This window comes from Heloderma suspectum, chromosome 5, assembly GCF_057233095.1.
Source record: "Heloderma suspectum isolate Gila_16-S chromosome 5, 16-S_ref, whole genome shotgun sequence".
NCBI lineage: Eukaryota > Metazoa > Chordata > Lepidosauria > Squamata > Helodermatidae > Heloderma > Heloderma suspectum.
In genome coordinates, this window is record NC_139462.1 from 162,395,223 (window position 1) to 162,635,309 (window position 240,087).

Below are 240,087 nucleotides of genomic sequence, written 5' to 3' on the forward strand. Positions count from 1 at the left end.
TGTAGGTGGAGCAGAGTGCTCTGAACGGAGTACTTTGGAGTATAATCATATGAATAATATACCCATTTGAGTACTGCTGACTTGGGGGTCAATGCAGATGTAACACAGCCCAGTCTCCTAAGCACAGTGAAGAAATCAGGAGTGCCAGTGGGAATACACCCCTCCCTTTCATTGTTGGGAGCTACCCATGATGCAGTGTTGCATCAGCATTTTCACTAACCTTAGTTGGTTACAAACTACAGTTAGTAATCATAACTAGAAAATTTATAAACCATGGTTTGAGCTAACCATGGTTACTGAGAATGTTGATAGAGAAGTAACACTGCATTGTGGTTAGCTCAGAAAATGAAAGAGGGGGATTTCTTCATGAGAGGAAAGGAGCTTGCAGGATAATGTGGCAGTGGCAGATGTATACAAGATAAATAGTATTAAATGTCTTTTGTAAGACTTTGCCATTCATTTGTATATAGGACATTTGTATGTATATATTCCAGGGATGGGCAGCTTGTGGCCCCTCCAAATGTTTTGGCCGTCAACTCCCATCATAACTCACCTTTGGCTATGTTGGCAAGGAAGGATGAGAGTTGTAGGCCAAAACATCTGGAGGACCACAGCCTGCCCACCCCTGGTATATACAAGTGTTCATGCCACAATAAAATTGTTAATCTTTAAGGTACTAAATGCATGTTTATATTTATCTTGCTCCTATTTTTTCTGACATATTTGTCTATCACCTACTTCTTATGACAGCTTAATTGGGTATACATTGTATGGCACTAGGCCTATGCAGTTCATTGCTTAAATGAACCAAAATGGCAATTCCTAAGGACATATTTCAGTGACTAGTATCTGCTTAATCAACCTCTTCCAAAACATATTGAAATCAGTACAGCACGTTCAGTGAGGTTTTGGAATCTTTAGGTTGGGAACATTGTCTCTAACCAAGACTATTCAGAAAAAAAAATTCTTTTAGCTTTCTGCCTGTGGCTGCAGTCCAAAACACACTAATGAACATAGCTGGACTTACTTCTGAGTAAGCATGCATAGGATTGCACTGAAATTATTGGCCTGGCTTGGGTGTAATGCTAAGCCATAGAGGGCTTTTTTAGCCATAGTTTCTTGAACAAGGCAGGATCTAGCTCATAGACAAACAAATCAGTTTATTTCACCTAACGTTGATTTGTTATGATCTACCCTGCCTCTTCTGTAAATGTCCAGCTGATATACCAAAGCCTTCTGTATTGCCCGAGGACTGGTAAAGCATCACTGCATCATCAGTTCTCTTATGATTGGTTGGCTGCAGAAATGGGGTGGGAACCATGAAGGCTCTTTTAAGGCCAACTTTGGCATGCCCTTGCTTCCCAAGGAAGGCTTAACCAGCCTTATTTCTTAACTCTTTTCTCCTGAACAAATGTCCTTCCCCCTGAGACCATTATTTCAATAGAGACACACAAGGTTTTTAAAGTACTAAATCTTCACTGGTGAGCAAGGAGAGTGACAGATGATAGAGCAATAACTGGAGTCCAGGGTTAGAATATAAAAGATGAGTGGATTGTTGCAGAAACTGAGTTTAGAAGGAAGTAAATGGGTGATGATTGGGGAGGCTTTTAGGTGAAATTGCATTTGTATCTGTTGCACTGTTTGTATAGCTTGAAGATGTGCTTTTAACAGATACCCCTCCTTAGATATGGGTGAAAGTGTTCATGGTCCCGTTAAAAGAAAGGCAGCTACAGAACTAGGTAGCTGAGCTGGAAAGGGAGAGCTTGTCTGTGAGGAGGTGGGCGGGGAAAAGAGCCTGTTGCTAAGCAGAGAGAGGCAGAGATCTGTGAAAACACCAGAGTCTCTTAAGCGGCATAAGTGGTTCCATTTTCAAGCCACTCTTCCCTCGTGCCTCTGTAGCCAGATGAGCAGTGGGGGCAGAGCAACGCAACAAACTAGGATTAAACCAGGATACTGACTTTGAATGTAACAATAAACCACTGTTAACACAACCCAAGATTCACAAACCAATGTCAAAATGTTTATGATCCTAGTTTGTTGGTCCCAAACTATGATTAGAGAGCCTGGTCAAGTCTGGACTTACAAACAAACCAGAATTAGCTTAAACAAACTATTTAGCTTTATATGGCCATTGTGTTCTCAGAATATGGCACATCAAACAGAAGGGGTTCTGAATATGGTCTCTGTGTTTGCAGCTTTCTTAAGTGGATGGAGTCTTTAAATGTGCATGTAAGTGGAAATGTTGTCCTGGAGAAAGTTACAGTAACAGTTTCCTTGTTTTTTGTCAGATCAATAACAAACCAACAGGAGAGAAGATAGCGGCCTATGCATATGCACCTGAAGCCATATATGGCTCATCCCACTTATATATCTTATCTAACCACAGACTGTTACATGGAAATAGCTGTCTAAAGGAAGTCTTCCAGAAGGAGCTCATCCCGGACAAAGGTGATTTTTTCCCCCTTGTATCTTTTTGTTCTAGTAGTGCTTGATTTACTAGGGCAGATAGTTGTTTCTGTAGCCTAACACTGACAGCTTTGAGCAAGATGGGTCAATCCACATGTAATAGTTTTCTAACATGGGAGCATGCCTGTCAAAAGATAGGCACAAATATATAGCCCGAATCATAACAAATATTTCAGGGCTGGTGGCCTGAATTCGAGGCAAAAAGGCTGGATGCCACAGAGTACATGGGCGGGTGCAAAGGGGAGGCAGGCAGGCAGGCAGGTGTGCAGAGTACAGCAGCAGGCCAGTCTTATCTGTAAAGGCAAGATGCTTAGAGAAGCCAGGCCAGAACATGAGGCCTCAGCGGATCAGGTTCGTCACCTGAACACCAGCGAGTTTGGTTTGTCACCTGAACACCAGCGAGCTACATGATCTCCTTCCAACCAAAACAACAAGGAATCTGTGGCATCTTAAAAGTTTATAACGTCAAGGCACTCAGCCTACCAAAACATCAGACCCAGAAATCATTTTTTTTAATTAAGCACTGAAAATACAATATTTATGTGAAAAACAGGCCAGAATGACATTTGTAAACTAGTCCAATAATGATTTCCATATCAAGAGATTGATTTGATGTGCTATGTAACCACAAAGTAAGTAATGTGAATCTATTTGTATGGGCTTAGAACTGCAAAACAGTAAGACAGTAATCCTGACAACAGGAGTAGCAGCAAACAGGGAAAATAGGGAAATGTGTTCCTGTCTTTGGGACAAGATGCATGTTTTAAAATAGTCCTATAGAAGTCTGTTCCTAAACCCAGACAGACAACTACAGAAACGAGACACATAATAATTGTGTAAATTTACCCTCTTCCTCAGCTGAAAGAAGTATAGGATTTTTTTTAAAAATCTCATTATGTGCTAATTTTTTTAAAATCCTATTTATTTACGTACATATTTCTTTGTTTCATTTAAGAAATTTCTTACCCACTTTTCATTATGAAATAATCCCAAAGCAGAGTACGAACAATAAAACACAGTAAAAATAATACAACATTGACCAAAAATATAATCAAACAAAGGGGAACAGTAACAGATACATAATAGTTTACATGAAGCAGCAAAAGAGAAGAGAGGAAAGTCTAAACAAAAGCCTGGGTAAACAAATAGGTCTTTAGCTGGCGCCAAACACTTGTAGGACTTGGTACCATCCGTATATGAGTGGGGGAAGGAGTTCCACGGTTGGGATGCTTGTATTGGCTGCTTAGTGCACATCATGTTTCTCACCTTAGCTCTGCACATTTCATTACAAACTATTTAAATTCAAAATGACATATTGCTTTAAGCAAGGGAACATCTGATCTTCAAGGGCTGCTTGCAACAAAACTAAGCAACAGGCTTTCTTAGTAGTAAGTGTCCACTCTTGGCAGTATGTTTCGGTTATGATGAACTTTACTCTCTTTTTTTGGTAGATTCTCTTACTTCAGTGACAGCTATGAATTTGCTCACCAATCAGGAGGTTCCTGTTGTCATATCAGCAAAACCTGAGTTTGAAGGCTTCCTTGATACTAAAATAGGTGAGAAAAAAGGAACAACATTGTGGTTTTATGTAAAATAGTGAAATAATAGGGCCAAGGGTGCAATCCGATCCATGCTTAGACAGAAAAAAAAAAGCCCTACAACTCCAAGCATGCCCCAGCCAGCATGGCTGGCTGGGGCATGCTGAGAGTTGTAGGACTTCTTTTCCTGTCTAAACTTGCATAGGATTGCACCCTTGTAGTTGAAACTGCTGGTGGCTGTGTCTAGCTTCTAGAAGCATCCATGGAAGGAGAAATAAAGGTCTACTACTTGATGCAGCTACTACTAGCATTGCCAGATTTGAAGTTGGGAAAACGGTCATATATCTTTAAATCTCCTGAAGCAGCAGGAGGTAAGGTAACCATGGCTTCTCCTGCCCATTGCCTCCCTTACCCTGTCACTATTCTCTGTTCCCCCAACCTGCTATAATTGATCAGAGCTTCAGTTATGCCACATAGCAAGCACAGGGTTGGGGGAATGGACAGCAAGGCCAGGGAAAACTCTGGCTGCCTTATAACCTGCCACATCAGGAGCCTGAAGGGTATATAACTGTCCTCCTGCTTTGAATCTGGCAACCCTAGGTAGTGCAGTCACATTGACCTGGTTCGCATAACACAAGAGCCCACGGTGGATTAATTTACCCACAGGGGCTGTCGTATTGTGCCAGGCACAAACGGGTGCCATTTTTACATGGCACCTGTGGGTACACAGCTTGCTGTGGGTTGTCACGTCATCTGAACCCAGGCAGCGGGGGTTGTTTGAGGTTACACAACCCACAAATAACCCATGGTTTGTTTTAGGGTTATTTAGCATTGTCTGACCCTCAAACAGCTGCTGCTGCATGGTGTCACATGACATGACAACACATGGCAAGCTGGGCTCCTACGGGTGCCATGCAAAAATGGCACCTACGGGTGCCTGGCATAAAGCAACAGCCGCCACGCTTAAATTAAACCATGGTGGACTGTTGTGTTGCAAGAACCAGCCCATTTTGTAGTATACAGAGCTGTGTATGCAGTCTAATTTTTGTACTGTAGTTGGTGTACTGTGTTAAAGATCAGACCAGTATGTGTCAGTGCTCATTTTCATAAGCTTTAACGATGATTTATTTTCACTTGAAGCAAAACGTTAAAATAATCCTATTCCGATGTAAAGGCCAACCATCTAAACCTTTTTAAAGAACACACATTATTTTCACCATTTATTAACTTTTTTTCCAGCTGGCAACTTTAAACAAACACAAAAACTTTTATTTGAAATATCAGCTGAAATAAAAATGCGTATATGCAAAACAGAATGTGATAGAATTAAATTAATCACATTACTCAGCCATCAGTATCATATATTCTAATAGCAAATTCAGTTCTCCAGATGCCATTCCTCGTGTCACCAAAACACCACCATCTACACAAAAGAGGGAGATATCAGCAGGCTTGGGGGAACCATAGGGGACAGAGGAATAGAATGGAGTGTCCTAGGAAAGGGCTTGGCTGGCTGGAATTATGAACAGCAGTACTCCGCACTGCAACATTTGTTGCAGATCCTACTTTTTAATGGCTAGGGGTTTGGCTTAGCTTAGTGGAATACTTGACTGTTCTGAATAGCTGACCCCCACCCTACCCCCAATGCAGTATCACAAATGGCTTTTGAAACTTCCCCCAGTTTCAAAAGCATGTTTGCCATGCAATGTGGAGAGCTGCTATTTTAGAAAGACATATCTAAGCCCCGACCCTTGGGCTCACAGAAATAGTGTCCTTTTGAGTCTTGAAAGCTACCCTTTGCTTTGCAGCAAGAGAAAACTTTGTGGATCAATATGTTCAAATTGATTTTTGAGAAAGACCTTTTTATTTTCCCAGGCATTTTAGCTTTCTAAATTTTTATCTTTGCTGTTTTAAATCTGTATTTTAAACTCCTGCACTGCTGCTAGATTTTATTGTGGTTGTATTGTTATATTGTGGTTTTAATGTTCTATATATTTTAAATTGTTTTATTGTGTGTTTGGTTTTAATTTTTGTGAACCGCCCAGAGAGCTTCAGCTATTGGGCGGTATAGAAATTAAATAAATAAAATAAATAAGAATTTACATTGTTCAGGTACAGGCCAGTAAGAAAACCAGGGTGGGAAAAGAGGCATGTTCCACATCTCTTGCACTTCAGAATATAAAGCCCAAAATGACAAGGACAAATTCATCTATCAATACATACTGAACTGAATCTGCAAAGGCTGAGTGGAATGTGGGAGTCTCAGTTTAATGAAGGTGGAGGCAGTTGTGATGTTGAAGACTAGTTTCGTGCAGGCTGAAATGAGGAGGCAGGCAACCTAGTGCTCTCTAGATGTTTTCAAATACAACTGCCATCAGATCCAGCCAACATAGCCGGTGATCAGGGATTATTGGAGTTGTAGTCCACAGATGATGGGAGTTGTAGTCCAAAACACCGGGTTGCCTACCCCAGGGAAAAAGAATCATTGGTTAAAGAAGTTGAAAGTATACATGAGACATGTATTAGCGCTGTTGGCTCACCTGCTTGAATGCAGTTTCATTTTTAAAACTGAAAGGTGAAATAATCTTCTTTACAGTCTATGTAAGAAATGCTTTTCTTTCTTTTCCCTCCTCAGGAATCCCTTGCATGAGACCAGATGATGCGGAAGTGGCTAGGAACTTGGGTCTGACTTTTGAAGAAGTAATTGAAACTCTGCCAGATGGCTCAGAGAGACTGATCAACTCTGGAGAGGTTGGTATGCTACTGTGAGTTTCTGTTTTACCATCTCCACTCCTCCATGCTGCCTGGGAACAACGGACGACTTTAAAATGGACACACAAACATAGATATCAGTCAAAATAAAAATAAGTATCTGCGGAACATAATACAATCGGACGAAATGAGTTGAGAGTGCAATCCTATGCACACTGAGAAAGAAAAAAGTCTGAATGCCTAGAGTTGTCGGACTGTTTTCTGTCTAAGCATGCATACGACTGCACCCTTAGAGGTGCATATACATGGAGTGGTTGAAATGGTTCAGCATTTAAATGCCCTTCCAAACCATGTGGTGTGGAAACGTGTGGAAACTTGGAAGTTCTGGGCCTGCATAGATTCTGTGCTGGTGGCTTTTATCACCATCTTTGAATAGGACGGTGTAAGTAAGGAGAATTCACAAAAAGTTTAAATATTTGGTCTCCCATTTTTAAGGGATTTAATAGAATTAATTTTTAAATAACAAACTTTTTAGAAATTCTGGGGGCCAAGCATGGGGAATCGAACGCAGATATGCACTCGCAGAAGCATTGCAGTTGTGGCACATTTGCCAAAATGTTACGCAAGTGATAACGCGACATGCACCTCTTATGCTCCTTGCACTGTCTCAGGAAGGCGCAACAGCAGGCGCTCCATCCAACACCACCTGCCCACTCTCCCACCGTGGCAAATGCTGCAGAGAGCAGCCAGCAGGGCTCCCCAAAGTGCCCCCCTTCTTGCTCTGCGCCTCCAAGGACACCTCATCCACAGCACAGCTCTGAGGAAGGACCCCCTCAGAGCCAGGCATTTGGTCCTGGCCAGCCCTCCAGAGAGCTGCCCTAACTGGGTGTGTTGTGTTGCACAATGTTGCACAAGAGGTCGGCGCTTGTGGTACTCATTTTATTCGATCAGGATCCTTGTGCTAGCGGAATGACATTGCGCAATTGGAAAACAGGTTGCTAATGTTGGATGCCTTCCTCACACGTAGAACGTATTCTGGATCCACCCTGGGAAGTTGTATGAATTATCCTTTGTTACACCATATTTTCCAAAGGGTACTCTACGCGTTAGAGCATGTTGGCACAGCAGGGTTTTTGGTGGGTGTGTTTTTAAGTAACAGTTTAGTGCTAGAACAGAAAGGGATGAAAACAATCACTCTAGGAAACTCTTGTCTCTATTCTGATAGCAGGTATAGGCTGCCCTGATAAAATCCAGCAATGTGGACTGGCAATACTGGCCTGATCTTTTTCGCTTTGTGAATTTTCCAGGCTTAAGCAGAGGAATCAGTGCAGCATCAGAACGTCTGTGGTGCATTTTCCACCAGTCCACCATAGCCCCTCATTGCATTCCACTTTAGAAGTGGATTTTTTTGGGTGGGGGGAGTCAGAGGTTGCTGATATATGTGCAAAGCATCGCATGCAGCCATTTCTTTCCTGGCCTCAGAATATGAATTTTAAAATATTTGTGCTGCGCTATGCCATCTCTTTTTATACTCATCAGAATCAGAAAGAAGGAATCCTAGAAAAGAGCTTTTGAATCCTTCTAAGCCCATCAGCTAAGGGTGCAATCCTATCCGTGTTTAGACAGAAAAAAGTCCTACAGCTCCCAGCATTCCCCAGGTATAGGATTGCACCTAAGTTGCATTTGTTGTTGTTCAGTTGTTAAGTCATGTCTGACTCTTCGTGACCCCATGGACCATAGCACACCAGGCCTTCCTGTCCTCCGCTCTCTCCCGGAGTGTGCTCAAGTCCATATTCATTGCATTGGTCTAGCCATCTCATCCTCTGCCGTCCCCTTCTCCTTTTGCCTTCAGTCTTTCCCAGCATCAGGGTCTTTTCCAGGGAGTTTTCTCTTCGCATTAGGTGGCCAAAATATTTGAGCTTCATCTTCAGTATCTGTCCTTCCAATGAGCACTCAGGGTTGATTTCCTTTAGTATGGACTGATTTGACCTCCTTGCAGTCCAGGGGATTCGTAAGAGTCTTCTCCAGCACCACAGTTTGAAAGCATCAGTTCTTCGGTGCTAAGCCTTCCTTATAGTCCAGCTCTCACAGCCATACGTTGCTACTGGGAAAACCACAGCTTTGATTAGACGGACCTTTGTCGGCAAGGAGATGTCTCTGCTTCTTACTATGCTGTCTAGGTTTGCCATAGCTTTCCTCCCAAGGAGCAAGCGTGCATTACTATTGTCTTAAGGAAGGAGGCTCTTCAAGTCCTTTGTCTCTAAAAGAGACTGCTGTAAATTGAGGGTCTTGAACAGAGAATCTATTGGGGCTTTAGATACAATGACCATTACTTATTGTTTTAAGCATTCTTTTATTATTTATGAGCATTTTTATCCTGCTCTTCAGCTGACAAGGCTCCCAGGGCAGCTTACATAAGGCCAATAAGGGGAATAATGTGTAATTAAAACAGTAGACTTCGTACAGAGGTGGCAGTGATGCCTGTTCACTTCTTCTCCCTCTCCTGCTCACAGGCCAGTTGATTCTAATGGCCTCCATGAGGGGAGGAGGGGTCCAGTCACAGCTTGGTGAAGCAAGAGTAGGCGGAGAAGACAGTGATGGTAGTTTACCTCTCTGGCTTCTTCTCTCCTGCTCATGGGCAGTTGGTCCTAATTCCATTGACTATGGCTGGAGGAATATACAGCCATTGACTATGGCTGGAGGAATATTGTCCATACATAAAAACATGACTGTGACTCCCATAGCAATATGAGTAATTCAGTAAATCAGTGGCTGTCTTTTTTTTTTAATCAGTTCACAGGTATGAGCAGACAACAAGCACTAAACGCCATCACTCAGCAAGCCAAAAATAAAGGAGTAGGAGGACACCTCACAAGCAGTAAATTAAAAGATTGGTTGATCTCACGACAGCGTTACTGGGGAACACCTATTCCTGTCATTCACTGCCGGAACTGTGGTCCTGTTCCTGTACCTTACAAGGACTTACCTGTGCAGTTGCCCAATATAACATCCTTTACAGGAAAGGGTGGCTCGCCTTTAGCTTCCGCGTCACACTGGGTAAACTGCTCATGTCCAAGGTGAGTATGCTATACTGCAAATTTTCTAACATTAAGCAATTGAATATTTGTATTTTTAGCTGGTTAAAATAGTTCTTCTGCCTCTCAGTTGTACTGCATTGATGTTTATGTTTTATGCTGTTTTTATTATATTGAATGAGGCTGCTTTCCTCTTCAACAGTTGGCATTATTTCAAAAAGCAATAACATCATGTACACGGTGGTGAGAAAGTAAAATTTTAATAATGAAAAATGTTAGTTTTCTGCCTTCTTTTTTGACCACTACCCACTGCCCAAACCAAAACATTAATAATAATTATTAATACACAATTTACTCTTCTCCCAGACAAATTATGGCTGGAAGATGTGCATGCGTGTGTATGTAGATACATAGATAGATGATAGATAGATATAGATAGATAGATAGACAGACAAACAGACAGACAGACAGACAGATGTGCATGCGTGTGTATGTAGATAGATAGATAGATAGATAGATAGATAGATAGATAGATAGATAGATTTCGAAATGCACCTTCATTCAGAAAAAGGATTTCTGGGTGGTATAAATCAAATATTTTTCCTTCCAATTTGCCATACCTTGTTATAACTGGAGAAATAGTCTAATTCCAAAAGGTTGTGTGTCTGTTTGCCCTTTTCCCACTGCTGGGCTCAGCAAGTAGAGTGGAGTATCATGGACTTTATTGGGGTGGAGGCAATATTTTTCCCTTCATAACAAGATTATCTATACTGCTATCAGAAACAGTTAAAGCAAGATCTGTGGACTGCCTTCCCTAATTCAATTATCTCTTGCTGAGCAAATGAGGACTCTTTGTTCATTTATTTTATTAGTCCAGAGCAAGGGTTTGCATGCATTCGTTTTTTCTCAGCACATAGGGGAAACATGGTTTCTGTTTTATTTTGCTGCACATACAGGGATTGGGAAGCTGCTGCTCTGTCTACCAGAAGATTCTTTCCGCACAGAAAAATTGGAATGGGTGAAGTCGCCTTAAGACCAATGTTTTTGGTATAGATCTGAGAGCCATGTTGTTTATGGCAGGCAGCTCTTTGGATTAGAAAGGGATTTTATGCAGGCCAGATTTTGAGCCTTTTGTTTGCTTGGTCAACAGATTCTAATTCAGATTTAGAGAATTACATATTCATGAGGGCCACTAGATCTGTGTGCTCTTTTAGGCTATGTGGATGGTGGGCGGAAAGGAGCAGAATGTGCCCGTATCCTTGGGAGACTGTTTCCTTGTCATGCTTCTAATGGAACATTGCTCTCAGCAGAATTGACATGATGAATTCTGTATTGTTAGGCTGCCTTTTTGGAACCATAAGCAATCTCAAGCGGTTCACACCTCAGAACGCAGAAGCAGTAAACCTGTCACTTTCTCTGGACATTCTAATGCCTTATGAAGAGATTCTTTTTTGGTAATGAGGTAGCTTAGCACTGAGACTCAGGAGGACACATTTCTTTTTGTTATTGTTGCAAAAAGCATTTGAGATTTTAAAAAAGGGGCTCATGCACTGGCAAATTTCAACACAGGGATTCCTCTTAGTATATATCTCTTTCTCTGTAATATAGCCAACAGTAATCTCTTTAAAAGTGCGACTAGCGCAAAGAAATGTCACAGGGCAATTCTCGTGTCAGCAGTGCCTCTGTGTAAGAAGAGCAGGGCTTAATCAGGGCCTGGAAACTGGTTTGAATGTCATGTTTCAACCTCAGTCATTTTGAGGTAATAATGAATAATTACTTTGAGCATCAGTGAGGAGGACTGACTGCTCATTGGGCGGGATTCATCACCTAGAGCTCCAGACTGAGCTTGCTTTGTTCTCTGGCCCTCAGTTACCCTCCGCATCCGCTGTTCTCTCACCACTAAGGGCTAATCTACACATTCATCTGGTACAGCTCTCCCAAGACTGCGCCAATTCAGAATGCAGGTGGGCAACTGCATGGTTGAACACTCCCCCAGGTTCCTCTGACCATAGAAAATTAGCATGTCTGTGGGAGGCACCTATCCTAACCTTTTATCTAACTTTCTAAAGCTTTTTTACATCTTTATTCTTTAGGATAGGATTGTAAAAATATTTTGTAAGCATACAGACCTTGATGTAATTGTCACATACCAAAGTGAGCACACTGAAACCATTCAGCAGAAGGAGCAAAAACATGAACTACTTCCTCATATGAGTTGGGTGCATTTTATTTATTTAAAAGTTTTATAAGCTACCTTTTAGGGTAGCTCCCAAGGCAGCATACAACAAGACTTAAAAACATAAAGCAGGTGGGCCGGACACAGCCTACGGGCTGCATGCAGCCTGCCATGGCCATTTATGCAGCCCCCACCTGGTTCCTGCCACTGCTGCTACCCCCAAAATCCCAGCTATTTTGCTGGGGAAAAAAGTGCACAAGGAGCATGTCCTTTGCTTCCTAGCATAATGGGGCTTCTGAACAGTTCACCGCATGCCTTGTTTCAAAGCAAAATTGCTGGAATTCTGGCAGCATGGCCGCTTCCAGTGGTGACAGGGAATGCTGTGGCCCCTGAGTCTTCCAAAGTTGCCCACTCCTGCTATAAAACAATAAGAGCAATGATAAAATCAAAATTAACAGTTAAAAGCAGATTGCACCATATATACAACTGCCCCAGTAGAATCCTAACCCAATTATAGGGCAAGGTAAACAGGTGTGCTTTAGGGCCCACTTGAAGGCCTTTAATGATGGGTCCTGGTGGACATCAGTTGCGACAGAGTTCCACAGGTGGGGGGCTACTACTGAGAAGGCCCTGTCCCTTGTGCCTGCCAGCCTCATTGCTGTTATATGCAGGCCCAGAAGCAGAACCTCCAGTGCTGATCTCAGAATGTGGGCAGTTGGAATGGGTAGAGATGGTCCTTCAGGTAGCCTGGACCCAAACCATTTAGGGCTTTAAAGGCCAACACCAGCACTTTGAACTGGGCTGTGAAATGCATTGGCTGCCAGTGCAGTTGGTACAATGTAGGTATCACTTGATCCAGCTGCTTAGCACCTACCAGTACTTGAGTAACTGCATTTTGTACAAGCTGAAGTTTAAAAGCAGCCCCACGAGGCCTGCATTACAGTAGTCTGGCCTGGATGTCACCAGAGCATGAATTACCAAGGTCCTCTTCAGACAGGGTGAGAGTTGGTGTACAAGCCTAAGCTGGTGAAAAGCACTACGGGCCACTGCCATCACATGAGCTTCCCCAGTTAGCACCAAGTGCAGGAGAACTCCCAAATTGTGTACTTGATCCTTCAGGGGGAGTGCAACCCCATCTGTGACCAGTTGCCAGCCTCCATCCAAAGTAGATAGTTTTCCTACCTCGTCTTGTCAGCTTGTTCACCCTCATCCATCTCAAAAGCACCTCCAAATACCAGTTCAAGAGTTTTACAGCCTCCTCAGATGAGTCGATGGAAATGAAAGGTGGAGCTGAATGTCACCTGCATATTGATAACACCTCAGCCCCAGTCTCCAAATGACTCTCACCAGTGGTTTTGTGTATATGTTAAAATGTATACGGGCAAGATAGAACCTTGTGGCACCCTATATGCCAGTGGCCATGGGTGGAGCAATAGTCTCCCAACACCACCTTCTGAGACCGATCCTCCAGGAGGAACTGAAACCACCATAATGCTGTGCCTTACAAGCCCAGTTCAGATAGATGGTCCAAAAGGATACAACGGTCAGTGGTACTGAAAGCCACGGAGAGTTCCAGGAGAACCAAAAGAGTTGCACTCCCCATCCCATTCCGTAGTATAAGTCATCCACCAGGTTGATGAAGGCTGTTTCCATCCCAAAACCAGATCCGAGAATGGATTGTTGTTGTTCAGTCGTTCAGTCGTGTCCGACTCTTCGGGACCCCATGGACCATAGCACGCCAGGCCTTCCTGTCCTGCGCTCTCTCCCGGAGTGTGCTCAAGTTCATATTCATTGCATCGGTGATGCTATCTAGCCATCTCATTCTCTGCCGTCCCCTTCTCCTTTTGCCTTCAGTCTTTCCCAGCATCAGGGTCTTTCCCAGAGAGTTTTCTCTTCGCATTAGGTGGCCAAAATATGTGAGCTTCAGCTTCAGTATCTGTCCTTCCAATGAGCACTCAGGGTTGATTTCCTTTAGTATGGACTGATTTGACCTCCTTGCAGTCCAGGGGACTCGTAAGAGTCTTCTCCAGCACCACAGTTCGAAAGCATCAATTCTTCAGCGCTCAGCCTTCCTTATAGTCCAGCTCTCACAGCCATACATTACTACTGGGAAAACCATAGCTTTGATTAGACGGACCTTTGTCAGCAAGGAGATGTCTCTGCTTCTTACTATGCTGTCTAGGTTTGCCATAGCTTTCCTCCCAAGGAGCAAGCATCTTTTAATTTCATGGCTACAGTCACCGTCTGCGGTGATCTTGGAGCCCAAGAAAATAAAATCTGTCACTGCTTCCATTTCTTCCCCTTCTATATGCCAGGAAGTGATGGGGCCAGATGCCATGATCTTCGTTTTTTTAATGTTGAGTTTCAAACCAGCTTTTGCACTCTCCTCTTTCACCCTCAACAAGAGGCTCTTGAGATCCTCTTCGCTTTCTGCCATTAGGGTGGTATCGTCTGCGTATCTGAGGTTGTTGATAATTCTCCCAGCAATCTTAATTCCGACCTGTGATTCATCCAACCCGGCGTTTCTCATGGTGTACTCTGCATATAAGTTAAATAAGCAGGGCGACAATATGCAGCCTTGTCGTACTCCTTTCCCAATTTTGAACCACTTGGTTGTTCCATGTCTGGTTCTTACTGTTGCTTCTTGACCTTCGTATAAAACCCCATGGAACGTATCACAAGGCTAAAAGAGAATGGATTAGAAAGGATCTAAACAATCAGCAACATCCAGCACTGCCTGGAGTTGAGAAGCCATCACATACTCCAACATCTTGCCCCAAAAAGGAAGATTAGACACTGGATGGTAACAATGGTTATCCCTAACCATTGGATCTAAATTTGCTTTCTTTAATAAAGGCGGCAGCACTGTCCCCTTCAAGGCAGCAAGGACCAACTGCATCCCTCAAAGAGGCATTAACTACCTCTGAGGTCATACCCCTAGGCAGTCCTGGCAGATTTCAATTCCCAAGATAGGAAAGATGGGCAAAGATCAAGGGAACATGTGATAGGCCACAAGCCTCCAAGCAGCTTGTCCGCAGGCTGTGCATGCTGAGAAGTATCAATAACATCATAACTAGACTGGATTCTAGCTTCATCCATAACAGATTCTGTCAAAACGATGGCATCTACGTTGGAACGGATGTGGGCAACTTTACCTGCAACATGTATGCAAGTTGGTCACAGTGGGTCTTCAAGGATTCCAGCTCTTGCACACCACAACCTACACCAAGAAAACCCTTCAGCACCCAAAAAGGCTCCATTGGCGACATTGAGGAGCAGATGCAATGGTGGCAGAGAAGTCAAGTTTCTTTGCTGCCATCACTGCATACATACAACATTGACATGCTGTCTTTCTGTGTGCGGATAGTTTCTTACGTGATGAAGCAGGGCACACATGTGATTTAGCCCACCCCCACCCCCACTTGCTTTCTGAAATAGTACAGGCTCAGGAGAACTGTATTGTGGGTTTTCTTTCTGGAACATATAGATCATCTTTGAGTAGTTACAACCAGCCCTCACACACCTGGGATTTGGGAAAGAGGCTGCTAGGTCAAAGGATTGTCGAGAAAGGACGTGTACAAATGGAGAGCCAAAGTTGTAACATCGTACATCCCAACTATAGATCCACACACAAGCTGCAAGAATCGTGTGTTGGCTTTCCCTCTCTCCTTATGAACAGATGCTTCGCTCATACAGCATGTTCTCAATCAGTAAAGTCCAACAATGTGAGGCTGTTTGAGCAGTCTCTGCAGTTTAGTCCAATACATCCTGTGATGTCAAAGCTGGGACTGAAGATGAGAGAGAGAGAGAGAGAGAGCTATATGCTCAGTAATATCACCATGTTCACACGACATGGTGGGTTATTTAACCCTCGATGAGCCATGGTGCGTGCGGCTACCGTTTTGAATATGCAACCACCAGTCATGGCGATTGGCGGTTGTGGTGTGTCATGTGAACCCGGCCATCATGGGTTATTCAAGGGTTAAACAACCCTCGCATAACCCTGCTACTAATTGTGGGTTACGCAAGGGTTGTTTGACCCTCAAATAACCGACGATGGCCAGGTTCGCACAGCATGCTGCAACCCCAAATTGGGGGTTGCATATTCAAAACAGCAGCCGCATGCACCTAATACGCACCGCAGCTCATTGTGAGTTAAATAACCCCCAGATGAGCCCACTGTATTGTGTGAACCAAACACAGGTTGGTGCCAAGCTAAGTTAGTTGTACTTGATTCCCATTAAAGTCAATGGACTTTTCACATTGATTTCAGTGGGACCTAAGTGCTAATATCTTAGGTGGATCCAAACTAATATCAATATTTTACAAATCCATATACAAGATTAAATCCTTATAAAATGAGACCAAATCTTGAGTAATATTATCTACCTAATACCTTCCATCTTTGCTAGGTTGCCAATATATTTCAGACCCCCACGCTACAAAAATCCAACTATCTTTGTGCCACCAATTGTTTGTCTTTATACTTATTCCCCAAGGAACAGATCATTGCTATTCCTTTGAATCTTTGAGGATTCTTGTATTGGGATGCTCATAGAAGGGCTAAAGGACTGTGGTTCCTAGGAAATTCTGGGGTGTTATAGTATTTCAGAACTGGAAATCACTGAATTCATACTGGAAAAGTGTTTTTTTGTTGTTGTTTTTAATAAATACCCATTTATTTATGACCTATTTAGGCAGTTTTAAGAAAGAAGATAGCATAGAATCGATTTGATCATTCATCAGAATAGGAATTCCTTAGTTGTTTGCATTTTAGATTTCTGATGTGACTTGCAAAGCAGGGACTTGTGGATCTCATCTCTATGAGCCCTCACCCTGCATACTTGCATAGAAGCTCGGTTTGCACAATAAGTGAGGATCACAGAACTATAGTATATATTGGCCCTTATGTGACTGCTTCGTTCTTAAGAGAACGTCAGCAGTCCATCATGCAATGAGTAATAATAATAATAGTAACAATAATAATAACAACAACAACAATTAATAATATGTGTTCCTCAGATGCAAGGAGCCTGCAAGGAGAGAAACAGATACCATGGATACATTTGTTGATTCCGCTTGGTATTATTTAAGGTACACTGATCCTCATAACTCTGAGAGGTAAGTAATTTAGGCACCTTGCTTTCAAGCAGTCAGCTGTATGTATAATCCTATAAACCGGCCCTGCTTTTCATAGCCCAGGATGGAAAAAGAGACCAGGTTCTTCTGTAGATAATCCTTTTGTCTTCAGCTTAGGCTGATCACAATGAAAAGAAGATTCCTGTGGGGGAATCTTTTGTGATTCTGCCATTGTTCAGCCTTTCCCAGGATACAACGGAGTTGGCCTCCTGACTGTTTTAAAGTATCACCTAGTGCTGCTTCTGACATGGTATAGTCCTCTCCCAACCTCAGAATGTCACAGCATGTTCGTCAAAACCTCCAGGCATTAAGAGCTAATTTAGAATGAAAAGGTCATTTATTATGGTATTGAGCGCCATCTATATCAGGGGTACAGAATGTCTTTCAGCCCAAGGGCCAAATTCCATTTTGGAGCAGCTCTTGGGGGCTGCGAGGCCCAAAGCAAAAGGGCATATTTTAGCTTAAAGCTCGCACTGCCAGTAACTAAGCATTAGGAGAGGCAGTTCAACCTTTTAGAATAAACGGGGTGGGGGGAACTACACCAAAGATTGGTGATTGGGGGAAAGGGGTGGGGCCAGGGGGAGGGGTTATCACCTTCTGGGTAAGGCTGGATTGGGCCTCTAGGCCTGAGGTTCTGCGCCCCTGATCTACCTGGATAAATATTATCAGTGGTATCAGACTAACACGTGGTTTTTTCTTAGTTATTTATACACTTCCAGATGAGCAGTAACCTGTGCTCTTATGTACAGTAATAATGTGCTATCAGAACAATGGGAGGGAACGCTTTAGTGGGATTTTTTAATTGCCATAGTGGGCGAATTGAAAGAATGTCACTGCCATCCATGTTTTCAGAGCTGGGGAACGCTCCTGCTTGGCCCAGTGCCACAGGAGGTGAAGTTTTGAAGTTAATCAAGATTAACAACCAGCAGGAGAAAGATGCTTCCACCAGAAATTTGTAAGCAAAAGCATGGTTGGTGGGTCCCAGTTCTAATGAAGTTATTTATATCTATTAATGAGTCTGACAATTTCCCCAAAGGATGGGTTTCTAAGCATCACAGTTCAAATTTCTAATTCTTTAGCTTTACATCTATAAAAATGAATCATCCCCTAGAGCAATATCTGCATGATTTAGCATTCAGCGTTCTAAGTAAGCATTTGCTCCCCTCTGTTTTCAAACTATGCCCTCTGCTTATTTGGACAGAAGGCATGCAAAAATCCTTGTCCAGGACTGTCTGTATTTGTAGCTCTGGATGATATGGTTCACTGTGTATTGCCCCCTGTATACATCTCAGGGAAATGTTGCTTGCTGGTATTTTGGCAAGAAACTAGGAAAGAGTGCAAAAGAAAACCTGTTATTTAACCATGACAGATTTGCAATGCATAAAACTACTTTGTATGTGTCTGCTGCTCAGAAAATCAGAGTAAGATTTGCACAGCAAAATGTTGCCATGTTAGGGACCGCTTGTTCAAATGAGCTGGAGGTTATTTTGGTCTGTTGTTCCAGGTTCATCTGTTTAGAGGTATTTGCCCACTTCTACTATTGTTGAACCTTTTTTATTTTTTTTAAGATGTTACTTGTTTCATTCTGAGTGGAACATTTACCTTGCAATGAGTTTGTGGGTTTAAGAACATAAATAGTTTCACATGTGGCCTGACAAATAAGATCCCACCTCCCCTGTCAAGAATATATCTCTGTGCCAGTCCAATGCGCAGGCCAATGCGCAGGCCTGATTAACCCTGGCAATGCTGTCTGATACCCTTTGGCATTGCTCAAGTGCACACAGATAATGTGAAGATTTGATTTTGTAATGAAGCATTGTGTTTCAAAGTTCAGATTATACCAGCCACTGACTGTTTCATTGTAATATAATAACATCACGTTGCCCCCTAATGGTAGTATCTGAATGTAGGCCTCTTGCAAGCCAGTCCAATCCTTTTGTATAGATTCTTACTCACTGGAATGATTCTAACCTTCCATGATCAGTTGTACTTTTTATCATAGCCTCTTGTTGTTTTTGCTTCTAGGCCTTTTCACAAAGACTTGGCAGACCACTGGATGCCTGTGGATCTGTACATTGGAGGAAAGGAGCATGCAGTGATGCATCTGTACTACGCCAGGTTCTTCAGCCATTTTTGCCATAATCAGAAGATGACTAAACACAGGTAAGTGGAACTAGCATGGTAATCTCAGTCCTAAAATACACATTTAGCTCTCTAATAAAAGCTTTATAGAGGAAGCAGAGTCACAGGCATGCTTTTCATTGTAGTTAGGCTGTGTATACTCGATAGCATTTCCAAGACTTGGAGGTGGTATTGTAGAGCTGGCAGTATCCATCTTTAGGGATGAACGCATCAGTCTATTTATGGTCCATGTCAGTTTCTCATGCATGCAGTCATGTCCATTCCATCCAGTTTCTGCATCTTCTTTTTAAAGCCACACACAAAGTTGCGTGTATTTTCATATGCAGTTTCCCTGAACATACACATTTTTACACAAAATTTCCCCTAATATAGGCCTTTTTGTATGCAATGTTCCCTAAAATACACATTTTAGGGAACGTTGCATACAAAAGCTTCTCAAGCTGAGAACTGAATCGCAACATTTGGAGAAGTGCGCAAGCCAAAGGATAGCTATTTGTGTATTAGTCTGGGAAGTGCAAATGTTGTCAGTTCCCTTAAAAATGCAGACCAAATAAAATTCTCCCCCATCCCTATCCATGATACATACTCCTATTTTTCAATCCCACAGTAGTCTCTAGTGAAACTGGTTTTGCAGGGTTTCTGTAGCGCTTCAAGCAGTACTTGCAAAATCTCTAAAGTAGCTCCCAGCAGCACTACCAGCACTGCTGGAGAAGGCATAAACATCTTGGTATAAGTGTCCAAGCACCTAACTATATGTAAAGAAAGATGATAATTTCTATGCCTATTTGTCATAGAAATTATCCTCTTTCCTTGCATACAGTTCACAAAGAAGGTTTGGATCTATTTGTTTTGAAGATTATTTTTTACATATGTGGAAGGATGAGCAATTATCCCTATACCTACAAATGCATGCAAGACTAGTAATTGTTCACAAGTAGCAAGACAGACATAATATTAGACAGAGTTATGTGAATAGACCCAGACCGTGCAATCAAGACCCAAGATAAATATGGGAATTGACTGTGTGATCTAAGCCTAGATGCATTGGATTTGATGTATGAATGAAGTTTTGAAAATGATGCCCATGTGTGGGCATCCAGTGGTGTTGGAAGCAGATCAGGCAAATTATATGGGCAGGGAGGGAAAGTGTACTTCATATTCGTGAAGGTACATTATCAGATCCAGTCCTCTCTCTGTAATATTCCTTAGGAAAGAAATTGATGTGTATGGAAGTAGGGGAAAGTGGTTGAAATTAGGTCATAAGAAAACAGAGCAAAGAGACCTTTCCTCCACAGTGAAGCTTTCTCCCTAACTGCGATTTGAATAGCGTATTTGTTTATTTAAAGCATTTTACCCTGCTCTTTGGCCGGAAATGAAACAAAACATTCCCTGTCCATAGGCGTATCATTTAAAATACACAACACAAAAGAAAAAAAAGGGAATGGGAAGGGAAGGGATGGGATGGGAAGAGGGGGAAAAATCAAACTTGGGTATCAGTTCTTAAAGTTAAATAGAAGTTCTAGTAATGACTAGGTGGGATGGAAACAGTTCAGGGAGAGGAAGAGCCTGATGATGCTGGTCATTCAGCAGCGCTGATGGAATGACTCTGCTGCTTCCCATCTCCCTCTGCTGCAGCCTGATGGAATGGCTGCAAAATATCACATTACCAATTCTGAATTGGGGCTTGTTCCCTGGCAGCTTCTGCCACTCTTTAAAAATGACAGTCTTTACAATCTGGTTCATTTCCCCCCCGCTTGTTCTTCAGTTCCTGCCATACGGCAATAATGGGGAATCATTTCCTGATTAAACCCAGTCATTGTTGCAGTAAGACTGTTTTAAGTGAGGTGGTGGCATTAGGGGGAGACCAAGGAAGAAGGGAGGTCTGATGGATGAGGATGGAGTATCAGAGCAGCATGAGCTGGGGGTCGGAGGTGGATAGATGGATTCCAAAATTGTGGTACAGCGCAGGAATAAAATGGAAGTCAGCTGTGCCCAAGATCTGCTCCACAAAAGCAGGTTGTGTCTCCACATGTGACCATGAGAGGGAGCTGTTACTGTAATACTGTTAATAAATAACTGACAATAACTGAGCAATAAGGAGAAATGTGGTAGAGAAGGTAGAAGGGGCTGTTTGCGTCCCAGACTTTTTTATATGCTCTTTTTAGGCAGTTGCCCCCCACCCCATCTTCCATTCTAGGAAAGAAGTGTCTGTCCTTAAAAACAACAACACCCAATTACCATAGATGGTAGTAAATATGATAAATATTTACCATAGATGGTAAAATATTTTGTGTTTTTTACCAGCATCTGTCTCTGCAAACAAACTCAAACTGAAAACTCTGTTTGTATCAACAAGGCAACATATGTGATTTAACGCAATGTCATCAAAGATAAACGTTCCCTGAAGAATTAGCTCCAGCCTGGAGGCTTACCCAGTTTGTTTGCTTTTTTCATGTTTCGCTTAAGTTAGCTTTCCCATGTATGGTAAAAGTGTTGTAGTTTCAAATCGCGTAACTTATTCTTAGCAGAGAAAAGGCCTTTGCTTGGGATGCAATGTTAAAATCCTTTCCTCCTACCCTTTGTCACTTTCGCCTATTAATAATATTTTAAGAGTGTGTTACGTTATTGGCTTTGTTTTGTTTTTATAGTGCTCTGACACACAGAGCAGCATATCAAATCCTTTGGATTGTGAAATGAGCAAACTGTGTTTGTTTGCCAGAGAATGAAAGTACAAAGCCCAGAACTGTCTACACTGATTAACAGCATCTCTCTGGGGTTTCAAGCAGGATTCTTTCCTAGCCCTACCTGGAGAAGCCGGGGATTGAACCTGGGACCTTCTGCATGCAAACCGGGTGCTCTACCCACTGAGCTATGGTCTATCCCCACATGAGCCCTTGCTCTGTTAACCCTAGGCCTCTCTTCTCACGTCTGCTGGTGGTATAGGAGCCACTGTTATATAAGCTCCTCTCTGCACTGGCATTGCTCATTTTGTGGAGGGGTGACACCAGCATGGAATGGAACTGCAGCACGGCCTCTTCTGTATGGTAACCTGGGGCTTGCCACATTACCTTAGCAATGCAAGAAGGAGCCATGCTCTAGTGGCTCCCAAATGTGGCATTCAGCATTTTATGGGGGTCCTCTCCCAACCACAAGCGGCGGCCCACACGGGGTATGATAGACAAATGGGGGTGGCTTAGTCCCTCAGCTGGGTAGCAGATAGGACCAGCCTGGAATGGCAGGACCTTGGATAGTGCCTGGCAGATGATGTGTGCTGAAGAGGTGTGCTCCATCTTGTGCCAGCCTGCCTCTCCCATGTTCGATCCCTTTCCTTAAAGGGATAGTCTCTGGCCTGGAGCCAGCTACTCAACCACTGTCCGCCTTTTGTGTTGCTTGTGCTAGAGAACTGGCACTGGAGAGCATGAGGCCCCTGATGTAAAGGCGGCTAGTTGCTATGGGAGATTGGCTGAAGGGGTGCTGTCTCCACTGTGGAGGTCTCTGGCTCCAGGGGCTCTTGGCTGACTTTGTTGGGGCTTGAATCTCAGTTCCTTTGTCAGTGAGCTACACCGAAAGATAGGCGTGTTCCGTCATACATTTCTGCATTTTCACATATGTGCATGTTGTGCATGCATTCTCTTACAACACAAACATAAATTCAGCTCTATTCAGACAAACACAAACATGCTACTACTCGTGATGGCCATATGTTGACCCAGTTCACATGATCACCACGGCTTATAGAAGCCACGGTGGCTTGTTTAAGCCACGGCACATGCCTAATTACTGACCTGGGCGCAGTGTGTCGTATTGTACAAACCCAGGCGGCATGGCTTGTTGGAGGGGGAAGCAACCCTCAAATAACCCAACAACAGGCCATGGGTTATTTCAGGGTTGTTTCCCCCTCCAACAAGCCATGCCACCCAGGTTGGACAACACAAGCTGCGCCCAGGTGGGTAATTAGGCAAATGGCACCCAGCACGTGCCACAGCTTAAACAAGCCACGGTGATGGTGTGAACTAGGCCACCATATCCAGGATCAGAAGCAGTATGCTTCTCAATACCAGCCACTCAGGAACACAAATGGAGGATGCTGTTGCCGTTATTTCCTGCTTGTGGCTTCATATGGGCAGCTGGTTGGCCACTGTGTAAACAAAGTACTTGACAAGTACTTTGGTCTGATCCAGCAGGGCTCTTTTTCTGTTCTTATGTGTGTTCTTATATTCACAGCATACCTAGTGCCCTTGCAGTTGCTCGTGTCTTTCTGTGGCTAGGCCACTAGTTGATTGATTGATTTCATTTTGAAAATTTATAGCTCACCCTTCAACCCCCAGAGGGCTCTCAGGGTAGCTCATAAAAGTTTTTCGAAGGGCAAGAATACCATGAGACATATTGAAATAACAGAGAAGCATAAAATCAAATTTAAAACAGTGCCAGTACTGTGCGAGTTAGAGCACAGTCCTGAAACAGAAGATGTAAAGGCCTGGGCAAATGGAAAGGTCTTCACCTGACAGTGAAAAGACTTCAGGCTTGGTGCCGGGCAAGGCTCCCTAGGGGGAGGGTAATGCAAAGCTGGGGTGCCACCATGGTGAAGGCCCCATCTTGACTCACCTCCAAAGACAGGGGACCCAAAGAATAGTCCAAGCAGGTTCATGTGGGAGAAAGCTCCTCACCTTCAAAACCCTGTTGAGCCAGGCACTGCTTGAGTTCCTTTAAAAATCCTACCTTTGGTTGATACACTCTACAGAAAGAGGCCAAAAGTAGGGTGGGGCCAATTTTTCCAAGGAGCTGGACTGAAATGTCAGGATGGTCCAAGTTTTCTACTCCTGGAGTATTCAAGTTGATGTTCCTCCACCAAAACTGTGTGTTTGTACAGTATGCTTAAAATGTGTTTTCACTGTCATTTTCAACTGAATTCTTTATCTTTCCTCAGAGAGCCTTTTTATAAGCTCTTGGTTCAAGGCCTTATCAAGAATCAGACATTCAGCCTAGCAACAACTGGCAAGTATTTGAAGAGAGAAGAAATTGATCTCACTGGTAAGTGATTAGGAGTATTGTATCAGCCTAGATCAGTCTTCCCCAACCTGGTGCCCTCCAGCTGTGTTGGACTATGACAGTGCTGGGAGTTGTAGCCTGACACAGCTGGAAGGCACCAAGTTGGAGAAGGCTGGCCTAGATAGATCCAGAAAATCAAAGAGCCAGTTTTAGAAAAATGGCCATTATCTGTCAAGAGTACATAAAACTCAGCAACAATAGGTAGATCGTTCGGCTAGAAATTGCTACTGGCCGGCTCTGCAGATGGTGAGAATAAAGCTATAGTGTTGGTCCCCTGGTTCAAAAGCCTGACCCCCAAGTTGATCCATGAAACCTCTGAACAAGTTCAAGAACAGTACTGCAGATGGATCTTTCCTGTTTCACCACAAAGCTTGCTGTAAGGCAGCCTTCCCCATCCTCATGTCCTCCAAGTGTGTTTGACCACAACTCCCATCACCCCAGACAGCTGAGGGGGTGGGAATTGTAGTCCAGCACTACAATTGGAGGGCCCTAGACTAGGGTTGGCTGTTACTATCTTATGAGGGGAAGAGGCAGTCTGCACCCATTGTTGCTAGCGTATAGCCCAAGCTAGGTGTCATTAAACTGAATTGACTATGATGAGGGATGCCACTATTTGGTCAGCAAGGCTGTGGCCAACTCTTGAAGGGTTTGAGCTCAGTGCTTCCCAGGCGATGAGTGTGGATAAATAAATGGTGATGTGTTCTGTCTGGGTAAGACCATAACATGTTTTGGGCTGACATTCAAGGGGGCAGGAGAAAAGTGTTCCTGTCTTTTAAGTATGGGTGAAACAGACATATATTGTTAGGATTGGGGTCCTGGGTAGAACCTGCATGGGTTGGCAGTGTTGCTACTAATGAGGCTCACACAATACAGTGAAGGACGGGGGCGCAGTGACAAAGTGAAAGGGAGTTCTTACTGTTTCTGCAATGTGTCGTGCAAACAAATTCCTTTTCGTATACTGAATTGGAAGCACAATAAAGCAAATTGAAACTCATTTGCTCATCCTGTTGCTTTCTTTGTAACGTGTGAAGCTGCCCTGACTTTTATACACAAAGAATACTTTTTTGAAAGGTGGCTTGGGCCATAAAACTGGGAGTTCTTGTCACTGGTCAAAGTCATTGCTTTGTTTAGGGCACTCACTAGGATGTGTGAAAGAAGTTAGTCTTCTCAGTCCCCAGAAGACAGTTGCCTGTAGGTAGTCCCATTTTCAATCCACTTGAGCAGCCTTCCCTAACCTTGGTGCCTTCCAAATGTGTTGGACTAAAACTTCCATCATCCCCAGACAGCATGGATGGAGTCAAACACATCTAGATGGTAATAGGCTGGGGAAGGCTGCTCAAGAGGTAAGATCAGGGCCGGCCCTACCATTAGGCAGAGTGAGGCAGTTGCCTCAGGCAGCAGATGCCAGGTGGTGTGGAGGGGGCAGCAACAGTAGCCCCCTGGCTGTTTCTATTGGAGGACAGAGCTGTGTGTTCCAGGCAGTCTTGCACCCTCTAAGCTAGTCTGCTGCGCTCAGGTGCAGTGGAAGGTGCTGTCCCTTCACCAGTGTTGAAGTAAGATTCAGCTGCCAGTCCAATCAGCACCTGTAGGTGGAATGGGGGTGGGGGGCAGGGGGCAAAATCTTGTCCTTTGCCTCAGACAACAAAATGTCTGGTGTCGGCCCTCAGTAAAATATGGGCAGAACAAGTACAGAATGAACAGTTTCATTCCACCAGTCCTTTAGATGTCTATTAGCATCCATTTAAAATATATTTGCATGAAGGGATTAAAAGTACCCAGCTCTTAACTCAAGCCACGTTTAAGGGTTGTAGAACAAATGCAGTCATTCTTCTGTATGTTTTATATACTTAGGTCCTGAACCCATTCACATAAAAACCAAAGAGAAACTGCAAGTGATGTGGGAAAAAATGAGTAAATCCAAGCACAACGGTATAGAACCTGAAGAAATAGTCCAGAAATATGGAATTGATACGACCCGACTCTACATCCTATTTGCTGCCCCTCCAGAGCAAGACATCCTGTGGGATGCAAAGAGTAAGGCTCCCTCCCAATGCCAGCATCCCAAGTCTTCTGTTCTTGATGTGTGTTTGTATTGCAAAATGCCCCCCCGGTGGGGGGGCGGGGGGGCTTAAAATGACTGACAGAAATCCCAGTTTAATCTGCTTGCTAAGCTTTCAGTCTGGATAAAACATCTGATCTGAGTGATTTTTATGGGGTTTGGTCTTGTATTTCACCCTTTGATACTTATGCTATCTAGGAATTGCTATATGAACACATTATCCGCATCCAGTTTTCTCTAGAGCATGGTGACTCAGGGTGTGATGCAGGAGATCTCTGATAGGATTTCCCTTGCCATCTTTCCCAATCTAAACGTCCCTCTGAAGCTGCTATTAAAATACAAGTGTGATGCAGATATTTATTTCCTGCTGCAGGAGGGGGGCAGGATGATTTAAACTAGGAAAAAAATACCCATCCAATGCTCAGAGCCACTGCTTTAGCCTCCTGCAGCTGTGTTTACAGCTTATAAATAAATACCACCACCACCCAGAATTGGGAATCTGATCATGGACCCTCCTATATTGTACCTGCTTTGGCCTTCAGAACATTACATTGTGATTTGCTTTGCTTTATGGTTTGCATTTTGCAGAGTTGAAAAGTCACAGCAAAGTTGCTTGCTTTTTATTTTGAATGCTGTGAGAAAGATAAGCAAAAAATGTGCAGTAAGGGTGCTTTCAGAGAGGGGTTGTTGTTGTTGTTGTTTTGCAGTGGTAATGCAATAATTTAGTGAGCCTATTAGATTACAAGGCCTTTGGAATATGCTGATCCTTGATCATTCAGATTGTGGACCAGAGACTGACAGTATCAGTGCAAATGGCAGACGGGTTGATTTTGTTGTTACCGTTATAGTTGTGAAAAGCGGCAGAATTCAAAAGAGCAAGTGTTCTTGTGTAAACACTTGCACTAGTTGGCATCTTTTTCTTCCACTTCCAGTTTAGCACTCCGGAACTGCCATCGGGACAACAACAAGCCTGAAGTATCTGCCTGTTGGGTTTATCCCTTCTGATCTAGCCCATTGGGGTTGTTTCTTTGGCTTTTATTTACTTATTTAATAAGTCTACGAGTCTCCTTTTGGCCCAGATAGGGCCCCCAGGCAACTTACAATTCAAATGTAAAACAATGTAAACTTTAAAAAAAAATCACTAGGTGCGCCTGTTACCCTTGGGCCTGTCTAATGACCCACACATCAGGTTCAAGGACAGAAAAATCCTTATGTGTAGATACATGGGGCCTTGTGCACTGGTCTCTCTGCATGCAGGTCCATTCCTAATGTTACATGGGCATCAGGTGGGTCCAAAAATGGCACAATTGCATTCTGCTGCCCTGCGACACATAGGTGTTACTCATTTGGGAGCCTTGTGTGAACTGCCTCTCGTGTGTTTAGATAGATTTACAGTGCAATGCTATGCATGTCTACTCAGAAGTAAGCCCCATGGTACTCCCAGGCAAGTGTATATAGGGTTGCATCCTTAGCTACATGCCCGTTGTTCTATTATCCTTTCCATAATCAGGGGTGTTGAACCTCTTTCAGCCAGAGGACCAAATTCAGTTTTGGAGAAGCTCTCAGGGGCCCGCACGCCTGTAGTATGTGGAGCAGAAGACAGAAGGGGTGGGGTCAAAAACATTTTAGCTTCAAGCTCTTGCTGCCAGTAACAGCCTTAGGAGAAGCATTTCAACCTTTCAGAATGGGGGGTGGGCTGGCTGGGGGCAAAGACCAAGAAAACTCCAAGTGGTCAGGGAAATGCGGGTGGGGCCATCTGGCAAACTCCAGAGAACCAGACTGGGTCCCCAGTTGGGCTGGATTTAGCCCTTGGGTCTGAGGTTCAACACTCCAGCCATAAATCTTTGAGGTTGGGGTATATAAAATATTCACCGCTTTCCATTAAAAATGGCTAGTTGAGGCTATCGTAAAAGGAATGTGCAAGATCCACAGGGCATGAGCCAGAAACACATGAAATGCACAGAGTTATTTTTGAGTTTCCCTAACAGCAACAATTCTCCTCTCTCTGTCTCTCTCTCACACACACACACACACATTTTTTTTCTTTTTGGAAGAAAAGAATTGCAGAACTTTTTTTTAGGTTTGTAGTGGAGATGAGTGGCATGTGTCTGCTCCTCCAGTATTTGACAGGATGAAGTAACTGGGTAACAGTGTCATCCTAAGCATATTTACTCAGAAGTGCCTCTGAGCCCTATGGGACTTCATCCCTGGTTAACGTTGCCATCCTGTGCACACTTACCTGGGAGTAAATCCCATGGAACTCAGTGGGACTTGGTTCCAGTTAGACCGACATGGAATTTCAACCTAAGACTTGGGTGCACACAACACACTAATCAGCACTGAGTGGTTGAGTGAGGGTTGTTGTTGAAGTGTGGGTTGTTTGTTGAACTGTGGGTTAGCGTGTTGTCTGAACCCAGGACATTTTCTGCAGGGTGGCTTGTTAACCGTGTAGTGTGGCTTATTTTTCTCAAACAAGCCACCTTGAGCACCCATGGTTTGTTGTTGGGTTGTTCAGAGTGGTTAGCAAGCCACACCACATGGTTAACAAGCTACCCTGTGGAAAATGTCCTGGATTCAGACAACACTCTAACCCATGGTTCAGCAAACAACCCACTCTTCAACAACACACACTGAGTGTGGGTTAGTGTGTGTTATGTGAACAGCCACTGCATGTTTAAGATTGTTGCCTGAGTGCATCACCTGGGTCTTAAATCAGGTTTAAGGGACAAATCTATCTCAACCTTCCCAACTTGGTGCTCTCCTGAAAGGTTAGACTCCCATCAACAATAGCCATGCTGGCTGGGGAATATGGGAGTTGTAGTACAACACATCTGGAGAGCACCAGGTTGGGCAAATCAAAGCTATTATAAACTCATATTCATTAGTTCTGCAGAATCAGGGAGCGTCATATTTTATCGTTCTTTTCCAAGTTGCACCGCTTGAAACTATATCTTTCTTGTTGGTCTCCAGGGTAAGAGAATCCTTGCTTTTGTCATCACGTTGCATCAAAGTTTAAAAGTGACATCTCTGGTAAAGGGTTTCTGTCGCTAGCCTCTTCAGCCTGAAAACAAACAAGTCCCTTTCGTGACGATTTTAAATCCAATGTGTAGCTGCTATAGCCTTCAACCAGTAGAGAATTATTTTACTCAATTTAATGAGTTGTATATTCAAATGTTTTTTTAGATTCAAAACTGTTAAATGCTGACTCATTACAAGAAGCAGTAGTTTTTGTCAAGTTTCCCCCCCTCTGGCAATGGTATCTTAACTCCTGCTAATGAAAACCTCTCTCTCCTGCCATTTTTTTGTCCAGCTGATGCACTCCCTGGGGTGCAAAGATGGCAATCTCGCCTCTGGAACTTAGCAACCAAACTTATTGAAGCTAGGAATTCTGGAACCATGCCCAGTCCTCAGCTACTGAAACAGAAAGAAAAAGCTGAAGCCAAACGTATCTGGGAACACAAGAATTTCACCATCTCTGAGGTAAAAAAAAATGCTGATTATTCTAAATGATGGAGTCATTTTGGCCTCTAATGAAGTTTTGTTGGCCATTACACCAAGCTTTAGCTGTGTAATAGTCTTTTTATTGATTAGCCTTCATAATTGCTTTAAAAATTCCCCCGTTTATAGGCTGAGGAAGGTAAATGTGATTCCATTATAGGATAGACTGAGGACCCCAGATGTGCCAAGTCCGGATGTGACATAAGGCCAAGCGGCCTCCCTGAACCTAGCCCCTTTCCTATTGGCTGGGGCTGATGGGAATTGTAGTCCAACACATTTGGACGAGACCAGACTAGAGATGTTGTCTGTGTATGTCATGAAGACTCAGTTGTTTTTTTGCAGGAAATATAGCAACGTTACGCTCTCTACCAGGGGTGAGCAGCATGTGGCCCTCCAGGTTTTTTGGCCTGCAACTTTCATCAGCCCTAGCCAGCATAGCCAGTGATGAGGAGTGATGGGAGTTGTGGGCCAAAACAATTTGCCCACCTCTGCTCTAGCCATATCATAAGTGCTTCCATTTTTTTCTGTGTTGTATGGCACAGCTTAAAACACTTATAAAGAAAATGAGAACAATTTCGGAATTGCTGCTAGATGGGGATTATCTTTCTCCTGCCCCAAAGCCAAGAAGACAAGATTAAAATAAATCATGCTCAGTTTAAAAGGGAAAGATAGACATCTAACAGTGCCTTCCTTTGAAGCCTGCCCAGTTTTAATTATTTGTGAAAAATCACTGTCATTCTGCAATTACTCTAGAAGCGTCAACATCTGTCTGGGAAGGAGCCATGGCTCCGTGGTAGAGCTCATGCTTTGCATGAAGAAGGTCCCAGGGTCAGTCTCTGGCATCTCCAGTGAAAAGGAGCAGGTGTTGGGAAAGATCTTAGAGAGCCACTGCCAGTTAGAATAAAGCAGGGGTGGGGAATGTGTGGCCCTCCAGATGTTGTTGGGCCTCAACTCCCATCATCTCTGACTACTGCCCATGCTGGCTGGGGGTCATGGGAGCTAGAAATGGCTGGAGTAGACAATACTGTGCTAGATGGACAAATAGTCTTTCCTGATATAAGGCACATTTGGTGTTCAAGTGGGCAGCAGGAAGGGAGGAGTGACCTAGAAAGGGTGCCAGTGTGATATAGTGAGTAGAGTACTGGTCCTGGGAGGTCTGGGTTCAGATTCCTTCTCCTTCTTGAAGCGCATTGTGTGACCTTGGGACAGGCCCTACCTGTCAGCTAAAATACTTCGCAGGGTTGTTGTGAGGATAAAATGGGATAATCCACATATACTGCTTCTTGGAGGAAGGTTATTACAATTTACTGAGTCTGCCTGAACCCTTTGTTCACCATCCGAGGAGCTCCTTTAGGTCTCTGAAATTAGGTGGGTGATGTCCAGGGAGAGGGCCTTTTTGGTCAAGGCACCATGCTTATGGAACTGCCCTCCATTAATGTGCCAGGCAAAAAAAAAAAATTATCCTCACTGCTGAATGTTTATTGCTATTGAATCGTTTTGCACTTTTGTTTAATTGTGATTTTAAAAATATTTTATTAACTTTATACGGCACCCTAATAGTTTTAGTAAGGGGAGACTTAGAAATCTTTTAAATAAATAAAAATTGGAGAACTTCTGAGATATAATAATTTAATTAATCAAAGAAAAATGATTTTTCTTTTGTATGATTAGGTAACGGAATACTTCCTGAAGGATTATTCGTTTAATGCCGCAATTTCTCGACTGATGGGCTTCAGTAACATGCTGTCAGTGAGTATGCCATGTCAATTAGCTTAATTCTAAAAAAAATTTTTTAATCTGTGGATCCAAGCTAGCATGAAGAATAAGATCAATGCAGCTTGCGGCATAAGCTCTCAGTGCTTAGTTTTTGCATTTCTTTGAGATCATTTTATTCTGTTGCACTTAACGTTGATTTGAGTAAGTGTGAAATCCTCCTTTTTAGAATTACATCAATTTGGCACTTTCAGCATTGCTGAAGACCAGAAGTAATTAATCAAATATCTCCCAGGTAATCATCTCAGTACTGTAAATATGATGATTAGGCAGTATATTAGGATATGTTTCTAATTAAAACAGATAGTAAAATAATTGAGTTTTTTAAATTATGTTGCCTTTTGAATAAAACTAAGCATTAACTTACTGTTCTAAGAGTGTTATTGACTAAACCAGAAAAGCTGGCATAGACTGTACATGTTGAAACAATGTACTGAAACTACAGATGCCTTGAGGCTTGTGTAATAGACATCTTGTTTGTTAGGCCAACTGTTCACACCCTTAGCAGATTGGTTGGTGTAGAGTAAAACCTTAGAGCACTTAGGCAGAGTGGTAGAACAAGTTTTCATCTGCACTACAGAGTATCAACTTTCACTGCTGTCCAAAACCAGGAAGTATGAAAGCTAAAATTAAAACAAGCCCAAGAAGTTTAACTTCATCAAAACGCAGCGACGTCTGTTCTTACTTTTCTTTAAAACAATGCTTTCTAGTGACAATCATAGCCACTAACAGTGCTGCTGGAAGACGTCCAGTGATGAATTTTCCTGGGGGGTGATTTGTAGACCAGTTATCCAATGAGATAGGGAGGAGGGTGTATTTGGTATGAGTCCTAGCAAAGTGGTTAACCTGCACATGAAGCTCTTCACATGATGGAGGTATGGGTGGGGCCATTGTATGTGTGCAGTAAATGCTTTTTTATTTCCCACTGTGGCTTAAATTACCTGTGGGGCCCTGTTGCATTGAGCCGGGTGCCCACAGGTGTCCAGTTAGCATCCCCAGCCAGCATGGCCAGTGGTCAGAGATTATGGGAGCTGTAGTCCAAAACATCTGGAGGACATTGGTTGCCTACTCCTGCAACTGTACTTAGTGTTCACTGGCTGAAGTGGATTTCATTCTTAAGTCAGAATTCACCTCTTTCCTGAGGGGGCGGGCAGGGTGTCACAAGTACATTTCCACAACTAAATTAAAAGAATCAGCACAACGTTTAAATATGTAGTTTGAACACAATGGTAAATACACCCTACTGCCCCCAAAAGGCTTGCTATCACAACAAAACAAGAAAGGTGCCCAGTTAGCCATGGCTTGTTGCATTGTGTGAACCCAGGCAGCAGGGGTTGTTTGAGGGTTCGACAACTCAAATCACCTATGGCTTGTTTTAGGGTTATTTGCAGGTTGTCTAGTCCTCAAACAACTCCTGCCACCTGGGTTTGTACAACTTTACAAACTATGGCAAGACGAGTGCCATGCACAATACGACAGCCCCCGCTGGTAAATTAAGCCATGGTGGGTTGTTGTGTCATGTAAACCAGGTGTGTGTGTGTGTGTGTGTGCGCGTGTGCATGTGTGTGAGGTTTAGGTAGCAAGCAAGGCTGTTCCCCTGCAGCAATGCCCTAACCATTTAAAAGTCTGTTTTCCTTCTTTGAATTCTTTAGAAGTTTATTTATTGTATCTTTATTATGATCATTTATATACCGCCTTATCTGCTAACAAGACATCAAGGCAATCAGATTGTATATTGCTCCAACATATAGCTCCTACATGGGCCTGTACATCTACATTAATTTTTTTTAAAGTGGTGAACAGCAGTAGGTCTATTCCTCTGCAGTAGTGCCCCCACCACATTAAAAAATGCATATATTCTTTGGTGGATGTGCACTCATTTGGTGTACAACTTGCCCATGCTGGCTGGGAACGATGGGAGTTGCAGTCTAACACAACTGGATAGCCTGAGGTTGGCTAAAGCTGGGTTAGAGTACTGGGGTAGGATTGGAGAGATACAGGTTCACATCCTCACTCAGCCATGAGGCTCTCAGGGTGACCTTGGGCTAATCTCTTAGTTTCACCTACCTTACTGGGTAGTAGTGAGAATAAAGTGGAGCCGGGTGGGGAGGTTCTTGTACACCACCTTGAGCTCCTTGTAATAAATGATCCCCAATAACTAAAATGTGTGTTCTAATATAAAAAATGAATAATGCCACTGTATAGGAAATCCTTCCATTTTGGCCTTTAGGAAACTCCTGTGTCCCCCCTCACCCCAATAGTTCTTCATCTTTTTCTAACTACATAGCTTTATGGAGCAGACAGAGCTGGAATGCTGAGAAAGTATCCAAAGCAAACACAGGCGTGGCCAGGGTTATCCGTCTTATCTAGCTTATCGCTCGCATTTACAAAGGGAATTATGAATTTACTTAGTACTGCAGCAGTGCATTCGGTTTCCAACATAGCTTTTGAGGCCCTTATCCTATCAACTGATCATCATGAGCATTCTTTGGGGTCTCTACCCCAAGGGCTGGCTAAATGCCAAGTGTTTAGCAATGTCCATTAACTATGCTAAGTTTTTTCTAGGCCCTGGCTGTATTCAAGTCTCTTCAGCACCTTGTTTTGCTGACAGCAAAGTTAGAACTTCCTTTTAACATCTTTCTCTAAAAATATTGCTTTTCAAAAACAGCTCTTCATTTTTTAAAAAAACCTTTGTTCTGTCATTTTTCTCCACCAATGGCTTACTTATTGAAGAGTATTTAAATCCTATTCTTCTTCATTCCTTTTTTTTTTCAGCAAGCCTCCCAACAGGTCATTCTCCACAGTGCAGAATTTGAAGATGCTCTGGCAGCTCTCACTGTTATGCTTGCCCCAGTGGCTCCGCACATCAGCTCAGAGATCTGGAAAGGTAACTTGTACATTTTTTGTTGCCACCATCCAGAAAAGACTTCCAGGAAAACTCTAAATGATTTGAGTGTAACTGGGTACGCTAATTCGATGGTATCAGAGGTGGACAGTAGAAACTGTACTTCAGTGTCCAGTATCTGTAAAAAATTAGTACAGTTTTGTTTCGGAGGTTTTAGCCTGATTGATATAAATTGCTGTTCATAGTACAGCACTATTATAAATAAAACAAAAAAGAAACAGCGAAGCAACAAAGTCCATATAAGGCCATGAAAAGAAAGCAGTTAATTTTCAAGTCCTTGTTGAAAGAAGTATTAGTCTTTGTTGTCATAGTAAAAACAATGGAGAATCTTGTGGTGTTTTAAAAACTAACACATTTTTTCTAGCATAAATCTTTGTGATTCAGAGCTCACTTTGTCAGATGCTTGCTTTGTCTGGCAAAGTGGATTCTGGTCCACAAAAGCTTATGCCACAATAAATGTGTTAGTCTTTAAAGCACAACAAGACACTTGTTTTTTTTAATGCAACACACTCACACGGCTACCCTCCTGGATATTGTAATTCCAAAACGTTCGTTTGGACATGTCAGACACTGCTCACCCATCTCCAGTGGCTCTGTCACATCAGTATTGGTTTGGTTTGGTCATTTCATGTAATGTGAATTCTCTGTTTTCTTGGGTTATTTGGATGGAAAATAGACCAAAAGATTGGAGAAGATAAAGGTGTGGCTTTACAGTGAATCTTTTCTGGATAAAGGCCTAAGAATAAAATGCTTGTCTCTTTAAAAAATCAGTGTCCCTGGCACAAACTTCCTGTCACGGTTCAAGCATCCTCCAGATACACAGGCTGGAATTTCCCCACACCCCATGAATCCTGTCTACCTGGAGTAGACAGGAAATCTGTTCCAGTCCACACCTTGTACTTCCCCCTTCCTGGATTATGAGAAGTGCCAGTGGCCTGCTCCCCCACCCCCGCTGCCCAGGCACTTTTACCTATGTGTTGGACATGCCATGTCCCAAGTGTCAAGAACTCTGCCCCTAGATTTCTGCTAAGCTCACATGACCATGGGTTGGATCCAGATGTAGTCATACTTAGAGTAGACTGATTGAAATCAATGGGACTTAAGTTAGTCATGCCTAACTTAAATCTGATAGATTTCAATGGGTCTTCTCATAAGTATGACTAAATGGGGATCCAACCCCAGAGGGTCCTATTCTCCCCCTGCCCAATCACCCCCCCTCCCCTGATTCTACGGGCATAAAATGGGCATCATTCCCTATGAAAATTTGTCATCTGCTAAACATAATGAGTAATCCTTGCTCCTCACAAATAAATTAGGGATTTCTTTTTAAATAGTGTAGCCTAGTGTAGGCTATTTAGAGAGTGAACTGATATGTTTCTTTTTATGCTACTTATCTGCTTTCTTCATCTCTAATCTTAATAAAGCTTCTTAATTTGGAACCTGGGTTTGACTGCATACTTCTGACAATCCACAGATCTTTCCCCTGCATGCCAGACTGCTTTCACATGCACTTTGACCAAGAGTAGGCAAAGGGAAAGCTGGTTCAACTTGCTCAGCAGTCACTGGGGCATTGGCTGGTAGTTGCCCACTCCCAATGGGAAAACGTTTTCCATGTCCACAAAAATCCCGCTTTTCTATACTTCTTAGGAAGCTTAAAATTTGTGCCATTTGGTGGAGCCCTTTTCACAAGGCTATATTTTATCAGTCATACGTTGTGGTGAAAGCTATCGCATTATAACCTTCATTTCAGAAAGGGTTGTAGAGAGCTGGCCCTTAGCCAGCAACAAATCTGTCATTCCCTTATTTCCACACACTATACAATGCAACTGAATTATATTTTACAGCAGAGGTTTTGGTGTACAAATGCAGAGAACATCTGTGTGTGTGTGTGTGAGAGAGAGAGAGAGAGAATGCAGTTCATGTTTTTTCTGCATAAATAAATATATCTCTTTCTGTGCTTCAGTTCTCTGGCCTTGAAGAAGAGAGCTAGCAACATTCCCCACCCACACCCCTGGCTACATTTCTCCCAGGATGTGCTTCTGGGTGGTTTATGTCTTTGAATGGCACTTGGAAGGCATCTTGCTTATTAAGGAGAAATCATTACAAACCTGTATCTTTCTATGCAAACGTTGAGATACTTGTGTCTAACTAGCTGTACCCTATCACTAGTAGGAAGTTCTGACTACATTAAAAAAAAACACAAATTGTTGGCTGGGAGGAATAGCAAACAGGAAAGCATACATTGGCATTTATCCAGTCGCATATTAAGTTCTTTGAACTGCCCTCAAGATGTATGGGGTTTCTGTCTTAATAGAATTTTGTGGCTAGAAAGTGTTTACTGCATAATTACATGCACCCAACATTCAGTACATCAGTAGGGCGGGGGCCAAGGAAGTCCATGCTTGAACATTATGTAGAGTACATCTTTAGCCCAGGGGTGGGGAAGACATCAGACTTGCAAGGTCTACCTTGTGTTTTTTTTACTAGAACCCCCAGATCCACCAACCAAACCCTGGCGCAAAAGGCATACATGTCGAATTTGAAAATTCTGAGCAAGGAACATGTTTTGAGTACCAGAACTGAACAGAACTCACAGTCCTTCCACACTGAAATCCACTCCTGGTTGCCCCATGTTTTCTTCATTAGAGAAGTATAAATTAGGATGTGGGGTGGAGGAAGAGTCATTTTGTTGCTGCTATTGTTAAACAATTGTGAGCCAGAATTCCTTGCCCATCTACTGCAAATCATTCAGAGATCTACCAGTAAACCAAGATCTACGTTTTCCCTACCCCTGATTTAGCTTATGTTTCTCTAGATTGAATTATATCTTAAACACTATTTTTCCCTTGTAGAAGGGGTGTGGGGGTTGGTGTTACTTTTGTGTCTTGCTCTTTTCTAGGTTGTGAGGAGAAAAAGCAAAAGAAGTAATCTGCCTTGAGCAAATATTTATTATTGGCTTGATTTATTTCTAGTTGCCCCAAACAGAGCCAGTTGTTCCTATTCTATTAGAACTTCATACCTTTAAAAAAAAGCATAGCGTCTGTCATAAAACCTTTCATTCATTATCAGTGATCAGAAGGTCTAAAATGTGGGCAGATTCCTTCCCCCTCTATGGTTTTTTTTTAAGTTTTTCAAGTTTAAAAAAAATATTGTGCACCAACCAACATTAAATATGTGTTATATATACAAATATAGGATTAAACCCAGATATTAACAGGAGAACTACATAGCAATCTAATATGTATCTACTACCTTCCCCCTTAGACAGCAACCAATACATCTATATGTCCAGTCTATAACTGTACAAGTTAAGCCTTTTAATTGATTCTCTAGAAATGGTCGATTTCAGAAGAGCTCACTTGACTTCATAATTGGATTTCCCAAGGAATCCTGTTCTTAGCGGCCGTGATGTGATAATGTATGCATTTCATTGGGGGTGTTTGATAGCAAGCCTTTTTGGGGAGGTAGGATGTATTTACCATTTTGTTCAAACCACATATTTAAATGTTGTGCTGATTTTTTTATTTAGTTGTAGAAATGTACTTGTGACACCCTGTCCCCTCAGGAAATAGTTGAATTCTGTCTTAAGAATGAAATCCACTTCAGCCAGTGAACACTGAGTACAGTTGCAGGAGTAGGCAACCAATGCCCTCCAGATGTTTTGGACTACAGCTCCCATAATCCCTGACAATTGGACATGCTGGCTGGGGCTGGTAGGAGTTGTAGTCCAACACATCTGGAGGGCACTAGTTTAGGGAAGGCTGGTTTTAGGGTGTCTTGTAGTTTGGTGTGTGGAATTGTTCTCTGCAAATTTACATCACCCATGTTTTTGTGCATTCTTTAATATAGAACGCTCCACTAGTCTGCATGTCATTTCCTCTGCATATGTGTTGCCAAATGTGTGTGGGCATTTTGAAAAGCATGTCAGCCCTTTTACTTCTGATCAGGGTTCATCAGACTGATAACTTGGCAATTTGTAGACACGAACAGGATGAGGAAATCTGTTTCCTTCCTGGAACCTTGCATCTGAGCAACATTCTGACACCGCATCTAAGACCTTTTAGTGCTTATAAAATAAAATATTTTCCTATCCAGACAAGCACATAAGGTCACTTGATCTGGAAGGTTTCATGTTACTGTAGGAGTCCTATGAAGCAAAGGTAAAAGCTGTCCTCGAAAAGATACATTCACAAGTGTGGGGGCTCCTTTCCTTTTATTTGAAATTTACCCTTTCAGCCAGTATTCATTACGTCCTCTGGCCAGTTCACGCAGTCCCCCAATATGAGGGCACCACACATGGATGGCCTGGTTGCAAGGAACTCACTTCCCACATCCCTGTCAGAAAGAACTCTCAGCTCCTCTGTTGCCCTGGGGCTGCAGAAGCAAGGGGAAAGAACATTCTCTGGCCTCATCCGCTGGCCAAAGGAACAAAGCCACCAATTGCTATTCAATGCAAGAACACCAACTAGAGAAGATCAGCCTGGCTCAAAGTGCATTTAAACACCCACTTATAGCTCACCACCTCGTTCTGGCCTTGAAGAACTGATCTCCCTCCTCTTTCTTTTCCCTCCACTCCCTTTCCCTTGTGTATCTTCTCATTTTAGTTTTAAGCGTGATGGCAGGACCTGCCTCTTTTATTGCTATGAGCCACTTTGGGAAACAGTAATTGAAAAATTGGATAAAAATGCAGTAAATAAATAGAAGCACTGTGTGAAGAATGTCGTATGTGTTCCATATGTATATTTTGTAGGAATGATCTGCCTGCTTTAACTGTGTGTTACGTGGGATTGGGGGTGGGGTGAGGACCATCGGCTCTCTTTGCCTAAAGGATAAGTCACAACCTTCAAGGTTCATATCCTTCTGTATGTCCTGCCCTCTTTTAATACACCAAATGTTTCTGTGCTGTTTGATGATCACCTTTGTTCTTTCTACATGAAACAAAGGGGCTGCTCCTAGGAAAAATGGCCTTAAATTAAGTTGGATCAGAGACCTGACTTAATCTGACCTTTAAAAAAAAAAATGCTCTGTGTAGTTAAGTCATTGGTGCCTTCCTTTGCATTCTCAAGTTACTTGTTCACCAAGGTATCTAATAGAACACATCTGAGCTGTGTGTGTGTGTTAATACACAATTTATATATAAGAATATAAGCATATGGAAGATGCTATTCTAAAAGAATATATTCTCAATCTAGGGGTTTGACATAATTGACAAGTAATGGGTTCCTACTTTATAAATAGCCCTTTTTGACTGGTTAAGTCAGTCTTCACCAACCTGGGGCCCTTCAAAGATTTTGGTCTACATTTCCTAGCATTTCTATTGACCATGCTAGCTGGGGCTGATGGAAGTCCAAAACATCTGGAGGGCACAAGGTTGGGGAAGGTTAGATTAAGCAGATGGAATTGCTCTTGGATCATTAACAGTGCAATCCTATACGTGTCTACTCAGAAGAGACTTACTCCCAGATAAGTATGTCTGGTAATAGCAACCTCACTTTTTATAATATTTCTGAATGTTAGAAGCACTTTAGCGATGTACTGGAGCTACTATGGGTAATAATAGCTTCTGTTTTGAGCTCCCAAAGTGTGGATTGGAACAGGAAAAGCAAACAAGCTAAATAAGCAAAAACTTCATATTTTTATATATATATATATATATGCATGCTTTCCTGCCCAGTGTAGAGGTGTGTTTTTGCAATTTTGCATAGCTGTGTCACTAATTAAGAGCATTAGGAGCTCATCTCTTGAACAGATATCCCGCTTGGTATATTGGTACTGTTCCACCTAAGAAGTCCTCCTTGTGTATTCGTTTGGTTTTATATGTCATTTGGCCATCTCCAGCATGTCACTGATTTGGCTTTTTCAGAAAAGAGGCTTTTGTGTCTTTTGTAATGGTGTGAAAAATCCCAGTTAAACAGGAAAAGGAGCAGCCTATAATTGCATGTTTTTGCTCTCCCATCCAACATGTGATCATTAGGAAAGAACGGAGCTTATTTACAAATGGAAAAATCCTAAGGAGAAGGGGCTAGCAAGAAAATGTATCACCATTCCAGAAGCTTATTCCTTTCCTTAATTATACTTTAACAGATTTCACACATGTTCTCATGACTCAGTGCTTCCATCATGAAAACTGCTTTTTGCCACCACCTGGCCAAAGACATTGTCAACTATACGTGTCTACACCACACGACAGGGGCATATGTTGTAGTCACATAGGGGAGAAGATAGACTATCATCAAAAATAATTCTTAACTTCTCTCAGGCTAATGAAGACAAGTATCCGAAATATTAGCGTGAAAGGTTGTGTTATATAGCTTTTATTCAATAGACCTTAGGCTTGCGCCAGCCAGTGTTAACCAATTCAATTCAGTAGGACAGATGTTAAGCACGTGCTTAACTTTAGCCTGATGATGCCCTTTGTTTTGAGAGTAGTATCTTTCATTTACTTTATTTGTGTGACATTAGACTTTTATAGTGCAATCCTATACATATTTATTCAGAAGTAAGTGCACTTGGAACTGCAGCCTAAATTAGCCTTTATGACCAGATGTATCTGTTATGTTTTGGAAACTTTCCTATGCCTTTTTCTTTTTTTAAACACCTTAAAAATCTCTTAGGACCATTTTCCCCTCCTTTGCCTGTAGCTATGATTTTGCTTTCTTTCTCCTAACCCGCTTTAGTTGTGATCCAAAATCTAGCACACATTCATTTTCTAGTATGTTGGCAGTCCTCACTAAAACAAACTGCCAAAGGTTTGCTCTGGGCAATGTTTAAATTGATTAACCCCCTCCTCTCCCCACAAATATTTCTTTAAGTACAAGCAATCCACCAATGTTTGTATTTCAGGTTTGTCTCATGTTCAGAACAAACTTTGTACGCATCACCACTGGGATATGGAAGTACTGCAGCAGCCCTGGCCTACAGTGGACCCGGAATACGTTCAGCTGCCAGATATCGTGGAAGTGTCAGTTCTGGTAAGAACATGTACTTTTACTTCAACAGTGATCAGTAAGATGTATGTAAATATTCTTGAACATCCCCAGCTTCACCTGACAAGAGAAGAGCATGTCTGGGAAAACGTGATACCACCGAGGCGCTAAAGCTGAGCAGGTACAGACCTGATTGGCAGTCTGGATGAGAGACCATTGTGAGCCCTATATAAGAGTGGGATGATAATACTTTTAAAAAAATATATATTTCTAATTAAAAAAAACCAAAAGGACCCTCTTAGCACATACAGCTTCCTGTGTTATTGAAACTTAGTAAAAGAGGCATGTTTTAAAGTCAAAAGCATTAGTACTAAAATGTGTCTCATTGGGTTAGACTGTTTGGCCAGTGGCCAACATCCCCTTCCTGGGCAAGGTGCTTGAGTGGGTGGTTGCTGCACAGCTCCAGGCACTCTTGAATGAAATGGATTATCTAGATCCATTTAAGTCGGGCTTCAGGCCTGGTATTGGAATGGAAACTGCCTTGGTCGCCCTGTGGGATGACCTTTGCTGGGAGAGGGACAGGGGGAGTACGACCCTATTGATTCTTCTGGACTTCTCAGCGGCTTTTGATGCTGTCAACCATGGTATCCTTCTGGATAGATTTTCTGGGTTGGAAGTTGGAGGGTGCTGCAATGGTTCCACTCCTACTTCGATGGCTGATTCCAGAAGGTGGTGGTTGTTGTTGTTCAGTCGTTAAGTCGTGTCCGACTGTTCGTGACCCCATGGACCATAGCACGCCAGGCCTTCCTGTCCTCCGCTCTCTCCCGGAGTGTGCTCAAGTTCATCGAAGGTGGTGCTGGGGGATTATTGCTCTATGCCTTGGCAACTATGCTATGGTGTTCCACAGGGCTCAATTTTATCCCCCATGCTGTTCAACATCTACATGAAACCTCTGAGGGAGGTTATCCAGTGTGGGCTGAGGTGCCATCAACATGTGGATGACACCCAGCTCTACCTCTCTTTTTTAATCCTGTCCTGAATCAGTACCTGGGCACGGTAATGGTCTGGATGAGGGCCAATAAACTGAGAATCCAGACAAGAAGGTGGTACTGTTAGCGTGGGGCTTGTCTGCCCGGCTAGGTGATGTTCAACCTGTTCTGAGGGGGTTGCACTCCCCCTAAAGGATCAGTTTGGATGCTCTTGAACCCAGAACTCCAGAGGCACAGGTGGACTCGGTGGCATGGAGCCTCTTTTGTCAGCTTAGGCTGATATACCAACTGTGCCCTTATCTGGACAGAGATAGCCTAGCTACAGTTATCCATGCTCTGACAACCTCTCGTTTGGATTACTGCAATGCATTTTGCATGGGGCTGCCTTTGAAAATGGTCCGGATACTTCAGCTGGTCCAAAACAGGACAGCAAGATTGTTAACAGGGCTGGCCAATGAGATCACATTATGCCAGTACTTTTCCAGCTGCACTGCTTGCCAGTCCATGTCCAGGCCCAATTCAAAGTGGTGGTATTAACATTCAAAGCCTAAATAGCTTGGGCCCAGGTTATCTGAAGGATCATTTCCTCCCATACATACCTGCCTGGACCCTAAGATCATCTTCAGGGGTCCTTCTCCGGATCCCCTGCCAAGGAAGTGAGGCGGGTGGCTACCAGGAAGAGGGCCTTTTCTGCTGTGGCACCCTGGCTGTGGAATGAACTCCCTAGAGAGGTTTGCCTAACACCTACGTTGTACTCCTTTCAGCACCAGCTGAAGATCTTTTTATTTTCCCAGCATTTTAGCATTCTTGTCTTTTACCTCTGCTGTTTTAAATCTCTGCATTGTGACTAGGTTTTATTCTGGTTCTACTTTTATACTGGAGCTTTAAGCTTTCGTATTTTATATTGTTTTATGCTGTACCTTGTGGTTTAATTGTTGTGAACTGCCCAGAGAGCTTCGTCTATTGGGTGGTGTAGAAATGAAATAGATAAATAAATAAATTGGGAGAGTGCAGAGTGGTAGGCGGCAGTACTGCAGCCGAAACTCTCCCCATGACCTGAGTTCGATCCCAGCAGAACCCAGGTCTCTGGTAGCCGGCTCAGGTCGACTCAGCCCTCCATCCTTCCGAGGTCGGTAAAATGAGTACCCAGCTTGCTGGGGGAAAGGTAGTCATGACTGGAGAAGGCAATGGCAAACCACCCTGCTATACTCTGCCATGAAAACGCCAGCGCAAGCGGCGTCCCTCTAGGGGTCAGTAATGACCCGGTGCTTGCACAGGAGGAACCTTTCCTTTCCTAAATGCAGGCCAAGCAGATGTACTGTGCTAATTTAGTATCCTTTATTTTAAAATCTTCTCCAAGCTAGCCTAAGTGAAAATGGTAGATTCACTTGTAGGGGTTGGGTGCTCTGGGAAGCATTTTCTATTTGGATTATATTGGGAGCAATGCTAGGAGCAGTTCTGGAATATGAAGTAGAGCACAGATTTTAACAGAATAAGGACACGATCCTATGCATGTTTGGACAGAAAAAAGTCCTCCACCTCCCAGCATTCCCTAGCTGGCTGAGGAATGATGGGAGTTGTAGGATTCCTTTCTGTCTAAACATGCATAGGATTGCGCCCTAAATATCTAAAGCAAAGGTTTGGCCTGGGAAGGGCAGTGGTTCACTCAAACAAACGCGTGCTTTCTCTCTCACACAAACATGTGCATACACTTGCTGTCTCCCTCTCACACGTGAGTGTGTTCCTATTCTTCTTTACACTCCGGGACAGTCCACACCTTATGGCGGCAGGGTTGTTTTTTTTATGTGTACGCTAGTGTTCCCGCAGAAAACATGTAAAATGTGAAGGGGCTATCCACGTCTCCAAACATGTAGTAGACATGTTGCATGGAGTTGTGATGCATACCTCTCAGTGCTTAGAGACTGCATCTCCCCTTCATCCCTTACATGTTCTCTATGTACATTAAACCACTGGTTTAAACGTGCCTGCGACAATAAGGTGTGAAGTGGCCCTCATACATATTCTTACAAACACATTCTTACAAACACATGCTTGTGTGTGCACACACATCTCTACAGACTTCTCATTGATGAAATGGTGCAACGGAAAAGCTGAGATAAAATCCACCCTAGTACGTACCTCTATCTTTCTGCAAGTCAAGATAAGCAGGAGAATTATAACTGTTCCAAATGTTGCTTCAACAGAACTCCAAAAGTGAGTCGGTATTCTCAGCTACAATGTGACATTTGTCTCAATACCTCAGCCTAATGACGTGTTGGCTTTCCCAGACAATTGTAGTTCTGTCTATGCTGATGTAACAGACTCTGTTATTTCCATTTGGTCCTGGATCTATGTCTGCCCACGGTCAGCCCAAAATACCAACAGGAAGCAACATAAAACAGATCATTGCACATTTGGCTTCTGTGTTGTAGACATAATGAAAGGTATGTCTGATTGTCAGCTGTTGTAGGCATTGTTGTAGGGTTGCGTCAGCTGCAGTACATCGTAGCATCTGGGACTGGGATTTTTAATTAAAAAGAGAGAGTACTGTTGTGTGGTAGCAGCTTGACATAATGGAATTAAATAACAGAATGTTGAAGAAATTTAGGGTCTATCAAAATACTCTGGAAACAAATTCATACATTGATTTCAGGGTTTACCCTTGTTTATTTTCATTCATTCATTCATTTATTTATTTATTTAGGAAATGTATACCCCATATTTTGACCAGGGGTATACCCCATGTTTGTCAATGCCAGGCCCTCCAACCATACCTTAATCCAGGCCTGGAGTGTGGGCTCTCCAACCCAGGCTCCGTGAATGCCCCTGCTCCCCATTCTGTGCTTGAAGAGGACTCTTTAGGCCTTACCAGCAGGGCCACCTCCAGGTCTGAGAGGGCCCTGGGCAAAGGTGGTCCTCATCCTCTGTTGGTGAGCCCTAATGGGATTACCTGGAAGAGAGTAGCAGCAACAGTGCTCTGAGCAAGCACCAGGGGGATGATTTTACCCTCCGCTTTAATTCTTCACAATGCCTCCAATTTAGTGTTGCGTTGGAGCATTGTGGGAAATCAACGTGACAGCTAGGCCCAGCCATCCAGCACTACTTGGGCTGACAAGCCAGGGTGGCGGGGGGGGGGGGGAATGAAAGGTGGACTCAGAGCAGGCACCAGTACGGAGCTCTGCTGGGGTGCTGGCAGCTGCCCAAGGATGGCAAGTTCTGACGCTAATCATCAGGATAAGTCCCAGACTCGGCCCATAAGATCAGAGAGAAGCTCTCTTATAGTATCTGCTTTTATTCACTGATCCCCCCCTCTCCCCTTGGCCACCAGTTTAGATCTTGCTTTTTTATTCCCACACTGCTTTCATTTTTCTGCTCCCAGTAGCATCTTTATTCAAGCTGGCTTGTCAATCTTGAAAATTACTTTTAAGTTGTCTGGAAAATCTCTTTAAAATGAATGCACAGCAGCAGGGGAAGATGAGTTCTGATCTTGCTTAAAAACCAGCCCGTATCTACTCAGCATCTCATTAATCCTACAAGACAGGCTCTTTCTGACTTCTTAGAAATAACTACTCTTTAAAACAAAACCCAATTGGGTTAGGTTAGTGTAGGGCTGTACAGATGATACGATAGCATGCAATGACAATAAAAAGGTTAAGGCGGACTGAAATAAACTTAACAGAGGCTGAATTAATGAACTGAAAGTTTTAAATAACAATATCTGAATGTATGTAATCATGCATTGTTCTGTTAAATACTAGTAAACAGAGGCAAATGGACTGATAAGTAAGATAGAAGTGAGGGGGCCTATTTTTAGAAGTCTCCTTTGGTTCTCATCTGTGTCTTTTATTTCCAGATTAACAACAAACTCTGTGGTAAAGTTGGTGTACCTCAGGAAGTAGCCCGAGATGCCAAAGTAGTTCGTGAACTGGTTGTTCAAAGTAAGCTGGGGACGGAATATCTTCAAGGACGTAAAATTACAAAGTTCTTCTTGTCTCCTCGAACCGCCCTCATCAACTTCCTCGTCCAGGAATAATGGGAAGAGACATTTTCTTAGAGCTGTGTAACTGTGGGTGAGCAAATTCATCAAAAGAAGAAATCTTTATTTCAGAGCTAACAAATAAAACATAAAAAATTCTAGGTGAAAGAGTGATCACATCACTCTCCATTAAAGTGTAAAACATTTGATGCACTTGAGTCACCCTTTCTCATTAGGAAAGGAAGATATCTGACTGTTGCTACTGGGAGCAGAAAAGTGAAAGGGGTGCAAGAAAAAAGAAGAAAGCTCTCAAGGGGCGGGGAGGGGAATCAGTGAACAGTAAATTGTATAAAATCAGTGAGTATGTGTAGTTCTACAAATATTTCTCTGGAAATCATGTACAAAAACTTACTTTTGTTTTTATCCATGTTGCCAGATGTGAGCTAAGTGTTGCAATATTTGGTGCAGGTTTCTCTGCAACACAATAAATAGCAGTTCTCCTCATGGTGTTAATTTTGTTCAGCAGAGTAAAGTAATTTTTTTTTTTTAACTTTCGCTTATTTTTCACCAGTTCCCACAGAGTTCACCAACATGGAACGAGGTAATGAAAATGACTTCTACGCAGAAAAAAAACCTTAAATTATTACTTCCGTCTTTCAAAGGAACATACTGGCAATAGATCAATTCCAAGCATTGCAGCGTTGCCAAAGGCCATCCATACATGGCAGCCCTAGTCTTTTGTTTGGCTCTAATTCTCACACAGCTTTAGACGCTAGACTAGAATGGAAGTTGTTATCTTGTCAGTGCACTTTATAATCTGGAAATAAAAAATAGGGTGTCTTTCAAGTATGGAGAGTCAATGAAGTGCTTCTACAGTATGTGTAGCAATTCGCTTGGATCAGTGCTGCCACTTGGCTAGTACAATACATCAACTGTTCTAGGCACAGGAAATCCTTACACTGTGTAACAAGACAGGACAGGCTGGCTTCAGGTTTCCAGGCTTCAGTTCTTCTCAGCCTGTCAGCTGCATCTTTAGTCCACAGAACTTAATGTGTGGCCATTGCTTTTTACAGGTCGCAAGCTATGAATCAGCTGCCCATCTTGACAGTTTGGAAACCAGCCCCAAAATGCACAGCCACTAGCTCTTAGCCCTTAACCTCTTAGCTCGGGAGGGCAAATACTGCAATAGATAGTTTTATTTAGGAAAAGCCTAAATAAAAGCCTAAATAACGAGTGAACGATACTAGTGGCTGAATTTCAGCAAGGGTTTGTTGTTATCCACCCAAACAGTGTTTCAGAAGCAAATGTCAGATTCCAGAAAATGGGTTTTCTAGACATCATGGGTTTGCTAGGCCATAAAAAGCTGGTTGTGAGGAACTTCTCTGAGTGTGCATGGGGGCGGGGAGTGTGTGGGGGAGACTCTACCCATCATCATCATCTTCATCATGATGTTTATTTATATGCAACTTTTCCAAATATGCTCAAAGTAGCTCACAAGAACAATAAACAAATCAGTATATAGGTACATCAAACACAGCTCATAGATATAATGTTTCTATCCACGTTAGCGAGCTAACAGAATTGCAGTTAAACGTGTCTTAGTGGAGTGTCCACAGTTCTCAAGTGCATGACAAGCCTTTCCGCATACCCGGTTTTCTGCACTAAATGTTACTTTAAAAAAAAAAGGTAAAGGTGTCCCCGGCCAGTCATGTCCGACTCTAGGGGGTGGTGCTCATCTCCGTTTCTAAGCCGAAGAGCCAGCGCTGTCCGAAGACGCTTCCGTGGTCATGTGGCCGGCATGACTGAACACCGAGGTGCACGGAACACTGTTACCTTTCCCGCCGAAGCAGTGCCTGTTTATCTACTTGCAATTTCTTGCTTTCGAACTGCTAGGTTGGCAGGAGCTGGGACTGAAGACGGGAGCTCACTCCGTCACGCAGCACTTGGGTCTCGAACTGCTGTCCTGCCGACCTTCCGGTCTGCAGTTCAGTGTCTTAACCACTAAGCTACTGCGGCCATAAATGTTACTTTAGCTCTGGGCAATGATGATTAATTCCAAGCTTTATTGACATTCTTGAGCTCTTTTGGCTGGCTGGCCTCTTCTTAGGACTCTTTGAATTATTGAAAACAAGACACCCGTGAAAGAATTCTCCTGTATTTGCAATAAGATTAGTGTGTGGCGCAATAGTGTTGCCATAGTATGTCTGGCTGTTATTGTGCCATACATTTCACTATACCTACCTAAACTGACCTTCCTTTATGGCTGCCATCACAGTTAGTAGGCCTTCTATTATTTATTTATTTATTGCATTTATATCCTGCCTTTTTTTCCTCCTGCAAGGAACCCAAGGTGGCTTATATTCTCCTCCTCCTCTCCATCCTCACAACAACAACCCTGTGGGGTAGGCTGGGCTGAGAGACTGTGACGGGCCCAAAGTCACCCAGTGAGCTTCCACGGCCGAGTGGGGACTAGAACCCGGATCTCCCAACTCGCAGTCCAACACTCTCACCACTACACGACACTGGCTCTCAGTGTCTAATTCTAATTCTAGACAGGATTAAAGCACTGTCTTATTCACAAACTAAAATGGATACCATTTCATAGGCTCAAGAGCTCTGGTCTGATTCCAGCTTGAGTTTGGCTTTCAGTGCGTATCTCAGGTGTTTTGATTCTTTCATTTTAATTAAAGCATGGCTTTATCTGCCTGAGTTGGGCGTTTGAAAGTCTAATTCAAAATCTCTGATGCAAATGTTTAATCAGTGTTGAAAGTGTTAATCAGGCTTTATGCACAGGTTGCACCTATTAATAAATGTTGCGTGCCTACATTTCCACTCATTTTTAAAAACTGCGATCATCTCTATACGTGTATGTGATGTTTTTTTCCAAAAAGCTGTCAAACATAAAATATAAAAAAGTTATACATCTATTTAGACCCATATAGAGCAGGGGTGGGCTTCTGGGACCTACCTGGGTTTTCTCCCCAAGGATCTCAAGGACTATCAGCTGGAGTCAGGTGCAAAATGGTGGCTTGGAGGGTTAAATGTACACCTAGCAGGATTAAGGAAAACCACATCTCTCAGAACAAGAACTTGGTTTCAGTATCAGAACTGAGCTTGCAGTTGCACAAAAATATTGCTGGTTTTCCACCAAGCTTTCTTCATTTCAGTAGCCTGCCTGTGGTGTGGTGTGGTGTGGTGTGTTTCTTTTTAGAGCAGCAGGGGAGGGGGAGATGTTGTTGCTACTGCTATTGATAAAGACTTGGAAGTCAGAAACACTTGCATGTTGTTGTTTATTCGTTCAGTCGCTTCCAAATCTTCGTGACTTTATGGACCAGTCCACGCCAGAGCTTCCTGTCGGCCGTCGCCACCCCCAGCTCCCCCAAGGTCGAGTCCGTCACCTCCAGAATATCGTCCATCCATCTTGCCCTTGGTTGGCCCCTCTTCCTTTTGCCTTCCACTTTCCCTAGCATCAGCATCTTCTCCAGGGTATCCTGTCTTCTCATTATGTGGCCAAAGTACTTCAGTTTTGCCTTTAATATCATTCCCTCAAGTGAGCAGTCTGGCTTGATTTCCTGGAATATGGACTGGTTTGATCTTCTTGCAGTCCAAGGCACTCTCGAAATTTTCCTCCAGCACCACAGTTCAAAAGCATCTATCTTCCTTCGCTCAGCCTTCCTTATGATCCAGCTCTCGCAGCCATAGGTTACTACAGGGAATACCATTGCTTTAACTATGCGGACCTTTGTTGTCAGTGTGATGTCTCTGCTCTTAAATCATCCAGAGATCTACAAGTAGCTCCTGATCTTCCTTCTGCTCACTCATGCTCTAGAGTCCCCTTGGGGCTAATCTAGGCCATTTCATCATTATATAGTGCCTCACCCAGTGGAGGCTGGCAGCTCTGGTGTCAGTGGGGCGGTGCATCCTCTCTGGGTTTCAGTCAGAACCAGTCAGAAGGAAGTATTGAAGGTGCGATGCACGTTGGATAGCTCCTTTAGAGTTCTGAAGGATGCGAATGATATGGTGGGGCTTGGACTTGCCTGGTAAGCAACATGCTCAATTAAAGAAGGCTGAGGGATCACAAAATGGCCTTTATGTGTTTCTGTAGTTTTCAGCACAAGCAAGGAAGGAGGGGGCAGGGGTGGAGGGAGGGAAAACATCCTGGACTTCATACTCCAAATGTGTGGAAGATCAACTCAGGCCTTTAGGAGAGAGGCGGTCTCTTTGGCCAGTGAGTAGACACTGAGGCTTGTCTCACTTGAAGAGCGCTATCATATCTCCCCTCAGAAGACTGAGGGGAGATATGATAGCGCTCTTCAAGTACTTGAAAGGTTGTCACAGAGAGGAAGGCCAGGATCTCTTCTTGATCATCCCAGAGTGCAGGACACGGAATAATGGGCTCAAATTACAGGAAGCCAGATTCCGGCTGAACATCAGGAAAAACGTCCTGACTGTTAGAGCAATACGACAATGAAACCAATTATCTAGGGCGGTGGTGGGCTCTCCCACACTGGAGGCGTTCAAGACCAGGCTGGACAGCCATCTGTCAGGGATGCTCTGACTTGGATTCCTGCATTGAGCAGGTGGTTGGACTCGATGGCCTTGTAGGCCCCTTCCAACCCCACTATTCTATGATTCTATGCTCAAACAGGTCTTGCTAAAACAAATGGGTCTGCAGCTGGCCAAAGCTGTTGAGGTTTTCATCCTCGAAATACCTGTTTGTATTGCAAAAGTATTGGTCAAGGCAGCCTTCTGTAACCTGCTCTCCTCCCCCAGTTGTTTCAGATTATAACTCCCAGCATTCCTGACCATTGGCCATACTGGCTGGGGCAAATGGAGGTTGAAGTCCAAAGCATCTGGAGGACACCAGGTTGGGAAAGGCTGAGACAAAGCCATTGATGCTAGTTGGACATTATCCCAACTATGCTGGATTGACTTGCAGTATGTTCAGGCAGAGACCTCCTCTATGGCTGGCTATTATAGCATGCAGCCAGAAGCATGGGATGCCCAGATAGGAACACAAGCTGCGTCAGAAATTACTGTGGATGTACTTCTGACTTCTCAAGCAGTCTGCCTCCAGTTTTCTAAAGAGAGGGAGGGCCACACATGAAAAGGAGGAGAAAATACATAGGACTGGACCCAATGCTGGCCACCCACCAGTAGAACAGAAGCCGTTGGTGGAATGGATTTGCTCCCCCGCAACTTCTCTGGATGGCTGGAGGACTTTCCAGAGCAGATGTGGGAGCATGCGGGGGGCTTCAGGGGTGAAGGAGAGCACAGGGAAGTCCCCCTTTGTGTGAGCAGAAATCCGCTCGCATAATGTTGGATGTAACCAGTATTTCCATATCTGGATCCTCATGCCCTGGATTCTCAGTCCCGTTAAATGTGCAGTTTCAAGCTGATGTGGTGTAGTGGTTAAGGGAATGAGGTATTACCCAGGAAATGTGTTGTTCAAAATCTGATTTGCCCATTTGTTTCCTGGAGGAAAAGGCTATCAAAGGCTACTAATCCTGCTCGTTATATGCTGCCTCCAATATCAGAGGCAGTATGCCTATGTACACCATTTGCTGGGGAACATGGGTGGGAGGATGCTGTTGCACTCTTGTCCTGCTTAGAATCATAGAATCATAGGGTTGGAAGGGGCCTACAAGACCATCGAGTCCAACCCCCTGCTCATTGCAGGAAGCCTGATTCCTAGGGGTGGACGAAAGTCACTTACTGTCGTCGAAGGCTGTTCGCGGTGGGGGGGAGGCGCTTCGCTGGTCCCCCCGCGAAGTTCAGGCCGGGGGGGAGGCTTCCCGCCTCGCCCAGCCGAAATTCAGGCCGGGGGGGAGGCTTCCCGCCTCTCCCTGCCGAAATTCAGGCCGGGGAGGAGGCACCTCGCCTCGCCCGGCCGCGAACGCGAAAGTAAAAAAAACAAACAAAAAACACGCCCCCTGATAGGCTACGTGACGATTCACGTAGCCTATCACGGCTAGATCTGCAAAGTCAGCCGTGATAGGCTACGTGAACTGTCACGTAGCCTATCATGGGTGACTTAAAAAAAAAAAAAAGCGCGTACGCGAATGGCGGCCCCCATAGGGAGCCGCCATTCGCGTTCCTTATTTAGTCGCTGTAGTCTACGTAAACGTTTACGTAGACTACGGCGAAAATAAGGGCAACGCAAATAGCGTTGCCCTTATTTTCGCCGTAGTCTACGTAAAGATTTACGTAGACTACAGCGACCAAATAAGGAATGGGAATGGCGGCTCCCTATGGGGGCCGCCATTATCCGTACACTCTTTTTTTTTCCTTTTTTTTTTAAGTCACCCGTGATAGGCTACGTGACGATTCACGTAGCCTATCACGGCTGACTTTGCAAATCTAGCCGTGATAGGCTATGTGAATCGTCACGTAGCCTATCAGGGGAAGTTGTTTTTTTTTTTCCTTTCATTGCAATGGCGGCGGCGGCAGCCGGACAAAAGACCGGCTGCCGCTCCCGCCTCGCTCGAACACCCGCCGAACCCCCGGCCAGACCAGCCACCGGGAGGGACATTTGGTGAAGGTAAGTCCTGTCCCAGGGGGGGTGCAGGGGGCGGGGGGGGGCGGAGGATTTCTCCCCGAAACTTGTTCGGGGGGCCGAACACGTTGGCGCTCGGCCCCCCGAAGTTTCGGGGAGAAATTCTCCGCCATCCCTACATTCCCAGGCGGTCTCCCATCCAAGTACTAACCAGGGCTGACCCTGCTTAGCTTGTGGGTCCCTGTTCGACAGCTGGTTAGCCACTGTGTGAACAGAGTGCTGGACAAGATGGACCCTTGGTCTGATCCAGCACTGCTCTTATGTTCTTATTTGTTCACCATTCCATAAAATGTGTGTGTATATGTGTGTGTGTGTGGGGGGGGGATTGGTCAAGCCTCAAAATACCATCTGTCTAAAACTTACAAAACTGATCTACAAAAAAGTTTCCAGCAACTTCCTTTTCTTTCATTGTATGTCAATCCTAATGTGGTCTATATTCCCACCTTTTGTTTTTTAATCAACTATTTAAAATTGCAATGTTTCATACTGGATGCAAGTTTTTCTAAAAATATACTAGATTCTATTAGACACTGTCTAGATGGCCAAAGGATATGCTCTTTTCCAGGAACCGACCTCGGAGCCCGCGCTCCAAGGTCAGTTCCTGGAAAACTGACCTCCCCCCACGTCCGCGCTGCCTCAGAGGCAGCGCAGAGAAGCCCCATCCTTTGCACTCAGAAGAGGAGTGCAAAGCGACTGAAAAGGGGCGTGGATATGGGCATTCCGGGGCGGGGAGAGCAGAGCTGCATGTACGACACATCCTATGTGTCGTACACACAGCCTTCTCTCCCGGTCAGCCCCCCACAGCTAAATAGCGGAAAACGGCTGTCTAGCGGAAAAGAGCAGGGCAAGAGAGGCGCGGAGGGAACAATCCCCCCCTCCCGTGCCTCTCCTGCCTTGCTTAAGATAGGTGATCATCTCCAAGTTCGGAGGCGGCCGCCTATCTTGATAGGATTGCACCCTTAATTAGAATCTAGTTGCCCATGGATGGGCAACACATGGCCTGCATGGCACATGCACTCCCTGCCACTATGCTGTCAAAATTGGTCGCAGCAGTGGCAGAAAAACCCAGTGAATTTCAGCAGGAAATTGCTATGGAAGAGTAAAAAGGGCAAATTTAGCTTGATAACCAGCTAGCAGTTTGCCACCAAATTCATCAGCAAAGCAGCGGCCCTGGGATGGGGTGGGGGGTCCAAGAGGTCGAAAGTGGCTCCCAGACCCCCCAGAGCTGCCCACCTCTGAACTAAAGCAACAAAATACTACGTCACAGGTTAGCTTGTTTTTGAGGAAGTACAAGTAGCCTTCAATGGGAAATCATTTTATGTAACAACAAAGTTACAGTAGCCTGAAGTTGTATTCCTGGCCATATAGCAAGAGATTGAGCATCTCTACACCAGCCTAAATCCCGCATTTAAACGGGGATTTCTGCTTCCGTTTTAAATGCAGGATCACAACAGACTCCCTTTACATGCGCTTCCTTCCCCCTTTCCCCCCTCCTTTTCCTCGTTATCCGAGTCTTCGATATGTTTCATTATACAGCCGCTAGATGGCGCTGTGGTCTAGCTCCTCTTATTGTGAGTTTTCCTCTTTTCATGAGAGAACTGGAGCAGAACTCAAGTTCTATAATTTGATAGTTCATTATCTCTGATCTTTTAAAAAACGGAATAAAGGTCATTTAGTGTGGGAGACACCCTGGAGGTAGATGACATCATCTAAAAGACCCGCAAACATCCATGAGTAACCAATCTCAATAGCAGGATAAAAGCTTGGTGTGACGAAGCCCACTGTTACAACTGCCCAGTGATGATCAGCCACAATGACATCCCTTTCCCCCCACGCCCCCACCCCACACAAATCTTTCTTTAAAAAAAGAGTAGCATCCACCAGGAAGTTTTTCCTGCCTATGATCCATTGAAATAAATGGAGCTCTACAAGAGCACTATAGTGTTCTTGCACAGCGCCTGTTCATTTCAATGGGGTTTGGGCCAGAGATTTTTCCAGTGGATTGTGCTAACTTTAATCCATGTATGGTCTTCTCTAGAGTCCTTTGGGGATTGTACAGAATGAACACAGATGCAGTAAAATCTTCACTCTAAAACTTTCCTTTGCGTGGGAGGTATGCAGGATCAACAACTGATCAGCATAAACCGCCTCAGGCATCCCAGTGTTTAGATGCATTCACAAGGTCCCTTGACTCCATCCTGAATGTGTTAAGTCAAAGGAAAAACAGGATAACAGTCCTTTCAGCCAAGGATCACAAAGAACAAATCACAAACCTCCGCACGGTGCATTATTTGCACAATGTGGGCCATGTGAAATGGGATTGGCAGAACTTCCCAAATCAGCATCGCTCTGGGAGCTGTTTTTCTTAATTCTCCATTTCCTCAAATCAAGTCTAATCATCAGGATCTTTCTAGTTGCCAAAAGAGGTCAAGTTCAGCAACTACAGATGGGGAGTGGCTGAGAAGAAGGATCTGGCTTAATTAAGTGATGAAGCTGTTAAGTGACAGCACACTTGATCCAGCTGCTGTTGATGGTAAAAAGGTGAGCAAGCCCATGAAGAAGCAGAAATTCTCAAAAGCAGAAGCAGCCCGTTGCTTAGCATTCATCACAAGGCCTGGAATGCTACCTCCACAGTTTGTACAACTGTGTAAACAGTGTCAACAAGTGAAAGGCCTCTGCGTATATAAGATCCCAGGTCTTCAGTCAGAGAAGACTACACAGCCCGTGCTTGTCCCTGTTACCCATATGGATCACTGGGAGATCACTTGGGCCAGAGCATTCCACACCTCTTTGTGGTGGTGGGGGGGGATTAGAAGTGGGGAAGCTGAGTGTGCATTCCACAGAATTCTCAGGACACTGGGATTTGCTCCTTTAGAGATGGTTAACCATCTCACAAATTCAGGGCCATCCCATTACGCAGAGCGAGGCAGTCGTCCCAGGCAGCAGATGCTGGGAGATGCTGAAGGAAAAATCGGCATGCCATGAGGCCCACTCTGTATCTTCTAAGATACCCTGCTGCCTTTGGCTCCATTGAATGATGCTCTCCCATCATCAGTGTTGAAGACAGATCCAGCTGCCAGTTCAGCTGGCTTTCAGGCATGGAACGGGAGGGGGCTCCATCTTGTTCTTTGCTGCAGGTAGCAACATGTTTTAGGCCATCCCTGCACAACTGCAGCTCCCTTTTATCAGCTTATTAGCTAGAATTTTGCTTTGATCAAGTGTTTTCAGACCAAGTGCCTTCCTCCTCAATTCCCCACCACCACCACCACCACCACCATTTCCCCCCCCCACACTTCCTTGGGCTTTATATCCATAATAGACCTCAAGAGAGACCACAGTTGACTGGGAGTGCATATGTTTGCCTTTAAGGGGTCCCCATTTCAACCCTTGGCAGGGTCTCTAGCTAGACAGCTCAGGTTGTAGATTATGGGAAAGATGGACACCCTGGATTGCTGCTGCTAACCAGAATAGATAATATTTGTCTAGATCAACATTTGTCTAGATGTTAAGGACCCTAAAGCTTATGGTCTTGGGGGACTTTAATGTTTATGCTGAGACTACTTTGTCAGGAGCAGCTCAGGACTTCATGGCCGCCATGTCAACCATGAGCCTGTCTCAAATAGTATGTTGCCCAACACATGTGGCAGGACACACTTTGGACCTGGTTTTCCATGCTGGATTGGAAGAAAATGATCTGCAGGTGGGGGAGCCAGTGGTGACTCCTTTGGCATGGACAGACCATTATCTGTTCAGTTTTGACCTTCAGGCCACCTGTAACCTCCGCAGGGGCGGGGGACCAAATTTGATGGTCCATCCTTGGAGACTGATGAATCCAGATGGATTTTTTAGGTCTCTTGGGGATTTTCCTGCAGGCTTAGCTGGCAGTCCTACTGAGGTCCTGGTCATTGCTTGGAATGAGGAGATGACCTGGGCTATTGATAAGATCGCTCCCAAACATCCTCAACCTAGTCATAGAATTGTGTCAGCTCCTTGGTATTCTGAGGAGCTGAGAGCAATGAAACGACTGTGTTGACGATTAGAGCACAAATGGCAGAAGACTCGGAATGAATATGATCGAACACAAGTAAGAATCCACTTGCGATCTTATTCTGTGGCGATGATGGTGGCAAAGAAATCCTACTTCACCACCACCATTGCACCTGCTCAGTGTCGTACAGCAGAGCTCTTTCATGTGGTTAAAGGCCTCTTGGGCTTAGGCCTTGAAACACAATAACTTGAACCCTCAAAGGCCCGCTGTGAACAATTTGCCAGACACTTTGCAGATAAAATTGCTTGCATTCGTGCTGACTTGGATGACATTGTTTTGACAGAGTCTGATATGGACAAGGCTGGTGCACCATCTAGTCATGTTATGGATACCTTTCAGCTTGTGCAACCTGAGGATGTGGACAAACTGCTTGGAGGACTGAGGCCTGCTACTTGTTCTTTAGATCCTTGCACATCCTGGCTCATGAAATCCACCAGAGCTGGGCTGGATATCTGGACCTCAGAGGTGGTAAACGCCTCCTTGAGGGACAGCAGGGTCCCCGCAGTTTTGAAAGAAGCTGTGGTGAGGCCCTTGCTGAAGAAACCAAATTTAGATCCCATGGTTCCAAATAATTACCGCCCTGTGTCAAATTTGCCATTTTTGGACAAGGTGCTAGAGCGTGTGGTGGCCTCACAACTCCAAGTCATTTTGGATGAAACTGATTATTTAGATCCATTCCAATCAGGTTTCAGGCCTGGTTATGGGATGGAAACAGCCTTGGTAGCCCTGGTTGATGACTTACACCGGGGAATGGATGGAGGGAACGCTACTCATTTGGTTCTTCTGGACCTCTCAGCAGCTTTCGATACCATCAACCATGGTATCCTTCTGGGTCATTTATCTGGACTGGGCTTGGGAGGCAGAGTTTTAAAGTGGTTCTGGGCCTTTCTGGAGAAGCAGTCTCAGAAGGTGGTGCTGGGGGACGTTGGTTCCACCCCGTGGCCATTAGTCTGTGGGGTGCCACAAGGTTCTATCTTGTCCCCCATGATTTTTAACATCTACATGAAATCGCTGGGGGAAGTCATCAGGAGGTTTGGGCTGAAATGTCATCAGTATGAGGATGATACTCAGCTCTACCTCTCGTTTCCATCTGCATATTCCAGGGGGGCTGGGGAACTCTTGAACCAGTGTCTGGAGGCTGTTTTGGGATGGATGAGGGTGAACAAGCTCAAACTTAATCCAGACAAGACAGAGGTACTGTGGGTTGGGAAACCAACTACTTTGGATGGAGGTTTGCAACTGGTCTTAGATGGGGTTGCACTCCCCCCTGAAAGACCAAGTGCACAGTTCGGGAGTCCTCCTGGACTCTGAACTAACTGGGGAAGCCCAGGTGGTGGTGGTGTCCAGGAGTACTTTTTACCAGCTTAGGCTGGTATGCCAACTGCGGCCCTATCTGAAGGGGACGGACCTTGCCTCAGTTATCCACGCACTAGTCACATCCAGGCTGGACTAGTGTAATGCGCTATACGTGGGGCTGCCTTTGAAGATGGTTCAGAAACTCCTGCTTGTGCAGAATGCAGCCGCCCAAGTATTGGTCGGGGCGAGCCAATTCGATCATATAATGCCTATACTGCACCAGCTGCACTGGTTATTGGTGCGTTTCCAAGCCCAATTCAAAGTGCTGGTTTTGACCTTTAAACCCTTAAACGGTTTGGGACCAAGTTACTTGAAGGACCGCTTACACTCATATCAGCCTGCCCGCACTTTAAGATCAGAAAGAGAGGCCCTTCTCATTTGCCCACCTGTGAGAACAGTCAGGCGGGTGAACACACGTGAGAGGGCCTTCTCTGCAGTGGCCCCACATCTTTGGAACAAGCTGCCATCGGAGGTCCACCATGCTGCCTCATTGCACTCTTTCAATAAGGCTTTGAAAAGATTATTTCACCTTGGCCTTCTACTGATATGACTGCCACTGTTGCTGCTGTTAACATCATTGTTGGTTTTATTGTTGGTTTTAATTGTTTATTGTTGGCTTTTGGTGTTTTTACATTTTTATCACTTTTAATATTTTAATTGTTTTTATGTATTTTATTGTTGTAAGCCACCTTGGGAGGGCTTCTGCTCTGAACGGCAGCCAAGAAATATTTTAAATAAATAAAATTAAATAAATAAGATCAGCCTTCCCCAACCGGATGCCCTCCCAGATGCATCAGTTGACAACTCCCAGCATGGCCATTGGTGGGAGTTGTAGTCCAGCACATCTGGGGAGCACCAGGGTGGGTGGGAGGAGACATGCTGTCTAGGGATGATGGGAATTGTAGTCCAATGAATCTGGAGAGTATAAGGCTGGGAGAAACTGGACAAGGTGAACTAACAGTCTGACTCAATAAAAGGCAGTTTTCTTTGTTTTAATAGATGGTAATCCTGCGGGCAGCACCTGAGTTTGATTGTACTTATGCACCTAGCTACTTATAGGGGAATCTAATATGAAATATTGCTACTATTAAGAGACCTTGAGTGGACTGTTCACATGATATCTTCATTCCTATCTAGGGAACAAAACTTTGACACTGCCAGATGTGGTGATCGGAGGCCTTGAAGGGGCAGGCAGCACTAAGTGCCATTAATTTGGGGAAAGACCAGCACCTTGGGCGCGGGGGAATATAAATGTATTCCTTTTCTTTGAAACTGACCAAAGTTCAAGCCTTAAAAAAAAAAAAGTCAGCTGTTTGACTTTTGAGCGTCACTGGGGTATATAATTCTCTGAGAAAATTCTCCAATTAAAATGTTCTGTGGCTCACATTTTCAAGAAGCAAAAACTTTAATTTCCCTCATCTATGATTAAGGTTCTGTCTATGAATGACAACAACAACAACAACAACAAGCTTGGTTCTTTCCACAGATCGGATTAGCTGGTCTGAGCAAGCTTTTATATATGGATCAATTGAGGATAACTGTCACTAAGATAATTCCAAATTAAACAGCAGTTGCCTTGACAGGTCCTTGGAGTTTAATTGTAATGAATTTCCTAAACTTCTCTGGTTCTAGCTCATTTCAACTCCAAATTGCAGCTCCTCAGAGGGCCTGTATGTACAGAACGAAAGAGCTACAGCTGCAAATTGGTTTACTTAGCATTCAGAAGACATAATTCTCCTTTTATGGCCAAATAAGTAGGTGAGTAAAATTGCATAAAAAGCCATCCATGCAGTTACTGGAACCACAGAAACATCCATGGCTGGCCTTGCCATTAGGCCGAGTGAGGCAGCCGCCTCAGGCAGCAGTTCCCAGGAGGACAGGAGTAGCACCAAGGAGTTGGAGAATAGTGCTGTGTGAACCATACAACCTGCCCTGCACCCTCTAAACTAGCCTGCTATCCTCAGATGCAGTAGAAGAAGCTGCCCTTTTGCCAATGTTGAAGTAATTCAATTGCCAGTCTGGTTCAGTTTTGTACATAAAATGGGAGGGGGGTGACATCTTGTCTTTCACCTCAGGTACCAAAATGTCTTGGGCCAGCCCTGGAAACATAACCTTGAGATCTTGGAGGCTTAAAAAAAAAAAATTGTTAAGCAAGGGAATCAACACAGTTTCCACAGCAATCTGGCCAAATTCTAATATTGCAGTTTGTGTTTGGATTCAAAATGGCTGCTATGCAGGGCTGCAGCCATTTTGAATAACAGCGTGGACTTCTGAGGTTTAGCTTGTTTGTTCTGCAAAGGCCTGCTCCATCCGCTCAGCAACAGTGTTGTTGGAGTGGTGACACACAAAGTGGGTGAAACTTGGCTTTGAAAAGGGAGGGATTGGGAGCCTCTCAAAGGAATGCTGAAGGTCTCTGGGACAAGTCTCTCACTACATTCCTCTAGATTTTAGGGCAGGTCAGATATTTGCCCTCCCAGCCTTGAGGAGAAGCACTCAATGGCTAAGAGCCCAGCAGCATCTGCTTTATTTAGATCAATCTTTTCTTTCTGCTGTCAGTCCCTTCATTTTCTGTTCCTTTCCCCACAAAATAATTTTTCTTCCTGCTTCTCCACATTCTTTGTCCACTCAGTGTAAGAAAGAGGTCGCTGCTTTTCTTTGCAATGCCAAATCTTCTCATAGGACACAGAGAGAGGAAAATTGCCGTCTCCCCCCGGCCTCTTGCCTCTTTTGAAAACAGCTTCTTGAGGAATATATATGTGTGTGTGCGCATGTGTATGTTTTGTAGCCACCCTTTAAGACTATAGTCCTCCCAAAGTGGAGATGATGGGAGTCAAGCACATCTGGAAGGCATCAGGCTGCCCTAAACGGTTTGAGACCAGGCTGTCTGAAGGACTGTCTGCACTCCTATGTACCTGCCAAAGCTCTAATATTGGAGTCTGAGGTTCTGCTCTCTGGTCCATCAGCAAGAGTTGTTAAGCTGGCAAGTACCAGGGATGGAGCTTTTTCTTTCTTGTTATTCCAGCCTGCTTTGGGACAAATTGCAGTGTACTGACCATTCTATCTGCTGCCACTGTTTTAATGTTTTTTTAATCTGTTGCTGTCATTTTTATCTGGTGGTTCTTACCTGATTTATTAATTCATGGGCTGTTGTGAGTTCCACTCAGTGTAATCTTATGTTTGAATATTTTAATGCTGTTTTCATATGTTTCAACAATAATGTTGTGATATTGACTGTGTAAACCACCTTGGGAGGCTTGTCTATCCTGAAAAGCTTAAAAAAAAATCCATTAAATCCATTTGTTTAGCCAAGTGTTGTGCATGTCGCTTGGAATGTTGAATTGACCATTTCCTTTCCTCATTGACCTCACAGCAACCAGAGGATATGGCCTTATGAAAGGAGTGGGCAACCTTTTATCTGTCCAGGGCCACATTCCCTCATGGCTAATCTTTTGGGGGCCATATGTCAGCAGTGTGAGGGGCTGAAGCCAGCGGTGGGCACAGCCATAGCAAAAAGTAGGTGGGTCACCCCTTTTCTGTTTCTGCTGTCCCCTTTTCTCTCCCTCTCCCTTTCTGACCAACACTCTCCCAGGAAAGGGACAGTTTGCTCTGGCCAGAGGTCTGAATCAAGGCCCGAGCAATCTCAACAGACTGCTGTGGCCTTGAAGGCTTGCAGAGGGCTTTCAAAATTAGGGTGAGGGAACACGAAATTCGGCCAAGGAACACAGGTAGCCCTGCTTTACAACATCAAGGCAGCAATCCTATGACCCCTAGACAGTGTCTGGGGGGCCATAGGGTGGTTTGAATTCCCCAATCCGAGGTTGGAGACAGCACTCTTCAGCACTCTCGGAGTGGGGAATCCGAAATCAATCTCACTCCCCCTCAGAGCTGGTGCGGAAAGAACCGTGCTGGCTGGCTTCTGAGGCTGGAAACCCGACCTTGGAGAGGGGGAAAGGGGGCATTTCGGTGGTTGGGGAGGAGATTGGAGAGGCCAGGATATGAGCTATCCTGAGCTTTTGCCAATCTCTCTCCCCCCAGAAATGCCTTTGCCAGATGGGCAAAAAAGCCAGTCTAGCAAAAAAATGCAGGGCAGGAGGACGGGGAGGCGAAGATCACCTCCACTGCTCTTCCTGCCCTGTATAAGATGCTTCTAAAAGCCTCCAACTTCTGGGGCTTATGATCATCAAGGGCGCAACCCATAGGATTGCACCCCGGGAGGCTCTCGCAATTATTTATTTATTTCATTTATAAACCACCCCTTCATCCACAGGATCCCAAGGTGATGTGCACAACATCAAAAACAGACAGCAAATCCAGTATAAAAACCATACAATTAAACAGGAAAAAGCAAATGAATCCTATTACACCAGTTGACTCAATGGCCACCAAAAGAGATGACATTTGACTCACCTGCTGCAAGAGCAACAAAAAGGCCCACTGTGATATCAGGGGCACTGTTGCAAGCCCTGGCTGGAGAGCTGGTCAGGTTTTGTTGCCACTGGGGGCTCACTCAGCAAGTACGTATAAAGGCAAAATAGCCACTGCAATTGGAATACAAACAGAGGGGAAAGCCATTAAGGCTGCAATCTGGCACACACATGCCTGAGAGTAAATCCCATTGAAGCCAATGGGGCTTCTGAGTGAACAGATATTGGATTGTGCTGCTAGTGCAATAAGATTAATGCTGCAGCTGCTATGCTGGTACATACAATGTAGGTGATTCCCAGCTTACCATGTTCCATCTCTGCCCTTTCCTGTGCAGTGTAATGGCTTTGCATGATGCTTCAAGGACTCCTCTGCTGTTGGGATTTGTTCACAGTCTTAATTATCTGTCCTGCTGTGCGAGAAAGATGCTCCAGTTCTCCCAATGATGCTGGTGGGCCACAATGGATTCTTCCTAGGTAGCGTCATACCTTGCGTCCTATTCCTGCGCACTTTTTAAAAACCTTGTAGTAGGAGGTTTTGGTTCTTGTGTCTTCGAAGAACTAGCTATGCTAGTCCAAGCCATAAAATGGTTTTCAGACTAACCCAGTTCTAAACCTTAATCCAGCCTGCCTTTCTGCTCCTGCTCATCCTTTGGACCAAGACTGATGTGTAGAATAAATTGGCCCCATGTTGACCTGATCTGCAGTCAGATCTGGCTATTCAATCGTCTGAAAAGTGGGATCAAAATGCAGTAAAAAAGACAGACAGACAGACAGAAAATTAAAGGAGGAAATCGAATGAATAGTGTTGAGAATCATATAGCCCATGCTTTAGTGGTGGTTGTTCTTACAAGTATAAATGCATTTTAACTGCCAATAGCATGACGGGTCAGAGTGCAGTTTGAGGAATATTTGTGTGGAGTTTGGGCTCTGTCCCTTGATCACAGGCATCCACGTGGATGGATCTGGTACGCCAAGGTACAATTTCACTTTGTCTCGAAGGCAACTGAAGCTCAGTTGCCCTTCAGGAAACCAGAGAAATTCTTCAAATTCCTTTCGAGAAAGGGTCACATTTGTTCATTCGGGGTTGAAATGGAAATATTGCCCCTTCACACTAAATCCTTCTTTGGGCTCTTTTTTTCATTCTCTGCCCTGTGTAGATTTGTACTGTACATGAGTGGATTTTTTTTGTACTAATCAGGAGAGGATTTAAGTTGCAGTCGATCACTATGGCAATTGGGGGTGGGGGATGTTTTCTTCCTATTCTAGTGCAACTTACAGGGAGAGAAAGACTGGAGTGGGAGGAGGCAATAGTAGCTCTGATTGTTGCATCTTGAAATTTGAATGGGGATGGCTATGCTTTAAAAAAAATCCACATTCTGCATCAAGAAAAGCCAACATTCTGTACCATTAATTTATTATGCAAATTAAGCAAAATTGTATCTATAGGATTCCTTTGCATAATTTCTCAGGATGTGTGGGGATAAGAGCCCATTGTAGAGCAATGATTCCAATACTGTACATTATCTTTTAATTCATTAGTAGTGTTTTAGACCCCTTCATGGATCACTGCCTTGTTGTGGCGAAGGGGCTTGCGTAACTCAGTGAAGCCATAAGCTATGCAGGTCATGGTGGAGAGTTCTGACAAAATGTGGTCCACTGGAGAAGGAAATGGCAACCCACTCCAGTATTCTTGCCAAGAAAACCCCATGGAACGTATCACAAGGCTAAAAGATATGACGCTGGAAGATGAGCCCCTCAGGTCGGAAGGTGTCCAATATACTACTGGGGAAGACCGGAGGGTATTTCCAAGTAGCGCCAGAAAGAGTGAAGCGGCTGGGCCAAAGCCGAAAGGACACTCAGCTGTGGATGTGTCTGGTGGTGAAAAGGAAGTCCGATGCTGTAAAGAACAATATTGTTTAGGAACCTGGAATGTCAGATCAATGAATCAAGGTAAGCTGGAGTTGGTGAAACATGACATGGCAAGATTGAACATCAACATCTTGGGAATCAGCGAACTAAAATGGACAAGCATGGGCGAATTTAATTCAGGTGACCATCGTATCTACTACTGTGGGCAAGAATCCCTTAGAAGAAATGGAGTAGCACTCCTAGTCAACAAAAGGGTAGGAAAAGCAGTACTGGGGTACCATCTCAAAAACGATAGAATGATCTCAGTACGAATCCAAGGCAAACCATTCAACATCACAGTAATTCAAGTCTATGCCTCAACCACTGAGGCCGAAGAAGCTGAGGTTGATCGGCTCTATGAAGACCTACAACACCTTCTAGAACTAACACCAAAAAAAGATGTCCTCTTCATCATAGGGGATTGGAATGCTAAAGTAGGAAGTCAAGAAATCACCGGGATAACAGGCAAGCATGGCCTTGGTGTACAAAATGAAGCAGGACAAAGGCTAATAGAGTTTTGCCAAGAGAACACGCTGATCATAGCAAACACTCTTTTCCAATAGCACAAGAGGCGACTCTACACATGGACATCACCAGATGGTCAATATCGAAATCGGATTGATTATGTCCTTTGCAGCCAAAGATGGAGAAGCTCTATACCGTAAAAACGAGACCTGGAGCTGACTGTGGCTCAGATCATGAGCTTCTTATCGCAAAATTTCGGCTTAAATTGAAGAACGTCGGGAAAACCACTAAACCATTCAGGTATGACTAAATCATATCCCTTATGAATATACAGCAGAGGTGACGAATAGATTTCAGGGATTAGACCTGATAGACAGAGGGCCTGAGGAACTATGGACGGAGGTCCGTAACATTGTTCTGGAGGCAGCAACTAAATCCATCCCAAAGAAAAAGAAATGCAAGAAAGCAAAGTAGCTGTCTGTTGAGGCTTTACAAGTAACTGAGGAAAGAAGGGAAGTGAAAAGCAAGGGAGAAAGGGGAAGATATACCCAACTGAATGCAGATTTCCAGAGAATAGCAAGGAGAGACAAGAAGGCCTTCTTAAATGAACAATGCAAAGAAATCAAAGAAAACAATCGAATGGGAAAGACTAGAGATCTCTTCAGGAAAATCGGAGATATCAAGGGAACGTTTTGTGCAAAGATGGGCATGATAAAGGACAAAGAAGGCAGGGACCTAACAGAAGCAGATGAGATTAAGAAGAGGTGGAAAGAATACACAGAAGAACTATACAGGAAAGATCTGATAGCCATGATAGTGTGGTCACTGAACTTGAGCCGGACATCCTAGAGAGTGAAGTCACGTGGGCCTTAGGAAGCATTACTAACAACAAAGCTAGCGGAGATGACAGTATTCCAGCTGAGCTATTTCAGATCCTAAGAGATGATGCTGTTAAAGTGCTGCACTCAATATGCCAACACATTTGGAACACTCAACAATGGCCACAAGACTGGAAAGGTCAGTTTACATTCCAATTCCAAAGAAGGGCAATGCCAAAGAGTGTTCAAACTATTGTACAATTGCGCTCATTTCACATGCCAGCAAGGTTATGCTCAAAATACTACAAGCTAGGCTTCAGCAGTATGTGAACCGAGAACTACCGGAAGTACAAGCTGGGTTTCGAAGAGGCAGAGAAACTAGAGATCAAATCACCAACATTCACTGGATCATGGAGAAAGCAAGAGAATTCCAGAAAAATGTCTATTTCTGCTTCATTGACTACGCTAAAGCCTTTGATTGTGTGGATCACAACAAACTGTGGCAAATTGTTAAAGAGATGGGAGTACCAGACCACCTTACCTGTCTCCTGAGAAATCTGTACGAGGGTCAAGAAGCAACAGTAAGAACCGGACATGGAACAACCAATTGGTTCAAAATTGGGAAAGGAGTACGACAAGGCTGTATATTGTTGCTCTGCTTATTTAACTTATATGCAGAGTACATCATGAGAGACGCCGGGTTGGATGAATCACAGGTTGGAATTAAGATTGCCGGGAGAATTATCAACAACCTCAGATACGCAGATGATACCACCCTAATGGCAGAAAGCGAAGAGGATCTAAAGAGCCTCTTGCTGAGGGTGAAAGTGGAGAGTGCAAAAGCTGGTTTGAACCTCAACATTAAAAAAACGAAGATCATGGCATCTGGCCCCATCACTTCCTGGCATATAGAAGGGGAAGAAATGGAAGCAGTGACAGATTTTACTTTCTTGGGCTCCAAGATCACCGCAGACAGTGACTGTAGCCATGAAATTAAAAGACGCTTGCTCCTTGGGAGGAAAGCTATGGCCAACCTAGACAGCATAGTAAGAAGCAGAGACATCACCTTGCTGACAAAGGTTTGTATAATCAAAGCTATGGTTTTCCCAGTAGCAACGTATGGCTGTGAGAGCTGGACTCTAAGGAAGGCTGAGCACCGAAGAATCGAACTGTGGTGCTGGAGAAGACTCTTCCGAGTCCCCTGGACTGCAAGGAGGTCAAATCAGTCCATCCTAAAGGAAATCAACCCTGAGTGCTCATTGGAAGGACAGTTACTGAAGCTGAAGCTCCAATATTTTGGCCACCTAATGCGAAGAGAAAAGTCACTGGAAAAGACCCTGATGCTGGGAAAGATTGAAGGCAAAAGGAGAAGGGGACGGCAGAGGATGAGATGGCTAGATAGCATCACCAATGCAATGAATATGGACTTAAGCACACTCCGGGGGAGAGCGGAGGACAGGAAGGCCTGGTGTGCTATGGTCCATGGGGTCACGAAGAGTCGGTCACGACTGAACAACAACAACAACAAGTGTTTTAACCCCACTCTTCAGCTGAAAAAGTTTCCAAGAGAGGCTTACAAAGATCAGATATAAGAAAGTTCCTGCTCTCAGACTTACAATCTAAAAGACACAACAGAAAAGGAAAAAGAATTGGGAAAAGAGCAAACTCATCAATACATGTAACTGTAATAAATGCATGCTCTTCTCCCATCCACCCTTGCCTCAACTTCTCTCCATCTGTTGTCTTCCCTGCGGTGAGTTTTAGATTGATACCTCCTTATGGTAGGGATGCTTTTGAACTGTGAGCAGCCTGTTTCCATCTAAGCTGATTGTTAGTAAGAACTTTGTCACATTAAGAACCGGTGCCTGAATTTGCTTGTTTTCCTCTTCCTACCCCCTTTTCCTTTTGTATTATGTCTTTTAGACTATAGTCCTGTGGGCAGAGACTGTCTTGTTTTTACTGATCAATTGTTTCCATTTGAAGAGCAGGGTGTAAAGCCAATAAACAACAGACAAATAATTCAGTCCTATTGGTTAAGATGCTGAACCGCAGACCGGAAGGTCGGCAGGACAGCAGTTCGAGACCCGAGTGCTGCGTGACAGAGTGAGCTCCCATCTTCCGTCTCAGTTTCTGCCAATCTAGCAGTTCGAAAGCAAGAAATTGCAAGTAGATAAATAGATACCGCTTTGGCGGGAAAGGTAACAGCGTTCCGTGCACCTCGGTGTTCAGTCATGCCGGCCACATGACCATGGAAGCGTCTTCGGACAGCGCTGGCTCTTCAGCTTAGAAATGGAGATGAGCACCACACCCTAGAGTCAGACACGACTAGTTGGGGACACCTTTACTTTTATTCATATGCCAGTGCATTTGGCCCCCCGAAATCTGTGGCAGAACAGCCTGCCCCCCCGCCCCCCGCAGATCCCCCCCGGGACGTGATTTATCTGGGGCGGATCTTCCGGGTGGCGGCGGCTTCGGCGGTGGTGGCTGGTCTTCCAACCAGCTGCCGCCGCCGCCGCCATTTGCAGTTTTGTTTTGTTTTGTTTTGTTACAGAGGCATGATAGGCTCCGTAGGTTTTTACGTAGCCTAAAACGTCTGGGTAAAAAAAAAAAAAAAGGCATACGCAAATGGCGGCTATGGCCGCCGCCATTTGCGTTCCTTAGTTTGGGCCGTTTTAGTCTACGTAAATATTTATGTAGACTAAGATGGTGAAAATAAGGGGAATGCAAATAGCGTCAGGTACGCTATTTGCATTCCCCTTATTTTTGCCGTCTTAGTCTATGTAAATATTTATGTAGACTAAGACGGCCCAAACTAAGGAATGCAAATGGCGGCGGCCATAGCCGCCGCCATTTGTGTACGCGGTTTGTTTGTTTGTTTTTTCCCAGAGCCCTCCGTGGCCGGAAATCTGGCTGCGGACGTCTCTGGGCTGGCTGGGCCTGGTCGGCTGCTCCGCAGAGCTGCTGCGGAGCACAGCCGGCCGTGGAGGATTCCGGGCGGGAGGAACGGAGCACCTCCCTCCCCATCGAGGATTCCGGGGGTAGGGACGGATTGCCTCCCCCCCCCCCCATAAACATAATCCGTCAAAGGTAAGTGACTTTTGTACATCCCTACCAGGTCTCTACGCAGAGACAGTGCCTGCTCCTTTAAAAGCCCCAAGAGTGCATGTAGCAACGCACCTCCCACCTGCTCCTCCACCCACCCCTTTTACCCCACCCTCTTTCCCTGCCTCTTGTAGGAAAAACAGGAGTCCTGACTGGCCCTACAGGCAGGAAAATAGGGTGGGCTAACAGACCAGTGGAGCAGCCAGGCGGGAAGTTTCCCCAGGGTAGTGTTGTATTTGGAACTATAAGCAGGAAATGTATTTCTTGGCCACGTTAGCCATACTGATCATTTGCTGAAGAGCAGGAAATAGGTATCCAAATAAACAAAATGCAAAAAGCATTTCTGTTGTCACATGTGAAAATATAATTGCAATATATCCTGGTTCTAGGAAAATGGAGGTTAGAGATTAATCCACTAGACGAATTCAGGCAAAACCAAGAAAATTGAATCCTGCATTTCTAGGCTTCATATCTTTTTATAAAACCATAATTACTTTGGGGCTTACTGTGTGTGCACGCGCACAGACCAGCAAAACTCTAAAACAGATCTTGAGGTCAAATGTGAAGAGAGCTTTCTGTGTTGTCTGTGCCCATATTGTTTTACACATGGCTGAGCTAATCCTTTATGAACAGGAAGGAAATGTATTTTACATTGTTAACTAAGGCCAAAAAGGTCAGGGAAAGACAGAAAATAAAATGGCTGTTTCCTTCATAACCTTGCAGATTGAGCCTGAATTAGAAACTTCTGCATGACACTGCAGATCAAAAGGAAAAGAAAAGATGTGCAAAGCGGGGAGTAATTCATAATAAAGCGGACAAGAATAGAGGAAATGATTCTACAAGCAAATAGCGGGGGGGGGGGGTTTCTAGGCAGGGCAAATCACATAACATGACCATTCCAGCAAGCTGAGGCACTTTGAAATCCAATTAACACTGGACATGACCTATTTAACAATACATGTTTTAGACATCCATTAATGTAAGTGGGAGAGCCGTACAGCCTGTTCCTATGCATGTTTTTACACAGGACAGAAGTAAGTCAAGGGTGGCCACTTACAAATCACCACAAAAGAGGACCATAATTTGCATAAAATTTGCATGTGTTAATTTTTATGTGGATATGCATATTTAGAAATCATTTAAATAGAAATACAGTACATCTCACCACCATGTGGAATACTGTGCCTGTCCAGTCTCCCGTTCAGATTGTTGATGGGCAACACTTAACGAGGCTGCCTTACGCTGAGTCAGACCCTTGGTCCATCTAGCCCAGTATTAATACTGACTGGCAGTGGCTCTAGAGGGTTTCAGGCAGGATTCTTTCCTTGCCCTACCTGGAGAAGCAGGGGATCGAACCTGGGGCCTTCTGCATGCAAAGCAGGTGCTCCGTCACACTGAGCTATGGCCCCTCCCCTCCCATGTTCTATGGGCCATTATCTTTGAACTGGAATTAGGTAGGGCAGCCCCTCAAACAGAGGATACCTTCAAGCAGGGGATGGCCCTCTGGCCACCCTTCAAATAGAGGGCTGTTCTCTGTAGAAGAGGGCACATGGCTGCTCTAATAAGTCCCGCTGAGTTCTCCTCCCAAATAAGTGTGCATAGGATTTCAGCCTTAGAATGAAACTGCATGTTATGTTAGCCACACTTAAAAAAAAAAGGGATGCTTAATGCTGCCACTTTGATTTTGAAGGAAAAGCAGTCCCTGATCCAGATCAGGGCCTCACACAGGTTTCCCACTGAAAATCTCTTCCCTTTGCTGCTATCCCCGCCCGCTCCCGGCTGTTTGCATTAAACAGCACCTTCAGGGCCAAATAGGAACAGGGAGGGGAGTGCATTGTTGGATTCTGGCCCCACGACTACTTTTTCTGCAAATAAAAGTGGCAGCATTGAGCACGGGGGCTTCCAGATGAGACTTCTATAGCCCCATCGCCCTGCCTCATTCATGGTCGTTTAGGGGTGGTTCACCTGTCGTCGTCTTCCACTCCAAACCCTCCTGTGATTTCCCACTACTTATTCCATCTTTTTTCTTACTGTAGAAAATCCATTAACAAAGAAAACATGGACTTGCTGCATGCTTGCTTAAAAAAGTGAGGTTAATGCAATGTGCCATTTGATGTGTCATTTAGCTCTTAATCAGGAGCCTGGCTTTCCCATTGACATCAGTGGAACGTAAAAGTGCTTTTCTACAGCCCTGGGTACATGTTACATGCACAGGCATGTAGCAAAAGCCCAGTGACGACTTCTCCGAGGACAGCCTTGCCCAACCTGGTGCCCTCCAGATCTGTTGCACTACAACTCCCAGCATCCCGCACCCAGCCATATCTGGAAGGTGCTAGTTTGGAGAAAGCAGATGCAGGAGGAGATGATTTCAAGCGGAGAAACTGCAGGCAAGGAAAGGGTTAAGGGGACAGACCCTGCAGCTTCCTCATTCTAATTCACCCTTTCCTGAGGCTGTTTTCCCTTAGAAAAGCCATCAGACTTTTGCTATATACCTGGGCATGTAACATGTACTTCAGTCTTTGACTGGCATATACCCAAAGTCCTAATTTATACCTTTGTGCTCCATTAAAGTTCCCAGATAAACGTCAGCCTACATGCAACATTGTCCCGGATGTAAAGAACTGTGAGAAGCTTCTATCATGCGCCCAAGGGGGCTGCAGACTTGTTTGTCCTGATGAGCCGGGGTGGAGTTTCAAAAGCATCTTGTGATGCCGCTTGGATTAGCGTCAACAAATCAAGCATCCCACTGGGCTTGCCCAACCCCCTTGCAGGAGATTCTGCAGCTCTTTGGATCCCAGCTAACAGCCACCACCTCTTGCTTTTTGCTTTCAGCACTGCCCCTGTAGATAATCCCTAGTACCAACAGGAATTTACAACTTGCTTATTCTATAATCCATAACAAGGCATTGGAGATCCATGATCAGATGACCCATCTCTTGAAATTTCATTTAAAAGCACTGTATGGGGAGTGGGGAGGAGGGGAACACACACCATAACATTGAAGGAAGGGGTGGTGGTGAATCGTTTCCCCATATGCTATTTCCCTGATATAAATCACCTCTCACCCACAGCTACTCTTTCCCCTGTTTTGGAAAATATAAGTCTGTTGTACCTGCTTATTTTCCTTAATTGGGGGAACAGCAGAGTGAGGGTTGGCAATTTACATCATTAAAATGGCACAGAGAGGATGGCTTTAGCCCTCTCCCCCAGTGCCATGGTCTCATCCCCCCCACCCCGGCTGTTTTAAAAAGAAAGTTCAAGGGTCAGGGGGTGCTTCCAGATGAGGCCTCATTCATGGAATGTTATTGGGAGACCAGAGAACAATGCCTTCCAGTTGTAATAAACCTCCTGTGTTTTCCCTCCACTTTTTTTGCTTTACTCTGAGGAGTGCTGTGCTTCATGGAAGTGTAACAATCCTCTCTCTTGGTTTTGTGATAGGGTAGAAAGAAGACTCTTTCCTGGCAAATCAGAGTATCTAGCAGAACCTCAAGAATCTTAGCTTTCCTATTTTTTTAAGCTCCTCATATTTTCTAAGCCCCTCATGGTTATGGGAGGGGGGGACGGGACACTACACTGAAAGTGTATGTGCTCTGAGCAGTGCTTATCAAATACAGCTATTGTATGAGTCGGAATTCCTGTAGGAATACCCAGAATGCACCACTTTCAGCTGCAACGATAATTGGGGAGCCATTTTGACAATCTATAAAAATAACGCAGCTTCTGCAGCATGTTAATTAATCTCTGGTTCTTCGTATAGCTACTGCTGACCTAGGAGAGTTCCAGGCTTGCCAAAATTTTACCTCAGCTGGGTTATTTCGATCAAGAGCGGAACACTTTAACCTGGGCTCAGGTGCATAAGAAAATAGTTGATACAAAAAGACAAAGACAGTCATGCTGGCAGAAAGAACAATGATAAAATCCATATTTTTAAAATCAAGGATCAACAATCGTCTGCTATTTCTTGTTCCCAGTGGAATTTTTGCAAACTCGCCTCTTCCATATAATCTTGAAAGTGTGACTATAGAGATACCCTGGCTAAAACATTCTATCAGCCCTCCCCTCTCCTATTCCCACCTCTCCCCGCCCCACCTCTTGTAACATCTTTCCTGATGAAGAGATCTAGCTATCTTGAAAGCTTGCACAATTTTGTGATCTTTGAGTTGGCTTAATAAAGGTATCACACTAGATGGATTAAGAAAATAGCTGTTTTGTCAAAGTCTACTGAGAACACTGGAAATTGGAGATACTGAGGGCTGATTTATACAGCTGCATAAGTCCGGATATTCCCAGATGTGTTGCTTTTAGAATCATAGAATAGTAGGGTTGGAAGGGGCCTACAAGGCTATCGAGTCCAACCCCCTGCTCAATGCAGGAATCCAAGTCAGAGCATCCCTGACAGATGGCTGTCCAGCCTCGTCTTGAACGCCTCCAGTGTGGGAGAGCCCACCACCTCCCTAGGGAATTGGTTCCATTGTCGTATTGCTCTAACAGTAAGGACGTTTTTCCTGATGTTCAGCCGGAATCTGGCTTCCTATAATTTGAGCCCATTATTCCATGTCCTGCACTCTGGGATGATCAAGAAGAGATCCTGTTCTTCCTCTCTGTGACAACCTTTCAAGTACTTGAAGAGCGCTATCATATCTCCCTTCAGTCTTCTCTTCTCAAGGCTAAACATGCTCAGTTATTTCAGTCTCTCTTCATAGGGCTTTGTTTCCAGTCCCCTGATCATCCTTGTTGCCCTCCTCTGAACCGTCTCCAGTTTGTCTGCATCCTTCTTAAAGTGTGGTGCCTAGAACTGGACACAGTACTCCAGATGAGGCCTAAGCAGTGCTGAGTAGAGGGGAACTAGTACTTCCCAGGATTTGGAAGCTATGCTTCTATTAATGCAGCCCAAAATAGCATTTGCCTTTTTTGCAGCCACATCACATTGTTGGCTCATATTCAGCTTGTGATCGACAACAGTTCCAAGATCCTTCTCACTTGTCATGTTGTTGAGCCACGTATCCCCCATTTTGTAACTGTACATTTGGTTTCTTTTTCCTAGGTGCAGAATTTGGCATTTATCCCTACTAAATGTCATTCTGTTGTTTTCTGCCCAGCCCTCCAGTCTATCCAGATCACTTTGAATTTTGTTTCTGTCTTCCAAAGTATTAGCTATCCCGCCCAATTTTGTGTCATCTGCAAATTCGATCAGCATTCCCTGCACCTCCTCCTCCAAGTCATTAATAAAAATGTTGAAGAGCACTGGGCCCAGGACTGAGCCCTGCAGTACCCCACTTGTTACCTCTCCCCAGTTTGAGAAGGTCCCATTGAAAAGCACTCTTTGAGTCCGATTCTGTAGCCAACCGTAGATCCACTGGATCGTTGTTTCATCTAGCCCACTTTGAGCTAGTTTGCTCATCAGGATATCATGGGGGCACTTTGTCAAAAGCTTTGCTGAAGTCGAGGTATATGATGTCTACAGCATTCCCACGGTCCACAAGGGAGGTTACTTGATCAAAAAATGAGATCAGATTCGTCTGGCAGGACTTGTTTTTGACAAATCTATGTTGGCTTCGAGTAATCACGGCATTGTTTTCAAGGTGGTTCCAGATGGATTGCTTTATCATCTGCTCCAAAAACTTTCCCAGGGATTGATGTCAGACTGACTGGTCTGTAGTTCCCAGGTTCCTCCTTTTTGCCCTTTTTGAAGATAGGGACAACATTAGCCCTCCTCCAGTCATCTGGCACTTCCCCCGTCCTCCATGATTTCTCAAAGAGAATAGACAGCGGTTCTGAAAGTTCTTCTGCCAGTTCCTTTATTACTCTAGGATGCAGTTCATCTGGCCCTGGAGATTTGAACTCATTGAAAGTAATTAGGTGTTCCTTGACCATATGCCTATCAATCTCAAGCTGCAATCCTGCTCCTTCAGCCTGTACTTCGCCTTTGCCAGGGGGGTCATAGACCCTCTTTTGGGAGAAGACTGAGCCAAAGTAGGAATTGAGCACCTCTGCCTTTTCTTTGTCATCTGTTATCGTTTTGCCATCCTTATTTCATAGCTGAACAACCATTTCTTTCCTCTGCCTTTTACTATGCACGTAGCTGAAGAAATACTTTTTGTTATTTTTAGCATCCCTCGCTAACCTCAGCTCATTCTCAGCTTTAGCCTTCCTGACACCATCCCTGCTATTCTGTGCTACCTGCCTGTACTCTTCCGTTGTTACTTGGCCTTCTTTCCACTTCCTATATGTGTCCTTTTTTGTTCTCAGGTTATCCCTAAGCTTTTTGGAAGCCACATTGGCTTCTTCTGTTGTCTTCCACCTTTTCTTCTTGTTGGAATTGTTTGTAATTGTGCCTTGAGAATTTCCTTTTTTAAAAGCTCCCACCCATCTTGGACTCCTTTTCTCGTTAGCGTCGCTTGCCATGGGACGTTACTGATCATTGTTCTGAGTTTATTAAAATCAGCTTTCCTAAAATCCAGGGTACGCGTTTGACAACACTCGGCTTTTGCTTCCCTTAGAACCAAGAACTCAAGTACAACATGGTCGCTTTCCCCCAGAGTTCCTGTAACTGCTACTGTATCCACTAAGTCATCTCTGTTGGTAAGGATCAAGTCAAGGATAGCTGATCCTCTAGTTCCTTCCTCTACTTTCTGTAGGAGGAAGTTATCCGCCACACAAGTCAGGAATTTCCTGGAGGGGCCATGTTTTGCAGAATTTGTCTCCCAACAAATATCGGGGAAATTGAAGTCCCCCATTACTACTATATCATGCTTCCTTAAAACATTGGCTATTCGCTTTTCAAAAGTTTCATCCTCGTCTTCTCCTTGATTGGGTGGCCGGTAGTAGACTCCGACCACCAGGTTCCTTTTATTCTTTGCTTCATTTATTTTGATCCAGATGCTCTCGATGGAGCTATGAAGCTCATCCTCCTGTATTTCTGTGCAGAGATATGTATTTTTCACATACAGTGCAACCCTACCTCCCTTTCTGTTCCTCCTGTTCTTTTTGAACAAGTTATATCCTTCAATTGCTGTATTCCAGTCATGAGAGTCATCCCACCAAGTCTCAGTTATACCTATCAAGTCATAATTTCCCTCCTGTATTAAGAGTTCAAGTTCGTTCTGTTTGTTTCCCATAATCTGGGCATTAGTATATAGACATCGAAGACCATGTGCTTCATAGTCTGGCTTCCTTCCTACATGTGTCGGAAGACTATTATTGGGCGCTATCAGAGCTGTTCTCTCCGTTGCAGTGCATGCGCCTACGTCCATTGTTACCCCCAACTTTACATCTCCCTTCCCCGTAGGATTCAGTTTAAAGCCCTCCTGATGAAGTTCTTCATGCTGTGGCCAAACACATTCTTCCCATCCTTTGTGAGGTGCAACCCGTCCCTTGCCAACAGCCCATCTTCCAGGAAGTATAGCCCGTGGTCCCAGAATCTAAATCTCTCTTGTCGGCACCACCTTCGTAGCCAGTCATTCACCCGGAGTTTTTTCGTTCCCTTTCTATCCCTCTTCTAACTACTGGAAGGATGGATGAGAAAACTATCTGGGCCCCAAAGTTCTTGAGTTTCCTTCCCAAAGCTTCAAAGTCTGACGTGATTTCTTCATAGCTCCGCTTGGCGGTATCATTTGTTCCCACATGGATGAGAAGAAAGGGATACCTGTCAGTGGACTTTATGAGTGCAGGCAACCTTTCAGTCACGTCTCTGTCAGGAGCGCCCTGGCGGCCTCTTTCAGTCTACTCCAATAGCCAACTCAAGACACAGACGGAAGGATTCTTTTCAAGGCTTTAATCCATTTACAACTTAATGACTCTATCAGATGCTAATCACCAGCGACTAAGCAAGGAGCAGCAGAGTGGCCTATGCTCCGAGCAGGCAAATGATCCTCGTTTGAAGGAGAGTCACTTGAAGACCCTGAACTTATGGGCTAGGGAGAGATTCTCCCTCTTTCCCTTGGGTCCACGGGAGGTGGCCGTTGCTTGCGCGCCAAATGGGCGCTGCGCCTCCTTTCCGCGCCCTCCATCGCTCGTCGCTCCCTGCGTCTGCGTCGAGCATCTAGCAAGCCCCATTCCCGCACTTTCTCGCTGCCAGGATCACTATCTATCTCAGGAATGCCGGCAGGAGGAATCTCTGCCAACTGCTGTGCCTGTGAGGGATGAGCTGGCTCCTCTCCCACGGATTGCTGATCCTCCTCAGAATCAGAACTGCTCTGGGGTTCTATCGGCTCAGTTTCCACCCTGACAGTCTCTAATCCATCCTCCCGGGAGACAACATACCCGGCGAGTCCACAGGTCTTCGCAACATACTTGGGTCTCGATCCCACGCAGCAAGGAGTCTCCCACTACTACCACTCTTCTCTTCTTCTTCTTGTAGGCCTGGGTTTCATCGCCTCTGTTTGACTGACCTTCAGCCTCTTGCTCACTCTCATGTAGGTTCCCCTGTGATTCTTCCTCTGCAGGTTGTCCTCCAGTCTCATCCGCAAGTACCTGGAATCGGTTCCACAGCTCCACTGCTTCCACTGGTGCAGAGTGGCGTCTAGTTCTTCTCCTAACTGTCACCCTTTTCCAAGGAGTATCCTCTACTCCATTTTTCTTCACCTCAGCATTTCCCACTTCTGCCTCAGCTTGCTGTTGCTCTTCAAGCTTCTGGTCTTCCCTTTGCTGCTGTAGTTCCCCCATTCTGTCCAAGAACACTTCGTGTTCTCTTATTCCCTGGAGGGTCAACAGTTGCCGCTCCAGTCCACTTACTTTTTCTTCCAGCAGCGTGATCAACTTGCACTTGTTGCAGGTGTAGGCCATGTTGTTCTCAGGCAAGAAAACAAACATTGCATACACTTTGCAGGTCACCACCACTGGAAAGTCTTGTCCTTCCATTGCCTCTTTTCCCTTTTTGAGTCTAGCTTTGTGATTGTTCTAGACTAGCCTGTGCCTGCTCCTCTGCTCAGTAGAGGTTAAAAGCAGAGTCCCACTGGTGTGGAAGTGTGTGTTACAAGACAAATAAATGAAAAAGTTAGTTAGAATAAAATAAAATAAAAAAATGTTAGGGGCCTCCCCCTTGACCTCCCCTGCCAAACTCCCCTGGCCAACTCCTGTTTGCTCCCCCTGTCCGCTCGCTCTGGTCGCTCGCTCTCTGGGAGCTTGCTTGCTTCTGTAGTCCCTGGACCAGCTGGAGCAGCTTGCTCTGCTCTGCTCAGCTGGGAGGCGGGAAACAGACTGAGCTCTGTTTTAGCTCAAGTTGTACTATTTATGTATGTATGTAGGTATGTATGTATGTTTGTATGTACAGGATATATATACAGCTCTATAGCTAACAAGATCCCCGAGCAGTTACTTTGGGAAAAACATCATTTGAATTGCTCTCAGCATAAGCCCAAAATTACGTTTTTGCATGCCACTGCTTAAACATCAGAGAAATATTAAATAACATGCAAAATTGTGCTTTGTGCTCCTGAGTAGGGATGGACCAATCTGTCAATTTCAATTTCTCATTTTTCCAATCTTAAGTTTGGTTTGCCTTGAATGTTGAGAATTTCTCCAGCCTTAATTTCAGTTCATCTTCAACTTTGAGATTTTTTTAAAAAGTTGAAATTTATAAGCATTTTTGGTGCACATTTCGCCTAATACAGACATTTTTGTATGCATTTTTGCCTAATACATACAATTTTTGCAAGCACTTTTCTGAATATAATGCATTTTAAGTGTTATTTCCCATAATATGCACGTCTTGTATGCATTTTTGATTGGAGAACTCCATTGCAAAATTCAGAGAAGTGTGAATTTCAAAGGATAACTGAGTTTCAGTTCACACAGTTGTTTCGAAGTGAGAAATTAGGGACCTTTGCATTAAAATGCACACAGAACAAATTTCTGCCCACCCATAGTAACCTGTTTGTTATCTGCACACAATACAAATGAGCTTCAAACAAATGTCCCTCCTTGTGTTGTGATCCTATGAACTGTTCATGAGGCTTGATGCTTGAATGTTGAAATTGGAAAGAAAATGTGAATGTAAGCTGATGGTCCTCAGGCCCTCAGATGTGCTGTTTCTCTCTTCTACCCAGTAGCTCACCCTTCTTCTATTCCCTTCAGAGAGAGAGAGAGAGAGAGAGAGAGAGAGAGAGAGAGACTGGATCTGACTGAGGCATGAAGTGAAGGAGAGGCAAGTTCAGGCTGTTGGAGCAAAATGAATGCTAGAAGCTAAAAATAAGGGAAAGCAGGGGGAGGCATGCAGACAATTCTGCTATATTCCAAAATGCTGGTACTTGCTGCATTGTGCTGGATTGAAACTCTAGGGCTTTTAATGTCAAAATCTGTCAGAGTTTATGAAAGATGGTCAATCTTTGCAAAGTGCTCAATACTTGTACATGCCTTTAATAATTTCAAGCAAAAACTCCGCAAAGCCCTTCACAAAGAATCGATGAAGCTTTATGGCAATCCAATTCATCATGCCGCAAAATCCAGCATCTTTCTTCTTCTGATAGCTGCTCTCATCCATATTCTGTCATTTTTGGCAGGTGTAAGCTCAGAGCTTAACTGTGGCTGGATCATGCTTTCCATGTTCAATGAACAGTATTGTCCAGAAGCATTCATTAATAATAATTCAACTGCATTAAAGAATGCATGATTTAAGAATTATTTAATACTTATGACTGGCTAATATGAGATTAGTCAAATGTCATGCTATTGTACACAAGGAAAGTATTTGTCCCCGTACTTGTTGTCCCTGGGCTACACAACACCATTATCCAAACAAATGTTCTAATGTAGCTGAATGTAGTTCTCCATTTCTGGTTTCAAGCCTCCACCCACATACATGGATACAGGTTTTGCCTTTCTTCTGCTTTTGGCCTGCCATGATAATTTTGCATATTAAAAAATGCAATGCATGGAACAAAATAAACAAGTTCCAGATAAAACAAAACATTTCCAGTCCCATCAATTTAAAGTATGTACTTATAGGTAAACTTGGACTAATGTTTTCAGTACCTAAGGGAGCAATCCTATGGCCGCTAGACAGTGGCTAGATGGCCATAGGATATGCTGTTTTCCAGGAACCGACCTCCTTCCACTTCTGCACTGCCTCCGAGGCAGTGCAGAACAGCCCAGTCCTCTGTGCTCTCAGGAGGAGCGCGGAGCAGCTGGAAAGGGGTGTGGCTGGGGGCATTCCAGGATGGGGAGGGCGTAGTTGCATGTAAGACACACCCTATGCGTCGTACAGCAGCCTCCTTTCCTATTCCCGCGGCTAGACAGCTGCAATCGGCTGTCTAGCCAAAAAAGCAGGGCAGGAGCAGTGCGGAAGGAATGATCCCCTCTGTGCTTCTCCTGCCCTGCTTTGGATAGGCGGTCGCCTCCGAGTTCAGGGGCAGCTGCATATCTTGATAGTATTGCGCCCTAAATGTCTGCTCAAACACAGCTGGAATTATGAAAGATGAAGCAGTGGGAGAATATGAGAAAACCTAAACATAGGCAGCTTGTGTTAAAACAAGGAATTTGAGAACCACATGCTGGGAATTTTACGGCTTCCATAAGAACATAAGAAGAGCCTTGCTGGATCAGACCAAGGGTCCATCTGGTCCAGTATTCTGTTCATATAATGGCCAACCAGCTGTCCCCAAAGCAGGACATGAATGCAGCAGCACTGTCCCGCCCATGTCCCCCAGCAACTGGTGTACATCTACCAGCTATTTTGCAGTTAAAATGTACACCTATTGCATAATAAAGACAATATTCATTGCATGAAATCATGATTGAAACCAGGATCTTGCATACTGGACGAAATGTTTTAAAGGTGTCCTCAAATAGCTTTGTTTAATGGCTATTAGTTATGTTTTTAACATTTCATCCTTGCTACACAGAAGCTGCTTTTCTGCAAGTGGCTCCCTCGTGGTTGGGGTCACACTTAAATATCCCACCTATGTGGGCAGCAGTCAATCACATGGATTGTCAGGTCCCAGTCATTTGGCCTTTGTGACACTTGACTGGGTCACAGGAGCTGCTCACAGAAGTCACTCATCAAAAAGCAGCTCCTGTGTTTAAAGAGTCCTTCCCCAACCTGGTGCACTCCAAATGTGTTGGATGAAAACTCCTATTACCCCTAGGCAGCATTGGCTGTGCTGCTTGCTGCTGATGGGAGCTGTAGTCCGACACATCTGAAGGGCACCAAGTTGGGGAAGGTTGCCCTAAATCAGGCTTTCCCAACCTGGTGAGCCCTCTGGATGTTTTGGACTACAACCATTGACCATGCTGGCTGGGGCTGATGGGAGTCAAAGTCCACAAAATCTGGGGGGCACCAGGTTGGGGAAGTCTGCTCTAAATGTTTAACTGAATGGAGCAGTGTAAGTTTAAAAAACAAACAAACACTAATGGAGACCATGATAATCTGATGGATTTTATTATGCCAGAGATGTTTTTAAAACCATTTTCCTTCAAGGATTGGCAAAGCCCCAGGAATAAATGGAATCACTGCTGAAAATTAATCCACAGATGTGATTGCTAAAATTTGCATCAGCATGATTTATGAATAATGTCTGTTGAAAGGTTGGGGAACTGCCTGAAAGTTTAAAGATGATCTCATAAAAATTTATGGCAACCTGCCCTAAAGGCAACTATAATAATCATATATTCAGATATGTAAAATGGTAAAATTGTGGTGCAGTAGTAATGCCAGTTGTAAACATGCTTCAAGAAAAACAGTACACTTCTTATGTTTCTGCATTTCTGTGGACACGATAGTTATCTTGAGAAAGGCGGTGGGGAGCAGGAACAACAAACACTTCTTCATGGTGTTTTAATGGAGTTTACTTTATGAATGTTTGTATATTAAGAGCAAGGTTTCCTGCTGTAGCATGTGCCTGGTAAATATGCAGCCTGATCCCCAGCAGAATACAGTGCCCCCCTAAGACAGTGCTGGTTATAGGCATTTCCTCTATCAACACTTTCCAAGAATTCAGGAAACTTCATGGTGGTTAAACCAACAACTGCACTGCTTCCCTCTTAGACCCTGTCCGTATGAAAGAAAAGGAGCAGGAAGGCACCCAGTTGTGTGATGGAATACAGTGGTGAGGCACTCCAGTGGAAAGAAAAGGAATAGAATAGCCTAAAAGGCAGTTGAAGGAGGGTTCCACCAGCAGCAAGGTTTAGTAAATCCTTCCAGTGTCAAAGCTGGCACCAGTGGATAGGCGGCCCAGGCAAGACTATTGCTTCTGCTCAACATGTGGACTGGCTGGAGAAGAAAATATTGCCAGTGCCTAGCACTGGAGCTACCATGGCAAGTTAGTCCTGCTGTGCAGTAATGAATGCTGAAGTGCAGGTGGTCATCAGGTCAGTCTCTGTAGTCACATCCCCAAGGAGCACAATCTAACTGGGGTACAAAGTACAGATGTTGGGGAGCCCTCTCAAGTATGGCTTGGATATGAACTGCATGGGTTCAGAACACCCACCTCAAAATGGGAGGCGATTCTTCCAATCCCAAACTTTCTTTCCCTGTTCGGATCAAATTCTGAGCGCTCAGAGGAAGTCCTGCATCCCAGTACTTGTCTCTTTACCACTCTCCCGCCCCTCCAAGTTGTTATTTGTTGGGGGATTGATATCTCACCTTTTCATGATCGCTTCATGGCGGCTTACAAAATCAACTAAAATTAAACAATACAACCATAACAATAAATACGAAAGGTAGCAGGTAAAACAAATAATGAGTTGGTGCATAAAATACTTTTAACATATTGTATTCCTATCTCTGTATGACAAAGAGCTAAACAGAAATCACTAGGCTTGGATCTTTAAACATTGGTACCTCTCCCCTCCTGTTGGATTCGTTTGGAGGGTCAAATGGGGTGATATGATTAGTAGGGGAGTGTCCCGTTTCTAAGGGCTATCCAGTCTCCCTCCAACTGGTCATGTTCCGCACAGGTTGGTTTTCTGTCTGTGGGTGTTACACTGTTCTTCCTATATAGAGAAAAGTGTTCTATGTATGCTGTGTGGGAGGAAAATTGTGCTGAGCATTTTTCAGAACACTTTGCAATCAGCGTCTTCAGCTTAATTGTCATCATCATTCTGCTTCTCTTTATTAGGAGAGCAGAAGCTGCAGCCTTGAAAGCATAATAAATAATTTGGGGCGGGGCGGAACCTAGCACATATATTTGAACAGGTGTCTTTGTCTAGTGAGGTTTTAACCTAGTTGTGTAGACATCAAGTTCATTTTTCACTGAGGTAGATTTCCAGAAGGTGCTAAACATCCTAATTTTCAAGCATAGACTTGCAGCCCACTCTGTACGTTTGTTTTCTTGACAAAGCAGAGCAGGATGAAACTGGGTGCTAGGGTTCTTTTCCCCCTCCCTCCTTTATTTGTTGTTAGTAATTCAGTGCATGGGAAATTCCCTACTTCAGAGCCTCAGTATGATTAATCATACACAAATTCCTGAATAAAATCAATAATGTTTGCCTTAAAGGTAACAATTATTCTGTGCAAGGACATATCACTGCGTTTAAAATAACAAATGGGGAGAAAATAAAGAAGTATGTTCCACACAGGATATACTCATAATTTGCTTACATACTTAGGGATTCAGAAAATTATTTTTCGTAAGGCATTTTTATCACCTGAACATAAAATCAGTGCAGACATGCATATATATCACCTTCAGTGCAATTGTACACATACCTACTCAGAAATTAACTCTCATTGACCTCAATGGGAATTACTCCCAGGTTAGTAGGTACATGATTGCAGCCTAGTTTCTTAACACTTCATACTCTACATACACTTGATTATTTGAAAATGAAAGTAGGAACTGACTCAGTTGTACCACCATATATTTGAAGTGATGCTGGGAGATGCTACATTTCTGCAGCATTTGATCTCTGATGAATCATTTATATGTGCAAGCTAGCAAATAATAAACACACACATGTGAACCAGCCCATAGAATATGACCCAGTTCACACATCATGGCCAATTCCTGTGTTATTTAACCCAGGAATTGGCAGGGTGCTCAGGACCAAGTGGCCCGCTTGCCACTTCTACTTTCAGTTAACCCAGGAACACTCCATTCCTGGGTTGTTTCATGATATGCGAACCCAGAAACTCTGGGTTGTTTATGGGTTAACCCCAGAATTAACACAAAAACAAACGATGGATTGTTACTTGACAGCAGTAGCAGGCAAGCAGGTGGAACCAGCATGGTCACTCACTCCTGCACATTAACAAACAACCCATGGTTTACAAACAATGGGTTGTTTGATTGCAAACTGGGTCTATGTGTCATTACCAAAGTGATCTAGAGATACTCTGTTAGTGCTGGTCCTGATCACTTAATTGGGATGTGGAACTGCTTGTGGTTTCTAATATTAGTCGTCTCTCTGTGCTGGTGTTAAGAACCTATTATTTTCATCTACCACAGAATGAAGAATAATTACTTTAAAACTTCAGTCTTAAACACTCTTTCCTGCATGTAAGCCCCACTAACAGCAGGACTTAATTCTGAGTAAACATCAGAAGATCGCACTATGTAGTACAATAACAGAATCCACACTCTGTCGCTATTGCCCAGCATTAGATTAGATTCTTAAGTGGAGGTGGATATCAGGAGCATGTATTCAGTGGTGTAGTGCCCTGGGGTTGCACCGGAGCTTTGCTCCTGCACTTTTATTGGAACTGGCTCCCAGCTGGGGTCTCAGTCTGCTGCCACTGCTGCTGCTGCAGGGCAGACGTGGCAGAGGAGGAGGGAGCAGAGGAAGGGAGTGCGGGCAACTGGCAGCTGCTTCTCGCCTACCACACACAGCCGGCCAAAGGGGGTGAGAGAGGGAGCCTGAGGGAGCCCTGCAGCCTCCTCTCGGCGCTCCCTATTCTCTTTCTCAGCTCTTGGCTTCTCCGCCTTCCACCCCCTGAGCAGCCACCATGCCTCGCAACTCCACCATCCCCAGCCAGTCCCTAAGCTTCCTGACCCTTTTCCCACCCTGCTGCCCACCCCTGCTCTGTGCCTGCGCACCCAGCACTGCCCTCGTCGTCCTGCAGCACCGGTCACCCGTTCAGGGCTGCTGCTGCTGGCCACGGCAGGAGCAGGTGGCGGCGGGGCTGGGGGTCTTGCCATTGTCTGTTGCTCATGCACACACAGATATGTGTGGGAGAGGGATTCCAGTGGGCTTGATGTGCAGATGTTAGCAGGGGATCATGTTTTAGCACCATGCAGTGAAAGGTTTTCACCTGCTGTTTGTTCGCACATCAAGTTTGTCCTTCAAGGTGCAGGAGGGGGCCTGGGGTTGGATCCAACCGCTCTGGTTGACAGTAGGATCCTAGGTTTGTTTACCTGGAAGTAAGTCCCAATGTGTTCAGTGGAATTTATGTTGGAGGGACTAGGGCCATGAGTCACTTAACCTGAACCTGAAGGGTTAATACGAGTAAAGTGGGAGGGGATCTGAGAGATCTTCTGCCTTTTCCTTGTCTCCTCCCTCCTATCTTCTTCCTTCTTTCTCCTGCAACTGATGCTGATCTCAGCCAGCGTACCTTGAGATGTGAGTTTGTTATATCTCCAGTAAAAGTCTGTTCCTAACTCACCACTCGAGTGTGTTTTGCTTACATCTGTGGCTACTGACGGGGGTGGGACGCTGATTCCTAGTTTAGTTTTACTCCCCTAGTGGTGCTTGTAGCCTTGTATGGCAATCCTACTTGTCTGTTCAGAAGTAAGTACCATTATGTTCAATGGGTTTTACTCTCAAATAAGTGTGTATAGGATTGCAGCCTTCAACGAATGGGGGTCACCACGGACTAAGTTCCATTTATTTTAATAGGGCATTGCTTCACACCTGGTTGCAGTGGCTCTTCATAATAATTAATAATAAATATACTATGATTATATTATTATTATTACTACTACTACTTCATGTTTCTTGAATTAAAAAGGACTAACCGTTTTAGTCCCCACTGGAGGCATTCAAGATGAAGCTAGGCAGCCATCTGTCAGGGATGCTTTGACTTGGATTCCTGCACTGAGCAGGGGGCTGGACTCGATGGTCTTGTAGGCCCCTTCCGACCCTACCATTCTATGATCCTATGATTAACCAAATAATATTTTCTAGCAAGTTGCTGCACATGACTTTGTGTGTGTGTGTGTTCTTTTTAAATGGACCTTTTAATAATTCTGAATTAGGGTGACCAGGTACTCCAAACAAAGTGACTGAAAGCTCATTTGTATTGTATAATCTTACAAGGTTGTATAATTTTAGAAGGGTGTGTGGCTGTGAGAGCGTGTGGCTGCGACTATCATGAAGGGACTCTGCACTTCTGAATTTGCCACTACACTACTGCATGTATGTGCTCCATTGCTACAACAGCTGCTTAGGTCCCAATTGGTTGCCAGACCCAGTTCAAAGTGCTGGTTACAACTTTTAAAGCCTTCTATGGATTGGGATCAAGAGAGTTGAAGGACTGCTCCAATATGAGACTGCCTGAGTATTAAGACCGTCAATAGAGACTCTTTTCTGTCTTCCAAAATCATGTTTAACCGAGACCAGAGAGAAGGCTTTTTCAGTGGCTACACCCAGACTTTGGAATTCCCTGCTCAGTGAGAGCTGCCTCGCCCCTTTCCTGGGGGTCTTCTGCCGCAGCGTGGAAACCTTTCTTTTTAGGAAGGTCCGTGGTTGTTAGTGCTTTTAGTGAACTTTGGTTGGTGGGTTTTTACTCCAGTTCTTATAGCTTTAACTTGTGGGGGTGTTTGCTCTGTTTCTTAAGTAATACTGTTTTAGTATTTTAATATAACTTGATTGTATTTGTATTGCATTTTTAAAGGTGCAATCCTATGCATGTTTAGACAGAAAAATGTCTTACAGCTACCGATATTCCAGCCAGACATGCTGGGGAATACTGGCTGGGAAATGCTGGGAGTTGTAGGACATTTTTCTATCTAAACATGCTTAGGACTGTGCCCTCAATCTCTCTCTATAGTATTTATTTTTCTTTGTTAGCCACCTTGAACCTTTTGGAAAGGTGGAATATAAATGTTTGAAAGAAAGAAAGAAAGAAAGGAAAGGAAAGGAAAGGAAGAAAGAAAGAAAGAAAGAAAGAAAGAAAAGAAAACATTAGGTAGTTATGCTCAAAAATCATCTGTTGGACAGGGCATTTGGTGAGGATGACAGAATCTTCATGGGTCATGGTGACTGTACTGTTCCACCCTTCTGTGCTGATTCTAGACCAAGTTCCCAGATGGAGAAAATTGTATTAAGGCAGAGCCAACTGTCTCATTCAGTAAGAACTCAGTGGTACAAGTCAGGTAGGCCTCCATTCAGAATTACATCTGTTTCATTTAATCTGTGCCATTGATTTGCAACCATTTTCTTTTTTGTTTTTGATTGTGCCTGTGAATATGGTGTTGGTGTTTTGTATTATGACAAAAACCATTTTAATTAAATAAATTATCCTAAGATAATTTGAGTTAGAATTGTTTCCTGGAAAAGGGTGGGTGGGTAGAAACAGTTTTAACATAGAATCCCAGAGAGAAATAGGGCTTTCTTTCTATAAATGGAGGCATCCTCCTGACCGTATTGTCTGGTGCTGTCTACTTGCCAAAATGTAATGTGCATGATGTGGGAGATTGTATAAATAAAATTATAGAGGAATATGGGAACCAGCCAAAAGAATAACGAGATTGTAGGTGGTCCAGTCAAACCGCAGCTCAGCTTTGGGCAACTCACTCACAGCTTCCCAGTATGCAAAATGAGAATATTAATGACCTACCATACAGATTTAGTTTGAAAAAAGATCGATAAATGACTTTCCTAATTAATGGGGCTGTAGAAATAATAGGATGCCACAAACTGATTGCATATCCAAGCTTAGATGGGCAAATATATAATGTAGCCCAACCTATAAAGAGTAGATGAAAAGGTGACTCTTTTTGATGAGCTGGCTAAGTAGGCATATGTAATCAGAGACTTCTTCTGAGCACATACAAAAGATATTTTCTTCACACTTTAACAATCATAAGCAGCCTTTGGCAATGCAGAATCAGTAATAATGGCTTCCAGCTCTGAGGAACTGACATCCAGGCAGGATTGGACCCAGGCATCTGTTGTTCTAGAAATAAAGCACAGGCTGCTCGATCCCAAGGTCCAGCTAAGATGGCTGCCACTCAAGGTACTGCTTCTGCTGTCTCATGCAAGCTGGTTCATATTCTTTACTCCCTCCGCAACCTGCTTTTGTCTACAGCAGCCTTCCCCAACCTGGTGCCCTCCAGATGTTTTGAACTACAACTCCTAGCATTCCTGACCATTGGCCATGCTGGCTGGAGCTGATGGGAATTGAAGTCTAAAATATTTGGGCACCAGGTTGGGAAAGGCTGGTCTACAGGAACCACATAATGCCAACCATACACAGCTTGACTGAACAGAGCGACCAAGGGCATCGACACACACAACCCTGGCAACAGTGCTGAACTTCTGTTAGCTGCCACTGCCACAGAATAACTAACCAATGTGCTCACCCCATTCACCTGACCTGCAGCCAGAAGGTACTGTCCTGGATGACATCCACTCCTACAAGCCCCAATAACATTGGAGTTTGGGATATGTTTCTTGGGTAGAACAAGAACACAGAATCCCAGAGAGAAAAAGGGCTTCCAGTAAGCTGTACTGAGGTAGATGAGAGGGGGAAGCGGGCTCATTCCACCTGCCCTGCGGACTTAATGTTTTCCTCTTCCCTCCCTATTTTTCCTTGTGTGTCATGTCTTTTTAGATTGTAAGCCTGCAGGCAGGGACTCTCTTGTTTTACTGATTATATGTAAGCCGCTCCGGGAGCCTTTTTGGCTGAGGAGTAGCATAAAAATACAAATAAATAAAGTAGGGGCCATCTGGGTCCCACTCCCCCACACCTCAGACCTGAATGATGAGCTCTGCTCCGTGCACTTACTCAACATGAGTTTGTAGTGCAGGCACTGTTGAGCCTTGCACAATATTTGTATAGCGAGGGGCACCTAGGAACAAGTTTAATGTGCCACACTATCTCTGTTTAGAAGCTATTTGTAGTACTTTCTTCCTCCCTAAAGCTAAACAGAAACAGAGCATAGCCCATGTAGACACAAGAAACTCAGTGAGTGATCTTGGTCCAGGCACCACCCATCTTTCAGCCTAAACCAGGGGTGGGCAAAAGACCTACTAGTAGATTTCTGAGTGACATAGGGTACAATCCTATGCAGGTTTAGACAGAAAAAAGTCCACCTCCCAGCATTCCCCAGCTGGCACAGTCGATCAGCAAGTGTTTCTCACTTCTGACTATTAAATCGTAGCAATAACTAAAAGTGTGTGTGTGCTGAAATAAAGAAAACTTTATTTTTTATGAACTTTATGAACTTTACGTTCAGTTTTCACAGGAAATCAGGTGTGGGGTTTTGTGTGTGAAAAAGCTGAGAGCTGAGTTCTGGCAAGGAAAAAAAAATCCTGGGCTCAAAGGTACACTTTACCTTTCTTTAATTCTAAGTGTACGGCTGCCACTCGGCTCCTGTTGATGGATCTCCGCAATCTCGTAAACGAACGCACAGAGCAGATCCCACAAGCTTCCAGTCTGCCCACCCCTGGTTTAAACTACCTCACAGGGTTGTTGTGAGGATGAAATATAAATCTATGTTCCTTACACTTACAGACCTCCTGGGCGGTGTAGGTAAATTAAAAACATTACTTTGGGAATGGGAGAACTTTGTGCCCCGAACTTTGAAAGGGGAGGCTCTGCTGCTCATTCACACGGTCGGGGAGGGGAGCGGAAGAGGTCTGAGCCTTGGCATCGCTGGCAGTAAAAACTAAACACGGGCACGAATTAAGCCGTGCTCTCGTGAGGCCGAGGCCGCCCTTTGCCGACCTGTCGGTCCAGCAGAGAGAAGGCGACGCGCAGGCTCGTTTCCGCTCCTCTCCCAGTCGCGAACCCGCTCGGCTGGCTCAGGCGCCGCCACATCTCGGGCTCTTTCTCAACCACGTTGCAAACTCGACGGGACCTGCCTGGAACTCCTCCCCGCCTCCCTCAGCTCCTCCTCCTCGAGCCTGGCAAGGGAAGAGGACGGAGAGCAGAGAAAGGGAAGAGGAGGAGGCCGGAGCGCCTCAACGGTCCAGGCTAGGACGGGGGTGGCTGGGAAGGGAAAGAAAAGTGGCACCAGGAGGAAGCCGCAGCTTCACAGCTCCGGAGCAAGGGGCGGCGGCGGCGGCGGCGCCGACATGGCCCTCCTGAGTGGAGCGTGAGTGACCTTCCACCACACAGCCTCAGAGCGCCCAAGCGCCACGAGAACTACCCAGTCCAGGAAGCGGGCGACTCCGAGGAGCAGCGGGCGGCGCCGGAGCGACCAAGGCGGCGAGCTTGGGCGCGCTTACCAGGGAGTAAGTCCCATTGAGCTCGGCGGGGGCTTACGCTTTCCGAGTAAACGTGCGCAGGGACGGGCTGCAAGGCGCTTGCGGTGCTCGAGCTTTCTCTCTCGCGTGCGCCTTGCGGCGGAAAGTCCTGGGCCCGGGCTCCCGCCCGTGCGCGTTTCTGCTGCCCCCCCCCTCCGCGCGCCAATTGCAGAGGCTGCACGCGCGTTGCATGGAGTGGCCCCAGCGTCTCGTCTCGTCTCGTCTCTGCTTGGCCGGGGGGTTGCGAGAAAAGAAGAGGGGGAATTCTTGAGGAAGCTGAGGAGGAGGGGGGAGGAGATAATGCCCTCCTTTCCAAGTTTAAGTCAGCCAGGCGGGGTAGCGGGTAAAGGACAGGACGTGCGAACTGCAAAGATTTCCCCTAGTTGGAGCAAAGTCTGGGGTTCCCGCGCTTCCTTCCTCCTCAGTGAGCAACCTGCGGCTTTTCTGAAGCTCGTCCTGATTTCCTCTGGGTTGGTGGGCTTTTCCTGTTTACTCCAGTCACGGTGTAAACGTCCTCTTTGACGTCCCGTGTAAACGTCCGCCCAGACCCAAACAAGACTCACTGACAGATAGCTTTGTCAGGCCTGACGGTTTAATATTAAACTAGGAACTCATTTCCTTTGGTTATGACAAAAAATGCAAGGGTATGTGTAATGTTGGTGAGACTCGTGCTAAAATAATCCCCCCTGTTTTTCTTCCAGCGTTTTCACCTATGTAATGTCTGGGATATCTGAAGAAATGTTTCGGGTAACCGTCCATTTCTTAACAAATTAAAAGCACAAAGAAGCTGGATCTTAATCGTTTTTGGAGTACATTCTGCATTCTCGTATAATCTCAGGAAGATACAACTGTTTTTAAAACCAACTTCTGGGATATAAAGTTTCCCTCCTGATTTTTCTCATTTTTTTTAAAAAAGTTTTAAATAACTCCGTTGGTTGAAGAGGGGAAATCTTGAGTTTAATGAAACAGATTGACTTCATTACTTAAAATCCCATTGTCTTAATTTTTCTTTCTTCTTGCATAGTGTGTGTGTACACAAGTTTTTGTTGTTTTTTTTTTTTTTTTAAAAATGGATAAATATGATGATCTGGGGCTGGAGGCAAGTAAATTTATAGAAGATCTTAATATGTATGAAGCCTCAAAAGATGGGCTCTTCCGAGTAGACAAAGCAATTGGGAACAACCCAGAATTTGAAGAAACCAGAAGGGTTTTTGCTACAAAAATGGCCAAAATTCACCTTCAGAAACAGCGAGAACAAGAGGAGCTGATGAAAGCAGCCCTGGGGGCTCCAAATGGTGGGGTTGGTTTTGGTACTCAGCATCAGCTTCCAGGCCATCCTGTAGCCAGAGGCACTACAGGAACAAATAAACTGCATTCTGGAGAAAATACAGCAAAGCCACCTTTGGCTACATCACCAACAGCGTGTGCAGGCCATCAGCTCGCCTTCCCAAACCAGCCCCAGGGCAATACTGATGGAGAGCGAGCAAAACTATATCAGGATGGCAAGAGAGCCAGTGGTGACTATGGATACAGTGAGAGTCCGGAAGCTTCTGGAGGACATGGTTATCACAGAGCAGGTCAGGTGAACCCATGTAGTCCCAAGTCCTCTTTTTCTTCCCTTTCCCGTGAAGAGTCCGTTGACAGTGATAATCGGACAGGTATTCAAGGTTGGGGAAGAGATGCTGATAAGTTTTCAAGCCTGAAACCCGCCGTGGGTGCCCATTTATGGTCAAACGTCAGTCACAGTGAGTCATTGCAGAGAAGTCCTACAAAACCCCAAGCAGATCTCCATCCATACCAGCAACTGCGAAACTCTTGCAGGTCTTCAGAAAGTGGGTATGGAAGCCAGGAAAGTGGAGGGGAAGGCCCTGGGCTTAGTCAAAGCTATGACCAAAACCCACCTTACCAGAGGTCATCCTCTTTCTCGCACGCCTGTCCCCCTTTGCCCTCTTCTGTTGGGTTTGGTGAGGAATCGCCTGTGGGGTATTCGCAGCAGAGATCTTCCTCATTCTCTGCTCCATCAGCACACCCATCTCAGCCTCTTTTGAATCAGTCTGATAATATTAATCCAAGCTGTGGCATTGAGATGTGGGCTTCCAGTGCCCCAAATAAAAGCATAGGTGACAAGCAGTTAAGACATAGTGATAGCACTCAGTCTTCAGTTTCTGGTTCACTTCCTACTCCACTACCTCCAAGTGTAGACTACCAGCAGGCTAACACTCATGCAAAACCTACAGGTCATTTTGTAGTTCATGGTCAAAATCACAGGGTTAATTGTGCTGGATCTGGCATGAGTCCTGAGCAGAATTCTGTTGGTGCAACATCTCATGGACCAATGATTTCCAATGTTCCAAAATCTCCTTTTAAAGAGGGCATCGCCACTCTTCAGCATGACTCTGGTCACCAAGAAACCTCCACTTCTGCAAAAATAAAACTACCCTGTCAGACACTCCTTCCACAGCAAGAACAAGGGCCATCCACTGCTGAATTAAAATTAGAAGCTCTTACCCAGCGTCTGGAGCAAGAGATGGATGCTTGTCCAAAGGCTGACTATTTTGGTAAGTATATGCGTTATTTACACTTAGAATGCATTTCTTTTTTTAATAATGTGTCCAATGATAAATGTTACAGTATTTGCACCTGCAGGCATATCTTCTTGTTTTCTTTTCTCCAGTGACACTAATCATGAGAACAACTAATACTTTTAAAATTATAGTTTCTGAAAGCTACAATTTTAATATAATAACTTCAGTAGAAAATGATAAGCTGTGCGGAAAATGAACGAAAGGCATGTTTTAGAAGCAAGTTGATATACCAATTTTAATGTCTCAGAGGCTGCAGTCCAGCACGCAGTTTATGCTGTGCGCTGGATTATAACCAGTTTATTTTGTTACTGTGATTTGCTAGTAATACGATGGGAGTATTTGATGAAATCATTTTTCAATTACAAAATATAATAAAGCTGACTAGTTATGCCCAAAAGTAGATGCATATTGTGGTGACAGCCTGAGAAAATGACAGTGGACACAGCTGTACCAAATTGCATTAAGTTCCATGGAAGTGAATGGGAGAAGTATTGGAGCAATACTTGATAGTATTTAATGGGTCTTTGGTATGCTCATTATGTACATGTGGTCCCAGTATCTTATGGATTTCCATCTGTTTCCTTGTAAAGTGTGGCATTAATGAGAAGAGGTTACTTAGTAGTATTATAAAAAATGGTAGATCTGCTCCTGGATGTAGTGAAGGCAAATATGATTTTGCCAGTTATTTTGTGTGCACCCCCCTTTTTTTTCCATTTTAGATTTTAGAGCTAGGTGTAACAACAGCAATAGGATAAACCAGTTGTTCTTCCATCCCACTTTATTCCTGCGTATATTTGAAACACTTCCAAGAGTGTGCAAATAAAGGAAGGATGTCATACTTCCATTTTCATTTGTTTCTGGCCTTATGGTCACCATCACTTACAGGAGCATTCTAGGCCTTAATGACTTACAGGCATCAAGATCTTGTCAATACTACCAAGGTAGGATTATCTCTTCTAAGAAACAGAGGACTTCCACAGAAAATGGCAGTCCCGTGCAGTGTTTCCTCATCCTTTCAAATGACATCAGGACACAAGGCATTTTGTACTGCATATTATGGTGGGATGATAGAGGATTTAACACAGGACTGCTGTTTCCGGCAGCAGCCCTGTGTTTCTTAAAATATGTAATTCTGCACTATAAATGTCAAGAATATTCAAAAATTATTCTCTCAAGAACATAAGAATTGTGTTGCTGTATCAGACCAAGGGTCATCCTCTTCAGTATTCGAATTGTGGCAAGCTAAATGACTCTGGAAGCTTAAGAGTGGAGCATGGTGGTGATGCCCTACATCCCTGTTGACTTCAGCATTGTATTCTCAGAGGTATCCAACACCTCTGAAAACAATGTTGTTAGCCCCATTTTACAGATGCAGGAGGGACTGAGGCTGATATGGAGATGGGTCATTGAAGGCCAATCTGAGTTTGTGGTGTTGCTTGAGAATTAAACGCCGTTTTTTCCTTTGTGTAGGTCATGTTCATAACCATGTGTTGCACCAGCTCTCATTTTATGATGGACATGTTCTTTAGTGTTAAAACAACATCATCCTTATCTCAGCAAGCTGCTAATTTGTGATTAGAAGGTTTGCGGGTTGCAAATGTGTAATCGTTGTCTGAGTAAAATTGAAGCTAGGATCTGCTGGATTAGCTAAGGGGATGTGGCTGGTTATAATATTTCAGATTCTTTCACAGATTTACCTAGCTTAAGCAGCAAATCTAAATTCCTCAGTAAGATTTTTATTTATCTAGATATTTATATCCCACTTTTCAAGGCCCAGGCCTTCACAAAGCAGCTCACAATTTAAGTAGGCTAAATGCAACTTTAAAACAGTAAAAATAAAATTAAAACATTAGACTAATAGGAGACGCATCACCCAACTAAAAACATCAGAAATAATCCAGAGAGCCAGAACAAATGTATGACTTAAACAGCAGCAGAATCAAAGGCTTGCTGAAAAATAAAAGCCTTCAGACAGAGCATAATTAAAGAGGAAAATAAGCTCTTGGAGCAGTGAGTTCCACATATGGGATGCTGCCACAGAAAAGGCTCAGTCACAACTTGGAAGGCACATACGACAGGCTGCATCAGCTGATCTTAGAGGACAGGTTACTGTGTGTCCTCATCCACATGAGTAATGTTCATGTGTATAAGATGAACATATGTTTTCCAGGTCTTTAACTTAAGAGTCACTGCATACCATGGGGAACTTACAAATACCAGGGGAACCTGGCAAATAAACAGTGGGCTAAAGCTTAGAATTGAGAATCTAGTTTCATCATAAAATAACAAAAATCAATCAATATGTAAGGTTGTTACAGAAATGAAAGGTTGATTACACAAGCAGTGTTCAGCTTTGACCAGCAATTCCTTGACTGCCACTCTAAAGAGAGAGGGGGGAAAGGAGGAGCTTTGTATGGACAGGGGAGGGCATAGGCACCAGAGTCATCTGCAAATCCTACTTGGGTTACAGAGGGAGAGGTCAGAATATAAGTGGTGTTATTAACAGCATCACTGTAGTAGCACTTAAGTTTTCCCTCAATTGGCCAGTTCATCATGCACCCTGGGTGGCTTGATTAGGTTAGGGACTGGACAGGAGGAGCTGAGACTGAAACTGCATTATGGATTTTGCTTTTCTGAGGGGTAAGACTGCACACAGTGGGCCTGTTTGCATGTAATGGCAAACCATGGGTTAATGAACAACATAAAAGGTAAAAGTGTCCCCAGCCAGACTCTAGGGTGTGGTGCTCATCTCCATTTCTAAGCCGAAGAGCCAGCACTGTCCGAAGACGCTTCCGTGGTCATGTGGCCGGCATGACTGAACACCGAGGTGCGCAGAACGCTGTTACCTTTCCCGCCGAAGCGGTGCCTATTTATCTACTTGCAATTTCTTGCTTTTGAACTGCTAGGTTGGCAGAAGCTGGGACTGAAGATGGCAGTCCCAGCACTCGGGTCTCGAACTGCTGTCCTGCTGACCTTCCGATCTACAATTCAGCGTCTTAACCACTAAGCCACTGCGGCCCCTTTAATTAACAACATACCATAGGATAACTGCTGGGTTGTTAAGCCCCTAAACAACCCAGTGCTCTGGGTTCACATGTCATGCTCACAATCTATGAACAGGCTGATCATAGGTTGTTTAAAGAAAGCAGAAGTGAGACGTGTGCCAGAGCCAGCATGTTCGCTTGCTCCCGGCAAATTGTGATTTAATTAACTCACAATTTGCCATTACGTGCGAACCAGGCCACTGTATCAATCTGTGCAGGGGAAATAGATGTGTACCGGAATAGACAGCGTGTCTAAACTTGCAGAGTGAGTTTTAACTTTCGGCTTTCACTAAATAGTCAGCATTGCAAGAAGTACACTTTGATCTTCTTGTAAGTGCGTAATAAAACACAATAGTAATTTTGGTAACAGAAGGTCTAGACAGTGGGTGTGCAGGATTATTTTAATTAATGTCCTTGTAGGAAAGAGGAAAGCTGAAACTACTGAAGTCCCAGTGGAATCCAACGACAGACCCCCCGACCCCACCATCTCAGCAACAAGCCTGAGAAGGAAGCAGGGGCAGTGTAGCCAGTTCAAGAAGCCAAAATAGAGTTGGATGAAATATAAAGGAAAGAATTCAGTTGACTATAGGCCTCCTCCAACATAATATTTTGCAGTATAGTTCTACTTTCAGTAGGGAAACATCCCTTTTGAATTTAAATCCTGTTGATGGTGTGTGTGTGTATGAATCCCCCCCCCAAAAAAAAAGACTGATCAGGAGCTGTAAGGAATGCAATATCTTTATCACAGATACTTTCTGTAATAAAAAAAATATAAAATCAACATAGATTTCAATTCTAATAGAATATTTTCTATATTTATTCTGGTTCAGTAACTCTAAAAGTACTTATGTGAAATAAATGGTACGTAGAAACTGCTGTTGAATTGTAATTACATGAAGTGACTTGGAAAAGTTGATGATGTTGGAAATAGTTCTGTGCCTGCTTTCTTTTTTTAATCTCCTGACAGTTATCTAAGTATATGTGGTGGAGCTGACTTTGAATAAGATAAGACCATGTAGTTATTCAGCACTCTGGCTCGTATTTCAGATATAGCAATTTTCAAAGCATTTCAGCAACTAGACCTACTCTGGTGGAAACAGTAACCTAGGGTGCAATCCTGTGCATGTTTAGACAGAGTTTCTCTGTCTAAACATGCATAGGATTGTGCCCTTAGTCTGCAATCCTGTACCCACGTACCTGGGAGTAAGCCCCATTGAAAATGGGACAGTCTTGAGTAGGTAGGTATAGGATTGTGCTGTTAATCTTGTGGACTCTAGTATTTTAAAATGTTTAAAAGGGGTTAATAATGTAACTGTAACACAACAACTTCGCTTTAAATGCCCTTCTCTGCCTGTGAATGCTTGCACAGCAGCTGCGTTTTGGTCAGCGATCATCAGGAAATGGAAACTTGAGTGGTTTGAGAGACATAACTAAAATGATTTTAGGTTTTATAAAGTGTTAAGTTGCAAAGGCAACATGTTCTTAAAAAGTAATGTTATATCTTGCCAAAGTTTTATACTGTTTGCTTCAGAACTAAAGGTATAAAAGAATGGCAAGGAAATGCTCTTTTCAAACCAACATTTTCTCCCAACTATCATGTGGAAAATCAGAGTTTAAAATGAGTCATGTACATTATCTAAGAAATAACTGAGATACAAAGAATTTCTTCAGAGGATTAACATATTGCTTAAGTTATCTGCCAACTCAGCCATAACATACACATTTGTGACTTCTCAAACCCTATATGGTAGGGCAAAAGGATGGAAATGCCAAATAAAGTCAAGAATTTTGCTGACTGGATTAGAAAGCACCACAGTGGGATAAGTTATACCCACTTGTGTATCTGTAGTGATTTGATCTTTGTTTTATGTAGGATTTACTTTACTGAAAGTGCTGCAAGATGGATTATAGGGAGGATTTTTGAGAATGAATTTACACAATTGCCTTAGCCCTTGGACTCTTAATTGAGGGAAGCACACTTTCATTTCTTATAACTGATTTTTAGTATCTACCAAAACAGCTATAGTGGCATCTTTTGTAAGGTAGGTGGGACCACTTTATGCACTTTATGCATATCAGTTGTTGTTTTATAAGAAGATGTTAGATGTGGAGATATATGTCAGCATAGATAATTCCGTCGATGCGTGCATTCCTTTAGGATGACAAATTGGTGAGTTGTTCCCAATTTCATTGATCCGACCTTTATATATTCTGTGGCTGCCTTTTTCTGTGCTACATCAGAGCTTAAGGGTGCAATCCTATAGACTGCGCCCTTGCTGCTCAGAAGCCCTGAATTCAGTAGCTTCTGAGATTCTTATGCCCTGCTGGGCCGAAGCCAGCAGGGCGGGAAGAGCAGCGGAGACAATCTTTGCCTCCTCATCCTCTGATCTCAGGCTTTTTAGCCTGTCTAGTGAGGGTGCCTTGGAAAGGGAGGGAGGGAAGCTGGAGGGGGCTCAGGATAAAGATATGTAATACTTTTTTTTAAGAACATAAGAGCCGTGCTGGATCAGACCAAGGGTCCATCTAGTCTAGCATTCTGTTCACACAGTGGCCAACCAGCTGTCGACCGCGAACCCGCAAGCAGGGCATGAGCACAACAGCACCTCCCATCAAACCTAAACTTATTTTACTGCCTTAAAAATAAAGTAGAATATTTACAACTTAGCATATAAAATTGTACTATTTGGTATATTTATGAAACTTACAGAGCAATTTTATTTATTTAAATGTTTTTCTAGCCCACCTTTTAGGATAAAATCTCTCAAGACAGCTTACATAAAAGAATCCTATGCATGTTTTCTCAGAAGGAAGTACTACTTTGTTTTATAAGTGTGCAAGCATTGCAACCTCAAAAGCATAAATGTCTTCATTTTGCACAAGCAAAATTACAAATGCATCCAATAGGAGAGAGATGCAAACTGCTCAATGTCACCTAAGCACATGTATCATAGTTATTACCACCCGAACAGTGATAAAAGTTCAATACAGAAATGGCAAATCTTGTAGAAAACAAAAGGAAGTGTATTATTTTGACAGAAACAACCACATACAGTCACAGTATACTAGTAGTATATTTGGTTATCAACTTAAATTTTATAACAACATTGAAAACATTGAACTATAGTATACGCATGAATTATCATTCTCTAATGCTGTAGATCTGAGGTGGGAAAACTTTTCCAGCCCAAGGACTGGATCCTGTTTCAGAAAAGCTCTTGGGAGTCACATTCCTTTTTTTTACCAGAATTTTTCCCTCAATGGAAAAATTGGAAATTTTGGGGAACACTGAAAGAAACTATGAAAGATCTTGTCTTTTGGAATGAGTGAAATGCTTTTAAAGAGAAGGTTTTACTTGCTTAAAGGTGTAGTGTGAAGATTTCTATGTAACACAATCTACAGCAGGGTTGGGGAACCTCCAGCATGCAGGTCTCATAAGGCCTACAGGATATCCCCAACCGGCCTGTCAGCATCTTCTCCTGGCCCCACCCACTCTGAAGGAAAGCTCATATCTCCAATCAGCAGTTTGTTTTAAAATGTATTGTCATGAGCCACCTTGAGTGTCTCTTTATGAGTTGAAAGGCAAAAAATACTTTTTTAACTGTAGAATTACTTTATAAAGGGCAGGGAAATTAAACTTTTCAGGCTGTTCCATAACTGGAGATTTTAAGCCTTACCAGGCTGGCTTTGGTGCTGCTGATGTCTCTCATGGAGTGCTGTGATATCATTGTGCCTCACGAGGATAGAACCTTTTTTTTTAAGTGGGCAAAGTTGCCTCATAGTTTTTTATACTAGCTGTGTCTGTTTTTCAGTAATCCCATCTCATTGCACAGTATGTTATTGCATCATGGGGGAGGCAGAGCATAAGACCGGAAGTGAGTGGAACGTGCATTTTAATGGGGGGCAAACTGCTGGCTTAGTGAGCACAGTTGTTTTAATGTGTCATTTAACAGAGCAGAATATTTTATGTTTATCAAAGCATTGTGTCGATGAAACTTCAAAACTGAGTTGCAGCATGATTCTGGTACATGTTTACTGAAAAGTAAATCCCATAAAATTCAATAGCACTTATTCCCAGGAAAGTTTGCGTAGGATTGCAGCATTGGTGTAGCATTGTAGTTATAAACTATAGGAAACCCTTAGTTCAAATCTCACTGTCTTTGGTAAACTAGTATGCTCTTGTCTACAGGGTGGGGATAATAATGCTTGCCTACCTTACAAGGTTTCTTGTAAGGATTCCTGAGGAAATATGTGTCAAGTGCTTCGCAGTTTTAGGAAAACTTGCCTTATCAATACTGAGTATTAGTATTAAAATCTAGCCTTAGGATCAACAGCTACATTCAGCTCCCCACCTCAGAACCTTCCGTGGCCCTACTATGATTTATACGTGAGCCATACAAACAGACATTGAGCCTTCCTAGCTACTGTAGCTGCCTACTTGTTTCTCACTTTCACTCTTCTCCCACTGCTTGCCTTGGACTGGAAGGTTTCCACATACAAAACAAGAGGTAGCAATTGCTCCTTATGAGTGCACTTCACTGCGAGGGAAACCAAGTGCAGAGACTGGTTGCTGCCCCTTTGCTGTGGCCTGGGAGGTTCTGGGTCTGAGGAATACGGCAGTGGCTATCACTCTCTCTGTATACTGTCCTGACTGTGGTAGAGGAAAAGTGGGGAGAACTATCAGCACAGTTAATCTAAAACAGACTTCCCCAACCTGGCACACTCCAGATGTGTTGAACTCTAACTCCCATCAGCCCCAGCCACCATGGCCAGTGGTCAGGAATGCTGGGCATTGCAGTCCAACACATTTGGAGGGTGCCAGGTTGGAGAAGGTGGACCTAAAAGACAATATAAAGCCATATGAGCTGCAAGGTTGTGTTCCTCCTATTTGCCTTAAAGTGCCAATTGGTACATGAAGGCAGAATAAGCCAGGCAAGCATATGGTACAACATACAGTGCTCTGATTTTGGCTTTCTTCACATGGAGCTTTAATCCTGCGACTGAGATTGCTCCTTCACGGACGTTTGTGGGCTCTTTACATGATGCCGTGACCCTCTGGGGCATCTCCTGCACTAAATGCCCTTTGTTCCATTTTTAAATAGATTGCAGATAATGAGCAATCAAATTACCCCCGTTGTGTTCCACTTGAATTCTCTCAAAAAGAGGAAAAACGAAAAGTGGCAAGAAGAGAAGCGAGATCAATGAAAGATTATGGAAGACTTGGATACTGGGAGAAGGAGGGGGGAAGGGGAGGGGGAAAAGGAAGCAGGTGAAAAAGGGAGTCATCGTGATCCTGCATTTAAAACTGAAGCAGAAAGCCCTGTGTTAAATGCAGAATTTTAGGCTGGTGCAGAGATGCCCTCTGGGTTATCCAGTCACCAGAAGGCAAATGCTATTGCCACCAGTTATTATCAGCTAGCAAATTGCAGTGTTTCCTGTTTTAAATTATTTCATGGGAGAAACTATTTTGTTAGTAAGGCCTTGATAAATAGGTTGTCATGAAGTTAAGACACATCTGAGTGGTTATATTTAAAACTTCTTATTTACTCAGAATGAGTCATTTGCATTTAATTTATTAAAAAGCTGAGGGTTTGTACTTTTAAAAGGCTGAGTACTTCAGAAGTGTAGGAAGCTGAAATAAAGAGTGCGGGTTTGTGTGGGTTTTTCTTTTAGCTTTGTGGGAGGGACTAGCATTTTGAATGATTTCAGAGGATCAGATTTCATTAATGACAGCTCTAAAGCTTCTGACTTGTAGGCTTCATGAGGCGGGGCTTTTCCGGTGGCAATATTTCTTGTCATTTATGATGAAGAAACCACGTCTGATAAGAGCCAAGGCATGGCTTACAAGGGAGTGTTTTCAGTCCAGCTGTGCTCCAAAGCTTCCCTTGTTTAGAAACCAATATGCAAGTCGGGCATTTACTTTTCACATGATGCTGAAGAGAACAGAGGCATCTTTGTGTGGGGACAAGTTGCCTTATAACTTGAAACCAAAGTGAAAATTTTCACTTGCTTCTCTTTTCCTCTTGAAACATTATTGCCATTTTACCAGGGCCCTGAAGACTGTAGATGTATTAACTCCCCACCCTCCCCCAAGCTCCATACATGTAAACAAGTATTGCTGGTTGCACAGAATACTACCGCTTTTACTTCGAAGGTTGGTCTAACAGCTGTAGTTGTTAATGATGGTGCATCAGAAAAGATAACATTGACAAAGTCAAGATGTTTGACAAAGTCCCTCACCAAAGACTCCTGAGCAAACTTAGTGGTCATGGAATAAGAGGAGATGTATTCTTATGGATCAGTAATTGGCTAAAGAAACAAAAAGCAGAGAGTAGAAATAAATGGTCAATTCTCCCAATGGAGGGACATAAACAGTGGGGTCCCATAGGGATCTATATTGGGACCAGTGATTTTTAGCTCGTTCAGAAATGATCTGGAATTAGGAATGAGCAGTGAGGTGGCCAGGTTTGTTAATTGACACCAATTTAGAGTGGTTAAAACAAAAAGGAATTGCGAAGAGCTTCTAAAGGACATCTCCAAACTGGGATAATGGGCTTCAAAATGGCAAATATGGTTCAGTGTAAGCAAGTGTAAAGTGATGCATGCTGGGGGGGGGGGGAGCCCAACTTCACATGTGCACTGATGGGATTTGAGCTAGTGGTGACTGACCAAGAAAGAGATCTTGAAATTGTGGTGGAGAGCTTGATGAAAGTGTTTACATCGGAGCGTGGGGTGGGTTGGCTGGATGATGCATAGGAAGCATTGTACGGGCACTTCCGCACTCCCCACCCATGGGAATGCCCCCTTTTGCCCCGGCCCACTGTGTTCTTATGAGCACAGAGCCCGGGGACATTCCGTGCCACCTATAAGGCGGTGGGTGAGGGGACGGGGAGGCAGTTTTCCAGGGATCAACCAATCCTACAGCCATCTAGCCACTGTGTAGCAGCCATAGGAATGCACCCTTAGTCACTGTATTTTGTTAAACAGAACAGGAATGAAAGTAGTGGGAATCAGGGTGGATCTAGGTTATCAGGCAGCTATAGGCATGGAATAGCTTTTGAGGATGAGCAGCACTTGAATTGATAGATGAGAGACTCAGTGCTTCTGAAACTGACTTAAATTCATTGTGCAGTGTAGCTTTCATGTAGGATACATCAGTGCTTGTCTTGCTGGTGGCCATGTTTAAATTGTCTTGCCTATTTTGGTTCCTGAGACTTTAAATTATTTTGACATTCAGCTCAGGCTCTGTCTTTTGTGCTGTGTGAATGGAGACCGCTTGGTGGTAAAATAAAATAGATCTGCTGCTGAATGAATGCCACATGCCAACATTCTTTTGGTACTCGGTCACTTTCACAGAGATTCACTGATTATGTGAGGCAGCAAGGAAGGTATGTTCCATCTCACATGCCTGATGTATGAGGCAGCACTACAACAGTTAAGGCATCATCTGTGCTGAAGATGCCTCTGTTAGGATGGGTCACAGCTGGAGAATTGGTCAGGCAGGCAGGCAGGCAGGCACTAGATCAGAGAATGGACAGCTTGTCTACTATTCTGGACCATGTTTGAAAAATATATCTTGAGCAAAAGTGTACATTTGCTTCTTGTCATTGCCTATAATTAACATGATTTGTGCTACCACTTGGATGAACAGAGTGAATGCCAAGATGCAGCAGACATGTTCCTTGTTATTTCTGAAGCAGAACCCATATTTTTGGAATTGTTTACAGCAAATGTGAGGAATTTCACATCAGCCCTTAAAAATCTTCAAGTGGCTTTCTGATATGGGGGAAAAATAAATTTGATTTCCTTGCTTGTGAACTTTACGGATATTCTTATTTTACAGTGGTTTGGGGATTCTGATGAGCCCACACTTCTTACAAATGTGGTCTGGGAAGCACATTTAATTTGCAGCCATTTGTTGTTTGACCCTGATATATAATGTTGTCTTATGTGTGCAAAGGGGGGCCAAGTTTGCTTGGGCACAAGGATTCTTGTGTTTACATCTATAAAGCTGTAAAACTGTACAGCTGTAAAACATAGCTGTAAAACATAGTGGTAATTTAGTCTACATAATCCAGAATCTGCTAGGGGTAACTGTAGTGTAGAAGATTTATCTCTCTACTGCGCCGGGGAGAATGAATGCTTGTAAATTAATATGGCTTAGGTCAGGAAGACTGTGATTGAGAGGATTGTACTCCACCTTAGAGGAAGTATTCCTCCTCCTGTGCAAAGCCCTGGAGTACAGGTTAATCTGGGCAAGACTCTGGGGATAGAAGGAGTTGCAGTTGAAATCATGGAAGGATAGTGCCATTGGCGAGAGTCAAAGGAATAACTCTCATTGCCAAAATTCATCAGTACGTGATTTAGTTCCAGGATGGGAGGAGCAACCAGCCAAGAAAATCTGCCCGTCCTGCTCTGCAGACATGGCCAGTCCATGAAGGCATGCAAGCAGCTCATCTGAGAGAGCCCTGAGCCCTCAAGAGAGAGGATAAATTCCCTGCTTGGTATTTGCTGTTGACTGAACAGGAATATGCTTGCAACACCTTCTTCTCACTCTTCCTGCCACCTCTTGAGAGCATTGCGTACCTTCTGTATGTCCTTCAGCCATGCCTTCTGCAGGACTGACTTGCCTCCCTGTCCCTGAAACAGGGGCAAGATTTCTTGAAAATAGAAGATCAGATCTTGGACCGGGGGTTGGGCATCCCAGAGAAGTATGGTTTGTCCTGTTATGGCAGGTAGGAACAATTCTGATCACCTGCTGCAGCCACAGTTGGTCCTTCTAGCTGGTCCTCCCTTTTCTTGGTGATGTGAGCAACACAACGGCTGTGTCCTCACAAGGGCCCAGTAAAACAAATGTTGTGTCTATAGGAAGAGAGACATTCTAGTGCACTTTAAAAAAAGACCAGGAATTAAATATGACAGGCACATTCTGAAGATGGGATGCTTGATGTTCTTTATCTGTTATCCTTTGTTTATAAAAGCCAGCTTTGGCTACAGGTGACAGATACTTATTTTTGCACTCTAGGCCTTAAAAAGTATTTTGGTGAAGAAGACTGAAAAGCAGACGCAGATCGCACATTCTGGTTTTTTTGCCTTATTGTGTTGCTACCTTGACCAGACTTTATATATTGCATTTCTATATTGCCCAATAACCAAAGCTGTCATGGCGGTTAAAAAAAATACAAATAAGACTTGCTTTATTATTTATTTATTTAAGTTTTGGAGGGGGCAATCCTATGGCTGCTAGACAGCAGCTAGACGGCCATAGGATATCCTGTTTTCCAGGAACCGACCTCGGAGCCTGCACTCTGAGGTCGGTTTCCGGAGAACCAACCTCCCCCTACTTCCGCGCTGCCTCAGAGGCAGTGCGGAACAGCCCACAATTGGCTGTCTAGCCAAAAATGCAGGGCAGGAGAAACACAGAGGGAACGATCCCCTCTGTGCCTCTCCTGCTCTGCTTTGGATAGGTGGTTGCCTCCGAGTTTGGAGGCATCCACCTATCTGGATAGGATTGTGCCCTAATTTATTATATTTCTATACTGTCACATAGCCTAAGCTCTCTGGGCGGTTTACAAAAGTTATAACATTAAAATAGTATATAGAAAGTTTAAAAACCATTTACATAAAAACATGCAGACAATATATACAAACAACATATACTGTAGCTAAAAACAACTTTGAACTAAAAACATTTTTTAAAAAAATCCAACAATAAAACACAGCTTAAAACAGCACTGCTTAAAACAATATACAAAAGTCAGCAAAAGGAATGAGTTGTAAAAAGGGAAGGTCTGCCGGAATAATAGAATCTTTAATGCCTGTTTAAAAACCTTCAAAGAGCTCAGCAGGTGCATTTCAACCGGCAGGTCATTCCACAACTGAGGGGCAGCAACGGAAAAGGTCCTTTTCCATGTGGCTGCCAATCTCACATTAGGCAGCCGCAGCAGATAGCTCTCAGAGGACCTTAAGTGGCGGACTGGGACATAGGGAAGAAGGCACTCCCTAAGGTTCCTTGGACCTAGATCATGTAAGGCTTTAAAGGTAAGAACCAGCACTTTATATTTTGTTCGGAAACAAATTGGCAGCCATTGTAAAGCTTTTAAAACTGGTGTAATATGATCTCCACGTGATGTCCCAGAGACCAACTTGGCTGCCATATTTTGTACCAGTTGAAGTTTCTGAACTCTTTGTTACCTCTTTGTCTTCAAACTCAGCCTTCCATGTTTATTTAAGTGGATTTTGCAAACGTGAGAAAAAAATTAATCCTGATAAACCTTATTCAGAAATAAGATCAGGTGAAATTTGCAGGAAAATATTCAAGTTTACAGACTCTTGGGGTTGGATCCAGATTTATGCTGGATCAACTGTGCTTGAGGAAGTGGACTTCCCTGACCCGTTCTTCCCATGGCAGCCCCTCTAGCCCCCTGAAAATGCTACATACAGAGTCAGGAGACCCTGCTGAATGGAGTGAGCTGTAGTGTTTGAGGGATCCCCAAAAATCAGGCAGAGGGACCAGACCTGAGCAGAGCCCTTCCTCACATGGAAGGCAGATTCTGGATGCAATCCTATGTATTCTTAAATAATTAAAAAAAAAAACGATTTCAAATGGTCTATCATCTAGTGTTCTTGTCCAGGACAACTTGGACAACAGAATAGCTTTCTAATTTCATCTTCTTTCTGGGCCTGTGGATTTTAAACTCTCTGTGGCTTGACACTGTTTACATAACAATTTTTTGGTAGAATTTTGGCTTGGATGTGTTGGCAATAAATGTTCTTCAGCTGTACTCAGGATCTGTGTCATGTTAAGAAAAGTGATACCTGTTTTTCAGCTGTAGTGCAGGTTATACCAAACATACTTTCAAATCATGTCTCAAATTGTATACCCTTTCATTCTCTAGAGTTTAACAGTGCAATACTATACATGTTTACTGGGAAGCAAGTTTCACTGTGTTCAGTGGGGCTTATTCCCCAGTAAGTGTATTTAACATTACAAATGTAAGAATCCAGGGGCCATGGAAATTTGCTTCCATCTACTTAAGCTGATCATTTGTTGGTACTTTATTATTACACAAAATTGAAAATTCACCAGTGACAAATCGGTTTTCCATTTATAACTGTTTATAAACATTGTTACAAGTCCTATATATTTATTTCCTGTGTCTTTCAGTCTCAGGAATTTTCTCTGGATAATTGTGTGGGTTTAGTTCTTTGAACTTGTCAGAATAATCCCAGACTTCTGTCTGAAACCACCTCTACTTCTGTATTCAAGAAAAGTCTCTAAATTTAACGGGTAAAATTCCCTATTTGGTTGTTGACTTCATGATCTTATGACGCTAATCTTGTGATTTCATAATCTTATGTTGCTTTGGTTTATGACAAATAATAGGCATTTCCCCACCACGGGTTGTTCTATTCAAATTTTAGCCTGCTGTATGTGGAATGGAATATAATTCAATTATCAAAATAACTTTGGTTTTAGAATAAAACAGGGGCACTCAGTGTTTGGACTATGTGGCCAGTGGAACTGCAAAGGATGGTATGTGGTTTCATTTTGTAACTGTGGAACTTGGGGCGAAATCAGACGTTGTTATTGATAAAGCACCAGGAAGAGCAATCCGATGGCCCCTAGATAGAATCTGGATCCAAGGTCGGAGACAGCACTCTGACCTTGGACCCAGGAGTCCAAGCTCCTTGCCCCCTTGCTGCTGGTGCAGAGAGAACTGCGCTGGCTTCCTCTCCGAGGTCACAAAAGCGACCTTGGAGGGAAGGGAAAGGGGTGTGTGCCAGTGGGCTGGGAGGGGAAGGGAAGGGACAGCTTACGCCATATCCCCAGGCCTTTGCAGCCTCTGTCCCTCCCCCTCCCCAACGCCTCAGCTACAAGTTTGAAAAGGCCTATCTAGCTAAAATACAGAGCGGGAGGTGCAGTAGAGGTGAGGAGCGCCTCTGCCACACCTCCTGTTCTGCAGTGAATATTCGTAAGCCTCCAAGTTCAGGGACTTACAAGTATCAAGGGCAGATCCAATAGGATTGTGCTCTAAGAATACTCGATACGGTAAAAAAACTTTAAAATAAAATGAGTCCTGCCTGTACTGGGTTCACACAATACGATAACCCACCATGGGCAGCCAGCCATAATTTGTTGTTGGGTTGTCCAAACCTGGTGTGTTCTCTGCAGGCTGGCTTAATTTTCATAAACAAGCAACCTAAGAACCCATGGCTTGTTGTAGGGTTATTTATATCCATGGTTGGTTGTCGTGTCATCTCCAGCCTCCCACACCAGTGACTGTCCCTCCACCAATGCCCAAAGGGCATCTTCAAAAATAACATGTGCCTCAAAAATGCACAGATAGGGTTGTAATTTTGGGGTGGGGTGTTAGTCTTTCCCAAGTGTACAAGAGCGCACTTGTGGCTGTCTGGTATGTGTAGTCCTGCCTGGTCAATTTCCTTGTATGTTTCAGCTGTCAAAGGGAGCAGTGAACTGGAGTAGGTAAGGGTCAAGGAAACCGACAAGATGAGGCTGCATATAAGCTAATTTGTGCACAGTTGCAAAGGATCAGGAGAGAAATAACAGTAAGAGAAAAGAGGGACCTAATAGCGCAATTCAGAAGGACCAAAAATGGAGGGAGGGGAGTCGAATGGAGTAAGTGCACTGAAAGAGGGGGAGCAATTTCTCCCTTTGGCAATGTGATCCTCTCACTTTTAAGCATTGAACTGACACTTCTCAATGTCCTCTCCAACTTTTCAACACTTTCCTGAGTCTCCAGCTAGTCCAGAAAGGGGAGATATTCTCCCCTCCTTTTTTGCTGCTCCTTTTAGGAGGAGTTACTGTGCTTCTGAAGATGTGCGCAAACCTCCCTGACAGTTTAAAAAGAAAAATCTGAGAAGGTGGCTGCATGCGATGGAATTAATGGGGCCCCACTGTGGGGGTTGGGGTGGTGCGTGTAAGTACTTCTGGTGCCAGTAAGTACTGGGTGTAAGTACTGCTGGTGGGAATATTTACACAAATTTAAAGGTGGGAAATAAATGGAGAGGAAATGTGTTAAAATTTAAGGGCTGGGAAGTACATGGGGTAGGGGTGGGGGAAACTGTGCACTTGCAGTAACTGAAAGTAGCAGTGGAAAATGGGGAGCCAGTATCTCCCCTTCCTGGATTTGCTGGGGACTTGGGGAAATGTTGAATGGGAGGAGGACACTGAGAAGTGTCAGTTCAACACTTAAAGTGAAAGGATCATATTTCCAAGGGGAAAATATTGCCCCCCTTTTAATGCACTTATTCTATTTGCCTTTCCCCCCCATTTTCAGTGCTTCTCAATTGTGCTCCTGGGTCCCTCCTTTCCCTTACTGTTATTTCTCCACCAGTTCTTTGCAACTGTGCACAAATTTGCCTATATGTAGCCTCATCTTGTCAATTTCCTTGTATGTTACCTACTCTACTTAGGTGCTTCCTTGATAGCTGCAACCTACATGGACATTGACCAGGCAAGGCTACGCATTTGGGCAGGTGAAAGTGCGCTCTTGTGAAGAACAGGGGAAAAAAGATTAAAAGGAATTATGAACGCCTTTGCATACTCCCAAAGCATCCAAAAATAATGTAAAAGAAAGATGGCGAATGAAAAGGGGTAGCGATCAGAGTGGGGAGGGGGCCAGGGCAAGGAGACAAGATGGGTTCTGTGCAAAGGTGCCTTGGATATGTGCCGGAGCCGGCTGAAGGAATGAGGAATGAATGAATGTATAATATGATTTGAATGGGGAGTGGGAAATGCCAGAGAGGCAGAAGAACATAAGATAGAGTGGATAGCCTTAAGAATCGATGCAAGAAATAGAAAGGAGAAAGAACTAAAGCTTTGGCAGACTCCACAGAAAGAAACAAGCAAATTCTAGGAACATCGATCAGCTGAAAAGGGCAGGACTTGGCAAAAAAGGAAAGAGAAAGGTGCTCTGAGATTCTTGAGGGATTTATTGCTTCTGAATGCCTATTTGAATGCATTACTATTCTGGGCCTAATCCCAATGTTTAGTGTGTTAGTTCTAAGATGATATCAAGAGTATCTTGTTTTTTTCCCCATTCTTCTCCATGCACTATTAGACGTACTTGTTTCCCCTACCTGTCTTGCACACATTTGTCTTAGCTGCTAGATATGGATTTAAAGTAATATCTGTTTTGGCGCTAAGTAAAGAGCTTGATACTAGATGCCAGTATTTGAATAATCCATATCCAGAACATTGGATGGTTTGTGTATGTAAGTATTCCTAAGAATTGGGTCCTTCCCAGTTTTCTTTGATGTCATCAGCACAGAACATCTGTTCTTTGAGATGGAAACTATTGCTGAAAAAAAAAGAATCTGGCATGGGATGCTGAGTCATATTGAAACTTCAGTTTAAGAAATTGTCTGGGAAAGGGAAGGACTGTGTTTTTGGTACTCTTCCCAGAGGCTGATTTATTGAGACATCTCCAATGCTGGAGAAAAAATTATGACTAAAGTTGATTCTAGAAGAAGCTTATTGCCACTCCCCAGATTATAATTTTAAGTTTTGTTCTCACAAGTGATTTGTGAGAAAGAGATGGATAAGCAGAGGTGTTCCTGGGTTCTTTGCATACCCACATCTGTCTCTTGAATAGTCACAGGTGTCTAATAACCTCTTCCTACATTATGATTTGAGAGAGCTCTTCCTTTGTTTTACTGTTTTCATTAATCAAAACATACTCGATGAAATCTGCAAGGGGGATGCTATTTCTTTTAGCACTGTTTCACACATTACACAGCAATGAACTAGCATTTGCCACTGAATGTACACTCAGCAGGAATCCGCTACCAGCTCTCTGATGAGTGTGCTTGTATGATGCACATGTTTCCAAACACTTATTCATCATATAAATATTCATAATATTCACACTTTACAATTTTAGATGTACACTATATACATGCGAGCATACACACACACTGTGTGTGTGTGTGTGTGTGTTTGTGTAATATCTTACGATGTAATATATGTATAGCAACTCCTGGAAAAGGCAGCTGTTGGCTTTTTTCCTAACAAAATGGTACATTTGAAGGGCTAATTGTATGGCTTGAATATCTTTTCCATCATAATCATGTGTATATAACATTGTGCAAACAAAGATGGGTCAGGCTTAGTTTTCAATGGCTCCTACTGAGTTCTTTGAAACAAAATAAACAAGCTGCAGGGGGAGAATGGGACACTGGGTTTGCCATTTTGGGGACAGATATTGACACCATGCATATGTAAAGGTGACGGCATGTTTTGGTAGGTGTCTGGATTCATTTTTGAGCTGCTTTTCTCTCATTACGTTTGTCTTTTGCTACAACATATGACCAGTAATAAAAGAGGAATATCACAATAAAATATTCTGTTGGGAATAGCAAACGACTATCAGGGTGAATATCAACAGTATGCTGGATTTTAACAGATCTTGTTCAGAGAAGCAGATTTTATACAACAGTGAAATTAGCAAAACAAAGGCAGTTGTCCTCCTCGATATGGTGTGCAGTACAATCCTGTGCATGGCTGCAAACTATGCACATTTACCTGGGAGGAAGCCCCACTGAATGTCTTACTTTTGAGTAATCATAAATAGGATTGTGCTGTTATAATGTCCATAGATGTAAGCAACTATCAGTACACTGAGACTGCTCATTTTTCCTCACTCTGTTGATAAGGTCAAGCAATCTTAAGTATTGTGCTAAAATAATCTCTGTCAAATGTTTGTCTCAATAAACATCTGAGGGTGCAACCAGATGTGACATGGAGTTATCAATGATTGAATCTCAGTGTTTAAAAAAGTTTTAATAGAACATAAGAAGAGCCATGCTGGATCAGACCAAGGGTCCATCTAGTCCAGCATTCTGTTCACACAGTGGCCAACCAGCTGCTCATGGGAAACCCTCAAGCAGGACATGAGTGCAACACCACCCTCCCACCCATGTTACCCAGGAACTGATGTACATAGGCATACTGTCTCTGATACTGGAGGTAGCATATAGCCATCAGGACTAGTAGCCATTGATAGCCTTATCCTCCATTAATTTGTCTAACCCCCTTTTAAAGCCACCCAAATTGGTGGCCATCACTATGCCTTGTGATAACAAATTCCATAGTTTAACTATGCACTCTTATAATTCCCTCTCCATACACATCACCATTTAGTTGTAGATTATTGAATCTAAACTGGTGGGCAAATTTTGGAAAAAGCATTGGTATGTGTTAGAAATTGTGTCAATGGTGTCAAATGCTACAGTTTAAAATTTCACTTTCTGTTTGAGAACATGGCACCTGCAGAAGATCTGTGAGGAAACCCCCCCAGCAGCAAATCAATAGAAGTATTTAGTGCAATTATACATCCACTTACCTATTGTAAGCCCCATTGAACTCGACGGGATTTGCTTGTGCGTAGACATACATAAAACTTTTGGCATTGCTCTTTCATTGTGCAATACCACAAATTCCCATGGTTGTTGCAAAAGCAAACTTCAAAGCAGTTCCCAGAACTATTTCGTCTCTTTAAATTGCTGAATAAGCAACTTTCTACAAAGCATTTTAACTGTTGACATTGATTTGTATTTTATTTTGCATGTAGGTACACAATAGTATTATTATTATTATATGTTGTTACTTATTATTAACAACTCAGTGACTGGGTTCGGATGACATGATAACCCACGATGGGTTAAATAATCCAGGAATTGTTAATCCACGATGTCTTATTTGGCCAAAATAACCCACTCTGATAACCCACAGTTTGCAATCACTGTGGGTTATTTTGGTCGCCTACAGAGTTACGCTGCAAGAGCAATTCAGATCACTGCTCCTCTACTCCTCACAGGCGTTCTCTCTGTACTGGAAACAGCTTACACAGGATATTTCTGTAGTGTCTATGGGGGCAAATGCCAGAGGATGTTAACAACTATAAACTGGTGGCCAACATCTCCTTCTGGGCAAGGTGCCTGAGCGGGTGGTTGCAGGACAACTCCAGGCACTCTTGAATGAAACAGATTACCTAGATCCATTTAAGTTGGGCTTCAGGCCTGGTGTTGGAACGGAAACTGCCTTGGTCGCCCTCTTGCTGGGAGAGGGACAGGAGGAGTGAGACCCTGTTGAGTCCCCTGGACCTCTCAGCAGCTTTCGATACCGTTGACCATGGTATCCTTCTGGATAGGTTGTCTGGGTTGGGAGTTGGAGGCACTGCACTGCAGTGGTTCCGCTCCTACTTGGATGGCCGATTCCAGAAGGTGGTGCTGGGGGATTATTGCTCTGTGTCTTGGCAATAATGTCATGGGGTTCCGCAGGACTCAATTTTATCCCCCATGCTGTTTAACATCTACATGAAACTGCTGGGGGAGATTATCAGGACGTGTGGGCCAGTATTTTAGCTTTCTAATCTAGCTCTGGCATTTTAAATCTCTGCATTACTGCTAGCTTTTATTCTGGTTGTACTGTTATATTGTGGTTTTTCAACTTTCATATTTTATATTGTTTTATGCTGCACTCTAAGAGCCTCGTGTGGTGCAGAGTGGTAGGCGGCAGTATTGCAACCGAAACTCTCCCCATGACCTGAGTTCGATCCCAGTGGAAGCTGGGTCCCAGGTAGCTGATTCAGGTCGACTCAGCCTTCCATCCTTCCAAGGTCGGTAAAATAAGTACCCAGCTTGCTGAGGGAAAGGTAGTCACGACTGGGGAAGGCAATGGCAAACCACCCTGCTATAGTCTGCCATGAAAACGCCAGCGAAAGCGGCGTTCCTCTAAGGGACAGCAATGACTCAGTGCTTGCACAGGAGGAACCTTTCCTTCCTTCAAGCTGCACTCTGTGGTTTTAATTTTTGTGAATTGTCCAGAGAGCTTTGGCTATTGGGTGGTATAGAAATAAATAAATAAATAAAATGCGCAATTAGGAGCACATTAAAACGTCTGTGTCTGCAATGTCTATGGGAAAAGCGCTCTGGTGCTCTAAAGCATACTATTGCCAGTGGGAGAAACACAAGGAATGGATGAAACAAAAAGGTTGCAGGATTTTGAGGGTGCATTGGGTGCCTCTCTATGAGAGGCATCTGTGTGTGAGATTTTGTCCTGTTCCTGCAAACTTCCAAGGGTTTTGCTCTTTATGAATAATAACACAGGATTTTGATGGTGCATCGGGTGCCTCCTGACAAGGGGAGTCTATGTATGAAGTTTGGTCCTGATCCTACAAACATCCAAGGTTTTATAGCCACAACCCCCTTTTGGTGCACATGGGATTTTTGCTTTGTGAGTAATTGTGCAGGGTTTTGATGGTGCATAAGGTGCTTCCCAAGTAGAAGAGGTGGTGTATGAAGTTTGGTCCCAATCCTGCAAACCTCCAGCATTTTAGAGCCACCCCCCTTTGTCAGGGTGCTGCTGGAAGCACTGAATTAAACCTCTGTACTTCACCCCACACCTCTCCCCCTCAATGGGATATTGTGGAAGGTTAAAAAGGCTGCTGTAATGTTGTCAGTGGGTGAAACAGTGCCAAAGCTTAGGTGGGAGGACTGCAGCAGGGCGGGGGGATGACTCAGATTACGCACAGTAGTTTAATAATGAGATGGCTAGATAGCATCACCGATGCAATGAATATGGACTTGAGCATGCTCCGGGAGAGAGCGCAGGACAGGAAGGCCTGGCGTGCTATGGTCCATGGGGTCACGAAGAGTCGGACACGACTGAATGACTGAACAACAACAATTCACACTAGCTTATTAGCCCGCTCGTGTGGCAGGGCATCGTGGACTATTTCAAAAATAAGTTACTGTGAGTAGCTTATTAAGCCACCATGGTTTAAAGTGATGTCTGAACCTGCCCACTATAACAGTCTGCAAGTGTCTTTGACCTTCCCTTGAGCTTTTACAGTTTCGGCTTTTGACCTTTCTGCTTTGTTCTTGATGACTGCTCTGATGTCATAGTGGTCCACAGTGGTCAGCTAGATTGGGCAGCCATGGACTTACTTGCTCTGATGTCAGATGTGAGCTTTGGCCTGGAACAGCTTGGCAAGCCTTTCTGTGAGACCTTAGAATCTGAATTCTGAGGTCTGTGAGCAACCTACACAAAATTAAGCCCCTCATTGAAACCAGTACTCTGTGGCCATGTTTAGATGTCTAAACTTTACTTTATCACTTTAAGCCATGATGGTTTAGAAACTATGCACAGTAGCTTATAAATAGCTTATAAGCTACTGTACTATACTCACAGTAGCTTATAAGCTACTGTATCCCCCACACGATCAGACAAATAAACTACTGTGTGTAGCTTTTCCCCCCACCCTCGCCCCTCTTGCCTCTACAGTCCTCCTGCTCGGCCAGGATGGTATCCCAGGTTCCTTTGCATTGGAAACCAAATCCTGGCATCCCCTGTGCCACTGCTTCATCACTTGCATCTCTCCAGTTGGCCTGTCTTGTGCTAAGGGTGTACTCTTCTGTCTTCTGTCCTTGCTGGATCCCCGCTGCCCCACCCAACCAGTGGCGCCCCTATCCTCAAGGCGTTCCTTCTTGCTCCCACTTCCTACTGCAGCTGCCCACTTCCCAGCCGGTTTTCAAAGCTGTTCCCTTATCCCCACCCATATGTACCAAAAGGGGGGTGGGGGCTTTAACTTCTTGACAGGTTGCTGGAATGGGGCGAAATCTTATACGCAGGCCTCCCCATGGGGAGCTTCCAAATACTGTACTAGATAACCGTGCGACTTTCCTTTTTTCACAGAAAACTGACCAGAAACCAACCGCTTGCTACCCTTTCATTCCCTTCACTTCCCCACCCCTTCAACTTCCCTTCCCAGAGCGCAATCTGTTGCTAGGCAGATCTCAGAAACAGATCTGCCGGCTGGAGCAGAGTGACGGCAGCGGTTTTGACCATTCTTGCCAAGCAACTCCGTAGGTGATCTTTAAACCACTCTTCAAGTCACTGTGGAGCACCATATGACATGATAAGCTATGACAGTTTAAATAAACCTCACTGTAGACCATGGCTTATTAGGGTGGCTTATTTTGGCTTAATAAGCCACCGTAATTGGGGAAAACTGCTCGCAGACGACATGATAAATCATGGTGGTTTAAAAGCTACTGAGTAGCTTATAAATGAACCCAGCCTGTGGGTTTTCATATTACACCCTGCTGGTTCAGTTTACTTAGGGCTTTTATAGTTACAGCACATAACATATCATACTTCTATATGTTGTAGAGCAGGGGAGTGGAATAAAAGTCATAAAACACTTCCTAATATAGCGTTGAAATAAGGATTATTAGAGAGTAACCATGAGATTTAGTTGGAAGAAAAATCTTTTTGTCATAAAGCAGTGCTGATCTTTGGGCAATTGGCAAAAATAAATGAGCGCAACATTCTACTTTCTCACATCAAGTGCGTTACATAAAAGGGTCTTTTTATCTGAGCGCTGTTGGGGTAACGTGATGATGGAAATGCACAGAATGTGTTTCAGATAAGTAAAACTATTTTAGCTGCTACGAATATGTTTGCTTGTTCTCAACTGTTTCCGTCTTTTACTTAATAAATAGTATGACACTAAACTTCTTATGCTTTTTATGTTGAAGTTATTTTGTAACAAGTTGATTTCTAAACCAAGTTATGATATAGCTGAGTGGACTGTCCCTTCACTGCTTGGATTAATTGTATTTGTGGAATTGACTCCTGACCTGTCACTTTTTAATTTTACTTATTTCTAGGAACCTGTGTGAAGTGCAACAAAGGTGTATATGGCGCAAACCAGGCTTGCCAAGCAATGGGGAATCTCTACCATGATGGATGCTTTACCTGTGGAGCATGTAGTGAGTATCACTCAAGTGGTCTTTCTTTTATATAGAGAGGCTAAGCCCAGATTTGCAGAAAATGTGTGGTCTTGTTAAACTCTTGCTCTAGAAGAAATGGTAGTAGACCTGCTGTCAAATGTTAGTAAAGTCAGGCATCTGCTGGGGGCCACGAACTTACAAAGGTCCACTGCTAACCAGAGCCACCTCAATTGCTGCTTTAGCTCTTTGTAAACTTCCCCGCCTCTTGGACATGCACTGCTGCAGTTATGTGAGGATAGGATGGTGGCGGAGGGTGTGTGTGTGTGGGCTGGCTACTACGCAGGTTCTGATCTGCACAATTTAATAGCCAGATCCCTTTCTTTCCTGGTTGGCAGGCAGAACACCTAGACTTACTACAGCACCCTCTGGGCAGGTTTTTAGAAAAAGGTAGGTATAAAAGCAGGAAGGTGGGGCATTTTTTCCAGGGTCCACCATCAAAACTGGAGCCAGCCCAGGAAATTATGTATAACTTTCCAAAGCAGCAGTCTGGCTTGGGCTCTCCTGGAACAATCTCTATTATTTTAATTGGAAGGGATTTTGAATCACATGATGGGCTCCTGGAATATCTATAAATGCCTACTGCAGCTTTCTCTTTCTCTTTTCTTGTTGATTATGTTTCTAAAGTGACATAACTGTGCTTGGAATTTGATAGTGTAGGTCCAGCTTCTTCAGCCTCGGCTGTCGGATTCTTCCCAGTCAAACAGTTTTGGGGCCAGAGGGCCCTGGCAACGCATAATTGTCCAACTAGGGTGGGAAGAGTGTTTGTGGAACCAGTATTTGTAGAATCAGACTGAAGAACCAGGTGGGCCCCCTCTTCATGCTTGTCGATGCCACTCCTGTTAGCAATGTGGAAATAAGCCCAGTGGCTTCTGCTTTCTTAGGGGAGAAGTGATTGTATTTCCTCTTTTCCCTTCCTGCCCCCATTTCTATTTCATAGATGGAAATGTAAAGGACTGGTGAGGAAGTGATTTGCTCAAAGTTCCATAATAATAGGTCTATGGCAGAGCTGGAAATAGAACCCAAATGTCCCACCCACATAGTCCCTGTCTCTTTCTTTGAGTTATTTCACTCATACTAGTGTATATTTAGAGTGATACACATTAGCATATATTCAGTGGCAGTAAGGACCACCCATTAAATATATATCAGGGTTGCTCTCCACCCCACCCCCTGCTGCAAATAGGGATTCCATTCTTTCTTGTATTTAGAGTTATTATGTATGCTTAAGTGCTGCAAGGAATGCAACTTATATAAGTCTCTAAATTTACTCATACTTTACAGACTTACATAAGCATCTATTCAATAATAGTTGAAACAAATGTTGTCATCTTACACCTGTTGTAAAGCCTCAGTGCATTTATTTTTAAATTTCAATGATTCAGAGAGCATTCACTCATAAGCAAGAATCCAGTTCTTCTCGTTCTTCAGATCTGTATCGATTCCAGTTCTGAACAAATCGTTTTGGATTTTTCTGGAAAGTCTTTGATTAACTCCTTCCCTCCCATAGGTAATTATAACTAGTAATTTTGTTCATGAGTATTTTCCAGATTTTCCATAAGCATATTCCAGAGAGCTTTGGCTATTGGGCGGTATAGAAATGAAATAAATAAATAAATAAATATTTTCTTCTTCCACAATCCTAATGACAGATGAGCTGTTCTCCATGCATTTGCTAACAGTCGTCATGCCATAGTTAATACACTGGTTTTCAGACTTTCTGGGAACTTTTTCATAGCAGCTTGTCTGGTGAAGAATCTCTGGAAATGGCACAGGATTCTGGTGTGTGATGCTGGGTGCTGACTAGGCCTGTTGGGCTGGATCAAGCATCTCATGCAAACTGAGTATGTGCCAAAGAACACACCCAATACCCCATTGCTGGCATTTGGAGGGGAACATTTTTTAGTTTTGTTCTTATCTTAGAATTATGTTTTTAATTGTTTTAATTAATTTTGTACACTGCCCTGTGATTTGATAATGAAGGACGGTTCATAAATATATTAAATAAAATACATAATAAGCATTAGTACTGGAGAGCAAGCTGCCTTTCTGGGGAATCATCTAATTAGGGAGCTATCTTATACTAAGTCAGACTGCTTGTCCATCTAGCCAAGTACTGGCATTGGCTCCAGGGTCTCATGCAGAGAGTCGTCTTTCCTAGCCTGCCACCTGAAATGCTTTAACTGGAGATATTAGGGATGGGATCTGGGACGTCTTGCCTTCAACACATGTGCTCTACCACTGACCTGTTGTTGTCCCCTAATTGAAGACTGATCAATGTTCCTGGGAAAAACTGTTTGAAAACCACTGACTTAATGCATCCTGCATTTGTAAGTTTTTGGATGTCAAAGGTTAATTTACGTACAAAAACCTTGGGGAAAGGGACACATCATGTCATGATTATTAGTTTTTAAAGGAGTCTTTTCTTCTCTGCCAGACCATGTTTCTGTCCGTTCTTAATGAGCTTTTATATCAGTTTTGACACATTGACATAAATGATGCTTCGATATCCCTATCTCAGGCACATGTTCAAAAATATTTGAGTAAGCGGGCTTAGCTGTCCAGAGCTACAAATAAGTTCTAAATTCTGCACTATAAATAGGTTACAGACTATTCCTGTTGAAATCCCATTTATTTCAGTGGTACTTGCTTAGAAGAAAGTATGCTTAGGTTTGGTATTTATTTGGGGATTTTTATTTTGGCATTAAGGGTAAATAAGTTGGATACATAATCGGTATTATTCCATAGCAAATGAGAACTGAGGTTAAGCCTCTGATTGAGAACGGATCTGTGCTGTACATTTTTGCTACAAGCTCACTGTTGTTGTTGTTGTTCAGTCGTTAAGTCGTGTCCGACTCTTCGTGACCGCATGGACCATGGCGTGCCAGGCCTTCCTGTCCTCCGTTCTCTCCCGGAGCGTGCTCAGCCATCTCATCCTCTGCCGTCCCCTTCTCCTTTTGCCTTCAAACTTTCTCAGCATCAGGTCTTTTCCAGTGAGTTTTCTCTTCGCATTAGTTGGCCAAAATATTTGAGCTTCAGCTTCAATATCTGTCCTTCCAATGAACAGTCAGGGTTGATTTCCTTTAGGATTGACTGATTTGACCTCCTTGCAGTCCAGGGACTCGTAAGAGTCTTCTCCAGCACCACAGTTCGAACGCATCAATTCTTCGGTGCTCAGCCTTCCTTATAGTCCAGCTCTCACAGCCATACATTACTACTGGGAAAACCATAGCTTTGATTATGCGGACCTTTGTCGGCAAGGTGGTGTCTCTGCTTCTTACTATGCTGTCTAGGTTGGCCATAGCTTTCCTTCCAAGGAGCAAGCGTCTTTGAATTTCATGGCTACAGTCACCATCTGCGGTGATCCTGGAGCCCAAGAAAATAACATCTGTCACAGCTTCCATTTCTTCCCCTTCTATATGCCAGGAAGTGATGGGGCCAGATGCCATGATCTTCATTTTTTTAATGTTGAGTTTCAAACCTGCTTTTGCACTCTCCTCTTTCACCCTTGACAAAAGGCTCTTTACATCCTCTTCGCTTTCTGCCATTAGGGTGGTATTGTCTGCATATCTGAGGTTGTTGATAATTCTCCCAGCAATCTTAATTCCGACCTCTGATTCATCCAACCCGGCGTTTCTCATGATGTACTCTGCATATAAGTTAAATAAGCAGGGCGACAATATGCAGCCTTGTCGTACTCCTTTCCCAATTTTGAACCAATCGGTTGTTCCATGTCTGGTTCTTACTGTTGCTTCTTGACCCTCGTACAGGTTTCTCAGGAGACAGGTAAGGTGGTCTGGTACTCCCATCTCTTTAAGAATTTGCCAGAGTTTGTTGTGATCCACACAATCAAAGGCTTTAGCATAGTCAATGAAGCAGAAATAGACGTTTTTCTGGAATTCTCTTGCTTTCTCCATGATCCAGCGAAAGTTGGCGATTTGATCTCTAGTTCCTCTGCCTCTTCGAAACCCAGCTTGTACAACAAGGCAGTGATCCATGAAGGGGTCACTGGTGTTACACCAGTGTAAATATGCAAAGAAGAAATCACAGGTGCGCACCCTTAAATGTACATGCATTGGGGAGTCACAGCCAAATCAGGGCTCCCTGGCATGTGTGTGTGGGTTTTCAAAGAAGCACATCTGTCAGTCACACTTCATGTGTTTTCTACAGGACACACCTGCAGCAAAAACAATTACCACATAAACTGTGGCACCACTCTATGCACGTGAAGTTGGTTTGCATTCCCTTTTGGACAGATCTGTATAAATTAAGGGCTGCAAAGACTGTCTAATGTGCCTAAGGACTCCAGTTTATATGGACTTGCTTTAGGAATTATTTCTGGGAGTAGCTGTGGCTTGTGAATCCTCATCAGCATTCTCCTGACACAAACCTTTTTCACAAGAGAAATTAAGCCACATCCCTTTTTTGCATGCAGCTGTGCATGCGTTTTTGTAATTCAGCTTGGTTATATAGCTTGTTGAAGGATATGTGTATCCACATGTGATACTGTTATTTGTTCTTCTGCCTGCAGTCTTCTGGATACTGGCCTTAATTCCTAAGACACCCAAGTTCTATATATTGTTGTAATGTGTGTTCCAAGTACATTTTCCTGTGTCACAGAAGTAAGCATTTTAAATTGTATACTATGCAGTTTCACCTGCCAGAGACCCTTTGACCATCTAATACTTGTAGTCTGGTTTCACACATTTGTTGTAGGCTTCTTGGAACATAAACCCTTTTCAGTGGTGTTCCCACCCATTAAGCTTGGCATTTTTGCATCATATGGTTCTCATATTTTGAGCTGTGTGAACCATGAAGTCATAAGAGGAAAGATGAGAGCCAAATAAAAATTTGTAGCAGAAGTACTTTAAATGACTGAAAGATATTAGGAGAGGTTAAAGGCTTAAAAACTAAAAAAAAGTTTGGGATACAGTGGAAAAGGATGTTCCAGATGTTAAGGAAGTAATAAGATCCAAAATTGGGGCCAGAACTTGTTCTAGTATTGGAAAAAGATGAGTTATGTCGGTAAATAAAAAATAGTAGAATTTTGTCCTTTGTATGTTTGTTTCTTAATAACAAAGGTAAAAATGATGCTTGAGGAAAGGGCTATGCTGCTAATTCTGTGTTGTACTTTTGTCAGGTTACAATGACAAAAGATGCTGCATTATGTGTTTTGGAGAGCTGAATTGTAGCAGTGGTGTTCTGAAATAAGGAACTTGTATCATTCGTCCAAAACCCTCTTGCAACTCCCCTTTCAGAGATAGACATTTATTTGCATCAGTCACCAGATATTGCAATTAATATACAAAATACTAACATACTACAACTAAACTGATAAAATTAATTTTTTTTTAAAAAAGTGTGGCCCCTACTGGGACACAATATTCTCCCACCACCTTCATGAGTATCTGCCCGCATTTTCATTGTATTATACATGGCTTCTGTTGTAATGCTAATATGAGGGTTCAGATGGGTTTTCAGGAAAATATTGGAGTACGTGAGGCAAAAAGAAAGGTCTGGATTGGTGTATTAAATAGCCCTTGAATGCTCAAACTGTTTATTTGTCCCCAGTGAGTTTCAAGTTATATTATTTTTCTCAACATAGCTGGTATGTGTGCCCATGTACTAATTTGAGTAGCCTATTATTGTGTGTTAGTAATCCTTAAGGAAAGAGAGTAATTTGAAATATGCAAGAGACATCTTTATTTCTTTATTATAATTGTTTATATCTTGCCTTTTAAGGATAGAAATTCATCCAATATGGCTTACAAATAAAATCAAAATACATTAAATCACAGTAAGACAATATTGAAAGATAACATATGGGGATCCTTCCCAAAAGGCAATTGGTGTTGGTTGGCCCTAAGGTGGAGAGTGTCAAGGGACAGTCCAGCTAGTTCAGATGTTCCCTTTGCTTGCCTGCTTCCCAAACTCTCTTTAAAATAAAATCTTTTGTGATGCAGTTCTGCCACTGGAGATGCCAGGGACTGAACCTGAGACCTTCTGCATGCAATGCATCTGCTTTCCCATTTTGCTATATCCTTTTCCACAACTATAGGTTAATCTAAGGCAGATGTGGACAACACCCCTCCCCCCATGGCCTTGAATACAGTCTTCTGCACGTTTGCTGCCATGTGCGCACTACTGAAATTCAGTGGTGCAGCAGCAAAAAGATTGGCAGTTTGGTGCTGAAATTCAGTAGCAAACTGTTACAGAAACTCAAAAGTGCCAAATTTAGCTTGTTTTCAAGGTAAATGTGGCCCTTTTGTATCTCCATATCATTTTGCTTCTGAATTTTGGCAGCAAACCACTGAGCTTTTTGACAGTGCAGCGGCAGGAGTGCAGCCCCTGGACCACCTGAAGTTACCCACCCCTAATCTAGGGGTAGGCAACTTGGTGCTCTCCAAATGTTCTAGACTACAATTCTCATAATCCCTGACCATTGGCCATGCCAACTCAATAATGGGATGATCCATTCTATGAATGCTCTGCTCAGTTCACCACATAGGATTCTGTTTTTGAGAAAGAAAGTGTGTCCCCACCTCTTTGTTCAAGGTGGAGAAAATGCTGATCAAGGAGAGAGGTTTTAATTTTCCAGATCTTAGTTTATATCATAAGGCTTATTTGCTAACTCATAGCAATGATTGGAAAACAACTTTTTCTTTAATACTCCTCCATGAATTGTTTTGGAATCAACTTATTTGGCTCCTCTTTCTGGCTGGATGGCGTTGGGATCTAGGTATATTAAAAAGAAAGGAACTGCTCCACTAACAATTTTAGCAGCGAGAGAGACTTGACATGCTAAATTAAGTTTATGGGAGAATCCAGTCTTGGAAATAGGGAGACAGCCTTTTACGTATAGGAATTGGCCTGATAGTGGAATTTATACTTTGGATCAGTTAATAGGATTGGACGATGAGTTTTTACCATCTTCAGCATTGCGGATTAGATACCACTTACTGTGTAGTGCTTGTTGGCAGTATATTCAGCTACAGCGTTTATTGGAGTTGATATATGGACCATTAACAATGAGTGTTTCAGCACCTCCCACATTGTTGGTGGAATTCATTGGTTCTTTACAGAAAGCTTAACCTATAATAGCTGTTTATAAAAGTCTTTTGGAATGTAATAGATGTTCAGAATGTCAAAGAGGGATGGAATAGGGAGCTGGAAATGCTCAGTAGAGTCTAATCAATGGAAAGCTGCTCTAGCTTCTATATGTACTGTTTCTGTAGAGTTAAAACTGAGGCTGATTCAAGAAGATTTGGTGTTTCATGTATGTTGGACACCACAGGAGCTTGTTAAGAAGAAGCTGGCTAGCTCTGCCAGATGCTGGCAGTGTAATGAGGACCATGCCTCATTTAGCCATATCATGTGGGCATGTCCTGTAGTGGCTTCTTTTTGGTTGGAAGGCATTGCTCGTATAAATTTTGTTCTTGAAAAATCTGTGATAATAGCAGATGTTCATGTGCTTTTAAATTACATCCCTGTGATGTTGGGATTAACAGATAGACAGCAAAAGTTGCTACTGAGAGCCCTTATAGTTACAAAGAGACTTATACTTGAAGCTTGGTAGGATAAACACCCCTGAAGAACTTACTGCTCTTGCTACGTTTGAATGTTTCTCCTATAGCCATCAATTAAGGGTAATGTAAATTATTATTGTGTATGGGTGTTTTATGATACGTTCTTCCCTTTTTCTTTTTTCTTTGTGGCTCCCCCCCCCCTCATATTTTTGTTGTTATATTTGCAAATTTAAAATAAGTTAGCCTAATGGGACATCTTCTGTGAAGGTAAGGAGAGTATTCAAAGTTTCAAAAATTTTGTCTTGTACCACCTTCCCTCAGCTTAACTACTTCAGAATCCTATCCAGTGGATCTCAAATTTTGCAAAACAACTCTTGCACTGTATGAGCATAGTGCAAAGCCTAGAGTGCTGTGGATTTGTGAAACACAGGCTCGTATTTACGCTCTGCTACAAAGTTTACTGAGTGGCCCTTGGCATGTTGCTATCTCTCATTCTTACCTTACTGCTTTGAGCTTCTTGGAGGAAGGATCAGATATAAATGCAACATATATTAAAATAATTAATTACATAGATAGGTAATATTTTGTCCCAGACCTGTATTTGTTGGCAAGACAATTAAAGTGTGGGGGTGCGTATAATTTCAGAATCCTTCTATCTGTAATACAACTGGCTCATTAGCCAGCAGAATTCATATTTAAAGCATTACTTCCTCATTTTCCAGGTGCTTTAAACCTTTCTCTTCCCAAATAGGTCCCATATGGGAAGTGGGTTCCCATATGCAGTGGGTTGCCAAGATATATGTTGGGCACCTGGTTGGTTATGCTGACATCTTCAGAAATCTAATTCAAATGTTGACAAGAATCATATTCTGCCTTGCTGGCTTGGACTCTTTGCCCTGGTTTCTTCTTAAACTAGCATAATAAGCATGGGAAATCCAATACAAAAATAGGAACCAGTCAAAAGTGCACAGGATTAATGCAGATCACAGGGAAGCTGACAGCCAATTTGCCATTTGGCTGATGTGGGTACAAGTTCATGTTCAGACTAAATTATATACAAATAAAATATATCCTTCCAAGTAAATGAAGAGGAGTACTATTGGGTTCAGTGGAGCTGGTAGACTACAAGCAGAAAGGCTCAGCATTTGATATTACAGAGGTCAAAAGTCTAAATTCATTTTGATTATATGGGTACTACTATCCATTGGTTAAAGTGTGGCTTCTGGGACATAAAAATATGCTGTTGTAAGCCTTAAGTACCAGGGAGTGGGAGCAGCATTCTAAAATGTCCCCTGTTGTTTAAACAAATCAGCCATACACAAAGGACAAGCATCAAATATTTAATTACAAGCCGAAAGGGAAAATATATCCTGTAATTATGGCTAGTAAAAAGGACAGTAGAAATGCCAAAGTATTTCTATTTGCATGAAAGTTGGCTAGTAATGAAGTAGATGAGTGATGTGTATTGCTAGGATCCAAGAGTTCAGAACCAGACCCTCTGTAGTAGTAATTAGCTCTTTCTCTGGCAGCCCATGAATTAAGCTGTCTGACATGTATATTACAGGACATCATGGTAGGCATATGCTAAGCAAATGTTTTCTTGAACACTTAGAAGTAAATGTGGTCTGATGCAATATGAATAAAGTACAATATCTGCCTCCTAGATTTGCCTGATGTCCCTTATGTTAAGAGCCAGAATATTGCTGCTCCATATGATTAAAATCCCCCTTTAGCTTCACGGAATTACATGGAACATATTCTACCAAGGTGGATAAAAATGAACGATTTTTTAAAAATTGGATGTTATTGATTTAAAGTATTTGATTGTTTTTATTAAACTGCAACTACGAAGTTTCTCTTAAATGACTAGCTAAATAATTAATAATCTGGTTATATGCATGCTAGCCCTACGGTTAATCTTTAAGCTGAATCAGTGCCTCTACCAGATACATTCAGTTAAAGGAGGCTTTTCTATATAAATGAAGAACCAATTTGATCCTTTCTCATATATACATATTTACACTCTGCCTAGCAAACATAGAGTTGGATCCAGACTTACAGGGCAAACCTAAGTGATGTTGGTCTGGGGGCAGTGAAGTGGTGGATCATCCACCACTACTGGTTTGTGCTAGCCAGGGTGGGTGGTGAGCAGAATCACCCCTGTTCCCCTTATTGGGATTCCCCCTCCCTCCGCTTCCAGCAGGTGGGAAAATACCTACACCAGGCCCTAGGCCCTTATGGGGGAGTGGGGAGGCCTTGGATGCAGTGGATCCAAGGCCACCTGCACCCTACTCCTGGAACGCCCTGTTTGGGGCCTACCACAAGGGGAGCTTTCCACACGTGTACCGGGGGCTCTTCTTTGCCAGCAGAGGAGCACTTCTGCCCCTTCCTAGCCCCCTTCAGATGGCCATCAAAAGGGCTTCGGATTGTTCTGTTACTTAAATTTAGAGTAGACCTATTGAAATAAATGAGGCTTAAGTTAGACATCACTCAATATCACATTGATTTTGCTGGGTATACTGTAAGTACAACTTTGCCTGGATCAATCCCATAGGCATTTCATTTTCACTGTATGCAAATAAACTGCTGTAGTCTGCAGTAACTATCAGGCCTTATAGCCACTTGTCAGTCCGTGGCATTTCATTTTTGTTTGTGCCTTTGTTTTTGTGTGGGTGGGGCTGAGCCAACACAGAGTGAAGCAGAGAGGAGAAACACTGGGAAGAGGAAGAGAAGATCAAATTGCACAATGCACAGGTTCCTGTATTCCCATATTTAACCTCACAAACTCTCATGGGTTGTTAGACTGTGTATGGGAATATTTTTTTATTGTTTGGAATCCATTTTTATTTTATTTTTATAAATGAAATAAATACTACCAACAACATAATCAGAATCTACAGTTTCCAACATTACAGTATTCTGAGTGAAAGAAAAAAAAGGGAGGATAGCAAAAGAAGGGGGGGAAAAAGGGATCATATTGAACTTCAGTAAATATTGTTCAGTAAGAACAAACCATATATCCAAATATAAATCCAATTGAAGATTATACCTGTACAGCATTCTTCCAAACAATGCAAGTATTATTAAATCTTCAATCCGCTACGCCACAAACGGTAAACCTTATCTTTCAGTATCATAACCTCAGTCTTATAGCAAAGGAAGGGGAGCAAACAATCCATTTCCATTGGCCATATATTACCATTCAGTTTACACCTATTAATAAATAAAGGTTTAGCCAACAAGAAATAGTAATAATTATAATCTCATAATGATATTATTATTAATAATAATAAGAGAAAAAAGTTTTTAAAAAGATAAAAAACAAAAGCAAATAATTTGTATATTTTAAGTAATATATCTAAAAATATATTTATATGTGTACACACACATACACACACAAATACGCATTTTATTACAATATAACACAAAAGGAGAAAGAAAACAGAAATATGCAAACATTTACTCTGGTATATTGCCTAGACATCTTATCAGCTATAGCCCAAACAGCACTTCAGAAGAACAGTAAAGATGGCTAAATTCCAACTCCGGAGGCTGAGAGAGTTGGTTTCTTTGTTTTAATTTTAATACCAATTAAAAATGATTCTGCAGCATCAGGATCCAAAAATCTTTTCATCTGGCCTTCAAAAAGAATGCAAAATGTAGCCGGATATTTAATATGATATTGCAGGTTAATTTGCTTTGCCAAACTTCTCGCCTTGGTGAATTGCCTTCTTCTGTCAGTGATTTCTTTAGTATAATCAGGAAAGAGCATAATCCTGTCATTTGCTGGTCCCTACGGAAGCTCATCTTGTTCTCTTGCCTGATGCATAAGATAATTTTTTGTAGAGACTTGTGAAAATTGAACAATAACAGTCCCAAAAGTCTCTTTAGTGCCACGGATTGAACACGATATGCATGCTCAATATCAAGTAAAAAATCAGATGGTAATCAAATAGCTCGTGCAAAAGTTTATCCATAAATTCAGCCAAACCTTTATCAGTAGCCACGTCTTTAATACCAAGGATACGTAGATTCGCTCTACGTGTGAAGGCCTCCAGTTAAGAAATTCGAGCAGACAAAACATTATAAGATGCTTCCATGGCCGTTTCATGCACAGTAACCCGATCTTCGAGAGCATTAACCTTCGATTCCATCTTTTGAAAAGAGATATTAATTAAATCCAAAGCCCCCTGAAGGGCAGTAATTGAGTCCTGAATTGTTTCAAGTTTCTTTGACTGCTCTGGTAGCTTGAGAAGACACAGCAAGCAACTCCTCTTCATCTTCGGCATTTCTAGAAACCTTTGCTGGAGGAGCAATTGGGGGAGTAAGTGGCGTTCTCAAGCCTTTCGTTTTTCCCTTTGGTACTGCCATCCTCCACTTCCAAAAGCACAACAAGCAAGTATAATTGCAGTAACAACAACAAAAAAACACGCAGATTTAATTACAAGTCCTCAGATATTGCTGGTAGTTTAAATTCAAAAATACTCTTTGGAGCCGTTTGTCCTTATGTCTCCTAATTGCTTAGGAGTTTCAAACAGCGTTCAGTAGATGACACTCTGGCGTCTAAACTTAGATTTCAGCCCCTCTGTTTCTCTGCAGAAGCAGCTGTTCTTCCAGGATTTCATCCGGATGGTACTGTAAGCTTCCTCTTTTAATTCCACAGGAAGATAAAAAGGTTTCTCAACCTTTTCACAGTTGTTTGAGATAAGCAACCTGCAGAGCTCCGCAAGTCACTGCAGGATTCCATGACCCCAACCAGATATCCTCTGTATGGGAATATTTTAAAGACATTCCCTGTACAGGTAAAAAAAAGGAAATCACAGAGAGAGAGAGAGAGAGAACAAAAAGTCTGCAAGGCCTGTTTGTAAGAATGAAACAAAGACTGTAAGGAATACTCTATTTTGTTGAAAATTAATGTGTTTTAGTTGTCAGATTTGTAACATTATTTAGGAAATACATGTAGAGGCATTAGTGGAAAACTTCGTTTAAATCAATAATTTAAGTCAGCGTCTACTTCCTTCAGATTTAAATAATTATATTTATCCTTGGTTTAAATCAGTCCACTCTGTGTTCCACAGTTAAGTAACTATTGCTTTTGGCTGAACTCCTCTATCCGCTTACCTGAGAGTAAGGCTCACTGAACTCAGTGGGACTTCATTCTGAGTAGACAAGTTTTTTAAACTGGCAGCTGTGTTGGCCCCAATCATCTCTATTTTTTTTTTTTTTTTTAGCATTCAGACATATTTCTGTGGACAGTGGAGCTTTGCAAAAGTCTCTTGGGGTTAGCACCTTCAACTGCAGATACTTTTTGTCACAGACTTTATATTCGGTTAAGCAAGTTTTTATAGATAACATAATAAATTGTATAAATTGTATAATCTTTTCATAACCCAGCACTGCTGCCAGTTTCTATGCTGAATTCCTATTAAATGACTTGTGTCTGCCACATAATGATAGTGGCAGCTATCCAAGTTGTCTTTTATGCCAGTTGGGCCTTCATCCCCCCCAAAGTCTGAAGTATAGCACCCCCTGAGGGGGCATTTCAGGTGGCTCTATTTTATTGTTGTTCTTCCTCTTTCTCTCTTTGCCTGCCCCTGTGAAAACAATTTGCTACAGGTGAAAAAAAAAATCTTTGGACATCTGCTTGTTTTGATAACCACTTGAAGTTTTTAATCATTGAACTAAGACCGACCAACTAACCTGGGCTTCTGAGGCACATTTTATGTTGTGACTTAGAATAGTGTAGATTAGTCCTAAAAGGGATTTTTCTTGTAAATTTTCTATACTGTCCATAATTGATTGAGTCATCTGTTACCTTTTTCCCTGCACAGAGAAGATCTCTATATAGGGAATCTAGGGCACTTACATCAGTATTCACTGGCCATCCAGCCGGCATTTATGCAACAGAAAAAGCAAGCTGATGTTCACATGATACAATATGCATACATTTTCATGGAATGATTTGAGCTATAGTTTTATGAGATGTAACACCAGAGTCTGCTCTAAATCCTAGGAATGTGTCAAGTAATAGAATGTGTATGAGCATTTCCAGTGTTCATTTTCTGATCACTCCATTTATTTTATATTTCTGAAATTTATATCCTCCCTTCCAGTGGCTAATCAGCATTCCCAGGAAAGCATACAAAATTGTAAAATATACAAATATTACAAAACAAATAAATTAGCACAAATCACAATAAAAACTCTAATCCAGAAAAACTCAGGGCAGTATCCACTGCTGCCGCTTTGCCTACGCCATTCATTGATGTAGCGCCACCGTAAGTGGCCTCTAGTGCATGTCAGTAGCATATGCTGGTGCTACACATTTCCCTGGAAAACCCGTTATACCAGCATATGCTGTTGGCATTACTCTAGAGGCTGCTGATGCTACCACTATGTCAGTGACATTAGCAACGTGGAAACGTTGGATACTGCCCTCACAATAGTGTGAAAGTATCAAACTTTTAAATTTAGGGTTTAAAAGCCAGGGAACACAAAAGTCCTTTGCCTCGTGGCAAAATGATAGCAAAATAGGCACCAGGTGAGCTTCCCTGCGAAGGCATTGCACAAGCAGGGTGCCACCATCAAAAAGACTTTCCTTCTGCATATGTTCAGGGGCAGGACATCTAGGTGTCAATTCTAGGCTGGATTGAGCTGTTGGGCCTCCCTTTTTTTAGAAACTTCAGCACTGTCAGGGTGTTTGTAAACGAAGGTTTTGTGTATGGAGGGGTGACAGGAAATAGTATAAATCAAGCTTTAGAACCTGCTTCTTACATTTAATTACATGATTCCTGAATTTAGATAAACATCAATGTCTTACAAGAATGGTGCACGTTCATCTTCTTTCATTTCTGAGCTACCTGTTCTTTTATCTGACTGGCTTCCATTTTATTGCCAGCTGTGAAATGGACACAGGCACACCTCTTTTTATAGGACATTCTTCTGCATCTACTAAGAATCATGAGATGTGAGTCTAGTAATAGGAAGCTGGACAGCCATCTGTCAGGGATGCTTTGACTTAAATTCCTGCATTGAGCAGGGGGTTGGACTCGAAGGTCTTATAGGCCCCTTCCAACCCTACTATTCTATGATTCTACTTGTAACATCTAATATTGAAAGTTGCCAAAAATCTCAGACACTTCCACAATCCTTTTATTTCAGAACTGCTGGAACACCATTCTTCTGTCTTGTGTGCAGGCGCCCTCTGGTGCTAATGCAGTGAGCTTGGCAAAGGGAAACTGAACTGTATAATTTGCTCTGGTCAGCTCTCTATACTTCTGAAGTTTAGAGTGTTGTCTTTAATTGGTGGATTGTGACCAACAAACTTGGTTATGCCCAGACCTAAAGTGGATTGCCCTAGCTGCTAGTGACTAGTAGCATCACTACCATATTCTTTTTTGTTTTGTTTCTTCAAAGTTTCATTTAGAGGATGAGAAATACAGGAAGAGAGGAAAAGAGGAGAGAGATTGAGGGGAAAGGAGTGAGATGGGCAGATGTATAGGTTAAAAAATAAATAAATATGGGTTCCATGTTGCAGGTTGAGGTTAGAGGCTACTGTTTTAGAGTATAAACATTAGAACAAATATTGTATTTATTTAAAACTGTTTCACCCTGTTTTTCATCCAATATCACTCATAAGATTGCTCCTGTCCTCAGCTTACAGTGTAAAATACTATTGTGTGTCTAGATGTACACAAGTTTCCTTATCTGGAGTTGCTGATAAACTAAAAGAAAAAAGCACTGAATGATGGCAGTTGTTTCTTTATGCCAGAGGGAATTGTGCATTAATGCAGCTCTGCATGGCCAGGGTAGTTCAGAGCTCCCAGATGAAAATGGAGTTAAACAGCCTTCTCCAACCTGGTGCTTTCCAGATGTGTTGGACTACAATCCCCATAATCCCCAGACAGTACAGCCAGTGGCCATGCTGGCTGAGGATTGTGGGAGTTGGAGGCCACCAGGTTGGGGAAGACTGGGGTGAAAACATCCAGGGAGAGGGTGAAGCTGCAGCCACTGATGTGCCCATCCATTGCTTCCCTCTGCTTTGCTTGCCTCATCCTTCACAGGGCACCACTGATTACAACTCACAGCCATGTAGCTGCTCTCCCCCTGCCCCCCGAGATGAAGCACTGTGACACTGTGGCTGCAAGGTGCACCCATTAATGCTGGGGGGCATGGCAATCCTAAGGCTTCCTGCCTCTGTTTTCAGGTGCTTACTTGCATGGCTTCTCTGAAGCACAGAGCTATATCATGGTTTCTTTACAGAATCATTTCCCAATCTGGTTCCCTCTAGATGTATTGGACTGCAACTCCCATCTTTCCCAGTCATCTGGAGTGTACCAGATTGACAAAGGCTGCATTGCAGCATTTAGTTACATCAAAACTGCACCTTTATTTCTGGCTTCCATAAGTGGTATTCAAAACAGTTTACTGATTGGTCTTTGATTCTTCTTCCCCCACCTCCAGGTCGAAAGCTGAGAGGGAAAGCCTTTTATTTTGTTAATGGAAAGGTGTTTTGTGAAGAAGATTTCCTGGTGAGTGCACTATAGCCTCTTCTATGCTATTACTTATGGAGAAAGCTTTTAAGTGGGGTTTAACATAAAAAGAACTATCCAGGAGAAGAATGGCAGCACAGAGCACCCACTGGTAGTGCTTGAGGTTGTGTATTCATTCTTCAGGGGCAGCTCTGCAGGTTGCTAGATTGGGTTTTTGTTGTGTTTTTTAAAGGGAGCGAAGTAAGGAGTGAATTAACGTCTCTTCCCTGCTGCCTCAGTCAAGCATCTTGCTGAGAGATGAGAAGATCTTAAATGAGGCAGTCCATGCGGATTATTTTTCATAATTGCAACATTGTGATTTTTATGTAGGCCGTACTTGTGTTTACAGGTATATGTGCAAGTATACGTTCAAGGGCATATAAATGTATTAATAGCATAGGTAAATGAATGCGGGATTTATTTACCCATGTTACTAATAAGGATTGGCCTCCCTGACCGAATTACTTACATTATCTCATCATACCAACCATGTAAAAGAGCTGTAGTATTATCCCCATTTTGCAGATGGTGAGCTGAGGCTGAGAGATAGTAGCTTGCTTAAGGGCACCTAGTGTCTTTGTGCTGAGATGAAGTTTGGACTGGGGACTTCATAGTTCACTCTCTTAGCTACTACATTACATTAGAACTTAGAAAGTTTTCTTTAAAAAGGGAAGCTTTAAAGTAAGCAATAGATGTAACTGTGGAGGTCATTTGCCTTGCAGAGTTATAGTGGCCATGCACAGCTGGTCTTATCCCAGTTAAGAGTCAAAGTGCTTATGCTTTATTGAGCCTTGCAAAAGTTTAAAACTATTTTCTCTCCCCCCCACCCCCACAGTATTCAGGTTTCCAGCAGTCAGCTGATAGGTGTTTCATATGTGGCCATTTGATCATGGACATGGTAAGTGACTTTAGTGTGTGAAAAAGCACACTGGCGACAAAATCCTAGCAATTTAAAGCAGTGCCCCAGGTGAAAAATAAAGTATGTGCAGAGATGTAACTAGATACCAGAATTCAGTTGGTGTGACGCAAGACTTGGGTGAGGTATGGGCAGCAAAAAAAACACCCCTCCAGATTTTGTATTCATATGTAAGTGACTGTGGGAAAATGAAATATACCCAAGCATGTGCTTTTGCAGACCTGCTTGCAACAAGGCTTGTTAGTTAATTTTTTGGGCCAGTGGGAGGTGATAGTTATGATAATCCTTCTGTCCTTGCTGACTAATCCCCCCCCCTCATAAATAAGGGGTTAACTTGCTTAACCTGCCTTTAATTGCCCTTCTTATCTCACCTCCTCCCTTTTTTCTCCTCCGTCTACAATGAGGTGCTGTTTTATTTTTGGGCAGCTGAGAAGCCTGTGTATGTTCCTTTTTTTACCTTGAATAAAGTTTTTTATCCTTCTTTTTCACCTTGACTGTAAGTCTTAACAGACTGTTTATTGCAACTGCTACCTGCAGACTTATCAAACTGCTTCCCAATATTCCCACATGTAATACTTTTTGTATTCATTTTTTAAAGGCATATACAGTTGTGCTTACCTAGTTGTAAAGCAGGAGATTTGGAAGAATGAAGATTTGCTCTCTTGTTATCTCCTGTGACTGTGCATGATTCTTAATGCTTTTGCCATAGACTTGGAAAAGAGGACAAAGAATGGAGAGGGCTTTTGAAATACAAACTAGGGCTATCAACTGATGAAAGAAACCTTAGTTGATGAATCATGAGTTTTACTTGATCATTTAATCCTGTTCCGAATCACATGGTGAGCCCCCACAGATAGAGGAGGCACCCTTCTTCACAGAGTTGGAATGCCTGGATAGGGCTCATATGCTCAGTTTTTTCCAACTCCCACAACCAGCATCCAATGAAATGGAGCAAGAGCAAGAAATTCAGGTCACAAAGACATCACATCATGCATTTCATATTACAAGACTTTATAGGGAGGGAATGTTAAACTCTTTACTGTTACCCATCAAACTGTCAGTGAGTGTTATCCTCTCACAAACGTACTGGCCAGCCAAGATAGAAACCCATACAAATGTACTTTAACAACAGAAAGCAAGTAGTGCATCATATATGAAGATCCAGTAAGACCAACAATTGAGTAAGGCAGAGGGCTGGCCAGATGTTACATTTGCCATGTGGAAGTGGCTTCAAACAGGATTCCTTTGGTGGCTGTTTTGTGCAGTGGTTTTAACGTGCTGAGATGCTTATCAAGTAAATTGCCACCATTACGTGGAGGCTTCTCACACCACTGCCACCAACTTCAAGAATATAGGATGCTGCCTTATACCGAATCACACCATTGGTCCATTTAGCCCAGTATTGTCGACATTGACCCAGTTCGCATGATTACCACAGCCTACCGTGGTTTATTTAAGCCCCTGTGAGCCGCCACATGTGCCGTGTGCGCCAGGCAACTTTTGAATATTTAAGCCATGGCTGCGGCTTGTCCTGCCCTCTGAACCTGGGAAGGGTGAGTTGTTGGCATGGTTAACAAACCACCCACAACCCTAAGACAGCCCATGGGTTCTGAGTGGTTTGCTAACCACGCCAACAACCCACCCGTGCTGCATTTGGACATCGTGCCAAGCCATAGTCTTGGCTTGAATATTCAAAATGGCCACCTGTCTCACAGCTTATCATGGCTTAAATAAGCCATGGTGGGCTGCTTGATCATTCAAACTGGCCCATTGACTAGTGACAGTTTTCTGGGGTTTCAGGCAAGGTTCTTTCCTAGCCCCACCTGGAGATGCCAAGGATTGAATTGGGGACCTTCTGCATCTAAAGCAAGTGCTCTGTCACTGAGCCACAGCCCCTCCTTTCCCTCCCTCTGGGTAACCCACCCAGAACTTACAGTGGTGGTATGAAGACTCCCTGCAGTGGTAACCCTCTTTCCTCATTTTAGCTGCTGCATGGACTGCTGTTGCACAGAGACTATTTGAAGCAGCATCTAACTAGGAGCTGTGTAGACCAGCCCTAAGGCCACAAAAATAGAGCCCTGTAAATTCCTAATGCTTACCTGAGAATACGCTATTGAGTTATCTTGCAGCTTTCTTACTGCTGCTCTGAACTTCTGTCTTATTTTCTTGTGTCCTGGATCATCCATTTTCGCTGCCTGTGCCTGTCTTTTAAGTTGCATCATGTTCCATCAGAATTATGGTGATCGTAATTTGCTTGTTGACAGTCATTGCCATCTTCCACCAGTTATTTTCTACCAAAATTACTCAAGTTGGTTACAGGACTCCAGGTAGTAGTGCACGATTTTATGAGGCAGCCTTGCATTAAGGGAACAACATGTTGTTGCGATCCTGATATATTCCATGCAGTCTTTTGCAGTTTACTTGTGTATTGTATCTTTTTAAAAATCAAATGCTTATTGGTCAGCAATTTCCCATCTTATATTGCAGATTTTGCAAGCTCTGGGGAAGTCATACCATCCTGGCTGCTTCCGTTGCGTGATCTGTAATGAATGTCTGGATGGAGTGCCGTTCACAGTAGACAGCGAGAACAAAATCTACTGTGTCCGGGATTACCACAAGTAAAGAGGAAAATGAATTTATGGAGAAATTTCAAAAGTTGCAATCTAAACAGACTTAGCTGTAAGCAGGGTCCATTGAAATTGGCAGGACTTGCTTCCAAGTAAATGTGTAAATGCTCAGGATTCCAGTGATGCTTGCTGATAACGAGGGTGTATGGAGGTCTGTAAAAATTACTAGGAAACTACTTTCTCATTTTGTTCTGCCTCTAGGAGTCTGTCAGTGTCTCCATCAGCCCTTTCCTCTACTCTCAGCTTCACTAGAATTGGCAAAGTATGAAGTGAGACCTCACTTTGGTGTGGGAGAATCCTAATATGCAGACTGTTCTTGCTGCACTGGCCCCACAAATGTTTTGCTTTAGCATATTTAAACTGCTGTTCTCTGATGCTAGCAGTACTTGAAGCGATATCTGAAGTTCAAAACCTAAATCCTTAAAGCAGCTATAATTAAAAAGAGCCAAGAAGATGATTAAGCCTTTTTGTTTTTTTGGCTGTTATTAACATAGGGCCATCAACGTGCATGGCACTTTGTAGAGTACAAGAGGATGGGTCTCTGCCCCAAGGTGCTTGCAATCTAAAATTTGGCACAGGGGAGACAACAGAGGAAAGGGAAGGAAATGGGAGGCAGGGATCAATTCAGGAAGAATATGCATTTCTTTTCAGTTACATATATTGAGGCTTGGTTACAGTGATGTATAGGGACTAGGCGGTCGTTGAAACCTGTAAAACCACCAAAATAAAGTTGCACCTATGTGTGCTACACAGAACGAGGGAAGACTGTGGGCTGAAAAATGGGCGCAAGGTAAAATTCACAGAACAGTTTTGCCTCCACTGTAGATGCAACCTCTAAAATGGCCTTATTTATTACATTTGTACCCTGTTCTTCCTTCAAGGAGTTTGGTGTAGCATATCCGGTTCTCTCCACATCCAATTTTAACGTCACGGCAATCCCGTGAGGTATGTTAGGGCGAGAGATAGCCCAAAGGCACCTGAGAAGCCACTGAACCGGATGAGAATGGGTTGGATCCAGATTTGCGCTATGGCCATGTGTGCTTACACTAAAGAAATAGCATCACATGCGGTTTGGCTCATATTCTACATATTCAGCAGGATGAGGTGGGAGAATACTGGGAGTTGTGCCATTTTTTAATACTCCCTGCAAAAAAACACCAGCCAAGCAAGGAAAGAGGTCATAGTCTGGCCCGTTGCCTACCATGCTAATATTCCACTTAGAGATTTTTTTTTTTTAACATAGGGGAACATTAAAAATGTGATCCCGCCCTTGCAGTCTGAAACAGTACAGTGCGCTCTGCCACCTCATTCCTGCCTTGTTCTACTAGACCAGGCCATGATTTACCAGGGAGCCAGAAATCTGTAGCGGGATTGTCAGTATTGTCACAACAGCTACATTTTTTGGAAAGGCATGTCATTACACCAATGTAAAAACTGATTTCAGTTTGGATTCTTTTGTGTATTTGTAACTTGCCTTTTTAATCTTCTATAAAGAGTTTTGGCGCCAAAATGTGCAGCTTGTGGTCTTCCCATTCTGCCAAGTGAGGTAGGTCATTATGTTTTTGTTCCTCCCATTTTTCAAATAAAGAGTAATATATTTATTGAGGCATAAGATTTTGTAGGTGCATCTGATGCATATGAATCAATCTGTTAGTTTTTAAGATGCATAAGACTTTTTGCTGGTTTTGCCAAAACAGACTCACATGGAAATGGGACCTGAGTTAGTCATGACTAATTTGTTTGGCTTCAGTGGGATTTAGTCACAACTAACTTTAGCTTGTTTGGGATACAGTGCAGAAAAAGTTAGTGGTACCTAACTCCCATTGAAATGAATTAAAGAGCAAACTTAAAAGGCTTAAAGCTGCACTCCTAAGAACGCTTACAAGGAAGTAAGGCTCATTGAACTCAATGGGACATCTGAATAAACATGCTCAGAATCATACTGAAAGTTGCATTGAGTTCGGTGGGCCATGAACGTACTTAACACTTTTGGGATTGCACCCATAATCTCCTTTCTCATCCTTCTCTGACTTGTTTCCATTGTCAGTGTTTGTAAAGAAAATTCTACCTTGAAACCAAAATAAATTTGGCAGAGTAAACAAATATATGTACATATGCTTACATAATATGCGTTTCCTTGGCACAACACTTGGAATGTCTGGGGAGTGCCCCCTCTTTTTTTGCTGTTTCCTGAGTTATGAGACCCTAACTATGTAAGTTATTCCCAGGTATAATTTTTGAGCATTAACAGTCAAGAATGTTTAATATGCTTCTCATATTAAATGTTGTCTTCATTTAAATCAGTGTGATCAGAAATTACCCTTCTTTGTCAGCTGGGGCCGTTTGGTTTGTCTCAAAGCTGGGGCTTTGTACAAATCTTATCTGTAGGACTTTTTTTAAATGGTGTTTGCTTTTTCTAGCAACTGTGTAAATATGCTGGTTCAACCTTCACTTTGCCACAGGAAATCTTCACGTGGCCCAGAGCAATTCCATGTTAGTCCACTTCAGTCCATCTCCTTCTAAAAATCTTTTCCTTGTTTTTTTAAATGTTTTTTAATGTTTTTTTATGTTTACAGGGATCTGATGAGACCATCCGTGTTGTGTCAATGGACAAAGATTACCACGTGGAGTGTTACCGCTGTGAGGTAAGACAGCTGCTCTTTACAGACACCATATCCTTGCAGGAGGAAAAGAGGCGGGGTATAAATGCAATAAATAAATAAATAAAGTATCTAGAAAATGTGTATATCCTCGCTTCAGAACCCTTTTCCCCTTTAATATCTGAGGGGCCCTCACCTGGCGTGCTGGAGTGCAGGAGATGGGGTATCTCCCAAAATTGGGCAGAGGCACCTTCTGTGAGAGGGGTCCTTGTGTCAACAGAAGGAAGATCCTGGATCCAGCCCTCTGTAATTTTGTCCATGTGTAATATCCAAATGTATGTTTAAGAACTTGCACCTCTCTAAGGTGCTGAAAAAATTATATATATCTTTAAATTATAGTGCCCAAACTCCAAACAAATGGCAGATGAGTTTTAATCTTGGCTTTCACAGTAGCTCAGGTTTCCAACCAAAACAAAAATCTCCAGGGAGTTGTTTCTGTGCTAGGCAATTTATGCATCATGTCATTTGCTATGAACCATTTTAAACCCCTGTACTATTTTGTATTTATTGCCCTGGACCCATGTGAGGACAGAACAAATTTTCTACACTTGATAATAGGAATAGACTGATCTAAAATGGTCCTCTGAGCAAATGCTGCTGGTTGAAAATTTGTTTATAAGCCACTGAAGCCAGTTTATGCTCCTCTCACTTCTGGTGACAGCCAAGAGTTGCTTGTAACACTCACGCAAGCCTAGCAGTTCTTGTTGTATTTGATGAGCTAGATGTGGGGAAGAATTGCATTTTCCCAGCAAAAGCAAATTTTGATTTGGACAAATTCTCCAGAGGGGAAGTGCTAGTAGTGGGAAATATTTGGTTTTCTCTCCCCTAACAATGACTCCCTTTTTCACCCGCTTCCTTTCCCCCTCCTTCTCCCCGTATCGGGGTCTTACATATGTTGCATTGATCTCTCTCCTCTTCTTGCTGCTTTCCCTCTTTTCGTGGAGGGAAATTAAGCGGAACACAATGGGGTAATTTGATAGCTCATTATCTGCAATCTATTTAAAAACGGAACAAAGGGCATTTAGTGCAGGAGATGCCCTGGAGGGTCATGGCATCATGTAAAGAGCCCGTAAACTTCCATGAAGGAGCAATCTCAATCCCAGGAGAAAAGCTCCGTGTGAAGAAAGCCATACACACAATGGGTTAGATCCAGGTTTAGTGATATTTAGCATAGACCCATTAATTTCAGTGAGTCTGACTAAAGTATGACTAAACCTGGATCCAAAGCAGTAGCTCAGAGGTGGGGAACTTCAGGTCCAGGGGCCAAATCCAGCCTTCCATGGATCCCTACTAGATGGCTGTGCCCTTTCCCCAAGCTACCAATTGTTTGGTGGTTTACTGGCCTTTGTCCCATTTTTCCCCCATTCTAAAATGTTGAAACACCTCTTCTAAGGCTGAGTTAATGGCAGAAAGAGCTTTTAAGTTAAATATGCTGGCATTTTTGGTCCTGGCCCCAGTCCCACCCTCCACTGGAATGTGGCCTCTGAGAGCTTCTCTGAAATTGAATTCTGCCCTTAGCCCAAAAGCAGTTTGCCACCCCTGCAGCAGCTGGATACAGTAGCCTGTTTAGAAATAACTGCACCACTTAAATAAGGATTTAATGTTGTCTTTGTCTGGAAAGGCCCTCTGTTCAGAGAAAGTATCCTGTGAGATGCTTATAGCAAATACATTTGTCCATAACAGATTTTAGTACCAATTTACTTCCTTTTGTATAATAATGTAATTATTTGATTGTCATTTATATATACAGCTGTGAGACATCTGGGAGTGACTACATACCTTAAATAACAATTTTAATCCCTCTCTCCTTCTCTCATACATATATAGGACTGCAGCATGGAACTTAATGATGAAGATGGCCATCGTTGTTACCCACTGGATGAACATTTGCTTTGCCATTCCTGTCACCTTAAACATATAGAGAAAAGCACAAGTCCTGTAGCTGCATACCGGCATCACTACTAGTCAGCACTGGCAAAGTTCCTAGAAGTCTGCCAAAGGAATACAGCAGTTTCTTTTAGGTACTCATGTCTCTCAGCTGGCAATTTGCAGTACGAGGATGAAGGAAGAGGCTTTATCTTGTCCCATGCATTGTGTGCACAGGAATTCTACACGAAGGAGGTTGTTGGCAAAACACATGCAGTATTATCCAGAGCAATTTGTGGCTTATTTGCCTTTCTGATGCAAGAAGGGGGAGGGAGGGTGCGTTTTCTTAATCATTGGGAATATCTTTAGTAAATAAAATCGCAACAAGCTACTCTCTGAGTGACTCCCTATAGTGCCATGTGTATGTAGTGATACATAACCCTGTATGGCCTGTTTTTATAGTCCCCATGTGCCAGTTGCGGAAACACACTGTCGACCTCACCAGCCACTCCACTTAGTGGGTTCCTTGCTCCAGAAATATATTGTGCCTCTGGTGTTGTGGAAATATATTACCGGTGAGTTCTGAGTTTTCAGTGACCATGGTTACATAACCACATCCTATTTTTTTTACCCTGTAGGGATTTTTTCCCCTTTTGTTTCTTCCCCCTCTCCCTCCTGTTTGATCCTAAGCTCTGGAAAAGGCACTAACACTGAAAACATTTATGGCTAGGTGAGACTGATCTGGTGTTCACCCTATTCATTTTAGAAATCTAGTCATTCTACCTTTTTCCAGAGCTTCAGCATTGATGTGAAATAGCTAGTCAGAATAACTCAAGAGGGTTTATGCAGTTTGCTGTTGTTTTATAACTCTACTTATTTTGAGCACTTGAAACAACTTGAGATCAAAGTGTGGACTTTTTATGTGTACAACTTTAGGATCTCTCATCAGCCACTGACTGTGTGGACTGACAGAAAAACAGATTAGTCTTCAAGAAGAGGATCCTCTATACTGTGTGTCTAGGAAGAATAAAACACCTATTTTTGTCTTTGAATGCCTGTGCCTTTAATCATAACTTCTACAATTAAGTGTGTGTTTAATAAATGTGATACAGGCTATTTAAGAATTGTGTACTTTTAGTTACTAATTGGGATAAACTGAAGCAGATACTTTGTTAATTTAAAAATGTTTGCCTAAGACATCAACCAGTTGATTGTCCCAATGCAACCCAAGTTTATTAAGTTCCAATAAATTAATTCTGCATCAGTTCTGAGGTGTGTGATCAACATTTGAGAGGCCCCTGTAAAATCTCCAAGTTATTCCACTGTGGTTGTAATTGCTGTAGCAGCTGATTTGCCTCTAAACTTGAGAGCTCCTGAATGAGGCTAGTAAAACCTTCAGCTATCTCCAGGGTACAAGTATTCCTTTTCCTTGGTGATGTAATTGGGGTCAAACCATAGAATTTGATTGGGCCCCATATGTAACTTATGCAACACAGGGCTCCTCAAAGCAACCATTAAAACCAGAAATACGGAATCATAGTTGCTAAATACAAAATACATACATCTGTCTTGAATTTTTTTCATGTTGCATTGAGTTAGAAATAATCTGGAACTATTCTTTAACCAAAGCTAAATATAAATGAAATAATCTTTTGAGCCTAGGTATAGGATGGGCTAAAACACCCATTGGCCAAGGACTCATGAAGTAGCAGAGATTTTTAACCTCAAAATTATAGCACAAAACCTTTTCAAAAGCTGTTTTAAGTAGAGAAGTGATCAACGTTTTTGTAATCTTAACACACAAAGGCTGTGAAATTACTTCACTTATGAAAACTGCTGTTTAAAGTACATATTGCTATAAGGTAACGTGGAGATCAACTCAGGGCATTGAAATAACCAGAATTGCATATTGCAACAATTCAAATAAATTTGCTGTGTGCAGGAAATTCATAATGCAATCCACTGATTAGGAAATCAAGTACCACCTCTAAATGAACATAGTCTGTCGCTGTGAATTTTTAGTTTTGTATTCAATCACAATATATATTTGGAGATCAGCAGGTCCCAATGCACACTTCGCCTTTACTATTGAAAATTCAGACACAGAAGTCAGTACTTAGAAAAGATGGAAGTTTTATTATCATTTGAGTACATTGTAGGTAGACTTAGAAATGCAACCTCTTTGCAAAGCACTGGAATACAGACATCCTTCCAACCTTCAAGCCTATAGAAATTTAGCTGTGTTCTAGCAATGCTAGCAGCCCAAGTTTGTTGCAACCAGTTTTTAAATGGGAAATACACTATTAGGATCAAGTAGGAGTCATTAAAAAAAGACACACCATCTGACAATGAAATCATACATTAAATGCAACCGCCTGCCTATATTTTCCACACATTTGAGTGGACAACTTGGATTTTAGTTTTCAAACTCCACTGACCTTTCTTTCCACTGCATCAACTAAAAAGCAAACAGGAACTGCATATATTACAGGTGACTGTGAGAGGATAATGTTTAAACAAATCCAAAGAGGTCCTCAAACATTAAGATGAACAGTTGCTATTTGCAAAGATTGTACAGTATGTTCAGTTGTCATACAATGAAAACACTGCAGCAGTGAGTTGTATTTTAGCTTGGAGGGAAACTGTATTAATGCTGGCTATCTACATGTTTTTCTAATATTTATATTCATAATTTCAGTCTTGAATATACAGCTATAATTACAGGAAATATAATAATGCACAGCACCTGAAACCGATTCAAGTCTGGGTCTGAATGCAAGTAATTAGAAAATGGATGACGAAGTATTTTAAAATTGGTCCTTGATTTAGATCTAGTTTTACTATAAAGCCTGGAAGCACTAAAGTTGAGACACACATTTATTGATAACCAGCACAAGGCTATTCTTATAGCTTACTCATTTTCAGAGATAGTTACAATTTATAAAGAAATATAATTACGGCATGCACGAAAAGCAAGCTGATGCTGATCCCAAGTGCAAACATGGAAATTAGCCCAAGAAAATGCATCAAATGTGTATTCTCTCTTCCACAGATTATCCCTACTAAAACCAAGGCAGCGTAAGTAGCAGCTGGTTTGCCAAATTAAGAAATACCTTCTACATCTGAGACTCTTGAGAAAGAAACAAATACTTTGGACCTTTAGCATAAGAGGATTCAAATAAGCAGTTTTACATTCTTTGATTCCATTTACATTGTTAAAAAGACAAAAAATTGAATCACACTGAAATTTGTCATCTAAGTTTAAGGACTGTAGTCATTAAAGCAGCACAAGACGTGTTCCAAACAAATTCAGTTGTACACCTCATCCTCTCAACAATGATTTAAGAGAATATTGCATCACTGTTGTCCCAAAACTAGCAGGAGAGACTTGCCTTTTGATGGGGGAGGGGAAAAATCACTCACTTTCTCCATTTAGAAAAATGCAAATACATATGCATGGCGTGGGGGGACAAAAACATACAACCCTGGACTTGCAAACATTAACTTTTCTCTTGCCTACAAGGGCACTCAACTACAAGTTTAGTTCAGCAGTAATATTGGTTATTGTTAACAAGCAAGGCTTTTAGTAGTATCAGATAATGTAGCTTAGACCTACCTTAGTATAATCCGGCAGCGGCTAGATCTCTTAATACATCAGAAGAACAGCATCTCCTTTAAAAAGCTGAGCTATCTCAAAGTCTTTACAATACTATGCTGCTGAGCTGTAAAGCTTGGCAAACCTGAATTCCAGTTAACACTCTATAGATGCACAGTGTTATTTCATTTTTGTCTCTTAATCTCCCTAAGATTATTTGTGCAAGCTCTCCAGCAAATGCAATACTCCTAAAATCATTGTGACTATAGAACCAAAACAGTGAATTCCTTCTACCAAGTAATAAGCTGGATCCACTTTTTCAGCCTGCAACGATGAAAGCTATAAAAGACCACGAGCTGGTGTGGAAAGCAGGTCAGTAGAGACTCCAGGTGTGGCTTGAGGAGCCATCCCTACCAAGCCGCTTTCCACACACACAAATTCAGTCCATCTTCTCCTTCTGGACTAGCCTGGGTGCATCTACAAAATCTTTGCCATTGTAAAGGATGATAGCAAGAGTTCCAAAGCTTGCACTTCCCCAGAACACCACGTAGGCCAATGTTTCTGTCCATGTGTCACCTGCGGAACACAATAAAGTGCTTTCAGTTACATATAATAAATATTTCAGAATTATACAAGCAGCAAAAGAAAGAAACAGACGTCTGCTAGGTCTAATTCTGAAGTATTATTTCAGATAAATAAAGTAGGGTTTTTCTTTTTTCCTATATCGTGTTGACATTACTGGCAGTACTGGAATCATCATCCTGGCAGGAAGATATTCTCATGTATGGACCAGTTGTCTGCACTTTATTTTATGACGTGTGTTTAATGGTTATCTGCCCTAAACCTTAAGCTAATAAATACATTTACACTGTCCTGCTGAATGCCTTAAAATTAGTGTGCACTGATGAGCGGACAGCTCTCCCTGAAGCGAAGTATCACTGGTTACAAGAGGCTGCACATGGAGGAGCAACTAACATTAGAAATGGCTCTTAGTAGAAACAAGCTGCATCATCAAGAATCTGCTCTTTCCTGAAAAAAGGGGACTGTAAGACCAGAGTCAAAATAGGAAGAGCAGATTCCACCAAATAAGTAAATTAACGGGAAGAAAATGTGTTTATTTAAGGGGATGGTGTTTGGTGGCCAATAAGCCAGATCAAGAGAGTAAATCAAACTAGATATCAAATCATACCTAGAGATGCTTCTGCGCTGGAATTCCTCTTCTACCCCCCCTCCCCTTTTTAGTGGTGATATTCTTTAGCAAACAAAAACGAGCGGTCACAATTTCAGTCTGGGACACTGTACTGAGAATATCTGAAAAGTTATTAGCTATGATTAGTGATTAATGGCACAATCCTATGCATGTTTAGAGAGAAAAAAGTCCTACAACTCCCAGCAGTGCCAGCCGGAGAATTCTGAGAGTTGCAGGACTTCTTTCTATCTGAATATGCATAGGATTGCGCTCTTAATATCTTTTACTAATAAATGCCAGTGCTGGTGTTAGTATCAGCTCTGCAATAGTTAAAATCCAGCTCCTAACACTTGAACAATCTGGAATGCCTGGCTACTGATGCTATGCCTTTCCTACAGGTGCTTCTGCTGTGATATGCTTTGTTTGCTCCTGCTCTACATTTACGATGTGTGTTAAACTGTAGGCAGTTGGCATGTGGGATATTTTGCCTAAGGGCAGAGGACCAACTTAGTTTACCTTCCAGCTCTATGGTTCAATGAGACTATTCTATGCTTGTTCAAGGATTCCCTTGAGTCCACAGCCAGCCAGTAACCCAGCTCCTTCTGGTCCTCCACAACAGGCCATCTGCTACATTTCTCACCTCACTTACTAATGCACTTTGATCTCCCACCCACACGCTGGCCTTGAAGACACAAAGCTCCAGAAGGAGCAACTATAAAAAACCTCTCATTAACTTTCAATAAGCCATGATAAGTAGTAATGTATAATATGGTGCGAATTTTACACACAGGCTGAGTGATCACTTACCAGCCATAAGCAAACAGATAATGCACATTGAGAAAGCAACCACCATAATAATAGGCAACTGAGAAAGAAAGAAAAACACACAGAATTAAAAGGCAATACATAATACCTGTTTCAGCATTCAGTTAAATGTGAAGTAAAGGCTATGATGTAGGGCAGGCAAGTAGCACGTGGGTGACTTTAATGTCCCAATTTGACCGGTAAAACGTAAAGCAGTAATTCTCAACATACCAGTTTTTTAAAAAATGCTTAACATACAAAGAATTCCATGGCATGTTAAAGACTCATAAATTTATTCTGGCATAAAACTCTGTGGGCTATTATGCCACAATACATTAGTTAACCTTTGAAGTATGACAGGACTCCTAGCATGCTGAAGCAAAAACTAGCAAGCACATCTAAAGTTCTGGAATGTACATTCATTCTTTATTATAATTATGTGTCATAATTATGCTTACTGTATAGCATTTTTGTACAACAATGCTATGCCGCCCAGGTTCGGACAACACAGCACACTGCACCCAGGCAGGTGATTAAGCAAGTGGTGCCCAGCCAGCTCCGCAGCTTAAACAAGCCACCATGCTTGTTTAACCCACGGTGATTGTGTGATTGTAATCTGCCCTGGGATCATGTGTCATTGCGTATTATAACCTGCCCTGGGATCATGTTGTGATGAAGGGCAGGATATGCATGTAATAAATAAAAGCAAACAAACAAGAAACTGGAGTTAAAAGCAGTGTCCCTGTTTTTTAAAGTAATTCATGGGCCAAACATAACATCTGTCGTTACTTTCATATTAAGATTTCTTCATTGCCTTTTGATAATAGAGAATAAATATGAAAAGTCAGTTGGTTGACTTGGAAGGACATAGAAGGCATTCACTTAAACCCAGTGGATGGCTGTGTGGGACTTACAGTGGTGCCACTGGCAGAGTTTTGTTTATCGCAAACCTCAAGTCCTTTCCCCACGCCTCTCTTGGTCTTCCTAGCTTATAATCATCCCCCAATGGCCCATGGTTCCTTCTTCCTTTCTGACACTCAAGTTATTATCAAAATAGCATAGCCAAGAGCATTCAAGTCAGGAACGGTTAAATTCAATGACAGCATGTATCTGAGGATTCCAGGCTATAGTCTACAGCCATCTGCTAAAGCCAAGCGGATCTGGGCCTGATCAGTGTCTGGATGGGAGACTGCGGAGGTACCCTACCTTGTGTTCTATCACAGAAGAACTATAATAAAAATCTAATAGCTAAAATAGCATGTTGTGAGAAGGAAGTTGAGGTACACCTAGACATTAAGTCCACCTTTATTAAAGTAACACCTGAAACTTGCTGCACTGCTACCATCAGAATGCTGCACAGCTGTCATTTGGCTACTGGTGGCCCCCTGCTTTGCCCCTATAGACTGCTTATATTAATGTATATTTTCCCCCTCTTTTGTTTGTTATATTTGCACATTAGTTTTTTTAAAGTTGCACAAGTGATAAAGGGCAGTCTAATAGGTGCAAAGCAGGGAGCCATCAGTAGCCCGACTTTCCACTCACCTGCCAGTACAGTCCCTTGCATGGCACTGTCATCACTTCTTTGGAGTGCTGATGCAGCAGCACAGATGGTTCCTGCTGCAGGTACAGTATAGGGAGCAGCACCAAGGTAAAGTGGAGAAGGGACTTGTGCCAGGCCTTAGCACACAAACCTATTCTCCTCAACTGCAACGCACAGGATCAAGCAGTTAGTCTTATTTGCGGTGCCATGTAGCAGCTGGAGTGGTGGGCTTAGGTGCTTGAAATACAGGTACAAATCCCTGCTCAGCTATGGAATGACAGACCACATTTGGAACATCATATCCTAGCTTAATAGACCCAGATACGCATGAGCTTTGTGCACCTGCACACAGCCCCTTTGCTCCCCCTTTGTGTGAGCGAGGGTATAAGACAGGAAGCCGCAATTCACCATAGCTTCCGTGGCATCTGAACCAGGAAATGTTAGTTGACATTTGTTCTGAGTTTGGACATAATGGGAAGCTATGGTCAACTGCTGCCTCCTGGCTTGTTTACTCAAGCAAAGCAAGGAGCAAAGGGGCTTGTGCAGGTAGATGATGTTTATGCATATCCTGGATAATTAAGCCAGGATTTGATCACCTGAATGGTCCTCATGGTAGCTTGAAGCAAGTTACAGATCTCCCAGGACAGTCTTAAGCTCAAAACATACCACCCTGAACTCCTTGTAAGAAGGGTGAGATACAAATCTAACTGATACAAAACATCTTCCCTTTCTTAAAACCCAATATTTAAATCCTGAAAAAAACTTTACTTTTAATCAAAAGCCAATCAGGGCTTTAAATTCTGATAATGTCATCCCAAGACTTTATTAATTTCAGCATAATTCAGTGAAGTTTTTTAAAATTCTCAAAATAGCACAAAAAAGATTACAAATTCCTTACGGCCAAAAATTTCCAGTCTTTCTGTACATGAAGAGGACTGAGAGAATCTACTTCATCCACTGAATAGTTTCCAAGAAATAAATCTATAGCATCCTGCAAAACAATCCAGAGTTAAATAGTTTATAGAACAGCATGGAGCTTAATTCTAAAGAAAGAATCCTTCAGCATCTCCAAAATCCAGCCTCTCTCGTTACAACGCTTGCCTGCACCCTGGACATTTTAATCTGGAAAATTGTAACCTTTTCTGGTAGTTGTCCTTCCCGTTGCAAGCTGCCTCTGGAAAGACAACTTCTGGCCCCCTACAATAGTTTACACCATCTCTCTCCTTGAACGCTGCTCCTAGTCACTTGGAGCCAGAGTGGTGTAGTGCAGCTGCAGTCACCCCCACCCCCCGCAGGGTCACGGGCTCCTCCAGGGGACGAGGCTTAGCCTCCCAGACTGGAGATAACAGCAGGGAAGCAGGCAGTGGAAGAACTGGCTGGCAGCTGCTCTTCCCACCCCTGGCTGAGTCGCTCTGCGCAGTGCACGGGGATGCTGGGCACCGCATGAAGCCAGGGACTCAGCCAGCATCAGGAAGAGCTCTTCTCAGTGCGGTGCAAGCCCCTTTCTCCATGCTGACAGAGGCTTATTTCGACATAGGGAAAGGATAAAATGTCTGAGTGGGGGCAGTAACATCAGTGGGCATAGCCACACTAGCTGACATCATTGGTCCCATGGAGGGCCTAGCAGGGAACAATCCACCCTCCACCCCTGGTGTAGTGGCTAGAGTGGGGGGTTTGGAAGGGAGAAACCCTGGCTCAAATCCCCACTCATTCAATATTTCTCAGCCTAACCTACCTCCACAATGAGGTGATACCCTTCCACTGAACCCACAGCTCCACAGAGGAAAAAGCAGGATCAAATATGGCAAAGCAAAAAACCTCTGCCCACTTTGACTTCTTCACCTTTCCCATGTTCACCTTCTCTGTGTTCTACCATTAGCCCAGACAGTACAAACCCCTTTATCCTCTGCTTTCACTATGCTTCTCCCTATGCCTGGACCACCATCCAATTTGCTGGCTTCTCAAGCCACACATCCCCCTCCTCTATTGTGTCCCTCCTCCTCCTCCAAGACCTACTTCTTGGAATCTCCTCCTAGAGAAAGTAGAGGTAGGAGCTAGAGGATCAGCTATCCTTGACTTGACCCTAATTAACAAAGATGACTTAGTGGGTAAAGTAGCAATTACAGGAACTCTGGGGGAAAGCGACCATGTTATACTTGAGTTCATGGTTCTAAAGGAAGCAAAAGCCGAGTGTAGCCAAACCCGTACCCTGGATTTTAGGAAAGCTGATTTTAATAAACTCAGAACAATTATCAGTAAGGTCCCATGCCAAGCGACACTAATGAGAAAAGGAGTCCAAGATGGGCGGGAGTTTTTAAAAAAGGAAATTCTCAAGGCACAATTGCAAACAATTCCAACAAGAAGAAAAGGTGGAAGACAACAGAAGAAGCCAATGTGGCTTCACAAAAAGCTAAGAGATGACCTGAAAACAAAAAAGGACACATATAGGAAGTGGAGAGAAGGCCAAGGAAGAGTACAGGCAAGTAGCACAGAACTGCAGGGATGGCGTCAGGAAGGCTAAACCTGAGAATGAGCTGAGGTTAGCCAGGGATGCTAAAAGCAACAAAAAGGCTTTCTTCAGCTATGTGCAAAGTAAAAGAAAGAGGAAAGAAATGGTGGTTCAGCTATTAAATACGGATGGCAAAATGATAGCAGATGACAAAGAAAAGGCAGAAGTGCTCAATTCCTACTTTGGCTCAGTCTTCTCCCAAAAGAGGGTCTATGACCCCCCTGGCAAAGGCAAAGTACAGGCTGAAGGGGCAGGATTGCAGCTTGAGGTCAATAGGCATATGGTCAAGGAACACCTAATTACTTTCCATGAGTTCAAATCTCCAGGGCCAGATGAACTGCACCCTAGAGTAATAAAGGAACTGGCAGAAGAACTCTCAGAACCGCTGTCTATTCTCTTTGAGAAATCATGGAGGACGGGTGAAGTGCCAGATGACTGGAGGAGGGCGAATGTTGTCCCTATCTTCAAAAAGGGTAAAAAGGAGGAACCTGGGAACTACAGACCAGTCAGTCTGACATCAATCCGGGGGAAAATTCTGGAGCAGATGATAAAGCAATCCATCTGGAAGCACCTTGAAAACAATGCAGTGATTACTCGAAGCCAACATGGATTTGTCAAGAACAAATCCTGCCAGATGAATCTGATCTCATTTTTTGATCAGGTAACTTCCCTTGTGGACTGTGGGAATGCTGTGGATATAATATATAATATACCTCGACTTCAGCAAAGCTTTCGACAAAGTGCCCCCATGATATCCTGATAAGCAAACTAGCTCAAAGTGGACTAGATGATACAACTACCAGGTGGATCCACAGTTGGCTACAGAATCGGACTCAAAGAGTGCTTATCAATGGGTTCTTCTCAAACTGGGGAGAGGTAACGAGCGGGGTACCGCAGGGCTCAGTCCTGGGCCCAGTGCTCTTCAACATTTTTATGAATGACTTGGATGAGGAGGTGCAGGGAATGCTGATCAAAGCATAGCTTCCAAATCCCAGGAAGTACTAGTTCCCCTCTACTCAGCACTGCTTAGGCCTCATCTGGAGTACTGTGTCCAGTTCTGGGCACCACACTTTAAGAAGGATGCAGACAAACTGGAGAGGATTCAGGGGAGGGCAACAGAGATTATCAGGGGACTGGAAACAAAGCCCTATGAAGAGAGACTGAAAGAACTGGGCCTGTTTAGCCTTGAGAAAAGAAGACTGAGGGGAGATATGATAGCGCTCTTCAAGTACTTGAAAGGTTGTCACAGAGAGGAAGGCCAGGATCTCTTCTCGATCATCCCAGAGTGCAGGACACGGAATCATGGGCTCAAGTTACAGGAAGCCAGATTCCAGCTGAACATCAGGAAAAACGTCCTGACTGTTAGAGCAATACGACAATGGAACCAATTACCTAGTGAGGAGGTGGGCTCTCCCACACTGGAGGCGTTCAAGACGAGGCTGGACAGCCATCTATCAGGGATGCTCTGACTTGGATTCCTGCATTGAGCAGGGGGTTGGACTCGATGGTCTTGTAGGCCCCTTCCAACCCTACTATTGTATGATTCTATGATCTCTCCTGAGCCTAGCCCTCACTACACTTCCACTGATACCCATCTCCCCCTACCCATCAGCACACACTGGAAATCTCCAACTTCCCTGGCTTGTCCAACATACCCCATAAGCCCTGGGTACAGTGACTACTTTCCTTTCAGTTCAACATACAGCACACTGATGAAGCAAATTGAAGCAGTAAACACTGGGAAGTTCTTACCTGTCTGAACCCATCAGAAAAGTTGTTTTTGTAGTAACGAATTAGTGAGTTCCAACCATCCATTAGAAGGCCCCATTGAGTTCTCTTTCCAGTTCTGAATTTTTTTAAAACAAGACTTCAGTATTACAAAAAACAGACATATTCAAAAGGGAAATCAGAAATTTAACCCCAATGTCAAATACTCAAGGGTACCAGCAACTGATCTACAGTGAGGCTCTTTGCATCTGTCATCCATTTCATCATTTTGTAGAATAAGTAGTTGAAAAATTGGTCTAACATTTGCACTGGGGCGCAGGGTAGAGGGATAATCATTGGTCTTCACCCCAATGACTGAAAGGATGGGCTTTGAGTCCTCTTGGTCTGTTATGACCAAAGCTCCTTTTCCAGCTTAACCCAATTTTTCTCCTCCCTGCTATCACCACAAGGGCTCCACAGCAATGCCTCCTGATTTCAAAACTGAAACCCTTCAGAGAGTTCCTCCTTTCCATAGATCTACACAAATAACCTAGATTCTGGCACTGGCTGTATAGCAATACTTTGTCCTTGTTCATTCAGAATTTGACCTAACAGTTTCTATCAAGTTTGTACAGAAAAAATGCATTGATGCAGGAATTGAACTGTGCTGCAGTCGCCTAGAGAGGCAGTACTTTCTTGATCTGACAAAGGTGAGATCTTCATTTAACGTTTGAACAAGAATAGAAATAAGAATCTGGAAAATAAATTACAACCATTCATATTTAAAGTCTATAATATGAAGTGGAACCACTGACTGACTGACTGATAATGTTAGAAAATTTATTACATGGCATATTTGGGTTGATTTGCTGGCTTCAAAGCTTATTTGTTGTATACTTTTATTATGCTTCTATTAGTGATGGTTAATTACCATATACATTTTAAAGGCTGCAGTCCTATGCATACTTACTGGGAGTTAGTCCCATTCAACACAACGGAACTTACTTCTGGGTAGACACGCATAGGAATACACTGTAAATAATTATATTCATTGGTATATTTAAAACACTGAAGTGTTGTATGTCCACAGCAAGTCTGGTCACCAGATCAGTGTCTAAACAATAGGTAGATGCTTTTACTGAAGTTACATTAGTACATTTTCTTTCAAGAAAGACTGGCTCAAACTTGCCTTGTGTAGTCTGTCTTTAAGGCACCCGTTCCGGCATATTGTTTGGCACAAGCATTTGCGTTATCGGCCCATGCTATGGACAGAGAACATTTTTTTTTAAATGCAGCAAGTAAGTAGCACATAGGATAAGATCTACTTATTAAAAAAGAAACCTACCATTTTTATACAGTTTCTCAAATTCTGCTTGTTCTTCAAGTCTCTGGCCAACATGCAAAACACCTAATCTCTATAATGATGAAAGAAACCAGTATTTACAATTGCATCAGAATTCTGCTAGCATTTTAATTACATGTAGATTTGAACATTTTAATGCATCTGAAAAAGCATGTTCTCATATTTCAATTATATTCCTTTCAAGAACTATACATATAATATACTAGGTGATTATTAGTATTATTTTTGGTAACTGCCCAGAGAGCGTCACCTATTGGGTGGGTATAGAAATGAAAAAAAGTAACAGTATTAAAATTTCTAAAATAACAGCGATTTGCCTTTACACACAGGTTGCTCTTTTTAAAGGGACACAGAAAGGCTAGGAGGAAATCTCAACCTGCAGCTGTGCTTGGAGAGAGCGGCGTGCTAAAAGGCTCTGAATCACATTCGTTCGGTCCAGGCAGTCCATACAGTTACTGCGGAATGTTCCTTCTTGTTGCATCACCACCTTCCCATCAGAATCAACTAGGAAGTAGCTAAAATACATAATGGAGCTTGTATAAGAGTTTGCAGAAGATTGCTTGGATGTATTATTTGTTGCAGACTAACATAGCTATGGCACTGATGTAGGGAAATGTCTACGATAGTTATATCAATTACAATATTACCCCAAACAATCCCCTTAACTTTCTAGTATCCACACAGGCTTCAAAGCATTACTGACAGTTAAATATGGAAGAAACAGCTTTTGGTTACATAACTAAGGCTGCAGCCTTCTAACCATTTAAGCCCTACTCTTATCTTTCTTACTTCAAGCACCTGTCAGAAATATTTTAATATATTTAATACCAGATGTCTGAAATTGCCAGGATAGAAGTTATGATTCCAAGGAGATTCTGGATTTGTGTTTCTTGAAAGCAGCCCTCATGTCATATAGCAAGGAGAGATACCAAAGCTCATTGTGCTAGGACATGGAGGTCTACTGATCAAAGTAAAACTTCCCAATGGGCACATTTTAGAGACAAGACACAAATCAAGAGTGTGGTGGGGTAGCCAAAGGTGATGCTATAACACCTGGCTAGAATGTCTCTGGGTGCAATCCAGCAGGAAAGAAGTTATTCGGGACTCACTTTTGCTCTGTTTTGAGACATTCCAGGTACAAGAGTATTTCGAAAGGAAGAAAGATCAATTTAACACTGCTTCTTTGAAGATCAGTTCTTCTCATTCATCCCTTTGGCTCTCCTGCTTTACAAGGACGCTTGCTTTAAGAACCACTTCTTACAATGATGCTTTTATACAGAGCACGTGCAACTATTCACACAAACTATAAATGTATTGCTCGGGTTTACGTTGTCCTCATGATAACTATTTTTATTAGAAAACTTCAGCAAATCCTTCATCCTTTTGCCTGCCAATGGAACTGAAAGAACATCCTACTACTTGTAGCTATGGAGAGGATCTTATCTAACTGCTTTTGAAGCTGCAGCCTTAACTCAATTCGAAGAGCAGCATTTTAAGATAAAGTGTTCCCTTTAAAACTAGCATATCCAATAAAACCAAGGTGCTTCCTATTTGTAAGATATATTTTAACTTATTAAAACAGGAATGCAATTTGGGTTTGGGAATTCAACTATTCTCAGGAAATTAAAATATGGGTATGAACTTTGCTAGCTTCATAAGCAACTACAACTGCTTAGTCTTCTGCTTATGAATTTAAACACACACCTCCAAATGCAGTTGACACAAAAATTATAAAAGCACAGCAAAGTGGCATGTTGCCATCATGCTGGGATCTTTACACTGTTGCACAGAAACTGAAAGAGAAGCCACACAAGATCTTTGGACTGGAGTCCTAGACAAATTCAAATGGAACAGAACTCCAGTGATTTCCATACAAAACTTCAAATAAATGGTTTTGGGTTACAGCTCAGATTGCTGCCTTTTCAGATCACTGTACTTAAAAATTGCTAGAGCAATGCAATTTTATTTTAGCATAAAGCAGCAGTTTACTTCCAGCATCTGCGGTGCACAATCTAATCATTATGTAACTTCTACTAACCACAACGAAATGCCCATACACCGCAGTTGTATATATTACCCAAATTCATCTTGCTGTTCAGCTAGTTGATCCAATAAAATCTGGAGCCGATCCCATCTCATATGACTGCATTCTTTATGGAAATCAAATGCTACATATCTGGGCAGAGAAAGCATTTGTGAGTTCACTAGTACTTGAACCAGGGGGCGGGGGTATAGGGAGAAATGTTGCTTAGGTGTGCTGCAGCAAGAAAAACAAGTGTCTGAAGCAGTTTCTACTAAGCAACATAAAAAAGTTTTCCCTTGGTGAACCATTTCCTCAAAATGCCTTGAGAACTATATCTGTCAATAGAGCTGCCCTCTTTGCCTGTGGGGCAGGAAAAGGGATACACTAGCAGGAACGGAAAGGGGACAAAGACTCATGGGGAGGAAACATTACTGAGTTTTCAAAAAGCACATTTCCTAGTGTGCATTGCCTACCTTAGAAGTGTAAACTTGGGTTAAACTTCACCAGCTTCATGTGCAGTGCACTGTTTCTGCAGAACTAAACTTCACATTACTTAACATTCTGTCTGCACTATTCTCCAGTGACAGGTCTATAACCCTTAGTTTCTCATTCCATTTTTTATTCTATTAATTTTTTAATTAATTTTCCAAAAAAGAGAAACAGGAATGCATCATATTTAAGTCTAGTTACTGACAGAGGGTAGTACATTTAACATCCTTTATCTTACAGACAAAAAAATAGGGGGAATCCAATGGCTGCTTGGAGTTTTTCTTTATGGTTCTTCACAGTAACAAATTATATTTACTCTCTTTTCCATAATCCAAGGAAAGGCTTTGACAAATATTGCTGTATAGAAACCTGATTTGTAGATTAAATAAAATCATGCCATAGTTCATAAAAATCAGATATTTGACTTTGTCTTAGCTAATTTCAAGTTGGTATGTCATCTCTTCATGGCTATTTGCCAAAGCTCCATGTACCAAGACTTCAATGTTAGAAGATCTGCAATTTTCCAACTTTTAGTTTCCTGTTTCTAAAGAGTTCCCAAATCAAAAGCCACATGACCGTACTCCTGTAACCTTAGTCTTCAATCCACCCCTACCATGCAACAAGATCACCTTTATATTTAGTTGCTTTAAGGGTTTCTCCTCCATCCCAGGGTCAGGCATCTATTTCCTCACATCTCCCACCACCATGGGCACTTGTAACAATAATTCTACTTCACACCTCCCTTTCCTACCCTGGAGGCTTGATGGTTTACTTCATATGAGCACACTTAGAAATTGCATAGGTTCATTTCATTAACAGGACACAAGAGTCACAGCACTTATTTGCCACAGGGAGGAGAAGGATATCTACTTTCTGGCACAAATTTTGCCCCAGCTCTTATTTTGTTTATGGTGCATATCTGCAAAGCAAGCAGACTTATTTAACACCCAGACTAATTTAACATCCAGATTAAAATTTCTGCAACCCTGGTTTTATAGTATTATCGTGTCCACACAGAACCTGACTGTTCAGCCTTTGTATGCAGATATTCTATTAAGGGTACAATCCTATGGATGTTTAGACAGAAATAAAGCCTTACAATTCCCAGCATGCCCCAGCCAGCCATGCTGGACTTGCTCTCTAAACATGCACAGGATTGCACTCTAAGTCTTTTAAACAACTTGAACAGCAATGCAAGTATTTTTCAGTTGCCATGTACCTGACCATTCCATTTCCCAAGCTGTTTACCATTTTTGAAAATGTTTGTTCAAGAGGCTTCTCTGAGCCCTTCTGGTTAACCTGTAAAGGGAAAACAAAAATGTTCCATATAGCCGCAACAACATTTCATCACGTTTCTTTGAACCTGGATGAAGAATTTAAGAATTTACCAGATTAACAATCATTTGTTTTCCATAGCTGATAATCTGAGAATCAAAGTGTCTTTGGAAGCCATCCATCTGAAAAAGAATATGGTAGATACATTTATTTGAAGTATTTGCCAAAGCTGCACATTATGGAGAATCCTTAAAAGGAAGGACTTGTTCAGTATTGAGGGAACATAGCAGGAAACATTAAAATGCATTTGTAACTGTCTGTAGTTAAAAGAAACTGTGCAACATTTTCATGCCTATGGCAGATGCCAGGACTAAGCAGTGGAGAAAGTTAATTCATTCCAGTGATTATCTGAAACTAGCCAAAGGGTTCATCAACCTTTTCAGCCTGCCAGCACTTGAAGTCCCCACCCCAAGCTCTCACTGTGTTTATCCTGCCTCTCTTGATCCTACTGGTTCACCTGCTCTGATTTGCCTTGAGTCAGGCAGACTTGGGAGAGGGAGGGGCCTTTGATTTTGAATTCCTTAGTTCTAAGGGCAATTTAAGACACTACTAGTGTGTACTTTTCACTGGAAATAGATGACACTGCTTAAAATAGATAGGCAGCAAAGCAGCATTTGTCTTACAAATGAAAACGTTTAGCAAACCAGTATGTGGTTTGTGCATGAGCTATGGTACACAGGAAGCTGCCTTACACTGAGTCAGGCCTTTATCTAGCTTAGTATTGCTGACACTGACTGGCAGCAGCTCTCCAGGGTTTCAGGCAGGACTTTTTCCAGCCCCACCTGGAGATGCCAGGGATCGAACCTGGGACCTTCTGCATGCCAAGCAGGAGCTCTATCACTGAGCTACAGCCTTTCCCTATGGTACTGAAATTGCTGTACTTGTGCCCATGAAGTTGTCAAAAACGGCCTGCCCAAATACTGGGCTCACTGTCTTGGCAATCTTCCCCAAATGGCATGTATCGAGGTCTCGCAAGATCAGGTGTTCCCAGCCAAAAGGCTTTCCTCACTCCAATGTGCCAGGCAATGTCAGCCATCTCATCCCTGCACTACAGAGCAGACCTGATCCTTTAATCTGGAGGGGTTCAGGGAAAGTGAAGGTTGTTCTTCACAAGAAGAGAAAGAATCTAGACTCAACACTGTCTTAGTATTTAGTGAAAGATGGTATGCAATGCATTTTTAATCAATGTGTATCTACAGAGCCAGCTCTAACAAGAGATAGACTGGGAATAAGACAGCATGTTAAAAGTGTTAATATCTCTTAAATCTCTTATTTCAAGGTCAAGGGGCTGAAATCTCTCTTGTATTGTTTAATGTTGGTTGAAAATGCTACTGCACTAACACCAAACCTTCGCTAGCTTTCAACAACAATATATGTTTAGTTCAGGAACACCTTAAGGAGAACCACACTCCCCAGAATAGTAGCAACCATTACAAGGCTATATCCATATGCATATGGATTTTACATTAAAGCCCTCCTGCAGAAAGATATGAAAAATATATATAAAACATACATGGTTTACTGTTTTGCTGATCTGTGGTTGTGGTTTATATTTGAGGTTTGGTCTCTGTGACCAGAAAAACGGAATTGATCCACGTGTCTGGAAAACAGGGAATAGAATAGTGAAGCATATAACATTATCTTATCAGAAAAACCTCCCAGCTAGCTTCTGCCTTTTATCTTGGCATAGAGCAGCATTAAGAGGGATGGGGCAAAGATTAACTTCCGTGTGAAAGACTAGTCATGCTACCCAGTAAAATAGAAAAAAATGTACCTGGACAAAAGAAGCTTTGCTCCCATTGTAATGTACAATTTGCTCCGTTTCTACGAAATTAGCTGCATGTCCTTCAGAATCGATACCTTTAAGTGTAAGAAATTCAAAATTATAGCTAACTACTTACAGCAAAAGCCTTACTTATTACTTCAGATCCTAATATGTCATTTTGGTGAGTGCTTCCATTATGTAAGATGAAAGCACCCCACCCCCCAAAACAAAATACATCCTGGAACTGCCTAAAATGCTAATGGGATGCTGTGTCCTGCAGAGGCAGGAGATTTATGTTGCCTTTGACAGTTCTTGGAACAAAGCACAGCCAGCCTATTTCTACCATAAGATGCAGGAGTTCTCTTTAAGAGTTGCACAGTTAAAACAGTAGTGATGGAAGATCCTTCTCCACAAATCCATGCACTTCAAGATGATGGCCATAATCCAGAGGACCATAACACAAGTTCCCTGCATTCAGTGTTGCTTTGAACATTTGTTTCTCATATACCCTTTCCCTAAATCCCAGCCCCCTGTATGGCACATCACTTATGAAAGGCAGAGAAATTTCAAAATATTTGTGCAATAGCAGTGGTAGCAGAAGTGTGGGGATTTGTTCAAAGAAAAATAAAAGGTCACCAGGTACATTTGGATTGCATCTGTTATTGGGAAGGCAGAGAAGGTCAGTCACCTCTCTTCTCCCTAAAATAGCAACTTAAAAATTAGGGATAATCATTTTTATTATATTTGTATTCTGCCTTCCACCCCTCCTCCAAAAAAATGCAGAATGACTTTTTAGCCTCAAAAACAGCCCTGTAAATTAGGAAAGGCTGAGATATAATGACTTGCACAAGGCCATGCATGATTTGAGTAGATATTTAACCTTCCCACATTCAAATCCAAGCCACTACTCCACAAAGGATAATCATTACAAGTTTTATTTAGATCTAATTAAAAATATTTCCATAGCAACACACAAAGTTTGCCATTTAGCCTAAAGCAACATGAATCTGAAGTGGCAATATTCATATCCAAGCTGCTTTAGATTAAATGGCAAACTTCACAGACATTACAAGTATGACAGGAATTTTCCTAAGCAAAATCTGTATCAGTATGTGGCAGAAAGAAACAACAGTGGATGAAGAGATCTGGAGATCTTGAAAGCTTGCAGAGTATTTTTCTACCCGAGTGGCTTAACAAAGGCATTACCTTAGTATGTAATTTGGAATCAGCTCAACAGACTTGTTAACAAGATGCAAACAGTTGAACCCTTTCATATTGGTATTGGGCATTTGTCTTACCTCTCACATAGTAGCGCACACCAGCTCTGAAACAGCTTCTTCGGGAAATAAGAATCCAGTCAAAATATTTTCCATTAATGGAACAAGAGTGCATAATAACAACTGATACAAGGTGATGTGTTAAGGAATACTTGTATACACTTAATTCAATAAATTAGAGGGGAAATGGTATCACCAGCTCTTAGAACTGTCCATTCATAGTATTATGGGCATAGAGAGCACATCTTCTCTATTCCAAACTTCTTAAATTTAGTATTAAGAGTCCATGCATGCCTGATGGGAAAAAATGCTTTGTTGCTTTTTGGTAGGGAGAAAATGCATTTTCCATCAATTTCCAGTTCAACAAGCAACAAAAAACATACTGAATTATGTTTATAATTATAACTGTATTAACAAATATAATGTAGCTACTGTCTATGTTACAACACAAGAAGTCTGTCTTCATTCTGGATGGCAACTAACACATCCTGAATAAGGAGGTTACTGAAATAAGAATTAGATTAGGAAAGAGGAATTTATTTATTTATGTTTTTAGACCAACTGTAATCTAGAGGTGGTATACAAGGCATGAATAAAGCCAATCATGCTAAAAGCCAAAATACATAACAAAACAAACAAGAGAAGCTAAAAAGAGCCGAACAGACTAGCTTTAATGTGCCTGGGAAAATAAACAACACTTGACCTGGCACTGAAATGCTAGCAATGTTGGCACCAGTTGAACTCAAGGACAGAATTCCAAAGCCAGGGCACCACCACAGAGAAGGCTCTTCCCCTCGTCACAGCAAACTTCCCCTAGCAAGGGTACATGGACAAGAGCCTCCCCTGACAATATTAAGACCCAGGCAAGTTGGTAAAGGGAGTGGTGCTCCTTTCAAGTATTTGGGTCATAAGCCATTTAGGTCCTTAAAGGAACCAACACCCTGAATTGGGTTCATCTATTATTTTTGTGTATGTTTTCAGTGATAGAAAATAATCTTCTAATCATAGCCTTTTAGTAAGCATGCTTGCTCAGAAGTCCCACTGAGCTCAATAGGGCATACTCCTAGGTAAGTGCAAATATGGACTGCTGCCTTCGACCTGAAACATCTGGTAACTGTCATCTTTGTGTGCCAGAATACCACTGATTCCCATGGAAACCTGAAGGAACTTTTCCAAAACAAGAACAGGAAAATACGATAATCTGGAGCTTGGCAACAGGAACTGCTCTAAGCTGGAAACTACCAGCAAGCCAATGAACCAAAACCACTGTGTCACATCAAATCAGGATTTAGATCCTTGAGACAAGGCATTAGAGCAATAAAACTCAATATCACTGTGTCGAACCCAACATTTTTACATAAATAAATAGCGGGCTCTGCTAGCATTAAGACATTGAGTGGATATACACAAGAGGCACACACACAAAACAAAATGGCACAACTCCAGCACTTTTGAGACCCATTAATTTCAATGAGTGCAAGGTTAAAGACATGTTTAAGTCTCCCATAAAAATAAATGAGACATTAAAGTACTTGACTTTGGCAGATTTATGTCCAACATTTTTTGACCACATCACGGGGAACATGTTCTGCTTGAACCGACAAAACATAAAATAATCCAAGACAGGTAAAAGTCTCTTTCTTTTGAGACTTACCTCTTCCCTTTGTATGTATTACATTTTTCTAATACTCTTTAGATGGAAAAAATGCCACTGGAAATTTTACAGCCAATGCGTCTGTTTTACCATTCACAGCTGGTGGTTCCACCTGCATACAGGGTCAAGTTTTATAGCAACTACAGTAGATATACTAAAGCTTTTAGAAAGCATCACCTAGTGTATTTGGCAATAATGCTAAGGTTCACCATAATAAGGAATAGCCAGTTAATGCAGGTAGCAACATACTTTAAGTTTAGGCAAGTGCTAGAAAAACTGCTTGCATTATGTTTGTAAAGGATGTTGACAGAAAATAATCTTTTGTTCATTCAGATAGTTGGAAATACAACACATGAACCTTAAGTGATTTATCTTACAGGTGCAAAAGCTCTCAATATCCCCTCCCCGCTGCTATTTCAGTAGGGAGGAAAAGATATATATATATGCATTTTTATTAAGCCTCTCTAAAAGATTTAATATGTTGGGAGTCCAAACAAAACCTGCTGCTTTGGATAATATATGCTGACAGCAAACTCAGTTCTCCAAATGTCAGTCCTTATTTAGCCCAGAAGTCACTACCCATGCACAAGAGGGATATATCAGTCTTGGGGGAACCCTCAGGTTTGCAGAAATACAAACAAATCTTTAGGAGGAATCCTCAGGACACCACACCACCCTCAACCCAAAGAGGATCGACCACGCTAGTGGCCATGAAATGCTGACAGTCTCTGCTAGTTCGCCATAACCACAGCCCATGGATTAAATAACACATGGGCTGTCAGGGACAAGCAGGAGAGAACAGGTGTGTTGCCTGCAGAGTGCCCACCATTTCTGCTTTTACTCAGCAAGCCACGATTGGCTCCTTCGTAGGTTGCTGAACATGCTGTCCAAACCTAGATTGCTGGGTTGTTTATCCCCTAAACAACTTAGGGGTCCGGGTTCAGACAGGGCCCTCAGCAACCTACAGAGCCAATCATGGGTTGCTAAAAGTGGAAGTGGCAGGCGCACTGCAGGCAGTGCACCCACTCTCTCCCATTCATCCCTGAGAGACTATGGGTTGTTTAACCCATGGGCTGTCATGTTGTGCGAAGCAGATCACTGTTGGGGAAAAAAACAGAAAACTGGGGTCTGGAGGGGATAATAGAATAAAGGCATGGCTGCTTGCCTGAAACACTGAACGGGAGTACTCCACACTGCAACTTTTGTAGCAGGTCTCACTTGTCAATAATCTAGACACAAAGCATGGCTTTTCATTACATTAGTATTAAATCCCAGAATATGTTTGAGTCAAGAGCTTTAAAATGGTATTAGACAACCATTTCCTCCTCTCCCAACCCCTGCACAGGCTGGTCTTATTATTAAGAGGTGGTGAGTCATTTTAAGGTTAATTTGGAAAGGTCAGAGCAGGTATTCCCATATGCATGAACTCAAGCACTTGATTTAAACTTTGCATTTCCACCTACAACAGGGGTGGCAAACTTGTGGTGCTCCACATGTTTTGGCCTACAAATCCCATCACACCTAGCCAGCATAGTCAAGGGTGAGGGATTATGGGAGTTTAAGGCCAAAATATCCTGAGGGCCACAAGTTGCCCTCCACTGGCCTACAAGTCGCTCAAGGTATTTACCTATCCTGTGTGTCATTTTGTGGAATTAGTATGGCAGTATCACCCCCTATATGCTCTAAATATTAACCAAACTGTGTTACCCTGGCAGAATCATGAAAGGATACATCCATGCATAACCGGAGTAGCAAACCTATGGATCTGTAAAACAGGAAATGTAACACTGTTGAAGAACAATATTTGCGTTTTTAAAGATATTGTCCAAACACTGAACGAAGATAGGAATGACAAAGGTTACAGAACTCTAGAAGGGTCTAGAAAATGCTTTACAGGAAAATGCTCTCCACTCAAACATGCTTATTGATACCTGCTTATACCACACAAACTGATAACAATGTATCAGGTTTTAGAGTTCTGAGCCTCATACATGCATTATTTCAGTAATCATTACAACAACCTTGTAAGGTAAATACGGCATCCCTATGTTACACGTAAGGGGATAGAAGACAGGGTGTAGTTTTCTGAAGGCCACCTGGCAAGTTCCTAGCTGAGGTGGGATTTGACACACAAAAGCCAGAAGGGCAATACAAAGGCAAGGGGAAAAAAGACACAAGAGGTAAAGACAATTGTTGTAAGAGAAATACACCCATTCCTATATAAGAGGAATGTATCTTGTTCTAAATTCAGAAACTAACACTGACAGCATTTTAAGAAGTCTGTTTTCAGCAAGTTTTATAAAGTTGGATTTGGGACTTGTAATACAGGCTTTTTCAAATATACATTCTTCATTCAACTAATGACTGCTGCTTGCATTTTGCTCTCCTTGAGGTAAAATTTGGACCAGGGGACTTCCCCATTCCCTGCTCAGGCTCTTACCCACTATGCCATACTAGCTATGGATTTAGAGAAGAGTTCCATACAGTGGCAAAGAATGCTATCTACCACATGTTGAACTGAACTGAAGGACACTGGCTCAGAGTATGAGAGTGCTGATTGATGAACTGTGCAATAAGGTGGCTACCTGTAGAAATGTGCATTTGTACCAATCTAAGGAGAAGCACAGAACACCTCAGTATTTTCAATCTATAATAAAGCTGTAGGCTAGAAAAAAGTTGTTTGCAATTACAAACAGCTTCAAAAGCTGCTATTTTGTTGCTCTGACAGTGTTAATGCATTATTTTGGCTATCAGCAATTGCCGTGAAATCTCAAGACACAACTGTAGAAACATCCCTAAAAGACAAGATTCTTAGAGCCACTTCATCCAGACACATGGGCTAAAAATATATTAATAACTTGTTTGCCACTTGTCAATAGCTGAAAGCAATTAGGGTGGTTAGCTGACCTGAGAACTATTAATACCAAGTCTTGGCCAGGAAAGACTGCATCTTGCATGCATAATTAAAAGACTCTTAATGGGCTGTGCAAGATGCCAAGAGAGTGAATTTGTTCCACAGAAATAAAAGGATGACTGACACAAATTTAAGTTCCAAATGACAAATTAGGTTTAGACAAGGTGTCTAGTAAGCCGCCACTTTATTAGGAAGTATCTACAACAATGGAGTTCCTGAATTCTTACAGGCCTTTACTCTGAATTTAAAAAACAACAACAACTCTTAAGGGGTTCTGTTATACACTTTCACCAACTCCTATTGTAACATGAAGGATGGCATTTGTTCTCTTGTGCAATGCTGTATGCTATATCTGGATTAGCTTCAATCACTCTCCTCTTTTAAACCCCTCCTACAACACTTCCCTCTGAACCACCACAGACAATGCTCTCATCTCCTAGCTAGCCTTCCCACACTTCCATACTCCATTGTCAAACCTTATCTTCTCCCTTAGATGGAATTCTAACAGGCTCTGTGTTAGAAGCAAGTCATTTCTAAGTTGTTTACACTTTGCTATGTGTTGTAAACATTACACAGAGATTACGTTGCAGTAACTGCAGTAGCAGAAGCAGAAAGAATGCACTATATTAAGTGGCATGGTATCAGGGAAGGGAAGATGTGTTCCTGTCTGTCCCACCCAATATTACCCACTACAATCACATTCAGCATAAGTGAGCATTCTGTATTATTACAGTCTATATTTTCTTCCACCTGACTGGCATTTGCAAGAAGCTACATGCTTGCTAGAATATCTGTTTCAATTTAAATGAAGCATATTGGGTTTTTATAAATGTTACTAGATAAGTTGGTACAACATAAAAGTCTCCACATTGTTATCGCCAACTGTTCCAGTGGTCTGAACTGGAAGCAGATGACACATAGCTATGAAAAAAAAGAGGAATCATCTATGATATTTTGGTGATTATGCCCCCCCAAGATGAATGTACATTACCTCAGGCTGAGCAGCAAATTCTCTAAGAAGATGCCCGTTCCATACAAACCGTGGATCTGCCTGTAATAAATTGAATCACAGAATATATTTTAAACACCAAATGTTTTGTTTTCAGCAGTAGTTTGGATCCGGACTTAACGATACTCAGAGTAGTATACTGCAGGAAGCCAATTCCCTTCCCCTCCAGTCTCAGAGTTCTGGCACACACACAGATCTCTCTCCCACAAAATAAAAGGCTCAATATGTCATTAATTCACAAAGCTACATCCTGAATGAGCAATTTACAAGTTGAAGCATTTTGTTACAATATCATGACATGGTTTAATTTTTACTGTTGAAATACAAGAATCTCATTAATTTACTGTAAATATATGTTGTCTTTTATAAAGTTGGCAAAAAATTGGGCACAGACATCCTTACCCTCTCTAGCAAGCTCATTTCTTGAAACTCCGGACTGGTATTAGCCAACCGTTGTAAGGTGTGCGTTAAGTCGTATGTTGTAGAAAAATAAAATCCATCCACGCTCAATACATGGCTAATCATTGCTAAAAAGACTTTATTGTCCTGTAACTGTTAGAAGAAAAATATTATGCACCATGCTTTCTGTAATTTTCCTTACCAGTGGATACAAGTTTCCCATAATATCCGACAAATATCTTTCAAGATTTTCTTTTCTTAATAGGGACAGAGATGAAGTATTCTGCTGTTAAAACTTACCCCAACTCCATCTCCATCACAGGTCATTACAGAAACACACAATTCCCCATGTGTGACTAAGAGTTTCCATCTGCATGGGAGAGGCTGTGGATATATGCCAATTTTCTCTTATAGTTGCATCCCCTCAGGCTGCATTGAATTCTGTTCTGCAGGGGCCACTGAACTTTAGCAGCATCTTTTCAGGGAGTAAGAGAACCTCCAGGGGGAAGAGTTCCCCTCTTTAGATCCTAGACTATGTGCCAGTTGCTGAATCCATTAAAAAAAATTATGCAACACTTCAACAATCATGTCCTTAAACTTCAAGAACATGGATAAAGTGATCAACTTTCATTTCGACTCAAACATCTTGCAGAGAGTTCTGAGGCAGACAAAAGGCATTTTTCTAGTACCAAATTTACTCCTACCTGAATATCAGTTAAATGTAGCATTGTCTTTTTGTAAGAGAGGATGTCAAAGTCAGTTGCTTTCCAGACTACATGATTGAAAAATTCGCCTACTTTTCTCTTTTTTGTTATTACAATAAGGTATGTGCCTGTAAAACAGCAAGATAATAGTCAGCTACACAGATTTTTCTTCTATTTGACCTTTTAAAAAGGACAGTTACAACATTAACAAAGCAAACTGAGGTGGGATACTGAGCTCCATGCCTTTTTTCTAGTGTACATTTTTGCCATCACATTCTTAAGCACCCTGCTACAACCTTGAAGACTGGGCATAAATACCTTCTATCACAAAGCATGATTAGTTTCATATCCCATGGGCTTATCCCAGCTGCACATTTTAGTCCCAGATCACCATTCCAGAAGACTGCATGTGGGGTACTGCAAGTCTGAATGCTCCTTATGTAAGAAGCTTCCTCCGCTTCAAGATCACATCAGGGAGAAAAATTGTATCTCAGCCTCGACATGCTGCTCACATGCAAAAAGATTTTAAAAACTTTTTAATAAAAGGCAGAGCATTAAAATATGCAGTATTGAAATGGCACCACCCCAGTACCACATGATCATTCTTAGTGTGTAATATCACTTTTATTATAAGAACTCCAGAGAGCTGTATTAAAATTACATTCCCATAAAAATACTCATTTTAATAAGTCTATATAATTGGAATTCCGACTCTCTTCCCTCCCTCTCTTTCACAAATAATCTGGTTTGTGTGCTGGAGCCAGGTTTTGTCACTTTAAGTATGCCCAAGCTGCAGTTTCAAACTTCTCACACATGCTTTTCTTCTCTACCCCCACCTCTCTTGAGTAACAGTTATCAGTGCAGCAACTGCAATTTTCTTTCATTTCTCCAGGAAGTCTCATACCTGCCACTAGACGGATTGTTCCCAAAATACCATATATTTGCCTGGTAACTGCTGAAGGCGGAACATCTTTCTTAACTGCAAAGGAAAAACAGCATGAATTGTCACAGTACACCAGCATTATGTCTGTATCACACACAGCCAAGCAAGAGCCAATAGTATGATTTAAACCACATTGTGTGCATAATTAATAGCTTACTACTAAAATTAAAACTGAAAGCTTGCTGGTGGTCAATTTATCATTAACATTTTATTAAGTGCCATTCACACAGTAGACCAGATTCTTCTTTCCAATACAGACTTGTGATGTTGAAACATCAAGATCAACATTGAACTAGGTTGGAACCAGACAAGGTCATACTTAGAGCAGACCCACTGAAATCATGAATAACTTACACTCCTTTGATTTCAGTGTAAGTACCCCAAGTATGACTCAGTGTGGAACCAACCCACTGTCTAGCTGACCTCCATTCCCTGAAGACCCTGTATATATATATGTGTGTGTGTGTGTGTGTGTGTGTGTCCCCGCGCGCGTGCATGCATGTGCTTTTAAAGAACTTTCATCAGCCCTAGTGGTGATTGATAATAACCAAAACACAACCAGAATAATGATAAGGGGGAAAAGCCTACTGGTATCATCTACAAAAGGCCTTTAAGGTGCTGGTTGGGAAATGCTGGGAGTCGTAAGATTTTTTCCGTCTAAACATGCATAGGATTGTACTGTTAAAGCATTAAATATGCAGCAACACTACTGAAGTTAAAAAACATAACGATTTCATAATTTAAGGTATTATCTAGACTATGTAGCTAAACTGGTTTAACAGTCCTTCCCAGGAAACGTCGAGAATTATTTCAGGGGAGGGGCTAGGAATGTCAGAGCTGTCAAGCTGCTCTAACTGCAACTCCAGAGATTCTTGGGAAACCCACAATGGTTTGTACAGATCAAGTATAAGACAGATATATTCTGAGTCATCCTTGCTTCTTCCTTTCTGCACCAAAGATGCATTCAGTTCTGCATTCTCTTTTTCTGTTGACATGACTCAGCCAAGAAGTGTGATATTTCTACACCTAAAATGAGCTGGATCAACTTGCTGCTTTAACAGTTCATGCTAAACAAAACTTTCCAAAACATTTCAGTGCAAAGCTCATTATTTAGGCAAAAATTGACAAGTTTTAAATTCATATTCAGACAAAATAGCTTCTACAATTTGGATTAGATTCAAATTTTCAGAATGTGCAAGTAAATTAAAAAACATAATTGTTTATGAATGTATTGGCAAATTACACAATTGTAAAACAGGGAACATAATGGAGATGTTATTAATATTAGTCAGATTTTGTTGACAATGTTACTTTGTAGGTTAAAGATTCTAATGCCATACTAGACAGTTTTGAAAGTGATGGTGAAGAGAGATACCTGTAAGAGTGACCTCTGTGGAAACTCTGTCAATGGCAAGTACATCATCTGCTCCATTATCACAAGCTTCCACATAAAACTTTTCTGGCGTTATGTGCCTAAGATGTAAGAAATATGCAGAATCACCACCAGACAAGCAACAGCATTTTGAAATATGAGGGTCCATTATGATTCATATTATTACTAGTAGCTGGGAAGCAATACTATACTCCCATGTTGCTGAACTGCAAACACAAAAACAAAACAGCATATCTGTTGCCTTTTACATTGTTTACAATGAAGAATGCAGACAATCCTCAGATCTGATTACTCTGAGCTAACTTTGAAAACAAGCTGAAAAATTGAAAAACAAGAGGAACCCTCTTCTTAAAAGTCCAGGATCTCTGACATATACAGCCTCCACTTTATCACTTATAGCCACTCAGTTAGGGTTTACCAATTCTGCTGCCACATATCTCTGCACCTTCCAGTCTATATCCCCATGCTTTGGTTTGTCTCTCTACTTGGGTGTATTCCTTCCCTCTCTTGCCAAGACTGTCCTAGGTACAGTACAGAGTATACAAGTGATAGGCTGATGTATCATAATGGCTGAGAACTATGAGATTAGAGGTCTTCAGTTTAAGTATCACTTCAGCCATTAAATCACTTGGTGTCCTTGGACAAGCCACCAAGAAGTAAAAACATACTTTAAGCACATTTTAAATACCACAAATCTTTTTAATGCTTTCATTAAAACAAAAAGGCATTCTGCCTAGAATAGCACATAGTAATAAGTAACTGAATTATGTTCTTGAGGTCAGACTTAAGATGCAAATGTTGTGAGAGCAAATAATGCAATCTCAGTTCCATATTTATAGCAAACAGCAGCTATCCAACAACAAAGAAAGGGCATCTCACTTCCATTTTCAGTATACTGGAGTCCTTCTTTTTATTAGTAGCAGAACAACTGAAGTTTTGACAGGTTCAAACAGAACAATACAAGATGAGAAGTGGAAATGAGTAGTCTTCAAGGGGTTGAGATACAAAATAAGCTTTGTTAAGCAGTAAGATTGATTAAAAGCCCAGTGAGATGTGTGTGTGGAGAGAAAAACCTTGGAGTAGAACTACAAGAAGAGCATACATATAAGAGAGCTCCAGACATCTTCATCAATTATGCTGACAGAAGCCCCATTACAAAGCACTCAAAACTAAGGCCTGACAACAGAGAGGATCACTGACAGGGCAATTAAGCAAGGTTAGCCATGTCCATGCTTATGAGCTGGAAAACAGGGAGGGAAGGCACTTGCAGCTTAATATTTCAGCCACCTGATTCTGCATTCTCTTTTCAATAGCAAGTTTTTTTCAGATAGCATTTCTCAGCTTCCAGGCTTTCTAATTTCCTCTCCTACCATCTTTTTTCATTCCCTTGAAGCAACGACTAGAACAAGGGACAGGATATCAAACAGAGATTTAAAGATGTGAATTAGAAGAATTGTAAAGCACACCTAGAAAAGTGCTAAAGAAAAGACAATAAAAAATGAAATTGGGCTGGCAATTCCAAAGACTCTTAGCCTCTTCAACTACTTACCAAGGTTGCTTTAAACACTATTTTTTCCATAGGTGCAGAACGAATTAGGGCTGATTCTCCATGTATGGATATCACTCGCAGTTAAATATTTGAACTGGTGTTTCAGGTGGTATCAGCCATATGAACATCCTGTCTGGCATTTTGCCACATCAACTGATTCACAAATGCACACCAGTTAACATTGCAATAATTGAATAAATGAACATGCATAAGTGACTGCACCCTCCATCTACTGCTGCCTTCCCCAACCTGTTTCCCACCAAATGTTTTGGACGGCAACTCCCAGCATTCCTGACCATTGGCCAGCTGGCTGGAACTGATGAGAGTTAGTATTCCCTTAGTATTTCTACCCAAAGAAATATAGTTTAATGGTTCCCATCATCCCTGAATGTCACTAGTTATTCAAACAAGTTTTAGTTGAACATGATTGTTTATTCTTTTTACTGCTAAACAAGATACCCACAAAACCATTACTTCTTTCTTAAACAATAATAAAAACCAGCGTTTGCTCTTGTAACAGAGATGAGCATGTCCTTTAAAATCAGAACCACAACTTTCTTCAAACTTGAGTTTCCTACAGACTTCTTTGAATAAACTCAAGATAAATATCTAATTCTAGATCAAAATGAAAATTACTTAGCATTATGGTGTATACAACACTGAATATTCTGGAAACAGTTAGAAGTCATAATCTGTTGCCAGTGAGAAAATAACACACAATCTCACACACGGGGTACAGGTGTGCTTCAAAGACAAACCACTTAGAACAATTAATACTCATTTGGGATTAACATCTCTCAACCTTGCTACCAAAAGCACCTTGCTATTTTTCCCTGATTAGAAGACAGACATTACAGCCTCACTCCTTGATGCTGTAATGGCATCTAAAGATAGCACTGCATTCAGTATAATTTTAAAACCCCTTTAGCGCTTACTGTGCCAACTTTGATTTCAGTAACATACACATTTCTATCTTAAATGCTCAATATTATTCTAATATAGGAAACTCCTTGATGCCAAGTACCATATATTGTTGAGAGAACAATCCAAAACAGGCACATGCTGTGCTGGGCAGTAGTACTTCAAGTTACCCTCAAAAATTTGTAAGAGAAAAAGGCCAGACTACATTAATATTTATACAGCACTCTGAACATGGGCAATTCTAAGAGTTCTGTAACATGTAACATTTGAACTCTACTTGTGCTGCTGCAGTTATTACATTTCCTCATATATGAATTTAATAATTTTGAAATGCAAATCCCTCTGAGTATGCCTAATATAGCTAATCTTTTTTAAAAGCAAAACAGCAACTTTTAATAAGAAAAAAATACAATCTGATATATTTGCACACTCAGTTCCTCTGATTTTATTATTTATTGCATTGCTATACCGCCCCACAGTCAAAGCTCTCTGGGCAGAATACGAAGATTAAAAAACAGTATACGAAGTTTAAAAACCATTTACATAAAACACAAACACTATACACGAAGACAACATGTATCTAAAAACAACTTTGAAAATCAACCATAACACTGATGCAGGACCAATTATTAGGGTAGAGATGCTAATCAAATTACTATGATTGAAAGAATACCCTTATATCTGATAACAAAGGCAAACGTGAGAGCTCCCTGTTCTCCAGCTCTGCAGGAGTCTTCCCAATTTAAACTGTTCTTCTGCCAGACAGGCAAACAGATTGCAGCAGCAGGACATCCTCAAACCACATGCTGCCTCCAGGTTGCCCATATGTGCTCTAAAGAGCCAACATGGCAAGTATTCACCTCCACTTTCCTCTCTATGTCACACAGAAGGAAGGAGAAGGGGGCAGCAAGGTAAAGGAGATAAATTGGGGCCAAGTGGGAGTCAGGACATACAACAGGACATATTCCCATTTGTTATATTGTGGTTTTAATGTTCTATATATTTTAAATTGTTTTATTGTGTGTTGTTTGGTTTTAGTTTTTGTGAACCGCCCAGAGAGCTTCGGCTATTGGGCGGTATAGAAATAAATAAATAAATAAAATAAACAGGCATTAGGGACAATGGTCTGAGTCATAGATAAATTGGGGCCATAAGAACCCAGAGATTGTAAAGTGGACAAGTACTGTTATACCATGCTAGAGCCAAGATTGCAATGGCCTCTTATGAGTTTAGGATCTGGAGGACTTAGATTTCCAAAGTGATACACCACCTTTAAAATCCAGGAGACTAGCCAGAGACATATAGAAGATGCATTTTGCCACAGAATATAATGATATTCTGGGATACTGGTGAATCTCACAAGTGAAGAGTAAAGAGGCAGAAGTAACTGACACAGTAACTCCATGTAAAGCATTTCTACAAATTCTTACTTCACTTTATTAATAAAGCTACATGCAAGATTAAGTCCTACTTTGCATTCCAAGTTTCCCTACTATTTGTGGCAGCTTCTTAGGTTGTGCTCCCAAAATGGAAAAGGTGGGCAAGAACAAGAATTAGGATTATCTTTGCCAAGGTAAAAGGCAAGAATCTTCCTCATCACCAAAGAAAATAATGTTAGTAATTTCCACATAAAATTATGTGCTTTCAAGTATGAGGACTTGCTAATGGAGATGAAAATAAATTATCACACAATTGAATCTTTGGACAGTGGAGTAACTATTACCAAGATAAAACTAACAAGAAGATTTCTATGTTGGGTTGATGGCCACAAACTCTGACATCATTGCAGCAAAGATGAAAACATTTTTTAAAAAACCATGATTGTTTCAGACTACTCCTGGTTGAGGGAAGGGAATAAGGAGAAGCACAAAGCAAGGCACACATAATCCACAGTAAGAAAACAATAAAATAAATTTCCACCACTGCCTCATTCCAAGTCCCATGGGAGCAAAACAAATAAAAAGATCTTTAGTAGGGGAGAGGAACAAGAAAAGAATAATTCAGTTACTTCGTTAAAGGGATTTCTTCCATTTACCTTGCGTTGTTGCAGTTTTGCTAGCAGCAGCAGTTGTAAAATGCAAGAAGGTATCATGTTGATGTGAATAATTTACTTCACTTTACCAAGGCCTAAATGGGCTGTAACTCCTACTCTAAGAATGGGTAGGGAACACATACATGTACTAATTTTAAAGAGGCAGTAACATACCATCATGGCATTTCCTTTTTGAAGAGGTAAGGCAGGCTGCCAATGCCACAAGAGCAGGCTTATAAAGTATCCATACAAAGCTACTTTATTAGGTCTGCCCATTTGAAATGTAAGACTATTTATCCAGAGTTTGTCATTTATACCAATTCTGAATCTTTTAATGTGCCAGAAGTTATTCAGATTCCACCACTGTCCTATATATGTGCATATCATTGCACTGATATGTATAGGTAAGGATGACATTTTTGCTCACACAGCATAATTAAAGCAACGTCTTCATTCCAAAGGCCAACATAAAACCCATATCACACAACTAGAAATGCAAGTTGTAACAATAGTATAACTCCCTTTCATATGCACTGTATTTGTTCAAGCTCTCTACCTCAGAGATGCCTACAGTTACACCCTCATCAATGACATTTACTGCCCAAGAATGTGATTCTATAAACTCATAAAAATGGATGGGTAGGAGACCTGACATCAATACCGACACTTCATGACAAACACTAACACAGCACCACCCGTGTGTTAGTGTTTGAAAATGTTGCATCACAACTGCAACAACAATGTTGCATCACAACTACATATTATTTCTGTGTGGCACAACTATGCTGTACTAGAGCCTACACTGCTCTTATGGCAAGGCAGACAAGCCTAACAACTACCCTCAACGTTTAGTAGCTGTTATATTATAGTTTCATTAACTGTAGAAGCAGCAGCCAGCAATTCCAGCAACTGGAACATGCCTAGATTGTTATGAAGTGAAGTAAATGCTCTGCACTGTACTTTTACTTCTAAATTTATGTTAAGAGAATGCTATTGTATTGTTTGAAATAGCATTTCTACTGACTTCCGCCAAGGCCTCATACACACAAAGCTAATTGCTAGTGAATTAATGTGATGATATCGGTATATTACTGACTCTAGAATAACTAGCGTATATTCCTTAATTTACACTGGATTGATTGATCTAAGTACTTATTAACTTGGAAGGTGGAACATTCCATTCTAAGATTTCACTGCATCACTTGAGCACTGGAAACAGAGTTGTAGAGCAAGGAGAAAGTACAACAAATTCTTAAGGAACATACAGCTGATAACCAGTATTGCAATGCTGAAACAACCTTTCCACACTGTAATGCTGAAACATTAAAGTCAATTTCTCTTGTTCTTGGTTTTACCACAGAGGAAAAGCAGAATAAAAAGCCAATGAACAATGGAATTAGAGAGCAATCCTATGGCCACTAGACAGATAGAGGGCCATGGGATTTTTTGGTTTCTGGGAACCGAGTTTGAAGCAAGGGCTCTGAGCTTGGTTCCCAGAAACCGCGCTCCCCACCCCTCTCCATCACAGGTGGCACAGTTCTCGCCAGTCTCTGTGCTCGGAAATGGAGCAAGGAGAGGGAGAAAAGGGAATGCTCCCAGGGGCAGGTAGGGGAGGAGACCACAGAAGCCTCTTTACGAGGCTTACTATACACCGTGCAGCTTCCCCCACTCCTGCTCCAACATGCCCCAGCTAGACAGCTGAAATCGCATGTCTATCCAAAAACGCAAGGCAGCTGGAGAAGATTCCCTCCATACTCTGGCTGCCTTGCATTGGATAGGCGTCGGCCTCCTAAAGCTAACTTTATATTAAAAGCTGCTTACATATTCCTCCCATATGAGCAGATGTTAAAACTTAAAACATATAGCAGGGCACATAAGAAAAAAATTCCCACCAGAAAAAAGTGTCAGTTTAAGTAGTTAAACTAACACCAGTGGAAATTACATTTCTGCAATCACCTATACAACTTAAGTACTGGAAGTCTTGTTTAAAACACAAACATTATTTTGCTACAATACACAGGAAGACAGAAAGCCCAAGAACAAAGATAGATTTTGATTGATCACCAGACTCATTAGTTCATTCATTATTAAATACACTGACTGCATAATAAAAATAACAGCCTCCGTTTTCCTGAGAATTTAACACTAACTTTGCGCTTCTAAGTGCTTATTCGGAAGCTAGTTTCACTGATTCCATAAGACCTTTTTTTCCATGTACATGTGTGTACAAGATCAAGATGCCGGCTGTCTTTCTAGCCAGTGTTTTAAAAAAACCTCTTCCTGAGGTGTCCTGAGTCACAGTTCTTCTAAGGACCACATGTTCCCTCCCCTTGGCATTTCTAACACAGTTGGGCAAACTTTCACTTTAGACACCAGTTATCTTGTTCTTGCAGGTTACAGTTGAACAGAATGTGAGCTAACACCCTCTCCTCTTTAATTCCATTGTAAATAAAAAGTTACTAGGAAAGAGACTGGTGCAGGTTGTTCTACTTTTCAGGAGTTACAGTGAAAGGAAAACTTTATTTGTGAAGGATATAGAGCAGAGATGGGAACCTGTGACCTTTCAGATGTTGCAGGACTGAAACACCCATCATCCTGTCCACTGACCATGATGGCTGGAACTGATGGGAGTTGAAGTCCAACAATATCTGGAAGGCCACAGGTTCCTCACTCCTGATATAGAGAAAAGGTCAACAATGGGAGCAGTGCCACAAAGAATGGGCATACAGCATGGAAATGGATAAGAAGATAAAGCCAACTGAGAAAGTGCTTGCATGTAAGAATTTACATAAAATGTGTGCATTGATAATATTCAGTATGCTTTAAACAAAACCCCTGGATTTAGGATGATCACACATTGTTACAAGTTCCTACATGGAGAGTCTCCATCTTTTTTTTTTTTAATAATATGCAACCCCCTAGGTCTGATAACAAACTCATCACCTACAAAAACATTCCCCATTCAGACGTGTTGGACTACAACTCCCAGCATCCCTCAGCTTTGCTGGGGATACTGGGAGTTGTAGTCCAACACATCCAGAGGGCACCAAGTTGGGGAAGGCTGATCTACAACATTCCTAAATAAAATTAGAGTTAGCCCCTAAGGTGCTGCAGCCCAGGTGTTATCAGAGTGCACACTGTTTGGTGGCAGAGGCCACTGAGTTTGGGGGCAGGGTAAAGGAGTAAACGAGGGCAAAGGCTGTTTCCTGTGGGGAGATGAATCAACGAATAAAATAAAATGTGGTTTTAAAAGGGAGAAGGAGAAGCCAGACCAGGGAAGAGACATTGTTAGAGATCCCATGCCAAAGATCAAGCTACTCTGGGGTGGGAGGTGTTTCAGTGAGGCTAATATGTTGGAGAAGGAAAGCAAACCAGGCAATGGGGGAGCTGAGTGGGATGCGTTCAGTTGGCAAGCAGGGAAGATGGAGTGCTTTTCAGCAAACAGCTGGATTTGATATTTTAAAAAATGGGGAATCTACCATCGTTTGCATCTTTCTTCTTCCCAGCAACCCTTGGGAGGGTCCCAGGTATAAGATGAAGCCATCTCAGTACCTGGTAGAACCTAAGTTGAACGCCTGCAACCTCCTCTCACTTTCCATCTTAAAACTGTAACCGACTGCAGACTCCAGGGCCTGAACATCAGCCCCTTTCTCCCTCCACACACACACACACACTTTTGCTTTGTTTACCAACTCGCCCGAGGAACAGCCCTGAAGAACTCGAAAGCTCGCACAGCACTTCGCGACCTCTTGAGTTGGCTTGAGTTAAGAAAGTGCTACACTAATCCGGATTGTCGCATTTTTCTCTCTGGGAAAGGCTACGTGCCTGAAGCGCTTTGCCTGGGGCGGCTGTATAACGAAGGGTGGGCTAGTGGGTCAGAAACAGGAGAGCAAGAGCCAGTGGACCGTGGAGGCCAAGAAGAGGCCAAGAGGGACGAAGGAAACGGTCGCGGCGGAGAACGCTGTGGGGAAGCGAGGGGGAACCGGCGGGGAGGGGAGCCTCGCTATGCAAGGGCTTTTCTCTCCCCCTTTCTGAGGTACAGAGGAGACGAGGAAGAGCGGGGTTTCCCCTCCCTCTCGCCGGTCACTTACAGCTTCAGGTTCGCGTAGGCTCCCGCTGCTGCCGCCGCCGCCATCGCCCCCTTCGCCGCCGCCGCCGCCTGCTATTGCCGCTAAGTGCCGCCCGGCTCCGGCTTTGCGTCACCTCCCCCACCTCACCTGACGGCCGCGCTTGGGCCTGCAAGACGGAACCCCGCTTGGGACAAACCTCGTCAGAAAGTATTTCGGGCCCGGCGGCGGGCGGAGCCATGACAAGGGGAGCTGCGATTGGTGGAGCCTCGCCACGCCAACCCATGCTCAAATCGGAGCGGGAGGGGGAGAGAATCAGGATTGTGACGCTAAGCTCGAGATCCGGGCGACGCCGAAGAGAAGCCGTCCCGCGATTGGCCGGAGCCTCATTGTAACTCCGCCTCTTACAAGTAGAGCGGCTTATAGACGGGGCACTGACGGGTGAGCGGGATGGAAGAGGTTGAGGAGGGGTTGACTGGGGGTTATCAAGTGTCCCCGCCCATCGCTCCGCCTTGAGTATATTCACGTCCCTTAGAAACGCAGCAAGCGAAATTTAGAATGTAAGCGAAGAAACCTTTTGAGCAAGCAGGGCCAGTGGCGCAATGGATAACGCGTCTGACTACGGATCAGAAGATTCTAGGTTCGACTCCTGGCTGGCTCGGTTCTAATTTTTTTTTAATTAAACCCCTCCTTGATTCATTAAGGTTGATTTTTGGTAGTTCTTCTAATAGTGGTTGCACCATTCTCATTATTATAGGCAGCTATTTATCTTATTCCACTTGTAAGTGGATAAACTTGCCAGATACTGTTTCTACATCTTGCAGTGCTTCACCAGCCATCACGCTGTCGTCGTGTATTGTTCTATGTCTGGAAAAGTGCTCGTCGTATCCCTTACTGAATTCTGGTGGCTACTAGCCCACAATCGCAACTATCATATGGAGACTCCTGCTTTCGCTTTTTTATCAATGAAACTTTATCTCTGGTAAAGCACTGCGCTAAAAGTGGTGAACCAAAACTCTGATCCAATATACAGCTTGCGCCCAATGGTGCAGAGTTTGAAAAAGGAGTAATTTCATACTGCTTACCTATGTGAAATTATTAGCCTGCTGCAATCCATAAATTACTGAAGACAATGCATTTGTAGTTAGACCAGATTAGTCCGCTGATAGGAAGAAAGTACCAATTTGCTTGTTTAACTCGCAAACGTGGGTTGCTTTTCAGGAGCTCATTGTGATGAATTGTGGAACTCCTGATGTATATTCTCTCCAAAAGATCCCAATGTATTGTTAATGACCATGGGGAAAGGCAATGCATTTGTTTTATGATTGATGGACTGTCCTTAAAGGCCACTATAAAGAGATTTGTGGCATCTTAAAGGCTGACATTGACATTTATTGTGGCAGAAGCTTTTGTGGGCTTCTACCACATTTAGGGCCCAATCCTATGCATATTTAGACAGAAATATACCCATACTGGCTGGGGAATGCTGGGAGTTGTAGGAGTTTTTTTTCTGCCTAAACACGCATAGGATTGTGCCTTTAGGCTTGAAGGTGCTCAGGACTCTGTTGTTTTTGCTGCTACAGGCTATCATGGCTAGAACTAAAGGTCTGTAAACAACCACTTAGTTGCTATGGTGGGAATCATTTTCCTGTGGGGTTCCACTCTTCATGAGTACTGTTGTTGCTTACTGGCTTGGATCCATCACATCTGATTGTGTAGGACCTATAAGTTGACTGTAGGATGTGCTGCTGCTCAAGCATTTCTGTAGAATGTGGTGCATATGCTCTGCATTTCACAAGGTATACTGTATGTACATGCAGCATCTCATATATACAGCTTGCACCATTGAAGTGCTTATGAAATTGATACTTAGAGTTTTGTTGCTGAAAGACCAAAGGGCAGCGTACTATATGACACAGTAACCTTCCTGGTCAGTGTAATTCTAAAGCTAGGGGAATGGGAAAGTCAGTGTTCAGGTGTGAGCAATGAACCAAAACTATAGTTTTGCTTGCTGTTGCCCATCATTGCTTTCTTTTGCAATGTGGAAGTCCTTGCACCACAGCCATTATGACTGGCTTTGCACAGTGATTAGACCTATAGTCTGTGAGGGTTTCACAAACACACTGAGGTATTTCTTACATTCCACTCTGTTCGCCTTAGTTTTAACTTGACTTCCTAGTAAATAGATATGAGGTCTGATTTATTGCAAATTTGGTATCAGTTATAAAATATCTATCGGCAGTTCTCCATTTACCCCTCTAAAACATAACTTTAAACATAGAATCATAGAGTCGGAAGGTGCCTCAAAGATCATCTAGTCCAACTCTCTGCTCAATACAGGGTCTGCACTGTAAGGCGCAACCACAACATCCCTGACAGATGGCTGTCCAAGCCCTGCTTATATACCTTCAGTGAAGGACAGGCCACCACCTCCAGAGGCAATCTCTTCCACTGCTGAACAGCTCTCACAAGGGCTAGCCCAAGGCATTTTGCTGCCTGGGGCAAAGAACAAGATGGTGCTCCCTCCCATTCTATCTAAAAATGCCAACTGGACTGGCACTTGAATCTTCAACACTGGCAATGGTACATTGTCCTCCACCACCCCTGCAGATGTCAGGCTAGCTGAGGGGTTGTAGGGCAGGCCTGCAGCTCTCTCCTCCAACATCTTGCTGCCACCTCCCCACATCGGCTGCCTGAGACTACTGCTTTGCTCTGCCCTGGCTCTATCTGTTAGGAAGTTTCTCCTATTGTTTAACCAAAATCTGCTTCCCTGAAATTTCCACCTGCTGGTTCTCATCCTGCCTGCTGAAACAACAGAGAACAAGTCTGCTCCATCTTCTGCACGATAGCTTTTCAGATATTTGAAGACTGGTATCATGTTTAAGCCTTTCTCTTCTCTTGGCTTGGCTAAACATATCCAGCTCTTTCAACTGTTCCTCATATGACCTGGTTTCCAGACCACTCACCATTGTGGTTGCTCTTCTCTAGACATGCTCCAGCTTTCAATGTGCTTCTTAAAATGGGGCACCCAGAACTAGACATAGCACTCCAAATGCAACCTAATGCAGAATAGAGCAGAACGATTACTTCCATTGATCGGGGCACTAGGCTTCGGTTAATACAGCCCAAGATTGCATTAACTTTCTTAGCTATCGCATCACACTGCTGGCTGATGTTTAGCTTGTGATCCACTAAAACACCTAGGTCTGTTTTACAAGTGCTGCTGCCAAACCAGGTCCCCCCCTATTCTATACTTCTGTCTTTTATTTTTTGTATATAAATGCAAGACTTTACCTTTATCTCTGTTGAATCTCATTAGATTCTAATTCTAAGAAAAAAGTTTGATGTTCTTTGCTACTATGACAGATGCTGTGACCAGGGAAGGCATGAACGACATCTACTCTGGATATCCCCAAAATGGATTGCCCTGTCCTGTGGGGGTATATGCTGCTGCAGCCATATTCTTTGTTGTTAATAGTTTATTAGATTTGTTTCCATCTTTCAGTACAATACAAACGGTAACACTTCCGGTGTCTGCCTCCCCCTTCTCCAATCCCTCCCCTTTAGGTTTCCTCTTCCCTTCTTCATATCGCCCTGTATTTAAAGCGTAAAGGGTTCACGTAAAAACAATTAAGCAAAATTGGTTAAATAAATAGTTACATAGAAGCAAAACATAAGGGGTGGATGCGCGGTCATATTCTTGAGCTCTCCTCCCCTGCTCCAGGCGCGGGAGACTTTTGGGATGGAAACATGCGTATCATGCCTGTGTCTAGACATCCTGCCCAAAGTGTCCGCAGTTTCCCCCAAATCGCCAAAGGAAACGGGACTGGCATAGGCGCCTCCCAAACGAAGAGCGAGAAAAGACAAGCTGGTGATGGGTGGCAGATCACCACCTTCTCTCCCCGTGAGAGGCCCCCGGTCTATTTTCCCGCGGATGCACCCTTGCCCAGCCTTCCCCAGCCTGGGGTCCTCCAGATGCCATGTTGGTTGGGGATGATGGGAGTTACATTCCAATATATCTGCAGGTTGGGAAAGGCGCCGCCTTAGCCACTCTCTCCCTTTCCCACTTGCAGAGTCTTCCCCTCCTGCAGGAGGCGCTCGCTCCCAATCTCCTTCCGCCTTCTCTCTACTCTTCACCGCCGGAACGGAAGAGCAGGAGGGGGCGGTGCTTCCGGCCATTCATCGCGCGCACCTTCAGGAGCGCTAGTTGCTTCTCGGAGCGGGTAACGGAAGCGGCCTAGTCTTTGGCTGCTGGCCCGCGCTCAGTTTTTGTCCGTCCGTCCTTCCTCGCCTTCGGCTTCCCATCGCCGGGGAGGACGCGCTGTCAGCTTCAGCCCGTTTGAGCCGTGCCTGCCGCTTTGCCGCCATGAAGCTCGTGAGGTAAGCCGCGAGCGTGCCCGGGAGGGCGGGCACGGCTCCGAAATCACGCGGGCCGGGCCTGGGCTCCTGGCTCGCGGGCCCCTCCCCCGCCGGGCCTCGCGCTCCTCCCGCGTCAGCTCGCGCGGCGCTCCGAGGACGTTCTCTCCCCGGCCTCGGCTCTCGCCCGCTCAGCCGTTGGCCTCCCCTGGGCCCTGTCCCCGAGGCTGGCCGCGGAGCTTCCTGGCGAGCCCGTCGGCCTGGGCCGCCCCTGCTCAAACTGAGTCTGTTTCTGCGTCAGCCCCTTTCCCGCCTCTGGGCCTGCTCCTAACCAATGAGGAGATTCGGGGAACCGAGGCTTCGGAGGGGAGGGTTAACATTAGCCTGGTGCTGCAGCGTTAAATTTCTTCAGAGCCAGGACCCGCTTTTAATTCTGAGCTGTAGCTCGGATATTAAAACCGTCTGTTATTACGTGCATCCGTTCGTTTGTTTCTTTAGGATGACCATAGGCAAAGGAAGGCAGGTTTCCTATATTCTTGATAGTTATATAGAAGAGGAGGCGCTTGTAGATGCAGGTTGTCATGCTGCTCCTGCCCCCAATACTACTTTCTGTGTCAATATTAAGATAAAATCACTCTGGCCTCCTTTGAATCTTGTCACCTTCCTTTCCTCTCTTCCTCTTAAATTCTCCATAGAAAAAGTCCCAAACAGACAAAACAATGGCAGTGACGACTCACGTTGGGTCAGGGCATGACACTCTTCTAGGTTCTGACCTGCTTGTTGCAGACAAAGCTCTAGTGCAGGGGTGGCAACACGTTGCCCTTCAAATGTATTTTACCACAAACAGCACAATCCCTGACTATTGACTATGCTGACTGGTATTTATGGGAGTTGTAGTCCAGAATATCTGGAGGACATACGGTTGCCTACCCCTGCTCTGTACTCGGAGGCTGACAGGCATCCTATGCAGAGTAGGAGGAGCATGAAGGTGATCTTCACTTCTGCGTTTCTCCCGCTCTGCATTTTTGCTAGACAGCTGTTTTTGCCTGTCTAGCTAGGGCTCTGTGGAGCAGGAGAGAAGGAGGCTGGGGGGGTGGGGATAACTTTTGTGGCCTTGGAGAGGCGGCCAGTGCAGTTCTCCCCATGCCAGCAGAGAGGGATCAGGGAGCTCAGAGTCCTGGGTTTGAGGTCAGAGTGCTGTCTCCAGCCTCAGCTCCAGGAATCCAAACTAATCTATTCCCCCCCCCCCCCGCCCCCGAGGTATGATCTATATGGTCTAGGGGCCATAGGATTGCTCTCTTAGTGGAAAGTCTGTTGCTATGAATAATAGCAGTGCTTATTTCATAGGTCATGTTTGCCACTGCTAATTAATGTACATGTACAGACCCACTTAAGAGTTGTGAAGGCCCAGAAAAAAACATAAAATTTGGGGGAAATTGGAGTCTCCTTTCATTCTGCAGTGTTTTTTGAAAAATTTAGAAAAATCTGGGTATTCTTCTGAATTTGGCGGGGGGTCCTCATTCCTCCCCCTGCCACCGTCACATCTCTTAACACTGCTGTGTACATGCATGGCCTGTGTGGACCTGATCTAACTTGTTGGGAAGAGGTCACCCTCTTTTATTGGTCAGTGATAACCATTGCTCCGTGATCTGTTTTCCATATTCAGGCCACTCTAGCCGCTGCTCTTGTTCTGAACCCAGCACTCTCATATGTTATGAACAGCCCATGGGGGAGGACTGGACTGATCTTGTTAGTAATCAAAGGATACTGCTATTCAAAGAGGGTGTTATATCCGCTTTTTTTATACAATACTTTAACAAGTGAGGTAGCTGACAGTGTTGCTTGTTCAAATCACTGGAAGGGTCACCTTTTCGCATGTAGAAATTCTGTGAGCAATTGTTCCATAAGGGTTTTCCCAGGCTGATGATACTCTGGTATGAAAACCTTCACATGCTGCTTTCCACCTGTTATGAGGAGCACTAACCTTAGTCCTGCCAGAAGTGGAAGAAGTTTTAAAATAATCTAATCACTTTTCCAAGGATATTTTAAAATGAGGCATGGCTCTTATTCTTATATAAATATATGCCTGTGACTCTTTTCACTTTCCCACAAATCCTTGTTCTAGCGGTCTGGATTTCACTGCACTCCTAATAACAAGCATCTAGATATGTGAACTGACCAGATGTTTCTTGAGAAGTAAATACATATCCTCATGGACTTCCAGAGTCCTTTGTCTTCCTTTTCTCAACAAAGCAACACGGGACTCCTTTCTATTTAGAATTCACAATAGTCCCTGGATGGGAGAATCATTCATCTCCACAGAAGGTTCCAGTTGGTAATAGGAAGAGCTGCCTACAGTTAAGTTGTCCATTGGCCAGTAGGATGGTATAGAACTAAAATGGTCTTTAACATTTTGCTTTATGGAGACCTTTGCTTGTTGCAATAATCTCAGCCCCTGTTAGTACCAGTATAGAGAAATATTGTTACTTTTGAGCTGAAAAATACTGTTCTGTTTAAATTATAAACTGCAGGTTTCTCATGAAACTTAGTCATGAAACTGTGACCATTGAACTGAAGAATGGGACCCAGGTTCACGGAACCATCACAGGTATTGTATTCAAGATATCTAAAATGATGTTAAATTCCTTTTAGATAGAACAGCTATCTTGATATAATTATTAGATTTGTAATTAGATAAAACTGGGACTTTTGGCAGAATAATTGTTACATACAAAGCTAGAGAAATTAATAGCCATGTGTATTCCCACCTTTCATATAAAAATGCCAGAGGTACACGCTTGCAGCTGTCCTATTTTATTTCTACAATGACCCTGTGATATAGATTGCTTTGAGAACGCAGCTTATCCAAGGCCACCCTACTGAATTTCATAACACAAGGGGGATATGAATATGGGTTTTCCTTATTGAAACCCAGTGCTCTAATCACTATATCACACTGGTTCTCAGAACATCCATTTTCTCTGCCTTAGCACTTGTCTATTTCATATTTAATAGAGCTAAGTGATTACATTTTCACTAAACCGCTCATTGTTGGGGTAAGGAAGAGGCAGTCAGTTATGGCTTACGACTTACGTGTGTAAACTATCAAACATTTAATGTAGCTTATCTAGGAGGTTTCTGTCTGGATATGTGTACCTCTTCGCATGTATGATACTCCAGCCAGAATAAGGATGTGGTAGTAGTGCTTTGAACTGTGAGAGCATAGGACACATATCCAGCTGATGTTGGAGGGGCGAATGCTGTACGGTATGCACAGGGAGTGTGATTGAGATTATTAAAGGCACTTGGAGGTAGTAACATTTAATCAATTTAAAGAAAAGTCTAAAGAAAATTAGCTTTTTAAAATGTATTTGCAATTTGTTTATTTTTCCTGCTTTTCTTCAGTAGCACTGCTTCTGGATAGTAATTATACTATGATTCAATGTTTAGAAATCCCACCTTTTCTTTCTTGCAATAAAGAGTTCATCTCTCCTAAATGGTATAGGAAATGTAGCATTCTGTATTATTGTGACTAGAGATGTGAAGGCCTGGAAAAAAACCAGAAAAACATGGGGGGAAAAACTGTAGTTTTTTTCCGAGGAATGTTTTTGTTTTTTTTACTAAAAATTGAACAGCTTTGGATTCTGAAATATTTTCTTTTAGAATTTAAGACAAAGCATGTATTGTTACCCAGCCTTTACTCCCCCCAAAATGATTTCTAAAAACTATGTAATAAGAATTTTATAGAAAAACTAGAGATGTAAAATGTCTGGAAATAATGAAGCCATGGGGAAAAATATTTTTTTAATCCTCTCTGTAAGATTCCTGGCATAGTTCTTTCATTCCTTATTCAAATTATTGTTCTAAAGTATATTTTATTGATAGACATTTTATGCTCCGTTTCCCAACATGTTAGTAGAGTCACCATTATGCATTCTTGACAGCTTGTATTTTGTTCTGTAGAGTCCTGTGTTTCTGATGCTGTAGCAATCATTTAATGTAGTTCTAATCTGTTCAGACAATAATTAGAAATTTAGGGCACAATCCTATCTAGATAGGCGGCTTCACCTATCTAGGGAGCACCTATACAAAGCAGGGCAGGAGAAACACAGAAGGAATCGTATCTCCTGCCCTGCTTTTTCTGCTAGACAGTTTAGCCGCAGGAGCACAGACAGGGAAGGAGGCTGCTGTAATGTGTTGTACAGGCAGCTATGATCTCCCCACCCTGGAACGCCCCCAGCCATGCCTATTTCCGGCCCCTCCACGCTTCTCTTGTGAGTGTGGAGGATAGGGCTGTTCTGCGCTGCCTTGGAGGCAGCGCGGAAGTCAGGGGAGGTTGGTTTTCTGGAACCGACCATGGAGCACGGGCTACAAGGTCGGTTCCCAGAAAACAGCATATCCTATGGCCGTCTAGCTGCTGTCTAGCGGCCATATGATTGCTCCCTTACTGAGTTTACTTTAAAAGTTTTAAAATATAATGATAAATTTATGAGCAAACTAAGTTATACATAACTTTGGGAACAGAAAGGCTGCTTTATGTTCCTAACGCAGCCCTCCCCAACCTGGATGCTTTGGACTACAGTGCCCAGCATTTCTGAGCTGAAGTCCAAAATATCTGGAGGGCACCAGATTGGGGAAGGCTGTCTTAGAGCAACAAAGTCACTTTAGATCTGTAAAGAGCACTAAAAAATGAGTATTGCTTATTTTTCAATTTTTCCAAAATCCCCAATTTCCACCAGCCCCCACCTGTTTTTTTCCATGGCCTCAAAATTTCTGGAAACTTTGCATCTCTAATTATGACCCTCAATTTGGAAATGATATGTAAATGGTAATACCGACCTCTTAGAAGCCCATATGTATAGGACGCATTCTATTCTTTATTTTTCAGGAGTGGATGTCAGTATGAATACACATCTTAAAGCTGTAAAGATGACTTTGAAGAACAGAGAACCTGTCCAGCTGGAAACTTTGAGTATTCGGGGCAATAATATTAGGTATTTCATTCTGCCAGACAGCTTGCCCCTGGATACTCTACTGGTGGATGTTGAACCGAAAGTCAAATCCAAGAAAAGGGAGGCAGGTTAGTGACCTGAATTTGTCCCCCATGATCATGCTTATTCGCAGCATAAACTCTTATACATCTAGGAGCTTATGTTTTAGTTCTTTGTATACTATTAACAAAGGATTTTTCCCACGTTGTCTTCATCTGGAAGAAATTAATGGTTAGAGGGCTGCTTGTTTTCCATTTTTCTTAGTTGGTCATTTTATGCAATTTTTCTTAGTTTCTGTTTGTGATCCCTTACAAAATCATTTCCTGCTGTTCTTTGTTTCTTTAAAGCTGAAGCCATTATCTTATTTTTAAAGTAACTTTTGTAATTCTTTTGTCAGCAGATTAGCATCAGGCCAGTGTAGCACAAGAGCCACAAGTCACCTATCCTTTCATTTTCAGAGCAGGTCCCCAACATTTCTTGCTGTCTAATGTTCTTTCCTCCAATTCTGAAAACAGTGGTGTAACACCTGCATCACTTTATCATAACAGCAGATAAGTGACTTTCTAACACTTTTCATTTGTAGAACACTTGCGTTCCTCAGTGGTCTTCACATGCCACTGCCACCTTGAACTTCTTCTGAAACTTAGATTTTTAGCATGTTTTCAGAATACCAAGCAAGCATTTTGTTTAGTTAGCATCCCAAAAGAACAGTCTTATTTAGTTAACATCCCAAAAGAACAGATTTCTTTTGTGGTACAAGGGCTCAGGTGAATATGTGCAACAAATCTACGTGTTTTCTTTCATGTCAATTTTTTTGTGGGGGGTGGCTGGGGAAGGATTGCAGGTAAGGAATGAGAGAATACTCACATTAAACAGTATGATTGTCTATATCAATGTCTTTCACATCTGAAATGATCCATTTCTGGGAATCTGCTGGCTCTGTTTTTAAATATATATATCCAATATTGATATATTGGACAGATGGCTTGGTTATTAGAACAGAGGGTGGTTTAGGGTGCAGTCCTGTGGGGATAGGTGGCTGCCTCCTAACTCACAAGCAACCGCCTATCCAATGCAGGCTGGGCAGATCACAGAGTTCTTCTCTGCACTCCGGCTGCCCTGCATTCACAGCTAGACGGCTGATTTCAGCTGTCTAGCCATGGGTGAGGGAGGGGGGAGCTGGATGACACATAGGATGCGTTGTACCGGTACATCTGCAGTCCCCGCCCCCAGGAACACCCCCTTTTGCCCTGCTCCGCACTGCTCTTCCAAGTGCAGAGACCGGGGATGATTTGCACCAGTTTGCGCCCTTAATATGTTTGGAACAGAGCAGCTCTGATTGTTTTTTTTTCTCCTCAGTTAAGCCATTTAGAGAAGGAGTGTAATTTCTCAGTTATAGACAAGACTCTTAAAAGATCAGTGTATCCTGGTTTTGCTTTTTAAGGAAGTTCTTATTTAAACAATGGGACCTGATGGGAATTAAGCTGTTGTGGAATCTGTCCTTTTACCCCATAGGAGATGTGGAATTTCCAGTCTTTATACCTACTTAGCATTTTTTTTAGCTTTGACATGCACTGCCTCTGGCAGTAGTAACTATTTTACTTGTGATGGGGCTCACAGAACCAACAGGTTTTTTTTTCTAGTTCTTTAATAGAGTTTTTATCCAAAGTAGGAAATAGAAAAATGTCTGTAAACCATTTAGCAACCAATGTAATGTAGAAAACTTCCTTTGCTAAAATGTTCTCCAGCTGTTAACTGTAGTGTAAACTTAGTCTAAAAGTGAAAATAAAAAATATAAATCAAGTTTTGGTTTGAAAAGTGCTGGATCTAGAATCTGGTAGAACCTTCACATTTCACTATTCTGTGTTTACTCAAAGGAAGTTTTCTCTTTTTGTGTTCAGTTGCAGGAAGAGGACGTGGTAGAGGACGTGGCAGAGGCAGAGGACGTGGTAGAGGAAGAGGAGGTCCAAGGCGATAATTTCTTTATAGCTGCTAAAAAAAATGCAAGGAAATTCCAGCTATTTTTTGTACAGGTTTTCTTTAGTGACAATTTTTAATAAACAAGTGTGGAAAATGTCTTGTCAGTTAAGTTCAAGTTATGCACTTGCACATGTATCTCATGGAAACTCTTTGATTAAGTCTGGCTTTGTTACCTTTAGTAGTGGGCAGCTAAAACTTGGAATTTCTTAAGTCAGAATATACAGACATTTCTTCTAAATTCCCCAGTGTTGTGGAATTTGCTTCTGGTGTAATTTCTCCTCCTGTCACATCTTCTGTGACAGGAGATTTAAAGGACCTTGCATTGTGGTGTGCGTGTGTGTGAATGAGAGAGAATATTTATTGGGCCAGTTTGGACATCACAGTTAGCCAGAATTCTTACCTAAAGAATTCCGTCTTATCTGGAACAAGTAAATGTAGTGCACACTGCACAACTGATCTCACCTGGCTCCTCCTGCCAGCAGGAGCGGCTAAACAACCAGGGAACCACTGCTAGTAGTTTTGTCTAGTGCTCATCTGAACTGGGACCTCTGGTTTGTTGCTCTCCTAACAAGCCAGAATTATAAATCAAGAACAAACCCTGGCTTATGATTCTGGCTGTTTAGGAGAGCCGTAGGCTAGAGATCCTGGCTCAGACATAATGCTAACCAAACCATGGATGGAGGTTTCCTGGTTTGTTTAGCCACTCCTGCTTGCAGGAGGCGCCAAGCAAGAGTGAGCAAGCAGTGTACACTAGCATGCTTGCTCATTTGCAATAAGAATTCCGGTTTACTGTGACATGTGAACCAGGCCGTTAAGTTTCAGCTAATATCAGAAGTATTTTTCTATGAAGGTATACAACTGCCATGAAGCATTTCAAGACTAAAACCAGAATTTTCATCCTTCAGTATGAATTTCATTGGAAAGAGTTGGGTGTGGAAACAATATTAAATAGCTGGGATTATTGAAATGTGATACTAGAACCTTCTTGAATTTGAAATATTTTGCAGCTTTGCTAGTAAGATATGGTTAAGCAATGCATGGCCGATTGTACTCTTGCATCACCTGAGGGCATTTGTGAGAAACCTAAGAGAATATGTATTCTTACTGTAAAACTTTTTTTTAGCTTTTACTGTTTCAGAGATAAAAAAATTTGGCAACACATGATAAAAGGTCTGTAAAAAGAAGCCTACAACTATCAGTGTTACCACATACAGGATTTTCTACTCAAGCTTATGCTATTTGGACGTAATGTTAAGAGTATTGTGCAACGTTTCCTAATGGGAACATTTATATGCATTACATTGATGCAACTAAAATCTGCCTGGCTTTACTTTCTCAGCTCATGACAGTTCCAGTGTAGCTTTCAGTGCCTTACATTGGTCCAGTCCCACTCCCTTTAAAGTTTGTGAAGTACCAATAGAAAAATGGGTACTTCAGAGCATCATCTTGGAACCTGCTGTTTACCTCTATTGGTAACTCAAAAATTGACAATGCTTTTACATATAAACATTGAGAACTTAAGTAATGAGCTAATAGCTCCTAAAGAATTTCCTGGCATTTTCTAAAAGATACATTCCATGAGCAGTGCAAATAACTTGCTTAGTCAGACTATGCATTATACATTTTTAAAAAGTGTTTGCACATGTTGCAACTTTCCTGCTGTGCAAGGCTTTCTTCCTGCACTTCAGATACAAAAGGAACACACTTCCACTCAGGTGAAAATTGTTTTCGAGCAGGCAGATGGAATTGACCAATATATATTTCTTTGTGTTTTTTAAGCTCCATTCTGAGTTCACATCTCAAAAGCAATCACACCACAATCTGCTACAGAACAGCTTTCTTGACTATGAGAATGGCCAAGGGAATATTTTTGTTTGATGGTAGCCAAGTTCTGCATGTCTTGGTAATATTTGCAGGTTATTGCTGCGTTAGTCTTCAAAGTAGTGTGTGGAAGTTGCAGCTATTGGCGAAGTTCAGAGTCCAGTTACTAATGCTTTGTTCTCTTCGCTATAAAAGTTACTAGTGCACCTAGTGGTATACACACAGTAGATGCTGCTACAAGCAGCCCAATAACTGCCAGGGCACCACTTGGATAATCCTTTGTAACCAGCTGCCCCTGCAAGAGAGATTATGAGAATGTAAAACTGCAAGCCTGTTAATGCACATAAATAATGTCTGGTTTATTGCAGGGGGCGGTGGGGATGGTGGTTAAGCTTTGTGGTAGAATATGCTTATTGTAAAAGATCACATTTTTTCCTCAAAACCCCTTTCGCTCCTTTCATAGTGAGCATCCCATCTTCAGCATTACATAGCAGAAATACTTATAGATGTTAAGACTCAATACTGTAGCAGATTTAAGTGATGAGTATTTACTCTTACACTTTCTACTGAGCTGAGGATAGATCAGTTGCAATTCAGACTGTTACAGGGGTAGGCATAGCAAAGCTGTTTGGTGAGCAAAGGGCATGTATACTAAGCTGCATGTGATCACTGCATTTGAAGTAAAAATGTGTGGTAGTCACTGTTCACCCTCAATATACCACATGCTGGCAGGGAACTAATGCTTCTCTTATATATGCGGTCACATATGTGTTCACAATGTTAAGATTAAAACTTAAATTATATCTTCGTAGAGATGTTACAACAAATTATGCAATCAACCACAAAAGCTGTCTATCCTAGCATTGCTCTTTTCATAAAACTGAATGAGGTGTAAGTTTAAGAAAAGCAAACTTCCTATGGAGGTATGAACTCTGAAATCACTGAACCTGAACAGATTATATATGCCGCCAGCCTTCCCCAACCTGGTTCACTCCAGAAGTTTTGGACTTTAACTGCCATCAGCTCCAGCCAGCATGGCCCTGATTAGGAGTGCTGGGAGTTGTATTCCAAAACATCTGGATGGCATCGAGTTGGGAAAACAGAAATATACTATGTCTCTAAACTCCCAAAATGAATTGGTTCCCCCCAGAAATCTCTTTTGGCGGGGGCTGTCTTTGTGTCAAACTGCTGTTTTAAGTTCACTTGGCCAGATCTTCCCCGTGCATCTCAAAGTGGCATTGGTGCAGACTGTTGCGCATTCCTGGCTGGTCATCTTTCTACATTGTAGTAAAAAAGATCATGGAAACTGTTAAGAGTATGTAGTTAAGGGAACTGAATAGTGTTGACTCTGAAAGAGTATGCATACACTTGGCACATTTTCTAGCATTAAGAAACAGCTGTTGTATCATGTATGATTTCATACTTCTAGGGTCTAATAGTTATTGAAACTTAACAGGACTCAAACATGTTTAGTCCTATTCTATTATAAAGAGTAGTTTTCTAATCTTGTTAATACTATCAAAAACTATTTGGAAGTTCCAAATGTCTAAAGATACATCTGCTGTTACCTGTTCTTGCTTTCCTTTAAATGTACACTCTGACCTAAAAGGACTAAAGGCAGCAGTTGGGTTTTGTAATTACTATGAGCTGTAATTCCCTACCCAGCTACCAATGGTTAAATAAGCTAATTGCAATGAGTAAAATACCTCTGTTGCTTCCCAGGCTTGGTATTGCAGTGCCCCTGTGCTGATGTAGTCCGTGAGGTAAAATATAAACAGGCTTACAATTAGCACAGGACTAGCAAACCCCCACATAATCTTCCAGTACCAACTTAGTTCATGTCCAATCATCACACAAACGTCTTTCTGAAATCTGTCAAGAAAAGAAAAGTGCATATTATAAAGATGCAGATTTGTTTCTACCCTGATTCCTATTCAAAACAATAAGTATGGAAAGCAAATTGCTAGAATATTGTCAAATGTAGAAACAACATCAAGGGTTTCTAATGTCTTGGATTCTAAGATGCAGAAAAACATTCAAGCATGAGATAATGGAACAAAATAGTCATTATGACAAATGGTATATGATAAAGGATTTTATTGAGTTCTTACCTTTTTAGCCCATATACGTAACAGACAGCAATTGTTTCCACCAGTACAATGAGCAGCAGGGAGAGTGTAGCTGCATAGTCATTGAAGATATCAAACCAGTAGTTGCCAGCCTCCATGGTAAATACCAGGCCAATGATACAGTTGATAACACACACACCACCTATAAGAATAAAACAAGTTGTTACAGTCTCGGGTGAAAGTAACGCATTTGAGTCAAAATATGTTGGCTTTACTTCAGCAGGATGCAGTTCCACAGGCAATGATCAACAGCTGTGCTGACATGCTGTGCTTACTTCATGTGAGAATAGCATTGAATAACAAAAAAGAGATGATAGTACTGGAATAGAGTCAAGGACTGTGGCAATGCCTCCTTTGCGACACTACAGATCTAGAGCGGGGGGGGGGGGGCTGCCTGTGGTGCAGCTAGGTGATTTTAGACCCTGGACTTAAGGGTCTTATGGGGAGGGTCCCCTTTTGGCAGCCATGTGTATTACATCAGTCATGATGCACACAACATTTCACCCCCACCATGCTGCCCCCATTCCATTCTTTACAACTGCTTCACAACTGGAGCCTCAAGTCCATGATGATGTATTCTGATATACATATATTAGTGAAGCAAACAGTGGTGCAGCTAGGTAAATTTTAGACCCTGGACTTACTGGTCTTATGGGGCCCCTTTAGATGGCCATGTTGTGAAATGTACAGTTAGCATTTCTCTTCCCCTCCACAACTGCTTCTGTGGTCCTGATATGTTAGAATATTTGTCAATCCTGATTTTTTTTTAAGACAGTGCTGTTTTTCATTTTAAGCTCACTTAAATCATAGCACCATCATTACTAGAGGAATAAAATGGAATTTACTTCTGCTTCCCTGATCACCTGCTATTTTCTGGGTGGTCATTTGGCTGCAGGTAGGGATGTACGAAAGTCACTTACCTTTTCGCGGATGTGATTCGTGGGGGGGGGAGGTGCTCCGTCCCTCCCCCCGGAATCCTCAACGGGGGGGGGGTGATCTGGTCCTCCCCCCCGGAATCCTGCCTTGCCGGCTCCGCAGAGCAGCCGGCCAGGGCCGTCTGCAGCCAGAGTTCCGGCCACGGACAGGCTGCTGCAGATGCAAATGGCGGCCGCCGTAGCGGCCGCCATTTGCATCCAGCCAGGCTGCCGTGATAGGCTACGTAAGTATTTACGTAGCCTATCACGGCAGGCCAAAAAAAAAACCAGCGTACGCAAATGGCGGCGGCTATGGCGGCCACCATTTGCATTCCCTATTTTTTGCCGTTTCCTCCTACGTAAATATTTACGTAGGCTATTACGGCAAAAAAAGGGGGAACGCAAATAGCGTAGTGGGCGCTATTTGCGTTCTCCCCCCCCCCGTTTTAGCCTACGCTATTTGCGTTCCCCTTTCTTTCATCGTAATATTTACGTAGGACAAAATGGCGAAAAATAGGGAACGCAAATGGCGGCTGCCGTAGCCGCCATTTATGTTCGTGTTTTTTTTCCTTGGCTTGCTGTGATAGGCTACGTAAATACTTACGTAGCCTATCACGGCCTCCACAGGGACGCAAAAGGTGTCCCTGCATTAGCTGTGATAGGCTATGTAAGTATTTATGTAGCCTGTCACGGCTATGATGAAGAAGCGAATGGTGGCCGCAGGGTGGCCGCCATTCTCAAGTCAACATGGATGGCAGCAGGTAAGTGCTCCGTCTCGTGCGCTTTTCGTGGGTTGGGGGTTCCGTTTCGCGTGCCTTTCGTGGGTTGGGGGGGCAGGGGCTTCGTTCCACCACAGATTTCGGGGGGCCGAATGCACTGGCATTCGGCCTCACCGAGATCCATGGTGGAATTCTCTGACATCCCTAGCTTCAGGTCCCTGGACTTTGGCCCCAAGGTCCAGCCTGAGCTGCACCCCCACACACATGAAGAGTGGTGCTCTGCATGCGTCACAGTGAGCATGTTGCTTAGTACTGCACTTCTGGATTGTGGCCACAGCTGTGTGCAACTAGGCCAACTACATATGGGACATTCTTCTCCCCTAGTATTGTAAACCTGCATATGGACACTTCATTGCCGCTGCGGTGCTTTGAGTGTATTTAGACAGTAATCAGATTCACCTGAGATAACCTCTCTGGGCACATGAGAGGAAAGGAACTTGCTGTCCGTCAAAGGAGTAAGGATGGCTGCAGTGTTCCCCAGCATGCTGCCTATTCCCAGCATCAGCAGCATAATAAAATACAGCACTGAGTACAGCTGTGAGACTTCCATGTTCTTGATTGCTTCAGAATACACTATGAATGCCAATCCAGTCCCTTGAACAGCCTGTCCACAAGGAAGAAAGAACAGAAAACACCAGAATTGTGGATAATGCATTACCATGCACAAAAGAACAATTGGTGAGGGGGGAGGGGGAATCATTTTCATGGGCTAGCCAGTGCTTTTATAGTTGCAGACTGATGTAAAACTCAAGGTAAATTAGAGTTGAGTTGCAGCCTAAGTGGCAGTTTAGTCTTTCATATTATCAGTATGACCAGATCTTAACAAATCTTGATTTAGGCCACACTTACAGTTCACAAGCCAGTGACAGCCCTAAATGTAGCAGGAAATTCCATGCATAGCTCTCCTTGGCATGTGCAGTTCCAAATCAAAGTGAACATCAGCCTGTTCCCATATGTGCCTAAACATTGGGGTAATGGGGCACAATCTGGTGTTACATGTACATCCAGATAGGGGATTCACTTGCAGGTGTCATCCTATGAACCCATGGGCATTATCACATGTCAATAAAACTTGAACTGTACAGCCACTGGTAAATGCCTGCTACTAAGAAAAAAATGACTTGGTGCTGTTGCAGCCTATACTTGTAGCTGTAAGTACTTTCTCAAACTAGGCCCCAGGTTGCCCTACATTTTAAAACTTCAGTAAATACCAGTGTTACATGGTGTATGCTATACAACATTTCAGAGTATCTCACTGAGATGCCAGAATCTCACTGAGATTTTTTTTTTAAATTGGATTCTGCCTTTCTTCCACAGAACTCGACAGCATACATATGATACTTAAGAATTTATGAATTCTAATTTTTACATTTATATCTCACTTTTCATCTAGCGAGCTGAAATCTGTATACATGGTCCTTTTCCCTACCCCTTTTATCCTCACAACAACCCTGTTATGTAGGTTGAAAGATAGTGACTGGCCCAAGGTCACCCAGTCACTGGAAATTTGCCTGTATGACTGGGGATTTGAACCTGGATCTCCCCAGTCCAACACTAACCAGCCTTCCCCAACATGGTGCCCTCCAGAAGTTTTGGACTACAATCCCATTAGCTGCAGTCAACATGGCCAGTGGTCAGGGATGATGGGATTTGCAGTCCAAAACATCTGAAGGGCACCATGTTGGGGAAGGCTGCACTATACCATCTGGTTACTGATGAGCCCCAAACCTGCTTAACTTCAGCAAGGTTGCTGCTTCATCATGTTCTTTCTGAACCATATCCTGGGTCATAATATGGGTTGGAATTTAAAAAAAATCAGTAGACTGGCAGGCTTTGCGCTGAGTCCATCAGTTTTAAAAAGAAGCAGCTTACCGTGTCTAATTCACCTTCCAAGCTGCAGTTCTTAATCTGTGGCAACAGTTCTGTATATTCACTAGGGTGAGCAGATGCTAGAAAACCTTTCATATCTTCGAGGTTTTCTATTGTTAATAAACCTTCTTCCAAGTCAAAATAATTGGTCAGCAGCAAGATCACCCTGCACGACAAAGTTAAATAAGATCCTTTCTAACAACGCAAGCAAGGTGCAATGTTTCCAAAAAGCCATTTCTAGTACACTGGGGGAAACGGATTTTTTTTTTAAATGACAGCACACTTCAAGGAAGACAAAATTTGCAGATATTACGATGCTGGGGCGGACCAGATGCTCCCCAAGTTGATTTTAATGGACAGATTTAAAGACTAGTATATCGCAAAGCAATTAACAGCTGAGGAATGGATCAATGGCTAAGTAGGCTTCTAAATAATCAGAAGTGAACTTGTGAACACCCCTTTCAATTTCTTTGTGTTTAGAACACCCTCCCCCAACCTGGTGCTTTCCAGAGGTATTGGACTACAACTCCAAGCATCCCTGATTCTGAGAGTTGTAGTCCAACACCTCTGGAGGGCAGCAGGCTGGGGAAGGCTGGTTTAGAAGGAAGTTGCCAGACCATCCTCATAAGCTCTCAAGTTGGGCCACTCACATTGCATTTGCAGTGTGTGAAAGAAGAAGAAACTTTAGGCAACTGTTTCTGGCAGCATTGTTATTCCAGCACTGACTGATCAGTGTAAGTCACAGCTCCTCTTCTGAATGGGATCATTCCACACTTGGGTACCCCCTTTCATCATCCCATGCCATACATACAAGGCTCAAAAATCCACCAGGGTGAACCCATTTGCAAGAAAAGGTTTCACATGGATGTCCATCATGAGTGACTACTTTAAAAAAACCATCTTGTCGTTTTAAAAAAAGAGGGAGGGGTTGACTACAATGCATTTTCAGGTGCACAAAAGAAGAAGGGATTTGGATTGAAAGCCAAGCTTACCTTTTCATGCAGTTTTCATAATTGAAAGTTGCCTTAAAGCCATAAATGGAGAAAGTCACAATGCTGGCAAAGATGGAGGTGGTGCTGTTTATTAACGAGACAATGATGGCATGTCGTTCGCAGTTGTTGTTTGGCTCATTGTAGCTGGCAAAAGCTATCAAGCTGCCAAAGCCAAGCCCAAGAGAGAAGAAGATCTGAGTGGCTGCATTAATCCAAGTCTTGGGGTTTGCTAGTTGCTCTAGCTGCAAGGCAAAAAACGATGAGGCTGGATCAAAGGTATAGCACTTAAAGACTTACCTTCATCTTCCCAACATGCCTTTAAGGTGGGTCATTCCAAATTCCTATTTCATGGATGTGGAACAGAGAATGAAAAATATTGACTTGGATTCATGCACAGTCTGGTTCCCCAGTCCAGTTAAATTCAGCTGCTTTGACGTAAAGCCATTCACAGCCTGATCCTACGCATATATACTCAGAAGTCCCATTGACATAAATGGAACTAAATCCCAAGTAAGCAGGAATAGGACTGTGGCCTTAGTACTACTAAGGTTAGGCTGCTCCCAGATGCCTGAGCATGGTGGGCACAAATCCTCTGCATGTATTTTGCACCTCTGATGTTACCATTCAAAAATATTTAATATATATCAGTTCTGTGGATCTTATTGCAATTAAACAAACATTCAATTTATCACTAATCCAATTGCAGTTGCCTCTGACACCAAGGAGAGTTTATATATCATGTGATCATCCTCTATGTCAGCCTTTCCCAACCTGGTGCCCTCCAGATGTTTGGACTTCAAATCCCATCAGCCCCACCCAGCATGGCCAATGTTCAGGACTGCTGGGAGTTGTAGTCCAAAACATCTGGAAGGCACCAGGCTGCGGAAGACTGCTCTGTGTTCACTTATCTTTCAAGATTATGTTACACAGTGTAACACAAGTGTACATTAACCCCAAAGTTAAACTCCATTGGCTATCAATGGAGTTTATATATCTGAGCCGTTTAAAAGGGGGAAAAAATCATTCTGAGATCCTGAGGAGTTTGTGTCAGAGACCAATAAGATAAAGTGCTAAATTCAATTCTCTTGATCCAGAGCCCTAGATGTATTGCACTCATGTCCTACTTGTGGTCTTCCCACAAGAAGTTAGTTGGCCACTGTGTGAACATAATGCTGGACTAGTGGACCCTTGGTTTGATCCAGCAGGCCGCTTCGTATGCTCTTATGTGTACTTTTCATATACATGTGAAGCTCTGGTGTATTCCTCCTTCCTCATCCATGTCTGTGGAGGGGCAGTTCTACTTTCACACTGAAGTGAATGGAGCAGCTTTTGTGGATGGGACATCTCCATGGGTGTATCAGAGCATCTATAACTGCAGCTGCAGATTGCTAGATGACATTCTTTCACAATATTTAGTCTACTACTCTCTTTGTGTTCAGCTTAGATCATATTCATATTGTACTCTAAACTCTTCATTGACAGGGAAGTTCTGTTATGAAATTATTTGTGAAGGACATGCTTCAGTTTCAAGCAGCATTTGTCTAGCCATCTATAATGGCAGTACCTTGGGTGTAAACATGTATGTCAGCCCATTTGCAGCTCCATGGAGTGTTAAGCCTCTGATTAAATATATGATGAGGACTACATAGGGTAAGGTAGCTGTCACATACACAACCTGCAAAAGAACAACAAGGGACAACATTTATTAGAACTGAGCAACACTTGAAACTTGGTGTCTGTCTTCTAATTTCCAAGTGAATTTTCCATTTTGGGGATTTGGGGGGTGGGTTTCAGTTTTGGGTGAATCTGTCTGTGTCTATACTCAAATTTTGGTGATGACTTTTAGACAATAAAAGAAAAAGCCTCAAACCTCTCTGCTCTTGAAGACTCAATATTGCTCAGAAAGAATGGGTACGCAGTTTGTGGGGTGCTTCTGGATTCATCATTGTCATTAGAAGCCAAAGTGTACCTCTGTGGCACAGAGTGCCTTTTACTAACTTTGGCTTGTACATCAACTGTGACCATTCTTGGATAGGGATAGCTTAACCACTGTGATCCATCTATTGGTAACCTCAAGACTGGACTACTGTAATCCTTTCTATATAGGGCTGCCCTTGAGGCTGGTTTGGAAGATGCAGCTAGTGCAGAATGCTGCAGTGAGGCTGTTGAGTGAAGTGCCTTGCTATGCTCACATAACACCTGTGCTGAAAGAACTGCACTAACTACCAGTCTTCTATCAAGGTATTATTATTGACATATAAAGCCCTAAACAACTTGAGATCAGGTTACCTGAAAGATCGTCTCCCCCTGTATAGACCCATTAGGCCACTACGATCTCCAGAGGAGGCCTTGTCTGTGCCACACCCTGCAGAGTCTCATCTGGCAGCAACAGGGCAACAGGCCTTCGCTGAGGTGGCACCTTTCCTCTGGAATGACCTCCCCTCCCCAATAAGTCAGGGACCAACAATCATGTGCTTTTGATGATTATTAAAAATGTACTCATTTACCCTGGCTTTTCCCAACTTATCTAAGGGCACAACCCTATTGGGTTGATGCCCAGTAGAGGAAAGCCTCCAATTCGGAGGCTTCCAAGTACCCAATGTACTACCAGGCTGCTGCCAGCAGGGCGGAAGAAGTAATGGAGACAATTTTCACTTCTGTCCTCCTTTTACATATCTATCCACTAGACGGGCCTCTGAGCCTGCCCAGCGGTGTTGCACTGGCAGGGGCATGCCCAGAGTTGGAGAGACCACAGGATACAGCACATCCTGGCCTCTCTTCCTCCTTCCCCACTCTACCCACGGCCATGCCCCCCGTTGCCTCATGACCCTGGCCTTGGAAGAGGAGCCACTGTGGAGCTTTCTGCAACAGCTGGAAGGGGTCGGGGTGAAGATCATGGGGATTTTCACCTCCAAGGTCGTAGCTCTGTCTATATTCTCAGAGGTGAAAATGCTCAGCCTCCTATGGCCCCCACAGACAGTGTCTAACGGCCATGGGATTATACCCTAAATGCTGTTCTGCTTTTAGGCACAATCCTATGTATCTTTAGATGGGAAAAAGTCTTGCAACTCCCAGCTATGCTGGCTGGGGAATGCTGGGAGTTGTAGGACTTTTTTTCCATCTAAATATGCATAGAATTGTGCCCTTAATGATGCACTGTTTTGTAATATGTTGTGAACCGCTTCAGGAGTTTTAAAATGGGAGCAATATATAAATATTCTAAAACAAATAAATCAATAAAATATTTTAAGCTCTAGCTCCTCCTAAGGCAGATAAATATATTCTTTACATTGAGGGTGGGGGGTAAATTTGCTAACTGCTTTGATAGTCTAGTTGTCACTGAAATACATTTTGGGAGGGAAGTGGAGGGAGCAATCCTATGGCCGCTAGTTAGCGGCTAGACAGCCATAGGATATCTGGTGTTTCAGGAACCGACCTTGGAGCCCGCGCTCCGAGGTCGGTTCCTGGAGAACAAAACTCCCCACCCTTCTACGCTGCCTCGCAGGCAGCATGGAACAGCCCCGTGCTCCGCGCTTGCAAAAGGAGTGCGGAGAGGCAAAAACAGTAGACAAAAGGAGTGCGGAGAGGCAAAAACAGGGCATTCCAGGGAGCGTTCCGGGGCGGGGAGGGCGGAAATGCCTGTACGACACATCCTATGTGTTGTACGGCAGCCTCCTCCCCCGCTCCGCCCTCCTGCAGCTAGACAGCCACAATCGGCTGTCTAGCCAAAAATGCAGGGCAGGAGAAGTGCGGAGGGAACAATCCCCTCTGTGCTTCTCCAGCCCTGCATTGGATAGGTTTGGAGGCGGCCGCCTATCTGCATAGGATTGCGCCGTAAATCACATTTCAAATTTGCACATGGAAAGTGCTTATTTCAAAAGCTATATTTTACATTTGGAAAATGTATCAGATGTTTGAGTTTATGATCAATTCCATGTCAGTTCTGCTCATCAAAATCTAGAGATCCGGATGTCCACGCAGACCGGTTATGTCTATGTGCTGCCCTTTACATTTCAATGAAGGAAATGGATGAAATGCATCCAATCCTTTGCATACATTTATAAGAACCCTCACTTGAAATGAAGGAGCGGTTTCATTTGAATGGAGAAACTCCATTCACAGAGTTTTCTCTCCAATAAACAGTCACTAGATTGTGCTTTTACTCAAACAACAAAAGTGTTCTTTTTGCTGAGAATGAAACACAAACTGGTTTTAAAAGCTCTTCAAGTTGTTTCCACCACCCTCCCACCTCTGCCTCACTTCATATTTGTTACAGCTGATTTCTTCAAGTCCAGCGCCATTAAACTTCTTACCAGGGCTGGTGTCAAGGGTAGTAATTGGTCAGGCACCTGCACAGAGCCCTCACCCCACCAGGGGCCCATTGACATGAGCCCTCTGTAGTTGCTCCTCCTCTTCACCACTGCAACCTGCTTGTTCACCTGCCTCTTGCTCTGGCACAGACCATGGTGGGGTGAGAAACAAGAGGAGCAGATGCCACTGGCTGCTTGCTCACTGGCTCTCTGTCTGTCCGTCAAGCAGGCAAGCAGGAGCAATGATGAGAAAGAGGATGAGGAGCGATAGCGGCTGATAACAATGGTTGTGAGATGGTAGAGTCACTGAGGGAAGGGGCCCATTGAAGGTGTTCTGCCTAAGGACCTTAAAAAACCTGGAGTCAGCACTGCTTCTTACCTTGCCTGTGTATTCTGTTCCTCTTAGAATACACAGGTAGACCACCAGCCAAGCCAGGACGAGACAGGCTGCCTGCTCCCATTGGATGCTCCCGCTTTCCTCGATGGACGGAGAAATATTGAGGGTCTTCCTGTACCAAAAGTACTGAGTCGATGTTGCCTTCTCACACTCTTCCATATAGTTTGTGTGGTTAATATTCAGTGGGCAGTTTGCCCATGGCAAAGGATCCTTACGATGTGAAGCAGACAAGAAGCACATTGATTTTCACAAGTACCATGTTCACATTTGAAATCATGAAAAGGGTGCAGGTTAGGTGGAGTGGGATGTTGGGCATTTCTACAAGAGGCTTTTATCCCGCACCTTTACTGGGGCTTTTGCTTCTAGATTCTTTGCAGGATTAAGACTGACTCCTTTACACCTCCTTTTTTCGGGGGGTTTCTTTCTGTGCCTTTCTATGTTTCATTATACAACCACTAGATGGTGCTGTGGTATATCAGAATTGTGCAATTACACACTATAAATATAACAGCATTACGAAAATACTGCACTTTCCTCAATCTAAAACCCCCTGATGTCGGTGTCCAGTAAAGGACCCACAGCTACTGTGAGTGAGCAATCATGAGCGCAAAATAAAAGTCTCACGTAGAAAGGCTCATTGCGCAGTGGTCCACATCAATATGTGATTTGAAGAAGGGTGGGTATTAAACCACAAATCTTTCTCTGCTCATTGAGCAATCTTCCTGTAATGCAATATTCTACTCTAAGGGTGCGTCCACTTTAAGGGTGCGCCTAGCACTACTGATCAAAAGGCACTGTGTGCCTCTAGATGAGGCTTTTATTGCACTGTTGCCTTGTCTCATTCACAGAATTTTACAGGGGCTCCAGACAACAGCATCCACCACTCATACCCCTCCCATATTTTCCCACCAGTTCTTCTGTCTTTCTCTTACTGTGGAAAATCATTAAGCGGAAAAAAAGGCAGAATTGGTGCACAACAGTACCTTCTGACAGTTTGTGCTAGGACCCCTCCATCTCAAGCTACCTATTGTGCAGCTGTTCTGTCTTTTCCACATTAACAGATTGTTTGAGGAAAGAAAAAATATGGAAGAAGCTCTGGGGAAACACAGGAGGGTTATGAGCAGAAGGTGATGTCATCTAGACCAGGGATGGGCAGAAAGTAGATCTCCAGGTGTTTTCTACTTCAACTCCCAGCCACTGGTGTAGTGATGAATTCTGCAGTGCAGGCACTCATCATGACAGTCCCCATAACCACACCCCAAAGAGAGTCCAAAATATCAGGCTGCTCTCTTGATCCATATCAACAAACCAGTTCTAGCAGTTTTCATCTCCACCTGGAGAAGGTCTTTTGTATAGTTAATGGGTCTCAATTGCCCATTCAAAATACTTTACATTACACCAGAGATCGCTCACAATATATTATTGCTGGGAAACATCAACTCCGGCTATTGTGAGGATTGAAGCTAAGCTTAGAGGAAACTGGGAGTTCTGAGGGGAGTGGCAGTTGGTGTCAGTGTCCCTGCTAATAAGGAAGTGCCAGTGCTGTGTCCCTGAGAGCAACGGCTCCACTACACCACTGCTCACAGCATTTCTGACCATTGGCCCTGCTGGTAGGGGCTTCTGGGAGTTAAAGTCCCAGAAATCCCAAGCATCTGGATATCGATGTTCTGCCGAGCTGCATTTTAAAGCAGGCTGCTCCTCTGGCCGGTTGCTTTTCTTCTGCGTAATTTAGTTCTCTTATGAGTGAAATGATACCAACTCTGGGGTTGTTTTCCTCCTCTCCTTGATTGCCAAACATGTTTCTTCCTCTAACCACAAAGGGTGATAATCCAAACACTTCACCCTAAAATAATCCAATTTCCAATCAGATTTTCTCTCCCCACCCGTTTTTCCCTTTAGAGGAGCTGGTTCAGCTACAATGAGGGTGAAGTTTGCTTACTCAGTTCTCCCCCAGGAGGAAAGACCTCAACAGAGTATTTTCTCTGAGAAGGGATTGAGAAGGGAGCTTACTGGAAGAAGGAGATCACTCTATCTTCCTTCTCTGGTATCCGCTTTGTTCTTTGAAGGACAAGGTATGCCAGCAACCATTTTATGTCTTTCAAGATGGCCTAGGATTTTTAAAAACTATTTCTCCCCCCCCCGCCCACCCCCTCAGCTGACACTGGATGTGGCCCTCAAGGACCCAAAGGTTGTGCAGCCCTGAGCTAGATCTACAGTAGCGCTTTTTATCAGTATTGAAGTGCACTGATAATTGCTGGGGCACATTCCACATTCCATATACTGCTTTTCTAGTGCTATTTCATGCTTTTTATTCTATATTATCCAAAATACCACAACAGATGTCATTGCGCAAGAGGGATACAGCGTTACCATGACAGGATTGTATTGATATGACACGAGGTGAAGATCCAGCTGTGGTCTACGAGTTAATTTTCACACATCAGCCCTACCAAGTCCTGATCCCTGAGTTTCACATTGGGTGATGTGATGACAGTTGTTTAATTTGTTTTGTTCCCCAAAAATGGAGGTTTGGGGGATTCTAACTTATTGGTGTTGGGGGACTTCAACGTACATTCGGAGGCCATCCTCACAGGAGCACCTCGGGACTTCATGGAGACCGTGGCCTCCTGGCAGCTGCACCATATTCTAACTGGGCCCACCCATGTAGCCGGTCATGCGCTAGACCTTGTGTTTGTTTCTGGAGAAGCGGGGAGTGATCTGGAAGTCGGGGGTATATCCACCACCCCCTTGTCATGGTCAGATCACTATCTGGTGACGTTGGACTTCTCGGTTCCACAACCCCTCCGCAGGGGCGGAGGACCCATTAAAATGGTCTGCCCCAGGCGTCTTATGGATCCAAATGGATTCCTGAAAGCGCTTGGGGATTCTCTGGGGCATGCCAACGGCCACTCGGTCGAGACCCTGGTGGGTGGCTGGAATGCCGCAATCACTGGGGTATTAGATCAGGTGGCTCCTAAACGCCCTCTCCCCCTAAATAGGGCTCGGACTGCACCATGGTTCAATCCGCGGTTACGAGCTCTGAAACAGGAGGTGAGACGGCTAGAGCACCGGTGGCGGAAGTCTCGCTCCAAAGACGATCAGACACGGGCTAGAGCTTCAGCCTATCACGTGGCGGTGAAGGCAGCAAAAAAGGAATATTATGCTGCCTCCATAGCGTCTGCAGAGTGCTGTCCCAGGAGGCTGTTCCAAGTGGTCCGGAGCCTGGTCAGTCCTGTGGCTCCGGAACCACTGGAGCATTCTAAGGCCTCCTGTGAGGCCTTGGCAAGGCACTTTGCAGATAAAATTGATCAGATTAGTTGTGTTACTCTGCACGCTGTAGATACAGTTAGTGAGCAAGAGGCGGCCTGTGGCAAACCGGTTTTGTGGGATCGGTTCCAGCTTCTTCCTCCTGATGAAGTGGACAAGGTGCTTTCATCTGTAAGGCCGACCACCTGCTTACTTGATCCTTGCCCATCGTGGCTCATTATGGGCTGCAGAGAGAGACTGGGTGAGGGGATCAGGGCTGTGGTGAATGCCTCCCTTGAGGAGGGAGTGATGCCATCAATCCTCAAGGAGGCAGTGATAAGACTGCTCTTAAAGAAGCCCTCCTTGGATCCTCAAGTTTTGAACAACTTTCGCCCAGTCTCAAATCTGCCATTTTTGGGCAAGGTGATTGAGCAGGTGGTGGCGATGCAGTTGAAGGCACACTTGGAAGAAACTGATTATCTAGACCCATTTCAGTCGGGCTTCAGGCTTGGGCATGGGACAGAAACGGCCTTGGTCACCTTGGTAGATGATATGAGGAGGGCTCTGGATAGGGGTGAATGCTTCTTCCTTGTTCTCCTCGACCTCTCAGCGGCTTTTGATACCATTGACCACGGTATCCTCCTGGACCGCCTGGAGGCGTTGGGCATTGGAGACACCGTATTGCGGTGGTTCCAGTCCTTCCTCTCCGGCAGGTACCAGAGGGTAGCACTGGGAGAGGAGGTTTCGGACCCGTGGCTACTCACTTGTGGGGTGCCACAGGGTTCCATCCTCTCCCCGATGCTATTTAATATCTATGTGAAGCCGCTGGGGGCTATCATCAGGAGGTTTGGGGTGCGGTGTCATCAATATGTGGATGACACGCAGCTCTACCTCTCATTCAAATCTTCACCAAGGTTGGCCGTAGAATCCCAGTCCAAATGTCTGGAGATGGTGAGTGGCTGGATGGGGAGGAATAAGCTGAAGCTGAACCCTGACAAGACCAAGGTACTTTTGGTGGGAGACAAGAGGAGGCTGGGGGATGTTGACCTGGTGTTGAATGGGGTACGGCTACCCTTGAAAGACCAGGTCCGCAGCCTGGGGGTCATTTTGGACTCCCAGCTGTCCATGGAGGCTCAGGTGTCAGCTGTGAGCCGGACAGCACTGTATCAACTCCATCTGATACGGCGGCTGCGCCCCTTCCTTCCCAACCATCTGCTCCCATCGGTAGTACATGCCCTGGTCTCCTCTCGTTTAGACTACTGTAATGCGCTCTACGTGGGGTTACCCTTGAAGACGGTTCGGAAGCTGCAGTTGGCACAGAATGCGGCGGCTCGCCTGATTAAAAGCAGCTGCTGGCGAGATCACATCACTCCAGTGCTGAAGGAGTTGCACTGGTTACCAGTTGTTTTCCGGGCCAAATTCAAGGTGTTGGTTTTGACCTTTAAAACCCTATATGGTTCCGGCCCAGCCTATCTTAAGGAGCACCTCCACCAGCACCAGACAGGCCGCTTGACAAGATCAGCCTCGGATGGCCTTCTCTCTGTCCCATCAGCCAGGACAGCTAGACTGGTGGGGACGAGGGAGAGGGCCTTCTCTGTGGTGGCCCCCACTCTGTGGAACTCCCTCCCTAGGGAACCCCGCCATGCCGCCTCTTTAATGAGCTTCCGTTGTGCATTAAAAACGTGGTTGTTCAGGCAGGCATTTGGGGTGGGTTAGGGTATTTTAGAAAACGTTTTTACTGTGGAATTTTATTGTTTTAAACTGTTTTATTGTATGTTGTACATCGCCCAGAGTGGCTGGGTGACCAGCTAGATGGGCGATTAATAAATTTAATCATCATCATCATCATCATAATCCCTACACTCACAGGTTACCCAGCAGGACCTCCACAAGCTGCACTCTTTTATGGCAACAGAAGTGCATCCAGTGCAAGCTATCACATTACCTGATTGGGAACAGACACAGCAACAACTGTATATAATATGTGGAACCGTATTCTGTCATTTTAAATCCTGTTTTACAGAACCCCACAGCAGTTCTTAAACGCGCCTCCTAGCTAGGTCAAATGGCTGGGGTTTGAATCATGCAGGATTGATTCAGAGTGTATTAAAAGTTGTTCCTTTTTTATATTTTGTATTCTCATGTTCTTCCTCTAAACCCTAGAGGTCAAGTGGAATGGCAATGTATTCCTGTGTTAATACTAAGCATTTCTGGAGCACAGAACACATTGTAAAAGTGTAGCACATATGTCTTCTAGATAACAATACGAACTGCTGATGCACTGTGGGGTGGGGTGGAGGTCACAGCACCAGTGTCACAAGCAAGTTGTTTTCTGGGTTGTATATTATTATTATTATTGTACATCATTGCACAATGAACACCCCATGTTCAAGTGCCATTATGCAATTAAGCTACCTCAGGAATACCATAAAATGTCGCCCTTATCAGCAAAAAACACAGGTGTGATCATGGAAGAAATTATATAGTGAAACAGAGAACACTTTTATTTCCTTGTTATCCTCAATTAGAAAAAGACTTTTACAAAAAATATGCACTTGTATTCTACCCTGACCATATAGCAGGTTTTGTTTCCAACAAACCTTTAGCTATCCAAGGCTTCTGCAACAACATACAGAAATGCTGGAAAAGGCCATTGATGGCTATGGTATCTCCAGGATCAGAGGTGATATGCCTCTGTATGTCAGCTGCTGGGGAACATGGGTGGGAGGGTGCTGTTGCACTCATGTCCTGCTTGTGGGCTTCCCACAGGCATCTGGTTGCCCATGGTAGGAAACGGTTCACTGAACTAGATAGGCCTTTGGTCTGATCCAGCAGGGCTCTTATGTCCTTAATGAAATGTATCATTATGGAACTTCCATAAGGGGAACTTTCAATCAATCAAACTTATTTATATTGAAACCTTTCCACAATAAAATTGCAGTCAAGAAGGCAAATTCTCAGGAACAATGACTCAAGTTCCACTGATTTTGATGGAAGCTAACTTCAGTTAACTTAGTCTAGATCCAACCCAGTGGCTGCTCTGGCAGTGAGTTTTCTATTCCTTCCTTCCCACTCCCAGGCAATGTACATGCTCTCCGTGCTCTCTTAACTCCTTCACATAATATCTTTTTGCATAGATGCAGGCACAGGACTAATAGAAATTATCCTGCATCTGAGAATTGGATGCAGGAAGACATGATGCGCTCTAGCTCTCTCTCTTTTACATTGCAGCTTCTCTTGGAATCTACAGGAGGTGACAGATATATTTTCTGAATGTGCTAAATCCCAAACTCATTCCTAGAGGGAAGGAAAGGAGGTAATTGTGTGCACTGTAGCACATTAAACCATGATTTGACCTACCTGGAATGAATGGAAGAGGTACCAGAATGCCCAGGCATTTATAACATTGTAGTACATAGAGAGGAAAAATGAAACGATAACGCTGGCAACTCCTGAAAATAAGAAAATGCAGAGTTATGTAAAAGGGCATCAGTTTGTGACTGTGTCACCCTTGAATGAATTAATCAACTAACTTATGAGGAGCCTCCTCCCACACATAACTCCCTGTCTCCTGAGATAAACAGTTCCACATATACTCTTTTACTTAAGGTAGAACTCGGAGGGTGCAGAGCAGGGCTTTTTATAGTTGTGGCTCCCAATCTTCCCTTTATTTCCAGTGTTCAAGGTGTGAGTGCCATTGCTTATATAGCCAAAGGGACACCACCCATGCACAAGAGAAAGGTATCAGCAGGCTTGGGGAAATCCCAAGGTTCACAGAAGTTGAAAAAATATTTAGAAAAGATATATAAAGTGGGGGGACCCCCAAAAACAGCCCAGTGAGAACTGTGCATGGTTATTGCCCATGGAACGCTGGCTGACTGGTGGGGAAAAAGCTGGAAAACCGGACGGCAAGTGGGATGGAATACAGTGGCTGTAATCCTGAACAGAGAGCACACTCCACGCTGCAACATTTTATTGCAGGTCCCACTTGTGAAACTTATTACCCACTGAAGTATTTCAGGCTCCACCCCTGTCTACTTTTTGCCAGCAAGTCCAAGCATTTCTGTCAAACTGTAGTGCTGCTAGATGGATGACTTGAGCATGATTTTAAAGGGTGATTTTAAATGTTTTGTTCAGTTTTCAACAGTGATGTGATTCTAATCCGATGTTTTCTGTTGCTTCAGGCGTTTTAGAGAGAAGTGACTCATAAGCCTTATAAATAAAATATTATGCACACCATCATTTCTGGGAAGTAGCTCCACATAATGCAGCAGATATGCCTGGCGCCAATCAAGTTGAACCCTTATCACTCGGAACAAGGGCAGAATATGACAAAGAGCCAGGTCTAGACAGGGTTTAGCCATGCTTGTCCTACTGCATGCATCTTAAGAGCTGTCTTGGCACAAAGGGCCAGTTTAATGCAGTGAACGGTGTTAGATTTGGGCAGGGCAAGTCTCTGAGTAAGAAAGAAAATCCAGTTCAAGCATGATTTCATTCCAGGATTTCTCTTCCCACTTTTAAATTTACAGCCTTGCTGGCCCCTCATCATCCATCCCACCTATGGATTTGAATGGGATCGCCTTCATCTCCCCAATTCTGTAGCTTTACATTCGGAACAGGCCTGTAAGGACAGGAAAATGTTCTTTCTCCAGGTGGAACTTGTGACATAACATTGTAGTTTATCCCCACCCCAGCCTACAAAATGAACCTAGGGTGGTCACTTATGTATCATGCAAAAAGAGGACAATTTAGGACACAGATTTGCATAAAATGTGCAAATGGTAATTTGTCAAATTAATTACTATAATTTAAATAGAAATACATCTTACCAAAGTGGAGATGATTGACCACATGACCGGTGTACCTGCTCCGTCTGCAGTCCAGGTGCTGACTATTGATGGGCAACTTCACACACACACACACACACACACACACACACACACACACATGGTTCTCCCTATATCTTTAAACTGGACTTATACAGGGCAGCCCTTCTGATACAGGACACCTTTGAACAGATGGCTGTCCTCTGACAGCCCTCCAAATAGAGGCATGTCCTCTGTAAAGTAGGACACATGGATGCCCTAGTGTTGTTCATGCCTTGAGGAGGGGAAGAGGAAGTTTAAAAAATACAGAAGAGATAAAGGACACTTCTCCTTGCCCTCTCTCTCACCGCCCCCCCCCCGCGCCCTCCACTGATGCCTCCCATGCTGCGCTATATAAGGCTAGAAGGCTGCCAGCTCCTAACAGGAGGTATGTTATCATTACATAGCTGAGGGCAAGGCACGCAGTTCTAGAGACAGGAAAGGCATCCCCTGCAATCTTAATCCCCCTCCAGCAGGGAATCAACATGGAAATGGAATGAGAAGCACTTCTGGCATTATCTGGATTTTCATGAAATCGTTTTTGGTCCATCCCAGGCACACAATGCAAAAAATGCGGAGTAAACACTACCCTAAATCCTGCTTTTCACAGGTCAAACTGCTCTTTAATCCACCTTACTTTGCAGTCAGATGGGCAGAGTCCCACTAGTAGAAGTGAATGTCATCCTCTCATAGGTACTGCTCAGCCAATGAGAGGCTTGCTCCCGCCCCTCTCCATGTTCCACTGCTCAGGGAACTTTAATGGAAGAGATGAGTAATGTTAGATAGTTACCCTACACCTCTCACCCACAACTGTGAACCAGCAATATTGAAGCCCAGGGACAGACTGACTGGCAAGCAGGCAGACAGGAGGTGCCTAGGTCCTGCATGGAGGGTCAGGACTGGAATTGCCTGCCTCTCCTGGTGCTCTGGAGTCAGTGGTGGCTGCTGCCGCCGCCTCCTCTTTTCCAATGCAAACTAAGCCTCCTCCTCCTCCCCACAAACACACAGGAAAATCACACACACAGGGGACTATTCTGAAGGGGAGAGATTAATGAATCAGCGGCTACTATCCTTACATGGAAAAAGCAAACTGCTGCGCTACTCTGAAGGGATGACCCAGAGCAATTCTGTGAGTGGGGAGGCTTGTTCCCAACTCTGTCCATGCTCCCTTGCTGTACTGGCCGCCCTTTATTCTTCCCTTCTGGGTATTCTTTAGTTGTAGATGTACTGCATGACTATGAAGTTGCAGGTGTATTGTGATTGTGAAGTATCGAGGCTGGCTGACCTCTCTCCTTCCCTTCTGGGCATTCCTTAGTTGTAGGTGTATCATGCCACTCCAAAGTTGTAGGTGTATCACAGTAACGTGACTGTGAAATACCGTGGCTGTAGGCTCCTGCTCTCGGCTGCCCTTTCTCCTTCAGCTCTGTGTATTCTTTATTGTGAACTACATATAAACGGGCTCTCCACTACTGTGAATGAAAAAGCTTTACTGCTATTATGAATGGGAAAAGGATGCTACTTACTGTGAAAGCAGCCTTATTGCAAATGGGGAAAAAGAGGGAATGCGATGGGGGGGAAGAGGCAGCCCCAACCCTCGACCACGTCACTTGCAGGTCACAGCCAGGTCACAGAGGCATACCCAGGATTTAATGTGGGGGGAAGGAGCACACTGCCGTGGAACCGCTCCAGAGCCGCATTTAAGAAAAACAGTAAGAGTAAGAGGACTTTCCGAAAATGTGCATTTTGGGGACAGATGCTGCAGGATGGAAGCAGATTAGTGACAGTGTCATCTGCCGCAAATGACTCCAATGCGCTCTACCATTGCATTAAATTGGCCATGTAGATTGGCCCCAAGATACTTATTATGAGCTGTCAGGGGCTTGAACGGGTCAATTCCTTCTATTCCCTTGCCTGCCTTTTTCCTTTTCCCTTTCAACTGAGACCCTAACGTTCCCTGTCTAAATTATCTCAGCCATCAACCATCAACCTAATTGGTAGACTCACAAAGTCTGCCTGACTTCTGATTTCTTTAGACCCTTTCTACCTCTCCATAGGTTCAACTGCCATTACATTCTGTATACTCACAGATTCCTGTCAGGCAGGTTTTTTTTTCTTTGAGGTGCATTTCCTTTTAATTCATAAATGTATGTACTATTTATTTTTATTTATTATTGCATTTATATCCCGCCTTTTTTCCTCTTGCAAGGCACCCAAGGCGGCTTACATTATCCTCCTCTCCATTTTATCCTCACAACAACAACCCTGTAAGGTGGGTTGGGCTGAGAGTCTGTGACTGGCCCAAAGTCACCCAGTGAGCTTCCATGGCCGAGTGGGGACTAGAACCCAGATCTCCCAGCTCCCAGTCCAACACTCTTGCCACTACACCACATGCATACCTATGGTGTCTCCAAATATGTAGAAGCAACTACCTTCTTTTTGGGTGACCCCATTTTCCTTCCAAAATGATAGGCACTCAACCATCTAAGGTCACCACTAGAGGGAATGATAGCAGACATCCTGATGTGTGAGGGAGGCATCCCACATGCTTGCACTGGTGCCAGGTTCTTGCCTTTAAATGTCATAACAACTGGGCAAATGTTTGACCTCAGTAATGTATTCTGGCTTGTTTTATAAGCTGTGAATTTATTTGATGTTGATTTGGCATGCTAAAGGTTACACAACTGCTTAGTTGTAAATGTTGCCAGTTTCTGTGTCCATAATAAGGTGTAGTTATTGCACCTTATTAAAAATAGTTCAGTGATCTAAAATGGACTGATGATTGTCTTTGAACCCTGAAAGAATGGGAGATTTTTCCTCTGAATTTTTCCAGAAGTGGGAAGCAGTATTCTTTTTCCTCTGCAATGAGGCTTAGGATGGGGAGGTGAGGACAAGATGTGTAGAGGCTGATTAGAGCAAATATGTGGCATGACAGAGACTGAAGGTCTTCCAATAGGTACATCAAATAATCAAGAATAATTTTACAGGGGGATAGGAAAAATAGTTGTTTGAATCAACAAGAACGCACCAACCCCACAGAGGTAAGGACTTATGGCTCTCCATGCCCCAATGCTCCCTTGACGCATGTGCTGTCCCACTGCCAACTCCAGAAATAACAAAGGCATCCCTTCCACAATTAACATGATCAGATATGGGATTAGGAATCCACCTGCAAGAGAAACAAAAGCATTTATTTAGCAGTCTAGTCGGTTTAGAAATTAGTTCACTTTTGCTATTGAAAGTAAACTACAAGGCAGGCAAAGCAATCTTAAGTGGGGAGTGGGGAGTGATGTAGTGGACCATCTACTGCTTCCAAAGCCCTACCAAGATTTTTGCTGGCCCAGGAGAGGAGAGCTTGCCTTTCTCCCCCTGTTGCTGGCATTTTAAATTTTTTACCCTCCCATTAGAACATAAGAAGAGCCCTGCTGGATAAGGGTCCATCTAGTCCAGCATTCTGTTCACACAGTGGCCAACCAGATGCCGGTGGGGAACCCACAAGAAAGACATGAGTGCAACAGCACTCTCCCACTCATGCTCCCCAACACCTGGTGTACATAGGCGTACTGCCTCTGATACTGGAGGTAGCATATAGTCATTAGTTGCCACTGATAGCCTTGGTTCCCATGGGAGAGGAAATACATACACCAGTCTGAGGTTGGTATAGGCAGGGGGCCCAATGCTGTGGCCTCACCTCCAGTTCCATTTGCCAATCCGTTTTCTAATTGTACATCCCAATGCTTGCTTGGGATGCTTCCAGATGGGGCTTTTATTGTGCAATCGTCCTGCCTTATTCTCAGAATTTTACGGGAGGCCCAGTCGTCATTGTCTCCCACTGCATCCCTCCTCTGTTTTCCCACCACTTCAGTCTTTTTCCTTATCACAGCAAATCTGTTACGGAGGGAAAGACGGAATAGCTGCACAATGCCTTTTGACTGGTAGTGCTAGGAGACGTCCGTATAAGGTAGCCATGTGTCCTACTTTACAGAGGGCAGTCTTTTATTTGGAGGACCCCTCTATTTGAAGGACTATCCAGTCCATTTCTGCTTTAAAGATAAAGACCCCTTAGAAGGGACAGCAGGGGCCTTGAAGTTGCCCATCCACATTTAGGACCTGGACAGTAGACTAAGCAGCAGGCACACAGGCTATAGTCTTCCCCATGGTGAGATGTGCTGCCTTTCCATTCAGATTTTAATAATTATTTCTAAATTTCCATCTATAGGTATAAAATCACATATGCAAATTTGTGTCTTCTTTTGTCCTATTTTGGTGATGCATTTCCTCTTTTTGGGTGATACGTAAGTGACCACCCTATGTCTGTCTGGAAGCACCCATGGCATTATGTTTGTCCTCTATCAACATGCGATATATGTCTGAAAGCATTCTCCTGGAGCGTGCCAAATTTGCAAAGATCCAGGCCTCAAGTACTTTTACTGGCCTTTTAATGTGCTGAGCTATCAGATATCAGAAATGTCCTTAATTGAAAGTACTGAAACCATTGCAGTTGTAGATCTGGGAGTTTGTCTCACAGATATTGGAGTACATGAAAACACTTAGGGCCAAACATTTCCTGTAGTCAGTGGAGTAGTGGTGAATTCTGAAGTGCAGGCACTCATCATGACAGTCCCCATAGCCATGCCCCCAAGGAAAGTCCAAATATTCAGGCAGCTGGGTTGATCTGTATCAACAAACCAGTTCTAGCAGTTTTCATCTCCATCAAGAGCAGGTCTTTTGTAAATTGAATGGCCCATTCAAGGCCAAGCAACCCCAAAATACTTTGCATTACAACAGGGAACAATATACTGTTGCTGGGAAAAATCATCCCCCCTATTGTGAGGACTCCAGCTAAGCTCAGAGGGAACAGGGAATTCTGAGGGGGGTGGCAGGATGACATCAGCTTCGGTGCTAATGAGTGCCAATGCAGCATCCTTGCAAGCCCTGGCTCCACTAAACTGCTGCCTGTAGAGTGGTTTTTGACGGCATTAATAAGAGAGAAATATTGCACTCAGTCATCAATAATCTCCTGATATGGTATCAAATTGGCTCCTGCTTTTCCTGGGATAATTGAAATAGTCCTAAAATTAGTCATTTCCTGTTCCCGCCCAGGAAGTTGGCTCTTTAATTATGTTTTCTTTTTATTGTGCAACAGCCCTGCTTCATTCACAGGGTTCTATGGGGGGTCCAAACCACATCATGTTCATTTCTAACTCTCCCATGTTTTCCCATCACTTCTTTTGTCTTTTTCCTTACCACAGAAAGGTTGCTTCCAGATGGAAGGCTCCTAATGGAGCAAAATCATTAATTTTCAGACGTAAGCTACAATCAGAATTGCAATGGACTTCCCTGACTTTGGGGGGTATACATCCTGCTATGTCCCATCCAGTAGGATGGGACATAGCTGCATGGGTGGGCAAAAGACCATTCCTCCCCCTCCTCCTCCTCTTTCCTAATGTGCTGATGGGAAGGGAGAAAACAGCACAATCATTGCTTTGTAAAAAGCCTCGGCACCCCCACTGCAAAGTTATCTCGCACAATTTTTAAACATATATTTTTGCAGTCCTTGCACAATTCTGTTTTATCAGAAAACCACTAACATACATTTATTTAAAACAACAGCAACAAAGCAAACTGCAATGTTACACAGGCGATTTCCATGCTGGTGCTGAAGACATTGGGCATCTCTACAGCAGCCTAAAATCCAGCATTTAAAATGGGTCTTTCTGCTTCCGTTTTAAATGCAGGATCACGACTCCCTTTTTCACCCGCTTCCTTTTCTCCCACCCCCTTCCCCTTCCTTCTCCCCGTATCTGAGTCTTCCATTATCTTTCATTGATCGTGTTCCTCTTCTTGCCGCTTTACCTCTTTTCACAGAGGAAACTGAAGTGGAACACAAGGGGGTAATTTGATAGCTCATTATCTGCCATTTATTTAAAAATGGAACAAAGGGCATTTAGTGCAGGAGACGCCTTGAATGATCACTGTGTCATGTAAAGAGCCCACAAACCTCCATGAAGGAGCAATCTCAATCGCAGGATAAAAGCTCAGTGCAAAGGAGCCCATTGTGATCTAGAGTAAAGTACTAAAGGAAACAATTAATTAAGTGGCTGTAATGCCATTTGGAAGAGCCAGAAGCAGATCACATCATATGCATGCATATACTTTCTTCTTCTTCTTCTTCTAGAGATCACCCAAATAATTAAGAAATAGTAAAGGAAAATGTCAAAACTTTTTAGGGTAAGGAGTTGAACTGCCAGACACAAAATAGTTTTGCAACAGGAAATGCACGGCAAACAATCAGGAAAGGAAGGGCATCTCCAACACATCATCCACCTTCGCCAGGGACAGCTCCTCCCACCCTGCCTCCATTCTGTATTTTCTTGTTCACACATTCAAAGAAATTGCACTGCTATTCTGCTCTTTCCCTCCTTAACAGATTTTCCATGTTAGGCAAGAAGTCAGGAGAATTGCTGAGAAAACACAGGTGATTACAAATGGATGATTACATTGTCTGAACCCCACATGAATGTGAGTGAATGAGCCACACTGATCTCACAATAAATGTTCATCTGGAAGAACCCAAAATCTATTAAGTAGGGAAAGATGGAATAGCTACATAATGTATTTTGATTTGGTAGTGCTTGGAGCCGCCAATCTGGAACCATTCAAAGTGAGAGTTGGGTTATTCTTAACATATGGGGTGCTATTTAAAAGTTATCCCTGCACCGAATGTATAGACTTCCCCCAGTATTTCAAATCCTGTGATTATATAAGTTACACTGCAGTCTTTTACATGTCTACTGAGCTCCCTAGTGAGGTTCGCCTGGCACCTACATTGTATTCCTTTTGGCGCCAGGTGAAGACCTTTTTTATTTTCCCAGGCATTTTAGCATTTTAGCTTTCTAGACTTTTAGCTTTGCTGTTTAAAATCTGTATTTTAAATTCCTGCACTGCTGCTAGGTTTTATTGTGGTTGTATTGTTATATTATGGTTTTAACGTTCTATATATTTTATATTGTTTTATTGTGTGCCGTTTGGTTTTAATCTTTGTGAACCGCCCAGAGAGCTTTGGCTATTGGGCGGTATAGAAATGAAATAAATGAAATAAATAAAAATAAAATAAAATAAATACTCAGGAGTAAACCTCATTAGGTTCAATGGGGCTTACTCTCAGGTAAGTGGGTACAGGATTTCAGCCTAAATTGTGTAAGTTTAGGTAAGAATTATTTGTATTCCTCTTCCCTCTCTGTCTTTTCCCCCCTTTTATATATTGGGTTGGATCCAGAATTAAGTTATATGTAGACTAACTTAAGCCCCATTGATTTCAATGGGTCTACTCTAAGTATGTAAGTCTGGCTCCAACCCAGTGCCTCTTAGAATGTAAGCCTATGGACAGGGTCTGTTTGGGTTGGCAATACCAGAATCATTTTCTGAGAATAATTTTGTACTCTGGATGTGATTAAGGAGAGTCTTTCACACAGTTCAGACTGAGTGACTGTTAAAGGATAACTAATTGCTGTAAAAAGCATTAAAATATAACCAGGGGAAGAGAGAAAAGATCAAGAGTGGTGTGGCACTTTGAAGTCAATACTGATACTTTGAAAGTTAAGTCTAACTAAAATTAGTTGAACTTTCTTGAGGGTAAACATAATTAGGACTGAGCTGTAGGCAATTATTTTGTAGGGAAGAGCTGACTTAAGAATGGAAATTCTACCCCTGACCCCCCCAAAAGGAAACCTCCCAAGAGGACAGGTGAAGAAGCCTCCAGCTCAGGTCTGGCTCAAGACACTTTGCTGCTGAGGTGAAGGACAAGATGGTGCCTTCCCCACTCCACATATGAAAGCCAACCAGACTGGCAACTGAATGTGATTTCAACACTAGTGATAGGACGGCATCCTCCACTGCACCCGAGGGCATCAGGCTGGTTTAGGGGGCGCAAAGCAGCCCACAGTGGGAGAGCTAGAGATGGACCTTGGGGCCAAGTCCAACCCCTCCCCCAATGACTACGCCCAGAGTGGCAGGTGATGAGGGCATCAGGGTAGCAGAAGCAAACTCCATTTTATTCCTTAGTCATGATGGTGCTATGATGTATGTGAACTTAAAATGCTCAGAATATATATTTTTAAATCAAAGTAGAAGCAGTTGTGAAGCATGGGGGTGGGGATGAAGAATGTTAATTGTGTGCTGCGTAACTGAAATAATACATAAGGCTGTCTAAAGCCCCCCCCCCCCCCTTAAGGTCAGGATCTAAAATTACCTAGCAGGCCATGTGGCACACACAGCTCTGTATGCTCCCTGCACCTCATCATCTGCTGCCTGAGACTGCTGCCTCACTCTGCCTAATGGCTGGCCCTGATCCCAGTGGTAATCATACTTGAAACCAGTTTGAGGCATGGCTACTCTTGTTGTTTTACTGTCTTGTGCTGCCCCTCCTTTCTTTTTGCATCAACTTAATTTTTTAAATCAGTTTTGCTTCTGTGCTTTTAGGAGTAGCCTGGCATGCAAAAAAGAAGCCGGTGACTCTTTCCACATCCCTTCATCTTCAGGCTAAGAAAAGCGGTTAAGTATGTACCTCAAAACAGCAGCTATGAAATGTCATTTCACTGAAAAATTGTAAGTTTAATGATAAACCAGTCATGAAACATGAAACTCAGGAACCAGCTCTGAAATTCCAAACTACAGTCACAAAACAATGGCTGCCCATGCATACTGAAAGCCAATGTAGTATAACACGGCCAGCCCTACCATTGGCAGAGTGAGGTGGCTGCCTCAGGCAAATGGTTTGGGTACCATTAAAGGCCAGCAAATTATTATTCTTGTATTTTTATTGCCAGGGAGAGGCACTTGAGGGATTTTCCACTTCAGGTATCAAACTAACATGCCAAATCTTGGGTACTATGTACCTTGATTGGAGGAGGGATCATTTGCTCCCTTACCTCAGGCAGCAAAATATCTTGGGCCAGGGCTGTATAGTGGATAGAATGGTGAATGTGGACCAGGGAGAGCCAGTTTCAAATGAAGCTGAGTGACCTTGGGTAAGTCGCTTGCTCTAACTGTAGCCTACCTTACAAGGTTGCTATGAGGGTAAAATGGGGGAGACTAGAGACTGTGTGTGGAACCCTGAACTCTTGGAGGATAAGATGCAGTAGATTATTAAATAAATACAAAGTAACATGTATACTAAAATAAATACATTACTCCCAGGGATAGTGAGGAACCATCTGTAGATTCCTGCACCTATCTCCCTACAAAGCTGTGGAATCAAGCTTTCAAACTATTATCTTCTCTCCTACTGAACAGGTACTGGAAAAAGCCTTATCCAAAAAACAAAACAAAAACAAAACCACAGCCCACACACATCTGAAAGACTCTTGAACCCACTTCCTTTCAATGTGATACAGCAGCAGCATTTTTGAAATGGTTTGGTAGTGCTCTCTTTCAGGTGCATCTTGTTGTCCAGGAAATCTTTGAGAGGTATTAGGCACGCTTGCAGATTCTTATCTCAGTGCCAAGATTTGGAAAGCTTCCGCCATGTGGACTACTGACCCACAAAGGTCCATTGATAAAGTGAAACTTCCCCCATCTGACAAACATCTTACAAAAGGCTGTTTCAGCAGTGATTGCCTGGTTAGACAAAGAATCTACACAGGCTAATTGTGCTTGGTTGAAATCCCAAAGCAGTCTGATTCATTTTCCAAAGCCTGACGCTCTTAGAAGCTTTTAAAGCCATTTTGCATGAGATGAATTTGCTGTACAGCTACTAGTGGTGTGCACAATGTTGTGGGGAAAAACACTCACACATATCTATTTTACTAGAGAGGTGGGGTGGCATGAAACCCTGACAGTTTTAGGGTAGGCTTGCACATCTTGTGACCTATGCATGCAGGGTCAGGGTCTCTCAGAAGGAGAGGAAAAGGATCTGGATAGCAGGCAGGGCCAGCCCTACCGTTAAGCAGAGTAAGCAATCACCTTAGGGAGCAGATGCTGGGGAGCAGTGACAACCTCTGGCTGTTCCCCTCCACTGGAGGATGGAGCTGTGTATGTCACATATCCCATCCAGGGTCCCCTAAATAAGGCTACTGCCTTGGGTGTAGTGGAGGGCACTATCCCATTAGCAATGTTGGCAGGGCCAGCCCTAGGATAAATAGCACCCTGGGTGAGGAGGACTTTTGGTGCTCTTCCACCCCCTAGTCAGTTTTGCAGGGCCACCCAGAGGGTTTATGGGGCCTGGTGCAGTTGTTGATATTGGGGGCCTTGCTGCTGCCCCCTGTAAGGAACCATGCATATTATGTGTACAAAACTGGGGGCCACATTCGAGAATTCTTGCCTGCAACTCCTCCTTGCCCTGGGATCAAGTAGAATGATAGATGTGCTTCATTTTTTCTTACATGGGGATACGGGAATAGGGACAGGGTTGTGCTTCTCCTGAGTGCCTCCTTCAAATTCCAACCCCCTTCTGGCAGACCTTCCTTCTGCTTCCTGGGGCTCAGCCTCACAGGTCTTCTGGTTGTGGTCTGCTGCTGGCCTTCCCCACTATTCACTCCGGAAGGATTCCTCCCTTAAGACCTGGCCTCACACCACTCCTATGCCTTTCCCTGTAGTAATTGCCACAGAAAATTACACTCCGGTTGCACCTTGTCTGGAAATCTTAGGTGACGTTCACTCCCTCCTTGAACTCCTTCCCTGGTGGGCTTGGAGCTGTTTCTGTGACAAGAACAGGCTGTTTGCTTTGCCACAGAATCCCTCCTTAAAGCCTTGCTTGTTCCTTCCCTCATTACAGCAAACTCTGTAACTGAGGCTACTTGGCCTGGGCCAATCATAAGCCTGCTTGACCAGTCCTATCTCTGTTGCTGCCCACATAAAGATTTTACCTTATCATCGTGAGTTTAGACTCCCTTACAGTTGGGCTGTGGGCCTAGCTAATAAGCAGGCCCCTCCCAGCCTCCCAAGGATACATTTTACAACCCGCTTAGGCCTCAAATTAGCATCTATTTTGTTTCATACACAACTATGTAAAATATTTACTTCATCATGGCCAGGGAGAGGTCCCATGACAACACTGAATCTCAACATGTAATTGTGGCTCTTACACTGATACACTATTTTGTCTTTTTATAAAAACTTTAAACAAAATACCAAGAATTCTGAGGAGCAATGTGGCAGGGTCAGGGCAGGGGCCAATGATATACACAAGAACTGAGGCACAGGGGCCCTTGCTTTGTGGTAGCCTGGGGTAAATTAACCCAGTCGTCTCTCCCCCCCCCCCCCAGCAGCTCTGCAGTGTTACCAGATTGTATAGCTTGAGCAGGATTGCAAAATATAGCAATGTAACAGGCACTGCTACTCCAAGGCCTTTCCGCAGCAATGTCTACGAAAAGGGCTCAGAGCAAGCTACCTCTTACTTGCTGCTGAACTTTCAGTGCACTCCTGCTCCAGTCTAGGAACCCAATGCAGTCTCTGGGCATCTCTACACCAGCCTAAAATCCAGCATTTAAAATAGGGCTTTCTGCTTCCTTTTTAAATGCAGGATCACAACAACTCCCTTTTTCACCTGCCTCCTTTCCCCCCTCCCCTTCCCCGTATCTGAGTCTTCCATTATCTTTCATTGATCTCGCTTCTCTTCTTGCCACTTTTTGCTTTTCCTCTTTTCACTGAGGGAACTCAAGCAAAACACAATGAGGTAATTTGATAGAAGGAACAATCTCAATCGCAGGATAAAAGCTCCATGGGAAGAATGCCTCTGCCACGTGGTGTGGGTGGCTCTGAAAAGATGACTCTCATGGAGCTGTAGGCCTATTGCGGAAAGAATCCTTTAACCTCACCCCTAATGTGTTGTGTGTACCCCAGAGTGGCAATGCAGATATAAGAATGCCGTCTATAAGATGGCCAACAGATGCTTGCGTTTGTGTTAAATCTTTGTTCGCCAGTTCACCCTGTCTTGGCCCCTCAGTCTATAAGAAACAGATAATAGTCTGTCAGCAGTTTGGTCTGAGAATTGTTAGGGAGTATGGATACCTCCCCGGGGAATTGCTGATATACACTGTACTCCGTATCAGCACCTGGCAAACGTCCACCCTGTCCAGGAAGAAAACATTCAGCCCCTTTCCACATAACAGATTGTGTGAATGCCTCCAAGTAATGTGGCTACTAGAGCATGGCTAGAGTTCTTCCCTATATGTGATGTATTTTGCTGTATAAAAGCCTGCCCCACTGAACATTCAGGGCTCTCTGCCCCTTTGCTTACAGAGTGCCTGTGACCCTCATAATAAACACGTGTCTGATCCAGAAGCTTACCTGTGTCTAGCTCATTTATGGGACCATCAGCTAGCCAACGAACCGAACCGAGGAGCCTTTTGCCCCTCTTACCACACTATATTCTTTATTGTGTTCAGCGCACACACAAAATGGCTCCTGCTGCAAGCTCTCCTCCTTGAGCTCCAACACTCCCACCTCAGCTACAAGAAATAGGCCCTTTGTTGGAGTGGTATAACTAGTCTTCAAGGGATAGTATCACCATATACTACAGTTTCCCAGGCTGTAGCTGCTGCTTCCCTTGCTGCAACACAGCAAAACTATCACAGGTTTTACTTTTAATATTTTTTGTTTTGTGGCAGTTCCTATCTTTTGGTAAACGTTACTTTAGAATATCCATTATTTTTATCTTTAAAAATAACAAAGAAAAGTTATACTTTATTTTATTCTTATTTATATAGTGATTATAAAGTTTCCAGGATTTGAAGTGCTACATGCTCAGTAAAGTTGCCTCAAAGTAAAGCTGTGCTCCACTGCTTTTTACCTAGCACAAATGACATCAAAGTGGACACTGAAAAAAAAGCACTCTAAAACTAATTGAAGGAAGATTATTTCTGTAGTTAGTACTAGGGATGGCAGAGAATTCCGCCACAGATTTCAGTGAGGCCGAATGCACTGGCATTTGGCCCCCCGAAATCCGTGGCAGAACGGCCTGCCCCCCCGTGGAATCCCCCTGGGATGAAGCTTACCTGGGGTGGACGTTCCGGATGGCGGCACCTCCGGCAGGTCTTTCGACCTGCTGCCGTGGCCGCCATTTCCATCTTGGTCTTTGCTGTGATAGGCTACGTAAGTATTTACATAGCCTATCACAGCAAGCCAAGCAAAAAACAAAACGGCATACACAAATGGCGGCGGCTACGGCGGCCATCATTTGCGTTCCCTATTTTTCGACGTTTTATCCTATGTAAATATTTACGTAGGCTTTTACGGCAAAAAAAAAAGAAACGCAAATAGCGCCTACTACGCTATTTGCGGTTTCCTTTTTTTTGCCGTAATTGCCTACGTAAATATTTACGTAGGATAAAACGGCGAAAAATAGGGAACGCAAATGGCGGCCGCCGTAGCCGCCGCCATTTGCGTACGCCGTTTTTTGGGGGGGGGCATGCCGTGATAGCCTACGTAAATACTTACGTAGCCTATCATGGCAGCCTGGAAGGATGCAAATGGTGGCCGCTACAGCAGCCGCCATTTGTGTCCGCAGCAGCCGGTCCGCAGCCGGAACTCCGGCTGCGGACGGCCCTGGCCGAACGGAGCCAGCCCGGCAGGATTCCGGGGGGAGGACCGGATTGCCTCCTCCCCCATCAAGGATTCCGGGGGGGAGGGACGGAGCGCCTCCCCCCCCACGAATCAATTCCGCTAAAAGGTAAGTGACTTTCGTACATCCCTAGTTATTACCCAAACAACCTGTAGAACCTTGGAAAAAAAGTTAACAGACACTTGCTTTTTGCCACCCTAGCTCATTGCAGACAGTACATTAAAAAAAACACAGCCACTGAGCTCAGCTTGGTGCACCCCTCAGCTCAATGCCACCTTCAGCTCAACGTCCTGGGTAAGTGCCCAGCTCTCCCACCCCTAAGGCTGGCCTTAAGTGTTCGAATAAAATTTTACTGCCAGTACAGCCGGCTTCTGTAAATGCATGGAATGGAAGGGTGGTGCCATCTTGTCCTTCAAGGCAGCAAATATCTTGGCAGCAGGGAGGAGCAATTTTATTTATTTATTTGTTTGTTTGTTTATTTATTTACAATATTTATATACCCCTCCACATCAGAAGATTTTGGAGCGGTGAACAACAAAGATAAAAGAATAAAACACCCGGTTAAAACAGTTAAAACATTTGTTAAAAAGACAAATTCCAATAAAGTCGAATTTAATAAACCACAGCTGGTCACGCAAGGAAGGCCTCTCAAAATAACAATGTCTTCAGGAGGTGCTGGAAGGAACACAACATTGACACTGCCTGACCTTCAAAGGCAGGGAATTCCAAAGGAAGGGGGCCACCACACTGAAGGCTTTTTTCCTGGTGGACTCCAACTGGGCCATGGGTCCATGTGGAATGACCAGGAACATGCCCTCTGATGACCTCAGTGACCGGGCAGGTTGGTAAAGAAGGAGGTACTCTGTCAGGTATCCTGGTCCCAAGTTGTTTAGGGCTTTGTACACTAGTACTAATACCTTAAACCTGGCTTGGTAGCAAACAGACAGCCAATGCAGTTCCCTCAGCAAAGGAGTTGCACGCTGAAAAGGGGCAGCTCCCGACAACAGCCAAGCTGCTGCATTCTGCACTAGCTCCAGCTTCTGGACCAGTCTTAAGGGCAGCCCCACATGGAGTGCATTGCAGTAATCCAGTCTTGAAGTTACTAATGCCGGTACTACTGTGGCCAAGCTATCCCTGTCCAGGAGTGGCCATAGCTGGCGAACAAGCTGAACCTGGTAAAAGGCACTCTGAGCTGCCGCGGCCACTTGGGCCTCCAGCAGCAATGATGGATCTAGAAGTACCCCCCGGACAACAAACCTGATCTTTCAGAGGGAGTGCAACCCCTTCCAGAACAGGCAATGAGCCTATCTTTGGGATAGGGAGCTTTTCAGAGCTGGTTGGGCCGAAGTGCTTGATTGCAGGCAAGAACGCAAGAACTGACACTGAAAGAAGTTTTCAGGGGTTGCATAACAGTGGTGGGTGGGGCTGAAGGCAAAAGAGGCAGGGCCAAAAATAGCAGATACCAGCATATTTTAGCTTAAACTCTTCCTGCTAGTAATGCTTTAGGAGAGTCATGTCAACCTTTTAGAATGGTGAAAAATGGCACAAAAGCCAGGAAACCACCCAACAATCATTGGTTAGGGTAAACAGGGTGGGGCCAGGGGAAGGGGGCTTGGCCTCCTGGGGAATCCTAGAGGGCTGGATTTGATCCCTGGGCCTGAAGTGCTGTACCCTTGTATTATGGGGAGGCTGCCAAAAATGACGTTTCCATGGCAACTTTCCTTCCTCTCCATAATGTAGAGAAACACAGTTGGATCCAGATTTAACATACTTAGGGTGTTTTCTCTTTCTGGAGCTTCCTGCTTTTGGTTTCTTTGCGGGATTAGGAAGGGCTCCTTTACACAAGAGTGCCTCCTTCCCTGGCATGTGTGCAAAGGAGGGGGGAGGGTTTCTTGTTTTCATAGTTTAACTTCTGCTGTACTCTTTTCTCGCAGCCCCCAGGAAACTTCTTACTTACTTCTGAGTAGACACAAAATGTAAGATTGTGCCTTCAGTCTGCAACCCTTGGCACACTTACATGGGAGTAAACACCATTGAACTCAATGGGACTTACTTTTGAGTAGACATAAGATTGCCCTGTAAGTCTGCAACCCTCGTCACACTTACTTGGGAGTAAGCCCCATTGAACGTAATGGGGTGCTCTGAATCAACAGAGGAGGTTGCTTCTGAGCTTGGTGGGGTGGGGGATCAGATGTGACTCCGTTGCAGGGAGTCATTTTATCCTCTTCTCCTTCCAACTGAGAAATGTGCTCAAGCATTTACATGGCAGACACCTGGGAATTGAGGAAAGTCCTTCCTCAGCAAGACTTGAGTGGAGGCAGGTGTTGCAATTGGCGGGCGATTCTTGCCCTCGCGCCTGTCAAATATGCTCCTGCACACCCTGCTCCCATCCTCAATGCCTTCGTCATCCTGACCCCGCACGCCCCCAGCAATGGAAAACAAATGCCCACAGCAGGCAGACAGAGAGGTTTCTCCCATTATTGCAGAATTTCATGGGGAGGTCATGGTGCTCCTGTTCTGTGGGCTGGAAAAAAATACTATGTTATGCATTTGGGGAAAACATGGGATAGGCTGGGGAAAATGGCAGGAGACACCCTGGAGGGTAACAGCATCATATAAAGAGTCCGCATACTTCCGTGACAGAGCCATCTCAGTAGCAGGATAAAAGCTCCGTGTGATGAACCCCTTAGAGTGGATGCATTGAAATTAAACTTGTAAGACAATGATGTCAGATATGGGGTATGTTTTTCTATAAGTTACAGAGGAGGACCCATCACAAAACTGCCATTTTCAGTGGCATCCCCTTGGCACATGCATATCTAGCATGTAGCACAACCTTCAAGAAAGCTTTCTTCTGGTCCAAGCCCCTGTGTTTGACTTTGGAATCACCTCTGAGTGACCCACTGACTAAATCAAAAGCAGGTTTTTGTGTGTAGCCTTTTCCAGTTTCCTTTTTAGAGCACGCCAAAATATTTATGTATATATCTACTATTTGGTATTTAATCTCCCGCATTAACATTCCTTGACGTGGGGACTGTTTAGCGCTGGTAATGAATGTGATCTGCACAGTAACAGATGCAGAGAAGGTGAAGTGAATGCTCAGCCATAATCCGTTTTATTCAGGGAATTATTTTTGCTGCCTCCTGCCTGTGCCTTTGCCTTTATTAACAGACTCTTTGTTTGGAAGTTAGGTAACTTCTTCCTTGCAAAGGGAGTTCTCAAGAGCCTAAGAGCCTCGACATTGTAGCGATGTCCTTTAATAGCAACAGCCTTAACAGTGTGAACAGTTTCCCCTTATTTGAGTTGGGTATGCAAAGGCTTTTGGGTACTTGTGGTTAACAGTCACTTGTGAAATGGGGGCAAAATAGACAAAGCAACAGACATTTGTGATGAGATATGGGGCTCCTTCACACTGAGCTTTTATCCTGCGATTGAGATTGCTCCTTCACAGACGTTTGCGGGCTCTTTAGATGATGCTGTGAACCTCCAGGGCATCCCCTGCACTAAATGCCCTTTGTTCTGTTTTTAAATAGATTGCAGATAATAAGCTATCAAATTACCACGTTGTGTTCTGCTTGAGTTCCCTCTGTGAAATGAGGAAAAGTGGCAAGAAGAGGAGCGATATCAATGAAAGATAAGGGAAGACTCAGATATGAGGAGAAGGGGAAGGGGGAAAAGGAAGCACGTGAAAAGGGGAGTTGTTGTGATCTTGCATTTAAAACGGAAGCAGAAAGCCCCGTTTTAAATGCTGGATTTTAGGCTGGTGTAGAGATGCCGATGCTCTGCTTCTCTTTTAAAAAAGTAGCTGTGAAGCCCCCTCAATTTAGCTTGGGACTATGGTGCTGGGGGAGGATTAACCCCCGCCCCCACTGCAGGGCCAGCTTCAGGGCCTGGCATTATGGGGCACCTGCCGAGCCCTACATCCCTGCAGAACTGATGCTGGCGGTGGGGGCCTTCTGTCTCTGTTTTTCCTCTTCCTTGCTGTTGCTACCCACCCTCTCAAAGTGTCTAAGCAATGACAAGGGTGATGCGATAGAACAGATGCTGCTCTACCTCCCTCTGAGTGGTTGTGCACATTGGGCCAGAGGGAGGGGGCAAGCAAATGGGCAGTGGTGGCAGTGGTGAGAAGGAGTTGGGCATTCGGGGGGGGGGGCATTGAGAGCATCTTGAACAAGGGCCTGCCAAAACCTGCATTGCCCCATTTTCAAAACGTAAATCACCCCCAAAGCTACTTCTCCATTAGGGAAAGCTTACAGGTAGCTTTCCCTAACAGGGCAAATAGTAGTGGGGGAAAGGGGAATTTACACTGGGGAAAGAGCACAAGAAGAAATGGTTAATCGCCCCCTTCCCCAGTGCCATGGCCTCAATGCAATTCCTCCACTTCCGCCCCCATGGTTACCTTAAAAAAAGAAGAAAAAATAGACATGAGAGATCCAGTCACAGATCTCTAACATTTTGTAACAGATAGCTTTTGTGCTAGTCTCTGCCTGCAGACTAGCCAAAAACCACTGGTCTCTTCCCTCCTCCTCTGGACCAGCTCTGAGCTCCACCCCGATTTAGAGCCACAGCTCTTGCCTGGTTACCAGAATTGGTTATTTCAAGAACTGGCCACTCTACACACTCATTTTAACTTTGGGTATGTCTGGAGCTCAGCTTTACTTGTGAACCGTGACCTTATAATTAGGGGGAGCAAAACTCAGCTCCAGAACATCCCCCCCCCACACACACACACTTTTGGGATCAGTTTAGTCCATGGTAAGACTCTTGATTTGGTAGGAAATGAACACTTTTTGGAAGTCTGCATCACTGTATTTTGAGTCTTCCTGCTTTTGTCAGTTTTGCCACACCTTGACTAGTAAGGTAATGAACGATATAGCCTGCTCTTGTCATGACATTTTCAGGGCCAGCCCTACTGTTAGGCAAAGTGAGACAGCTATCCCAGGCAGCTGATTGGGCGTCTCATGAAAGGGCAGCAATTTACTAGCTAATAAATGTATTATTGTCATATTTTATTGCCTAACAATGGGAGAGGTGCTTGTGGAATTATCTGCCTCAGTTGCCAAAATGACTTAACCAGCCTTGGATACTATGCACTTTGACATGGGGTGGGGCATCATTTGCTGATCTACCTCAGGAAGCATAATGTCTGGTCCAGGCTACAAACAGCAGTATATTTGTACGATTACTCTAGTTCTGGCCTAATGCTAGAACCCACACAGCAATGCTCCTATATCTAGAAAAGCAATGTATCTTTTCTATCATACTATAAGCCGGATGCCTTTGATGTCGATGGTTACTTGCTTCAGTAGATTAGGACTTCTCCTTGTTATCACTGCTATTACCTGCTTGTTTGGTGAGACCCAGCAAGCAAGAAGACAGTGGCATCTACTGCTCATCCTTCTCACCCTCACTTTTGTCTGGGCCATAATGAGAGGTAGATGAACAAACAGCTTGCAGTTGTGAAGAGGAAGAGCAAGTCCTGGGAGTATTTGTCAGTGGGCCTCTACTGGGGCATGGGCTGTTGGCAGGAGCCCAGCCATGCTTACCCTTGACGCTAGTCCTGACTGCATTGCTCCCCTTGTTGCCGTTTATATACTTTTTAAAAGAGTAAGTTCCCAGTGTTCCACTGCCTTCTCTCAAAATTTCATCAATAAGCATGACAAAAGAAACAAAAGCCAGGGATGCAGATAAGAGCAGTTGATTCTCAAGAGCCAAACTCCACACAATACAGGAGGTCAATAGTCTGATCTCCTGACTTAAAAAAACCCAAAATTTTAAAGCAGCTAAAAGGGAAACTCCAATTTTGATTGCATCAGTAGCAATGGGGGAATGGGTTTCAATACTGTTTCCCCCATCTAAATCCGTCTCCCAAACTTCTAACAGCCCCACAGAAGAAAACAGTAGACAAAATATAGGTACTTATATATTTTTTTTCTGTTCTGGGGTTAATCTAGTTCAGAGCACCAGTGTAGGGTGAAAGAGTGAAATATCCCTCCTCTTGTACCACTGCTTTGATCAAAACTGGACCCCCCAGTAGATGTTTTAAAGTTTTAAAAATATGTCAGGAGACCCAATTCATCATGTATGGTTTGGCCTTCAATAGTTGGAATCAGCAGAGGTAAGGTGCAGTTTTGAGCCACACCCCACCCGGTGGTGTCTCTGTCCACCCTGTTCATTTTTTCTACATAAGTGGCTGTGACTGCCATTCTGTCCTGTGGTGTGGCCAAGCGGGGAGACTGGGACTCAGGAATATAAAAGTTCTGTAATTGGGAATAACATTGCAGTGGATAGAAAATATGCCCACAACACCTGACACAATGGCCCACCAATGTCTCTCCTTCTGATGGCACCCTTGCAGGAAGGGGTTAATGTATGTCTGAGGATTCATCTCCCCTTAAAAACCCTGGAAGGAGCTGGTTTGGGGAAGGGGGGAGGGGGGAGGGGGAGAGGGGAGGGAATAAAGCAATGGAGAATGGGATGGAGAGAAAGACCTAGAGCGGGAGTGTTGAACCTCTTTCAGCCCAAGGGCCAAATTCCATTTCAGAGAAGCTCTTGTGGGCTGCATTCAATTGGTGAAATGAAGGCAAAAAGGGTGGGGCCAAAATATTAAAAAGTACCAGCATATTTTAGTGTAAAGCTTTTCCTGCCAGTAGCTAAGCCCTAGAAAAGCAGTTCAACCTTTTAGATGGGGAAAAAAGTGCACAAAAGTGGGGGCACCACCAAACAATTGGTGGTCGGGGGAAAGGGGAAGGGGTGTGGCACTTTGAGGATCCTAGGAGGGTTGCGTTTGGCTTTTAGGCCTGAGGTTCTGCACCCCTGGCCTGGAGGGAAGGCACATGGGAACACTGCTGGTGAAGTTTCACAGGCCTTTCACTAGTCAAATATAAAAAAAAAGTTCTTGGCTTCCATGTCTTGGTCATGCAGTATGTCTTCCTTGTCCTATGCATCTATAAGAAACTGAATTGGCTTCTCTTGTGGCCTTTAACCTCTACCCACTGTCACAATGAAAGAAATTGTCAGAATAATAGCATTAAATAAGAGTATGTTTATTTATTTCTATTTATATCCCATCTTTCTGCCAAAAACAGTGCTCAAGGAGGCTAACAATAATTTAAAAAATACAAATAAAAAGCTAACTTTGATTGAAACACAAAAATAATACAATTAAAAGCACAATAAAAAATGCAATAATAGAAATAAAGAATACCTAACCAAATAAAACCCCTCTTCAACAACCAAGTAGCTTACATGCCAAAGGCTTGCCTGAATAAAATGGTCTTTGCCTGCTGGTGGAAGGACAACAAAGAGGGAGTCAGCTTAGCCTCTCCCGGCAGGGAGTTCTAGAGCTTGGGTACAGCCAGTGAGAAGACCCTCTTTTGCATCCCCACCAAACATGCTTTTGATTGTGGTGGGAAGAAGAGCAGGGCCTCCCTAAAGATCTTAACATCCATACAAGTTCAAGAGGGAGAATGCAGTATTTCAGATAACCTGGTCCCAAGTCTTAAATAAATTATAGTATAATATTTATTAATAAACAACAATAATAATCACCTTTAGGTTAAAGTTAAAAGAACAAAACTTGCCTGTAGGCGTACAATCTAAGACCTACACTGGAAATCCATTGAGGAAAACAGAAGTATGTGGGAAGAAGGGATGATGAACTGCAGAAGGATGCTAGGATCTTATGCTAATTTCTTTTGTCTATCTAAAATATTACAGCAATTGCTTATTTCTTCTGAAGATAAGGCAACCTATCCAGCATCCAATGCTATTCTGAAAAAGACAGCTTGGTTTTCAAAATATAAGCACTTGTTCCCTGATTCCGTGCCCAGAGGCAAACCAAGAAACATCAGTCACACTCACCTCCTCCATGCATCTGACATAAATAGGGAAACCGCCATACATTCCCCAGTCCCACTGCATAAGATATGCAGGCAAATACAAACTGGAAGGGGTTGTCCCATAATGGCCTGGCTTTCTCCATTTCCATTCTTGGGCACTGGACACACAGTAGAGTGTGCTTTGCCTTCACTCCTTCAGGTGCTCTTCAAGCCCTGGCGGAGATTCAGTGCCAACCCAACTTGAAAGGGAACATGCTTGCCAGTTGCCATCCAGACTTTTTAATTGCTAATCTTATTAACAGGCACTTTGCGAAGTGGGAATGCTAGTTAGATAAATAGAGGGAAAAGCAAGCTGTAAATAGGCATTCCAGACAAATCGTTGTTTAGATTCCAACTTGCATTTCTGGGAAAGATCTGAAATGTGATAATTTAGTTTTGTCCCACGCGTCAAAAACATTTGGGGTTGCACAAGATTATACGGTTACAAGCCCATGGGGTTTTGGAAACTATTTGTACTTGCCAACATCTTACGTTTAATTATTGGGGGGGGGGGGGCAAAACTTGGCACACAGTATGGGCTAATGCACTCACTACCTTCCAAACATTTCATTTCATTTGTGATGACTGAAGAAAAAAGTTTTCCTGACATATCAAAAACATTCCTGCAGGGCTTTTGATCAGAAAGGGATTATAAAAGGGGAAAACCACAGTAAGCTATGAGGTAAAGCACTGGGACTAAAACATGTTTTTTTTGAGAAACACAGGTCAGCCTTCCCCAACCTGGCACCCTCAAGATGTGTTGGGATACAACTCCCATCATCCCCAGACAGGTCTTTAGATGGACAAGCTTTTTCTGGATTAGCTCGGTTCCCATTAGGCAGATGCTGTTTTGATTTTGTAAATCTCGACTGGTATGTGGGCTTAATGTTTACAGAAGTGCTTTAAGAAAGGATATGCATTTATTTATTGATAGAATTTATATCCCGCCTTTCACTGTGAATGAGGCAGCTATTACGAATGTTTTGGGATTGTTTTGCGATATATACAGCTGGCTTGATCATTGCTGATTTACGTAACATACAGTATGTGAAAGCTTTGGCCATATGTTCTCTAGCTTTAACTTGTTTTTTGTAAACATTCAAAATAATTTTTTAATGTAACTGAAAAATATGTGAAGGTTTTAACTGCAATATGCTTTGATACTGTTTCTTTCTTGTGTTTTCCCAAGAAATCCGGTGAAACAGTACTGCTGTTGCCATTTTTCTAAAAATGGGCAATGAAGGGGTGAAGAGTGACTCTTTTGGGAGGCCATTCCACCTCCTGAATATCTGATGGTGGGGGACAGAGAGAAAAGCCTGTCATAGAGTGAAGTTCTTGGACAGGTTCATACTGAAGGAGGTTGTTTCCAAGATGCCCTGGTTTCATTCTGTTGAGAGATTCAAAGATTAAAACCAGCATGTTGATTTGTGTCCCCACCCCCAAATTTGGTTACTAGTGAAATTGATTGAGGATCAGCATAATATGATCCGGTTTCCTGACCCCAGGCAAAGCCTTGCTGGCCACATGCTGGACCAGCTGAAGTTTCAGGGCTGGCTTCAATGGAAGCAGTCCATGTCAAGTGTATTGCAGAAATCTGATTTGGAAGTGACCAGGGCATAAGTGATGTGGTCGGGTCTTAATTTTTCCATAAAAGAACACAGTAGGTGTACCAAATGGAGCTTGAAAAGGCACTCTGGCCACTGCTGCCACATGAACATCCAGAAGTAGGGCCAGATCCAGGAGTGTCCCCAAAATGCAAACCTGTTGTTTCAGGGGAGTGTGGCCCCATCCAAAAGGGCACTACACTTCCAAAATTATCAGATCTCCCAACTGGCATAACCTCTGTCTTAAGCTTGAGTTTGTTCACTCTCATCCATTCCAAAACTGCCCTCAAGCAATGGTTCAGAAATAACTGCCTCCCCAGGATTAGATGATGGAAATGAGAGCTGGAACTGGGTGGAATCTGCATATTGGTGACAGTTCAGTCTAGAACTACCAATGACTTTACCCAGCAGTTTCATGTAAATACTAAGAAGATTAAACCAAATGCCACAGGGTGAAGTCACCCATCATACCTATTGGAATCTACCCTCCAGAAAAGATCAGAATCACTGCAAAATGGTGCCCCCCATCCCCTTCCCAGTGAAGGAGGAAATAATGAGTGATGGTATTGGAAGCCACTGAAAATGCCAGAATTAACAGGGTTGCATCCCCCTCCCCAAGTCCATGTCCCAGCATTCATCATCCACCAGGTTAACCAAGGTAGTTCCAGTCCCAAACCTGGGCCAGAAATCAGATCAGAACAGAACAAAATATTGTTTTGTCCAAGAAAACCTAGAGTTGATTTCTTACCAAACACTGCAAGACTTGGCCCAGGAATAGTAAATGTGACATGGTAATAGTTATTTAAATAAGAGGATCCAACAAAGGCTTTAGGTGAGGTCTCACTCAGCCTTCTTAATGCTTGGTGGGAGCTCACCTCCTTTGAGACTCTGGATCCTTCCAGGTAAGGCTTTTATTATGGTGCAATCACCTTACCTCATTCATGGAATTTTACAGGGGGTCCAGACAATGTTGTCTTCAATTTGTAACCCTCTCATGTTTTGCCAGCCTCATGTGGTGCAGAGTGGTAGGTGGCAGTACTGCAACTGAAATTCTCCCCACAACCTGAGTTCAGTCCCAGCAGAAGCTGGGTCCCAGGTAGCCGGCTCAGGTTGACTCAGCCTTCCATCCTTCCGAGGTCGGTAAAATGAGTACCCAGCTTGCTGGGGGAAAGGTAGTCACGACTGGGGAAGGCAATGGCAAACCACCCCGCTACAGTTTGCCATGAAAACGCCAGCGAAAGCGGCGTTCCTTTAGGAGTCAGCAATGACTCGGTGCTTGCACAGGAGGAACCTTTCCTTTCCATGTTTTGCCACCACTTCTTCGATCTTTTTTCTTACAGGAAAAATTAGGGATGTCAGAGAATTCCGCTACGGATCTTGGGGAGGCCGAATGCCAGTGCATTTGGCCCCCTGAAATCGGTGGCGGAACGGCCTGCCCCCCCCCGGGACGAGACTTACCTGGGGCGGATCTTCCGGGTGGCGGCAGCTCCGGTGGTGGCGGCGGCCGGTCTTCTGACTGGCTGCCACCGCCACCATTTCCAGTTAAAAAAAAAAAGATGTGATAGGCTACGTAAAGATTTACGTAGCCTATCACGGCTAGGTTTTAAAAAAACAACAACGCGTGTACGCAAATGGCGGCGGCTACGGCCGCCGCCATTTGCATTCCTTATTTTGGCACGTCTTAGTCTACGTCAAGATTTACGTAGACTAAGACGGCGAAAATAAGGGGAACGCAAATGGCGGCAGCCGTAGCCGCCGCCATTTGCGTACGCGCGGTTTGTTTTTTTTTAAGTCAGACATGATAGGCTACGTAAACATTTACATAGCCTATCATGGCTGACTGCAGGGACGCAAGCAGCGGCGGCTACAGCCGTCACCATTTGCGTCCCTGCTAGCCAGCGGCTGGATGTCTGGCTGCTGGCGGAGCCAGCCGGCGGCTCCGCAGAATCCCTGCGGAGCAGAGCCGGCCAGCCAGGATTCCGGGGGGAAGGCGCGGAGCACCTCCTCCCCCGGCGAGGATTCCGGGGGGAGGGATGGAACGCCTCCCCGCCCCCATCAACATAATTCGCGAACAGGTAAGTGACCTTCGTACATCCCTAGGAAAAATCCATTAAGCAGGAAAAGACTGAATAGTTGCACAATGCCTGTTGATTGGTAGTGCTGGGAGGCCTCAGTCTGGAAGCACCCCATTTCCTCAGACCTGTCAAGAATTTTCTCCACGTCCTCAGCATGTAAAAGCTGAGTAGTATCCATTAAAAAAAGGGGGGGACTAGAGTGATCCCTAGCAACTATCAGAATTGTTTTTGAATAGCTATAATGTCGATAGAGCAAATGTGAGGCATTTTATCCAAGTGTTTTGCACATTGGTCACAACAGGCTGTCAAGGACTTTCTGTATGGTTGCTGACAGCTGGAATTGCTTCCTTTTACATTTCCTTGCTTTGGGACATTTAAGGGTCTTTTCACACATTACCCTTTTCTAGTTGTATGCTTAAGATTTTTTAAAGGAATGTATGAATGCAGCAAACAGGTCTTTGAAAATAATTGTACTATACTCGTACATTAATGACCAAAGTAGATGTGACAATAAGCATGCATGATAGTTACTTTTAGTAAATATCCATAAGGCTGGGACTACAGTGGGGAGGGGATTTAACCTTTGGCCCCTTCCACAGTCCCAGTTAGGAAGACACCCCCCCCCCTTCTCTGTATTGGTAGGAAAGCTCTAATTGGTACTTCTGGCTCTTGTAACTGACAATTTGCAGGCTGACCCTGAAGGGCTCTGACAGGAGGATATAGCACACGTGAGATGTACGGAGAGCCCTTAATGGTGATGTGTGCATATAGAATATAGAGTCCTAATGATCCCAGTGGGGAACCATGAAGTCCTGCTGAATCCATTTGGGATAGAAATAGTTAGTGATTGACTTATCTATTAAAATACGTGATGGTAATTATATAAAATGTGAGCTTGTTCTGACAAGTTAATAAATGATAAGACAATCTGTAAGATAAGGACACTGCTAGCTTGTGTGCTAACAGACAAGCTTCTGCCTGAATGGAACATCAGATAAAGCAATGGAGCATAATTTAAGTTAAACATTTCCCATGGCTCTTCATACACCGCATATTATTTGGACTTGGGCTGCAATCCCTTACTCATTTATCTGGGAGTAAGTCCCACTGAACTCAGTGGGACTCACTTCTGAGTAGACATACATAGGATTGCACTGCGGGTTAACTAGGTAGTCTATTTGGCAGGAATATCATGGGAAAAATGATGGAGCTGGACAGTTACTGTACAATAAATTTTCTGTCCTGCACTCGTGATAAGACACTTTTTATAGAGTGTGGAAGGCTCAAATGTGCTTTTAAGCTGCAATCCTATACTCATTTACTTGGGAGTAAGCCCTACTGCACTCAGTTGGGTTTGTTTCTAAGTAGAGACATATAAGATTGCATTGTTAGAATCCTATATGAAAACATCCTTCGTTAGCTTGATTTCACTGGGCCCTGTATGTTCTGTTACTCATGTTGGAGGCAGGGGAGGTTAAGTCTTGAAGGGCTTTGAAGAAACAGAGAGAAAACAGCAGCATATGCTGTCACAATCTGAGAAGAGTCCTGGGCTTTAGTTTACAGAGATCAAGATCCAGACTTCGTAATCAAATACAGCTAAAGGAGATGCAGTGATATCAATGAATTATGAACAGGAGTTATAGAACACAGAAAACTGCCTTATACTGGATCAGACTATTGGTCCATCTAGTTCTGCAGTATCTCCTTGACTGGTAGTAGCTCTTCAAGGTTTCAGCCTTACCAGGAGATACTAAGGATCGAATCTGGGATCTTTTGCATGCAAGGCACGTGCTCTACCACTGAGGAGGATATTATCTCTACAGCTACCCATTTACTATACAAAGTATGGAAAAATATTTATATCGAAGTTGAATATCTTCTCAAATAGCATATATATTTTAAGGAATAATATGCTCTAAATAGGGGATTAAGACACACAAAGGGGTAGCTCCTTTCCCCTACTTGTCTCACCTCTTCCTTGTTAGAGGAATTATTGACCTACTTTTGCAATATTTTAGGTTTATTCTAGACCATTTGTGCTAGCTTTACACTCTTACATCAAAAGCCTAACAAATTTTATTAAACTTTAGAATTTATCAGTGATGCATCAGATGTAATTATGTGTGCTTTTTATTAGATACAAGTGTGCCTCAGCAAGTTGCCCTAGTCCCACTCCAGATGTCCTCAGCTTCTAAACCGGAAATACAGAAATTTGCTGCATGCAAGTGGCCTAGTTCAAAATACGAAGTATTTTAAAATATACAAAGTGTAATTAGCTATCTAAGGCCAAACTAGATATGACTTTGGAAAACTTATAAGATCTCCCTTAAAAAAATTAAAACTAAATGCAGCCACATGGTATGTGCAAATGATTTGGATCGAGGCTGCAGTGTTGGGGCCAATTTCCCCATATAGATTTCACCCCCACACATGCCAAGCTGCTGTTTGCCCCCAAGTAGTCCTTACTTTGAGTAAAGACTATGGGATTGGATCCAGACTTAGTCATACTTAAGAGTAGATCCATTGAAATGAATGGGACTTACAATAGTCATGACTATCTTCCCATTGATTTCAATGGGTCTACACCAAGTATGACTAAGTCTGGATCGAATTTCATATGCTGGATCGAATTTCATATGATCCTGTTTCCTTTTTTTATGATGACACACCAAGATAATGGGTATGTTCTTAAGCATATTGGTGTGTACACTATTTTAGAAAAGTACCTGCTAAGGATAGGGAATATACTGACTAGTTAAAGTATTACCATTCTGCACTTCTTCTAAGTCAATTAGTGACAAACTGCTGAATTCAGGTGGTGTCCTGCTATGCCAGCTGTTAATTCTAGGGATGTACGAAATTCACTTACCTTTTCGACGGGGTGATTTGCGGAGGGGGGGAGGCGCTCCGCACCTCCCCCCGAAATCCTAACCTGTCTGGCTCCGCTCTGCAGATATTCCACGGAGCCGCCGGCCAGGGCCGCCCGTGGCTGGACATCCGGCTGCTGGGCAGGCTGCAGCCAAAAACCCCCCAACAGCGTACGCAAATGGCGGCAGCTACGACGGCCATTTGCGTTTCCTTTTTTTCACTGTTTTAGCCTACGTAAATATTTATGTAAGCTATTACGGCAAAAAAAAAAGGGGAACGCAAATAGCGTAGTGGGCGCCATTTGTGTTCCTTTCCCCCCCCGCCGTTTTAGCCTACGTAAATATTTACGTAAGCTATTACTGCGAAAAAAAGGAACGCAAATAGCGCCCACTACGCTATTTGCGTTCCCCTTTTTTTCCGCCGTAATAGCTTACGTAAATATTTACGTAGGCTAAAACAGCAAAAAAAAGGGAACGCAAATGGCGGCCACCGTAGCCACCGAAATTTGCGTACGCTGTTTTTTTTTTTAGCTTGCCGTGATAGGCTACGTAAATAGTTACGTAGCCTATCACTGCCTCAGGGACACAAATGGCATCCCTGCGCTAGCCGTGATAGGCTATGTAATTATTTATGTAGCCTATCACAGCTATGATGTGGAAGTGAATGGCGGCCGCAGTGCGGCCACCATTCGCAAGTCAGTGCGGATGGCAGCAGGTAAGTGCTCCATTTTGCTCACCTTTCGTGGGGGGGGGCAGGGGCTTTGTTCTGCCACAGATTTCGGGGAGCCGAATGCACTTGCATTCGGCCTCACCGAGATCCGTGGCGGAATTCTCTGACATCCATAGTTAATTCTGTCACAATTAACAAAGGCAACATGAAACAGCTTAAAATTTACTCTGGGAGAAAACATGCTTCAGTTCATCAGCACAAAAGCTCCTTGAAAGAAAAAGGACTGTTATTTTCCCCCTGACAACTTCATATTACTATAAATGCATCGTATTTACATTTTCAGTTTTACTACAGCCAGGGAATTAACACTGCTGTATTTCATAAATCAGCTCAGGGTTAATGCTAATGTGTTCTGGCCAAGAGATGGAATTGTTCAATATTATATCTACCTGGTTTATGTCATTTACATTTCCTAATCACATATGCCTTAACTTTGCAACTGGGAGTACTTTGTCATTAAATCACTGAGTTTGTCTGTACTTTTGAAGCAGCAGATATGAAATAGCAGAATACACACTGCAGTTAAATACTTTCATACTATGTGTGCTCCTGTATGTAAGCTGTATTAT

At 43.2% G+C, this 240,087-nt stretch overlaps 5 protein-coding genes and 1 non-coding gene across 13 annotated transcripts in view; 4 read left to right on the top strand and 2 right to left on the bottom strand.

Annotated features, from left to right (window-relative positions):
- LARS2 (leucyl-tRNA synthetase 2, mitochondrial) overlaps positions 1 to 47,227 on the top strand; it is a 101,756-nt gene extending 54,529 nt beyond the window's left edge. For 4 of the 5 annotated variants that reach the window (XM_084858121.1, XM_084858123.1, XM_084858118.1 and 1 more), the window contains 13 exons: positions 2,289 to 2,448; positions 3,918 to 4,022; positions 6,640 to 6,755; positions 9,510 to 9,793; positions 16,950 to 17,048; positions 19,092 to 19,229; positions 24,136 to 24,239; positions 26,109 to 26,291; positions 29,627 to 29,796; positions 31,486 to 31,563; positions 34,363 to 34,474; positions 41,336 to 41,463; positions 46,261 to 46,925. In XM_084858121.1, coding sequence (XP_084714247.1) covers positions 2,289 to 2,448; positions 3,918 to 4,022; positions 6,640 to 6,755; positions 9,510 to 9,793; positions 16,950 to 17,048; positions 19,092 to 19,229; positions 24,136 to 24,239; positions 26,109 to 26,291; positions 29,627 to 29,796; positions 31,486 to 31,563; positions 34,363 to 34,474; positions 41,336 to 41,463; positions 46,261 to 46,440 — 1,857 coding nt within the window. In that variant the 3' untranslated portion in view covers positions 46,441 to 46,925. Of the gene's footprint in view, positions 1 to 2,288; positions 2,449 to 3,917; positions 4,023 to 6,639; positions 6,756 to 9,509; positions 9,794 to 16,949; positions 17,049 to 19,091; positions 19,230 to 24,135; positions 24,240 to 26,108; positions 26,292 to 29,626; positions 29,797 to 31,485; positions 31,564 to 34,362; positions 34,475 to 41,335; positions 41,464 to 46,260; positions 46,926 to 46,954 lie in introns of those variants that run through there. The other variant, XM_084858119.1, reaches the window with a different exon arrangement.
- A 42,832-nt stretch (positions 47,228 to 90,059) lies between these two features.
- Positions 90,060 to 142,923, top strand: LIMD1 (LIM domain containing 1). The gene is made up of 9 exons (XM_084858126.1): positions 90,060 to 90,393; positions 91,107 to 92,963; positions 116,729 to 116,830; positions 132,838 to 132,905; positions 133,741 to 133,803; positions 136,309 to 136,439; positions 137,943 to 137,994; positions 139,025 to 139,093; positions 140,936 to 142,923. The coding sequence occupies exons 2-9, from the start codon at positions 91,475 to 91,477 to the stop codon at positions 141,071 to 141,073; spliced, it is 2,112 nt and encodes a 703-aa protein (XP_084714252.1). The 5' UTR covers positions 90,060 to 90,393; positions 91,107 to 91,474; the 3' UTR covers positions 141,074 to 142,923.
- A 161-nt stretch (positions 142,924 to 143,084) lies between these two features.
- SACM1L (SAC1 like phosphatidylinositide phosphatase) lies at positions 143,085 to 178,326 on the bottom strand. 2 transcript variants are annotated; one of them, XM_084858128.1, is made up of 20 exons: positions 178,180 to 178,326; positions 169,569 to 169,666; positions 168,155 to 168,229; positions 167,251 to 167,378; positions 166,550 to 166,699; positions 166,130 to 166,189; positions 163,956 to 163,989; positions 160,592 to 160,693; positions 159,303 to 159,388; positions 159,042 to 159,128; positions 157,582 to 157,650; positions 157,413 to 157,492; positions 155,759 to 155,857; positions 154,058 to 154,196; positions 153,664 to 153,733; positions 153,508 to 153,580; positions 152,364 to 152,457; positions 149,001 to 149,093; positions 146,566 to 146,623; positions 143,085 to 145,145 (listed from the first exon to the last, which is right to left on the bottom strand). In XM_084858128.1, exons 1-20 carry the CDS (start codon positions 178,221 to 178,223, stop codon positions 145,009 to 145,011), a joined length of 1,776 nt encoding a protein of 591 aa, XP_084714254.1. In that variant the 5' UTR covers positions 178,224 to 178,326; the 3' UTR covers positions 143,085 to 145,008. The 2 variants fall into 2 exon arrangements, with proteins under 2 accessions (XP_084714254.1, XP_084714253.1); XM_084858127.1 differs by lacking the exon at positions 178,180 to 178,326 and having other exon boundaries at positions 169,569 to 169,811.
- A 417-nt stretch (positions 178,327 to 178,743) lies between these two features.
- Positions 178,744 to 178,816, top strand: TRNAR-ACG (transfer RNA arginine (anticodon ACG)). The gene has a single exon. It is a non-coding gene; the product is annotated as a tRNA-Arg (tRNA).
- Positions 178,817 to 182,351: 3,535 nt separating this feature from the next.
- On the top strand, positions 182,352 to 189,716 carry SNRPD1 (small nuclear ribonucleoprotein D1 polypeptide). The gene is made up of 4 exons (XM_084858133.1): positions 182,352 to 182,535; positions 185,043 to 185,119; positions 187,400 to 187,591; positions 189,404 to 189,716. The coding sequence occupies exons 1-4, from the start codon at positions 182,522 to 182,524 to the stop codon at positions 189,478 to 189,480; spliced, it is 360 nt and encodes a 119-aa protein (XP_084714259.1). The 5' UTR covers positions 182,352 to 182,521; the 3' UTR covers positions 189,481 to 189,716.
- Positions 189,530 to 232,528, bottom strand: SLC6A20 (solute carrier family 6 member 20). Of its 3 annotated transcripts, none has more exons than XM_084858129.1 (11): positions 232,226 to 232,528; positions 213,830 to 213,970; positions 209,300 to 209,391; positions 202,676 to 202,903; positions 199,551 to 199,661; positions 197,987 to 198,228; positions 196,998 to 197,160; positions 195,525 to 195,729; positions 193,415 to 193,574; positions 193,010 to 193,175; positions 189,530 to 191,598 (listed from the first exon to the last, which is right to left on the bottom strand). In XM_084858129.1, the coding sequence occupies exons 1-11, from the start codon at positions 232,350 to 232,352 to the stop codon at positions 191,470 to 191,472; spliced, it is 1,764 nt and encodes a 587-aa protein (XP_084714255.1). In that variant the 5' UTR covers positions 232,353 to 232,528; the 3' UTR covers positions 189,530 to 191,469. The 3 variants fall into 3 exon arrangements, with proteins under 3 accessions (XP_084714255.1, XP_084714256.1, XP_084714258.1); XM_084858130.1 differs by lacking the exon at positions 232,226 to 232,528 and adding an exon at positions 223,090 to 223,234; XM_084858132.1 differs by lacking the exon at positions 232,226 to 232,528 and adding an exon at positions 221,667 to 221,741.
- Between the last annotated feature and the right edge of the window lie 7,559 nt (positions 232,529 to 240,087).

Excerpts from the sequence above, each read along its gene's own strand:
- LIMD1 (XM_084858126.1), top strand. The coding sequence starts at position 91,475 with ATGGATAAATATGATGATCTGGGGCTGGAGGCAAGTAAATTTATAGAA. Across the intron at positions 132,906-133,740 it reads TTTGTGAAGAAGATTTCCTG|TATTCAGGTTTCCAGCAGTC; the intron begins GTGAGTGCACTA and ends CCACCCCCACAG. Across the intron at positions 136,440-137,942 it reads TGTGTCCGGGATTACCACAA|AGTTTTGGCGCCAAAATGTG; the intron begins GTAAAGAGGAAA and ends TCTTCTATAAAG.
- SACM1L (XM_084858127.1), bottom strand. The coding sequence starts at position 169,734 with ATGGACCCTCATATTTCAAAATGCTGTTGCTTGTCTGGTGGTGATTCT. Across the intron at positions 168,230-169,568 it reads CACAGAGGTCACTCTTACAG|TTAAGAAAGATGTTCCGCCT; the intron begins GTATCTCTCTTC and ends TTTCCTTTGCAG. Across the intron at positions 154,197-155,758 it reads GAACAGCAAGATGAATTTGG|CTACTTCCTAGTTGATTCTG; the intron begins GTAATATATACA and ends TATGTATTTTAG.
- SNRPD1 (XM_084858133.1), top strand. Across the intron at positions 185,120-187,399 it reads GGTTCACGGAACCATCACAG|GAGTGGATGTCAGTATGAAT; the intron begins GTATTGTATTCA and ends TTTATTTTTCAG. Across the intron at positions 187,592-189,403 it reads ATCCAAGAAAAGGGAGGCAG|TTGCAGGAAGAGGACGTGGT; the intron begins GTTAGTGACCTG and ends TTTTGTGTTCAG.
- SLC6A20 (XM_084858129.1), bottom strand. The coding sequence starts at position 232,352 with ATGGAAATGGAGAAAGCCAGGCCATTATGGGACAACCCCTTCCAGTTT. Across the intron at positions 213,971-232,225 it reads ATGTCAGATGCATGGAGGAG|GTGGATTCCTAATCCCATAT; the intron begins GTGAGTGTGACT and ends TTTCTCTTGCAG. Across the intron at positions 209,392-213,829 it reads TCCTTACCTCTGTGGGGTTG|GAGTTGCCAGCGTTATCGTT; the intron begins GTGCGTTCTTGT and ends TCTTATTTTCAG.